The sequence below is a fragment of the Podarcis tiliguerta genome, assembly GCF_965153285.1.
Source record: "Podarcis tiliguerta genome assembly, chromosome: 8".
In the NCBI taxonomy this organism is placed as follows: Eukaryota; Metazoa; Chordata; class Lepidosauria; order Squamata; family Lacertidae; genus Podarcis; species Podarcis tiliguerta.
In genome coordinates, this window is record NC_139541.1 from 52,086,528 (window position 1) to 52,300,973 (window position 214,446).

General features: G+C 46.2%; 6 protein-coding genes and 1 long non-coding RNA gene across 18 annotated transcripts; 2 read left to right on the forward strand and 5 right to left on the reverse strand.

The window, feature by feature from the left end:
- The first annotated feature begins 11,542 nt into the window (after positions 1 to 11,542).
- Positions 11,543 to 20,700, forward strand: LOC310683218 (fibulin-7-like). 6 transcript variants are annotated; one of them, XM_083452943.1, is made up of 9 exons: positions 11,543 to 11,679; positions 13,444 to 13,585; positions 14,519 to 14,675; positions 16,050 to 16,220; positions 16,785 to 16,910; positions 17,142 to 17,264; positions 17,794 to 17,931; positions 18,069 to 18,207; positions 19,698 to 20,700. In XM_083452943.1, the coding sequence occupies exons 2-9, from the start codon at positions 13,520 to 13,522 to the stop codon at positions 20,056 to 20,058; spliced, it is 1,281 nt and encodes a 426-aa protein (XP_083309069.1). In that variant the 5' UTR covers positions 11,543 to 11,679; positions 13,444 to 13,519; the 3' UTR covers positions 20,059 to 20,700. The 6 variants fall into 6 exon arrangements, with proteins under 6 accessions (XP_083309069.1, XP_083309073.1, XP_083309071.1 ...); XM_083452947.1 differs by having other exon boundaries at positions 11,576 to 11,614; positions 13,449 to 13,585; XM_083452945.1 differs by having other exon boundaries at positions 11,579 to 11,701.
- Positions 20,701 to 22,098: 1,398 nt separating this feature from the next.
- PDPR (pyruvate dehydrogenase phosphatase regulatory subunit) lies at positions 22,099 to 45,633 on the reverse strand. 5 transcript variants are annotated; one of them, XM_083452856.1, is made up of 20 exons: positions 45,499 to 45,633; positions 44,959 to 45,158; positions 44,394 to 44,450; positions 43,100 to 43,381; positions 39,882 to 40,015; positions 39,612 to 39,693; positions 38,990 to 39,153; positions 36,748 to 36,869; positions 35,941 to 36,058; positions 34,903 to 35,052; positions 34,299 to 34,491; positions 33,488 to 33,612; positions 33,196 to 33,351; positions 32,968 to 33,101; positions 31,911 to 32,059; positions 30,813 to 30,925; positions 29,745 to 29,839; positions 27,317 to 27,406; positions 25,893 to 26,075; positions 22,099 to 25,498 (listed from the first exon to the last, which is right to left on the reverse strand). In XM_083452856.1, exons 4-20 carry the CDS (start codon positions 43,324 to 43,326, stop codon positions 25,094 to 25,096), a joined length of 2,640 nt encoding a protein of 879 aa, XP_083308982.1. In that variant the 5' UTR covers positions 43,327 to 43,381; positions 44,394 to 44,450; positions 44,959 to 45,158; positions 45,499 to 45,633; the 3' UTR covers positions 22,099 to 25,093. The 5 variants fall into 5 exon arrangements, with proteins under 5 accessions (XP_083308982.1, XP_083308983.1, XP_083308984.1 ...); XM_083452857.1 differs by having other exon boundaries at positions 43,100 to 43,387; XM_083452858.1 differs by having other exon boundaries at positions 34,303 to 34,491; positions 44,953 to 45,158.
- Positions 45,634 to 48,258: 2,625 nt separating this feature from the next.
- On the reverse strand, positions 48,259 to 108,779 carry GLG1 (golgi glycoprotein 1). The gene is made up of 26 exons (XM_083452836.1): positions 108,323 to 108,779; positions 87,322 to 87,354; positions 85,272 to 85,358; positions 82,557 to 82,772; positions 81,853 to 82,056; positions 81,126 to 81,197; positions 80,121 to 80,304; positions 75,823 to 76,037; positions 71,861 to 71,982; positions 71,359 to 71,460; positions 69,657 to 69,810; positions 67,898 to 68,035; positions 67,373 to 67,459; positions 66,652 to 66,714; positions 65,654 to 65,767; positions 65,101 to 65,189; positions 64,845 to 64,962; positions 63,592 to 63,684; positions 62,752 to 62,889; positions 61,549 to 61,672; positions 57,437 to 57,579; positions 56,140 to 56,241; positions 55,170 to 55,277; positions 54,532 to 54,652; positions 53,844 to 53,950; positions 48,259 to 52,498 (listed from the first exon to the last, which is right to left on the reverse strand). The coding sequence occupies exons 1-26, from the start codon at positions 108,719 to 108,721 to the stop codon at positions 52,331 to 52,333; spliced, it is 3,501 nt and encodes a 1,166-aa protein (XP_083308962.1). The 5' UTR covers positions 108,722 to 108,779; the 3' UTR covers positions 48,259 to 52,330.
- Positions 108,780 to 110,695: 1,916 nt separating this feature from the next.
- On the reverse strand, positions 110,696 to 124,835 carry RFWD3 (ring finger and WD repeat domain 3). Of its 2 annotated transcripts, none has more exons than XM_083452885.1 (12): positions 123,149 to 124,835; positions 120,689 to 120,897; positions 119,441 to 119,532; positions 117,972 to 118,175; positions 116,897 to 116,988; positions 116,297 to 116,411; positions 115,083 to 115,311; positions 114,787 to 114,937; positions 114,381 to 114,557; positions 113,391 to 113,605; positions 112,565 to 112,782; positions 110,696 to 111,949 (listed from the first exon to the last, which is right to left on the reverse strand). In XM_083452885.1, exons 1-12 carry the CDS (start codon positions 123,451 to 123,453, stop codon positions 111,806 to 111,808), a joined length of 2,151 nt encoding a protein of 716 aa, XP_083309011.1. In that variant the 5' UTR covers positions 123,454 to 124,835; the 3' UTR covers positions 110,696 to 111,805. The 2 variants fall into 2 exon arrangements, with proteins under 2 accessions (XP_083309011.1, XP_083309012.1); XM_083452886.1 differs by having other exon boundaries at positions 110,696 to 112,428; positions 112,493 to 112,782.
- A 121-nt stretch (positions 124,836 to 124,956) lies between these two features.
- On the reverse strand, positions 124,957 to 139,493 carry MLKL (mixed lineage kinase domain like pseudokinase). Its single transcript, XM_083452940.1, has 10 exons — positions 139,202 to 139,493; positions 135,978 to 136,442; positions 134,074 to 134,242; positions 133,825 to 133,922; positions 133,186 to 133,321; positions 132,940 to 133,024; positions 132,314 to 132,465; positions 129,321 to 129,370; positions 126,719 to 126,856; positions 124,957 to 125,803 (listed from the first exon to the last, which is right to left on the reverse strand). Exons 2-10 carry the CDS (start codon positions 136,438 to 136,440, stop codon positions 125,760 to 125,762), a joined length of 1,335 nt encoding a protein of 444 aa, XP_083309066.1. The 5' UTR covers positions 136,441 to 136,442; positions 139,202 to 139,493; the 3' UTR covers positions 124,957 to 125,759.
- A 5,428-nt stretch (positions 139,494 to 144,921) lies between these two features.
- FA2H (fatty acid 2-hydroxylase) lies at positions 144,922 to 209,088 on the reverse strand. 2 transcript variants are annotated; one of them, XR_014514318.1, is made up of 9 exons: positions 209,013 to 209,088; positions 206,321 to 207,025; positions 178,562 to 178,654; positions 158,068 to 158,210; positions 155,734 to 155,840; positions 153,566 to 153,738; positions 149,913 to 150,165; positions 145,864 to 148,969; positions 144,922 to 145,704 (listed from the first exon to the last, which is right to left on the reverse strand). XR_014514318.1 is itself a non-coding variant. In XM_083452955.1 (7 exons), the coding sequence occupies exons 1-7, from the start codon at positions 206,615 to 206,617 to the stop codon at positions 148,890 to 148,892; spliced, it is 1,146 nt and encodes a 381-aa protein (XP_083309081.1). In that variant the 5' UTR covers positions 206,618 to 206,952; the 3' UTR covers positions 144,922 to 148,889. The 2 variants fall into 2 exon arrangements, 1 of the variants encoding a protein (XP_083309081.1); XM_083452955.1 differs by lacking the exon at positions 209,013 to 209,088 and having other exon boundaries at positions 144,922 to 148,969; positions 206,321 to 206,952.
- Positions 184,967 to 193,583, forward strand: LOC310683268. The gene is made up of 3 exons (XR_014514342.1): positions 184,967 to 185,300; positions 191,283 to 191,377; positions 193,353 to 193,583. It is a non-coding gene; the product is annotated as an uncharacterized lncRNA (long non-coding RNA).
- Positions 209,089 to 214,446: the final 5,358 nt, after the last annotated feature.

Consider the following 214,446-nt stretch of genomic DNA (forward strand, 5'->3'; position numbering starts at 1 on the left):
TCATTATAAAAAGAAAAAAGAAGAATGAATAAAAACACCCCATTAATTAAAGGCTCCCACTGTGTGGGAAGAGGAACTGACAAAAAGGGGCAATTAAGAGAGGCTACTGAGGGAGAACATGGCAAGCTATTCATCCCCTGCAATCCTGTCATGCTCAACATGAAGCAATAAAAAAGCAGAGCTGCTTAAGGGGAAGCATTTAATTAATGTTGGCAAGGGGCCTTGTGTTCAACATCTTATGCCCCTTCTCAAATTTCTGTAGCTCTTCATATACTTTTCACATCTCTTCAATCTTGTCTGATACACCATGGATACACTGAATGTTGGGTTGGCCACAGTTTTCCTAGAATCTCAGACATAGACCTGGCCCAGGAACTAGCAGCAGCAGCAGAGAAAACATGTCCCCCTCTTTACTTTCAACTTTCTTGGGCACGTGAAACTAATTAGAATTATCTTGAATTTCTGCTTATCCCCCAAGAAAGAAGGGCATTTTAGCTGGCCAGACTTAATTCAAACCCATCAAACCTCCTTTGGGTTCTTGGGAGTGGTGGAAGGAGAAAGAATTTGCCCATGTGAAGACCACCTGCTGGAAACTCTTACTCATATGGTTCTTAAATGTAAACTATATGCTGATCTTTTTGAATTATGGTGCTGGAGGAGACTCTTGAGAGTCCCATGGACTGCAAGAAGATCAAACGCATCCATTCTTAAGGAACTCATCCCTGAGTGCTCACTGGAAGGACAGATCGTGAAGCTGAGGCTCCAATACTTTGGCCACCTCATGAGAAGACTCACTGGAAAAGACCCTGATGTTGGGAAAGATGGAGGGCACAAGGAGAAGGGGACGACAGAGGACGAGATGGTTGGACAGTGTTCTCAAAGCTACCAGCATGAGTTTGACCAAACTGTGGGAGGCAGTGGAAGACAGGAGTGCCTGGCATGCTCTGGTCCATGGGGTCATGAAGAGTCGGACATGACTGAACGACTAAACAACAACAACAACAACAACATATGCTGATCTCCGCCAGCAGTTTCTAGATCAACTCTGCATCCCTAAATAGAAACCAGAGTTGGAGGTCATACATTTTCTACTATTGGGGAATGATCAGGAGCTCACCAAGTTATTGCCTAAATATCTTCATTTGGTTTTTTGTCACAGAAACACATTGCAGACGTCTGATCTCCCTGGAGACCTAGAGTTGTAATGTTAGACTTTTTTGCCTGCTTTCATTTGACAAATGTTCTGTGACATTGGGGAGGTGGTAATTCTGTATTAATTTACTATGGATGTTTGCATGTGATGCCAATAAAAGGTTTGATGATGATGATGATGATGATAGACCTGGCCTGGCTCTCCATCCCATTTTCTTTTTTAAAAATTAGTAGCACCTCTTTTCTTAAATTATCTGCTTTGAGGTATTTATAATGGCAAAGTGTTTTAAGTGCTAGGGTTTCTGTTATGATTTAATCTTTGAACTGAGTATCTCTTCAAAGATTTAGCAAGATCTTAGATAGCCCTGAGAACTATTTCTGCTTTTGTGACTGCATGTTAAAAAAAAAAAAAATAGGGTCTTAAAGATCATATCTCTATAGCGCAGCTCTATGAGGGAAGCCAAATGTGTGGAATTGCTGACTGAGAAACTACCGAACATCTGCTAAACTTAAATGATCTTGTTCCTAATTCAGACATTTTAGACAAAAGAGCAAACTGAGCTCCACTTCCTGCTGTTTAATACACAATTGCTTTGAATTTTCCTCTTAAATTGAATTCCTCTTCTATAAAGTCTACCATATGGTGTGGGATTGATCAAAGGGCTTGGGTCCTTCCCGGTTCCTACTCTGCTACAGCTTAAAAGAAAATAAGCTTCCAGGTGAGAGGTCACTGACTTGATCCACTTCCCCCGCCCATCGGCCCTGGCCAGCAGGACCAGGTGGTGAAAGCAAACTTCTGGGATTTGTCCTTCAAGATTCTTGAGTGAATGCCTCACTGACTGAAGACAAATGTATACAGTTAGAAAGAATTAAGGATGTCAGAACCCCAGAACCCCTTTTAAATTTTATGAAGTGCTGTGCATGCTTGCAAAAGCAAAACATTTTGGATAGTCTGTCTGTCTGTCTGTCTGTCTGTCTGTCTATCATCTATCTATCTATCTATCATCATCTATCTATCTGATTTTATTGATTTACAAAAGAGCATGCATTATCTTTCTTCAAGTTGTAGGGTCTTTTTTTACTTTTAAAGTGAGACATTATTGTTGTATACAGAATAAGGTGATGTTCAGGCCACTAGAATCTGAGCAAGCATCTGAAACAACACCTAAAATAAAATGCTGAGGAGTCTCCAAACTGCAGCGTTAGAGTGCCATCTGCTGAACTAGCAGAGAATGGCGCTGGACTTCAGCATTAGACAGGCACTGCTCATGAACCTACCAGGATGCTCTCAGAATGGAAATGTAATGCTGACACACACACACCCCATCGCTAATAATAGGCAATAGTTCATCTCGCTTTCAGGCCGAGGGAGCTGGTGTTTGTCCACAGACAGCTTTCCAGGTTATGTGGCCAGCATGACTAAACCGCTTCTGGCGCAACGGAACACCGTGATGGAAACCAGAGCACACGAAAATGCTGTTTACCTTCCCACCACAGCAGTACCTATTTATCTACTTGCACTGGTGTGGTTTCGAACTGCTAGGTTGGCAGAAGCTGGAACAGAGCAACGGGAGCTCACCCCATCGAGCTGATTTGAACCATCGACCTTCTAATCAGCAGGCCCAAGAGACTCAGTGGTTTAGACACAGTGCCACCTGTGTCCCAGTGAGATGAGTGCCGCTCCCCATAGTCCAGGGGTCATTTATCTTTCACCTATAGGCAATAGAAAAAAAGAACAATATCCCCATCTCTCTCCCCACCCGCAACTGCAAGATGTCTATGGCAAAAGTGTCTCTCACCAAATGTAAACGAACTGTGAAAAAGACTATGAATTGAAAGTGGAAACAATAGATGTACCTTTCCCTGTTTATCTGTTTGCTTTGTAGCACACAAAAAAACCTTAATAAAAACTATTTTTTAAAGAATGGAGATAAGGATGGAGCAAGGTTGCTTTCTGCTCCTCCAGAGGGTAAGACCCAAAGCAATTGATTCAAATTACAAGAAAGGAGATCTCAACTAAACATTAGGAAGAACTTTCAACAGTGGGGCAGACTCTTGGGATGGGTGACCATCTGTCACGTATTCTTTACCTGTGATACCAGCATTGCAGGGAGTTGAACAAGATGGGCCTTTGGGGTCATCACTTCCAGCCTTACAATTCTATGATTCTGCGATTGGAGCCAGAAACTGTAGAACTGGGCAATGTAAACAGCTAATCAGAGGTTAGCAGCAGTTCCCAACCAGCCAGCCAACCTTCGAAAGGCCTCTGAATGCTGCTGAGACATCACTTCTCCTTCATAAGTTCCAGCCAGCCCCGCCCACTGGGACCTGTCCAGGGTCCTGACTGACTGTGCTTTGCTTGGCCTGCTGTGATCCCACATACAATCAATCTTGATTCTGCCCTATCAGGTATAACTCGGCTCTCACGGTATGACCCTGCTGCACATGCAGGCATACCAGCCAATTCATTTTGGCTCTGTGTTATGTGTCGATCTCCAAGGAAATAACAAAACAGTCACCATCTCTCTGGAAGTCACAGATGTGGAAGGGAAACTGGACCTTGGCTGGAACTTTCAGAGCAGGGTGGTTGTGGGGAGATTCACCAGCACCTTCATATGTCAAATGCTGAATTATCCAAGAAATAGATTCCTGCAAGGATCTGGACTGACTTTTTAACCTGCTCTCTAAAAAAGAATGAGATGCCTAGGTGGTCTCCGGGGGCAGGAAATTGCACAAGGAGAGTCCTGTCACCCAGAAGTTATCTTTTTCCTTCAGCTCCTTAGACTCTGGCATCCATGTCAGGGCCTTGGCTAATGGTTTCTAGGCGCTGGGGCAAGATCTCACAAGTCATCCTCTTAAATACCCTGGATCATGAATTCCCTTAGGTGAGCATCAGAGGGCACAGCAAGAGTCATCTGGTGAACTTGCAGCCCAGGAACAGAGTTGAGGTTCCAGAACTCAGTAGGCAAGTTCCAGAATTCCCTGGGATGCTTTTGAGAAGGTCCCTGAACTCCTGAGTCAACATTGCCCTCAAGGGAGACGCCACAGAACAGTCAGGTTCCCCAAAATCATTGAGCTCCGAGGGCCACTGAGACAGTGGCTGACTTCTGCATTCTGCTCTGCCATAGCCCACCTTGCACTTGGCAGGAGCACTCATCCTCCTTGGATTTTCCATGGAGAGAAGGGATTTCTGTGTTTCAGTACAAAAAGTCCAGGGATTGCATTCCGGCCTGGCTCTCCAGAGGCACAGCAGGGGGGCAATGCCCAGATTGGCCTGATTTCCATGGAGGCTGCAGAGGCCAGAGCAGGAGTAAGGCACTCCCTGTGAGAGATACTTCAGGGTGAAAGCAGATGTAAAATTCAGAGCAGGGCTGCTCATTCGGAAGCCCTGGATAAGTTTCTAATATTTAATGCTTCTGAACACTGGTATAATCCAGATTCACATCACTTCCAGACAACCCGTTTCTACAACGTTGCATCAAGCAACTGTTATCCCACATATTCCAGTGCATTTCCCCATCATTTTCCTTATCCCCCTCCCTCCAAAAAAAACTCTGTTTGTTTTTAGAAGTGGCCTTGTTGCCCAAGAGCGCCAAATCCACTTTAATTGCACAACTTGAGTTTTGCTTCTATGAGACTGTCACTAATTTGTGGGTGAGATTCAATCTGTTTTGACACACCCCAAATATCTCCGTCCTAAATCTTCTCCTTGCCTTGAACAAATCCTGCAGCGTAATGACTGCCCTTTTTCATAGAAATGATATTTACACTTGCTGGGAAGCTGAATACGAGAGCTGTGAAAAGGGCTCTGGATGCTTTAGCCTGTGAACAAACACTGACCTTACTGTATTGCGGACTCCCTTCAAAACGTTCGTTTATAGCATTCCCCCCCCCCAAGCTGCTGAAAATGTCTGTGCTGTGTCCCAGGATCTTGAAACTAGAATTTGGGTCATGCTTGCCTTGGAGAATGTAGGGCTTTGCTTTTACATAACCCTGCTGGAGGCTGAAACTCTGAAAACAAATACAGGATGAAGATAAATATTGCATTCTTCACTGTGGTCACAGCGGATTCCTCAACCTCAGCATGAACCTGGCTTCCCAACTTGCCTTGCACATGTACAGGCCAGCAAGCTCAATACTGGATCAAGAATCAGGGTGCCCCTTCTCCTATCCATTCAGGCTGATGGACTGATACGTTGTTTTTAATTGGCATATATACATGCACATACATTTATCCCTCTCCTTACCCTAGCTACACTTATTTTTTTAAACAGTTGCACAGCTACTCGGGGTTGTGAGAAAAGGGTATTGGTTGGTGATCCCACAGACTATAGTCAAAAAGGTGCTCATCTGCTGTGGCACAATGGGTCATTGGGTCTGGCTGTTAACCAGAAGGTTGGTGGTTCGAGCCCACCCAGGTAAGACTGTGGGCAAGATTCCTGCATTACAGGGGGGTGGACTGGATGACTCTTAGGGTCCCTTCCAACTTTACTGTTCTATCAATCAACCACAGCTGGCTCTGCCCCAGTATTCTGGAATCTTGCAGGCTCACATTTTTGCTTGTTTGAGGCTTTGTTCTTTCAGAATTTGCTCCAAAATGCTGAAATGTTCTAGAACGTGGAGGGGGGGAGTACTTTTAACCTGATTCCTTCACACTTACATGTCTTTAACCACAGCCTACTGCAGTTTTTTCTCCATTTCATTTACACAAAGAGGAAAAGAAATGGGCACTCTTAGCACAGAAAGAGAGATTTTTCTTAATGACATGAAGAGGCTCTTCTGTAAACGGACTGTTCGTGTTGCAAGTGAAGTCAAGGCACAAACCTCACCTCTGACTTGGAAGAAACATCAAGTGCAGATGCCTCTCCCATAGTGGTCATCCACAGCTGAAGCAAACTAGTAATGGGCAGGGATGGACTTGTGGATGCCCCACTGTCTGCCAGCAGAGGACTGTGAGGAAGCCAGAGTGGAAACAGTGTGACCACAGCCACTGCTTCGGATGTAATATGAACCCAATTTCTCTCTTTTTTTCCCACAGCAGACCCACGCCCTGTGCTGTGTAACACGCCAAAGTGTGCAGAAATTGGCACAAGGGAAGAATCAGGAGGACACCTGCAAGATCTGACCTCCAGATCAAACCCTGGTTCATAAAATTATGCATGGTGCAGGGTTTCTTTTCCCCATTGCAGCACTTGTCATGCTAAACGTCACGTTCAGCAAACCTTGGCATTATTCAGAAGAGCCAACATATCCATAGACCCAAAGTATGGGGCATCCCCCTCCAGCACATGGCCCAAGTGGAACTGGCATGTGAAGAGGTTTAAGCTCTCCGCCTTGCTTGAGGGGGCAAGGCTTGCTCAGTGCGGAAGCTCTGGACGTTTGTGTGTGATTTTGCAGAGCCACCCAAGTCCCCACTTTGGACATGGCAAAGGATGCGTCTCCCGAGAGTAATTTAGGCTGGATCATGACTATGCACAAAGAACCAGCTTTGTTTTCAATAACCATTGTGGTTCATTCCCTTCCATCTCCACAGATATTAATGGTACCTCAGGTTACAGACGCTTCAGGTTACAGACGCTTCACCTTACAGACTCCGCTAACCCAGAAATAGTACCTCGGGTTAAGAACTTTGCTTCAGGATGAGAACAGAAATCGTGCTCTGGCGGCGCGGCAGCAGCGGGAGGCCCCATTAGCTAAAGTGATACCTCAGGTTAAGAACAGATTCAGGTTAAGAACGGACCTCCAGTACTAATTAAGTTCTTAACCTGAGGTACCACTGTATATCTATTTATTTAACAAGGCTTACATACTGCTCGTTACCCCACAGGGATGCCCTCTTTCCCCCTATATTATGTAACCTTGCCTTGGAGGCCATGAGAGATAGATGGAATTCAAACTGGTAAACAAGGGATTACGCAGGCTCTGTCTGCATAGAATGCTCTGCTTGCTTGCTCTCTCCCCCAGAACGCCTGTACCTCATTTGATGGTGTTTGTTAAATGTTTCAGAAACCTCTCCATACTGGGAGTAGCAGTGGTGGAAATTAAGCCATCTCTACGGGTGCTTTTCCTCTGGTTCTTTCCCCTTTCAGCTGGTCCACTCACAGGAACTCCTCTTCCTTGAGATATTTGAAGATTAGTTCCCTTCAGAATGCGCCAAGAAGATTAAATTCCTTATTGCCTCAAACTGAGACAGGGCAAACGCAGAGACAGAATGCCACCCTCAAAATTGCATTCCATTAGAATGTTTTCCAGAAACTAAGATACTTTAGTTTGTGTGCATACATCAGTTTCTGAAAGACCTTTTGTGGTGGTTGTGAGTTAATCACAGACAATTTGTTTATATGCCTGGTTTTCCACATATACATTTCTGCTCAAAGCACTTCACGGAAAATACATTGTCTACAAGAACAGTTCATATAATCGTAATGATATCACTGCACATAAATTCTAACAATTAACAATTTCATAGAATCAAAGAATCGTAGGGTTGGAAGGGACCCAAGCAATGCAACGCAGGAATCACAACTAGAGAATCCTGGACAGATGGCAATCCAATTCTGCTTTAAAACCTCCAATGAAGGACAGTCCACCATCTTCCAAGGGAGTCCATTCCACTGTCCAATGGCTGCCACCCTCAGAAAGTTCATCCTAATGTTTAGTTGGAATCTCCTTTTGTGTAATTTGAATGCTTTCTTGTAATTTGTCCTCCCCTCTGGAGCAAGAGAAAACAAGCCTGCTCCATCTTCCATGTGACAGCTCTTTATATATTTGAAGGTGGGCTTACTCCGAGTATGACCAACACCAGATACAACTCTCTGAGTTTATCTGTATTATTGGTGCAAAACTTGTTTAGCACCCTGTTTTGTCTCCTCGGGTACTTTGCAAATTGGTATTTTGCAGTGATGGCGGGGAGCTGGGTTCTTCTTAGAGCCCCTACCAAATTCCAAATTGTGGGAATGTCTGGGTCAGGCCATGACAGCTGACCCAGAATAAACCTGGCATGACTTCCTCAGGGTCTTTCCCTCAGGAATCAAGGCACCAGTGTAGCTGGTTGCAGAGGGAGGACAATTCCTTCCACACCTGGGTCCATATCAATAGTTGGGTGGTGTGGTTTGGGCAGAGGGGTGTGTGTGTGTGTGTCCCAAAAAAGTGTGAAGACCAAACAGCAAATCCACATAGGACCTACAAGTACAGTGGTACCTCGGGTTAAGTACTTAATTCATTCCGGAGGTCTGTTCTTAACTTGAAACTGTTCTTAACCTGAAGCACCACTTTAGCCAATGGGGCCTCCCGCTGCCACCGCGCTGCCAGAGCACGATTTCTGTTCTCATCCTGAAGCAAAGTTATTAACCTGAAGCACTATTTGTGGGTTAGCAGAGTGTGTAACCTGAAGCGTCTGTAACCTGAAGCGTATGTAACCAGAGGTACCACCGTATATACTCCTAAACTTGTATCTTTGCAGAAATGGGCTGCCCCAACAGAACATCTGCTTCCCTGTCACACCCCTGAAGGCCCCCTGCCTCCCTGCTTTATGCACATTAATGCAGAGTCTCAGCAAACAATCCAACTGCACCCCACATTTATTGCGGTCCCCACCTTGGTTTTGCTGCATCTTGGGTTCTAAGCAAACCCATGCTGAGCTTGTCTGGGGCCCAAGGAAGGAGTCTTGTTCTTGGCATGACAGCGCAAGTCCAACAGGCCGCTGGTGCCCCCCCACCCCAGTAGTTTGGCCCTCTGGAGCCGGGGACAAGTGTACCCGGCTGTCCTCTGCTCTGCATGGGCCTGATTCTAGGTGTGTAAATGGCAGAGGAGAGAAACTCTCAAAGGATGCCATGCCCAAAAGGTATATTCTGACTTCCAGGATAGCTCAGCATTCTGGGACTAATTTTAGCAAGCTTATAATTTTGTTTTCTGTGCCTGGCGTTTTAAAGCACAATGCAGCCACTAGTAATTCGATTGCTAGGGTTCTCTTTGTTGTTTCGTTTGGTATTTGACATACTTGTGCAAAGTTTCTTTACCCGCCACTGACAGTGATAAAGCAATGGCTTGATTAGATGGGGCAATCTGATCACAGATCTTCTCCTCTTAGAGGCTGGGTTCTGCTCTTTCGGCATATAGACCTGCCTGTGTGCCCGCATGCATTTCTGGCAAAAGGAATAACCACCTCTCAAGCAGATATAGATCTTTCCTGCTGGTATTGGAAGCTCCCTACTTGCACTGCAGCCCCCTGTAATTTCCGAGTATATTTCTGGGAACTTGTTCCCGAGGACACAGTGCTGCTTTCTAGCTGTGGTTTCTCCCGACCCAGCCTGGCGGAAAGGGCGGGCAAAGAGGCTCCGCTTTCCTCGCACCAGCCTGCATTCCATGGGGCTCCTTTGCTTTTGCAGCTGGCTTGCTCCAGCCCCTACTGGCCCTTTCCTTGCTTTCCAGGATGTTCCACTGATTCGATCAGTTGCAAACCTGAGCCAAGCTGATCTTTTCTTTTTTGCTTCTCAGCCCATGCACCAAGGCTGCAAAGGTTCATTTAGAACTAAAAAACGTAGGAAAGCAGGTAGCAATTGTCTACAGGAATTGGCAGCTGTTCTCCAGGGTATCAGGGCCCTCTGCCAGTCCCAGCCCTACCTGGGGGTGCTGCTGGGGATCATTATTAATATATGTATCATAAGATGCAGCCAAGGGAACAAGGGAGCCTAGGTACGACTCTGTCCAGGTGTCTCTCTCAGCCCTGCATGAAGACACTGGGGATTGAATCTGGGACATTCTGCATGGCTTATCCCTTCAACAATCTTTTTTCTTCCTGCTCACCGCTGCAGCATATTTATCAAACTCCAACACATTCAAAGGCTTTCCTGCAAAGCCTGGTTGTCAGGAAGCCTTGGCTGTCTGCACTTCCCAGGGGAAGGTACATAAGCACAGGGGCTCCTTGAGGTTTCACTCTTGATCCCTGCCCAAAGCCCCAGCAGATCAAGAGCATCTGAGTTTGCTTCAAAACTGCCTCATGCACAGACTTTTCACCTAGTTGTCAGAGAGCCTTTATCAGCTGCAGTTCCTGGAGAAGCAGGAGAAACAGCCCTGCGTACCACTTTTTATTTCTACACAAGAGCCTCAACTTAGTTTCTGTGCCCAATTCAAAGTGCCATCTTTGCCATAAAAGCCTTATGAGGCTCAGGACCCCAGTGCCACCTCTCCCCACATGAACCAAACCAGGCCCTGTGTTCATCGTCTGAAGCCCTTCTCCAAAGGAGGTGTGGAGAGTGGCAGCACAAGACCAGGCCTTTTCAGTGGTGGCTCCCCATTTGTGGAATGCTGTTCTGGACTACCTGGCAGCAAGTCAGTATGCCAAGTCCCCAGTCCAGGGTCACTCCACATGTCCAAGGTCCAAAATTGAAGCACAGTCCTGCAGAGATCCTGCTGCATCCAAGCTGAGGTCCATTGACATGGGCAGTTAAGCAGACACATCCCCTCAGCTCTGCTGCCCTTTAATACTTTCCATGCTGATTGCAGCATCTGGGCTTGATGAGGCAGGTGATCCTCACCTGTCCTGCGCCTACTCCAGCTAAGGAATCACACACCTGCTTCCAGAGCTAGTAAGCCCCACCTGGCCCAGTGAGCAGGGCTGTGGGCCCTTGCCTGACTCAGCCTCCTGGAGTGTTCCCTACTCCTCAACGCCTGGTGTGTTCTTGGAGACAGGGGCCCCTCTGGCTCTGGGGTTGCTTCCTTCTGCTCTGGTTCCTATGCACTGACCCCCAGCCCCTCGTCGTCCTCTGTCACCCTGTGAGTACTTCCTACACCAACATCTCCTTCCCCATCCCCAGGATGCTCCGGTGTGTCCCAGTTCAGCGTGTTTTTACATGAGTAGAATGTGTGCTTTTATTTAAAATGTATCTCTGGCTTATTTGCGGGGCATAGGAATTCGTTCATTTTTATTTTATTTTTCAAAATATAGCCTGGCCCCCCACAAGGTCTGAGGGACAGTGGACAGGCCCCCCTGCTGAAAAAGTTTGCTGACCCCTGACCTAGACGCTCTGGGAGAGAAAGGAGTGAGGTCACCCACTCAATCCGCTTCCCATAGGTGCCAACACCCTGGGGCCCTGGGTGCCCGAGCACCCACAAAATTCCCCATGAATTTCGGTGCCAGGACCATGCACGCTGCATGGCACCCACGGCCCCGAGCACCCACAGTCGCGGGGCCAGGTTTGCACTCCTGCCGCTTTCTCCCGCCGTGGGGGAAGGGGAGGCGGCCGCGGGCATCTTCTGGGCACGCGGCTGACCCGCCCGGGCTCCCCTCGCCAGCCCTCTGCCGCCGCCGCCGCCCAATCCGGGCCGCGCGGGGCCTCCGGCGTGCCCGTTGAGCTGGTGCCAACGAGGCCAACCTCTCGCCCCGCCTCGGCCAGGGCGGGCAAGAGCGACCCGCTCCCAGTCTGCAAGGCGGCCGAGGGGCTTGCTCTCCTGCGCGCACCCGGTGAGGCTCCATCTGCTGCTGCTGCTGCTCCGACGGCCGCGCCTTCCAGGGAAGCCGCCTCGCAGGTCGGCGCAACTTTTCCTCGAGGTGCCTTTAGGGAGAGAGACGCGTGGGGAGGCAGGCTTGGAAGGGGAGGGGAGGGGGGTCTCGGTTCCTGGGGAGGGTCTGCCTGGTCCCACGCGCTACAAGCAAAGGCGGCAGCGGCCTCCCCGCCTCCCCCCGAAGCGGGCTGGCTCGGCTGTTGCTTTTCGCGGGCCTCCGGGAGCCCAGAGGGTCTGGCGAGGGGCGCGCGTCTGTGCCAGCAAAGCGGCTCGGCCTCCCTGAGGTGGGGGTGCGGAGAAGCGCCTTCTTCCCTGCCCTTCAGCTTGGAGAAAGGCTGGAGCGCAGTGGTGGGACATCTGCTTTGCACGCAGAACGTCCCGGGTCCAGAGGCATCGTCTCCAGGGGAAGGCTGGGGATACCGCTGCCGGTCAGTGTAGGCAATGCTGAGCTGCTAGGTGGACCAGTTGCCTCACTTGGTAGAAGGCATGGGCGTCCCGGATGCGCTTTGGGGTTAGGATTGTAGCCAAGGGGTGGAGCAGAAGGTCCCGGGTTCTATCCGTGGGCTGCGGCCGGTCAGTGTTGGCAATACTGAGTTAGGCGGACCGTTGGTGCAAAGCAGTTTCTTAGTGCCTAGCCAGGCTGTTGTGCATGTTGCAGGCTTGAAAAGAGATTCAGGAGTTATGCTGTCCCCTCAAGTAAGTCTGGAAACTGTAACCCTGAAGGGGTTAAATTGCAAGGATTCTAGCAGAGCACCTTCCCCAACCGGGTGCCCTCCAGAGGTGTCGGCTGACATGGTCCTATGTTGCTGGGGCTGAAGGGAGTTACAGTCTAAAACGTCTGCAGGGCATAAGGATGGCTAAGCCTGTAGTCAGAGCACCTTCTCACCATCCACTGCCTCGCGGTGCTGCTGGTGGGGCCGAGCCAATGGCTTTCCGCTCTAGGGTTGCTACTTTTAAGGATGTTTGATCTTCCTTGTTTCGTTTAAAGTGTTTTCTTACCCCTGTCTTCAGCGAGAGGGGGGACAAGAAAAGGGCTCCCAGCGCAGCTTATGTAAGATCAAGGCAAACCAAACAAAAGAGCCCCTGTCCTTCGGCTTACCGTCTCAGAGACACAAGAAACAAAATGGATTGGGGGGGGGGGGGGTCGGGGAGCAAACCAAAGCACCCATTCTTAAAGCTAGAGAATTCAGATAAGGACCAGCTGAGATGGGAACAGTTCAATCAGAAGAGGAGACAAAAGAGTTGGTCTCATGTCAGAGCCGATGGAGTGTCCTGCTTCCTGCCTCTCCCTCTGCTGAAGCCGGATGGAACAGCTCCTGCGGGGAGACAGATGAAGGAAAGAGCCAAGGGCATACACACCTTGCATTTTAAGCACCTTTGGCAGACTACAGTTCCCAGGTTTCTCCGGGGAAAGCCTTGTCTTTAAAATGTCTGTTGCCCTGCATCCCTTCTCTCCCTTGGCTTTCTTGCCTGATTGAATGACTGCTGTTGGTGATAGTTTTTAGATAGCAGCAGGTGACTGTGCTTTTTTCCTTTGCTAATTAAGGTACAGGAGCAGGCCAGGCTCTTAAATCCTGGTCAGTTGGCAATCTCCGTTTGCACTACTGCCAGAATGTCTTTGTGGAGCCGGGTGGCTCACAGTTTGGGAATAGGAATATTGAGGTTTGCGGTGCTCTGAGAATACCTCTCGCCTCCTTCCTTGGAAAGACACCTGGAAGGCCTGCCTTATGCGAGTGGAACACTAGCTGCCCTCTCACAGACTCCCCTTCCATCTTTTTGCTGACCAAGGATAGCTGAGGAAGCTTTGCAGAGAATCCACTGTCCTTTTCCTAACTGCTGAACCTGCTCCAACGCTGGAAAGAAGATGCTCCCCCAGATAATGGCTGTGGTGGCCTTGGGTATCCTACAGTTGCCTCATAGCAACTCCCAGGTAAGATAAATGATGCTGAATCCTGAACCTGGGAGGGCTGGTGGTGTGGAACCAGTAGGCAGCAGGGGATGGTGCCTGTAGGTTTGGGTGCAGAGCCCAGATGTGCTTGGTCCATAGGAGTGGACCCTGATAGACGAAAGAGTGGAGTTCAGAGCTAAAGCTCTTGTCAAGCCAAGCAACCACTTGTTGTTGTGATGACAAAATGGGAAAGAGAAGTATGTAGCCTACCTTAAGCTTCCTGGAGGAAAGGCGGGATATAAATGGGATGGATGGATGGATGAAATCCCTCCCTGATTCCCCAGCCTGGTGCCCACCAGATGTTTGGGGCTCTAATTCCCATCACCCCCAGCCAGCATGGCTAAAGGTTGTAAGCAGAACATTTTCTCACCACCCTCAACTTAGACAGGCTGGTGTATGAAACTTCGGCAATGGGCAGTGTGGGGACTTAGAACAGGAATGTCATAGAAGTGTTTTTCTGGGCCAGATTGCATGCCTTGGATGCAGAGGCCTGATCTTGCCTATAGTGTGCATTGTGGGCCTGGAGGCACCATCTAGACCTGTGGTGGCCAAAACTGACCCTCCAGCTGTTTTTGGACTACAACTCCCATCATCCCTAGCTAACAGGACCAATGGTCAGGGATGATGGGAATTGTAGTCCAAAAACAGCTGGAGGGGCAAGTTTGGCCACCACTGATCTAAACATTCTGTACTCACCTCCAAAAGGATATTGAGGAGGTGAAAAGGGTTCAGAAAAGGGCAGCCAAAATGAACAAGGGATGGAGCCTCTGCAGCGGTGGTGGGTGGGTGCTTGTGGGTATGCGTGCAGCATCAGTTACAATTTGCCACGAGCCTTTGTGGGTGATACCTGTAGGCTGTTCCTTCTACCTCCCTGCTAAAGCTGCTTTGTTCCTCCTCTCCCCCAACCCCCTGCAGGGCTGCCTAAGTGACCAGCAAGTTTCCAGCGCCATCCGGCAGATGCAGAAGCTGCTGTCTTCGCATGAGGCTGCCCAGCTGCAGAGCCTACGCAACTTCAAGAAGCAGCTGGCCGTTTTGCAAGGCAGTCTCCACCAGCAGGCAGCCAAGCACAATGGTAAAAGGAGAAGCAGAGACTGCAGAAGCAGAAAGGTGTCTGTGTGTGCACATGATGTGTGCAGGACACAGGGCAACCCTGAGGCTGTTTTGTTTTGTTTTTTAAATGTCTAGGAGATGGCTTTTTGCTGCATCCAATCAACTCTTTAAAAATGGGGACTGGAAAGGGGGAATTATTTCCAGTGGTAGCTCTACTCATAGTAGACCCATTGAATTTAATAGACCTGATTAACTTGGTTTCGTTAATTTCAGTGGGTGCGCTGTAAGTAGAATCAAGTTGATGCTTTGTTGTGTTTTTATGAATGAATTTTATTATTATGGTCACAGACCAGTTCCGGGTCACTTACAATATCTGGAAAATCATAAAACACAACAGGAATACATTGAATTGCAATTGGGTATAACAGAGACAATTCAGATATAGCAGCTGTTTTAAAAAAAGTATTTTTTATATGTTGTAAGCGGCCCAGAGTGGCTGGGGAAACCCAGCAGGATGGGCGGGATATAAATTTCAAAATTATGATTATTATTAAGTTGCATACAACTCAGGGTTTTTAAAAACTCATCTATTACTATTATTTTTATATTTATTTATATCCCATCCTGGACCAGACTGGGACTCAGCTTACACAAAGTAAAGCAACCCAGATAAAAAGCAAAAAGCTAAAAACATATAAAGATAATGTTGTAATGCTACACCCAGTGCTGATGCCAGACTATTTTGCACCCTGGGCAAAGCTAATTACTTGCACACAACACACACCCCCCACGCCATTTTCAGTTTTCAAAAACAGATGTCTTGTAGAAAAAAATGAAAAGCACAAAACTTAAAACTGCTGAATTTATTTTTAATTGAAAGAATAAGTAATGCAACAATCTTTGATTATCTTTTTCAAATACTAAAGTTGGAATTTATTGTGAATTGTGATGTTGTCTATTAAAAGTTTCAATTTCAGGCACATCAAAACCTCACTTTTCACTGTGTGTGTGACCTCCAGTCAACTGTGGTCTATTTCATATCTATATGAAAAACAATTCTAATGTATGACTTACTTCAGAAATGATAAAACTCTTCACAATGTAAAGTAAAAGCAAAATATTATCAGAATTGTATAAGATATAATAAAAACAGATCTGTATAAAACTGTGCCCCTCAGAAGTCAGTACTGAGCTCCTCTGAGGTCTGTGCCCTGGGCAGCTGCCTAGTTTGCCTCATGAGAGCCCCAGCCTTGGCTATAAGACTATTTCATTTAAGTGGCATTTTGCTACTTAATGTATACAAGAAAACAACAACCACAGGCTAGGATAGGAAAAGAGCCTGGGGAAAGGAGCTGTGAGGAGACTCACTCTCCCATCTTTTCTGATCCCCCAACAGAGAGCTGCACCCCCCTGCCAGCACCCTTGAACGGCCGGAGGCTGGGAAAGAGGACGTCCGTGGGTCACGAGGTACATTTTGTCTGTGATGCTGGTTTCCTCCTGGTGGGTGCTGAGACACGGGTGTGTCAGGAGAACCACAAGTGGAGCGGACAGCAGCCTGTCTGCAAAGGTGAGTGTGTCTGGCTGGTAGAAGGAATAGCTTGAGATTGCCGAGTATCATAAAAATGGGGAGGGGCCCCTCCTAACAGCCCCCACTCCTGCTGATCTCTGGCCAGTTTTCCCAACTGGGCCTGCAATTTTGTTGTAACCATAACATGGCTTCCCAAGTGAAGGAACCAACAAGGAATTGGTGTTTACATGGAAGGACTGTGAGCTCTGCTCCATTCTTGTACAGTGGTACCTCGGGTTACAGACGCTTCAGGTTACAGACTCCGCTAACCCAGAAATAGTACCTCAGGTTAAGAACTTTGCTTCAGGATGAGAACAGAAATCGTGTTCCAGCAGCGCGGCGGCAGCAGGAGGCCCCATTAGCTAAAGTGGTGCTTCAGGTTAAGAACAATTTCAGGTTAAGAATGGACCTCAGGAACGAATTAAGTACTTAACCCGAGGTACCACTGTACTGAAAACCAATTCTGATGAGCAGCATGGGCTCAGAGGTTCTCCATTTCCGCTCCGCTGGTCCAAAATGACGGCTGTTTGAGTGTAATTCAGTTTTCCCCTTCCCTCAACTCAGGCATCAATGAGTGTGCCAGCAACCCCTGTGCAAACGGCGGGACCTGCGTGGATGGCATCCACCGCTACAGCTGCTTGTGCCCCAGTGGTTGGTCAGGCAGCAACTGCCAAGCCCCACTGTACTCCTGTAAGTAGCAGGGGGCTGCGGTACGCCTGTCCTCATGGCGGAAAAGACCCTGGGGACTGGGAAAAGGAGAGGTGGGTGCCTGGAGATGTTTCCACATCGGCTTGGTTAGGCTGAGCACGTGGGGTTCATAAGAGGCCTGCACTGTGTGACTCGGCTGGGAGTCTCCGTCCCCTGCTCCTTTACTCTGTTGGGCATTGGTGCAAAGAACTGACGGCTTCCTCTCGACCACAGATTGGGCGACGCTCAGCAACTCATCCTTTAGCCGACAGCCTCGTTGCGCTGAAAATTACCTGGGCTCACGCCAGTGCAGTTGCGACCCTGGCTTCCAGATGCAGGCAGGAGGCCTCTGTCAAGGTAAGGGGGAAGCGGGCTTGGCAGGTCAACAGGGCTGGTGTCTCGTGCTTCCCAGAAACAGAGGGATTTCCTCCCCTTGCCATCTTCCCACACGCCAGCCAGGGATCTTCCGACTTTCTTACTTCAGGGAATCTTTTCTACATATATCTGTCCTGGGCTGAATGCCACATAGCACTGGGGACAAACCCACCTGTTGCCTGCATGCCTGGCTCCTTGTGGTCTTCCTGGAGACTATCCCAGGGAACATAGGAAGCCTTATACCAAGTCAGACCCTTGGTCCATCTAGCTCAGTGACCAGCCACTGCTCTCCAAGATTTCAAGCAAGGAGTCTGTCCCAACGCTGCCTGGAGACGCTGCTGGAAATTGAACCTGGGAAGGCAGATGCTCTGCCAGTGAGCTATAGGCTGGTCTAGATCAGGATCTAAATGGATCTCAATTTGAACTAGAGCATCCCTTCCCCAGCCTGATGCCCTCCAGATGTTTGCTGGGCTGGGTTGATGGGAACTGAAGCCCAAAGCTTCCCCTCCAGATATCGATGAGTGCAAGCTCTTCCAGACCAGCCGCCACACCCGCATCTGCCTCCACAAATGTGTGAACCTGCCCGGAGCCTATCGGTGCACTTGTCCCCATGGCTACCAGCTCCAAGGTGACATCAATTCATGCAACGGTGAGTGCCTTTGCGTGGGGTAGGGTGAGAGAGAATAATTGGGAGTCAGCCGGGAGAGGAACCGCCCTGAGCTGTGTGTTCTAGAAGGCTGAAGGAGGGCATGGCGTCAAACAAACTCTCCCTATTGTGTTTGCAAGATGTGGACGAGTGCGCAGAGAACCAGCACAACTGCAGCCAGGGACAGACCTGCATCAACGTCTTTGGGGGCTTCCGCTGTGTGTGGCCCGAATGCCCTAAGGCCCAACTCAATATCAGCTACGTCAAGACTTCAGCCATGTAAGTAGAGTTCACTCAGGATGGAAGCAGCAGCCTTTGCCAGCAACTGCTCCACTCCCTGTCTGCAGCGCTGGGCAGAAGCACCTCGTAGCCTCCCAGAGCCTTCACCCCAATGCCCCCTAGAGCTTCCCTTCACTCTTTTGCCCCTTGAGCACCAAGATGAGCCAGAACAGAGATGGTGGCCATCCCACTTTGCATGCCGTATGGATTGAGATGCTGTGGGAATTGGCTGACCAGAGACTGATTTGAGCTGATGTGAGTACATTGTTGTATCACACATAGTTAAACTGTGGAACTCACTCCCACAGGAGGCAGTGGTGGCCACCAACCTAGACATCTTTAAGAGAGGGTTAGACAAATTAATGGGGGATAAGGCTATCCACCAGGGTGGCTATAAAGCTTCTGAATACCAGTTGCTGGAAGCCCTGATGTGGGGTGGAGGAGCGTTTTTGTGCTGGGGCCCCTGTGGTTGGCCTCTGAGAGCAGGGGCCATTGGGCTGGTCCAGCAGCCTTGCCTTATGCTCTTATACAGTCTCCCAACAATCTCCCAATGCTTTCTTCCCTTCATTCTCTCTCTCTCTCCTGGCCAAACAAAAACCAAGAGTCTGGAATAGCTCAGTCGGCAAAGCATGAGACGCTTAATCACAGAGTCGTGGGGTTGAGCTCCATGTTGGTCAAAGGATTCTTGCATTGCCCAGGGTTGGACTAGATGACCCTCGTGGTCCCTTCCAACTCTATAGTTCTACGATTCTACAAGCCCCCGCATAGCATTGACCCTTATGGAGGAAGGAGGGATTTGCACTGGCACCGCTGGAAGTTCCCTCCTCCCCCGCAAGCCTCATTGCCACATTTGAAAGGCTGAGGAATATATTCCGGAGGCAGTGTAGCGGATGGGGGCTGGAGTCTAAAGACGCCCCCTCCTATTTTCTATTTACAGAACCACTTATTAAGCCAATCAGAGGCTCCACAAAGTCAGCAGGACTCACCTATTACCTTCTCACTGGGTGCAAGCACCCCAATTTGTTATTTAGACTGGCATCCATTAAAGTAGGATAGTAGAGTTGGGAGGTGCACCCAGTCCAACCCCCTGCAATGCAGGGATCACAGCTGAAGAATCCCTGACAGATGGCCATCCAACCTCTGCTTATAAACCTCCTATGAAGGAGAGTCTACCATTCCCCACAGTAGTCCATTACACTGTCAACAGCTCTTGCATCAAAGTTATTCCTAATGTTTGGTCCACTCATCCCAGTAGTGCAGTGGGTCAGGCCATGACTTTGCATGCAGAAGGTCCCAGGTTTAGTCCTCAGCATCTCCTGTAGTGGAGCAGGTCAGGATGGGCTGCCACCAGGCTCAGGACACAGTACCAGGCTAGATGAATCAAAGGTCCAGCTCTGTGCAATGAGGGAATGTTGGGGACCCCCTCCTTTGATGGGGCAAAATGTCTCCAACTGGCCCTGCCTGAGTGCCTCTTCTACGTCCTCTCCTAGGCAGTGCGAGCGCAGCCCTTGTCCCATGGAGAACAACGCCTGTCGGAGGGCAGCCAACTCCATCTCGTTCCATTACTTGCCTCTCCCGTCCAACCGCACTGTGCCCAGGGTCCTCTTCAAGATGTCCACCAGCCGCTTTGTGGGAGACAGCCTGCGCTTCAGCATCTTAGGGGGCAACAGCCAGGGGAAGCTGGTTGTGCAGCGCTTGGACCAGCACACAGGGGAGCTGGTGCTCACCCGGCCAGCTGTGGGGCCGACGACACTGGAGGTGGAGCTGGAGATGAGCGAGTTTGCCCGGAAGACCCTCCTGGGGAAACACATCTTCAAGATCACAGTCTTCGTTTCCCAGTACGAATTCTGAGCCCCATCCTCACCAGCCCCATAGAAGAGCATCAGCAGCTGTGGAGGATGCAAGTCTGGCCTCCTCCGAAATGCACTAGTCTGCTACAAAAGGGGCCAAAAAGCCACCCTGCTGGATGTATCCACCCCTCTGTGCCCCTTGGAGGAAGACTCCATGCTGGACTGATCCTGTCTCCCATCTCTGTCACTATATGGGCAGTGCCCCCATCTTGGGGGGACAGAGCAAGGAAGGCACAGCACAGTTCCCAGATACAGCTGGCAGAAGCTGGGCACCTGTGCTTGAAAGTGCAGCCCCATCTTTCAGTCCTGACTGGACAAAGGGATCAAACCCACCAATATTAACAGGGGTGCCCCGTGGCCGCAGCAAGAGCGCCTTCCCACCATTGCAGGAGCCGGTTACGGGAAAAATAGAGGGGGGTTCCTCCAGTTTTACCAAAAAGTCACAAAAGAGGCTCTGTCCCCAGAAATCAAAAGGCAAATAACCAAAGTCTGAAGAATGGCACCAGCACAGAAGCATCCTTTGCAATGCTAGGGGAGAACTGTAGGCAAGAGATGCCTGGACTCGAGAGACGGACCTGGGTGCTTTGCAAGATGTACCGGTAGTTCTTAGCCAGTGCCTTCCAGCATTACAAAGCATTTCTAGCTGTTTGCGGTTGTTTCTCTCTCTCTTTCTTACATGTTTTAAAGGACAAGTAAGTACAAGTCAGACTAAGCCCAGGAGCGTTGGGAGGTGGACAGTGACCAGGCAAAAACATTCAAGGAGGGTACTGAGGAGGGCCAATTGGAGGGGGGGGGTTTCCAAGGGACAGATAAAGAGGAATTGTCCCATGTTGGGAGTTACCTGTTGATGGAAGCTTTTGGAGGTTTTTGGTTTTACTAGTAAAAGTCACCTGGTTTTTAAGAAATCAGGTTGGAAATCTAAAAATTACACAAAAGCAAAGGTCAGCATTAAGCCCAGGACAGTTGGGGGGAAGGGACAGGATGCCTAGAGCCCCCGCCACCCAATTTCTAAGCAAAGACCTAATCCCACTCTTCTCCAGTCCAGTCCCTGTAGGGGAAATAGAGGTTCACAGAATGAGAGTATTACCTTTCTTAGATAACCATTAAATGGCCCACCAAGTGGCTTGCATTGTGCACTGCAGGTGTATTGGGACACCACTGCTTTATAAGGCACACCCAGTACCAACCCTCTGAAGTCTCCCTCTGCCCTCAACCACCCACCGCAAATGGCTGTGACCTGAAGATGTTCCATGAACAACTGCAATGCTTCCGAGTACCAGTTGCTGGAAACCACAGGAGGGGAGAGGGCTCTTGTGCTTGGATCCTGCTCGCAGCTTTCCCACAGGCATCTGGTTGGTCATTGTGAAAACAGGATGCTGGGCAAGATGGGCCACTGGCCTCATCCAGTAGGCTCTTCTTATGCTCTTGTTTTCAGTTACAAGCATCAAGATAGAGTTCCTTGAAGGAGCATCTACTGCTACCTTACACATCAGTTCTGGATGCCACACATGCAATCTGATTCATATGCAGGCAAAGCTGCTGTGAAGTGCAGATTCCTCGCGTGGTTTGGCAACCCCTTGCTACATCATGTGTGGCTGGAGCAAAAGTTAAAACAAAGGGTGGCCCATGTGAGGGTGTAAGGATGGGCACCAATTTTACTAAAGGGATATTAAGTCCCTCTGGGCTGAGGTCAAGAGGGACTGGCTTGCTAAAGGTCTGGTGAAGTTATAGCCCAGGCAAGAGTCAAAGTGGAGGCCCCCTAGACTCCACTTCTCATTGTCCCACACGCAGCTAGCCAGTAATCCCCAATAAAAGCTGCTGAACTGGTGTTGGGGGCATCAGAACAGCCTTCCCATCACTGGGGTTGATGGGGGCCATAGTCCAAAAAACCTGGAGGGTACTAGGTTGGGGTTGCTGCATTAGACAGGGCTCAGAAATCTCTCTCACACAGACAGCAAACTGAGAAAGGCTGGGGAGTTCAAGTTCAGAACTCAGCCTCCTGGATGGGCCTGGGGAACAAGTCACAGACTCTGCAGCAACAGTAGTTAAAACAACTCTTTATTGATATACAAACCAGGTAGCATTGAAAACCAAAGTGGGACAGGAAATATATCTGCAGAGATGCTGCATGATGAAGATGCAGGCTTCCCGGTTGGACAGGAAAGGAAGCTGCTCCCCTGCCTTTGTGCGCTTTCGACCAGGAGTCCTTGGGAACTTCCACTGGAAGAGGAGCAGGGCATCTCCCAACGTCCTGGTTTTCCAGTCCAGACAGATATACACTTTCTGCAGAGGTGCAGGCACAGCAACAGCAGTTGATGCCAGCAACACCCAGAGAGGGTCAGAAGGCTCCAGAGCATCCCAAGAATCCTGCCATGGTGGCCTGCTACAGCCAAGCAGCAGTTTTTGATACAGGACGGAGCTGAGGCATGACTCTGCTCCCTCCGTTAGGTAACATTCATGAGGCGTAAGGCACTCCAGAGTGAAGGGGAGGGTTCGCTCAGCCAGCTTCCAGATCTCCGGTGCCTGTTCCACAGAAGAGATGCTGGCAAGTGCTCTTAATTTAATAATGATGCTTAAAAAAACAAAAACCACCTCTGCTAGTTTTGGAGTTGATTCCATGAAGGAATGATCACAGAGGGCTGGCAATCAAGGTCAAAATGAACAAATGTGTTTAAAGTGCATCTGAGAATGAAAAGGGAGTGAGTATTGGAGGAGTGATTCTAGGAGCAGGGAGGGAGAAACCAGGAGTGAGTGAGAGAGACTGTTAGATAAGGAATCCCTCAAAACATTATTTTGGAAAAGGCAGAAGACCCAAACTCTGCAGGATTGTGTAGGCTGATCTGGGTAGGGCCTTGCACGTATCACAAGGATGGCCTTCATGCACAGGATCAAATGCTCAAGGACCTCTGCTCTGCCTTCCTGCCTTGCCTGCCTGCTATGAATTCCACCCGCAAAACTTTTGTCTTTGGTGCAAAGGTAGCTGGAGGTAAGGAGGCCCCAGTACCATTTACTTGCATCTGGCCAGAAATTTAACAACAAAACCAACCCTGCTGTTTACGAGAGTTGACAGTGAAGTGGGAGGGACTTTAAAACTTATGCATGTTTGGGAAACAGCGTGGGGAGGGGAGCCTTGAGAAGCTCCCAGAAGACAAAGTGGGGTGGTCATACACACAGCAAGTAGCAAGTCCTTTTAAGCCCGTCCATTTATGAAAAATAAATGGGAAGCAACACAATTAGAAGGGGGAGAGCAAAGGGACCATCTGGTCTTTGGTCCAGCCGGCTTCAGCTGCATCTCACACACTTCCTGGGGCAGATGCTGAGGAAGCCTCGCTATCTGTGCTGCTGTTTTGGGGGGTCCTGCCTGAGAGTCTTGGTAATACAGTCTCTCAGTCTCCTCTCCCAGCAGCTGAGGCCTGCTGTGGGAAATGTTCAGTTCTGCCTCTCCTTGTGTGAGGAGCCATTTCTGATGGGCCCAAGGCCTCAGCATCAGTGCTACAAGGAACTCTATTCAAGAGACATCTACACAGAAGACCTTATCTAGACTTTTTTTGCTGACTGGCAACCTTGGAGTATGGGAGCAGGGACCTCAGGCATTTGCCCTCGGAAAGGGCAGCAGCACTGAAAAACATTGCGTGGGTAATGGTCAGCAACATTATGATACGTCAAGCAACTCAGACAGGAGAGAAGAGTTGCCTGGCGTGTAGAAAAAAGGGAGGAAGGGAAAGACACAAAGCAGCCTCTGGGAGCCAGTCTAAAGGATTTTTCAAAGGGAACTGTGGCAGCATGAAATCCCACCGATCTGTATTGCTGGGAGAATTTGCAAGATCAGTTTCCTTTTTCTTGTTTGCAGTGACAGCTAATGGACTGCTGCAAGTGGGCAGAGGTCACACTCTTCGGCATGGCATGCCTGCCTTTCAGGGCATATTCCCCTGGCTTAAAGAAACCCCAGCCTCAAATCATTTCCATGACAGTGAGAAGGCTGAGGCTCTTCCCTCCACCCAACACAAACACTCCCTAAATCCTGAGATGGGACGGCCCTCCTTGTGAAAGATGGCATGCAAGATTCTGTTCTCAGCACCTGCAGAGGAGGCGAGTGCTGGGAATGAGGAGAGCCATTCTGGGGCCAAGCAAAGGTGACCAACCACTTACCCACAGGACTTGGATGGGGGGGGGGTGCCAACACAAAGCCAAGACACAACCCATGGCTCAGCCATTGTTAAGATGGTGCAGCTTACACCCACAGCCCTCAGCCCCAACCTCTAAGTAACTAGAGGCCTGTTGACTAAAGGCTGGTCAGCCCCTAAGTGGCACAGGTGAGGGTTTTGAACACCATATATTGCACAACCAACCAACCAATCCAAGACTGAACACAAAGAAGAACAAAGCAGAAGGGAAGGGGGATTCTGCAAACCCAGAAGCAAGCACCCTCAGCCACACAATCCATAGACACTGAGGAGTCCATTCCAGGGAGCTCCATTCCAGGGAAGCCAAATTTTCTGTAGGATGCTGACCCTGTGTGGTGCAGCTCACAGATTGCTCACACACACTCCTAATGTGGAGAAAAACTCGATGATACCTTACAGTGCCTGCTGGCCTCTCCGACAGGCAGCACAAGGAAGAAAACTACAAAGGACAAGGGCTGGCCACTGGGTGTTGGTGCACAGGTGCCTGATGGGCCCTGGGGTGATGTGGCACGTTGCAAGAGAGGAGAGATCCCAAAGGCCCGAGGCTGCTTCCAAGCGCAAGAGGTCCCACCAGGCCACAGCCAATGTTCTCAGGGCACAGGAGTCCTTGCTGATTGGACAAGCGGAGGCTGGAGCTCAGGACGCAACAGATCCCTTTTGGGGAGGAGCTCAGTGGCTTCAGCCAATGTTGGAAAACAACCGGGATGAGCAGAAAAGAAGAGATATGTATGGAAGGAGACGGAAGGAAAAGGGGGGGGAGTGTTATGATATACAAAATGTAACAGACCAGAGGGGCTATACAAAGTCCCAACGAGCAGCAGCGTTAAAAAGTCTGAAAGATGCAGCACTGAGTTATTTCCCCTGGAAGCCACTGAACTCCATTTCATCCTTGCGCCGGCGGGTCGTGAAGAGGGAGCTGAAGGGATAAAGCTTGGCCTTGGCCTGGAAGCGCTGCCCTGCGATATCAATCTCGTATTCGCCCTGGTTGACGAAGTCGGGTGTCACCGGCTGCTCCTCACCGGTCTCTGGGTCCAAGTTCAGGACGAAACCCAGGCAGACGTGCCGCTCCAGTGTGTAGCTATAGGCACTGCTGGTGGTCTTGCCTGCGTACTGGCCATTCCGGTAGATGGGCTCCCCCCACCAGGGCCACAGGTCCAAGTCTGTGTCGTGGTCTTCAAGGACAAACATGATGAAGCGCTTGTAGACCCCTTCCTGCTTCTGCTGCATCAGCGCCTCCCGCCCTATGAAGTCAGTGCCCTGCAGAAAGAGAATGGGGGGGGGGGGGAGCATCAGTCAGGGCTGGACAAAGGGGCAGCTCCTGCTTTATATTCTATGGGGAATTTATCTACAAGGGACCAAGGGATTCCTGCATTGCACGTGCTTGGATAGATGACCCTTGGGGTACCTTCCACATCCTACATTGCTGTTGCAGCTTAACAGAAGAGAAGCTGAAGCCCACAAATTAGTGACTTGCCCTGTGCCACCCAGGAAACTGATGGCTAGGATGGGGTTTGAATCCACTTCCCCCAGGCCCAAGGCAAACATGATGCCCACACTGCAGGGAGGTTGTGTTGCGCTCGTTTCAAGGCAGCCTGCCTTTTCTGTGCCACACACATACAGACACCCCCCACGGCCCAGCTCTCTTTCACACCTTCTCCAGTTTAACCCGGAACTCGCGCCCACATTCCAGCGGTGTGGTGAAAGCATCCAGATCTTGGCCCCAGAAGGCAAAGAACTTCTCGATGCGCAAGCTGCGGAGGGCGTAGTAGCCAGAATTCCGGATCCCGTACTTCTGCCCCACGCTCATCACCTCGTTGTACACGTGCAGAGCATACTGCAAGGGGAGGGTTTGGAAAAACAGTACAGAGGCATTTGAATACAACATTTGACATCTGCAACTCTAGAGAGTGAAAAATGGCAGCAGCCCTTGGACAGCTGCAGAAAGCTGCGGATGACAACGTCCCACCAACCAAGCCCAGCAAACAGCATTGAATAGCCTGGTTTGCACATAACGCTTGACCGTGGTTTATTAAACTATGGCTTATCAAACCATGGTTTGTTTGCTCATCCAAACTTTGCCCAGCAGCTTCAGCTTCCACATTTTGCTGTCACCAAACTACAAACTGAAGCTATGTTGCCTTACAAAAAGCGGCTTGTTGTAACTATGTCCTAGGAGAAAGAGATTGCTCAGCGCTCTAGGTCAGGCATAGGCAAACTCCGGCCCTCCAGATGTTTTGGAATTACAATTCCCATTATTCCTAGCAAACAAGACCAGTGGTCAGGGATGATGAGAATTGTAGTCTCAAAACATCTGGAGGGCCAGAGTTTGCCTACGCCTCCTCTAGGTAGTTGTTTAGTGTAAGAATCTGATTGCATTTTCCCTGTGGCCAATTCCAAAAGCTGCCTGTAGTGGCTTTTGCAGGCAGAATTTAATGCCAAGTTATGCCCCTTTTGGGGATTTTTTAAAAAGTGTTTATTCCTTACAAAATAAGTAGTAGCAATACCTCCCCCAACCTGGTGCCTTCCAGATGCTTTGATTTAGGACTTCCAGCAGACCCAGCCAGCTCACGGTTGCCTTGGTCTGATATTGCAAGTTCACAGATTATTAGCTACTCTCTGTTAATTTGTCTATCAATGGATAAAAACAACAATTTGACAAACTGAATGGAGCCTTTCTAATTAAGAGGAAGAGTACTTCTGACACTGTTTGATGCTGAAGGCAAACAACATGTGCTACCTATAAGCTGAGTATATTTAGGTAGCTTGGTTTAGATGGACCTTTTGCCTGTTCTAGCAAAGTGCAACTCATATGGGCCTATTTTGACTGGATTCTTTCCTGCTCACAATGTGGTCTGAAAGCGAGGAAAGTTAGGCCCCAACAGGTAGATCTCCTTTTTGAGACACACAGTAGGACAAACTGGTGAGCTTGAGAAGACAGCATGGACATTATTATCTTGTACTTCTAAGCCAAGTCTTTTACTCTGGATCTTTATATACCATCCCGTGGAAAAAGGGAGAAGAGGTTCTCCTCAGTCCTGCAAATCAAAGTTTTGAAGACAACAAAGCACCTCTCACCTCAATGGGGATGTAGAGCATGAATCCTGGTTCTCCGGTGTGCGTCATGCTCATGACACGGATACCGTTGGCGTAGCCCACACTCATCTCCTGTAGGAAACAGGAAGCAAAGGAAGAAAATGGAAGATGGCAAAAGCACATGGGCAACCCAGGGCAAGAAGAGAGGGAGCAGTCGTTCGCTCTCTAACCTGAGAGGAAGGAGACAATCAAGAAGCTTAAGCACCAGAGAAGCAAGCAGACATGATACGGTAGAATAAACATTATACAATCTTTTTTTTTTTTTTTTTTTAAACACTTCTGCAATGAGCACAAGCAGCTGGGAGCTTGCAAGAAAAGACTCCTCAAGCGCCTGGCTTCTGGTTCCTGGGTGTCTTTTATTTATTTATTTTGTTGCATTTATATCCCACCTTTTTCTGCAAGGAGCTGAAGGTAGCTTACATGGTTCTTGTCAGCCCCCCCCCCCCGTTTAATCATCACTGCCCACCATCAGATTGATCATTTGATGAGCAGAAAGGAGGTGATGACTGCCCCCTATAGCTGATTAGCATGGATCAGTCCAGGAGTGGGGGCTGTGTGTTTGCATGCAACCCCTCAAATGGCAAATGTGACCCTCATGCTAAAAAAAACGGTTAGCCACCCCTGCATTTGGAGATTCATTTTTGAGGGTGGGGTCCAGAGGTCAGGCCCATTTCCATGATAACATTCTCCATTCACAAGGATTGGACACAGGATTCTCTGTCTGGGGACAGAAGGTTCATGTATATGCTGGAGAGAGGAGAGGAATACTTTGGGGGGGGGAAGTTACACCGATAAAAAAAACTTGAAAAAATAAATTCCCAAGCTTTACATGCTGGACAGAACGACTCGGGGCATTCCAAACCACTCTCTGTTTTTGCAGTGTACAAAAGCGTCTCTTACAATTTGTTTGTGGGCAGCCAGTTTGTGATCACCAGGGTGTAATTAGGAGGATACAGCCTCACTGGCTCATTGACATTGAGAGCATCAGAGGTCCCACTGTAGGTTTTCCAACCAGCCTTACAGAATGAACATTCCTTCTGGTGCTGGAAGGAGGGTCGTGTTTTGAAGCATGAAACGAGCCACTGTAGCAAGTAAGACTGTTCATGTAGCACGGCGGATAAAAGAAAAGAGAGCTACATATCAGGGAAGGCCTAGTTTAAATCTCACCTTGGCTATAAAAACTGAGTTGGCCTTATGCCAGCTGCTCTCTCTCAGCCTCAACTGCCCTCTCCCTGCCTTACTTGCAATAATAAAGAGTTTCCTATAGGCCTGTTGTATTACCAAGAATGTAAAGCACTTTGAATGATGTAGGACAAAGGTAGCTAGGATGCCCTCCAGATGTTATTGCACCAGCACAGAGAAGAATTAAGGCACCCTTCATAAATGCATCCACCCCTGTCCTCAACCCGCAGATATTCTCTGAGCTGAGAACTGCTACAGAACAGGCAAGAAACACCCTGCAATGTAGTCATTGCTATATTCAGCAAGACGAAGACATGGCAGGACACTTTGCCTGGTAAACGCACAACCTGTACCCTGCAAATTGGCCAAAAATGGAACTCTGTATGAGCCCTGCCACAAAGGCATCAGTCTACAAAGTGTCCTATCTTTAAGGAGCCTTCTTCCAACTTTGAGTGAAGCCCTGCCCCCATGTTTGCACCACAGATTGTATGCTGAATTCAATGACATAGTCTCAGCTTGCACAAGGCACTGTCTAGAACTGCTTGGACTCACCACCACCCCACACAAACCAAGGGTATGCCCAGCAGCAATCTTATTATTGTATTTGAATGTTGTAACCCGACCTGGGACCTTAGGTAGAAGGGCAGGCAATGAACAACAACAACAAACTTGGCTACACATCACAAATCCATAAAAAGCTGGAAGAAAGCCAGGACAGTTTGAAAACCAGAGCATCACATAAAGCCACTTTGAGACACAACATTAACATGACCCCAGCCATTCTGCCTTATGCGTGGTCTTAGGTGACAAACCTGAGGGTAGAGGCATTCAGTGTGTGAATGATGCCCAGCAGCTAGAGTCATTGTTTGTTGTTGGCTTGTGAACCTTGGTTTGTTTTAACTACAACTTGGTATTAACATGCTAATCCAGCACCTTTCCTCTACTGTAGTTTGAATGGCCACTCTGACCCAAACTAACAAAGGCACAATGCAGGAGAAGTCTGAAAACAAACAAACCAAGGGTATGCCCAGCAGCAATCTTATTATTGTATTTTAACGTTGTAACCAACAAGCCATGGTTTTGTTGGATTGTGGGACAACTCCTGGCTAACTCATGTTAAACAAACCGCACCTTAGTACAGTGTGTGAACCAGGCCATTGTGTGAACCGGTTCCTTTGCATGAGGAGTAAGTAGATTTCTAAAACAAACTGAAAAACATGTGACATACCTTGCAAAAGAGGGATGGAAAGTGCTCTGGGGTCATTGGAGCATAGGACAGCTCTGACAGGACGTCCACAGCACGTGGGCCAATCAGATTCAATGCTAGGTAGAGAAAAGCACAAGGGTTTCTACCTAGGAGCAATCTACAGAATGAAAGGGAAGGTCCCACCCAAGTCAACTCCACCCCTCAGTTTTCCTTAGCACAGCTCAGGGCCATAATTGACAGAGGAGGCATATGGTTTGGAAATAACAGTAGGCATGAAATCAAATTCTGCTGCAGAAAGAAGAGCCCATCATCCAAGTCCAATGGTCAGGGATGATGGGAGCTGGGCTCCAACAACATCTGTGGATCCGAGGAACAAGCAAGGATTTACGTTTGGCTCATTTAAAGCAGGGAGGCTCATTAACACTAGCACTAAAGCACGCCCATCTGGTGACCACAAACCTAGCTTTGCTACCAGAGGAATTGCACGCTAATCTTGACATGGCACTGCAACTGAAGATGGAAACCCCATACCAAGTTCAACCACAGCCACCCTCCCCTCTCTTCAGGCACCCTTGCCATGACATAACTGTGGTGTGACCGGGCAGCCAATGATAGGAGAAACATGGGGCTGCCTTTTTTTGATGGTGGCATCATGCGAGAGCATAGTTCCACCCTGAGTAGTGAAAGCATCTGTAAAAGTAAATCATCTTCTAAGAGGTAAAGGATTCTAAGAGAAGATGTGAAATGGGAACCAGAATTTCAAAATGAACTTCGCATATAAGTCCAGGGAGCGTTTCCCACACTACATAGCACCAAGCTTGGATCTGTCACTGATCAGATGCCTATAGGGAGCCACAACCAAACCTGCATTGCCTGTGAGAATACCTGGATAATACATTTGCAAAAACCTATTTGCCACATTCATATTTTTACAGCAACTTTCCCCAACCGGCTGCCCTCCCTTTGTTTTGGATTGCAGCCAACATGGGGCTCCAGAGCAACTGAAAACACGACTTCTTGCTGAAGCAGCATCTGCAGCCACTCCAGCTGTGCCGGCACCTGCAGGCACAATATTCCCTCCTGCCTCACCTGTGTACTTCCAGGTTACGTCTTCCAAGAACAGGTTGCTGTCAACAGGCATGTGCTTCTTCAACCAGGACCAGCAATGGACTTGCTGGTCTGTGGGGGAAATCATGAAGAAGCTGGAATGCAAAGTACAATGGAGAAGGTTAAGCACAAGGCAGGAGCCAGGTAGTGGGGAGGTATCGTGGCCACATCCACAGAGGGCTTGAAGCAAAGCCTGTTGGGATTTGCGACTCTCCTGAGGTGGATAATCACTGAGTCCAGGCTCTCAGGTTCTTGCAATTGCATTCAACCTGGGAGGCGTTCCATCCTCCAACATGGCCCTGAAAGGTGCCCCTTGAAGCATACAAAGCTGTACCTGAGCTGCAGAGGCACTGGAGCACAAAGTATTCCCATAACTAATGTGAAACAACAATTCACATCCTATAACCCAAATGGTTTTCCTGCAACTTTGAGGGCCCTGTCTTGTACTCTCTTGGCGTGAAGAATGAGACCACCGGCCTCCCAGGCAGTGAAATTTGGCATCAGAAGCTTCCCTGAATGCAGGCCAAATATTTACCAAACTCAAAGGCAAGCCTGTAGCACTTTGCTCAATTCAGCCCTTCATTTGAGAAGAAAATTAAAGCCTAGAACCAAGTACACCACTCTGAGCTTCTTGAAGGTGGGATATAGAAACATTAAAAATAATAATCTGTGGAATATAGATTCTAGGGACGGGCAGCCTTTGGGCTTCCACCTGTTACTGGACTACAATTTCAATTATCCCTGACCAATGGCCAGGCTGGTTGGGGGCCAATGGGACTTCCACAAAAATAGATATTGCAAATAAACAAAGGCTGTAGGTGGTGAACGTAACACTTCAAGAAGGGGGGGAAAGCATATAAAGTAGCAATTTCTTGTGTCTGTCATGAAACTGATTCACTGTATATTCAGGACAGAATAAAGGAAGCCCTCCTTCACAAAACATAATGTATCCCCCCTCCAAATCAAATCTGGGAAGATCTGCTCTTCTTGTATCCTCTTCTTCGAGGCACAGCACTAACAGAGGTGAGTCTTCAAAGCAGAAGCAAGAGCAGGCAAAAGGATGAGTCCGAATAAGCTTACCTGCGCTTGTTTAGGCGGACGATGCTGCAGTCGTTCTCGTATCCTCCGTTGTGATTGAGCATCCCTGTGTGCACTATGTGCCCCACAGGCACATCCAGGTCATTGGAGAAGAGATACTGCAAGACGTCCAGGGCCTGATCCCCTGTGGACTGCAGCATGGGGAGGTGGGAAAGGAGAAAGAAATCAGAGGCAGCAGCAGAAGCAGGATTTGCCCATCCCTTTTTGAAACAGCTTTCAGCTCCTGACACAAGTAAGCCCGCATTCCTCAGTGTATGCATTTCTTACTTTATTTACCCTAAATTACACATTTTCTTAGCCACTTTGCTACTTTAGTTAATGCCTTGCCACAGAACTCACCTTCCTAAAAACACACAAAAAGGCAAGTTTCCAGGCCTTAATAGCTATGAACATTACACGGGCAACCCTTTGCTTGCTTACAGCCCGGGCCCTCTCCAAACTAAGGTGCATTTCTCTCCGTAAGATTCATTCCAGCTGCCTGGAGAGATACAGCTTGAATCATAAAGGCTTAGAAGCTCAGAAGACTTGAGGAAAAGCTCAGTGCCAAAGTTCACAAAATGTCCATCTTGCAAGTTTTGGCTGATACATGGAGGAAGACCTTTCTCCATGGCAGCACCCACCCTCTGGAATGGTCCTATCAGGGTGCCTCTCCAGTGCCTCTCCACAATACTTTTATTTATTCCCGTGAGCCTTTTAAGGCAGGGCTGGGTTAACTGTGGTCCTCCAGATGTGGCTGCACTCCAACTCCCATCTGCATTGCCAGTGGTCAGAAAGATGATGATGGGAGTTATAGGCCATAAATATCTGGAGGGCCACAGCTGCCCCATTCTTGCCTTAAAGGCTTTGGTCTGCCCAAGAGTGTTTAATTGCTGCTGCCATTTTCATCTGTATGGTTCAGCCAAAAGTCGCTTTTTATAAAATAACGACAGCTCTGTATCAACTGAACAAACTTAGAGGGTTTCTAGACACCCAAGCAAGCTACAGAAGCAGATGCCAGGCCCACAGTGCTGGTCCACATCTCTCTCACAACCACACTTACACTTATTTCAAACTTTGTGAACGAGGACATGTCAATGACGCAGACAGCCTCCTTGCAGCACTTGACCTCTGCCCCCACAATGTCAAACCAGTCTGGCTTGTAGAAGGTCTTGCTCTGATCCAGGGCCAGCAAGTCTGAAGATGAGGAAGCACAGGACTTGGGTCAAAACAACAAGATGCTGGCACCCCCGTGCTCCAAGTGCTGCGTACGGAAGGACAGCGCTCTCACCTTTCCCAGGCGGCACAAAGTACTTGGCCCTCTCAAAGCCGTGCTTCTCCATCCACCTGGCTCCTTGTGCGTCCAGACGGTCATAGAGGGGTGACGTGCGCAGCTGCCTGCCGGTCTGGAAATCCCAGCGGGGAACTTTCAGGTCATAAATCAGGGCTGGAGGGGCCACAGAATCACAGAATCAAAGCGCTGGAAGGGACACAAATCCATCACCTTCCTAGTCCAGAAAGAACACCCTACACAGCCCTGATTTAACGTGGGGTGCGAGCGAGTCCAGCCGCAGGCTACTTACGCATCACTTCCATGACGCGGTGGCGGAGGAAGGTGCGGCTGCTCTGCAGAGCCCCAAAGCGCTTCAGGTCCAGGGGCCACACGTTGTCAGAGGGGTAGCCGTTCACCATCCATTCAGCCATGTACCTGGCCAAGGAGGGAAACAAGCAGGCCCAGAAGGTTAAATAGTGCAGGAGAGCAGACAGTTAACAGACTGTGCTTGTGGCAGGGTGGTGGGGGGGCGGTAATTACACCCAGAGATAATACAGTAGGAGACAGAGCTACAGTGGGGACACATTATTGCCTGCAATCCCTCCTTGCTCAAGCGAGAGCAAAACATAAAATCCCTCTGCCCAAACCAGAAAGGTCACAGCAACTCTGGATGTCGCAAGGAACATCCATTAGCTCAAGGATTGGGAACCTCAAGCCTGGGAGCCAAATGCAGCCCTCAAAATCTCCCTATCTGGCCCCCAAGTCTCCTCCCCCACCATATCCCATTACCAGCTACAGCCCTTACTGCAGCTGCTTTGCACCTCCTTGAATCTTTTTGCCTGGTTTGAGATGTGCCCTTGAACTCTGATAATGCCTTGCAGTTGCCCAGATGGAGGACAGAGAGGGATGTGCCAGCATGTGCAGAAAGTAGCAGCAGACAAGGAGCAGTGAGCAGCCCCTTCTGCTAGAAACTGCAGGGCCCTGGCATAGCTTTGCCTTAGAGAAGCAGCACACAGACTTGAAATGCACCTACAGGAAGCTGGTGCATATAGAGTTCTACAAGCGGTGCTCTCATCCCTGGCCCTCTGCCTCTCCCATGCAGAGAGGGGTGAGCCACTTACTTGCCTGCTCCTCCACCAAAAGACGTGCCAGCCGAGTTCATCCCTGCCAGGACAAAGTAGCCCTGCACATTGGGCGACTCTCCCATGATGCACCGCATGTCTGGAGTGAAGGATTCTGGGCAATTGACCAGCTGCACGATCTCCAGAGCCTCCAGATCTGGCATCCTCCGCAGAAGGGCACTCAGAAGTGGCTCTACTCCCCAAGATGAGACAGAACAAACAATCACTATTTGGAGGGATGGGCAGCATACCCAAACCCTCATTGTCCCCACCCCATCACCATCAAGAAAGTTCCAAGTTTGCAAACACAGCAGCCCACAGATGTTGACTCTGTTGCTTGTAGCGCTTGTTGAGAGCCCAGAATAAAGCTTTTTGCTCACAGCACCAATCAACAATGTGCCCAGAGTGGGCCAGCCGAGGCAGGGAAAGGGAGGAGAACTTTATAAACTAACTGTAAAAGCAAAGAGGAAGTGCAGGTGTCACCCACCAAGCCAGGCACTCACTCACTTGCACAATGCTTTGCTCAAGCCAACATGTCTCATATTAGGAAAGGTGCATCTGGAGGACTTGGGAACAGCCCCCTTTCCTGGTTCACCCAACGTACCAAAGTGATCCCAGTCCTCTTGCAGGTTCTGTATCTCCAGCTGGTTCCGGCCCTCTGTGAAGATTGGCTTGGGGTTCTTCTCAAAGCCACCTGAAAGGATGCCCCCCTGCCAGCTGCGGATGTAGATCCTCCCATCAGGGTCCACAATAGCTATGGGGAGGGGGGGATGGCAGGAAGGGAAAGAAGTGATTGTTTGGATGCAGGCAGACAGCTCCCTGCAAGCTCAATCAGGGAAGAAGGCTAGAGCCTGCTTTGGGGAGACACAGTCGACCTTACACTGATTCTTGGGCTTTTACACATGTGACCAAAAGTCTTTCCCCTGGGTTAGCAGCTAGAGCAAGGCGCAGTCAAAACCAATGCTTTAGCTGAATGTGGCATCCCAACCAGCCATGAAAACTTCCTCCCCTTTCTTCTGTAGCTGCTGAGCTGTGTGCTATCCTCTGTTTACGATAGGGGTGGGGAACCTCAGGCCAAGGGCCCAAATAAAGCCTTCTAGCCCCCTGTATCTGGCCCTGGTGTGTCCTCCTCTCATGATGTTGCCTAGCTAGAATGCACCCTTTAACTGCCACGGCACCTCTGACTTGGCTGGATGGTGTTTGCCTGACCACGCCCACTCTTGCCACACCCACCACTCTGTATGCAGCTCCCGGAAGGTTGCCCAGAAGGAAAGTGGCTCTCAGGCCAAAAACGTTCCCCACCCGATTTACAAAAACTGCTTAAGAGCCACTGGGCAAGCAAAGGCAGCCCCGCATGCCACAGCTGCCCAGAGAGGACTACAAAGCACAACTTTTGTACCCAGTGCCTCCTTGTTCATTTCCTTCCCAATTCCTTAAAAGCAGCCATGGGTCTTCCTGACCCAATACAGCCCACTGGCTGGCTGACGTGGGCTCTCTTCTGTCTCAGCCAAAGGCCTTTCCCAGACCACCACCACCACCCATCCTGCGTCCAGAATTTGGGCACTGCAACTGAGCAATGGCCCTGAGTGCCTGCATGGAAGGCAAAGGGATCCATGAGAAGGTGCAGAGGGAGGGTCCTTACTTGGCGTGCTGCTCTCCAGCGGCGTCTTCAAGGGCCGGGTCAGGAGGTAGAAGTGCTCGCAAGCGTGCAGAGGGATGCTGACCGGTTCCTCGTTGGAAAGGCCCAGCTCGTAAGCCCACTGAAACCAAGGCAGGGAAGTTAGCGCTCAAGCGGAAGGCAGAATGCACCACCATGTAGCTTAATGGGATCACATGCCAGGTAACGCTGCAGGGAAGGGGATAGGGAAGCGAGACAGAAAAGGTGCCGGATGAGATGGGGCAAGGAGATCCTGTGCAAACATCTGGAGGGCACCCGCTTGGCAAAGGCTGGCACTAGTGCCTTATAGCTCCTTGCCCTTCTCTACAACTAGAGGCAAAATAAATTATTCACCATTAACTAAACTAGCTGATTCTGCAGCTCACAATTCCAATGGTAAGCACTGACTAAATATAGCCCAGACTAAAATACCCAACTTGGGAGTGCAGGATCCTTCCCTCCCACCAATCCCACAGCCATGCAGTCAGCATAGGAAGCCAGGTTTGCCCTGACTCAGTTCACACTAGACATGTGGTGCAGCATGGAAGGAAACGCCCGACAATAACCATTTTCTAGTTTGAACACAAAGCCCTGTAAGCCCGAGGGTGTATGTATGCCAGCACAAAAGGCTTGCCTTTTTGAGAGAACACCTTTTTGCTAATTTGGAAAGAATTCCCCAGGACCTCTTGAAAAAGAAGCATCAGGAGAAATCTGAGTTCATTCACAGGAGTTGCTGAGTCAATGCACACACATGCCGACAACAGCAGCCACACAAAACAATTGGCACCTGACCTGCCCAGCACAGTTAACAAAATACTGGCACTTGATCATCCCTCTGTCAGTCTCCACTCCAGCCACACAACCCTTTTGGCACAAGACGTGGATAACACTCGTCCGCTCATGGATCTGGGCACCTGGGTGGAGAAAGCAGAAAAGGGAGCCAGAAATTAGAATCGTAGAACTGTAGAGTTGGAAGAGACTTAAAGGGTCATCCAGTTCAACCCCTGTAGTGGAATCGCTACAGGAAGCACAAATCAAGAGTCTCAATTAGATCAGCATGCTCACAGATGAGCTGAGAAATTAAGCAGCAGACTGCTGTACCCCAGAAGCAATCAGCGTAACATAGACTGCACTAAAGCAGGGGGTGGGCAGAAGGCAGAGCAGGGTGCCAACACTGGACCACTGGTCAATTTCTGGGAGGATTCTTGTAAAGAACACTGGATTTGGTTGATGTTGCTCTGACTCAAAAAAAGCCAACTTCACATGTCCTTAGAGGAGGGTTGTTGTTTTTTAACTTGACCCTAGCTCAAGCACTTGCTTTGTTTGCACATTCAATCTCTTGCATGTTCAAAAGGATCCCAGTTGGCTGGGGAGCTGCTATAGGTCAGAGCAGACATGGGACAGGCAACCTGATGCAATGCAGAGGTGCTAGGAGTACATGGCAGCATGGCCAACTACTTCAAGGGGAAGGCCAAGGGAAGTTTCTGGCCTTTTGGACTTGTGGTTTAAAGAACTGGGAGATGGGGGTTGCTAGGTACTAACCAGCAACTTTGGGGGAACTTTTGGATGTGAAATTATTGGTTATTTTTACTTGACCTACTGGTGAGATTTATGTTCACTTAAATATTGAAATATGTTAAATGAACTGGTAATTGATGGGCGGGTTGTGCTACATTTATAGTGGTAATATGCTTTTTATAAGGTATCATTATTGTACTACTGTACTTAGATTTTTTTTTTTAATGTGAACCACAAGCATTTGTGGAAAATGCACTGTATAAATTGTAGTCCAACACTTTAAGATGGCACAAGGTTGTGCCTTCCTATGGCGAGAAATGATCCTATGCGGCACAGAGCAATGGCCCAAACTGACATAAGGCAGCTTCGTGGGTATGTTCCAAGGTTAACAGAGAGTGGGTTAATCATGCCTCCACTGTGGAAGAGCTCCGAAGGATACAACTTTGCTTTGCACATTTAACATGTTCCAGTGGACCATGAGGATTCTAGCGGGATGGAAGAGTAGCCCATGCAAGAGCATTCACACAAGCTGAAAGTAAGTGTGGCACAGTGGGTGGGAAAGAGGACTCTGCCACACTCTCGCTGTGTGGCTAGTGGCAAGTCACTCTTTCTTGCAAACAGTTCCTATGTGTTTAAACAGTAGCCCTGTTGAATTCAGTGAGACTTGCATACCAGGCAAGGGTTGTGTAGGATGGCAGCCGTAAAGCTGAAATACGTGCTACAAAGAGCAGAGTGATACGACCCAAAGGAGCAGTCCCATGTTGAGCTCTCCACTCGGCCTCTGCACTGTGTAGCTCAACTTGAGCTGATGTCGTTATGAATGCCCGTTTTCCAGGAACACAAGAAGCTGCCTTATACCAAGTCAGCACTTTGGTAAACCTAGCAGCTCATTCTTGTTTACACTGGCAGGCAGCGGCTTTCTAGGATTTCCCAGTCCTCCTGAAAATGTCAGGGATTCAACCTCGGAGCTTCTGCATGCAAAAGATGGGCTCTGCTTCTGAACTTCAGCCCCTCCTCTTGAGATGTGAGAGGGAGGACCTTGATGTGAAGCTGTCAGTTTCTGCAGCAGCCTGAGTTCTGAGTTACATGTAGTTCAGCCCTCAGTCTCAGTTCTCCCTTCAGAAAAATGGGAGCAGAGACCTACTTCGCACAGCACTTTCCCCCAAACCTGCTGCCCTCCAGTGGTTTTGGACTACAACTCATATCCGCTATAGCCAGCATGGCTGTGCTCCAAAACACGTGAGGAGCACCAGGTCGGGAAAGGCTTCCATACAGGATGCCTGCAAGGGAATACACACTAAAGTACCAGTCACCAACCAATTGCCCTCCAGATATTTTGGACTACAACTCCCATCAGCTGTAGTCCAAAATATCTGGAGTTGGGGAAGGCTGCACTAAAGGCTGTAATCTACTTTGCAAATTAGAAATGCAAGCAGCAGACAAATCAGCAATGTCTCTCCCAATGAGGTTCGCACTCAAGTGGTATTGCCGACAAAAAGACATGGCCGGGCCGTACCATTCAAAGAGGCAGCGCTGGCCAAGGCGAGGCTCACATCAGCTGATGAAACGACAGCATCCTCTGGGAGGTACATGGCCCCCACCAAGTCGTGGATGTTGAGAAGCGGGTGGAGCTGCGTCACTCTCTTGGGCGGGATGAGCTCACATGGGATCCCCATGACCCTGTTGGAGAACACACACAGCAAAGGCCAGTCGCTGCTATTTATATTTATTGAATTTACATCCTACTCTTCCTCCCGCAAGGAGCCCAGGGTGGCAAGGAAAGCAAATATTTTAAAGACAATTACCATTAGAAACACTGAAAATCAGTTACAGTTAAAAAAAACATTGTAAAAGCAGTTCAAAACATTCCTCCATTCAATGATTTGAGGTGCCTGAACAGTGTTTCTTCAGCCACCAGAGGCCTTGGGAAACAGGAATGTTTTCAAATTCCTCCTTAAAGTTAATAATGACAGAGGAGGAGCACCTTTGCTAGGGAAGGCATTCCACAACTGGGGAACCACCACTGAAAAGGCCCTGTCACACAGACCAGCACCAACCGGCCAGGCCCTGATTATAAGTTATTCCAGAAAGGCTGGCCCATGCATGGTGCTCCTCCTCATTGTTGCTCTTACACTTACTTGAGCCGTGAGGCTATGCGCTTCAGGGAGATCAGCCGGTCTTGCGTCTGAGCTAGGGAGATAGAGCCAGTCCTCACGTAACCTGGAACAAGTACAGGCACCCTCTGTCAGGGTACAGGAAAGCCCCAGAAAGGGTTCATTTCAGGTGGGTGCAAATGGTGGCTAATATCTGCAACCCTTCTGGAGAATGACAGGATGGTGAATTGCTGAGTGTTTGACTCCCCCATCCCCTGCTCAGCCACAAAGCTCAGTGAAGTGACCCCTCCTTACCCGTTTTTACCCCAGTCTCTTGCTCGAGTTGCTGATACAGCTTGTTGGAGTAGTCAGCCATCTTCAGCTCGATGGACAGGTGCCGCGCTGTGCTTACGATGCCCGCGCAAAATCTCGTGGAACCAGCAGCTAGCCTGAAAGAGGGAAACACAGGAGGGTCTGTGGGGACTCTGGAAGCTTGTTTGGCCCAAGAGGAGAGGTCATGAGTCAGGGGCAGAGGGCTCCCTAAGAAAGTATGGAGCTGCCATACCCAGAGTCAGGCCAATTGGCCCACCAGCTAAGTGTGGTTGGCACTCCAGGTTTCCAGATGGAGCTTTTCCCAACCCTACCTGGAGACTGAACTTAGGACATTTAGATGCAAATGACCCAGGGAGTCATTTCCTATGGAATCAGGCAGGGAAGGCTTTCCACCAGTTAAAGAGTGGGGCCTTTTGCACCTTATACAATTGCCTGTACTTCCTAAGACTCTGCCAGAAGGCAGTTTCTTGAGCCGACAGTCAGGAAACTTGTAGCACTTAGTGGGGATTATGGGCAGCATCCTGGAGAAAGGAAAAATATTTCCCCCCAGGAGACCTCCCCACATTGCCACCAGCAAGTGTTACAAAGGTGGCATGGCTTGTATACTGGGATCACAGACCACCAAAGCCAGTAGAAGCTACTTCCTGTCTGGAAACAAATAGATTACATAACCATACCAGCGACTGTGAGCCTGATATTTCTACTCCTCTTCTTTTTGGGGACCTGGACTGGATGAAATCACTGCCAGGGCTAGAAGAAAGGCAACTGAAAGGCTCTGTTTCTTTGGGCTGGTTTCTATTGGAAAACCTGTCACAATTATTCACTTTTAGGAAGGCACTAAGCTTTACAAGCTCTGCATTTGGATGGATCCTCAAGCCCCATCCTCTTTATTTAGTTATTATTTCTACATCCCACCCTTCCTCCCAAAGGAGCCCAGTGTGGCAAATACATGAATGATAAAACAATACAATACAATTAAAAAAATGTATGTAAAACATTTAAAAAACAATTAGAAGTATCAAAAAGCAATCACATACTCTCACAGCACACAGTTTCAAGATTGCCAGGAACACCTCATCTTTACTTAGATGGTCAGTCATAAAGCAGGAGCTTCTTTTTAAATTCCATATCAAGTTCTAAGTTTGTATGAAGTGAAATAAAGTGGCATTAAGTAGATCCCAATCTCCTTTTCCTTGCTTTCCTCCATGCTCTTCCCAGCACCCAACAAAATAAAAAAGCGCTCCTCTGAAGAAGTGAGGCACAGTCAGCAAATGTGTGTTGGTTTTACAAAAGATGGAGTTTGTGAAACCCAACTTGGGTGCTGAGCACGCAAAGCCCAAGTGTGCCACTAAGACACGGCAGGGGATATTTTTAGCTGTGTGTTGACAAGAGGCACGCTTTGCCTTCCATTCCAGATTTCACAAGGAGAGCCCAAGTGCAAGGAGACAATTTCTGCCACCAGAGCCAAAGGAAGGGCAAACATTTGCCCTTGCACACCGCTGACAGGGCAATGCCAGCACACAGGGTCAGGACAGCATTCCTTGGCAAAGGAAACGTAAAGGAACCGGCTGGTTTCTGGCAGGGCTTCTTTGAGTCTTAAAGACTAACTCAGACAACATACACAATGCTGTCCTCTAATGCCAAACCAGCATCTAATGCTACTGAGGATACTTTAAAGACATGGGACATTCATAGAAGAAAGGGTTATTGAAGGCTACTAGTCATGATGGCTATGCTCTGCCTCTATGGTCGGGGACTGTAATGCTCCTGAATACCAGTTGCTGGAAACCACCGGAGAGGAGAGTACTGTTATGCTCCAGCCCTGCTTGCAGGCATCTCACTGGCATCTGGATCGCCACTGTGAAAACAGGATGCTGGACTAGATGGGTCATTGGCCTGATCCAGCAGGCTCTTTTTATGTTCTTGTGACAAGCATTTCATTCCAATCACCCTTGCGTACTCTGTTGTCACACAAGTGAGATCACACCAATGTACTAAAAGTTAAGTAATCTGGAATAACAACCATGCCAGGAATCCATACACCAAATCAACAGAGATCAGAGCTTCAAAGGCAATCTTAAGTATGCACTGAAATAATGGGGGGAATTCACTCCTTTAGAACATTTTTACTACCCTGATTACAAGTGTAAGAAGACAGAGCTTAATAACCATGAGTCTACACCCTATGATTTTAATAAGCATGCAGAAATTCTACAGAAACTTTGATTCTGTGCTGGTAGCAATGAAGCCTGTTATACCAGTATTAGCAGGTGCAATTGTATTTAATTGTATAAGCATCCCAACTGCTCAGGAACAAAACCCCCAGACTGTCAGCATTCCTGTAGCCTCCCCCCCCCCCCATGATCCCAACAAATGGGTAGGTTTATGTGAGAACTGGTGCTGTCTCAGGTACACAGGTCCCAAGCCATGACAGGCTTTTAAAGAAGGCACCAAGCCACCAGCTGAAAACATTCCCAACTTTTGGTCCCAATTAATAGCCCAGCAGCTGTATTTTCAACCAGCCAGACAGTCTTTAAAGATACCCCCATTGCAGGGAGAAGCACAAGTAAAGGAAACGAAACAAGGTATGAGATGTTGAGTCAAACAGAAGCAAGGAAAACAGAAAAGGTAGGTTTTAACTCTCCAGATGTTGCTGGGACTGCAGCTCCCAGAACCCTAACTATTGGCCATGCTTCCTAGGACTGATGCAAGTTGGAGTCCTACAACAACTGGAGGAACACAAATTCCTCATCCCCATGAAAGACAGAGACAAAGCAACTTGAAATGAATTCCAAAGATAAGATGCTGCATAAGAAAGCTATCAGATGTAGGGAAGATATTACTGAACAAGGACCGCTGCCTGTGGAAAACAAGAATATCAGAGAAGGGTTCTAGCTGAGTCTAGTCATCTCCCCACCATGTTGGGTTTCTACATGCAAGGGGAGGTTCTGTTCCTGTTTTGTTTTTTAAGTGAGGAGAACATCTGAATATTGGTCCTAACCTGAAGCAGTACAGTTCCAGAAAATACAAATGCCTTTTCGAAAGATGTAGATAAATTCTCAGCTTGAATCTTACAGTTAGCTAACAGGTGTGTGGACACTTTACCTTTGCTACAAGACCTTCCCATTTCCACCACACAGCATTACTTGCTGCATCAAACACCTATTTTCTTTTGCAAAGGGGAAAAAAAAACTATTTACCTGCCCTGCTCCAGTAAGACGATGTCCTTCCACCCGAGTTTGGAGAGGTGATATGCCACTGATGTGCCCATGATTCCACCCCCACAGATAACCACCTCTGCATGTGATGGCAGAGGGGTCAGGTGAGGTTCTGCTCCAGTTGTGCTACTGTGCCGGGAGCTGGTCATGCTTCTCCATCCTGGGCTAGCTCTTTGCCACCGGACATCAGACAAGAGCCGGAGGAACATCTTGATGAGGGTCCTTTAGCCCTTTCCGAGCCCCACAGATAAATCCCAAGAGTTGCTATTTCTGGAAAACATAACATTATTATGCAAAATCAATCTGCAAAACTGTATCAGGGCTTAAAACAACATCAGCCAGCATCACAATCTCCTTGACTTATACAGAGGTAACTGACATGGAGCAAAAGTTCCCCCAGCCAGGTTCTGTAGACCCAGACAGACAATAGCCACCCATAGCCTTAGGCAGAGGTGATTTCAGGTCCTGCTGCAAAAGATGATCATTGCAAAGGACACACTGTCACAAACTGAACATCTCTGAAAAATATGTGAGAGAAAGCCAACGATGCATGGATTTTTTATTTTATTTTGCGTAACAACACTTGCAGAATTATAGCAATTCCCTAATTAATTAATTAATTAATTAAGAACCGGCAGGAAGTCCAACTCTGTTCAAATGCTGAATTGCTTGACATAAAATACTGAATTTGTATTTAGCATCAACAGAGTGCAAACAAAAGGTCTTTTTTTGGCTGGGTGGGGAACTGTGTTGCCATGGTCCATTAATCAAATTGGTTACAGCATATACAGAACAAATGCTTTTTAATACTGAACATACCGAACCACTGTTACCTAGTACTTGAATAGTAGAGCATAACAAGGAAATGATAAAAAATAAAATTATGTTTTTAAATTTTACATTCTTGCTTTTGTTCAGTTAAAACTTAAGCAGGCTATCGGGAAATCATACACTGAGATTTGAAAGGCAAAAATGCTGTTTTAAAAAAGGCAACAGGGAAGAACTAGTTACAGAAAAGCTGTATCTGCCATAGTCAAGAACACAAAGACAGGAGACTGCAGCCCGTTAAAATGCAGCCCCACAATCAACATCTAGAAAACTCAGTACTATCTCTCTTCACCCAACCTTTTCTGCCCCACGTGAGATATTATACACTTCACATACCACACCTAAGGCACAGGCAAAGGAGAACCATTGTGCTCCGACACAATTTCATGTCAAGTTATGCCACTGAGAAAAGAATATTCCAGGGCTTGGGTGAAATAAATAAACATACCCCACTTTTCAGCACTGATACGACCACATCTGGAGAATGAAGCAGATTGCTGACGACCTGGAAAAGATACAGAGCAACCAGAAATAATAAAAGACTATCAGCAAGCTAGAACATTGTGGAGGGGCATGGAACAAAAATGTTCAAAGCCCTATGAAGAAGGCTGCAAGAGTTGTGTATTTTTTTAGCACCGAGACTACTAAGGGGCAATATGACAGCAATCTTCAAATGTCTGAACAGCTGCTACAGAGGTGAAGGAGCAAATTTATTCTGATTTGTTCTAGAGGGAAAGATTTGACTCACAAGTTCAAATTGCAAGAATGGCAATTTCACCTAAACATGAGGAAGAATTTCCTGGCTGTACAAGCTGTCCAACAATGGAACAGATTGTCTCGGAAAGTGGTGGCCGTTTTCACGAGAGATTTTTTAACAGAGGCTGGATGGCCACCAAACAGGGAAGCTGAAATAACAGGTTCCCTGCAACAGCAGGAGTTTGGATCCTTCCATCTCCAGGATTCTTTAACTAGAGGGCAAACGCTCCAGGCCAGCTATTGACACATACACTCACGTTCCACCTTTCCTCAAAAGAGCCCAAGGCGGCAATGTGTGGCTCTCCTCCTCTTTTGTCCTCACAACAAACCCTGCGAGGTAGGTGAGGCTGGGAGTTTGTGAGTGCTCCAAGGTCACCCAGGGAGCTTCGTGGCAGGAGAGATTCGGACCAGGGTCTTCTTCATCAGTCTCAGTCCAACACTCCTCACCCTGAAGTATCTAACAATCAAAACAACAACAACTTAACATCCGAAGAGGAATTGATCAGTCATTCAAGAACTCCAGAGTTATGCCCAGCAACAACCACCTTGCAAGGTAGGCCTAGATTTGTGTGGGTGGGAAGAGGGCAAGACTGCTCTGCCCCAGCAGCAAAGGGCACACCTGCCTCAACCCACCAGCCCACCCTGGAGCCACATTTGCATGCAACGGCCCCGCCTCCACAGCCTTCGTTTGCATGCGCCTGCCCCGCCCACGCAGGGCTTATTTGCATGCCCCGCCCAACATGGCTCAGGGGAAAGGGAGGCAGGCAAGGCCTGGGTCGACTCAAGGGCCGCCTCACCTACGCCGGCTTCCCCTCCGGAGCGCGACCTTCTCCCTTCCCTTCCTTGATTTCCCGCCTGCGCTTTACGGCCGAACCGCGCGACAGCAGCGCACCCGGTGCCGTACATCAGCCGCGCGCGGCCAATCAGAATCGGGGGGTGGGGTTACGGAGTCCGCGCAAGCGCACTCCGCTATCTTTGCGTGCTAGTCCGAGACAGAGAGGCGGAGATGGGAAAGAGAGGCTTCTGCGACGCGCAGGCGCAGTGTGCAGTTTCTCGGCTGTGGCAGCGTCAGTGCTGCTCCGCTTATCCTGGACGCAGTTTTTTGGATAGTGGGAGTTTTGTGCGCGCTGCTCGCCAAGGACCTGCCAGTGCTACGGGAGGCGCATATTCTCGAGGCTGCTACCCACTACTTTATTAAAAATAATACTTTGCTTTAAATTTGCATTAATTTTTGCATACTTGCAAATGCACAAAAAAAAAAGTTAAAAACGTTTTGGGAAGCAACGAGGGACCGATCGAGTCGCTGTTGTTGGCGGGATCGTTCGTAAGGCTTCTGCCGGAGTGGTGGAACCGTTGCGCATGGTGAACCCCGCTGACCTATGAAGCTGCTCCGTGGTGGGTCTCTCACCCCAACCTACCTCGCAGGGTTGTTACGGAGAAGAAAACGGGGAGGAGTGCCTGCACCGTGCGCCCTAGCAACTTGCAGGAAAGGAAATATGTTAATGTAATAAATGAACGAAAGCTCGACTTCGGTTGTCACTGACTGTTCACATTTTTTTAAAAAAGTAAGTAATGTGATTGTTCTCCGCTGTAATGTTGCTATCCGTTTTTGTAAACTCGTAGGCTCCAAAAATGGCGTAAAGTTGCGGGCAATCTGTAAAGCACAGCAGGGTCGCCATCCTCAGCTGGATAAGAGGCTCCTGGTTCCTCCAGAGCGGAGAAAGTGCCCCCTCCCTCGCCCCTAAAGTTGCCTGCATCTTGGGACAGTGTTCAGATGAAATGTTGGGGGGTGGCGAACAAAGGAGACTCCAGTCTATTGTGAGCTGAAGCAAGCTCCTACTGCTGGGACAAAGAAGCATGCAATGGTTGACCACTGCTCCATCCCCATTTAAAATGCATCCATCTGTATGCCGTTGTATCTTTTTAGATGAAACACACAGGGTCCTTAGGTGCAAGACCAAGAGCTCAGCAGTTTTCATATGAAGAAAGTTGAAGATTAATTTTTAGTAGTGCACTAGGTTAAAAACCACAACCAAAAAGCTAAATTGGGTAGCTTTGCATGATTAAGTTGGAGGGAATGTATTCTCATAAAGCCCCAAATTCACATAGAACAATATCCTCTTCCTCCAGTTTAGGAACTCACCATTGAACAGCTAAGCTCTACATTCTCCCAATTGCACAAAAAACAAAGGTTGGCCCAGAAGAAAAATACCACATCTTCTCCATCCTGGGCTAGCTCTTTGCCACAGACAGGCATACCAGTTTTGAAGCGCTCTGCTTTTATTGGGTTACCACTGTTCCAGTGTCCCCTCCCATTCCCCAACACTTGAGCCTACTGTTGATGCAGATCCAATCCAAATACCTCTTCCCCTCATCGTGTAATATTTCAAAAAGCCAAGTATGCCTACCCCACACTGCATCAGTGAGACACAGTGGCTCGTGGCATTACTCTTAGAGAAACCATCACTTTGGGCAACAGGGAATTCCCATCTGGGTCAGGGATAGTTCATGAAAACTGACATAAGGCAGACCAAGAAGTGTGGTGGCTGACAGGCATCATGAAATTTGCTCCAAAGCAAGATTTGTTTGCACCTACAGGAGTGGGGAACCTTTTTCAGCCTGAACTACGCTCTCTTCTGGGCAACCTTTTGAGGGCCACATGTCAGTGGTGGGTAGGACCAGATCCCCACCCTGGGTCAGCCACTATATCCCAGTCTCACCTACCTCATATAGTTATTATGAAGATAAAATAGGGGAAGGAGCAACCATGTCTGCTGCCCTGAGCTCCTTGGTGGAAAGGGAGGCTAAAAATGCAAGATGGTAAATGTAGTTTAAATGTGACACCCAGAACTGAAACAGTACTCCAGATGTGGCTTGACCAGCAATCAGAGCAGAACTTTTACTCCCCATATTGTGGACACCATGCTTGTGTTAAGCTGAAGATTGTGTTTGCTTATATATCAGCAAAAATGCACTGTAGGTCCATGTTTAGCTTGTGATTGACTAAGAAACCTAAATTCTCACATGCCCAACTGCCAAGCTAGGTCCCCACCCCGACCTAAATCTGGCTCTTTTTTGGTACCTAAATGCAGGATTTGATGTTTATCTCAGTTGAATCTCAGTTGTTTGTAGCCTAGTGTTCCAGCCTCTCAAGATCATTTTGAATTTTGATTCTATCTTTTAAAGTGAGAGCTATAATTAGTCTCAGTCTCATGCCATCTGCAAATCTTGATAAACACCCCCTGAACCAAAGTAATTTATAAAGGTGTTTAACAGCCCAGGAACACAGCCCTGACAATTGAGACCTCTTTCTTGGTAGACAGAGCCATCAACGAACACCCGTTGGATATGGTCGCTCAACCAGCTGTGGATCCATTCAACAACAATTATAATCCAGCCCACATTTTACCATCTTGTCACCAAAGGTACCACATGAGTTTTTGTCAAAAGTTTTTCTGGATTAAAAAGAAAAGGAGATACAGTTTGTCTGGCACGACTTGGGGAGGAAGATTCCCTTTTTATTCACAGTTGATGGAGACACAAGGAAAACAAGTAAAAACCTGCAGACTCTTTTTTATTAAATTCTCCCATTTCATCTGTACAGAAAAAAATGCACATTATGTTCAGAATCTCCGTTAACAATTCAAAATTACACAGCATGAACATGTAAAAAGAAAGAACAGCCAAGATTTTGTACATAGAAAGGAAAAACAATTTACAAAAAAAAAACACCTTTGTTAATGTTACATTTTTTAAAAGGACTAAGGGTCAGCCAACATTAGCTGTATCATCTACCAATTTACTGTCTCTCCAAAGGGCTGGTTTTGCAAGCTGCAGGAGGGGCACTGAATACGAACCCTTTTATGCCACCCTGAGTTGTTCTGTGCACCTGCATTTTGCTTCTCTCAAACACAAAACACGCCTATTCTTCAATCAAACACCACCTATATTGAGTTCCAAAGCATACCTGAAGGGAAATTGCAGCCTGCCTCTGATGCATTTCCAAGAACCTTGAGATAAGTCATTTAATTCTCTTTGCACCAGCTAGGGAGCCTCTGGATGGAGGAGTCTGCAAGTGTCGGATGGAGAAGCAGTGCACCTGATGTTCAGAATCTACACGGAAATGGAACCAATTATCATGCTGGTCACAGCTGTCCAGAAGGACTAGCAATATGATAACAGGTTTCAGCACAAGCCGGGGGCCAGGACAGTGCTTGTACCATATGCTGGATGGCACCACTTCCTAAAGACAGTTCCCTCCACCCAGCACTCTTCCAGTTTGTTAGTATTAATGCTCTGGATGCACCTGTAGTGTGTATGTAGGAAGAGCGTAACTTATCAATCCAGTTGTACAAACTATGAAGCGGAAAAGGATGTGTGATCCTTCAGTTTTCCAATTCAACAAGTTCCTTAGCTTACTTTGGGACAAGAGAACACCCTAGGCTACATCTAAGAGCCACCACTAAAAGCCTAGAAATCCCTGCTCCTTAAGCTCCACCAGGGCTTTTCTGTAGGAACTCTAATCCATAGAGCAGTGCCCAACCTGCGTACTTCCATCTCCAATGCATCAAAACAGGGGACCTTCCTTGAGATGAGAGCCAAGCGAGCAGCATCAGCACAGCTTTAGATGAGACACAAAGAAGGAGAAGCAGCAGCACAGGGTCCAGAAGCTGGAGGAGCTCGTGTTACAAGACAGTCGAGGCCACAGTGGTGAAGACAGCAAGTACTACAAGTTCAAACAGGGAACCTTATAGGGAAGAAGCAGAAAAAACAAGCTCCCAATTCCTAAGTACTTTTCCAACATTCAAACTGCAGCACAGCCCCTTCCATCTTCTTCCTCAAGCAGTTGCACGTATTCTGAGGAGGAAGTGGCAAGCACAACACTTGCAATACAATGCCACTTTAGATGAAGGATCAGTTTTGTAAACAGTCGTCCCTCAAATAAGCCGTAAAGCAGGAATACTTAGCTGTCAGACTGAAACTGGCAGGGTCTGAGGAGACTGCATGGAGGTTTAGGTGATGCTGAGACAGACCTGCAGTGCTTGGAACTCAAGAGACTGCTGCCGTCTCTTTTTAAAACAATGGTTCACTCAAGGTCACTGAGAGAATGGAGTGACTGGCTGGCTAATGGCTTCGGCAGTCTGTCTCTTCCCAGGCAACTAGTCCCCTTACGTGCATCTCGCACAAGCTCCTCCTCTTCGGTAGCATCACTATATGCCTGCAAAAACCACTGCTGTTGATTATGGGAATTTACTCAGGAGAGCATTTTTCTTTCATTAACCAATGGGGCACTCACACTAGGATCGAGGGAAGGCATTGTAGTTGGCTGAAGGGAAGCAATGTAAGAATAATACGTTGTGCATCTTATTTGAATGCATGTGCTAGCCAGGATGGTGGGGGCATCCTCTCCTTTCACAGCATTTGCTGCAGGGTCACCATATGCAAGTACCAGTTTCTTCCCAACGTTGTGTAGGATTCGGAAGATGATATGACCAAGGTTATTCCTTGCCTCCTACAGTATGAATGGCAGCTCTAAGCACCCTGCAATTAATCTGCTGGCTGCCTCTCTTGCAAGTGACTTGAGTTGCCCTGGGAGCATCCTCCACCACTGCCACCCCATTTCAGAGTCAAGGTGGATTCCTTAGGATAAAGAAGTCTATGCCTTGCCTCAGAGTTAAAACACAGAATAACACAATACTGAAGGGCATCCAGGTGTGGGTGAAAGGGAGGGGGGAGGGAATAGAGGCTTTGGAATGCACTGAGCACGCACTAGTTGGGGAACTATGGCACACACCCCTTTCCAATGTCAACATTCATAGATTCAGTAATATCAGAAGCAGGGGAAGGAAATCCAATCTAGTGGCCACAGTCCAAAAAAACCCTTCAGTACACACAGGCTCGCCCACTGATTTCTGATTTCCCTAATCATCTCTCCTTAATTTTGGAGGCCTGAAACAGTCAGTGGGCCTCAGGGGTGGGGTGGGGTGAGATTCTTGCACAAGCTTTTCCAGTTTGCCATCCTCAGGAATACAAAGCCACACTCTGAACGACTTGCTTTCCAGTGGGATGAAAAATAAAGGTTTCCTAAAGCTAAAAACTTTTGTGCCTTTTACCAACACTTCAAGAGCAGCAGAAAATATTCACAGTAGTGGTATGGCTGAGTGTCCACATCATCATTTAGATCAGCTGGTCCCATTGCCAAAAGCCCCTCGCTTTTGTGACGTTAATGCAGAACGCTGAGAATTTGACATCTGACTGAGCAGTTGCAGCAAAGCAGGAAAAGGGGCAGGGAGGGGAAGAAGATGTTGCACTCAAGCCTTGTGTCGGGCAGACTCATGATTTAGCCCTCTAAAGCATACAGGCAACCATGTCTAACAGGCTGATAGATATCCTACTATACACAAGGAGCCTGCACATGCGTATTTCCTCTTCGAGTTCCTCCCTGTGCTTTCCAATCAACAGACAAGGAGCACACTCCTGCTCATTGCAAACAGGTACTGTGGTACTGTTACTAAAAGCATCACTTCAGCAAAGATACCTCTCCCATCCAATTCTCAGAAAGCTATCCCCCTCCCCTCCCCCGTCCTTGCTTAGTGTAGGGAGCCCTGCCAGCTTCCCTACTTCCCAAATGGCTGATGATCTCTTTAGATGGATTCTTGACAGCAAGAAAAGTCTTACACCCTCCCTGACAGTTCAGGGAAGAAACTTCAGTAACTTGTAAATAAGAACCCTATGGATCCAACCCCTTTGAGGAGGACCTAAATCCTCGTTTTCTTCCAAAACCACCGCCTTACTACCCAAGACCACAGCTCCACCGTAGCTTGTCCAAAGGCTTCCCTTGAGATACAGTATGGTTTTGCAGGGGGTGCCTGTAAGACCACTGAAGTTTCTTTAATCTGGTCAATATTTTATTAACCCCAAAGATTGGAGTGGGGGTGGAGAAGTATGGAAGGCATTGCCTTTTGGCAAAAACGGAGGAACAAGCCACAAAAAGAAAAAAAGAAGTACAACAGAATACAGTAACAAAAGCACAAAAACAGTACAGATGACGACGGGCCTCTGGAGGCAACTCTTGCTGACTGATTATGTGCTGGAGATGCTTGTTCCAGGGTGAGCCAGATGTCCAAAGCAAGGCCAGCTGTGAATGGTGGGTGATGTCCTTTCCCCTCGGTCCTCCTGCCTATGCCAAGGAGCACAAACACTTCCACACCAAGACCTACTGTCCAACACTATGTCTGGAACAGATCTTTAAAAATTTGCTTTAAAAACCTCTTGAGCTGCAGGTTGTCAGTCTGTCTGGGGAGTGAAGGCAGTTCCGACAGTATGAGAAAGAGAGAAAGAGAAAGAGAAAAAACTTGTCTACAGGCAGGCAAACAACAGTCGCTAACGACAGGGTAACGAAGCTGCTGGCTGGACCGCCAAGGCTGCACGTGCCAACTCGTTCCGAGGGTGGAGAAGCCATGGACGAGATGGGACACTCAGCTGGCACGGGCTGCTGTTCTAATCTGTTTGTACTCTCCGGAGAGGTGGGAGGGGAGACTATACAGAGGAGGGCTGTACAAACTGGGCAACGGGCAGGCAGGCAGGCCTTCTTTCCTTCCTTCTTCCCTTTGACTACCAAGGCAGGCTCTACCTGTCCTTCAGCTCTCGTGTCACTCGCTTCGTGATACGCCCACACATCAGGCCAATCAGGAACAGGATGCAGATGCCCACACTGATCACTGAGAGGATGTAGTTCTTGGATGGAGAGGTCATCACTTGCATGGCAAGATCAGAAAATCCTTCCGCTGGTGCAACCTGGCAGGCAAGGAGGAAGAAGAGTCAGGTCCCAAACCAATCGTAACAGATGTCTACAATGTACAGATGAAATTTAGGGGTCAGTGCTTCAAACAAATCTTCTCTAAAACCACCCAATTTGTTACAACCCTGTATAGACCAGAATAGGGTTGCAGGACCATAAACTGGGCTAGGCTGTTTGTCGATGTTATGCTGGTGTTCTGCCAGCTCCTTCTCTCATAGGTGCTTACCTGAACCTTCTTTTCTTCTTCACAGGCTTAGGAAATTTAAAATATATATTAAACAGCTTGTAAATTCTTTCAAATCAAAATAAATGAACAAAGTAGGGCAGGGAGACGGCATTTTCAGTAGTGGCACCTGGGTGAAGAAACACACCTCCTAAAGAAAATCACCTGGCACCAGCTTTGTGATCTTTTCAGAGCCAGGTGAAGACCTTTCTATTCACTTAGGGGCCTTTGAAATAACTTGTTTTATGGACTAGGCTGTAAAAACCGTGTTTTGTGTTTTTAGTTTAAGTTTTAGTTTATCACTTTATATTGTACTTTAATTGTGCTCGTTTTGGGCATCAATCAAAGATTTTGTGTAATGGGTTAGCTTTATAAATTCCATTAATAAATGATTTTTTAAAGTATCTGATCCTATCCCTCCCTCACATGGTATGGAACACAGAATGATCAACAGCTGTGAAGTAGCAAGAGGAGTCCTACGCTCCTTATATCCTTTCAACTGCAAGCTTTTCCCTTGAGATTCAGGATGTTCTTTCTGTAACCAATCTCTCCTCAGCAGAGTGTGCAAACACAAGCCAGGGTATGTGCAGCAAGGTGTCTGGAGAGGAGGAGTGGGGATTCCCCACTAGGGTGCTACATGCTTGTCCAACAGCAGGGTGGTATTGCCCTCCCACAGCTGCCCTGTGCTGGGCCTTCCAAATTTCTCTCTCTCTCTCCTCCCCCCCCCCCATTTCAGGGGCCAGGAGCTCAGATATCAAGAGATGGGGCCCTGCTCTGTAACAGCAACTGTTACATTTTGTGCTGCGCTTGCCCTGGCAAGGATAGCTTTCTACAGATGGAATTTAGAATTGCACAGAAGTGGTGAGGAGCCATGCTCGACATGGATATTAAGGCTCTCCATGCCGGTAACTCAGACTCGCTTCCAAGGCCAATCTAGCATATTGTGTCAAGGATTGTCATTACGGTAGCAGCATTCCATCATGTGTTCACGGCCTTCCGCACCAACACATGCATCGTGCTGGAACCTTCCATCTGTTCCAATTCCCTCATATCCCCAACAATCCCCAGGCACCCAGAAGAGGTCTTCCTGGAGAAATAAAGTGAGCAGCTTTGCTCACCTTGGCAGCGTAGCTCCACATTTCAATCCGGTCATTAAGGCGCTTCTTACACTCAGGCTGCAACCTCACACGCTTGTCCTCCAGGGCCTCCATCAGACAAGACATCTCTGCAGAACAGAGGAAGGAGTGTTACAAATGACTGAAGGCACAGTTTTTCTCAGATCATCATGATCTTGATCTTCCCACCCTCTTGCTATTCTGCGTTTCTCAAGGTGACAAAACAGGTTATGACCATCACACCACTTCATTGGGAGGGGGTGGGAAAGCACTGGGGGGTTCAGAGATTTCATGGGCACCAGGCAAAATCATCAGGGGTGGATGCGGGCACTACATTGGTGACCCCAGTGTTTAACATATTTTAAATATATTTTTAGAAAATACATATTGCTTAGAAAGGATTTTACTCATTAATCTAAACAATGATGATGAAAGTTGTATGAAAGTTCCTCTGTTTTCCCCCAAGTATATTGATTTTTACCACTGGTGGGGGGATTCTATCCACTAGTCCTTCACACCTCTAGGAAGTGTACAAATCTATCCTAAGCAAAGTTGTTCAGAGTGCAATTGTGCCTAGACTTGTTCAATACCAAGAGCAGGAACAGAAGACTAAAAACGATTGACTCTGTGGAAGTAGCACCACTGGTGGCAGAGATGCTTCCTGGGCTTCTTAGCAAGCTGTAAGACTTACGTCGCCCTCTTCCTGGTGGGATGGCAGCACAGTGGTGCTTGATGTCAAGGGCACAGGCCGTATGAAGGACGGGGTCCACAAAGATATCAGCTTTACTCTCCTTCAACATGTTGAGCACCTCCTAGAAGGGCAGAAAATTGCAATGCACCCTCAATATAATGATTTGCATATTTTATCTTAACTTGCTCATCCTCCTGCTGCTTCATTATACTTAGAATACTTAAACCCTGCTTTATAGCCCTGAGCAGTTCTCAAATAAAGTAAGATTTTTTTTTTCAGTGTGGAAGACTCCAGTTGCTTTCAAATGGAGCACATTTATAGTAGTCTTACTCAAAGTCATGAAGGCATTTATGACTGTTGCCGGGTCGGAATTTGAAAGGGATGTGCTGAAGTGTGAAAAAATGCAAAGGGGAAGGAATGGATGCCTTCCTTTGGCTGACTGAAGTAGACTGAGGAGCAGTGACAGAGGGGAAAGCAAATCACAACCAGCCCTAGGAATCCTTGGAACATCCAAGCTAGAGAACAAAGCTGTAGTGCCGAAGAAGTTCCGAAGTGAGGAGAATACCAACAGATTGAGCTGTACACAATCTAGCATTCTCCCCCTTGCCATTAGCACAGAAGCACCCCTAGTTCTTTACCTTCTTGCACATGTCTGCTTTGATCTTTAGCAGATTCACTTTCAGGCATTCTTCCACTTGTCCTGTCTGCTCCTGGGCTGCTGCTTCCTCAGCGCACAAGCTTGAAATCTTTAAAAACATAAAATACATTAGGTTATAGTACCACAGGCCAACAAATTAGCCTCCTTTTGGAGGGAGATAGAACAAATTTATGTGACAAAAAGGTCCAAAACATGGAATCTAGCAAGGGAAACAAATGCAACCTTACTTTCCGGTTCAGTATATGTTGGCCCTTTATTACTGAGGAAAGGCTTATAGTGTAACATAGCCCAAAGGATTAGCAACATTATCCAGAGGTCCTCTACTGTGGATGTTGCCTAAGGCCAAGACTGGAAGCTATTCCCTGACTTAAGCTAAATTCCAGCTGGCAGAGCCTGGAACAATTTCTGGAAATGAGCAGAGGTGACAAGCAGCACCTACTCTCCAACCTGCAAGAGCAGGATTCTATGCTTCTATTATAATAGTCTTTGCTCAGCAAGGCAATACTATTAGGGGCCATCTACTCCTGCTTTTAAGCTACCTGTTCCTTTCCAAATTCATGGGAGGCTTGTTCTCAAAGAGGTCCTTAAATATCAGTTACGATGAAACAAGGAGTCTCCCACACACTATTCCACATAGCATGAAAAGGACCAAGGGGAGGAACTTTACATATCAACTTAACTCTGGACAGGATGATTCCATATGATATACGAACGATTTTTGTGTAAGATGCTAAGCTGGATGCCCATAATGCTTTGCTCTATAAGCTGCTCTTGGAGCAAATCTATTCTCTGCAAATTGCAAATGCCACAAAAGGTGACAACCACAAGGTGATTTTAAACTACTGGGGGATTCAATCAAGATCGCCATAGTTCAAACTGTATTACCAGGAGCTCATGAGAACTTGCCAACATATATAGTGTGAAGGAGGACTGAATTTGAAAGCTCCTACCTCTTCTGAGCAGTGCATCTGCAACTGAGGATCTAACCGATAATCAAGAGCGGATTCCTCGATAATCACTCGAATCTGATCTTCACAGTCAGGAGAGAGACGCTGTTTAAGGGTGAGAACAAGAACAGTCATGCCACAGAATCATTAATGCACATTCAGCACAAATCTTAACTACTAACCATTAACCACTAATCTTAACTAACTTGAGCAATCATGTATTTTTGGTGCACTTTTTAGCACTAAAAATCTCTTAAAGTCAATCTTTGACAGCAAAAGGCAGCTTTGTATATGGCTTTTTTCTATAGGGAGAATTCTTCATATGGGAAAACATCAGATGAGGCAGCACTTAGACAAAACCTGCAATTCAGTTCAAGATGCAAGAATACAGCAAGCCAAAGCAATCTGATCAAAGAGGGTAATTATGTGTTACATTCACCACACCAGAAGCAGCTCCATGCAAGTGAGCCTCTGACAGCTGGGAATTCTGAATGCTTCCAGGGAGATAAGGCAGAGATAAGTCCTCCTTCATTGTTTACCTATGCTCATATTCTGTCTCCTAATATCCCTCAATATATTCATGAGGGGAAAGAGCAGGGCCATTTAGCTGCTAAAGAGATAAGATAAGCAGAGGAAGGCTACCAGCAGCTCAATGATCACCTCTACTTTCTGTCTGCAGGTCCAAGAAGAAGCCTTCTCAACTCTCAGTGGCTGCTTTACACATCACTCCTTTTAACATAATGATTGCACCACTTAGGCTGATCAGTGACACCAGATGGATTACCAAAAATTCACTGTTCCAAAAAAATAAGCTAATAACATAATGAATTGTGCGATTTCAATATAGTTACAACTTTTTCCAAATATAAGTGGTTAATTTTTAGGACTTGATAAAATTAATGTTAAACACTCTATTATTTACAAACATTAACCGTGTATGGAACTGCGTGTTTTCAATTGTCCCATCTTAAAATGTCTTATTAAGTGGGTTTTATTGATTTTTCTCTCATAATCAACATTCATTTCAAATGCTTGGTTGCTGGAAAAATTTAGTTATTCAGCATGTAAAATTTACACAGCACACATTTGAAGTTAAATAAACGTAACTTTTAAGTTTAGGTTGACTAAATCAGATCACTGTTACAAATTCCCAGAGAACCTGTATAACTGAGCCTAAGCGTCTGAGACCTGCCTGTATTTTAAACATGCTTGTTGACTGGCACACGCCACATAGCAGAACAAGTCACTTTGGGGGCCTTCTGGCGCTAGGTCCTTGTGAAACACATGCCCCATAAGTCACCTGGTCTGCGTATTTCAGCTTCAAGCAGGATATGACCTGCCCTTCAAGCTCGGAATCATCCTTGGCCTTGGTCAGAATGCTCTGGCAGAACTTGGGGATGTCAGCTTTGCAGGCCTTCCTGAGCACTGGATTCAGGCGGTAATCTACGAAGGAAGAAAGGAGCAAAATTAGTGATGAAGACCGGCTGCTGGAATGAGGCGCCAGCTGCAGAACTGAGCCACTTTTACTAAGCAGCCTAGCACTGGAGTTCTTTCTGTCTGAGTTGCCCGTAATGTAGCCAAATTGCAAGGCCTTGGCTCTCAGGAAACCAGCTACATACACACAAGGCTCGACAGATGCCCACAATCCTGTGGGAGCATAGAAAAAAGGAACAAGCTGTGGAATTCAGCTTACCCAGTTCCCAGCTCTCATGGTCATGGTTGACCATTAATATGGAGATTGCTCCTGCTTCTCTCTTCCCCTAGTGCAAGCAACAAACCCTGGCTTAGCATCATATCCACATCAGCAATGTTGTTTGTTCTGCTCAAAGGATGCAGAAGTACAAGGAAGCCAAGAACAAGCTTTAGCTTTACAATGTGGTTTGTTAGGGTCACAACAAACTACTATATCTGATTCATACGTAACATTTAGGTATGGATTGTGGTTTGTAGGTCCTGCTTGTGATAGGGAGGGCATGCCAATGCTAAATCATTGCCAAGTGTCATGGATGAGGTGATATGAAAGTCTTCTGTGGTGGCTATCAACTGATGATGCACACAGGGTTAGGGATATCAAAATTTAAAAACAATTATCCAAACCACACTGCTTTCCAACTTTGTTATGTTCTGCCCAGTACTGCATATAAATAGAGCTGAATGGTGAAGGCATGGGGTTGTGCAAGGAGAGGACAAATTATTTTAACACTCAAGAAAAGTTTGCCTTGGAGGGGACCAGAATAGATAAAACATTTATGCCACACAAACAAAGCAAACAAGACAGTCTAGTCTAGGAAGGCTGAACTTGGGACGCTGCCAGAGCCCTCCCACAGCCTTCCCAAAGCAGAATAAGCATGTGATCACAGCTATGCACACATGTGGGGAGGAAATAAATAAATGGAGAGTGGGTTTCCTTGGCTCTCCATTTATTTATTTACCAGCCACCCACAAAGCTACAATCGTGTAAGTAAAATAAGCATAAGATGTGAGTTACCTGTATAAATACTATAAAATATCCTAGCACCAGCCCTTTCCTTAAAAAAGGTCAGTTCCTAAAAGCCTGTTGAAATACAAAAGTATTCACCTGCCAGCAGAAGGGCAACCAGGAAGGAGCCAGTCTAACGACTCTAGGAAGAGAGTTCCAATGTCTGGGAGCAGTTACCAAGAAGGTCCTATCTTGTGTGCCCAGCAAACATGCCGTGAGGGTGGTGTGACTGAGTGAAGGGCCTCCCCCAAAGATCTCAAACAGGTTTCCTTCCCGGAAGACAGATGAAAGATAACATAAGGAATGTAATTAATGTAATAGAATATCTGTCAAGCGGGAAGGACAAACAAGCAATGTTAATATTTGTGGATGCAGAGAAGGCCTTTGATAATATTTCTTGGGAATTTATGCTAAAGAATTTAGAATATATGGATACAGGTCAAGCTTTTCTGAATGGTATAAAGGCAATATATTCAGATCAAAGAGCGAAGCTGATTGTGAATAATGTTATCACTGAAAATATTGCCATAACTAAAGGTACAAGACAAGGGTGTCCTTTGTCTCCGTTATTGTTCATCTCGGTCCTGGAAGTGTTTTTGAGATCAATAAGAGACAATGGAAATGTAAAAGGTGTAACAATAGGATGTAATGAATACAAGGTAAAAGCCTTTGCTGATGATTTGGTTTTAACTATTGAGGATCCTGAGCAAAGTATAAAAGAGGTGTTGGAAGAGATAGAACAGTTTGGTAAGGTGTCTGGTTTCAAATTAAATAGGAAAAAGACCAAAATAATGGCTAAAAACATCGACCAAGAAATAACTGAAAGAATACAGCAACAAACTGAGATGAATGTGGTTAAAAAAGTAAAATATCTAGGGATCATGTTAACACCCAGGAATATTGACCTGTATCAGAATAATTACGTACCAGAATGGAATAAAATCAAAAGGGACCTGGAGGTGTGGGGAAGAATGAAATTATCATTCTGGGGAAGAATTGCAACGATAAAGATGAGCGTGCTACCGAAACTGTTGTTTTTGTTTCAGACAATTCCAATAATCAGGGGTGTGACAATATTTAAGGAATGGCAAAGAACAATATCAAGATATATATGGCAGGGCAAGCGGCCAAGAATAAAATTTAAGATACTGACAGATGTGAAAGAAAGAGGAGGCTTTGCCCTGCCAGACTTAAAGCTGTACTATGAAGCTTCGTGTCTTTGCTGGATAAAGGAATGGATAAAATTAGAAAACACACAATTGTTGGATCTAGAAGGGTATGACAATAGATTCGGGTGGCACGCATATTTATGGTGTGAAAAGAATAGAGTGCATAGAGGTTTTGAAAACCACATCTTTAGAGGACCGCTGATTGAGGTTTGGAATAGGTATAAAAACCTTTTAGAATTCAAAACACCATACTGGTTATCACCATTGGAAATTATGAGTGTAAGAAAGGTCAATATGTCAGGGAATTGGATTACATATGAGAATTTGATGGTGAAAGAAGGTAATAAATGGAAACTAAAACCATATGAAGAAGTTAAGGAAAATGTATATGATTGGCTGCATTACCACCAGATAAATGCGATGTTTAAAAAGACAGTGTGGGAAAGAGGTTTCCAAGAAAAGCAATCGAGGTTTCAGCAGGAAATTTTGAATACTGATGTTAAAGTTCTGTCAAAAATGTATAAATTATTGCTTGAGTGGCATACGAAAGATGAGGAAGTGAAATCGGTTATGATCCAGTGGGCCAAAGATTTCGGATATAATATTCAGTTTGATCAATGGAAAAAATTGTGGGAGGAGGGAATGAAATTCACTGCATGTACTACAATAAAAGAAAACGTAATGAAAATGATGTATAGATGGTACGTAACACCAGTGAAACTTGGTAAGATGTATAAAATCTGTAACAAATGTTGGAAATGCAAAGAAAAAGAGGGAACATTTTACCACATGTGGTGGGAATGTAAAAAAGTGAAATGCTTTTGGGAAATGATTTATAATGAGATGAAGAAAATGTTGAAATATACATTTATCAAGAAACCAGAAGCATTTCTACTTGGGATAGTAGGGAATGAAATTAGTAAGAAAGATGTGAAACTGTTTAGATACGCAGTGACAGCAGCAAGAATTTTGATGGCCCAGAAATGGAAGCAGGAAGAAATGCCGACCAAGGAAGAATGGAGAATGAAATTGATGGAGTATGCAGAGATGGACAAATTGACTGGAAAAATAAGGAACCAACGTGATCAGAGATTTTCCGAGGACTGGAGTAAATTTACAGAATATATCAAAACTGAATGTGAGGAGCAACTAACGCTTGTTGGCTTTCAGGAGGCTTTGTGAAAAAGACTGATAGAAATATTGTTTAAAAAGAAAGGTTAAGATTAAGAGATATAATGTGCAATATAAATGTAAGAAATGTGAGACGTAGTGAGAGTATGGAGAATTCTCAGATAGGCTGATGGAAGTCAAAAAAGATGTTTATGTCAAAACAAATGTTAAATCTGGAAAAAATGTTTATTGGAAAGTGAATAAAAATTATTTACTAAAAAAAAAAAAAAACCAAGATCTCAGGGCCCAGGTAGGTTCGTATGAAGGAATATGGTCTTTCAGATAGCCAGGATCTAAGCTGTATAGGGCTTTCTAAGGTCATAACCAGAACTTTGAATTGTTCCTGGAAACAGACCAGTAGCCATTGGAAATGCTTTAAAAAGGAAATCATTTGCTCCCTATATCTAACCCTGGCCAACAGTCTGGCTGCAGCTCTTTGGGCTAGCTGAAATTTCTGAGCACATTTTAAAGGCAGCTCCATGTAGAGCACATTACAGTAGTCCAGATGGGATATATCAGACATTTCAGGTAATAAAGATTACAGCCCTTAAGTGCAGACCCCAGGCCCAATTCCAAGAAAAGCCCCACCATTACCTGTGTTCTGTGTAATCTGGCGCTTGGTAATCATTTGCTTGCATTTGGGATCCATCATTTCACTGTTCTTGTTCTGTTTCAAACACTGCAGCATGTTCTTTGCATCTGCTTCTGGACAGAATCTCTGACAGAGGGAGAGAAAGCATCAACGAGTCAGCAAAGTGGAGAGCAACAGCACTTCCCATCTTAAGCCAGGACTCTTGTTGCCTGAATGCAAAGTGCTGAAGAGGCACAAGTCAGACATCACTGCACTTCCAGTCTAACCCAGAAGTTGCTTGGCATGGAATGAATTCTTAAAAGGTGTTGTGTTAATACCCATGCCCATTAATGTCAGGAGAGGTGGTGGGAATGGCACTTCTGAATCAATGTACTTTTGCAGAGAAAGTTTAGAAACACATTGAACCAAGAACAGGACAGGAAGATGGGAAAAGGGGGGCTTCGCTCAGCTATAATTCCACATGATCCTCTTGCTGGTCTGAGTAGTTTGAAGAGAAATCAAAGAGCCGCTGCACTTCCAAGAGCTTTTTTGCTGTATCCCCCTTAGTATCAGGCCTTTAGGGCATGTACCTGCCTAAAGTTCTGAGAAAGCCTGAAGTTCTACAGAAGTTACAGCAGAGGAGAAAAAAAAAAGCTTGCCCCTCAACCAGGGTTTGACACTTTGCCATTTCAGTTTTACTTCTCTGATCTTTCACCAGATATGCTTGAATATCTGGTAGAAGATTAGAATATGGTTGAATATCAACTGCATATTCACAGCTAGATATTTAAAAATATATACTTGAGGGCAGGAGATGTTTTAAGATTAGAACCGTTTGAATCTTTCCAGAATGAAGAGTCAAGCTTGTACACTAAAAATGGTCAGATTTGGTTTGCACCATAGAATATTGTGAATATTGACAAATCATCCCATGCTATGCAGAAATGGCCTCTGGGTGTGTGTACAAGATGGGCCAATTCCCAATGCAAGATTTTGCCGTTGCAGACAAATAAATATGGAAATCTACAAAACTGAGAAGTCTTCATGAGCAGCAGCAGGCAGAAACCCAGTTTAAACGTCCAAAAATCTTCCTACAAAAATCCATGTGGATTCCTATTTCAAGGCAATGCCAGCTACATGTACTCTTGCATGGAGAGAAAATGTTACTGAAAGCAACATGATGTGGCCTGATTCTAAGCCTCCCCTCATCAACCAGCCATCCTTACCTTGATCATTTGCTTGCAAACACGCATGAGAGTATAATCCAGTTCTGGATCCATCATCTCCGTCTCCTGAAGTTTGAAGACTTTCTGATGGCAGCGAGTGCTGAGTTGCTTCTTGTTTTCCTTAAGACACTCAATAATCTGCAGTTAAATAAATAGAACATCTCAAGGGTAACTGGACACTAGATGGCAGCATTGCTAATCTGGGAGTAAGTAAATGACTCAATGGCTTTAAAATAACAAAGCAAAGGCTATGGAACAAAATAGCCAAACCCCTGCATTATTTTAAGCAGCACCTCATCTAAAACAGGAGCAATAGTGGCACTGAGGAGGTCTCGCCCACAGCACATTTTGGGTGAAGTATTCTAAGGAGGATGCTAAATTGAGGAGGGTTTAGAAGTACCAAAAGAAATTATATTAAAAGCCAACTCATAAGATGGAAGTCACTGTGTTCACTTAGCCTAGGGGGGGGGGGGGAAGGTTTAGTGGCTGAAAGTTCAACTCAGCGAGTAAAAGCTCTTTCTTCAACAGTCAACCTGGTAGTTTCAATGTAAACCAGGCTCCTTTGGAAGGGTGGGATATTTTGTAGCCACTGACTAAGGAAGAGCTAGAGGAAAATTGAGCCCATGGAGAAGTGCTCTGTCGTGCTGGAGAAACACTTGCCAGTGGTGCTTAGGAAGTTGATCAGCCCATCCTGTGGACTTGGCTGTGAGTCAGAGTACAAGCAAAAGGTCTGTAAATCAAAGCAGACTGAAATGGGCTTTGATGCAGAATGTACTCCAGTCAAAGCCTCTCTGGCTAGGCAGAAACATCGAGAGAGCGCACACTGAAAAGGCGGATCACCTGAGCATTGCCATAGGGGACGTTCTGGCAGTAGTCCCTAATGTCCGATTTGCAGGCCTCATGAAGGTCTGGTTCCAGGCGGATATCCTCAGTCTGCAAGATGAATCACATTGAAAAAGGATTCAGACTCAAAGGGGAGGTGGAAAGCTTGAACATCCAAAGCAAACAAATCCAATTAAAAAAAGTAAAAAGCCCATGAGAGAACCAAGTGTTTATCTTCTAACTAGGAAGCTTTCTGCAGGCAACCATCAGCACTCTTGAGGTTATATATTTATTTAATAGGATCTCTTTACTCATTCTTCTTCACCCTCATGCTGCACAGTGGATTACAACAATAACATAAATTTATAAAGCTGTTATAATTATAAAGCAAGCAAAACCTTTCCAAGTTGAACAGAATGCTTTAAATTCAGCAAAAGAGACCCCACGAAACAAATACTTTAACGGTCAAAAACCAGGATGAAAGAGATGTGTCTACAGCTATGCGATGAAGATGCTAGAGATACTTCTGTAGGGAGGGACTTCTGCAATGTAGAGGCTGTCACAGAGAAAACCCTCTCCCAGGCTGCCATTCCTTCAACTTCTGAGGGTGGCAGAACTACCCTCTACTGGTCTTAACACCCCTGAACAGCTTTTCTCAACCTTGGGTCCCTAGATTTTGTTGGACTACAACTCCCACCACTCCTAGCCAGCATGACCAGTGGTCAGGGATGATGAGAATTGTAGTTCAAGAACAACTGAAGATCCAGGGTTGAGAAAGCTGCCCTAGAAGGTCGATTGGGAAGAGGCAGTCTTTCAGCTATTTGAGGCCAAAGCTATGAATCAAAATATAACACACTTGTGCAATGCAGTCTTCAGTTTGGCTGCCCAGGAGAGCTCTGGAAAAAATCCCTTAAAACACACACACACACAGAGAGAGAGAGAGAGAGAGAGAGAGAGAGAGAGAGAGAGAGAGAGAAGGTGCTTGCAGTTCTATTGGTCCAAGGGAGCTGGTTGAACAAGACTCTTAAACCCCAACAGCTGGGGCTGGCTTTGGCTCAGCAAAAACTGCCTTCTTGTGGCAAGGTGCCAGGAAAAGCCAACGTTTGCAAAGAAGCCTGCTATAAGCCCGATTTAGAATATAAGAAATGGTAATTAGAGAGAAGGAAACTAGCACTGAGGGGCAGCCAAATATTTTCAGGGTAGCGCAAGCTGATGCAACCCTCCACAGAAGGCTTTGCAAAGCCTCAGAGTAACAAGAGGGCAACTTTTACCATTTCCAGCTCCTCAACACGTAGCTGCTTGCGGCACTTCATGGAGACCTGGTGCTCCTTTGCATCTCTCAGCGTGTCGTTGCGTACAATGGTGCTCAGGCAGATCACCACATCCACCCTGAAGAGGACAGAAGTGTTAGAACACCAGGCTATCTTGGTGTAAAACTCTTGGGTATCACCCACTTTCTGATTAAGAGACAAATGTTTCTCTAGCATTCAAAAGCCATGAGGCCAAATTTCTGACACACACACATACTTTTTCTTGATGTTGGGGCACAGCTTCAGGACATCCTCTTTGCAGGCCATTTTAAATTTGTAGGAGAATCTGAAATCTTTCATCTGAACCTAAAGAAAGAAAAGCAAACAGGCTCCTCTCAAGGTCAGGCACAGGAAGTCTTTCAAAGAATATCTGCTACTGCAGCCCCAGTCAATGGCATCTCTCTGCCCTGCTTCTTGCCTTGCCACCTTTGAGCTTCAGTTCAAGTTATCCCTTCTAGTGAGGCTAAGGTTGAATGCAATGCCCATCCAAATCACTATGGGTTCAACCACATGCACTGCCTGCCTCCAACTGCAGAAGGAGAATGGCAGATTTGGAAGTAACGTGGTTAAAGGCACAAAGTAGTGAACATCCAGAAGCTTATTTGTGGCAAATAAGCCAAGGCAGCACTGAAAAGGGGACTATGCCATAACAGTTCAAATTCCAGCAGACAGGAAAATGCCTTTGGCCTTCCTGTGCGAAAAGGGATAATGGTTCGCAGGTTCCCAGACTCAGTCAAACTAGGGGATGCTGGAGAAACAGCCACACTCACCAGCTGGAAGTGTGTGACTCCAATTGCACACTTTTCATTCATCTCCTTCTGGTGTTTGTTCTGAATGAGGCACTCCATGAGGTCTCCTGAGTCAATCTGGTTGTCTGCCACTTCCTGAATGGGATATGGGGGGGGGGGGGATGGGACAGACAGACAGACTAATGACAACCTGTCAGGAACTAACTCCCTTCCTGGAAGTCTCTGTACCTCAGTTGAGGAAGCAACGGGACCCATGATTTAAAGCTGGAGAAGGTAATTGCACCTCTCTGGCTTACATTTGAAACATGATTGTTAAAATGACTTGTCAGGGCTGGTTAGCCCCAGAGCTCTCAAGTTGCTTTGCAGCTGCACATGCCCCCACTGGACCCAAAAATGCAACACAATCTATTAAATGCCATAAACACATTTTGCAATTTAACTAGGGCTGGTATGCCAGAGATATACAAAGACTATGCAACAATAGCTGAATTCTACATACTCGCTCCTACTCTGTATAATTTATTCTCGTTTTGTCCACGATGAGCATCAATAAACTAACAATGAAAAGTCCTGCACATGACTACTGGAAATTGTTTCAGCCACCCTTTATATTCAGATATTTCAGCAGGCACCAGCTAAAGAGTTTCAAGCGAAACCAGATATTTGCTTTTAGAAAATGGAAGAAGAAAAAGGCCAGAAAACTGAATTACCACTGTCCCATTCTGTGCACCCATGGAATCACAGCACACATGCAGTCTTGCACCTGCTTGCTATGACTTTTGGGTATCCAAACTAGCACTGTAATTAAGGCTAAGTTCTGAGCAGGAAACTGGGGATGCAAGAAGGCTGGTTGTGCCCTTGAGAATTATGGACATTCCAGCAAGGTATGCTTAACATGAAGGGGAAACTACAAGGCATGCACATGGCTATGGTCTTCCTCCCCTCAAATGATACTAATGGAGGAACTCTACACTCAATCCTTATCCAAATTAGAACAAGTATGAGTAAGAGTTACTTACATGGCAGAAGGTCTGGATAATTGGCTCACATGCTCGCATCATCAAGGCTTCTATCTGAATATCCTACAAGAGGGAGAGAGTAAGCAGTAAGTCCACCCAAGGCCACACCCAGTTTTTCTGACAGTTCACACTGTTGCTCATGTTATGTTTCTACATCAGAGTGGGAAAGTCTCCTGGGATGTGAGCATCCCTAGAGACAAGCTAGGAAGACTTCTGTTGACAAGAACAGCTACTGTAAGAAGTCATTGGGAGCAGGAACAGGTTGAAAAAAATATCGCTTAAAGCAGCTTTTCCAGCTGTGCTGGCTGAGGGTGATGAGAGGTGAAGCCCAAAGCATCTGGAGGGGGCCAGGGTGGGGAAGGCTGCCTTAAAGTTTGCTGCCCCAAATAAAAGCTAACTAGAGTTGACCAAAACACAGTCATTTTAAGGAAATGATACCTGCCATAGAAAGGCACAACTTTTACATATACAGCCAAAAGAAAGAAAGACTCATTTACATGAATACTCCTTCTTTCTAATGATATCAGGCTTGAGTTACTTTATCTGGACAACCAATTAAGATCTGATACTTTACCTTCTTTCTTAGATGACTCAAATACATGAAAATGGCACCCTTTTGAAGATACTTGGGAGGGCAACCCACAAATCAGCAAGCCATTCACATGGTGCAAGTCTAACAACTAAATACTGGAGCTTTCCCTTCCAGACAAAGCTTACTTACTTCTGACTCCAGCTCTGTAAGGTTTCCAACAATGTCTCTGCATTCAGCCGCCAAGTCATCCAGATGGTCCTGGAGACATTCAAGTTCCTAAAGGGGACACAAAGAATCTTAACACAGAACAAATGGGTTCATCTCATTAATGCCTTGAAAGCCACCCAAATGCACCTTGCTATGTCTCTGGGACATCTTTCGTTTCACCCCAACCAGCACCACACTTCTGCAATGCAACATAACCCCTGGGATGAGCAAGTCACCACTCCAGGTTGCTCTAGGTTGGATAAATTGGGACAAACAATGCCTTGCTTTCTCATGATGCACACATGGGTTTAGTGCCTTCCCTTCACTAATTAAGCTCAATCGAAGCACAAAACGCAATACAGAAACTTTTGAACATTAAAATTTAGTAAAATTCAGAAATGTTTATGAAGAAATAGCAGAACCAGGGCATTTAAAGTGAATGTGTTTTGCTTTCTAACTTATACAACAATTTCAACATGAGATTATTGGTTTAAATTTTTGAGATACCTGTCCAGTCTCTGTTTTCTCACTGCACCACTTCCCCAGATCTATCATGCACTTGTCCTGGAGAGCTGGATCCAGTTTTACATCCAAGGCACGCTGGTGTAGAATTCGTTGTACTTCTGCCCTGCATTCCCGGGATAGCTGCCAAGAACAAGTGTACAAATTTGTTCCAGATGAACAACCCCAACTCCTCAGATCTGGGAAGGAAGGTGCTCTTTCCAGCATTAGTAAAAGTAAAGTTCTCTTTATGCTATGCTTGGTCACCTCCCACACAGGCCCAGAGCAGGCCTCCCATGCAGGCCCCTCCCCTCATTTTTTTAACCTTCCCTGCAGCTTAGATGGACAAGTCCCCACATCCAGACAGAAGATGTTTAATTGAAGGACAAGTCTAAACAAGTTGTCAAAAAGTGAACGAGATACCGTGGCATCACGTGTGTGGAGGGGCTGGCTTGCTGTTTAAGAGAAGAAGCCAATAAAATACAGACAAACAAACCTAGTGCTAGATTGGTAGGGATAACCTCAAATCTCCAGGCTAGCAGAAGTCAGAAGGATCTGCTAGAGCATGGCAAGGACTCTTTGGGGATTTAAAATTCTTGGTAGTCTGAAAACGGTGCCAGGGACAGGCAGCTGTGCATGGCATCCTGCACAGATTTTACAACTGAAACCTAAAACCTAATTAGACATAGCAAGTGGAGACCCACCACAATTCATGTTGGCAGAAAAAGAAGGCAGAAAAAAGGAGCAAGGCACTATTCCATTGTTCTCCCCCACAGGGAGAATGATTTGCGAAGCAACTGAGCAGCAGCCAAGTCTGTTCAACAGTTCTTTCCTGAGCAGGCACATAGCAGCAACCAGCCACCTTCTTCCTTCAGAAGGTGGGAAGGGGAAAAGGTATGTGGGTATCACTTAGGCTGTAGAAGAAGAGGCAGCAGGCTGTCCTTTCCTCCCCAGCTTAAGTTTATAAACTGGAATACAAGGCCAGGAAGTCATCCAGTGCACCTTTTGCAAGGCTTCACTATTTCAGGCTGTGGGTGGGAGATGATGTTTGAGAACTCCCCACTTCTCCCCAACATGCTAGTTCTGCCTGTGGAGAAAGTTTACATGCGGGAAGCATTCACACATGGATTCCCTTTTTCTTCCCACAGCCCCCGAGTCTGAAATGACTCAACCCAGCAAAAACTGCACTCACATGAATTCCTGATTATGCAACTCAGCTCATCACCAACCACATTCTAATTACCACCTACAGGATACTGATTATCTGTCTGGTGGTCACAACTTCACCAGCCATTCATGCAACAAGCCACCTATTTTGTTTCTCCACCCTTCATATGAAGAGATTTCCCACTATATTCAGCACTGACCTCAGCTACAAAAAGCAGAGGCAAGACCACATACCTTAGCTACAAAAGTGTTTCCTGAGGCTTCTTCCTAAAGGGTTTTAGGGGAATTCCTGCACGCCTGTTTGAGTCTCCAGAGGCTCAAACATTAAACCCCAATCTCATAGGGTTAAAACAGATGCACAGGGGGTCTCCATTTGTTATACCTACTTAGTTGTCGCAAAGCATCCAGGTGACCTGTAGAGTGGACTATAGTTGGCTTGCCTCCATGCTTTTCCCCAGTATCACCTGCTCAGTTTCTCTGCTGCCTTAAGAGATATTCAAAGCTTACATTTGAAGCCACAGATAAACTAGCACATGCCCCCAAATCACATTCATTTTCCAATAAAGGAGGACTGCTAAAGCAACTGACTGGTGCCTACCCTCCTCCCCTGTTCCTCTGTACGATAGGCATGTCTGTACAGGCAGGAGAAGATGGCCCCAGGAGGAATCATCTCACTCGTCTCATTCCAGCCGCGTGTATGGCAAAGTCGGGATGCATCTCCCTGGCACTTGCGGTAGAGCACAAGATCCAGTCTGTCAAAGTAGAAGAATCAGTGAAGCCACCATGAGGTTCTAAAATGCCCTTTCTTCACACATTAGGAGATTAACAGCATTTCACTTCAACACAACATTTCACCTCTAGAATGTAGCAAATCAGAAATGAAAACCTTAATAGGTGCAATTTCCATTTAGCCATACAGGTCACTCACAACTTACACAGGGGTTATGTTCCAGGGACAGTGCATATACTCAAAAAGACGTATAGTCAAATCTCTCTCACATGACTATCCTTACCTTCTGGAGCTGTTGTGCTGAATGGGTCTTATAACACCCCCGCCCCCAGGCAAAGCAAAGAGTTTTCCACAAGATCTCATGGGACTGTCTGAGATCATTCATGATCCTCCCAGAGCCCAGTAAGCAAGTCTGAGAGCTTAAAAGCTCTTTTTGTGCTGGGAAAACAATGTGCAAAAAGAGTGTTTAAGTTCTCAGACGTCCATGCATTTAATTTGTGCAATTTCAACTGGTCAGCCATCAACTGCACAAGTTAAATGAACACAAGTTGCGAGTCACCCGAGTAATAAAACTGAGACATATTTAAAGTCTCGCCAATAAAATATCTGTGCTTTTTTACTGCAACCAATTCCAACTGTGTAACAGTTTTGCAATCTGAGATTTTAAGATGATTATGAAGATTTTCTGTAAGCCACTTGGGGCTATAAAATTTGATGCAAATGTTAAAGTGCATTGGTACACATAAGAATGTGAACATACATAAGAATTTTGCTCTTAAGGAGCAAAAACAATTTAAACCCTACACTAGAAAGAAATGTGTCCTCATGAGAAACAGGCCCTATGCTCTTATACCAGCCAGCTAACTGTGATCAGCTGGAGAAGCCCTCCTAACTATCCAACAGTTATCATACTTTCATTTGGTTTCTATGCAAACTAAAGTTTTAAAAAAGCATGGTGGCACTAGTACTTTAGGACGCTGTTCCTACTGTAATCAGAAAGGCCTTAAGTGTGTTTAGAGAATGCCAGTTAGCATTAAGCCATTTGTTCTGTATTTCATGTTTTTATAATCGTATGATGTTTAAACATAATTATAACTTGATGGTGTTGTACATCACCACAATTTTTTCTTAATGAACTGACAGTTCATAAAACACTATTAATAATATATAAGTACAGGAAACTTTACTTTTGACACATGCTTACACTGAGACACCCTCCATAGTTAGGCGGAGGCTGAAATTTGGGGTGAGAGGGCATTATCCTGTGGTGCACTTTCATTATGAGGCAGCTCTTGAAGGTAATGCCCAGGCTAGAACCTCTACTTTAATTTGCCCCCCCCCCTCCTGTAGCAGACATTGACAGAAATTGGGGGAATAACGGTTGTGTATAAACATCAAGTTCTCCAAGTTGTGAATGAAAAGAACTCTTTCTGAACCTCTAGCTCGTGACTAGAGAATTAAAGCCACCCATGACCCCACAGTACAAGACCTTTTTGACCCAACTGCCGCTGCTAGAAAGTCCTGCAACAGAACTGCAGGGCCCCTGAGGGTCCCCATGCCCAGCACTCACTTCCAGTCCCGTGAGATGAAGTACTGGAGCTCCAGGAGCCTGTGCTCACAATCTTCCACCATCTTCTCTGTATACAAATGCTCCATAAGGCAAGAGAGAATCCTATGGAAAGAAAGTCATGTTATATTGATATATGCAATCTTCAGGAGCCTTCATACCAGACATTGCAACAAGGAGCATCTCACTGGTGGGAGGGGAAGGAGGCATTTGTAGAAAGGGGGAGCGGAGTAACTGCATGCTTTAAAGCACACGTGCTTCTCCATAGTGGTCTACCTTTGGCCTGTACTTTCCCACAGCTTGCATTTGTAAGGGTGATGAGAAGCTGTTGCATAATAAAGTCTGCCTGTATGCCCACAAGAAACCCTTTCACCCCAAGTCAACATCTCTTTTTATGTAAGAGACAATCTGAGTCCATCTCTTCCCCCAGGTTTAACAGGCTTCTTTCAGCCCAAGCTAAAGCAGCAGTAAACTGTAGCAAAAGCAGGGGATCTCCATCACTTACATGGGGTCTCCAGCACGGATGTGCTTGCAGGCTGTTTGTATCACTGATTCGCAGGCTTCGTTCAATGCTCTGTCAATGCGGTAATCAGCACCAGGGTCTGCCTCCTGGATTAGAGTTTGAAGCTGGAGGAGGAAAGAGAAGAGGGGGGAAGAGTTTAACAACAATGGCAGAGTAGTTCAGGAAGTTGGTTTCCTGGCTTCTGTTGCTGGCAGAACTGCAAAGCTAACCTCAAGGGATTCTGCCCCCTTCCCATCTCATTTCAGTACCAGCTCCTGAAGTGGAGAACATCTTTCAAACATTCCCATGGATGTGAAGTGCTCCCTCCCACACAAAAAGGGCTAACCGTTTGCCAAGGAAAAGCAGCCTTTGAACAAATGATTTATCTTCCAAGACCAAGACCAGTTAATGGCAAACAGCTAAGATGTGCCAAATGGAAGAGCATTCTCCCTTGTGTATGACTCAGCCAGAACCAGAGTTTTTATGTTGCTGTCACCTCATCTGCATCCAGAAACTGCAGGCATGACTGAGAAAGCCAAGGTGTCAGGTCATCCCTGCAGCATGGGGCAATCCAGACATTTTGTAACTCTGGGGACTTCCCTGTTCTATTTTCAGTATCCAAACGACAGTACACAGAGCTGAATTGCGCAGCCAGCCACATCACCAGGCCTTCTTGCCACTGAAACTGAAGGGGAGGAGAGACAAGAGAGCAGCAGGAGCAGGAGAATCTAATCTCCCAAACCCAGAGCCTCTGTCATGTACATGAGCAACAGGGGCCTTCCTGAGAAAATGGCACAGGGGCCTGATGTAACAAAAGACAGCCTGGGGCTAGGAACATGTGCCTAGTGCTTTTATTTGTGGTGGGTGGGCGGTGAAGAGGCAACTGTTGAGACTGAGTTGAGCAGCATGCTCATAAAGGTATACTAGCAGAGAAGTGGTCTTTCAAGGATTCAGACTCCACTGAAGCATGACTTGAGCAGCGCAGGTAGACTTATGCAACACAGGTTGTTTTGTTTTTTTGCTAAAGCAGCAGCAGCAGCATAAAGCAGCAGAACTAAATGGCATCTCACCACAAAGGCCTGAGAAAAAGCCAATGGAACTTAAGAATTCCTTCAACATGTAACACTCACTCTTGGAAATGAAGCTCTACAAAGTTGGAGGAGCAGAGAATGGGCAGATTTCTGCACTGATTGTTTCCTAGTGGAGCCCGTAGCCTGGGAATTAAGCCAATTTCAAATTTAGGAATCCGTTTACATCACAGATCTTAACCTCAACTGAGATGAATCTAGTGAAATGCTGGGGGTGGGGGGCATGGGGCAAAGCCATTTATTCATGTGGCCATGGAGCCATCACAGACCACAGAGCCTTTTTGCTTCTTTTTGCTCTCCTTGACAGAACCACAGGGCAGCATTTGCAAATATCGGGGCACTTCCCATTTCTTTGCAAGCAAAGCTCTTTCCAAGAAGCCAAACTGCCAGGTTGCATCACACAACAGTACAACCGTACTTTAGCTTTTCCCCACCAGCACGTGTTGCAATGCCCCCCTCAAAGCCTATCAAGTAAAGTGGTGTCAAGTCTAGAGGAGTGTTTAGTAGCATCAAAGCCCCAACTTCACCGTGTAAGTATACACATCAAAGCAGTCATAATGCTGAATTGAGGCTAAGCTGCCTGGGGGAAATAGCCATGTTCTAACAATCTGTTCCTGCCTGGGAAACAATTATCCTGCTCTCATTGTTTGAGGTGGAAGATCCCTGGAATCTAGCCTGACAATCACACCAAGCCATCTCCAATATAAAAGAACAAGCAAGCACATGGCCTGATGGGCTTTCTGATTTTGTCTCAGGCAATCATCAGTGAGCTATGTTGGGATCAGCATTGAGAAAAAGGGAAGGGTTTTTTTGGGGGGGTGAGAGTGTCAATGTCATTAATCATGTGCTTGGGCGCCCCCAACCTTCAAACTATAAGGCTGTCAAGCATTTGCTATTGGCAGCAGTCAAGATTAGCACACCTATTACATAAAAACAAGGATGTGGTAGGAGGGTGAACATAGCTCCTGCACAATACTACTCCAAAAATGCTACCCAACAGTGAAACCTGAATAAATCATTCAGAGGAAGAATGGGATTTTGAGGAGAAAGATCAGCAGCATTGGCAAGTAAGGCATAGGGTGGATTATCAGGAGCCATGAAGTGAAGCAGAGAACAGGGCCAAGTAAAAAAGTCCTATGTCTATACAAAGGTCCCAATGTTTATGGGCACAGAGGAACCTTTTAAAGTATTGTCATAGGCAACAAAAGTACCCATTCCATCAAAGAAAAGCTAGCAATACTCAGAAACATCCCCACCCAAAAAACCCAACAAGCAAATCACCTATACCCCACCGAATAAGACAAAAAGTAGGCCCCCTACACACACCAGCCAGAAACATGATTAAAAAAACTAAAAGTTGGTGTCCACAGGTGCTGCATTGGGGAGCCCAGGCTAAACTAGTGGAATCGGCCACTTTGTCCCAATCTCCTTCTGGTTTCTTAGTTTTAAGTATACACTGACTCTGCATCTTCAGTTTTTCATCTACAACAATAAGGGCTAGAATCTTACTATTCAACACACAAGTTTTGCCTCTATGCAGTGACAGGTGCCCGTGGAAGGGAAGGAGTGAATCTGTTTTTATGGGATAGGGACTGAGCAGCCACCGTACATTCTTGTCTGCCTCAGCAGTATATTTTCAGAAGAATGCAAATATGTTCTGACCATCACATGTTACAAGATAAAGGCTTTTCTTTTTTTACGCTTAGATTTGTTTTAGGGAAAGTAATTAATATGAAGCTACTCCAAATTCCTCCCAAATGCATACAACACTTCCAATGCATGCAAACTGAATTGTGCATATATTATGAGAAGCCTAAGAGCTGGAGAGAAATAGTCACTGGTCTCCTAGTTCAATCCAATTTTCTTCTATCACCATGCGTATCCAACTCCTTACACTAAGTTGTTCCAGTTCACGTTTCCCCCTGAAGAACTTAAGAAGTCACATGGGATTAGGTCAAAAGCTTTGCTTGAATTAATATGTTATGCCCATTACATTCCTCTTGGCTACTTTACAAAGAAGGTGGGTTAGCCTGGAATAACATAACAGCTTCTGAGTTTAATAGCCTGAAGCTACCCGAAAAGCCTTTTTACAAGTAGTTGATAGAGCTTTTTAATCAGCTCTAGCCAACTGTTTCATTGGGATTCCCCTAAATGGATGTTGGAGCGTTGAGGGCAAAGCCTCCCTGCAGCTCCCACCTGCATCCCAACTCAGGTCTTACTTCAGCATCAGCCCACAAAAGCTAAAATAGTGGGCAGGACACACAAGCAAATTCTTCTGCTCCCAGTAACGTAGAGTCCATTGCCACACATTCTGTTCTCCCAGGGAAATGATTCAGGTATTCAAAACAGAAGTATTACTTTGCTGGGTCAGACCAAGGACCATCTATAAGAGACCTCTCCAACCTGGGGCATTCTAGATATTTTGGACTACAGGTGCCATCTACATGGCCATAATGGCTGAGGCTGGTGTGAATTTTAGCCCAGAACACCCAGAAGCCACAAGGTTGAAGACTGCTGATGTAGTCATGCACTCTTGTTTCCAACAGTCACAACCCATAGGCTTCTGAAAGCTGTTGACTGTGGCCTGCACATGTTTATTCCTAGCATCTGGTACTCAAGAGGTGGGGCTACTTTTAACACCAAAGTTCCCTGTGGCTGTTATGACCACTGGCCACTGAAAGACTCCTCCATGAAACCTTGAGAAGCATTTATTTAGGCGGCCCAAGCTGAAACTTTGGATTCTCAGAGTGATGCCTGAGATTCTTCCTTTGGCTCAAGGCGCCAATAAGTCAGCCTCTGGTTCAAAACATTAAAACCAGCTGGGCAAAAATGTGGAGGTTGAGACTGTCATGAAAAGGCTCCCCATGACAACCTTACCGACTGCTGGCAGCTGACTCCCAAGTTCCCCTTCTCTCCTCGCACAACTTTCATCAGGCAATGCAGGGTGCGGCCTTTCCGATGCAGTCCTGAGCAGTGGTGCTCAATCTCACTGCGGCAACCGAGGATGATCTCTGGGCTCAGTGAAAAATCTTCCATCAACATGCGCCGGTAGTCCAACATTTCTCCCTGGCATTCACTGCTCACTTGCCGACCTAAGGCACACCGTAGCAGATACAGGTTATAAGACATCAGCCCAAGGGACACTGAACATAGCCAAGGTACATGCCACATGTGCAATGCAGCCCCATCAGTGTGACCAGTGCCATTCTGCTTTTAAAGATTACATCCAATGACACACCAAGAAAACAAATTCTATGCAGAAATCCAGAGCTAACTGGGAAGGAAGATAGTGCCAGGCAGCTGGAATCCCTAAAGAGCCACAAGCACTACTGCCATTAGCTCTACCATTTCAGAGCTATTTTGCAGCCTCTCCTTATCACAAGGTTGCATTCTATTTCTTCACAGGCAATCAGAGAAAACACCAGGTTGCACTGGAGTGTGCATTGCAATCAGGACTGTGCCTCCTCTGTGCACATGTGCACAATATCCTTTACAAGAACACCAGTTTTAATCTATTGGATACACTGTGCTTGAAGCATGTGAGCAGCAATGGAATAAATTGCCAAAGCAGTGAAGGGGAAGGCCAGGGAGAGAAAAGGAGCTGAACAAGGCTTCCAGGGATCAATGATAGGTCTTCAGTGATGTGTGCAGCTTGTCATCCTTCCTTTAGTCAGTAGCAAAAGATACAAAGAGAAAATATTCTCATTTCTGAGTACCGTAACTTGATTATATTGATTTTGACTTCCTTCAGCAGAGGAGTCAGAAAAAATTGATACTCAACACAAATATTTTCTATCTCAGGACTAGCAGGGTGCTGGTGGTGGCACCCACTACCTTTTAAGCCTGCCCTGCGTATATAAAAGAATGCTGCCTCACATTTCTAGACTACTTCATAAAGGGATAATAACTGTTCTGATTCAGAGAAAGATGCCTTAGCAATAGGTTTAACAAACCACAGCGGGTAGAAAAAACAGGTCCTTCTGGACCACTAGTTGCCTATCCATCTATTCATTGGTGAGCAACCATCTGTCTGAGGGCCATTTTATGCAGCCCCCAATGTCTCCTGAAGCTGTCCTACCCTTTCATTTTATTGTTGTTGCCTTCCTTCTGGTTCATTTCCTCCTTCCCTTCCCTGGCTCTTAAAAAGGTGTTTCCTTTTCTTTTTATATAGTTTCAATACAAATGAAAGGTGCAGGATTCTATTTGATAAACTGATAGTCTGTGTGTGTGTGTGTGTGTGTGTGTGCGCGCGCGCACACACACACACACACACACACACACACACACTGCTTTTTTCCTGGTTGCATGGTTTAAGGGGGAAAGATGTACAAATGAGTATCTCCACCAAACTTAGTGGGGTTTATTTCTGAAAAGACCTGATTAGGATTCTAATCTGCAGTAGCTATGATAAAATTGAAGCAAGGGCAGTCTTTACTCTGGATTAGCAGTCCAGAACATGTTGTCTTTGCTTCTGCTGATCATCAACTCCACCAACCACCTGCATGCTGCTTCCAACGTATTATTTATGAGGAAATGCAGGACTTGATGATTTTTTTAAAAAAGGTTGCCTACCCCTGTGTTTAATAATGCTTTTAGAGCTCTGCAGGTGGGGGGAAAGAACCTGAAAACAGAGACTATCAAGATCACACACTGCCAAATGCAACATGCTGAGTTTGCAGAAAGTGAACCACAGCTAGAGAAAAACACCCAGCTTTACTGGATATTCCCTCAAGGCCAGCTAGAGAAAAACACCCAGCTTTACTGGATATTCCCCCAAGGCCACCTGACCGGTTTGAATGGAATCTCAATGCCAAACCATCAAGCCAGGAGAGAACTCAAGGGGAGTCCAACTTCTCCTCAGCTATGTCAAGCAGAAAGATACTAACATTTACTTTTCCTTGGAAAGAATAAAGACTACAAACATTAACTTTAACATCTTTAGTGAATTGCTCAAAAGCTCCCTGGTGTAAAGACTTGAGTGTGGTCTGTCACAGCAGAGAAGTAACTAAGCAAATAGGTTGTCCACAATATTACCCATTCAGAGAATTCCCAAAGGCATGAGATGGCTTCTCCCTTGGCTAAGGGCTATTCAGCGCAGAACAGCTTGCAGACATGGCCTTGTGCTTTGGAAAAGAAGCCTAGTCTGCCATTCTCACAGTCAGATCTGCCTGACCTTCTAGAGGACAACGGTGGAATGCACTAAGCTACACTTGACACTACAGACAGAAACAGTCTTCAAAGCACGTCAGCAAACCCAGAGCCCTCAGAGTTTTCCATACAGCCACATTCCATTTCACTCCCTTCCTCAAACTGCTGCCTCCCCAAATTCATGCTCCCACAAGCCCATACAATGTCTTCTCCGTGTAAATCACATTCCCTCTGCCCCTTATTAGCAACACAATTGCTTGGCAAGCTGGGAAGAGCATGGATGTGATGAAGATGATGGCACATGGAAGGAGGGTAAACTCTCCCTGTGTTTGTCTTTCCCATGGAGTGTGTCTATGTTTGTGTGAATGGGTCCAACCATCATTGGCTCCAGCCACACCTACTGGAATGGAGCACCTGCCACTACACTTGAACCTGAACAATAAAAAAGATATCCACCTCTGCACCAAAGGGAGTCAGTCTGTTACAGCCTAAATAATGTATATGTTGGCTCAGGTGTAAATCAATTAGATTCAAATGTAACTTTGAAAATATGAAGTTGGTGTTATATAATAGCTATAGCTTTTATAGTTTAGAGGTCTGTCCTTCTGCAAATACTAACAAGTTACATTTAATAGACTGATGTCACTAAGAACCCTGGGGAGCCAGCTGTTGTGCAGATAATAGTGAACTAGCTGGATCAATGGTCTGGTATTATGGACACGTGTTTTATTATCAGTGAATTCTGAAGCATGTTCTTGGCACCATAAAGATGCTTTAGTGGTAGATTTATTCTGCTTTATCAGTTGTTCTGCAATGCCACATTATTGCTGTCTGGAGGAGCTATAGCACAACAAACCCAGTACAAAAACAAACCCCACCAACAACATTTTTGGTATGAAAAGTTATGGGATTCAGCAGAAGTTCCAGGACATGCACTGACTGGAAAGTAAGCATTTGAATACCCCAAACTTTTGCAGGTGCCAAAAGTATTGAAGCGGAATCATTTAAGACTGGCCTGATAGTGTAAGCACAAATCATCATGAATTAGCAATAAAAAGGATACCTGGAGGGACCCTGTAAGGTAAATGCTTAACAACTGACTCCCAATACTCCTCTAAGTGAACCAATACATCCCCCACTAGGCTGCATGAAAAGGGCTAAACATGCCCTCAGTGGCTACTGTTGTTTTCTTCTAACCCAGAAGAAATGCATGCTAGGAACACGTCAAAGAAAGCTGACTTGCTCTGTTGCTCTCCGGAGAGATGGGATTAATCATGCAAGTGTGGCATTCTGATTAGAATCTGGGTAAGGCCTAGTAGTTCTGATGGCTGTGGTAAATCTGTGCTTGGGCTGTACCACTTCAGACTGCAGATGGGGCTCACATGATGAATGATCCTCCATATGAAACGTTCTCTGCAGAAAGGAAAACTGACACTTCTGAAAGAAGAATTCTAACCATGGCATGCTCATTTTCTAGGTATGGGAATTTATTTCCACAGGGGAGCATGCCATCAAGTGAGCCCCCACTTACAACAGCAGTCACAGCTGTCATCGCTCTCCATGAGAACTAAGCCCATGTTGTATTATGGAATGGCAAGATAGAGAATACAACAGAACAGCTAGAACTTCTTTCTCCTGGGCAACTGTGAATGGTCTGCTGACAAGACAGGCTAGCCCCTTAACATGCTTCACTTAACTGTCTGACCTAGAACCAGCCTCATGCAAAGAAGCAAAGGTAGCAAGCTGAAACATCAAGTGTCAAGGCTAAGGGGGAGGAGGGTTGCAGTATGGAGAGGAAGCAAGGACAGACAGAGAAGGTGTTGCACAAGGGAGACAGGGATGCAGAACTATGGAGTAATGGATAACTAGCAGAATCCTAATGCCCAAAGACATTCTCCAAAAACATTCTTTTGCCATGTCCATTTTCTTTCAATAAAGCCCTGAAAATCTCACATTACACAACTTTTCATTTCACAAATTATTTATCAGATATAAGCAATTGGAGGAAAACGAAAAATATATCTTACCTCTATGCACAGCAGATTCTAAACACATTAGCAGGTAGGATAGTCGGGCCTCTCGGGAACGAGGAAGGTTCTCTACATTACAGTGGTACTTCTTTAAATCACTTTTGCAGGACTTTGCCAATGAGTAACTGACTTTGTAATCTTGTGCAATCAGCTTTTGCCTGGTTGTCAATGCATCACGACACTGAGGAAAACAATCAGATATCTTGTGCTACTGATCAAGGGAACATCAAGGCAGCATTCTTTTGTCAACCAGAGATAATTTGGCTCACACTGGACAAAAGGAGTAGAACAGAAAATCCGCTGGCCTTGAATTTTCAGAACAAGCCACCGCTAGAAATAGAATACATTGCTGCTAGTTTCAAATGCATCACTATTTCTAGAAAATCCAAGGCAACCTACAGCAGGAGGAAGGGAAATAATCGTGGGGAGCAAAAGTGCAGAGTTCTTAAAGCATTTCAACCACAAGCATAGCTTGTCATTTCAATTTGCTATTTATTGCTCGTACACTGCTTAAAGCGTTGAGGAAGCAATGGGGCATTACACCTGGAATAATGATCAATAAAATGCTTTGTCTGCACTTTACTCAAAACGCTGTCTCTCAGGAATGTAACAACATATCTCAAAGAAAAACATGCATGCCTTTAGAGAAGGTAACAAAGCAGCTCTCCCTCCTCAGAGATGTTAATTCTTATTGATGCAATTTAACTGCTACCACACAAGGCAACTCTGTAACTGAGAGATGGGAAGCTCATCAACAGGTCACAGACAGAGTTACGGCTGCCTTTAAAAACACAGCTCTGAGCCCATACACAGGATTCCATGAGCTCTTCCACCCACCACACCCTAATGGGGCAGGAGCAGACCAACCCTCAGATAACACACCATATTGTATATTAATTTGTTTCTTATCCATTGCATGCTGAAAATAAATGAGGCGACCAAGAAGCAGGAGCTTTGGGGTCAAGAAAGATAGTGGAATGGCCAGGTGAAAGAGGCACATACCTTTTCACTCATAGAGTCTTCAAACTTGTGGTTAAAGAGACACTTGTACACCCTGCCTTCCCCAGCCTGAGTCTGTGAAACAGAGCAACAATATTGGTCATGAATGTCATATGGAAACGTATTAGGAGTATCCTGGTATCCATAATTAAAAAAAATAATAATAACACATTCATAGCCTCCTTTTTCTTCAAGGACCTCAAAGCAAAGGTACATGCAATTATCCCCATGTTACCCTAACAAAACCATGAAATAGGTTAGGCAAAATTATTTGTTTAAGGCTACTCAATGAGAGTGATAGCTAAGTGGCTATTAAAACCCAGGTTTTGTATCCCACCAAGTTTTATTCAGAACAGACCAGTTGAAAGTAATGGACCCATTAATTCCCATGGGTCTTCTCCACATATGCACGTCTCTTGAGCCCAATTTCAGCATTCCATTCTCTACATCACACTGGCTACATTTTATCATAGGCCAACATTTTGTGATTTGCAAGTCCTCTGTCATTTATCTATGTTGTGCATGCTCATGACTAACACTTCCATGTATATTTCTGAAATGAGTTCAATATATTGCCTGTATTATCTGTAGTGCACCTTTGAGAGATCTGTTCTTGTATTCTTTAATTTGTTACATGTAGGAGCATTTACTGAATGACAAGGCGAGAGGGGAAAGGGTGGGGAGATGGATGCTAGTCCAACGGGAAGGACGATGTCAAGCAACAACTTACGTTCTCACAGAAGCGTTCCCGGTCATCCCGGCAGGCAAAATATAAGTGCCGATCCAAGTGGAAATCATCAGAGGAGAGCTCAGCTACACGGAGAATAGCCTTTTTGCACAAGTCTGAGACCTTTATTCTTGGCTCAATCTCTTCTGCCTCCTTTACCAGTCCTTTCTCCAGGCAGGCCACCACCTCTCCTTGAGAATGGACATCCTGAAAGAAGAGAAAGAAGCTAAGCAGCAGCAAGACACACTTCCATCTAGCTCTTCTGCAGCCTACAGAAGCATGTTGTACATTGAAAGAACATGGTTCAGTTCAGTACACCTGTGGTCCTGAATCTCTGTCCTCCACCCGCCCCAAAAAAGTCTGCAGCTGAAAACACCACTGTATCTCAAGGAAATACCTGAGCCTGAAAGAGCATGCAGTTGACCTGAATTTGAAGGCACCCTCAATCTACCAAAGGCTAAAAGCACTTTCCCAGGGTGTGCCCCTTCCAGAGGACAGCCCAGTTTCACTCACACAAGAAACATTCCTTCTGCCTAGCACTGGTATAAAATCACAGGGAGATAGGATAGTAATTTAAAATGCTGACCATAGAACGTGGTCACACTTCAACCGGCTTCTTCGGAGTAACATTGATTCTAATGAGACAATATCCTCTTCCCTCCCACCTCCAGTTTAATGGACATGGAATCACTTTGTAACAGAATTACCTTTTCTCCAAGACGAATGCTGCCACACTTCAGGATGTTAATATCACTTCTGCAGTCATCCATGAAGCCACAGATCAGGCGGTAATCACTGAAAATTATGGCTGTCATTTTGGTGATGTACTGGTGACACTGGTATTCAGTGATGTTTCCTCTGTGATCTACCAAGCAGGACACCAAGTAACCTTTCCCAACAGGCTCATCAGCACACTCTTTGATCTGTCCAGAAAGACCCATGATAAAAAGAAGCCTGTATTTTATCTGGCATTTGCAGATCATTTTATTTACTGCCTACTCAGGATGTTTCTCAATATAGAGAGATTATATAAAAACAATGACACCAATTTTCAGGAAAGGGGATGGAAAAGGAGAACCAACTGTTTATTCCCTAAAGGTTCCAGGAGAAGGGAAAATGTGGGGTGTCAGCCCTCACACCTCACCCTAAAAGCAAAAATGAACATAAATTTTGCAAGCTCCACACTAAAAAGACCATGAAAGCAAGCTGTAATCACTCAATAACTTAAGATGTCATTGTTAGACTCTACATAAAAAATATGGTGCTCAAGGGCAGTCAGGAGTCAGTCTCAAATGTAGCCAGGGCCTGTATCATTCAGTTACTTGAAAGCTGTTTTGAATTTAATCTTCTGGTAGCCACTGTAACCACATGGCTGTAGTAGCTTAATCCAATAATAAAAGTCGATCTTCCACATTCAGAAATAGCTGCAAGTGACATAGCAGCATTCCTGCAATCTCACATGTATGAGGGGTAATTATGCATGGCTTTTTAAATCAGAGAATGAAGTGCAGTCTGCAGTTTTCTCCTATGAAATATCAGCATGATAAAGACAACTAGATATGAAATGGAGAAAAGCTGCTCAGGGCTGGTATTGGAAACCAATATTCTGAGCATGGTCTTAAATAGAGCAGGGACTAAGGTACTGTGTGCTTTTTCAGAGGATCAACCTTTAAGTCAAGTTTACACAATCCATCAAATTTATTACATTTATGTCCTTTCTTTCCTCCAGGAAGCTTAAGACAGTTCTCTCTTTTGATCTTCACAGCAACTTTATGAGGTAGCTCAGAACTAGACCATGTGACTGGCCAAAGTAATTCAGTAAGCTTCTGGCTGAATGACAATCTGGGTTGGGATTTCCCCATCCTACTGTGACAATCTACCGACAGTTCCCACCCATCCCAAAATTTTGGAGAAAATCCTTAAAAGCACTGAGTTCCTTTCATTGCACATGTGAGTAGAAAAAGCCACACACGACAAGAAGAACTTTGGGTAATATTCATTTGTTGCTGGCTCAGCTCAATGTTACTCTTATGCTGCTGGAACTAGTTAAACAGGTTGAATATTGTTAACATTAATTTGAGCGGATGAGATTATGTTTGAGTTTCTTTGGAGAAATAGGCAACATAGGATTTTTTTAAAAAAGCAAATAAATTTCAAGACCATCCCCACTGGTCACCTGTTTACAGAATGCAACTAGGTCTGAAAAAAGCTAGGTCACTATGCTTGGAATCTGAGCACTGAGACACTGCTCCCTCTCTCTCTCTTTCTCTTTTTAAAAATACTTTATGTACACTTATGCATCATACAAATAAACAATAAATAAAATGAACATGTAATACAAAACCAGAAACATACAAAGCAAAAAAACCCACATACCGTATTTTTCGCCCCATAGGGCGCACCGGCCCATAAGGTGCACCTAGTTTTTTGGGGGGGAAATAAATGAAAAAAAATTTCCCCCCCCCCCCCAAGGCGCGAGGCTGAGGCGGGGGAAGCCCGAGCTTCCCCTGACCCCAGCCCCCAGAATAGGCTGCTCTCCGCAAGCCGTGGGAGCCCTCCCGTGGCTTGCGCAGAGCTACCTGAAGCCCCAGCGCGACTGCTGAGCACGCCGGGGCTTCGGGATAAGAGGCAGCGCTGCGCAAGCCGGGGGAGCCCTCCCGCGGCTTGTGCAGAGCTACCCGAAGCAATATCCCTCCAGATTTATTTTTTCCTTTAAATGAAGATTTCCAAGTCTTGCCATCACTACCTTGAATCAGGAGAGAAGGAAAGCTATGAAAGAAAAATAGTGCTCGGAAAACTGCCTCAATGGAGCAATATTCAGAAAAGTGTTTTACTGGAAAATGCATCAGTGCACTAATGACCTGAAGGCAAACACTTCCAGCAATTATACAAACAATTATGAAACTGTGAATGACTGAAGCTCTTCAAGTAAACATAGTATTACTTTTTTTAACTTTAGAATTTATGAGCACAGTAACAGTGTACAACGCCACCTTAGAGACTACATTTTATAGAGCTTTCAGAGGATGAATGAACAATTCTAGACATTTTCCTGAATCCTGAAACTCCCAGGAGAAGATGCAGTTGGCATACCAGTTGGTACTTTGATCCACAGACATCACCTGTTACTCTTCCAGAATATATTTCTCTAGTGTACCTTTCTTGCTAGCAAGTACAGGATGGTCTAGATCTACAGTAAAAGTTGGTGGTCCACCCATTCCATCAATTAAAATAGCCTTAGAAAAGTACAGAACGAAAGATCTTACGGCTTGCTGCTGTTCTGTTATGCGCTATTTAAAACATATTAATAATTCTCTATTAAAAACCCTTTTGATATATTCATTTCAACAAGACTTCAATTCTTTCTTATTTAGAAATAAAATTAAGATTACTGCCCACCACCTAATCTTCCTCAGCCTTACCTCTGATATGGTAGACTTGCAAACCTCTCTAGCCACTGATTCAAATTTTGGATCTGTAGTCAGGTTCAACTTGTAGTTCCACAACAGCTGGGAGGGAAGAAACACAATACTGTTATTTTTCAACTGCAGGAATCTTTCATGAGCCAGACGTAAAACAAACTAATGATATCTTTATTGTGGTTTTGAGGCTGCTTTGTGCAGGTTAAAATTTAAATCTATGTGAACACAAGCCAACCAACTCATTTCCTGCACAGCAGTTTTCATGTGATTTTCAGAAACACATTAATATACTGATGCTCTGACATATAGAGAATACAGAATTTAGGGGAGCATGTGGTGTGTAAATCTCATTTTTTTTAAAAATCAAACGAGAGCTTACTTCTATGGCTCATAATCATGAAGAATCTCAAAACAAACAGAGCCATAATTAGTGGAGCTTGGGCTTCTGTGCTTATGACAGCACCCATGGCCAATCAGTCTTCTCCATGCCATGCCATGAGAGCATTCCACTGCAGAGAAAGTTTAATAACCCATCTGTACCCCTCAGTTTGTGTGTGTGTGCGTATTTTGATTGTTATAGGCTAGAATGTTAGAATTCAACCAATATTTGAAGAATTAACAGAAGGTGCCTGACACTGAATTTAGCAGTGTAAAAATACATGCTAAACTTGAATTTATCCTGATCAAGGAATCATCTTTAAGAAACAAAGACAGTCGTGACCCATCAAGATTGGCAAAGCAAAAGCTGTGCCAGCCACAAACAGGAGGGGATCATTAGCAAGAAAAAAGACCAATAGTTTTGGTTTAGGATTACAGTTTGCCTGTTAGAAGTGAACAGGAAAAGGGTGTCTGTTTTACAAGCTTGGGGGAGGGGGAGCACACACACACACACAAAATGGATGACAGTCTCTTTTATGATGCAGAAAGGGTCAGACACAATGTTTGGGAGCTCTTTGAATTCAAGGCTGCAGTAATGGAAGGAACAGGACTGTCTTGGGATGTGAATGCTCTGACCTCCCTCCATCTAGGCTAAGATTGTATATATGTGTAAATAAACCATGTATCATAAAGCTGCCACCATCTCTGATGTGCCTCATTGTCCAAAACGAAAAACAGACCCTGGTAAGCATGCCTAGTACCCCAGGAATATAGATATAGGTAGAGATATGTGTCGGTGAATAGCTGTTTCAGGTAGATGAGTGGAACAGGAAGGAAGAGACTTAAAATGCCCTGTCTACCCAATTCATTGAAAGAGTCTTCCTATTAACACAATGTCCTCCAGTCCACTTTTTACTTTACTTTATTTATTTTTTAAGTTAACCATCCTTCATCTAAAGGGTGATGTATAACAATATTAAAATATAACAACAGGGAAATATAATCCACTCTAAAGTAAAAACTAAAAGGGCAGCAGCTAAAATGCAAAAATGAGACCTAAGACAGATGAAGTCACTTTAAAATGACTGGGCAAAAAAGGAAATCTTAACTTTGCACCAAAAAGATTGTAATATCAGCACCAGATTAACAAGATGGGGTGCCACTGAATAGTATCATTTTAATTAAGGAATTCTTCTGTGCATACATAAGCCCAAACATCATACTATCCTACTTGACTGGATTTAGTACTTATGTTCCTATCAAGATGGTCACACAAAAATCTAAATTGTCTATATAGAGCACAGAGAAATAAACAAGCAGGAGCCTTTACTACTTAAAAGGAGTTGGCCTAGGATCCCTGAAAGAAGCCAATTTGCCAGAAGCAAATATTGCAAAGTAATAATAAATGCCACTTACAGCTCCCTCCCTGTTTTCTTTAAAAGGGCTTTAAATATCTGGTTTTATTAGGATTTTAAACTGTATTTTCTCTTTGGCATATGGCTTTCTACTGGTCTAATTATAAGTTGTGAGGTGCTGCTCTTTTAAGGTTGTTTTTTAAGATATTGGTTTTAAATGTTATATTTATTCTAAGCCACCTTGAAAAAGTCAGAATATAAATCACTGAATCAATAAAGAAGCAAGTGCCAGCCCTACAGAAAAAAAGCACACTTACGTGGTTGCAGTCTGATGAGATTTCATTGTCCGGCTGGAAAAAGAAAGAAAGGGACATTAATTCTGAGCAGGTCATGTTGCACTGTATTCCTTCCACACGAACAGGCACAAACTATTGTTTCAGAATAATGTGCATTATTAAATAAATGATGAAATCAGACCACAAGAGATTGTCAACTCACAGATTAAAGGCAAATTTATCTAATCTAATCAATCTCTGCTGCCCAGGGAAATGGCCTCGACTGAAAGGCAGCAGTCATGGGATGTTTTGCTTTTTTGGAACAGTGGTCTTGTATTGCTTTTGCAATAGTGTTATTTCATAAAGCAATGAAGTGTAGACAAGCCAGAGATTTATAAGGCACACTAGAGGTTCCATCAAACTAAAGCAAGTAGAATTTAATTCATGAAATATTTCTCATGACCTCTTCAGATCATAGGCCATCCAGAATTTTTTTATCCTGTCCATGGGTCACAGTTCACAATTAGGAATTACAATTTTGAAGAAAAGTGCTAACAAAACCCTCATGAATTTTATTTTGCTCCCTTTGGAGCAAAAGTCCATAAGTTATCAAGTCTCCGCCCAGACAGAGTGGAACGGAATAAAAAGAGGCTGTATTAATTGCCCTCCACAACAGGCCTGCCTGAAAACTACCACTCACAGCCATGAAAGTCTCTGCTCAACCAGAACTTCCATCAGAACTCCTCTGGCTGCTACTTTTCCACTTAATGCCCTGCTTGCACATCACAAAGTGCCATATTTACACCATTACCCCTTCAAATCCTTCTGCAAAACCAATCTTTTTTGTACAGTGATACCTCTTGTGACATTTGCTTCATGATATGTTTTTTCAGGTTGCATCCCGCGGCAACCCGGAAGTACCGGAAAAGGATTACTTCCGGGTTTCACCACTCGTACATGCACAGACGCACAAAATGACGTCACGCGTATGCACAGAAGCTGTGAATCGCGACCCGCGCATACGCAGATGCACAGACGTGGGTTGCGTTCCTTTCAGGTTGCGAACGGGGCTCCGGAACGGATCCCATTCACAACCAGAGGTACCACTGTAATGTGTTTAGATTTAACTATGCTCAAGTACATGTAAGCTCATCTGCTCACATTCACTAGCTTTTGGTGGATAGGGACTTCTTTTGTTTATAACACTATGAAGCATCATGTGCACAAATGACTCCATATATTTATGAAATACTGATAGTTGTACCCATCCCTAATCAAAAGGCCAGAAAAACCACTCAGTCCCTCCAGCCTCATAGCTCCCCGTGCCCCAAGCCACCTTGCTGCTAGCTCCAGTGGAACTCATTCTGGCTCCTAGTCGGAAAGCTGACTATTACTCCACAACAGCCTTGATTCTCCAAAACTGTAGATGCACAGGCGTCAGCTTCACAATGGGAGCAGCACAGGCTTCAGTGAGCCTCTCTCTGCATTTCCCCTCAACCTGAACTGGGTTGCTTGTTCTCTGAGCTTCCTTGGCAAAGGTCCTTCACGTTGAGTTCAACCACTGTGCCTTCACAACTGCTTGTTACTTCTTGCAAAGCAGCCATGTGATATCAGTATTTGCCTCAGTGGGCGAGACCCAGCAGCAATATTTTGGAACACCCTGACCCTTGTGTAATTTTCAGCAAGAGACTCAGGTCATATCCTGCATTGTAAGAATTCTTATGTAGCCCTCCAGGATATTTATGCACTGTGGCTGCAGAGGTGAATGGAAGCACACTCATGCCTCTGCTACCAGCCAGAGGACCAAGGGCCACTCAGAGGCTGTACCCCCAGTTCCCAGAAAGGATCTTGACAAGGGGAAGAGGAACCTGGCCCTAGATGTCAGCCAGAGAAAGAGCAGCTTCAACAGCTTCTTGCCCTGGGACTGGAGAAGTTAGCAAAGGCAAAGGACACTCTCATGGCCCCATCCACCAGCCAAAGGGTCAGGAGCCACCGGCTGCTTTCAAGCCAGGGAAGACCTGCCCCACACAAGCTGGATAAAAGTGCCTGCTTTGTTATTAATTTGATCTCCTTTCTCTACCTTTTCTCTCCACTACCTTCACTGTGTGTCTTTTGTCTTTTTAGTTTCTAAGCCAGATGGCAAGGCCTGATTTTTTTTAAAAAAAATGTCTTCTTTGGCCGACAGTAATTGTGGGTCTGAAAAGTGAGACCAAAATACAGTAATAACATGATTTTTAAATAAAGTAAGCAAACAATCACACAAGTAGAGTGATGTTTTATGTTTGGTGCCTCAATGCACAATATTTTTGTCTCATTGCTTATCCTCCCAGTACCCTCACCAGGAAACACGCTCCAATCCCTTTCTGCATCAACAAAAAACAAATGAAGATATATATGACACATTTTCAGGCAGAGGTCATCCATAACAACTTACAAACAGTAAAAGCTTAAGTATAAATATCAGTATCACTCAGTATCACTATTGAGCAATATCACTATAGCTAAAAGCAATACACTATTTTATTACACTGACTAAGGCTCTGGGGGGGAAGAAAAAAGGAGAAGACCATTTCATTTTCTACAGTCTACACAGTGGGTGGAAAGAGACAAGCTTTATATAGCCTTTCAATGAGATCCATATCCCAGCAAACAGGATGTGGTATTTTTAAACGACAAGGGAGTCCACTTCTCTGAAAACAGTTTTCCATAAGCCTATTTAGCACAGAGAGTGTACAAAAAGAGTGCTGCTCTGTTCCACAGTGGTCCTACTGAATTGTTTTTTGCTTCTTCCAAGCAAGGCAACAACAAAGCATTTTAACCATGTGGCTTTTTATCTACTAGCAGTGTTCGAAATTAGCCGGCCTTTTGCAACTGAATGAAGATGTCCAGGAGCCACCCTTGGTGCCTAACATCTCCACCTGCCTGGCTGCAGTCATCTGGTCTGCTGGGCACAGAGGCTGGTCTGCTAGGCACATCGGCAGCAAAAGATGCACGTCTTTTTCTGCACAGCGCTACCCCCCCCAAAACACCAGATTTGCCCAGCAGTGCAACAGAAAAGTGTCTTTGCTGTGTCTTTATTTTGCTGTCGCGCAGCCAGGTGAATCAGGTGTTTGGTGGGGTAGAGCGGTAGCAAAAAATGCATCTTTTGCTGCCATGCTACCCTGCAACCCCGATTCTCCCTGCAGTTTTTTTTTTGTTGTTGTTTTTTGCAGGGTGCCTGGTTTGGTAAGAGGGCAACAACAACAAAAAATGGCACCGAGACATTTTGTTTTGGCACCCACAACCTAGTCTCAGTAGCCACATGACTCCTAACATTCCTATCTCAGTATCTAACACGGTCTACTAGGATACACGGCCAAGCTAAGCTTTTTCTTTTTTAAAATATCAGCATAATTTTGTTCATACATCTTGACTGGCCATATACCCCAAACCGGCAATAAATTTTAACAATGGAACAGATACCTATATATAGCCCTAAGATCTTGTTCAGTGGTCTAGGTGCATATTTAAAATTTATAGTCATCCGCATCAGCAATGGAAGGGCATGAGCAACCAAGCACCCAGAATGTTTCTAGCCCTGCCAAGGTAAGGTGAGTTAGTCTAAACACCAGCTCATGTTTTCTTCACAAGGGACATGTAAATGGAGTTGCTAAAATGCCTGCTTAATTTCTGTTTCTGATTGAACATGACAATTAAGCTGGCAAACATTTCTGGCATTGAAATTTGGATTGCGTTGAAGACAATATCATTTTCTCTTTTTTTTCTTTTTTTAAAATAATTTTTATTGAATGATTCCATGCCACAAAAAACAATACAACCACACTACCACCAAATACAATCAAGATATAAAAACCACATACATCAATATTTAGTTTGTTATTTGTTATTTACCGTCTTATTTCCTCTCAAACATTCCATACAAAAACACACATATGTGCAGACACCCACACACCCACACCCACAATGATAATAATGAAAGTAAATATTTTTTCCCCTTTTATCTTTCAGTATCTTTTCTTCAACTTTGACTTCCTGTAACAATATCATTTTCTTGGTCAAATAAAAACTTCTTCTGGCAAAGCATTAAACATTAGCATACTTTAAGATTATGAACTGCCTTTATTCTAACTGATTTAGTCAGTTCTTATACTTTTTGGGAATGTAAATGTGCTTCCAGTTTTAATTCTAATAAAAGATTTATGCTTCAGGTATGCAAAGCTTGAGCAATGCTGATCTAGTGAATGGGACCTGCTCCTGTAGCCTTGAACTGCAATAAAGATTGCCCTATATTCATAATGAGAGCAAGCCACAATGGATTTTTCCTGGATCCCAATAAAAGATGCCGTCAAATTTGCTTCCTAAAATGTCCATCACCATCATGGTATGCACAGCTGGGGATTTAGGTTATTTGAACTGTAACACTCAAGGAAAAGGGGGACAAGACGACAAAGCAGAGAGGCCATAAACAAATTTTAGTGCCTCCTCCCCAATTTTGTTTAAAAATGGTGGGATTTCCCTCAAGAAAAACAAGGGCAAGGAAGAATGAAGCCAAATGTCCACTACTGATTTTACATTAACTGAGATGCAACTTGGATGACTCTTCAAGCAATGCATGCTTACTGATCCTAGTAGCTTTACTGAAGTCACATAGCAATGGTCTCAAGAAGGAATCATGAACTCACATTGTTCCTCTAAAGGAGGGGTGGCCAAGTCCCCAGAATCTACGATCTACTCACAAAATTAAAAACTGGCAGTGATCAAACCCCTTTTTGGGAGGTTCAGGTCAAAGTTGAGCTTTTTTTAGGGAGGACGTCTTCCGTTCTGCAGATTGTGCAACAATGGAGGGCAGGGCGAGGGGCCGGGGCCGGATTCACGATTGACCAAAACCTCCCGGGGATCTACAAGTAGACCGTGATAGACCTGTTGGGACATCCCTGTTCTAAAGCATTATGGCTCACCAATGAGTTTTGCAGAGAAATGCGAGAGTGGGTGGCTTTTGTGCTGTTCCCTATGATACAAAAACCCACTGATATGCCCACTTTTGCCTCTAATTCTACCCACCACTGGCATAGGGAATGTGTCTCTCTGGATGAAAAAGGTTCCTCACCCCTGAACTGAAGCTTCAGTCTTCCTAACATTCCTCCACGGAATTTTTTTTTCTAGCACCAGACCTTTTAGACTGTAAATGTGAAGCCAGGGGGTGTTTTTTTTACAGATCTATAAGCACCTCTAGAAACCATTTTGGGTGAAGAGCAGGATAAAAATGTTTCACATAACCCAGGATAGCTCAGTTGGTAGAGCATGGATATCTCAGGATAATGGGTTCAAGCTCCACATTGGGCAAAAGATTCCTACATTGCAGGTGGTTGGATTAGAAAACCCTTGTGGTCCCTTCCAACCCTATGATTCTATGACCTACACATTCAAAATTAGAAACTGTCTTCTTTCCTTCTGATAAATAAAAATAAGAGAAGTTGGCAGCGTTCAACTGGCTTGCTTGCTTGCTACTAAGTTCTCCACAGCGGAAGTCTGTGGTCCGCTTCCTTCAAGATCACCCAAAAGAGGCAGTCATTGAGCTGTTGCAGTTCATTAAGCCTACGTTAAATTAATCATAGTGACAAATTATCAAAAGGCAGATGTGTTCGTCTACTGTAGTCTATTGGCACTGCAAAGACCAACAGAATCTACGTGGCAGAAGCTTTTGCAGGCCATGGCCCACTCCAGCAGATGTGTGAAATGTTATCCTCAGTTGGTAGATTGTTCATGAAAGCTTTTATTATTCCATTAGCCTTTAAGATGCCACCAGACTTTATTTTTTAAATTAATTAGTTTAAAAGCCAGCCTAAATCAAATATTTTAAAAAGGAAAGTTTAATTAGAAAAGAGACTTTGACGCAAGCTACCCACGTCCAAGTGACTGACAAGGCACTTCCAACAAAAAGTCATTGTCCAAATTGCCCAAAAAAATTCAGCCAAGGCCACAAAGGAAACAGAGCACAAGGTAATGCAATAAAAGCTTGGCAACCTTCTGGTGGAAGTCCCAGAGGGACCCTTAGCTGAGACTTCATGTGGCCAGAAGCCACAGGATTCTAGAAAATCTCACACTGATGAATCTCTCAACAAAGGCAACACTTGCCTTGCCTATGTCTAAAAGGGTTCAAATTTCATTTAAGTGCCAAGAAAAACCAAGAACATTTGTTTGTGAGCACCTTACACTACTGGAACACTAATGAAGTAGTGGGTAAAGGCATGGTAGTCCCTTAGATGGCACAACAATAATCATCCCTTGTAAAAGCAGATGGTGGGAGTAGATTGCCCATACTTTTAAAACTTTGACGCTTACTCTCATCTCAGTACCTTCTCAACACCCATTAACTACTGTTAAGGCCGATTTCAGACTTGAATGGGCTATTCAAAAAAATAACTAGAATTTGGTTTTTAAACCTTACAAAATAATATTCAAGGTAAACACACTGAAATTAATGGACCGTTGTATTGGTGGTCTGCATGCAAAGAAAATGCATTGTATGTGGGACTGCTTTTGAAAGTGTCCAGCAGCTGCAGCTTGTTCAAAACGTGGCAGCCAGGTAGCTGATTAACCTCACTGTTGAAACTGCTGCACCAGCTCTCTTATTTGTTTCCAGGCTAACTGAAAAGACTGGTTATGTGTGACCTTTTAAGTCCTCTGATTTATGAGCAAGATATCTGAAGGACCTCCTTCTCTCCATATGTGAGCCTGCCTGGCTCATTAAGATCATCGACAGAGGGACCCTCTTGTCTGCTCCAAGTCCACATTTCTTTGTTGTTGTGCCTAGACTCAGAACTCCCTGCCTAGGGAGCTCTCATCAGCCTTCCACTGCTGCGTCAATACCCTTTTCCAAGGATGGGTTGTACAGCTCAGCCTTATTATACTCATACAAATCTATTCCATTGTTACTGCTGCCATTTTTTGGAATCATAGAGTTGGAGGGGACCCTGAAAATCATCTAGTCCAACCCCCTGCAATGCAGGAATATGCAGCTGCCCTTTCAGGGATCAAACCTGCAACCACAGCATTATTAGCGCCACACTCCCAATTGAGCTATTCTAAGTGGTTCATTGTTAATGCTGCTTTTTGTTTGTGGCATTTTATTACTGTGTTAACTGAATAAGACTGCACAGGGAAAGACAGAATATAATATATACTTATATCCCACTGATTGCTCCCTACCACCTATTTACAGCAATAACTACTGTTTTAGAGACCTTAGAACTAGCTACTCTTCAAATATCGGCAAATACTGGAAATTCCAACTGAAGTTCCTGTTCACCTTTTACTGGTCTCAAAGCCCTACCAGATCATTTCATTTAAGCATAGACCGGTCTTTGCCTGCTTGGTACCCTCAGATGTTTGGACTACAACTTCCATCAGCCCCAGCATTAGCACTGACACTCCTTAAGTAGGAGGAACAGAGTAGGCTCATGCAAGCAAGAAGACTGAAGTTGAAAAGTGTCCCCAGCACAGTTTTCACGGCTGTTACACTGAGCATAACTAATTATGCTTTTGCTTTTAGTAATGTCTTGCTCTGGCTTTCCTTTGCAAAGTCTCGCTATGAAACGAGATTTTTCATACATTTGAGCTAGAGGGAGGAATTTTTTTCCTCGGTCAGCATTTTCATTGTACAAGTCCACCTGGATTGGCTCCCTCCTACTAAGAACTGCAACATCTGTAACTGCTTTGAGATAAGCCATTTGCTTCATTTTTTAAAAAGTGAACAGAACTTTTAAAAAGAGCTCAGTTAGCAGGAATCCCAAAGGACTATGCTATGATAGTTCAGTTGGTAGAGCATGAGACAGGGTTAAAGCACCATGTTGGGCAAAAGATTCCTGCATTGCAAGCAGTTGAATTACATGAGCCCCATGAGCCCTTCCAAATCTACAATTCTATATTCTATTCTGGTTAGAATATCAGGAGATACAACAACATGGATGCCAAGCAGCTCCCTCCCTCCTGCCCCCTAATACTACCCCCTCACCAGTAAGATATACTTCTTGGCTTGACATTAGTTACATACATTTACTCTTACTGTGGTTTAAATATGAACCCCATGGGTTCAGCACACAGCAGTTGTCTGTCAGTGGAACTGAAAGCATGCAAGTATACTATCTGGACTCCTTCCTGAGTCTTTGGCCAATGAGCAGCAGTCCCAGAGTCTTTGGCCAATGAGCAGCAGTCCTGATCAACATCATAGTGCAGATCCAAGACAACCCCAGCACGCTGAACTACAAAGAATAATCATGCAGGAACCAACAGGCAGCTGAAGTCTATTAAACTCTATTGGCAACCCACAGCATAATTGGAGAGCATGAATTGTGCAGAAAGAGACATACAAAGCAAACTACTCTAGATGGCCCATCAAGCTAAACCAGTCACAGTGTTATGGGGAGAGAGAGAAAACCCAAAGCCATTAGCATCTACCGTAATTCTGCTAAAAAGATAGAAGAGCTGGCCAGTACCAGAGCTGCTTTTTCAAAATGATTTAGAAACATTAGCTAGTGGCAGCCTGCATGTTAGCAGGTATAGACAGATATTCACATGTAGATCCAGGTGCACATATATAACCTGTTTTGAAATATTAGCACTAGCTGTCAATTGGATTTAATCTGATTTTGTCAGAGAACATCTTCTCCCATACAAATCCTCCAGTACATAAGATATTCTAATGAATTCCACTGCACGAGGCTAACATCCACTAGAAGTAGGACCTCCCCTGTTGCAGACCCAATTTTGTGGATCCTCTGCCAAGAAAACACCACACAATATCTTCCCTGCTAACTAACTAACACTTTAGCTTCTACTGGCCTTTGATCATTATATGACTTTGCTCCTGTGCTGCCTTCAACTTGCTCATAGATCGCATTTTATGAGTTTCACTGTTATCCTAGTTTGTGAACTGCTTTTCAAAATACAAATATTATTTAACTGTGTATAAATGTTTAAGAAATTTAAGCCAACACAAGGGGGAAGCCTCTTGCTGAGTTCTGCTGAGCACAGTAACCACAAATTAGTCAAGTAAGTAGCAGCTATGTCTTAACAAGTGCTTGCATATCATGCCTGTCAGCTGCCATCTTACTGGAGAAACTGTCAATATATCTAACTAACTCAGAAATGACCGGTCTTGTCCTGTTCAACACCTCTGCACAGCACACTTTGTACAGTAGTCAGTGGATCCATCAATCACTGAATAGTGCCCAAATAGTCATGACAACCTGCACCACACACTCAACAAAAGGTCCATGAAACTGAATCCTTCAGCAAACAAGGAGAGACATTAGTAGTCAATACTTTCACTTTGGAAGATACTTGGATTCTCAACTCATTCATTAGCTGGAATTGTGAGGAGACATGATCATATCACTATATTCCTCAAACAAAAGCTCTCAAATCCAAACAACCACATGTATCATTAAGATTTGGTGTGAGTTATAAAATCCCTGTGCATAGACCAACTCAGTATTGCACTGTTCTGCCTGTTCAACCTTTGCAGGTTTCCTAAGTGACTGCATTTTGCATTCTTTCTTCAAGAGCATGTGAAATTATTGTGGTCAGAATATCAATGTCATTAGTAAGCCAAAGGCAATGGTAACATTTACATTTGACAGGTTGGTTGTTCTGACCACAATGGCAGTAATGTTGAAAGTTATGGCAGTAATGTTGAAAGCATCTATGCACTTGTTCAGTTTGCAACATGTATTACTTTTGCATCAGTTTGTAGTAATCCATGATGCACTCCCACCCGCCCCCATTGTCATTTATATAATCAAAGTTTGAGGATCATCTTGCATACCTCACATCTAAGCCATCAAGCAACTGTGCTCTCCTCCTTACTGTTGGTGGCTGCATGTTTATGCATGAGAGCAATCTGTCTACAGTCAAGTATGCTCTCCACTGTGCATCAAAGGTGAAAACATTTCCCCCCGATTATTATATGGTAGGTCTGGGAAAACTCCTGGTCTGAAATATTGCTGCTGCCAGCCAGTATGGACAAGACTGAGATCAAGGAGCTTCCTATGTGACTTAACCTGCACATTTCCCAAAGGTAGTCTCATTTGGAAACTTACTTAGATGGACACCAAAGTGCTTCTACAAATACAATGCAGATGCTGGCATTTAATTTATTCTCATTTGCCTTTTTTTAAAAAAAGATGTCTTTTGAAAGTCTTTAAGAGCACAATAATAGTGAAAAGGCCACAATGTCCATTTTGCATCTGGAGGCAAAAGCACAACACACGACAGCATATTGGGTTAGACATATTAATAGATCAAAGAGTTCAAGAATTGCAAGCCAACACTCAAAAGCTTTTGACTGTGCACTGGCACACAAGGAATCGCCAAAAAAAGCCCACCTAGTTTGTACCCGTTTTCCAGGTCCTGCATTCCACACCCTAATTCTAGCTGCCTTTTGCACCTACACTTTGAATTCGTTCTTTATGTATATGCGCAAACAGCATTATTCCACACATCATCATACTAGGGTCTATCCAAAGTCACAATGGGGCTTTGACAGGATTTTCTTACTGCGCCAGCTGCAGGAAAAATGCTGAAAATAGAGATGCCCTTGTATATAGTCTTCATAGACCTGACACAGGTCTTTGACCTCGTCAGCCAAAAAGGACTCTTCACACTGCTCAACAAGATAGGATGCCCACCTAAGCTTCAGAAGAAGATTGTGTCCTTCCACAAGAACATGAGCAGCACCATCCAATATGACTGCTCACTCTCAGACGCCTTCCCTATAATAAGGCCTATATTTTGATATTTTTCTTCCAACCAATGTTTGCAGCAGATGAGCCCCCAAAACACACATTTGTCTGTAAATGCATGGGCTTATACCTGTACTATTAGAAATCTGTCATTTGACTGAGCATCACAGTATGGTTCAGATCATGGGTTTGGTTACACAGCTGCTAAACAGGGCCAGTGCAGGCTTACAGATATGGAGATAATCCAAACTAGCCCAGTAGTTGCCACATTCAAGCTTCTCAGTGAATATTCATTCCTTAATGGAAGGTTCAGCTGTGTCAATATTGGTTAATTGAAGACACAGATCAGTGAACAATAAATTATAGCTCTGATGATGAGAAGCTAATGCAAAAGGGTAGAACAGTTTACAGCCTGGTTCCATTTATTCTCCCTAAGGCGTAAGGGCGCCAGGATGCAATGCCACCCTGCAGAGTCACACACATACCCAAATAAATGTATTATGTCTCTTAACTTTATGAGAGAATCTCTCTTACTCTCTTTGGTGGAACTAAAGCTTAACACACATACAGTACACAAATGCAACATTCCATGCCATCTTTAAGCTGGACTCCTTGCTCCCCTCATCCTACCTTCCAGAAATAGAACAAAAGCAGCAGGACCTTTGCTCTCACACATATGAGGATTTCTCCACAAAGGACATTAACACAGCACAGGGCAGAATCAGAATACCCAGCAGTTATCCTACATGTAAATTAGGTGAGAATCTCCTCCCCATTCATCTCAGATAGCCTTTTCCTCCCTCTTTACATAATCACTACAAAATGAGTTATTTCCATATCATCTGGGCACTTTTCAGCATTGCTTGTTTCCATTAAAATGTTTTCTATAAAACAGTATGTATTTAATTCTGAAAAGATCAGAAACTTTGGGTTTCACAAAAGTTGACCCATAGACTTTAGGGACATCAAATAGCAGGGAGATTTTTCTTTAAACTAAAATGGAAACTTGCAAAGTATGCTCAACACCAGATCTGAAATAGGAGATATATATTTACTTGACACAAGACAGGCTAAGCATCTGCCAGCAAAAGCCTACGCACTTAAGATCACCATGTGCCCAAAATTGCTTGCTTCTTTGTTCTGGTTCAAATACAGTGGCACCTTGGGTTACAGATACTTCAGGTTAGAGAACCCAGAAATAGCACCTCAGGTTAAGAACTTTGCTTCAGGATAAGAACAGAAATCATGCGGCGGCGTAGCGGCAGCAGGAGGCCCCATTAGCTAAAGTGGTGCTTCAGGTTAAGAACAGTTTCAGGTTAAGAACGGGCCTCCAGAACAAATTAAGTTCTTAACCCGAGGTACCACTGTAAATGTTTTCGTACCAGATCTAACCTAAGAAAGAGAATAAAGCATTGGGTCAAAGAGAAAACAGAGATCTACAAGAAATCCCTCAAGGAAGGTCTAGGCCTCTGCTCCACCTGCAATGTCACAAAACAGAACTAATAGGCAAAACTAACAATTTGAAACTAAGGTCCCGTCCCCCCCAGCCTTAACTCTGCAACTGCTAGAGTAGAAGAGTACAGAAGGCAATGGTGAGAAAGGGAGGAAGGAAGAATAGGGGGACGAGAAGGAAGCAGCAGAGAGGGTCACAGGGTTGAGTAGAGTCATGGGGCACCATGGAGGACATTAACTCCAATGTGAACCCAATGCCCAAGTGCAGGAGGTGGAGAAGCAGCTGGAGAAGCAGAACAAGCAGCTCCACATCCACAGTGCCAGTGGAGCTCCACGCGGCAGCCCTAAAAGTTTTCTTGGCTGACTTTGCTGCCATTCCCTGCCACCACCAGGAGCAACTGTCTGCTGCAGGGCTTGCCCAAACAAGGCCAGGCCCGAGCAGCCTCTGTTGAGCGAAAACAGCACAACAGGAAGCAGCCTAGTGCCTGCAGACAATTCAGCAGTAGAGGGAGTCAAGGAGAATACAAGCCTCCTGGATGAAGTGGAGCCACTGGAGGCTGAGGAGCTGGAGCAGCTGGCCAGATGAGGAGATTCACCTGGCTCACAGTACCAAAAGGTATGCCTCTTTTGTGCTGTGTAAGCCAGGTGATCTATGGGACACTGCTACCCCACAGATCAGCTGATTTGTGCAGCAAGCTTGCTGCTCTGCAGACCAACTGATTGCTCATGCCAGCCAGCCAGATGGAGATGTTAGGCACCAAACCTGGCACCCGGACATCTTCATTGCCTCGCAAAAGGCCAGCAGCCTGTCTTAAAACGCAACTAGCACCTAGCTAATTTTGAACGCTGCTTATACCTTCAACCTTCTCATTCTAGTTCTCTTGTGCTGTTGCTAAAACCGCAAATATCCTACTCACCAACTCCAAGCCACAATGTTAGGCAGGTGACACCTACCATTTTTTAAACAGATACCCCGTAGCATTTGCACATACAAAAATAGTGGCAATGTTGGCAGCTTAAGAGTTTTCTTCTTAAGCCATGTAAATTCTTCTAAGGAAATCTATAAAAATTTCTAAAGAAATTAATAAAGACACTCTGGGGACCCCTGTCATGACAAATCCCACTTTGCCAGAGTTACGATTGGGAAGAACATAGAGATCACTTCCAACCACAACCACCTATCCCAAGAAAGTGAATCAGCTTCACCACCAGCACACTGAAGGCCATGAAGACCAAGGACACAGAATGTTGAGAAACAACCTTTCTTATCCCACTTGTTCTCAGCCTGCATATGAATAATTTCTAGCAGGCACAACTGTTCTAAGAAATCATGTGCACCTAGTAAAAGTTTGGTTAAGGAAGAACACTATTTCTCTGTACAATTCCTGTACAAAGGTGGAATCCAAATCCGTTACTTTTACTGCATTTCCCTGAAGTATCTGTTCAGCTCAGATTCCGTGGAACTTGCAACATACTGAGGGGGAAAACAAGTACAATGAGTTTTCTAGAAGATTCGTTCAGAGCATGAAAGCAAACACAGTTTTAACACAGTTCAAACTAGATAAGTGAAATGGAATAGAACTGCCAGAGCATTCAAGTAACAGCAGTGAAAACACAAGCATGACTCATCACCACAGCAATCTATTACCCTGTGGTTAGAGAGATGCAAGGGTGGGGATTATCTACCTTAACTAATCAAACTGCAGTGCAGGGGCCTAGGGAAGAAGACCACTCTAATCAGCTTCCCTTCCTCCAAAAGCTTAAGACACATCCTCAAGAGTACATCAATCCCTATTTGCTTCAGTTCATGCTTCTTACTCAAGCTATACAAGTGTGAACATGAGAATCTTGTCCAGACTCTGCTGGAAATAGGTAAACTACCTGCTTACTACATTTTTATTGGCAACTACCCATTAATGAGCCTTAACTAATGAGTTAAACAGCTATACTAACTGCTTAATGACTGAAACTCTTCTAGTGACACTGCTGAAAATCTCCAGGCACCATCTGCTCACTAAAATTTTCATACTGAGAGGAAGTTATCATGCCTGTCTTATTGCAAAAGGCACAGGCAAAAGAATATAGGCATTCAAAACATTTTACAATGACACAACAGTTAAACACGATATCAATTCAAGAACACCAGGCACACGTGCAAACACTTGCTGGAATCCCCTATTAAACATATACATACATAAAGTTTTCCATGTAGCTTTTTTTAGACATACCATCTTGGCACAACAGCCAGGCTGGGATCAGCAGCCATTTGCCTCTATCTCCCACACCCCTGAACTGTCTCCTACATACCACCTCTCTGCATGAAACTTCATTATGTACCTTTATGAAAGCTCTGGTGCTTGAATTTGCTTATTTTCTTCTTTCTTCCTCATTGTTTTTCTTTTTGTATCATATTGGATCATAAGCCATTTTTTAAAACTGTCAACTATTTTGAGTGGTTGGTTTAGCCATCCAACCCCAAACACTCACCAAGCTACAAAAGCAACAGTGGCAGGAAAATAAACCAAGCTCTGGAAAAGCAAGTCATGACTTGTTTGCTCATCTATGAGACAACTCTTAAACAAACTGTAGCTTAGTGTTATGTAGGAAGGCAGTAACAACAGTCTTTGTTTTTTGTAATTAGCATAAGTATCCAACTCATTGATGACTTTCTTTGTTATTCTTACAATGTTAATGCTTTAAAAGTCTTGATCAGCACTTAATTGGTTAGTTCACTAAAGCAGTCACATTCCAATTTGTAATAACAACATATGTAGGTTTACTTTTAAACCCAGAAAAGTTATTGCAATATGCAAGAGGCATAATAGCACATTTTAGCACAGAGAAGAGTTGCAGGGGACAGAAGACAAAACTCTGCTAATTTATCATTAATGCAATGCTCCGCTCCTAATCTACCCAAGGACAGCAATCCTGTTGAGCACTGATGTTTTGTTACTCCATCCCCTTCTGGGATAAAGGTGGTATTTACAAGTCATCCAATCTACCCATAACTTCATGGACACAAATGAAGTCAAGGGTTTCAGGCTCAGCAGGTTCATTAAACTAAGATCAAATAGTGACCTACAAACTGTTGTCATCAACAACTTTGTTACTGCAAATTACTTTAAGCTAAACTAACTGAGAATCACTGCAAAATATTCACCTTTTTTCTTGAAGTTACGTGACACTTGCAAATTTTACTAACGTTCTATTTTCACATTCACCTTTCATCAGTTCATTGTCCATCTGGTAACAAGACTTACACATATATAATATGTCTATTCAGAAGTAAGTCTCATTGAGGATTTACTCTGAGGCAGCAGTCCTCACACTTACCTGAATGCAGTGGGACCTAAAAGAAGGGCCTCCCACTATGACGTGGGAGACCAGAATTCAAATCGCTACTCGGCCATGAATTTCATTGGGTGACCTTGGGCCAGTCACTGTATCTCACTGTATCTCAGTCTAACCTACCTCACAAATTTATTGTGTGGATGAGTTGGGGAGGGAAAACTATGTGCACCACGAACTTACTGGAGGGAAAGGTGGGTTATAAAGTGTAATCAATAAAAAATAAAAAAATGATTTGAGCTTGTTTTATCTTTCTCTTTGGACAATTGTTTCTCAGTATAAATAAATATGTACAACTCCTTTAAGACAAAACATATCAGACTCACTGTTCAAGGTGCTTTGCAGTCCAGAGGTACATGCCAATAGCATGGGTAATGTTTCTAATGGACTAATAAATTTTCTGGGCACCTTTCTGAAAGGTTCTGTTACTTATTGGCAGAAGTGGGCAAAAAAAGCACTCTGTTCCACAAGAAGGTACAAGACAGCATCCAAGCAAAAGGCACACTGACCCAGCTCACACTTAACACTTTTTGGTCCATGTTCTTGGAACAAGCAATGAGCAAGAGCATTCCTTCCCCCATATCCTCCTCTCTCATTCCCAGCTGCAAAACAGAGTTTTTCTGGTTTCTTAAAACCAGTCTTCCTGTTGCAATGTAATGGAGAAACTGTGATTTAACAAAACAGTCTCCACTGGAGGTTGTGATAAGGAAGCACTTATTTAAGTTTGTTGCTCTTTTCCACTCCAGCAAGCTATACTTTGTTGGACCAGGAACATTACACCCAAACCCAGAGAACACTCTTTGATTAAGTGGCTTATCCATTTTCTAAATAAACTAGGTCAGTATGTGACAAATACTTCAAATTCCAGACAAAGCAGGATCCTGCACACCACAGAATGGCGGCGGCTCTATGAAGATAACAGATGTTGTCAAAAACAGTCTACACCCATCACAAATATTACACATATTAGGTTATCTACTGAATTTAAAGCAACTTGACAGCTCTTAACACACACAAATCTGATAGCAGCACAAGAAACACTTAGGCTAAAAAACTGAACCCTCTGGGTGACATTCCAATTCAACAGAATTTGATGATGTGAACAGCGTTCGAACCTCCCATTGTTCTAGGCATGTTTTGCAAAATGGAATTTCATTAGCATGAGCAGTTTTTGTGCTCTGGGTGCAGTACTGCTCCTAAAATTTCAGATTAAAACTGCAGAGTGGAAGGAAAGGAGGACCTTTTTTCTGCCTCCCCACTTCCAGCCACTCTCTAAAGACTGGAGAAGAGACCCTCTTAAGAATATTAGGGGGGCAGGCAGGGGAAGCATGGCTTTGTTTTTTGCAGTCTTCAAATGAGGACGAGACCATGTGAAAAATGAATATAAGATTTTAGCTGCAGTTCATTCATTTTCAGCTTTGTACTGTTATTAAAAAAGTATGCCTAGACATTCCATTCTGCCATACCACTACATTGCCAACTCAAGTTTGCTTACATTAATTTCTCACTGCTACACTACCTATTGGATTTTTAATTGATGATACAAGACAAGAAAGTGAGAAAGGAATGTAACATTTTAAATGTTTTTATGCCATAGAAAAAGGGTTCCTAGTTCCCACCCCTTAAATTAAGGGTATGAAATTAAAATGATTACAGCACAACCCAGTTGGAAGTCCCAGTTAGTTCAATGGGCCTTAGACATGGTCATGTGTATACAGTATAGGATTGCTGTACAAATGATAAAACAAATTTGTACAATGTAGCACAGAGTGGGAACAATATAAATTGCAAAAATATGTTACTGAATTGAAGCTACAATGTTTTACAAACTATGCACACCCATCTGGAGTAAGCATTACTGAATTCAGTAGAATATACAGGTAAATCAGAAAATTGTAAATTTAAAAGGAAGGCAATTACTCAGATGTAGGAATCTGAAATCCCCAGTGTGATCATGTGGATGTAGTAACTCCATGTGTCTAACAAAACTTTTCAAGTATATTTTAGTAACCCATGCAACCATTCTTTAAGGAAGGTGAGTATATCTCTATATTGCAGGTGGCTGCTGGTGAGTGTGTAGACATCCCTATAATATAATCAACAAATCACAGTATTAATTTAGCAACAAAATTGTCTGTTTAGCTAAATTATGTACCCATTATCAGTACATAACATATTGTGACAAACACGAGCAAGCACTTTGACTCTGCACACCCCTCCAATGAAGGCTGCAGCACCCTCTAGGAGTTTTGACTGTGGAGAACTAGTGTTATGTCTGTGGCTTACAAAACTTTACTTCTCTGATACTGCTACATCTTAATGCACATTCATACAGAGAACTAAAGGGCACACCTGTATAATAAATACTTGACAAGTGTCAGCTACAATTAGTTAGGCATAATGACTAAGAGACTGAGCTATCAGTAATCAAATATCCCTAGTTCAATTCTCTCCTCTGGAATAACCTCACTAGGTGGCCTTAAACAAGCCAGTCTCTCAGCCTTAGTCACCTACTTCACCCCCACCACCACACTCTATCTGCTTTAAAGAGGATAATAATACTGTAATATTACAAGGTTGTTGTAAGGATTACAAGTTAATAAATGTGAAGTGCTTTAAATACCTGAAAGCTCTACAAACATTGTAAGAAACAGGCCACAATCCAGAGAGGCATACACACCACATTCTGCATTATGCTTGTTCATGCTGAAGATATATTGACAATGAATGTCAACTCACAAAGTTCAGTTTCTGAACTGCACTCCAAGCAATGACACCAAGAGATAGGAAACCATCCAGACATAATTCATACTTGTTCAGGCACAGCACCTGCACACAGAGGCACGTATAAGGGACCCTGTTTCCACTCCTCAGCATCAAAACAGTATGCTGGGCCATTAGATCAGTGGTTGTGCATGCTTCCTGTGTCTCAATCCAACCCTGCAATGCAGTCTAATTGCTTAAGTTCAAGCTAGGAACGATGTTGGAGGGATACACAAATGTGACACAGAACTCCTGACCCCTGCAATACTGCATATCACAAACCAAGCAAAGAGGGAATGAGTGGAAATGGTGATTTGTTCACATGGCCTTCACTTAGTTTGGCTCAGCCAGAAAGTGAAACACTTTCTGAATCCAGGAACTTACCCATCTATAAATGCAATACTAAACAATGAATTCAAAAATTCAAATCCAATGTTAATGTCACAGCATCAGATGACTGTTAGGGCTCTTTATCTTTTAATTTAAATAAGTAAACAATCTCACTTTAAAGAACAAACTATGTTTCAGTCATTTATTTAGAAAAGTTTATAAACAGTTTAATCACAAAATAAGTGTTTTACATACTTTCATTAAAATATTGGTGGAGGGTTCACTTTTAAAATATATCCCCCCAAAGTCTCACAATCAGCAACCTTTTCTGCTTGCAGCAAATTTCTATGCACATTTTCTCACCAGGGTTGGAAGGTTCAACTGATACGCTCTTTCTTGGACTTCTCCCAGAATCAGTTGCATTGCCAGAAGTGTCCAATGTAGCTCTAATGTGCTGGGACAGTGTATCTGAGTCCAGTGGTACCTCTGGTTAAGAACTTAATTCGTTCTGGAGGTCCGTTCTTAACCTGAGGTACCACTTATCTAATGGGGCCTCTCGCTGTTGCTGCGCCGCCATCACGTGATTTCTGTTCTCATCCTGAGGTAATGTTCTTAACCAGAGGTACTACTTCCAGGTTAGCGGAGTCTGTAACCCGAAGTGTTTGTAACCTGAGGTACCACTGTACAGTCTTTACAAGATTGTGGGAAACACTCCTGTACTGACTTAGGTTGCACTGGGATCTAGGGTTCTCAGGATGTCCTAAAAATTTCCCCACTTCTTATGAAAACACACAGAAATAGCCAGACAGAGACCTAAAATAAACTTGGTTAATTTCTATTCAGAGAAGGTATCTCAAAGAACGACAATGAGCAGTTGTTAAGTCATTTCTGAGACTTGTACATCCTATATTGAACCATAGAAACACAGATAAGAATTTCAAGTTGAACAGCCTACAGGACAGGCCATAAGGCAATGGTAAAGCATCTGTTTTGTGTGCTACAGTTTGCAAGGTCAGTCCTCAGCAACTCCAGGTAGGTCTGGAAATGTCCTCTATATGAAAACCTGCAAGACCCCACTGCCAGTCAATGTAGACACTACTGAGCTAGACAGAGCAATGATGTGACTCAGTATAAGGCAGCTTCCTCAGTTCCAATTTTTCTGTTTACAAGCAATAACTTGTGTAACAATCTAGTAACTCCAGCTAAACTTACAACAATTTCTATCAGCAGTAACTCTGAATTCATCCATTCCTGCCAAGCTAGCTAGTCTGAAGCTGGAAACAGATTGTCAACCTAAGGTTGCTTCAAGAATAGGCATATTACATGTTGATATTGAAAACAGACCCACAAATGACCCAACACAAAATGCCATACTCACTATGGCAAGAGATCAATTACTTTTCCCATACGCGTCTCAAATTGCAAACTATTATTTGCTCTACAGCTGCTAAAGTGAACCTGTAGTTGACTTATGATTAAAAGCCACAAGTGTTACTAGCCTGACCGCACACACACACCTACCTATATTAGTCATTTGTGGCACAGTGCATGAAAGAAAAAGAAAGCTCTTGTATTTACAAAAGCCTCCCTCCATGGACAAACAGAGGAGATTCTTGTCACAAGCAGCCAGGTAAGGAGTTTTGCCAATCCTGAATTATAGGATCAAGCTGTCTACCTCTGTTGGAATAGAAATAGCAGGATTGATTCAGTTTAACACAACTCAACCAGCCAGGAGGGTGTGACCGAAAGACAATCCCTACTCAAAAAGTACCCAGCATAAGCTTTATCTTCAAGAACATCACAATGGTGGGGGGGGGGGGACTATCATGTTAAGTATATTCACCTGGGCCAATTCCCTGAAACAGCAACGTTTTCTCTCTGCCCCTTTCCCGTTTTCTTTTAAACTATGAATGCCAGGAATGGGCAACACCGCTGTCGGCAGGCCTGCCTGAGCCAGAAAACGGGTTCTGCCCACAGAAGTGTCCTCGCTTTCCCGTGCAGCCCTTCGGCCTTTTCCCTTGAAAACAAGGATTTGCTCCTGCGCCAGAAGGGAAAGGGAGCTACTGGGCTACTGGCGAAGGGGCTGCACTTGCTCCCTAACTCTTGGCAACCGGGGCCAGGAGGAGCTATGCATGCGCGCATGGTCCTGGCCGCAGACCTCCATCCTGGACGCCACTTCTTGGTTACACCGGAGAGTGACGGAGGACAGAGGTAAACCTGGGTCAGAGGCAGGTTTCCTAAAATTGCCAGGAGAGGCTATGTGCATTGCTCCGCACCTGGGCTGGCCTCTCCCTGCAGCCGCCCGCCGCAAAAAAGTTGCTCCATGGGGGTCCACTGCCCCGAAGCCCTCCCCCCTCCCCCGACCTCAGTTTCCCCACCAGCTAGGAGGGGCTCCCCGCCCCGCTCACCTCCCGCACGTCCTGCAGGCACTCGAGGACGGCCAGGTTGTTGGCCCAGCTGTGCTTGGGGCAGACGCGGGTCACGTCTTCGCGGCACACCGACTCGTCCGCCAGCTTCCAGCCGCCTCCCGCCGAGGAGCCTCCGCGAGGCAGACGGCCACCCCCAGCTCCGCCTCCGCCGCCTCCCGGGAGTGCTCCCAGCCCCAACTGAGGCAGCGGCTGGCCCCCCAATCCCGCTACGGCCGCCGGCTGCTGCCCCGGGAACCCCTGGGCGGCCCCGACCGCCGCTGCCCCGCCTTGCTGCTGTGCCCGGGCTGACCCGAGAGCCACGAGCAGCCAGAGGAAAGGGGCGGCGAGGAGAGGGCCCGGCCCGCGTCTCCGGGCCGGGACACGTCCGCACGGCGCCATCTTGGATGCGACTCCTCTCCTCAGCTCCGCTCGGCCCGGCCCGGCCTCGCTGCCTTAGGCCCCGCCCGCCGCAGCCTGCGCGCGCAACGCCAACGGCACTGGCAGTCACGCCCACCGCCTCTCGGAGTGCGTAAGGACGGCGGCGACGTCGCCGCGGCGAGCAGAGCAAGGCAGGTGACGTCACCACCTAGCCAGAGGAAAGGGTTGTTTGTCGGAGAGCTGTGCGACACCTACTGGCAGGTCTTTCAGGGAAAAGAACCGGAATGGCGCTTTCTTCTGTCGCCTCTCTCTCGTCATACACCCCGACCCTCTAACTTTCCTCTAAAGTTATTCTAATTTTTAGGAAATTCTTTCTTGCCCATAACAGCAAGGCCACTTATTTTTATCAAGTTAAGATTACTGTATATACTGTGTGTGTGTGTGTGTGTGTGTGTGTGTAATCTTATTTTCTGTGCAAGCAGAACTGTGTGCCCAGCAAATATCATTGCCTAAGGCTCAATGAAACTTCCTTCTTATCTGTTCTTTAAGTGCAGTGGGAGTAGTTTTTGCACACATTCTTTGCTCACAAGTCATGCAAATGCCATAACCTGTGGCAAATTCAGCAAACACCTTCCCAGCCAGGATGAATATGATTCTGCAAAGGTTGGCCATTCTGTACCGTTTATAAAAATTCATATTCTATTAGTTTTTGTTGGTTTTAACAGCTTTTAGTTGTTTTTACTCTATTTTGTATGCTGCCTTGCTATATAGAGCTAGTGTATTTAGTCTCAGAGACCAGGGTTGAAATCCCCAGTCACCAAGGAAGCTCAGATGGCAATCTTGGACACTCACTCTCAGCCTAACCTACTTCAGGATAAAATGTGAGGATAAAATGTAGAGGGGAAGAACTATGTAGACCACCATGAGCTTGTAGAAAATTGTGGGATATAAACACACATAATAATAATAATAAATAACAGGAACACAATAGTAGTCATAGTAATAATAAATGTTATCCCGTCTACCTGACTTCTCTACATAGGTAAAGATACTGAAGCCACCCACACGTTACAGAGAAAGGAAAGAACATGGTGTTACTGCAGGTCCTACCCTTGTTGTTGGTAAATTATATTATTAGAGATTAAACTATCTTTATTTGTAAGTAAGCCTCTTTGAGGCTTAGGCCAGCAGTTATGCTTTAGAAACTCAGCAACACAAAAACTGAGCTGAATTCCTGTATCAACACTTTAATGGTCAAGAGTATGACTACTACATAGTACAGTGGTACCTTGGGTTACGAACTTAATTCGTTCCAGAGGTCCATTCTTAACCCAAAACCATTCTTAACCTGAGGCGCGCTTTCGCTAATGGGGCCTCCCGCTGCTACCGCACGATTTCCGTTCTCATCCTGGGGCAAAGTTCTCAACCTGAGGTACTACTTCCGGGTTAGCGGAGTTTGTAACCCAAATTACCCCGAGGTAATTAAAATATATGTTCAGTGTACCTCAAATTCCAAATGACAAGTGGTTTCAGACACTCAATTGGCTTTACCATTGCGCCAGCACAGTTCCAACTTCGCTGCTGCCCTTCCCCACCCAGATATACAAGAACAGCACTGTTGGGAGGGAGACCCTGAAACACCACCATGCCTGCCTTTCACCCAAGATAAACATTGAATTCACTCTATTTAGAGTGGAGACCATGCAGTCACCTTTCAGCAAACTAGGTACAGTTGTTCCAAACTCTGGTAGATTAGCTTGCTACATGATTAGCTTGCTACATGGAAATATCCCAATCATATATCATAATTAGCACAAGATATTGGATCCACTAACCCAAACTTCAGGACTTATTTGGCATTTAGAGGATCCTATATTTATATCTTAAACATTGCAGCTTGCTTGTCAGGCAGTGCAAGCAGCAATTTAGCATTGCAATGGAGGGTTTTGCCATTTGGAGAAAGCCAGAGATATTAAACATTCTATATTCTTCCTCTTGTATATATTAAACATTCTTTATTCTTCCTGTTGCATATAAAAGTAGTATCTCTCACACACAAAGCACAGTTCAATGGAAACATGTACATTTTTAGACAGATGGGTCATACAGTTAAACTTTAGAAATGTTGTTCTGTAATTCTGTATAGTAACCCATCAGTTCAGGCAGCACACAATGGTGTGATTTCTACTGGCTTCAGGTAAAGTAAAAAAACAAAAAAACAAACCCTAATATTGGTCTTGCAATTTGCATCACTCTCTTGATTGCTAGCCTTGGGCAAGAACACATACATGAAATATTTGATCCTATTTTAATTTATAGCAGAAGATGAATCACCAACAGTCCCAGCAAATGGGTTTTTTCTGCCAATAGATTTGGTAGAGTTCTAAAATTGCTTCATGTTTCAACTCCCAGTGATCTGTCAGGCACAGCACTCTGCCCAGTTCTCAATGGAGGTCTATAGGAAGTCTTACAGGAACATATTTATACCTGAAGTTGCCCATTCTTCATCAGGCCACAATTATATTTTCTTATTCACAATGTCTTTTAGCAGCCAATTCCCACCAGGCTTCACCACCACCTTTTACCAAGCCCAGTCATGGTCCAGAGATATAACTTGAACAGCTCACTTCAGACAAGGTCCCATCTTCTTTATGAGATGGGCTGAAACAGAAATTTAAGCAGTCTTCTGCCAAAGGAGTATTGTCCATGCCACAAGCCTCCAAAATCACAAGAGGAGCAGAGATCATGATCTTCATCCAAGGTCAATGGTAAATTTCCAGGAAATATAAACTGGCAGCCAAATTTTTTCTCAGAAGGGCCCCATAATCTACCTAGGCAGTAAAGCTAGAAAAGCACAGGGTCCACAATAAGGTAAAAGTGGTTTCGTTTAAGATGAGGTGGAAACAAAAATCCTTAAATTTAAAAAGGAACAAATGTGTGGGCTGGGCATGGGAGAGAGCTGCTCTAAGGAGCAAGATTTTGCTTGTGCAGCAATGTTGGCAGAGTGCACTCAAGGCAGCTAGAATCCAGTTAGCAGCAGAGCTGGCTTGTGGGAAATTGGCTCAGTTCAGAGAGTAGCTCATTGGGGCAGCATGCAGCAGACAGTCATTGCCACTTGTAGATCTTCACCATCTTTTCTGTCAAGGTAGCCAAGAAGCTGTTGCGGTTCACCTCATAAGGGCAGACATCTAACACAGGAAGGTCAGCAGGGAGTTTCTGCAGCAGGGAGCCACTCCCTGCATCCCAGAGCTGCGGGATAAACAAATAGAGTCACAGCTTATCAGGAATCCTGTTGCATAAAAATACAGCTCTAGCTGTTACTAGTTGGGATATAGCAAGGAGACCAGTTACAAAAGTATTAAACTGTTACTTTCCCGTACATTGGCAAGCAGCCAAACATCACCACACATTTTGGGTGGATTCAGGGTGAGCAAGTGATTAGTGGTGTAATGCTAAGGACATCTCTCTTTGGCTCTCCCTGTGTACAAGGAGGAGTGGTTGCAGCCCTGGCACAGAAAACATGCATGTCCATACCCAGAGTCAAGCCTCAAGGAAAGTGAGAAAAGGGAGGACAAGAGAGCCCCATGTCCATATAATGGAAATGGCACTGTGATTGCCGTGAGGAAATGCTCCAAAGAGGCAGATACAGGCTATACCAGTGTCTCAAAACAGAATTTTCACTAAAACAAGGGCTCAAGTCTTTTCTCAATGACCAACCCGGCATTAAGCTCTTTGGAGCTGCATAGCCTTAAAAACATAGGAAAACAATTACTCAAGTACCCTAACCACCACCTAAGCTTCCAGCATTTTAGACTATTAACACAGAGCCGGACACAACATCCTACAAAGAACAAAAAATGGTACCATGGCAGAGTTTGATGCTTCATCTCCAGCGCACACAAGAATACTGCCATCATCTTCAGGACTCTGGAAGATGGCATTTTTGGTCAGGAGTTTGCACGATGGACCCGCAGTAAGAGTTTGAACTGGACGACATGAACAGATCACATCCTCAGTCCCATCAGTCAGCTGAGTAGAGGTCAGCTCCATCACCACACACCGTAAACAGTTGTTGTTTCTATCTGTGGGATGAAAGTGAAGAGCTTTCCAGGGGACAGGTAGGTATCAAGGTATCATAGGAAGATATCAAGACAAACACTGTACTCTGGTTTAAGTGCAGCCCAGAGGCCATTGCCTGACCGCTTCACTCACTGCACATGGCAACTACCCCATTTCCTTAGGATACTACTCCTTCGCAATCCCTTCCTTGCATGTCATCCTACGTAAGCAGGGGTGCTCATATTGCACATCAGGTCCCTCTTGGGAGCTGCAAAGTTCTAAGGAGGGATAGACTCCTGAAGTAGTTGGCACTTACCCTTCACCGGGGTGGAAATAATGCCCCCAGTAAAAGTTCCATATTGTATTTGGGGATGGGAGACTGCACCCTCTATGCCCCATCATCTTGAAAAGATTTGGGAAGACTGGGGCACAGAATAACTGGTGCAGCATTTTAGATGCAGGCCAGAGGTATCCTCTTCTCTTTTAATGTGTGTGCAAGAGAGACGCCAACAACAAACATGGTAAGTGGTTTCTGTCCACACAGTTGTAACTGTGTCCACATTTAGGGTGAAAGGAATCCCAACACTGCATAAAAATAGCCCTGCCCTGATGTCTACACATCACAACTTACTGGGTCTGAATGTTGCAAGGCAGTGCCGTGTGCTGGCCTCTGTCTGAAGGTCAATGCAACCTCCAGGCTCCAGGAGGAGGTGGTGAGGCCGGTAAGAGCCACTGGCCTTCTGTTCCCAAAAGCAGGCTCCCTCCAGTGTCCCAGATACCAGTCCACCATAGGGCAGTGAGGCAGAGGCCATTCGGGGAAGATACGATAAGGACACCACAGGGCACCTGTGCGGGACAGAGGAAAGAGCAATAACCAACAATGTCAAACCATTCCACTTTCCCGACTCATTTGCTGTTGTGAGTCTGAATGAGCATGAGTAAGAAAGGATTTCAAAGAGAACTGGAGAATCACTCTCACTTCTACATACCATTGGCCAAAAGAACTGGTGCTATGACTGAAATTCTATTAATATTTACCTCTGAGTAAGCACCACTGAACACTGCACAATTGACTTCTGAGTAAGAAACAAACTGAGCTCCATATCACCATGACTGTTCACAACCCCAGAAAAGAACAAGGTAGAAGTCAATCACTGCAGGCAACATTGCAAGTATGACAATCTCTCCAGGGCTTACCTAGAATCATAGAGTTGGAAAAGACCACAATGGCCATCGAGTCCAACCCCCTGCCAATGTTCATTCCTATTCCTCATCCACAGAACTGACTGAAAAATACACATTCTGAGAAGTCTTAGTGCAATGCATTAAGGACTGGAAATTGGTCCCAGACAAGTTTTATCAGGCTAAACCTCTGCCATTAGGCCACTCTCCCAAGCTCAAAGGTCTTCGTTCTGGGTTACAGTGGGGAGGTAATCAGCAACCAGAGTAAAAGTTAGTGTTCTGCAAATTCTGTGCCAGAAAAGATATACCAATAACACATGGCGTGCAAATTTTAAAGTTCTACAGGCGCTGATCATCCTTCATCTGCTTCAAAGTCCTCTACAGTCTTAATTCATATGCTCAAAGGACAACCTAACTGTATAAAGCAGGAAAGTGATACCTGGACTTCTGTGGAGCAAGCTCCTGGACATGAGAGCTTGTGTCCCGCAGGTCATACACCAAGACAGAGCCGTTGACCAAGCCAGCATAGACATAGTTGGTGTCATCCAGGCACCAGCTGCAGCTCCAGACAGGTCGACCAGTATTGTATGTCTGCACAACGGTGTTTGTAGTCAAGCTGAGGGAAAGTTAGCGGAGCTTTACATATCAAAGTAGTCTCCCATTGAGGACCTTAGCACTTCTGCACATGGCCCACGCTATCCAGCAGATACCCAGTTGTGGGCAGAACAGCACAGTTCAGACAAAGCTGCTCTGCAGGAGCCAGGCAATACTTCCAGAATAAGATCTTTACACAATCTCCTGGACCACAGAGAAAGGAAGCAGGCATCATAACCATCACTACTCACCTGGTAAGCTTGAGGGTATGGTCTAAAGCAGCAGATAAGAGCAAGCCATCTGCACGGTTGCTGAAAGCCAAGCCCCGGATCTGCTTGCTGTGGATGGGGACATATTGGCTGCTCTTTGAGTTGACAGCACTCATCATCTTAATTCCACAGCCTGAGACACAAAGCAAACTGATCAGCAGAAAGCCCACCCTACTAGAGTCCAAATGCTGCAATGTCTGTCCTCTTGATTGACCAAGGCAGTGAAAAAAACCATTTCCATCATAAAACGTAGGGACTTGCTTCAGCAGGCAACTCACCAGGAATGAGGGTGCTTTGTGGAGATGGCTGTGACACTACAAGGCAGCTCAGTGGGTCGCAGTATGCCATAACCCGGCAGTTGCCCACCTGAGACACTAGGGTGGCCCTCTCAAAGTGGTACTTGTGCTGGCCCTGGCTGGAGGAGAGGCAGCCTGGAAAGCATGAGCGAGAGTTGCTGGGCTGCTGAGAGGAAAGGGTGTTGTGGCGAGCCATCAGGGCCTTTAATTCCTGTAGAATGGAAAGCAGGAAAATGAGGCAAAGAAAGCATGTGCAGAGCTGAGAGCACTGGATGTTTCCACAGGCAGAACAGTAGTAAAAGTCAGGAGCAACTTGTTCTGGGTTGTTGTTTCTTTACTGCTTTCGTATACAACTTGGCTATTTTTTGCTTGTAGAGCCCTTCTAATGCCCAACCATCTCATCCCCCAGCTAAAATATAGCTGGGATATCCTACCCTTCAACTTGTCACTTTTCATTCTGCAAGGTGGTTCCTTAGCTGAGCTTGCCTTAGTTTTTTCACTATTTCCTGCAAGATCCAATTTCTATTCCTTCCTGTGTCTGTTTCCTCTCCATGTATTGATGTGATGAGTGTCTGGAGGATGCAGGCTGGGACAAAGAAGAACGCTGTCTCAGAACAGTTCTGAGAGGTTTTCTCTGGGGGTATGTCAGGGGATGTCTTGTGTGGGTCCCCATTCAGATTTTTTTGTGCTCTGGAATAATGCTCTGGAAGTTTTCTGAGTTATACAAATTCACTGAGGGTATATAAAATTTACCCGATTAGAGTTTTGATTTGGAATGTTTTTGTGACTTCTTTCCCCAAATCACAAGCTTTGACATACAAACTCAAATCAAGAAATGAAACTGGGCCAGGGTGACGACCTGGGCCCCAGATTTTGGGTGCCCAATGGCACCCACGACGTAACGTTACACCATGATGTCACGTTACAGCAGCGGAACGTTTCTACCAGAAATCACGTTTGGAAGCCTGGCAGGGTCTCAGAGGTCGCCTCAGAGGTTGCATTGGAGCCCCACAGTGTGGGTGCCATGCCACCCAGGGCCCCCTAGAGTTGGCGTCAGTGAACTGGGGTGTCCTATTATCCTGTCCATCATTAGCAGAGAGTGAGAGAAAAGGCCATGAAGATAGCGCATTTCATTTTCTTGTACATGGGAAGGGGATTTAGAAGGTTCTGCATGAACAGGATACAGCTAAACCTACCTGAACTTGCTGCCGAAGTTTACTGCATTCATCTGTCAAGACCTGCAGCTGGAGGCGGCTCTGTGCGGATTCCAGCTCTGCCTTCCTTCGTAGCATTTGCTCCTTCTCTAAAGAGCTGCAGGAGAAAATTACAACAAATGCAATTAAGAAAGCTCAGGAGCCAACCCATCTCTCTCCCACTGATGAGTAGAATTAGTTTTCTACTCTATTTTCCTGCCTGCCCAAAAACTTTTAGAGACATAATAACAGTCTCTTGAATTTAGACAGAGACATTTAAACAGTAATATTTTAATTTCAGAATAACCATGAGAGATTCAATAGAAATTGCATCTCATTTTATCTTAAATATATATACTAGTTTTAAAAAAAAAAGTTACAGAAGCAGGCATATATCTTCACAGGGACACCCAAATGCTGTACCTATCATACCTACCTAACAAAGCAAGCCCTTGAACTAAAGCCTGGTGTTAGGACACAAGTATCTTCTCACACAGATGCTCATCTGACTCAGCTGAGGCATAGTGATAGTTTGCCAAGACAGGTCTTTATGCCAGGTACTGCTACCCTCAAACTTATAGGAGGAAAGTTGTGAGTATATACCTTTTCATGTGTTCCTGTTCACTGGTGTCCAGCGCTTTCAGGGTACGAGCATAAAGGACTACTATATCCGAGCGCTTGGCTTTCTTATTACACTAAAAAATGAAAAAATGTGAACATAAGCCAATTTATTGGTTACAAAGGACATCTACTGTGCTGCTATTAATTTCTCATGACTGCTACACAAACCAAGTGGTGATACTGCTTTTCAAATAGATCTCTTTGCAAAAGCATGGGTGAATGTATACAGGGTTGGCTTGCTGAGAGACTTGCCTTATCTCAAGTAGCTCTCCAGAACAATCAGTGGGACTCCCCCAAACATGCAAAAGTGACCTGCTCAACATCATGCCCAAGCATCTCCCCTCAAAGTTTCCTTGTGCCGACAGGTAGTCTTGCTGACCTGACTGATCCCAGGCAAAATCCCTGAACTTAGCCAACAAAGCAAAGACAACAACTGAAAAAGGTAAACAGCACCTTACTACCACCCGTCAAAAATCCCATTGTCTCAGGTGGAAGTTCTACCACTGCTCTGTCACCAAATATGATGCACAGCAGCTGCTGCCAACTTGGTGTTCTCCAGAAGTTTTGGATTACATAACTTCATTCAGACTTAACCAGCACATCCGTGCTAGCTGGCACTGATAGGGGATTTGTAGTCCAAAACATATGGAGGGCACCAAGTTGGCAAATGCTGATAAAAATACTCTCCTCACAGGAAGAGTTTGACCAAAGGGAAGGACAACTTGCTGCAACTCTGGCTAAAGTGCTGTTTGAAGTCCTGCAATCAGTTTGAGTGCCAAAACAAGGAAGAGGGCATCCAAAAATGGAACACAGCTCAGGGAAGTGCAAAGAAAAACACAAGAAGGTCTACAGAAGACAAGCCAAAAGAGGAAGAGCTTACAGGAAGATGGCATGGAAAGTAATGCAGAAAGGGAGAATTGAAAAAAGGAAAATAATGTGGAGAGAACTGTTGCCCACAAATTTTACCAAAGACAGGAAAAGAATAAATGGGTTTCAGAGAGGAAGATTTAGGTTATGCATCAGAGAGGAGAAACAAAATACCCTTCCAAGCTTTTACCTGTGGGCATTTGCCCACTTGTCCCTTCAGCCATCTCTCAATGCAGCTATAGCCAAAGAGATGCCCACACCGCAGTGCAGAAAGACGGTGCTCCCCAGCATTTGTCCACTCTTCAAAGCAGATGGCACAGGTATCTCCACTCTCCTCTTCCTCACCCAGAGGAGCCAGAGGAGCAGCTAGGTGAGTTCTCTTTAATGGAGTTGTCTGAAACAAGAGAACATGGAAAAGGTCAAGCAAATGCAATCTTGGTTTGTCTTTTTTTCCCCCCAATTATTTTTATTAAGTTTCCATTTGCCAAATTAAACATATCATACCAATTAGTCCAAATTATATCAATACACATCATAAAGTCCAAATGTTTTCCAAATTAAATTTTTTTTTTGTGGGGGGGGGGTACCCATGCTCCTCGATCGTCAGGAATCCAAAGATCCAAATTCGTGCTGCTTTGCTTACTGCAATGATGCTTCCAGTCCCATCTTCTCATATTTGTCATTTATTCATTTTCCTTTTCTGTCACCTCCGAGTTTTCTCCACAAGTGGATTAAAAGGAACAGTCTTATTTTGTCTGTGTGGGTTTTATAATGCTCTCTCATATGTCCACAAATCCAACCATCATGTTTTCGAGCAGACACTCCGTCCTGTCGTTCCGGTGAAATACAGTCTAAATGTCCACTCGTTTACTTTCCAGACCCACTGCCTCATAATTAGTCTTCCAGGAGGATAACAGCCCTTTCTGATTTACGATTCCAGCCTGATATCCAAACGGCTCTTCCTCCCTAGACCATCCATCTTGCCGCCGAGATCTGCCTACGCATCGAAGCATTTCTTACTGCGTCACTGAGAGAGACTCACTTGTTTCCAAATCTTTCACAGACATATAATTTTTTCCACACAGTTCATTTTCACTCCCACTTGTAAATTAGTCGTCGAGACGGTTTTTTGAGGGGGAGGGTTATCAGGTACTCACATAAAAATAAAATAAAAAAGTCTTTCCCCCCCCCCTCTCGTACCGTCCACATACCAAAATGTCAGCAGTTCTCTGGTGTTATCTCTGTTCCTTTCGTCCTTCGGTCTCGATCTTCTTCACTCAGTGGTAAATTTATTAGCAGATAAAAGCATTCCTGATTTCTCTTGAAGCATGTGTGTTTATTCGTCCAATTCTTTTCTTCTTTTTAAACATCGCAGCCAGGCTCGCTCCTGAAAGAAGCTGGCAGGGAGCTCCAAGCTTGCCTGAGGGCTTTCCACCTAGTGCCTCTCACCCCCTCCTTCATCCGAACTTGGGGGTGATTTATGGCAACAGCCAAGGGAGGCTGATGTACTCCCCATATCAGCCTCTAATTACCTCTTGCAAGCTGGACAAGATGTTATTAGCAGCCATCTTTCAAGGCGCCCCTAGTGGCCCCCGGTGCAATCTTGGTTTATCTTAATTGGCTGCACACCCTCCACAGCACACACCCAATCATTCGTACCTTCTTCTGGAGGGTAGTGGCACCTCTAGCATCAGGATGCTCTGGCCCAACAGAATCCCCTCCAGGAGGCTCCATTTGGGTTGCATCAGAAACTGCAGGGGAGAAACAAAGGAATAATTAATATAGGAAGAGATGGGGACAGGTTGTATTTAGTGCCACATAAACAAAAACTCTGTAACAAATTGTTAGCATTTAGAAGGGAAGTTCAAAGTGACTGAACACAAAGCCACTGCTGTCTAAGAAATAAAGAGAAAAGAGAGCAGCTTTTTCACCAACATAATCCTTCAAACTATGTTAACAGGAGGCAATTTAAAAAAAATAACTTGGCAGAAAATAGTAAAATAACTCAGCCAGCAAAACACCCTCTGCAAATTCCAATGGTGGCTTCCCAGCACAAACCCCTTCCACCTATGTTCACAACTGGCTTGTTCCAACCTTCCTTTCTTCCCTCATTTCCCAAGATGCCCCACCTTTGTTCCTGCAATTTTACTATCCTCATCTGCTCTTTTTACAAAACTTCCAACCTTCTCTTGCTGTTCAGAAAAGGGAGTAACATGCACAAATAAAATGTATATGGTACCTGAATTTCCCCTATAAACCCCTTCTCAAAATTCCTCTGTGAAACCCTTTTTGTGTATGTGTGAAATAAATTAAATAATAAGCATGCCTATTTGCATAACAGAACCTCAGTTTGACATTTAACAAGGTTTGTACAAAGATTAGAAAACAGCTTTCAATTATTCAAAGACAGCAGGATACACTGGCAAAGTCTGGCCTTGGTTCAAGTCTCTGCAGTCATGAAATAAACGGTATGGTCAGGCCCAAGTCATCCTCTCCCAACCTAGCCTACCTCTCAGAGTTGTTATGAAAATACAAATGTCATAGACTCTGAAGTAAGCTGCCCTTAGCAGAAGGTAATGAATACAGTCATACCTCGGGTTGCAAACGTGATCCGTGCGGGAGGCACATTCGCAACCCGCAGCACCGCGTCTGCACACGCACATGACGTGATTCGGCGCTTCTGCACATGACGTCATTTTATGCTGTGCATGCACGAGTGCCAAAACCCGGAAGTGACCCGTTCTGGTACTTCCGGGTTCGGTGCAGTCCGCAACCCAAAAACGTACAACCCGCAGCGTTCACAATCTGAGGTATGACTGTAAACAAATAGATGGTTGTGGTCAAATTAGGCAATGCATCATGAGCCATTTCTGAAGTTTTAGGCCCCTTTAAAGAACCAATACAAACCTCCCAAGTTGGCTGGCCCAGGTACCTCTTCAAGGGCACCCACTGTCTCCTCTTCCTCTTCAGTGGAGCTGCTGCTGCTGTTACTCTCAGAATCACTTAGAACTACAGTTTCATCTGAGCTGTTCCCACTGTGACCTGCTAGGATGTGTGATGCTGCTGTCGCTTGTGTCCTGTTGATCTGGAAATAACTGTCTAATGGTGCTGTGGACCTGAACATCCAAAGCATAAATTTTCATTAGAAAATGTAAGATGGAAAGAAGAACATGACCCATCCATTTCCAAGCCACAAACTTCAATAATTTACACATCTGTCTCTCCCCCTCCGCCTCAGAAGCCACAACTTTTCATTAGATTCTAAATCAACTTTTCATAATGTGCTACCTTCCATCAACATGAACATTGCTCTGTAAGTTGAGCTAGCAACTCTGTAGCCAAGTGTAGCTCAACAAATTCCTAAACACTGCTCATCCTTCCACCCAATTCTGTGAAGTGCATCTTCTCTCCCTCAACTATCTCCCATCCCAGCAGGTCCTTGTACAAAATGGGTATTTGGGTTTGCTTCCTCATCCCTTTCTTTTTGGTGCTAAGTCTTTAGATGGTAAATTCTGAGGGCAGGGGCTGGAGTTTTGGTTTTTTAACTGAAAGCTACTCTGAGAGCTGGGTAGAGAACACATGAAACAAGCAAACTACTCTGCATGCAAAGCACAAGCTCCACCACCAAGCTAAGGCCCCACGTGAGTTTATCTAGAAGCCAGCTTACAAATATCAGCTGCCTCCAGGATCTGCTTCCCACATGATCCCCCCCAACAGGAACCTCCTTGGAAGATCAACCCTCCCACTGACAGATGCTCACCTCACACACACCCAAGATCCACCCCTCACATACACTTTGTCAGGGACCAACTTTGCAGGATCTGACCCCCACTCCAACAGGCCCCCATCTGCAGTATCCATTCCTCACAGACAGCAGCTTCCCTTCACAAACACTCGATATCCCCTTCTCTGGGTCTGAGAAGCCCCCTTCCCCCACTGTAACAGTGACCCCAACAGGAGCCAACAATGCGTACCAAGGATTCAGCCCCACCTGGTACCTCCTTTCTAAACCTTTCAGAAGTCTACTTATTTTAAATAGCTGCCCCATAGCAGGAGGACTCAAGGAAGCCAGTGTGGTTAGTTAAGAGTGTTGGACTAAGACCTGGGAGATCAAGATTCCAATCCCCACTCAGTCATGAAGCTCACTGGGTGACCTTGGGTCAGTCACAGCATCTTAACCTACCAGGGTCACTGTAGGAGAGGGGTGAACCATGTACTCCTTGGAGAAAAGGATGGGATATAAATGCAAGCTCTTCTACTGACCTACTACTTAAGAAAGCTGTTGAAGCCAGCCAGATGAAGATATTAGTTACCAACCTGGCATCCACGTGGTTGCAATTGGACCCATGCCAGTAGGAAAATGCACCTGGCTATCACAATTTCTATCACAACAAAGCACATGCTCTACCATGGGCATAGCCAGGGGGGGTGCAGGGGGCAGCTGTCCCCCACTACATCAAGTAAATAAATAAAAATACTTAACTGACCATTTGCATTGCAGATAACTCCGTTCTGCCCCCCCCCAACAAAAAGACATCCCCCCTCAAAAAAATCCTGCCTATGCCTATGTGCTCTGCCACTACACTATGACAGTGGTGTAGCCCATTCCCCTTCAGGAACACAGAGAGAAAAATGTGAGGGGCCTCTTGTTTACAAATACCAGCTGCCTTCAGCATGTGCTCCAACAGACACCACCTTCACATATCCTCCCAGAACCCATCTGCTGCTCCAATAACCAACCCTGCAAGCTCCACGCCGCCACCCCCATCCTGACATGTGTTCCCCCAGGATCTCTCCTCCCCAACCGTGACAGATACTCCTTCACGCACCCACCTATTATCCATCCCCTGGCTCTGAGAAGCTCCTTATATGACCATCACACACTCATACACTTTTGACAGGTGACTTCCCTCGCTTAGCAACCCTCCTTGCTCTGACAGGTACCCCCTCCACTCACTCACATACCCACACCCATGACCCACAGGTACCTCCACCACCCCACCCCGCAAGATTCACAAAATCCACAACCCCTGCGAAAGGCCCCCATTCCCTTCACCCACCCCAGAATCCACTCCGTGGCTCCCGAGGACCCGCCTCCTCCTCCTCCGTTCTGACAGCCACCTGCGCCCGAGAAGCCTAACAGCCTTCCTTCCCCAGGGTAGGGAACGCGAAAGGCCTCTTGTTTACAAACCGCAGCTGCCTCCAGCACTTTCCCTCGCTGCCTCGCTCCGACCTCCGCGGGGCCCACCACGCCCAGCCCCGTTTCCGAGGGGCTCCCCTCCCCCAGCCTTTCGTTCTCTCTCAGGCCCCACGGTCACTCTGAGAAGCTCCCCACAGGATCCGAGCCCTTCCCCAGCCCTTCCTCACCTGGCTCGGGAGGCCCGTTGGGAGGAGGAGGAGGAGGCGGCGGCGGCTGAGGCGGCGCGCGGTCCCTGCTGCTGCTGCCGAGGCGGGTTCCTCCTGGCTCGAGGCGGCGGCGGCCTCCGCGACTCGCGCTCCCCAACGAAGGCGCCCCATGATGAGCGAGAAGCCGCCGGCCGAGGCGCCCCGGACGTCGAGGCGTCCCCGTCTGCCGCGGCCGGTTCCTGGAGGCGGCTGGCGGCGGCGGCTGGCGACTCGGGCTCCTCGGCCGCCGGCGCGAAGTCCACGTCCATCGCTTCCTGGTGGGACATGTCCTCCCCTCAGAGGGGAGGGAAGGGACCCAAGCGTCCGGGCCTGACTCTCCCTCAACTGCAGTCGCTCGAGCGCCCCGCCGCTGCTGCTGCTCCGCCTCCAGCTCCCGCGGCCCCTATTGGTCGTTCGTTCAGCCGCGAAAGGCCGAGCGCGAAAGCAGGCTTCGGCTCCTATTGGGACAGAGCAGAGCGTACGTCGCATTTCCATTGGGCTACACGTCTGTCAATTTTGGAGAGGGAGGGAAACGCTTCTGAAGGGCCCCGCCCCCTGCGAGCGGAAGGGAAAAGTTGAGGTCGTAATTGGCAAGGCGCATGCGCCGAAAGGGTTCAAAGACTTTACAACTGCAACAGCCATAGGCGGGGCGGGACTTCCGGTTTTTGACCCGAAGCGTCAAGTGACAGCTCTTCACAGCATACAATGGGGAAAATGCACAATTTTACCATAGTTCACCGCAGTGCATTGTACTGTACAAGCAAAGATAAATGTCGGCCCTTCTTCTGGCTCAGATCTTAATGCCACAAACCCACACTAGAAGTAATATGAGAAAAGGGAGCGGAAGGGTATTATCTGTTCAGAACCAAGCTGAACCTGTCACGTTCCCGATCAATTATAGCCTGTACCAGCAAGGCTAAGGTCTCTCCCCCCCCCCCCCCAATTTACTTGGTCCATGGTCCAGCGACACATGAAACCGGCCCTTGAGATTTTAAAGCAAAAACGGGGTCCAGCTGAAGCATGTGAGCAACCCAACAATTGAAAACCTGCAAAATATTGGGTCAATATTACCATATGGAGAAGGGAGGGGTCTTCCCAGATGAGCGTGTGCTATAACATCTTTATTCCATTTTGTACCTTTGTTTATTTCTGTTTGCTATTCTGTTTACCTTGCTAAGTTTGAAGCTGACAGGGCATGACTTTAGTGATAAATAGCTAACCAATTATCTTGCATGCTTCTTGAATCATGACTTTCCCTCTGGAAGAAGATTCCAATGTCTGCAGAACTCCATTTTTTCCTACAGAAGATGATAAACTTTGCTGGTAGCATAGATTAGTGTGCTGATCTTTAGATTAAGTGTTAAGATTTCAGGGTACTTACTCATACATTCCAGGACATGTTTAAGGTAAGGAATATTAACAGAATCACTACAATTCATAATGGGGGGTTTTATATCAAGTTATGCCCACTGCACTGATGCCATAAATAAACCAAAGAAAAAGTTCAGATTGGTACCCATCATTGCAGCATCTCCATCAGAGCACTGGGCTCTATCCACTCCAGTGCTACTGCATCTATTTTATTTTTATTGTTGTCGCTGATGCCAAAAATAAGTTGGGTGGGGGGAGTGGCAGAAAAAATTGCACGGGAGGCCAGCTCAAGGTCAACCGCCCCCAACTTATTTTAGTCTTTTCTCATAGGACAGTATTTTGATTGCCCTCTTACATGCTTTTTCTGGCTCCATATCATCCTTTAAATTGTGGTCAGAAGAACACACAATAATTCCTACTATGGGTTCAGTATAATTTTATTGAATTACAGAACACCTCACAATACTCCTAGTTAAGTTTGAAGAATGAAGCATTGGGTCTGGAATTCTTATTGTGCTAATTAATAGATCTAAAAACATGCATTGATTTCCACTGGGGTGGGGCAACCATTTCCGCCAGAAGAAATATTTGAGCTGGCTTGTAAGAAGCAACAGTGCATTGAAGCTTACTAAGGCTATGCTTACATATAACACTAAGCCACAATTTGTATAATGTGCAAATAGTATAATGCAAAGTCATATACACAAGAAGCCCTGAGTGAACCACCAACTGTCCTTTTCCCATAGTTTGTTTTGTTTCCCAGCAGCTCTTGTCTCATGCCTTTGTAAGGATTAATTTTCCAGGTCTGTGACCATATAATAAAACTTACTGCTGCTGAATCTGATGAGCATCTGGGATAGAGTGGTTAAAAAAATCATGGCTAAGGAAGGATTCTGGGTTCACCTGTAACACTAAGCCATAGTGAGGACAAACCAAGGTTTATAAGATAATAGCAGACCATGGATCGAGACTGTAGTTTGCTAGCAGTAAACAAACCACAGTTAAACAGCATTGCTTGTGAACCAGGCCCAAGTTAACAAGTTATGACAGTGCGCCAATTAGACCAAGGGCTGTAGGCACATGCCCATTGGCCATGTGCACAGGCACTCCAGGTTGAAAAACAAAATGTGCTTGGCTTTGTGCTGATGCTCAGGGTGGCCCTGCAAGATTGTGCTGAGAACAAGTTCTTGTATTCCAGGTCCCGCTTCATGTGGTCAGGCTCTCACTCCTTCAAAAGGTCAGGAACAATGAGTTGGTTCACAATCTCTGCAAAAACAAAGGCAAGCTGGTTTTCAGAAAGGAGTTAATAAAAGTGTAATATTTTAATCGTTAATACTTCGCCTTTGGGTGGCTGTTCAAATGGAGATTGCATTTTTGTGAATGAGTTACTTATCAATTACTTTTGCAGAACTGCAAGTTAAAGCAACACTGTAAAGTCGTAAGGGGTGAAACTTGGTAAGAGACAAAATCCATGAGGGTTGGTTACCCTTTCATTTCCTTTATTAATTCTTACCCAGAGGAACACTACCACCACCATTGTTGCTTATTGTTGTGTTGTTTTGGAGGGGCCTGGTGTCTTAATTCTAGGTGTATTGCCTCTAGTATTTTTTTGTTAACACAGTTAGTTTTCAGATGTATACTGCATTTGTCTTAGACCATTGCAAGGCACACAGGTAGGTCCTGTTGTTTTGCCTGCTTGCTTGCTTTTTTACTGTGTGGGGACATGTTGCTTGCTTTTTGTTTCCCTTTTCTGTATGCTATTGTTGTCTGGTACTTGTTTGATAGTATAGACAACTCTCATCTTTCATGGGGGTTACATTTCGGGGATAGCACATAAAGCAAAAATTGTGTATAGTCAAAACACACTGCATTCAATGGCAAGTGGGATAGCCAAAGTTTTTTCCTGAACTTTCCCCCCCTGTTTGTTTGTTTGTTTGCCATGTGCTTAAAGCTGAATACGGGCAAGTTAAATGTGCATAGGTTGCGAGTTAACTTTTTTTAAAAGAAAAGAAAAGAATGGAACATTCCAAATAGTGCGGCCAAGCAAGGGGAGGGCAGGGAGAGGCTACCTATGCCAGTTTTGCTTGTGGAGGAAGGATAGGGTATGATGATTTGGATCCCTTTAGCCACCATGCCCACAGCTCTGGTCCCCAAAGCCTGCTACAGCCCAGTTACTGGTACCTTCAGCAGTTGGCCGCTGGGAAGGGTCGAAATCCCGGCATTTGTTGATGACATCCCGCAGACGTCGGGGGCAGTCGACTCCCAGAGGTTCTTGCTCCCGATTGCAAACCTTATCACGGATCTCCTTTGCAGTGCAACCTGAGTTAATAATCACAGGAGACTCAGCTACACAGCTACAATTATAATGTTATAAGTGCGCTATAAAATTGTGACACCAGATGGGGCTGTAGAGCTGCAATCCAAAGTCAATGGCAAATTGCATTGGGAGCTCTCTCTATATAGAGAGAGTGCGTTTTCCCTCCATAGCATTTTTTATATCTGTGTAGATCCAGCCAGGGATAGGAATCTGGGCCTGGGTGGCTCCATGTGGACACACAGAGATATATACAACCCTACTCCTTGCTCTTAGGCCCCAATGAACGCTGATTGCAAAGGCAGGGACCAAAACTGTTAAGAAAAGCTGCTGCAGGAGGGCATTCAAGTTTCAAAGGAGAAGTGACGGGGTAAGTACATAAGCAGTTCCCTGCCAGCCCCCTTTCTGCTCCAATCCTTTCCACACACCCGCTGGGATCTAGACAGAGATCTGTGCTCTAGTGGTGACTCTTGGAATGCGTGGCTAGAAGCAGTGGTGTCCTTCCAGCAGCAACAAAACTGTGTTAATCTGGATGAGGATGGGGCAAAGCAAGGCGACTCCAGGTTAGCGCCAGTGGCTTCCCAGCTCTCTTAGTGCCATGTCGTCCCACCCATCCCAGCAAGCACAGTGCCACCGCCTGCCGCCTGCTTCCTCTACCAACATAAAAGGGGCATTCTGACTATGTACATGCAAAGGTTTGGAGTCCTACTTCCTCAAGATAGTAGCAGGATGGACACATGGCTCACTTAGGGATGTGGGAGAAATTCAGTTTGCTTAGGATTTTAGGGCTGGAGCCAACTGAGTTCTACTCAAAGTAGACTTATTGACATTAATAAACCTGTTAGTCACGTCCATTAATCTCAAAGAGTCTACGCAGACTAAAACTGACATAACCATCCTTTGAAATTAACACCTCTCTGAATTTTTTGATGTAGTTCTACAACCATATAATGCGTACCAAAAAAAATGTACTCTACGGAATTGTAGAGTTGGAAGGTACCTCAAGGGTCATCTAGTCCAAGCCCGAGCAAAGCAGGAATCTCAGCTAAAGCATCCATGATAAATGACCATCTAACCTCTGCTTTAAAACCTCCAAGGAAGGAGAGGAAAGTGGAGGAAATGTGTGAGGAAAGTGTATAAAATTCATTTATTAGTGAAAATGTATTGGGGGAGGGGAAATTCTTGCAAAAATATGTATACTGGGCAAAAATGCATACAAAATATGTATATTGTGAACTGAAATGCTGATGGATTTTCATGAGAACTTTTAAAAGAAAGAAAAAAGCACAGTGAAGCAGAAATGTGAACTGAACTTTGGGGGGGGGGTGGAAATAGATAGTGAGAGAAGCAGGAAATGACATATTCATCTATCCCTAGGCTCGGCTCACCACAGAGGGTTTTACTGAATTTGGATCACAAAAGTTCCTTTGGAACCAAGTCCAAAGCTTACTTAAAATCAATAGAAGTAAGAGAAAAACCTACTGCCAGGAAATGAGGTATGTATCTCTCTCTGCAATGTGGGCTAATACACTGCAACAAATAATACACTGACCTGCTCTGAGATGAATCTGTTTCTCCCCTGGGAGATGGTTGTCTTCAACCCAAGTCAGAAGTTTGGATTAAAAACCTAGCACATTACTTCTCTATGACTGAAAGGAGACTGCTAAAATTAATCCTGCTAAGTCTATCTACTTTTTCTTTGAGATTTTTTAAACAGGGATTAGGTAAAGGTAAAGGTACCCCTGGCCGTACGGGCCAGTCTTGACAGACTCTAGGGTTGTGCGCTCATCTCACTCTATAGGCCGGGAGCCAGCGCTGTCCGCAGACACTTCCGGGTCATGTGGCCAGCGTGACAAGCTGCATCTGGCAAGCCAGCGCAACACACGGAAACACTGTTTACCTTCCCGCTGGTAAGCGGTCCCTATTTATCTACTTGCACCCGGGGGTGCTTTCGAACTGCTAGGTGGGCAGGCACTGGGACCGAACGACGGGAGCGCACCCCGCCGCGGGGATTCGAACCGCCGACCATGCAATCGGCAAGTCCTAGGTGCTGAGGTTTTACCCACAGCGCCACCCGCGTCCCAGGGATTATTATGGCTTTAATCCATATATAAGGGATTATTATGGCTTTAATCCATATATAATCCAAGAACTGAAAGTACGGTAATAGGTGCTCAGCACTTTAGGATAGATTTTAACTGACCAGGTAGGATAGAGGAGGAGCCTGGGGCTTTTCCGGATTGAAGCTGAGCAGTTACATCAATTTCACCAGGAATTACACTTTGCCAGTCTGTAATGTTTGCATGTAAAGGGAAGTGCAAGGAATCTTGGACGGCTTCTGAAAAACAGCCCCCCTCCCCTAGCAGCAGCGGATTGTAGTCTCAGTTGCGCTCCTAAATCTGCAGAGCCTGCCTGCTGATCCATTTCCCGAAAGAACCGAGCCCAACCCTGCCCCCATCCATGCCTCACCTTCAAATGGGATCTTGCAGGTTGCGATCTCCCACAGGACAATCCCAAAGCTGAAATGAAGCAAACACACCTGTGGTGTGAGTGGAATGATATGCTTGACCTGTACCCCCAAGGCTATGGCCGGCAGATGGCAGCTGGGCTCTCTGCCTGCTTTCAGCCATGCCTAGGGACTGCGATGTCACAGAACCTCCACAGCTAGAAGGTAGCAAAGTTCACCAGGTCAGCCGCTCTTCATGGAGGCAGGGCTGGCCCAGGACGCTTTGCTGCGAAAGGGAAAACAGAAAATGCCACATGCACCACGCCACCTGCTCCTCCTCCAATGCACACCCAGCATTGCTCACACCTATGGGTGGGCGGTGGAGAAGATTCTGCAGCCCCTCCCAGCTGTCCGGAGCCGGCTGCCCTGAGGCCACTGCCTCACCTCGCCTCCTGAGCAGGCCAGTCCTGCATGGAGGCCTATCCATTTCCAGGTGGACAGGAAGATCCTTCCACCTGCCTTGCCTGGCCCTCTGGCCCTAGGAGTCCTCATAAGGGAGCCGGTCCTGGAGGAAGAACTGTGAGGGGAGAGACTTCGTCAGGCAAGGCCTCCTTCCACCTGCCTTGCTCCACCCTCTAGTCTCTGCTTCTCTATTTGTATTGTATTATTTTATGTACTGTGACTTGCCATTGTTTTACTGATTATAGTTTAGAAATTATTTATTGTAACTGTTGAGTGGATTTCTGTTTAACTTTTATATGTTTGTATTATTATTTTATACTATTCTAATGATTGTTGAGTACAGTCATACCTCGAGTTGAATGTGCTTCGGGTTGAGCGCATTCGAGTTGCGCTCCACAGCAACCCTGAAGTAACGGAGCGTGTTACTTCCGGGTTTCACCGCTTGCGCATGCGCAGACGCTCAAAATGACATCACGCGCATGCGCAGAAGCAGTGAAACATGACCCGCGCACGCGCAGATGCGCCGTCGCATCTTGCGTTCCATTCGGGATGCGAACAGGGCTCCGGAACAGATCCCGTTCGCATCCCGAGGTACCACTGTATTACTTTTGTGATGAAGGTTGCTTATTTTAAAGTTTTGTTTTATTATCACATTTTTGTACTGCATTAGATTAGGCTTCCTCAACCTCAGCCCTCCAGATGTTTTGAGACTACAATTCCCAGCATCCATGACCACTGGTCCTGCTAGCTAGGGATCATGGGAGTGAAGGGGTACAGTTAGGGTTACCCCAGAAAGCCCTAAAAATTGTTTGTGAATTCCCCCCCCCCCCCCCAGCCAGGCCTCGGCGTACGCATTTTAAAAACTGCATTTTCCTCTAAGACAAAAAGCATGAGCTAAGTAATCCTCTCTGTAACAAAAACGCTGTAACAAACCCAGAGCTGAGAACAGTAAAGCTTTTTGCTTCCCAGATCCAAGATAACCTTGTCCTGGTACATTGATTTGCAACATACTTCCAGGAACAGAGCCAGGGAGTGAAAAGCAACATTCTATGCAAGAATCTGTGAAGGGGGAGAGGAAAAAAGGGGTTTGAAAAAAGGATAAAACCTGCTTGTAAAAATGTTTTCGGTGCGGCCTGTCTTTTGTGAACTGAATCACACAGGTGCCTCTGCCCCCCCCCCCCCGATGGCAGAATAAAACGCTCTTTCTCTGGATTAACCCCCTGGTGTCGTTTGGCTCCTTTTGTCTCTGCTTGGGTGCAACAATTATTCCTACCCGTGGATTAAAAAGGCTACAGGAGTTGTAGGCCAAAAACATCAGGAGGGCCGAGGTTAAGGAAGCCTGCATTAGATTGTTATAAGATGTACATTTTTTGTTTCTTCAGCTTGTAAACGGCCTTGAGTATTGTAAAATAGAAAGACGATATACAAATTAAAAATGATGATGATGATAGGCACAACCAAGGACATGGTGAAGGCCTTTTAGAGGAAATAGTGGACAAAATGTCAACCCTGCTGGCTGTTCTGGAATTTGGTAGAAAGCAGCATCTGCCAGACTGGTTGGTAGCTCCCCAGCTTGACTTTCCCATCTCTCCAGTGATGGTTCTGAGGCATCGTTGTGCCCGGCACGTCCCCTCCCCTCCGCAAGAGGCACACAGCAAATAAGAGTAGGAGGCAGGCCAGCTGCATGGTGGTGGTTGCTGTTTTGCTGGGGGCGGAGAGCAGGCAAGAAGCCATTAGAGGTAGCCCCGCTTCCAGTGCTGGATTACCCAACAGGCAAACTCAGCACATGCTTAGGGTGTGCCAAAAATATGAGTTGGGGTTTTTAAAAGGAATTTCACATTTGAGAAGAAGCATCATAGGAAAAATCAGAACTTTGATATACTTCCTTACACTCCACTCCATACACTTCCCCCATTCTTCTTCCCTCTTTTAATGTCCCCACCTAAATGAAATAATATTTTGGGCTCTCTAGGATTCTGTCCCACCTCCACCCTCTTTCCAGCTGCTCAGAGAGGGCAGGTGAACTGGCAGCGACAGCAAGGGGAAGAGAAGCAGGACCAGGAGGTGGCAGTGGTGCCCCTGCAGGAACTCAGACCTTGGCAGGTGCCCAACAACACCAGCCCTTGATGCCAGCCCTGTGCAGAAGTAATTAGAAACTTTATGATGCCATGACATGCATCTCATTTAATTAACACATGCAGGAGACATGGGCTGGTTCTTCCCACCCAGCCCACGAGTTGTCCATAAGTTGTGGTCCTCTGAGGATGCTAAGTACCTCCACAGACTGGCCAGCTGCCTTTGACCTTCCCTCACTTAGCAGCAGTCAGTCCATCCTTCAAACTGTTTCCACCCCAACAGGTGCCTGAGCTTGCTTTCTTTCCTCATCCCACCCCATCCCTTTTTCCTTTTGTGTCATGTATTTTAGAGTATAAGCCTGCAGGCAGGGGTTGCCTTACCATGGGATTTTGTAAAGCAGCTTCTTTGGCTAAAGAATGGAATGAAGATGCCCCTGATAAATAAAAACGGGGTGTGGCAGCATTTTGCGATAAAATACCTGTATATTTCGCTGGCCAGGTTGTATTGATGCTCCACTGACCGCAGGCCCTCGGGGCAGATGTAGGCTGAAGCACTGACCTCTTTTTTGGGTTTCTCCTTGGGCTTCCGTCTGATGGAAGAGACCGTCTGACTCAGTTCAAACCCAGAGAGCTGAGAAGAGCAGAGCAGAATGTTGTGTAATCAAGAAAATGGGGTTAAGGCTAAATGTTGAAGAGAGCATCCTGACAGGACGAGCTGTTTTGTGGGTGGAAGAGTGTGCCTCAGAAGGGGGTGGCTGGATAGCTGCTTACCAGGGAGGCTGGTACCCACAGAAGTAGTGGGTTGGAATAGATGACCTTTGGGGGACCCTCCAAATTCTATGACTCTAGCTCTGTAGCCAAGGGAATGCAACACACACACACACACACACACACACACACACACACACCTAGAGATACAGACATTTGAAGGTGGGTATGGAATATATTGGGCAGACCTGTCCAATAATCAGCCCCTCCCTGCAGGTCTCCAGTTTCCAGACTTCCTTAGAGGGTGAAAATGATCCTTAAGCCACTGAAAGTGTGCAAGGCAGATATGCCTTTCTAAGCCTTCTTTGAAGCCACGACACCTTTACACAGCTCTCACCTTTACACAGTAGCTTCTGTCAACCAGGAACCTGGTGCTGTTGATGCAGTAATGCACCTGAGGCTTGTCCCCCGTCTGATGCAACCTGCAGTCAAAAAGAGCCAAGAAGGGGAGGAGAAAGCCAACACTCTGTGTACCTGACCTCCAGGCAGCAGAGTCACTGCCACTTATTGGAGGGAGAGTGGGAGGGTGCTGTGCAAACACAACGGCAGAGCCCTTTCCCCCTTCTAGCCAGGCTCAGTGTACCTGTACAGGCCGATGGCAGCATCCTTTGCCATTTCCAAGCGGATATCCCAGGATAACTCAGGCTCCTTTTTCAGCACTTGCCTCAGGGTACCCTTTTCACAATATTCCGTGATGATGGAGTATTCAGGAGGGAAGCCTATGGCAAAGAAGACAACTGATGAATTGCTGCTCCATTTCAGTCGGTGGCTGTCCTTGTCTTTTGTGCTCTGCTACCAAACAGTTTTCAGCTCCTTGACGCATTCATGAAAACAGAGTGGAGAGCACATATTCCTGGTCAGGAGAGGCTAAGTGGAAGACCTGGTGCTATTTGAAATAAAACTTCGCTCCTGTGAAGTTGAGGGCGAGGCACAGCACTGCACCAAAAGCATGTATGAATACAATGGACAGAACTATAATGTTTCTTGGTTCAATATCTGGCTGTGTATTCTTTCTTCTGTTTCATTTATTTACAAAATATATTTTAGAAACTGATATTTCATGAAAAATATCAAAGCAGTTTACAACAACAAAAATACGTAAAACCATACAGTAAAAACTACATAAAGAAAGTTAAATACAGGCATGCATTAACTACTGTGGAAGGATGAATTCTTACCCCCCCCCCAACACACATATACACACAAAGAGCAAAGGTCTTACCACTCTCATCTATGCACATCCCATAGAGACGGACAATGTGGGGAGACTCAAACTTCTTCATAGTCTTGATTTCGGTCCAAAAGATGCTCCTCACATCCCTGGAGGAAACAACAGAAAGATCAGTCTCTGTGATGGAGCCGAAAGTCTCTCCATCAGTTCCCTCTGTGAGGGTGGTTAGGTTAGCTTTGCAATATAGAGGTGGCCACTTGTACCCATCACTCAAGAAGAGGACCAAAGAGAGGAACTCACTGTGGTTTGTTCTCATTCAAAGGGTTCTTGAAGACTTTGATGGCCACAGAGCAATAATTGTACTGTCCACTGCACAGGGTGTAGCTCTCACACTCTGCCAGGGTGGTCACATTGGTGATCTGGCTTTTGGGTATTTCAGTGATTTCCATGGAAGCAGCAGCATCTTGGCCTGGGGAGAAAGGAAGGGGGTTAGAAAGAAGCCCATGGAAACAAATCAGAATCGGGAGGGAGGCCCGCAGTCACTTGGAGATGCCCACATGGTGAGCTGGCAATATTCAAGTTTCAGTACAGTATTTCAGAAGAAAAGAAACTGCACCGACAGCTGGTACTTCCAGGAGGGCTGGGGAGGAAAGACTTGCCGTCACTGTTTTCCCCAACATTCGCCTTTTGCTGCTGTCAGCCTCCTCTGGAGGAGAGATGTTTGAGCCAGCTGTGTGTCACCTACCCCTCCCCTTTGAACTTTATTTAAGCCAGGCTCCTTGGAGTGCAGCAAGACCAGTACCAGAACCTTCATTGTGTACCTCCACCCCCATCGTTCAACCCGGACACTGAGATCCAGTTCTGAGGGGCCTTCTGGTGGTTCCCTCATTGCAAGAAGTGAGGGCACAGGGAAACAGGCAGAGGGCCTTCTCAGCAGTCGCACCCACCCTGTGGAATGCCCTCCCATCTATAAAGGATCATGCGGTGGGCCTTCGAATGCTTGGTCATTTCTAATGTTGGTTAACAAGTCAGAATAATAAGCTTTTGAAGCTGAAGTGGTGTAGCAATAAAGGACAGTTGTGGCTTTGAGAGGCTTGCCTGATCTGGTTGCACGCTTTGCTCTGAAATTGGCTCAGACATGTGTCTGGGCCTCCTGCTCTCTAATTAAGGCAAGTACATTAGGGCCCCATAACTGAGAGATTAGCCTGGGAATGATTTTAAGACACTCACTTCAAAAGCTGCTTCTTGGGAGCTTGGAAGGTGTCGGGGAAAACAAGGTATGTGAGTTATCTCTATATCTTGCCAGGTACTTCTGGGTCCAAAAGGTTTCAATGGAAAAGCTCAGAAACAGCAGCACTAGAAGGGGCTCAAACCCAGAATCTTTTGCAGTGAGCCTTAGATCTTCTGCTACTTTCCGGCCTTTTTAATCATTAAAAAAAACCAACGGTTACAAGGTGGCTGAGTGTTAACAAGGTCCAGTGTTGGTGAGAATCCAGCTACCTGCCATCTTAATTTGTGCTCTGAGTCTTTTGAGTTCCTAGCAAGGCCCCAACAAGGCAACACTCCTTCAGAGCACATAAATGAAATGATAATGAGCCAAATGTATTTCCTTGTTCTTGGGATACAGGGTGGCCACAGAGCACAGCGTAAGGTTGTGGTTATCCCAAGGGGGGGGGGGGAGCTACTGTATACACTGAAACACCCAGAAGCCAGTGGGGCACCTGAATTTTGATGCCTGAATTAGTCCACATTAACACCATGCATTTTAGTTGCAGCTTCCCCCAAAGAATCCCAGGAGCTGTGGTTTGTTAAGGGTGCTAAGAGATGTTAGGAGGCCTTTGTTCCCCTCACAAAACTACAAACTACAATTTCCCAAGTTCAGTGGGAAGAAGGAATGATTGTTAAACCACTCTGAACTATAGCTCTGTGAGGGAATTGGGGGGAGGGGGCTCCCAAGAACTCTCTGCATCTTTAACAAACAACACTTCCCATAATTCTTAGGGGAGAAGCAGGTCCTGAGTCTGAAAAGGTAGAAGACTAGTGACTTAAATCAGGCCACCACTCAAATGGCCTTAACTAAGGACAAGCTCCTGAGCTTGTGGCTGCCACCATTGCTGCCCCCCCCCCCCCATGCTGGCCTGCTTGTCCCCTTCTCCACTCCACTGTTCTCAAAGGCAGAGGATCTGCATGAAACTCAGGAGCACCTTTGTTCATCTCCTTCAAAGATACACAGTCCTCCACAAGATCCTGTTCGCCTTCCTGGGTCACAAGAGGCTTCTCAAATTTCAAGAGGTCTTGACGGTCATCTAATAGCTTCTCGATCTCTAGTTGCCTCATTAGGTTTTGACCGGCATCGCTGATGTCCATGTTCATTATTTTAAGGACCTTCAGCATTTTGTTAGCATTCATGAACTGCTTCAACTGGGGCATGTCACTGTACTTGCAAAGCTTTGTCTGGGCCTTTTCCAGGGTGTCCAGTGTCTCTTTCAGCATCAATACCAGGTCATCGGAGAAGCTGGTGCAGACCTGTTGCAAGCGCTCGACCTGCCGCCTGAGGGTCTTAATGCGCCCAACAAGGCGCTCTCGGTGCTTATTGCACTCCGTCATTCTCTCACATTGGTTAAAGATGGTGACCGAAACTCTCAGAATGGCCTGGATGGTATCCATAACTGCGGGAAAGGAAGGACACGGTGAGCAAAACAGAACACAGGTGGAAAATGTCGTGCATGCTTCCTGGGCAACACAAGGCAGCTTGTGATCACCACCGTCCAGTGGAGACTTGCCTCTTGAAAGTGTCTGCATTATATAAAGTGCAATGATACAACTTTAAACAGACTTGGCTTCCCCCAAAGAATTCTGGGTACTGTAATTTGTTAAGGGGGCTCCTGAGAATTGTTAAAGGTAAAGGTAAAGGTACCCCTGCCCGCATGGGCCAGTCTTGCCAGACTCTAGGGTTGTGCGCTCATCTCACTCTATAGGCCGGGAGCCAGCGCTGTCCGCAGACACTTCCGGGTCACGTGGCCAGCGTGACAAGCTGCATCTGGCGAGCCAGCGCAGCACACGGAACGCCGTTTACCTTCCTGCTGGTAAGCGGTCCCTATTTATCTACTTGCACCTGGAGGTGCTTTCGAACTGCTAGGTTGGCAGGCGCTGGGACCAAACGACGGGAGCGCACCCCGCCGCGGGGATTCGAACCGCCGACCATGCGATTGGCAAGTCCTAGGCACTGAGGTTTTACCCACAGCACCACCCGTGTCCCTTAGAGAATTGTTAGGAGGCCTCTATTCCCTGCCCCAGAGCTACAGTTCCCAGAGGGATTGACTGTTCAATCAATCATGTAGTTCCCAGATTAGTTTAAGTGTAAACCCTACACAAATTCGGAGTGGAGTGCCTAAGACAGTTGGATGTTGCCTTGTACACCTCCTTCTGGCAATTCCTGTAGCCAAGCAGGTGCCAGATGCGTTGTTTTCCTTTCCTTTAGACCTCGTTAGTCTTGTTGTCTGGGCAGCCCAGGACCCCCATACACACTGCCCAGGCTTGAACACCGAGGAGGTCACTTCAGAGCTGCTAACACAGTGGTTTGACTTCACTCCCAGAAGTGAACTCCATTGTCTCTTGAGATAGATGGATGCCAAGAATATAGCACTTTAAATGCACAGAGTGAATGTGGCCTTAAACCAGCTTGAGACCTGGGGCCAGCCCAGGGTATTTTGCTGGCTGAAGTGGCATCCACACCTCTCTCTTTTCCTGGACCTAAAAGTACATCCGTGATAAATTAAATTACATGGCTCAACAACTTGCTGCCCATTCATGACACCCAAGTTCTGCTGCCAAAAGCAGGCATCTTACCCCACCTGATGGTAGGGCCAGCCACATGATGGATTCCAAACAGCAAACTGTGAAAACGGTTGCTGTCCAAGCCTTGTCAGAAAATCCCTTGCATCTTCACAAAACAGCAAGTTACCAGAATTCTTTAGCGTTAAACGTAAGCTTGGTGCCAAGGCCTCGTTTGCTAAATCTTTCAGGAAAAGTGGCACAGAGCTGCACTGAGCATCGCCATTGTATGGATGCTACAACGTGTCTGTTATCGGAGCAGGTCAATCGAATAGCCATTACCCTCCTAAATTGGCCCTCACATGCCTCAAAACTCACAACAGACTACAGTGGTACCTCGGGTTACATATGCTTCAGGTTACAGACGCTTCAGGTTACAGTTTACGCTAACCCAGAAATAGTACCTCGGGTTAAGAACTTTGCTTCAGGATGAGAACAGAAATTGCGTCACCATGGCAGCGGGAGGCCCCATTAGCTAAAGTGGTACCTCAGGTTAAGAACAGTTTTAGGTTAAGAACGGAGCTCCAGAACGAATTAAGTTCTTAACCCGAGGTACCACTGTATCCCTCTTTGATTTCCACCTGATGGAATCTTATGGGGATTAACTGCAGTCCCCAACATGTGCCCCTGCATTTGTACAAAGAAGATCCAGCATGCCCAGAGGGAATGGGGAGGCCTCTACCCCACAGCTGTTAGGTGGCCCATCCCCTTTCACCACCTGACGTAAAATGGAAATGTGTCACCCCCTGCCCATCCCCATTTATACCACAAGCTGGAACATGCCCTCCCTCTCTTGCCAAACTCAGTGAGAGAGAGAAGCGAGTTCCGCAAGGGGGCTGAAGCAATGTGGTGGGCAGGACGCTGCCTCTTACGAGGCAGATGCTTCCGTAACCCTCATCCGTGGACTGGCTTTACTTTAAATGCCCTTTTGCAGCCCGAGGCCAGATGCCATCCATGGTCAGAGTGAAATTCAGCTGCGGCCAGAGCATCCAGGAGAAGCGAAAAGCAGAAAGCAGTTAAAGATTTGCACACACTCAGCTGTTCTCCGCTTTAATTGCACACAGACACACACTCAGCCATGAAGCTCCCTAGTTGACTTTGGGCCTATCACTGCCTCCCAGCCTAAGCTACCTCGCAGGGTTGTTGTAAGGATAAAATGGGGAGGAAGTGAACCGTGTGCAGAGAAAAAGGTGGTATATAAATGCAAGGAACAAATAAAATAAATGCACTTCGTATGAATTCAGAAAGACCAGCACCTGGTCCACTAATCTCTCCTTCCCATCCCTTATTTTATTTTATGTAATTTTTATTAAAGATTTGCTTGGCTTACAAAGGTACATGCATTGTCTCTATTTTCAGTTCGCTGAGTCTTTTCTGCTGATCAGTTACATACAGTGTGAGACATTCATGTTATATACAGCATAAGGTTGGGGAAGAGGAGGGGCGGGGGAGAAGGCTGGTGGTAAAACTTTCTTTCTTTTACTTGGTGTATTGTGTGAGGTCTCCCAATCCTCTAAATATAGCCCCGAGTGCCCATTTCAGCCCTTGCAGGGGAGCAGGATTCCTTGCCCTCCTCCGCCCAGCTCCTGCTTACCTGTTTATCGGTGGTCTCCGGATCCCCCCTTTCTTCTTGCCGTGCGATCAAGAGTTTGCTCCAACTGCTGAACTCTGAGCTTCCCTTTCCCCAGAAGTTGGCCTCACTTCCTGTCGAAGGAAGATCGAGCACTTTAGGGAGGCGGGTGGGACACCTTCCCGTTGGTTGAGCTGCTGTTTTACTTTCAGTTCTCAAAAGGGGAAGGCCACGTGCCTTGGACACAGAAATTCAACTGACTTTATTTTATTGGAGAGAGGTGTATACAGTGGTACCTCGGGTTAAGTACTTAATTTATTTTGGAGGTCTGTTCTTAACCTGAAACTGTTCTTAACCTGAAGCACCACTTTAGCTAATGGGGTCTCCCGCTGCTGCCGTGCTGCCGGAGCACGATTTCTGTTCTCATCCTGAAGCAAAGTGCTTAACCTGAAGCACTATTTCTGGGTTAGCGGAGTTTGTAACCTGAAGTGTATGTAACCTGAAGTGTACGTAACCATCACAAAGTGGCTACAATGTTTTCAAATGCAAATTTGTTTCCTAAAATCTTTCGAAGCAAAAATGTGTCCTTTCCAGACAGCTTGTTTATTAAGCTTCTGCCCTGGTGTGATATTCAGGTGTGATATTTGCCGAAGGTGGTTTGTTATGCAAGAGCTCCAAAGCAACTTTAATTGTGCAACCGGGATTTTCCAGGCTGTGGTTAATGCCCACCTAAAAATAGCAAAAGCCTGGAAGTGCCTGTAGCTAGCACTACAAGTAGAAACAATAACCTTAAAACTACTAGCAGAAAGCGATACTGCCTTAGCCATACATCATCATTATCATTATTACGATTGACGTGTTACTAGGCTTCTAAACCATCTCAAGGTGATTTACACACAGGGTGATAAAAAGCACTTAAAAACAACAACTAATACATTTAAAACAAGACTAAAACTCTGACAAACAGACACTCGTGGTAAAGATCCATCTATCAAGCTGGGAGGGGACGCGGGTGGCGCTGTGGGTAAAACCTCAGTGCCTAGGACTTGCTGATCGTATGGTCGGCGGTTCGAATCCCCACGGCGGGGTGAGCTACTGTCTTTCGGTCCCAGCTCCTGCCCACCTAGCAGTTCGAAAGCGCCCGTAAGTGCAAGTAGATAAATAGGTACCGCTTTATAGCGGCGTTTCCGTGTGCTGCGCTGGTGCTGGCTCGCCAGAGCAGCTTCGTCACGCTGGCCACGTGACCCGGAAGTGACTTTGGACAGCGCTGGCTCCCAGCCTCTTAAGTGAGATGAGCGCACAACCCTAGAGTTGGACACGACTGGCCCTTATGGGCAGGGGTACCTTTACCTTTATCAAGCTGGGAACGCCTGTCAGAACAAAAATGCCTTCAGCCATTTCCAGAAAGTGCAGAGAGTGAGCTCTTGTCATAACTGGGCAGAAATGCTCTTGCACTGAATGGGAGCAGCCACACTGAGAGCCTTGCTCTGAGTTACTGCAGAGGGGGCTTCTGAGATGTTTGGAACTTGCTGGAGAAACTCCCCCACAGACCACAGGCATCTACTGGGTGTACAAGGGAAAAGGCCATCTCTCAATACCCCCATACCCTGCTCATCAAAAGTTTTTGAGAAAAGGTGGGTTTTTACAGCCTTCTTTTAAAATGTGAGAAATGGGCAGTGGAGGCTGGTCCTCAGGCTTTCCTCAGTTAACCCATACCTGCCTCCCTACCTCCTTAAAATCAGTCCAGGGGATTTCAAGCCTTGGTTTTCAGCTTCCCCCTTCTCATCATTCTCAGTGTTCTCCTTCTAAAATTCACCAGGGAAAAGAAAGAATTAGTTGGCTCTGCCTGTCATTGGTTTCCCTGCCTTCTGCCCTACCCAACAGCCATTAACTACCATGGGAAATGAGGCCTGTCCAATGCCCACAAGAACGGCATGGCATACTACTGGAGCCACCAGAGAGAAGGCCCCATTATGCCTTCTCACCAGTCTATTCACCTTTACCTGCAGGCTCTGAAGCAGGCAACCCCTCTGAGCTACATCTTATGGAAACCCACAAGACTATATATGGGCACAGGAGGGCCTTTAAGTCGGAGATGCTCAGAATTCCAACATTTTATGTACACTTTACCTCAGGAGGTGCGCTTCCGTACGCCTTACTCAGTGGAACAGCTGCATTGCAAAATTCAGAGATGTGTGAATTTTGAAGGATGGCTCTGTGTTTCATGGGGGTGCCTGTCCCCATGGTGTGGGGACCTGTCAGATGCTACAATCCACCAACAGTAGTTGTAATCTTAATAGGGGGTGTGACACTTCATATAGGGTTAGCTGTCTGTGCTCCTAACAGTCCTTTGTCAAACTCTCTCAATTTGACAAATGTTATTAGGGAAGCTGCCTTTGGCCTCAGTGTTTTAGCAGGAGCCCCCCATGGAATGGTTTCAGTTCTTGATTCTGTAGTCAGAGTGTTGTACTGTAATTTCAACCCCCTTTGCCACAACCAATTGACCTAATAACAGTACTTACAATGAGTCACCACAAGATGGTGGTGGTATTCTATGTACATGGCTTTACAACACAACCTAGACACCTAGAGATACCATCACATTCTAACCTCTCCTAGCTGGTGAAACACATTTGCAGACACCACTAAAAACGCAGGTATAAATAAAGTTCACTCAACAGGAGTCAGTGGAAAGGCAGAAAACAAAGGTTTACACTACTCCCCAAACAAATGCCTTGTCCAGAATCAGTTAGGGTGAACTTTGACACAGGGGAATTCACTTTGGAGTATCTGCCCCTAGTGCAGCTGCCTGCTTAGGATTGGTTTGTCCTTCCCCAGCACTCCTCCTTGTGTGAGAGGTGGGTGGCTGGGCAAATTGCATCCTCCAAATGACAGGCTTTGGACATGCGTCGGGGACACACACAGGTTGGGTCACCCCAGGCTTAATTTGAGGGGGAGCTCAGCCCTAGATCCCATGTAGAGTCCCAGGGTCAAAGGTGAAGTTGTGCAAAAGAAATAGAAGAGAGTATTTCAGAGCTACTGATTAGGCACGGCCTTGAGACGAAAAACTCCCTTCTTGCCATGTGACACATCCAGGAAGCACTGACGCCTGCTCTACACAAACACTTGAAAACACTAAATCAGCAACCTGTTTTCCTGTGGATCCTTCGCTCTACAGTTCCCATCGGTCCCAGGCATCCCAGCAGAAGGGTATCAGGTTGGCATAGAAAGCACTAAATCTTTCTACGCATGCCCTCTATTTCCTCTTCTCTTTCCTCTGTATTTCCTCCATTCTCTTGGGGCAAGCCGATTTATCAGGAATCATATCCTGCATGCCAGCCACGGACAGTACCAAAGACCAAAGTGCTCTGGATTCATGGACCTGGAATAAAGCCCATCCCGCTTCAATTTTCACCATGGCTTTTTTCACCACAGATTAGAATTCCCAGTCCTATGCAACTCCACTGTGTCAGATGGTATTACTCTCAAGGTTTTTAAACTAGCTACCATTGTAGAAAGCAAGTGGAGTTTTTGTGTGTGTGCTGTTTCTTTATAGATACGATTTCTATCCCACCTTCTTTCCTCCAAGGAACTCGAGGAGGCAGCACCCATTGGTTTTCCTCTCCCCCTTTGAATCCTCCAAACAACCCTGTGAGGTAGGCTAGGCAAAGAGACAGTGACTGTCCCAGTGAGCTGAGGAGGGATTTGAAGCCTGATCTTGCAGGTCCTAGTCCCTCACTCTGCACCAACATGGCAAAAGCTTACCAATTTGTTCTCCGGTTGCTTGGGAGTCGGGGGGAAAGGACTCCTCTCCCCTCAGATCATACAACTAGGTGCTTTTAAAAAGAAAGAAAGAAAAGAAACTGTTTTTTTTGTCTGAAGAAACTTCTTCCACTACGTCCAAAGTGGAAGGGGGAGGGGCTGGGTTAAATGAGGAAACATACAGAAACTCTGATGGGATGGGAAACTGAGCAGGGGAGCCACTTCTCAAACAGCAGCTGATGCTTTGCCTCAGGGGTGGCAGACTCAGGGGTAAAGACTCAGGGGTGTGGAAGTTGGGTCTTTCTGTCACGACTAAAGCAAACTTGTTCTACAGGTAATACAGATGTTTGGCCCATTTCAGCTGGGAAGGGTGTGTGGAGTGCTTGGAGGCACCTGAGGTTCTATCCAGAGCAAGCAAAGAGGTGGGCTGCCTCTGAGGACAGGGAAATCCCAGGACGCAATTTTCTTGATGCTTTAACCCAGCAGTTCTCAACCTGTGGGTCCCCAGATGTTGTTGGACTACAACTCCCATCATCCCTGAGCTCTGGCCTTGCTAGCTAGGGGTGAGGGGAGTTGTAGTTCAACAACATCTGGGGACCCACAGGTTGAGAAAGGCTGCTTTAACCCAAGCTTTGTCAACCTAGGGTCCTCCAAACATTTTGGGCTACAAAATAGAAGTGTAGGCTGTGGCTGATGGCAGCTGCTACCCAAAACATCTGGAGGGCACCAGGTTGCGAAGGCTGCTTCAGTCATGTAGTGGGTTGGACCGGATGACCCCTTGGCTGTCTTCCAACACTACAGTTCTAGGATTGTATCACTGGCCTACCTGTTATTAAAAGCGCATTTTGCTTCCTAGAACCAACTGCCACTTGTTGGCGGGAGGGGGGTGCATTTGTCTCTGCACGCCTGGCACCACTTGTGTACTCCACTTGTTGGAGCAAAAGGCCTCTAAGTGATGCACACTCAATTAGGAACATAGGAAGCTGCCCTATAGAACGGCTAGTTCAGTATCGTCTGAACTTGGAGTCAGAAACATTCTTGAGCCTGAAGGCAGCATTCACTCTTGGCCATCATTCTAGGGGCCACAGGCAAGATGGGCAAAGCAATGGATGCAACTCTTACCTTTGTTCAGGTGATTACATTCCAGGCGTCCAGGAACAAGAGGTTTACACACACTCTCTCTCTCCTTCTAGGCAAGCAAGAGGCATTTCAGGATGGAGAGAGAAAAGCCAAACATGCTTCTGGCAGCAGGTTGCCCAGTGACAGGCCAATGCCAGAGGGAGGCAACTTGAGAATGTATGAAAAGGGTTTCAGGCCAGGGACGTTCATGGAAGAGGTGTTGGGGGTTGAACCTGGGATCTTCTGCATGCAGAGCAGGTGTCCTACCGTGGGCCATGGCATGGGTAGGCAAACTAAGGCCCCGGGGCCGGATCTGGCCCAATCATCTTCTAAATCCAGCCCGCGGACAGTCTGGGAATAAGCATGTTTTTACATGAGTAGAATGTGTCTTTTTATTTAAAATGCATCTCTGGGTTATTTGTGGGGCATAGGAATTTATTCATCCCCCCCCCAAAAAAAATATATAGTCCAACCCCCCACAAGGTCTGAGGGACAGTGGACCGGCCCCCTGCTGAAAAAGTTTGCTGACCTCTGGGCTATGGCCTGCCCGTAACCACCTGAACCCAGCCTGCAACCCTGAGCAGAGGTGCAATGTCAGAAGTCACAGCTACCACCTCTGCACTGGGGTCTCTGAGAAAAGGGAGATGAGAGGTGGCCAACAATCCCCCTCCTACCCTCTTTGCTTGGGGCGACTGCAGCAGCTGGCCACTGCGACAGCCTCATGGCAAGCTGCTGCAAGGCTCTCTTCTAGGTGATTCTGCTTCCAAAAGCTACAACAGACCCACAACACGGCAGCCACAATTGCTCTGCTGCGCCTTCCCCCACCTCCCCTCTTCCAGAAGCATGTTGCCGCCACACACATCAACACTTCAAATGGTTTTATTTTTTCAACATATACATCATATCTATGTACAATTATCTTAACGTCTACAATTTTATATAACTTCATCCTTATTTATTTATTTTTTAAAAAACAAATCCTGCGGCAAACATGGAGGGAGGGCAAAGAGAAATCAGAAGGTTGGGTATAACCAAAAACAGTGACAAAATCCACAACCCAGTGGGCATCTCTTTGCAATTGCCTTTACTGGAAGGCCAAAACTCCAGGTTAGTCGAGGTTTGCATAAATTCTTTCAGGCAAAAGGGCAGGGTAGCATAGAAAAGCTGACACACCGTTAAAATTGACCTGACCAAACACAGGTTTGGGAATGGAGAGATGAAACAGTGGTGGAGAAGCTCACTTGTATTTGTGATTGTGAGGTGGAGTGGGGAAGTAGATGGTGGTCCCAGAACCTGAAGTCTTCCACAATCTAATTACTCAAGACTGGGACCCAGTAAGAGAGAGAGAGAGAGAGAAAGAGAGAGAGAGATCACCACAGACCCAGGGTGTGTTCATATTACCGGCTTGTAATGTAGGGAGGTTCTTTCCCACATTCCCAGTGCATTAAGCAGCTTTCCCACCCTCCAGATGTTCACATCACCACAGCTTTGATTTCTCTGATGTCTTTACCCTATGCAAAAGTGTTTGCACCATGGCTAGAGACAAATTAACTACCGTTTGTGGACTCCAACTGGTATGAAGCTGGTTTGACAAACAACTCATTGAACAGAAGTATCTTATACCCCAGTAATGAATGTGTAATGTGCTTTGGATAATGCAGGGCAAACACAGATTAAGAACACCTCGCCCTTGAAACCCAACAAGTGCACAGTAAGCACTTGGAATGTGAACATTTCCTGGAAGGAGGAAGGGGTGTAATCTGCAGAGGCCTTGTAAGGACAGCTGCGCGTTGCCTTGGAAAAACCATCATGGCCTAACAGATGCTGCTGGGTTTGGAGTTCGCCCTCTTATGGGGATGGTGGAATCTCACCGGAGAGTTGGGGATCTAGAGGCCTAATATGGCTCAGGATACCTAAAGGATCACCTTCCCCCATATGAACTTGTCCAGAACCTGACATTGTAAGTCTAAAGTCCTTCTCTGTGTCCTCCTTTCCAAGGACACTCCGGACAGTGGCAGTCAGGGAGAGAGCAAAACTTTGTCCTATCTGTGCAATGTTCTCCCTCTGATTATAGCCCCATAATCTTCCCAGTGGAACAAGGGGAAGGAGCCTCTCCTGCCTCGTGTTGTGTGTAGACACTACAGAATCTCACAAGGCCATTGAACACATGAAAGCAGCACCAGAGGTAAAAAGAGGAAGAGAAGAAGGGACCACAATTTGGCACATCATCTAGCAAGTGGCTGCCATCGCCCTCCCTCTTTATCAGCACGAAGGACCACATTTGACACAATTTTGTTGTGCTCTGGCAGGGAAGAGAGGGAGAGCAAAACGATGACTCAAGGTTCATCCATGCTTACCTTTTGCACTGCACACAGAGCCATAAAGTGCAGACTATGCCTGGAAAGCATGCAGGAACTGTAAGTGTGGATAAGCCCTCAAAGACCAAAGGGGGAGAGACCAGCAGACATTGCCTCTTCCAGAGGAGCCAGAAGATACCAACAGTGACCTCCCTGAACTACTGTGCAGTTAGACTATTTGTAGAGGGACAGCACTCTGCCCACTCACCTTCCAGCAGAAGAAGGGTCTTGGAATCAGGTGCAGGAGAGCATCCTAGTCCTGGAGGGTGTCTCCCAGAAGAACCCTGCCAACTCTGCTCTCTTGACATAACCATCCCACCCCAATCCTGTGACTGGAGGTCACCACCTTCTGGCTCCTGGAGTCACTGGCAAAAACGACAAGGGAACAGGAGGCCACAACACCAAAGCATAGTCCAAGATGCTTACAGCAGCTTCCCCTTGCATAGAAAAACATAACGAGCAGGATTAGACCAGGGCTAGCCTGCTGCTTGGCAATTTGGACCTTCGAGGAACACTCCTGGAGGTCATCACATCTTAGGCCACCTTCCAGACCACCTGCTTACTATGCATTCATCCTGATTTGTTTGCAGGGAGGTTGTACAACTTTTCATCAAGGAATGTTTATTGACATTCAGTGTTGTATTCTGTTAATTTCCTTATTGCAAAAAATCCCCACAAAAAAATCACCCATTTTTGGGGAGGTTTGTTGTACAAAATTTGGAGGTTTGTTGTGCAAAAGTGCGAAATCCACTTCAATTGTGGTTCGATCCCAACCACAAACCAGCATCTTCCTAAAGTGCCCTTACAGGTCTGAGAAGGTGGGATGAGAATGCTGCTGGCAAGGACAAGTGGATCTGGGAATGCAAATTGTGTGCCTGATGCGGAGAGAGTCCAACTACGGTAAGTCTTCTTCCCAAAGGGTGGCCAATGAACAAAGGATGAACAAATGCTTCATCACTGCCTCTGGGAAAAACCACCTCCCCTTTTACAATAAACAGCAGGCCAGTTAATGTTGCAAATATGACATACTGTAGAGTTATACAAAAAACAATATTGTTCTTCGTTTCTGTAATTATTGCCTGCAATTATCCCTACACTGGACTAAGTATTTTATTGCACTTCGTGTATAACAGTTATGGATCACTGACAGTGTCTCAAATGTCACGGTTAAGGTACATGGCACATCGAGTGAAAGGCTGCCATCCCATCAAAGGAGGAGAAGTAAGGCACATCAGTGGGTTCAGAATACAGCTCATTGACAGCCCAATGTGGTTTTGCAGATTTTGCAGATTAATCAGATTGTGAATACTGCAGTGTATACAAAGCAAAGCTGAAGTCAGTTGACCCAGTATGATTTTCCGAGGATTCCTAGGCAGCGTCTTTTTGGACAGATGTTGGCTTTTTGCATTTGACTCAAGCAGGACTGTTTTTTGCATAAATGATTTTTTGCAATATGCAATTTGTGGCAATTTATCTGTCATTTTTCTGAAAGGGGCTCGCCCTTCTTTCTGTTTTCTTGCTTGCCTGGTTTTGCTTTAAAATCCCACCTCTGCCTACCAACTTCAGTCTGCAACCAAGTCTCCAAACTCAAGCAGTTCCAAATCAGGCTATGTACTACAATCTCACTTCACCCCCAAATTCTGGGTTGAGAAGTTGCATTAGTAATGGAATAGGGACCAGTCAAGGACTCTTTGGTGCCAGATCCTCCGTCTTTAGACAGGGAGATACACTTGATGACCTCTTAAATAACTTCTAGCTCCGGTGGCTTGTATCCAGCCACTTGCATAGCAAATCCAGAACCCACAGGGCTCTGCTCTAAAGAGATCAGAATCACACTGAGCGTAAAAAGGGTGGCCATTCCGCACACCTGGTGCCAGCTTGTGGGAAATCAGCAGTCTTTTCCCCTAGTGATTCCCCTGGAGAGGTCAGCCAAGTAGATGGCATGCAACAAGCTGGACTTAGACCACTGCCCATTGTCTACACAGAAAGGATGCCAACAGGGTTGCACCATTATGCAATCCTGCACCCACCACCCAACACCATGCTAGATATCAGGAATACTAAGAGCCAGAGCAGTTTGCCTACCGCTCAACACATCACAGGATACCAGTCCTCCAAGTCAGCTGTGGCATGTGCTCAACAATGAAATTCTTACACGTGTCTAAAACCAGAGTTCTACTTTGATCTCAAGGTGCTGAGCTGGGCAGAGTTTGCCCCTTGCCATTGCATCCTGCCTAAGACACTCAGCAACACCACCTTGGTTTTCCCTCTCCATTAGTCTTTGCAGGGCTCCTCCCAGAAGGTCACCTGCACAGCAGAACCATGTTACAAAGAAGCAGCACAGCAGAAGGACAGTCCCCTCTCTCCTCAGGTCCCAGGCTTCCAAGCTCTGCAGAGTCCCAGGGGGCGGCATCCAAGGCTTGCAAGAGGAAAGCAAAACAGGAGCCAAAGACCATGCAGGAGAGTAACGGGTGCTAGTCTTCCTTCTCAGGGGTTTCCTCTGGGATCAGCGTCTGAAACGGAAGGTCCCAGAATTTGCTGGTGATGCCAAAGCCTGAAACAGGGAAGACAGAGAGGTGTAGAGTTAAGTCAAAGCATTGGAGGCTTCCGTCAGGGCTCTTCCAGTTTCCAGTTGCCCTGTTTATGCAGCAGTCTTCCTGATTTGCTTGCACAAAGCTTATGCAGTGGTTAGACTAATGCTGGTCTTTATTAACCATTCATTCAGGTTTCATTGTAGGGAAGTTAGACAAAACGAGCATTTGTCCAGATTTAATTTTGTGGTGCTTATAAGCCTTCCTGTCGATCATCTGTGCATCCTAGATTTTTTCAATGTTGACCCCAACACATTCCAAACCACACCATGTCTGCTTCTTTTCTAAAGTGGATTTGTTGTGCTCAGGTGACAGAGCACTTTAATTGTGGAAACCTAAAGTTCCAGAATGCACTTGAATCCTTCCCACAAAATAGTGGCCACCTGGAGGCTCCATCAGCTAGTTTTGGCATTTAGCAACCCTGAGAGATCAGCAGGAAGGGAGCAAAAGTCCCCTCCATTTTGTTTTTATTTTATGGATTCATTTTTTAAAAAACAGTACCTGCTTTTTCTTAACACTACCCCAAAACTATTCAGACCAGGATGGGGAACTTGTGGCCCCCCAGATATTGTTGGATTCACAAGAAGTGATCTGCCAGATCAGGCCAGTGCCCCATCTAGTCCACCATCTTGTTTTCACAGTGGCCAACCAGATTCCCTAAAGGGAAACCAGCAAGTGGTACCTGAGCCCAAGAGCCCTCTCCCCTCTTGCAGTTTCCAGCAGCTGGTATTCAGAAGTATTTACTGTCTCCAACAGTGGAGGTAGAACTATTGTGGCTAGTAGCAGGCAAGGCCAGTGGTTAGGGATAATGGGAGCTGTAGTCCAACAACACTGGGGGAGAGGGCATAGGCTCCTATTCCTGTGGTAGCAGCTGTTCAGGAGGCAAAATCCCCCCCCCCCCATTACCTGCGTTCTGGTGTTCAAAATGGTGCTTCACATGGTACGCTTTCATCTCATACAAGTAGCTGCCTTTCTTTGGTGACCCATAATGCAAGTAATAGTGCATCATGTCATAGACAACGTAGCCAAAGAGCCCCCCGACGAAGAGGGAGGTCCCAAATGCTTCAGGAAATACAACTCTGGCAAGAACGTAGAAAAAGGCAATGACCAGGGATGATGGTGCAGGTGGAAAGACCAGGCGAGATCCATCAAATGGAGACTGAAAGAGAATCGCAAGGAGCAGAATTAGTTACTAGTAGTTAAACTGACACCGTTGATGCTGAGGGACATCCCATGGTTTGGAGTCAAAATACTCATGATGCAGAAGAGCAGAAATGAGTTCCAATGGCTGGACTTGGCTGACACTGTAAACCGCAGTTTATCACAACCACTGGCCATGTCAGTTTGCGGCTGACGGGAGCTGCAGTCCAGCAACATCTGGAGGGCCTCATGTCCCTCATTCCTAGGTTTAATGGAAACAAGCCACACCTTCTGAAGCTTTTGCTTATGTCTTTGATTACCTGAAGTTTATGTCAGAAGCTGGAGTCAGGAGTAGGTCAGCAATAAAAGACACCAGTGTCCATGAAATTTACTCTTTATTCAAACAACCCAAAACAGTGCAGGCCTAGCATTCACAGAAAGTCTTCCCAGTAGGACTTGCCCCAGTGAAGAAGTTACGAGGACTGAAGGTCCCTGCCTTCCCACCGCTCTCTAAGGCTTCTCCCCTGATTCCTTCCCCAGCAGCCTAAGGCTCTGTTGTCTTGCTTCTCCTTGCTCTGTCCTCTGCATTTTTCTGTCTGCTCAGGGGGAGGAGAGATGGTCTCAATAGGATGGGAGACTCTCTGGATTCTTCAGCAGCGTGCCTCATCTCTATCTGCTGGCCCCCCTCCTCTCCTGCCTTGGATTCTGGACTGCTTTCTACCCCAGCCTCATCCTGCTCACAAAACCCTGTTGCCTCTTCAGCTTCCGACACCTGCTCTTCTCAGTCTGCTTCCTCTTCTCCCTCTGACCACTCATTGTCATCCCACCACCAGTCCCCTGGCTCTGAACCTTCTTCCCTTGGGAGTTCCTTTGGGGATTCCCCCGCTGGTGCCTCCCAGCAGTCCTCTGCATCCAGCCAGTCCATGGCAGTTTAGCATTACACCTGAACCCTAAACTGTGGTGAATCCTAACTATGGTTTGTTCAAAGAAGCCAGCTTCATAGCTAATGTGTTGGAGTTAGCTTGTTTCAAACGAACAACAGTTTCAGACAAACCTTAAGTTTGTCGGGTTCAGGCAAAATGGCAAGTGGTGCTTAATCAGAACAGAAGCTTCTGGACACCTCTGCACAGGTACGCCAGTCAAGAAGAGAACAGGGGCTGCAGATGGTTCCCATGATAAACTAAAGTTTATCATGACATCCAAATGCAGCCACTCTGGGTATTTGTGGGTGGAAGGGGGGAGGTGTTACTGAAAACACTCCCTGCTTTAACGCAGGAAAACATACTTATTTCCTGGGGGCTTAAAGTGCACCAACCCACACGATGCATGCTCAAGTGCTAGCCTGTGCGCATTCCTCGAATGCTGCTCCCACCATTTTTCTTCTGCTGCCTCCCAGAGAGAAACATAAGAAAGCTGCCTTATGCAGAGTCAGGCTGTTGGCCCCAAAAGCCCAGTATTTTCTATACAGGCTGGGAGCGGCTCCCCAAGGTTTCAAATGGGAATCATTCTGGCTTGGGCCCAGGCCACCTGTAATATCGTATCTGCTGCTATGATCCTGCCTGGGTGCTAAGATCCCCATGTGAGCCCCTTCTCTCAGTCCCATCCACACTGGAGGCACAATTGGTGGTGTAAAGAGGGAGAGAGAGACTTTTCTGTTGCTGCTCCCCTGTTACAGAATTCCCTTCCAAGAGAAGTTGGAGCAGCTCCCTCTTTGTTACCCTCCCAGCAGGCAACCTTCCTGTTCAGACACACCTTTGGAAACTAAAGTGCAGGTGATGTAGTTGTCAGTGCAAACTGGATTTTAACTGTTTGTTCTAAATGTACTTCAATTGTTCTTTTTTGCTTAAGTTTGTTTTCATCGCTTTTTATTTTATAACCTTGTTTATAAATGTTGTAAGCCTCCTGGAATCCCAGCTGGGGAGGAACGGGCGACATAAATACATTAAAAAGGATCACAGGACCACAGAATCGTAGCGTTGGAAGGGACACCAAGGGCCATCTAGTCCAACCCCCTGCAATGCAGGAATCCTGTCCACAGCCATCCCGGGGTGGGCTGAAATCACCAACCTTCTGTACAGTGGTAATCTTTCTTTGCCTGACCTGAAGATCCCAAGAATTGAACCTGGGAGCTTTTGCACACACCACTCAGTTCTACCTTAACCTCAACTAAGAAACTTCCTTATACAGAGTTGGACCATTGGTTTTGTCTCTACACTGACTGGCAGAAGCTCTCCAGGGGTTCAGACAGAGCTTTCCCCCCAGCCCTACCTGGTGATGCTGAGGATTGAGGATGGGACCTTTTGCATGTAAAGCACATCCTCTGCCACTAAGCTATGGCCCGCTTAGGAACTGCATCTGGCCAGCGGGCCAGTTCTAGAAGTGGATTGACTTCAAAAGAAGGACCAGGAGTGTGCTCCTGATTTCTTCTTTGCAGCCATGGCTTTAATTTAAGCCAGGGTCGCAACAGAAGATTCTTGCCCAAAGCGGATCTTGCATTTGGCTCTGCATCTGATGCAGAAGGTTAGCCCCGCTTCCGTTGGGGATCTGCTCCACCTGTTGGAAGTTCCCAATTGGCACCAGGGCACCAGAGGCAAGTTCTGCTCTAATAGTTCCTTTACAGACACAAGAGTTACCTGCCCCCACATGCGATGTCACTTCAGGTGGACATGCCAGCGGGAGCAGAGAAACCCCTTTGTGTGCCAAATTTCTTTCTTTTTTTTAAAAAAACGAATTATTATTTTAAAGTCTTCATTAAACATTTCACAAATTTATACATTAGTGTACTATATTACAATTTATACCCCATCCCATACAAAAGAAAAGTAAAAATACAAGAAAATTAAAACAAAAAGAGACCTAAAATAGACTTCTGATTGTTCTCAAAAAAAGCTAAATCTCTTGTGTGCCAAATTCACAATGCTAGCAGGCCTCCTGCAGCCCTTGGCCCAGAGGTTTCCCCACGCATACCGTGTTCCTAAGCGGGCCATAGCTTAGTGGCAGAGGATGTGCTTTACATGCAAAAGGCTCGCCTTGTGAAATAGACCACATCCATTCGCATGGGGTAGCTGAATTCAGTCTGGAGTTCCTTCCCACACAAGGTAGTTTCAGTGCTCAGGAAGGCTGTTGCTCCGAGTGACAGCCTTCTTTTTTTCCAGCTGCTGCCTCATGGCATTTGCATTCCAAAAATATGACCTTGTAAAGGGACCCTCATCCATCTAGGGTAGCTTTCACCCAACCTGGTGCCCTCTGGCTGTTTCAGACTACAGCTCCCATCAGCCCCTGTCAGAAAGGCTCCACAATGGTCATGCTGGCCAAGGGAACACGGTTATCCTGGCCAAGGCTGATGGGAGTTGCAGTCCAAATCAGTTTTGGGAAAGTTCTCCCCAAGAGGCTACTAGATCGTGTGGTGGCCCATTTACCTTATGATGCTGACCATGGAGCAGGAAATGCAGTGTGATCAGGTAGTAGTTGTTGGCCGGCGGACTCATGTGGAAGATGAAGCGATGGATGACATATTCGACTAAGGACCATATGCACATCCCCACAATGAAGAGCAACGGGAACCAGGTCTTCTGAACACGGATGGAATATGCTACACAGCAGGAAGACGAGAGGTCAGCAAGCCCTACAGTCTGGACCTCCTCTTTCCTTGAGGAGGACTTGCTCTAAGGACATCAACACAGCACCCAACACAGCCCCATTCAGCCCAGCAGCTAGTTTCCAACACTGGCCAGCCCAGGGGTTGTCATTTTGATTTTTCTGTGTGCTGGGGCTGCCAACCTCTCTAGTGGGTGCACTGTTCCCCCTACCCATCCACAGTTGCTAGAGTGAAGATAGAGAGCAGCCCCTCATTCTGAGCTGGCTTCGAAGGTCATCAGGTAGCTGAATCTCATTGGCCACATTGCATGGTGATCCAAGTCAAATCAGAAAGAGGGCAAAGATCCCCCCCCAAAAAAAGAAACCCAGTTATACAAATTGGTAACATCCTCAGCATGTTCCAAGAGCTTTGGGAGATACAGACCTCATCCTTTCACCCAACCTTTCCCTCTGAGAAAAATCTGAGGGTGGGAACACCCCACTCACCAGACCACAGAGGATCCAGGTGGGAATAAGAATGTAAGAATTTAAGAAGAGCCTGCTGGATCAGACCAATGGCCCATCTAGTCCAGCATCCTGTTCTCCCAGGGGCTAAGCAGATGCCCCAGTGGGAAACCAGCAAGCAGGATTCAAGCACAAGAGCCCTCTCCCTTCCTGTGATTGGTATTCAGAAGAATCACTGCCTCCGACCGTGGGGGCAGAGCAGAGTCATCATGACTAGTAGCCATTGACAGCCCTCTCCTCCCTTGTGAATTTGTCTAGTCTTCTTTTGTGGCCACCACTGTCCTCATGTGGGAGCGAGTTCCATAATTTACCTATGCGCCGCGTGGAGAGGTACTTTCTTTTATCTGTCCCGAATGTTGTTTTAACACTGTGCCAGCCTGCTGGCATTATTATTGGCTGGGTGTGATAGGAGCAGAAAACAGAAAGCTCCCCCGCTCCCCAAGGAGTAGCCTAGGCTGGCACAGAATGGCACCCCTGAGGGAAAAAGACAGCCAGCCAGTGGAGAACAAGGGGGCAGGCCATGCGCCTCAGACTGCAGGTGCCGCAAGCCGGAGTCTGACTGAGTGAGATTCAGGCTTCTGGCTCAGCACAAGCCCTTCTCTGTGCAGGGCCCACTGTGGGTGGCGTGGAGGCGGAGGGAGCTACTCGGGACAATAGCTGCTTTCTCCATTCCTGACTCCTGATTATTGTTGCTGAAACCTGCCTGGAGGCTGCACTCCTTAAACCGCCGATATTTTGAGGTGGTGGCATGAGGTACGGCTTCTAATACAATCACTGTACAGTGGTACCTCGGGTTACAGAATGTAGTCAAAGTTGCCTCCTTGGAGCAAAGCCTGAGTACACTTTAACTAGCTCAGCCTGTGCAGCCTGTGCTATTGGTACGGCAATAAACTTTCAGGACGTGTGTGCTGGGAGCACTGAAAGGGGAAAGTGTTGGATCAATACTGGATTGATCCAACAGAAAGAAACTAATGTGCACCAGTCACAGAGGGCACCCCCTCCATGCGTACATATGGCAAAGATTTAGCAGCTGCTCATGGTGCCTGCACTGAGTGCAAATATGGGCCCCTGCAGTGATCCCTACAAAAGGGCTTTCAAAAAACCCCAAAACACAGTGCTTCAAAGGCTGAAGCATGTGTGCAGCTCATGAAAGGGGTATATGCTTATCTTCTCTCCATTCCCAACGACCAGAAGGCCTTTCCTCCATTTTCCCCCATTACACAATTGCCCAGATGCACTTCCTTGCTGGCCCACCAAGAATTAAGGCTTCATCCTGCCTTTTCTCTCCATGGGAAACAGAGGGGTTGGGCTCAGGGCACAGGGCTCCCAGTCAGGATTGCTCCTCAGCTGACACAGATGCAAACTGGCCCCACCAGCTGAAAGATGCCCGTTTTCCTAATGCCCCATTGCCCAGGTGCAGACCTGCCTCTCCCCACTCAGAGCTTTGTAGTGTCCTGAGAAGCTTGTTTGGATTGAGCATAGGCACCTGTTGTGAAGGTAGAAAACAGCCAGGTTTCTCCCTTCGCAAGCGACGTGTAGCTATGCCAGCTGAGATAAAGCACCAGTGGAATCCAGACGGCACAGACTATGTACCTGGAAGGAAGAGGGGGAAAACTGGTTTAGGTTCATAACATCAGCTGTCTCCTGGCAGGCGAAGAAGAGCCTTTGGGAAGCCCTGCAAATTCTGGGAAAATCTAAGCTGGTGAGAGGGAGGAGGCAGGTGTTTCTCTCCCAGCTGCAGGCCCCACAACCAATTGTCCCCCCCAAAGAGAAAGAGAGAGAGAGAGAGAGAGAGAGAGAGAGAGAGAGAGAGAGCAGTAGCCATCAGTGGGTAATAATAATAATAATAATAATAATAATAAATTATTTATTTATACATACATACATACATACATACATACCGCGCCCATCTGGCTGAGTTTCCCCAGCCACTCTGGGCGGCTTCCAATTGAGTGTTAAAAGCAATACAACATTAAATATTAAAAACTGTCCTAAACAGGGCTGCCTTCAGATGTCTTTTAAAGATAAGATAGCTGCTTATTTCCTTCACATCTGAAGGGAGGGTGTCCACAGGGCAGGCGCCACTACCGAGAAGACCTTCTGTCTGGTTCCCTGTAACTTCACTTCTCGCAATGAGGGAACCGCCAGAAGGCCCTCGGCGCTGGATCTCAGTGTCCGGGTGGAACGATGGGGGTGGAGACGCTCCTTCAGGTATACTGGGCCGAGGCCATTTAGGGCTTTAAAGGTCAGCAGCAACACTTTGAATTGTGCTCAGAAACGTACTGGGAGCCAATGCAGATCTCTCAGGACTGGTGTTATGTGGTCCCGGCGGCCACCCCCAGTCACCAGTCTAGCTGCCACATTCTGGATTAATTGCAGTTTCCGGGTCACCTTCAAAGGTAGCCCCACGTAGAGTGCATTGCAGTAGTCCAAGCGGGAGATAACTAGAGCATGCACCACTCTGGCAAGACAGTCTGCAGGCGGGTAGGGTCTCAGCCTGTGTACCAGGTGGAGCTGGTAGACAGCCGCCCTGGACACAGAATTAACCTGCGCCTCCATGGACAGCTGTGACTCCAAAATGATTACCAGGCTGTGCACCTGGTCCTTCAGGGGCACAGTTACCCAATTCAGGACCAGGGAGTCCCCCACACCCGCCCGCCCCCTGTTATTGGGTTTTTGTTCTGTTTTATTCAGGTTTTAATGTATGCATTATTTATTTATTGTAAGTTGCTTTGAGTTGCTTTTGTAAACAAACAAAAAAAGCAAGTAATAAGTCAGGGGTCAGCAAACTTTTTCAGCAGGGGGCCAGTCCACTGTCCCTCAGACCTTGTGGGGGGCCAGACTATATTTTTTTCAGGGAGGATGAATGAATTCCTATGCCCCACAAATAACCCAGAGATGCATTTTAAATAAAAGGACGCATTCTACTCATGTAAAAACATGCTGATTCCTGGACCGTCCGTGGGCCGGATTTAGAAGGCGATTGGGCCAGATCCAGCCCCCAGGCCTTAGTTTGCCTACCCATGGTTTAAATGATGATGATGCCCTCCTGATCCATATCAAGACTATGGTGAGGGCAAAGGACTAAATCTTCTCCATAACATGGTCTCAATCCAGATCACTTACTCACCCACAAATGGCTGCAGTCCCCCTCCCACCCGGCGAAAACTCTGCACACCATTTCTAGTTGGATGAATAATGTCTTCTCTAGTACCACTCCTAATTCCATATAACCAATTGTAGTGATGAATGAATGGTGCTTCCTTAGCTGGGGTGGATTATTTAGGTTGGATTAGAGCAGAGGGAAGCCAATGTGGTCCCCTAAACATAGAATCATAGAATCATAGAGTTGGAAGAGACCACAAGGGACATCGAGTCCAACCCCCTGCCAAGCAGGAAATACCATCAGAGCACTCCTGACATATGGTTGTCAAGCCTCTGCTTAAAGACCTCCAAAGAAGGAGACTCCACCACACTCCTTGGCAGCAAATTCCACTGTCGAACAGCTCTTACTGTCAGGAAGTTCTTCCTAATGTTTAGGTGGAATCTTCTTTCTTGTAGTTTGGATCCATTGCTCCCATGTTACTGGGGACCCAGCCAGTGTGGCGAACAGCCAAGTATGATGGGTGTCATCATCCAGCAATGTTTGGAGGGCACCATTTTGGCTAATTCTTGACTGGTAGCAGTTCTGCCCCCTTCCAAACCAGTGAATTTGGCACCCCACCTATTGAGGATTGTCCAGCGACAGCCAAAACGCAACATGACCCACACAACTTCACCCAATATTCTCCCAGCTGTCTGATGCACCCCAGAGCCTCACCATGCTGTTTTGGAGAGAGATTCAATGAAATCCGAGTGGAATAAGCGGATGGGACGATCCACTGGTTGATGCACCCATTCATCGTACTTCTCCCCCAAGTGGCCCACTTGCCACAGCAAAGGTTTACGCCAGTCCACGAGCTCCTAGAGAACAGAAAGAGTGCAAAGAGTCAGAGCTTTCAGCAAGATCAAGCAGCCTTTGCACCTCAGAGCCATGGGATTTCTCATGAAGCACTCTCAGGTTTTAGCCATTTCTGGAGATTAAGCAACAGTCAGGGCTGTGGACACATTCTGTAATTCCAGAATGAATTAAGCAGAATAAGCAAAATCAGAAAAGGGCACGAAAGAGACAATAGAACAATGGAAATATTGGGATTATAGGAAGTGCTTGTCTCAAAGCCAATCTCCCTTGTCCATTAGAATGCATTGGCTAAATTAGTACAACACGTCCCCCCCCCAAAAAAAAATAATAATTCAGTGGTTAATTTGCTCTCCAAGCTGCAACAAGGAACATCTCCATCCCATTAGTTCATAGTTAATGATCCTAAATCAACACTCTCATGGAATCAACACATGCATTGCTTTAAGGGCAGCTACCCCCTTCCCCCTCCATTTATTAACTTGCTATTGGTGTGGGTTCTATGGCAAAATGGTCACACTCACTTTCTGTAGGCTACTGGTGAATGGTTAGGAATCCTTTCACTCTTTAGATCAAGGTGTGTAGGTGTTGCAGAATTTGCTGCATGCTTAAATTTTAATTCAGCTCCAGGGTATGCACATATTCATAACTCTGGCGAAACCTCTTGATAGCATGTGTATAAATACACATGAGTGGTGGATACACACGTGGGTTCAGACGCATACCTTGCAACAACTGCAACCCTGCATTGTCAATGGTTGGGTTACTAGATGATCCTTGGGATCTCTTCCAATTCTACAATTCAATGAGTCTATGAAATGACTCAGAAGAACCAGCTAATATCTGGCTCTTCCTTGGGGGGTCGTGGTCATAATATTATCATTATTAGAGATAGAGAAAACATTCAATTCAGTACACATTCAAAAGAAAATCTGTAAAATTCGCACTTTCTAGAACAATATGCAAATCATAACACAGCTATTCCTTGAAATTCACGCTTATCCAAATTTTTTCCAATCAATGTTTTTTAAAGAGGCACATATCAGTGGGGGGTACTCATAAACATGCACATATTACTGAAAAGAGTTTAGCAAAATGTATTATATTTGGGGAAATCGCTTGCAAAAATGTGTACTGTGCATCGAAAATGCATCGAAAAAGTGTTTATTGGGAGAAATTCAGACTGAAATGCCAGGGAATTTTCATGAGGTCTTAAACAAAAAAACCCCAACAAATTGCTGCAAAATGTAATGAACAAAATTTAAGTTAAGAAAAAAGAAAATGAAAGAACCAATATTAAATACGTCCACCCTTAAGGATTATTTGTTCATCACTTTTTACAAAACCTCTTAAAGCACCTTACAAAATCTTAAGATGCAAAAGTATCAAACTTTTAAAAAAATCAATAAAACATAATACTAATAATGGTATTGCATAATGGCATTGCATACTCTCACACTGGCAATGTGCTATAAGAAATTATGATCCCAGTCACAAATGAATCTGTTGCTTGATAAGTTCTAACTAACGTCGCAGCTGCAGGATCTCAGGCTCAAAATGCAGGGCATGATGTGTTCCTGCAAGAATCAGTCATACCTTGCACCTGCCTGTCATAAGCTCATTGTGAAACTGATTTCAGCGACATAACCTCTTAATTTTAAAAAATTAATTCCATTCTTTAAACACAAGTAACAAGGTGAGTCGGGTTTAATTAAGGCAGAAAATTTCACTACATGAGCATCTGGAAAGCACAACCGGCCTCAGTTGCAGAGTATGCTGTATTTATGTAAAAGGAAATAAGCTGATTTGAGAGAATTCAATACCCTTTTTTGTCCTTTTAGTCTATGACAGGGCTGAGCTACCTTCAGCCTTGGAGCCAATCTTGGCTCATGAGGCCATTTTTCAAACCATTCAATAACCTACTGATGTTGTAAGTTTCATCAACTGAGCGCCAAGAGGGTGGGGCTCTGTTCTGCATTGGCTGCTAACACCTGTCACCAGGAGGGCCAGGGGCTTGCAATCAGTGCAGCAGGATTTAATTCTCACTCATTTCTTCATTTTGCTGAGGCATGCACAGAGTTCTGGGGCGGGTGCAGATGGGAAGGTGTCCCAGATCACAGGGATACCTCTGATGAGAAAGAGGCTTGGGACTTAACCCTGTGGGAATGTCTGGGCAGGAGTTTTCGATGGGGAGGAGGACTGGTGGAAAGAGAGGCATCTGGCCCAGGGAAGGGCCTATGGGATCGGGAGGCAGGACAAAGCACCTGTGGGGGGCCTCTGACCTGGGGGAAGGGCTGAGTGGGGGAAGGGTTGTCAGAGGGACAGCCCAACTCAGTGTCATCTGATACCCCAGGCACAACATCCCAAGCAGGTCAAGGCTGCTCCAGAGCCAACCTCTGCCAGCATGGGGGCCAACCCCTCAGGAGGTGCAATGGGTTGCGTATTTGGCTGTTAACCAGAAGGTTGGTGGTTCAAGCCCACCCAGGGACAGCTGTGGGCAGGATTTCTGCATTGAGGCGGATTTGGGCTAGATGACCTTGGGGTCCCTTCCAACTTACACTTCTGGGATTCTGTGAGTGGAACGGAAGGAGAAACCTGACAATGATCCTGCCTCATGGCCTCCACCTCTGTCAGCAAGGCCTGGAGGGACTGTGCCAGTACTTGGCACAGCATTTGCTCTGACCCTCAGGACTTTGACCACACCTTTGACGAAGGTGACTGTCCTGCTCTTCAAATGAGGAGCCTGGTATGTGTGTGTGTGTGTGTGAGAGAGAGAGAGAGAGAGAGAGAGTGGGAGAGAGAACGTACTTGGGTCTTTGCTTCTGTCCAGCCAAGTCCTCTCAAGTTCTGCCGTGCTTTCTGACTTTGTGAGCTGTAACCCTACTTATATTTGGGAGCTGTAGTGAATTTTGGAATACAGATTATTATCACAACAGCTGAGCCATGAGTCTGAATACCAAGCCAGGACAGAACATGAGCTCCATATCAGGTGAAAAATTCCTGAATTGCAGGCCGTTGGACTAGATGACCCTCATAGTCCCTTCCAACTCTACAATTCTGTGGGGAGAACCTCAATACAGCTGAGGACCAGCAGAAACGCACTGCAGTCCCAAGGCAGCCTGACAGGCACCAAGTCCATGGATGTCTCCCTCTCCCTCCCCGTAACCAGAGAGCCAGTGGTGGTATACAGGTTAAGAGTGTCGGACTAGGATCTGGGAGACCAGGGTTCAAATCGCTGCTTGACCATGAAGCTCACTGGGTGACCTTGGGCCAGTCACTCCCCCTCTCAGCCTGACCTACTTCACAGGGTAGTTGTGGGGTTAAAATGGGGAAAGGGAGAACCATGTTTGCCACCTTGAGCTCCTTGAAGGAAAGGTGAGATATAAATGTATTAAATGAATAGATAATCCCCTCCTAGCACATCCTCAGCCCTGCCTTGATCCACCAATGATTCCCCTTTGGACCTTGGATCTGAAGAGCAAAGGCGACAGCAGAGCAGGTGGAGCATCATCCTCATCTCTCAGTCTAGACTTGCTATTTGGGGCAAGGGATTTTCCTTCCTCAGGCTTCCCACAGTGGGGTCCCATTCAGCTGCACTCTCCGCACCCAGCAGGTTTGTTTTCCACAGCTGTAAAGTGGCACGATACTGCTGTAAATTTATTGTGTAGATGGGGCCTTCCGTCCTGAGTGGATTGCTTCCACACAGCACAAACACAACCCCATTCTTCAGCTGCTCTATTGCACCAACTAAGCAGATCACAGGCCTATTCTGTACATTGTAGAGGATCAACTTTCTACCAGGCTGGCAGGAGCGGGGTGGAGAACCACCGACAGAACCTCTGCATATAGGGTTGCCACCTTTGGTCGGGCAAAATACAGGACAGGCTGGGAGGGGCTTGGTGGGCTAAAAATTAATTTATCTGGTTCAGAAATTACTTCACAGCAATCCATTACAATGGCACACATGGTTGGAAGTGCCTTGTTCAATAAAGGAAATAACAAAATCACTACGATTGATAAGTTTAAGGAAAATACTGGATATCATGTGTACAGCTGGGCTTAATAATGCTAATTGGTTTGACCCCTGTCTGCCACCAGCCCTGCAGGAGCCACCTTGTCTGCCTTGATGGCAAAGGCCAGTGTTTGCTTCCAGGCCAATTCATTACCACTTTAATGGAGTAATGTGTATTTAAGCAAATGAATTAATCAAACTTAATCAAACATCAAAGTGCAATCAACATAATTAGTGCATTTAATAACATTGCCACATAAGCAGTGGCGTTGCGTGGGTTGTCAGCACCCGGGGCAAGGCAAGTAATTTGCACCCCCCGCTGCACTGTCCCTCCCCCAGATACTCCCTCGCTCTCTCTCCACACCACACCACATGCCTGGCACACACCCCCCTCCACAGTGGGCGGCGACCTGGCGGCTCGGATCGGATTTGCACAGCCAGCACTGGAGTGAGTGAGCCAGGTAGGGACAGAGAGCTGCGAGTGCGAGCGCGCCCCCCCCCCCCAGATGTTGTGCCCGGTGCGGCCGGCCCCCCCTGCACCCCCCACGCTACGCCACTGCACATAAGAAACTATTACCCTTATATAACTCATTTTTATAAGTACAAATCGATTAATCCTGCACATAAAAAGAGAAGTGCAGGATTCCTTCTAATGCGCTCCTTCCTGTAATGCAAGCTTCTCCCTGCTCATTTCCAAGCCAATCCCCCTTGCTTCAACTCATAGGTGCCGGCTCACTGGGGCCCTGGGTGCCTGAGCACCCACAAAATTCCCCATGAAGGGGCTGGGCACTGTCATGGGGCCAAGCTGGCCCTCATGTTTCAACTCCAGCTGCCCTGCATCTGGCTTACCATCTCCCAATCCTTTAGTTCTCTTTGCCAATCTCTGTACTAGAGGCTTGAGAACAGAAATATTTGAAACCCAGCAATGCTTCTCTTGTATTTTCAAACTCTCCTTTCAATGCACAGAGATTGCCCCCTCACCACCTCAACCCCACTAATGCCCACTTACCACACTCCATAAGTTGCTCTGACACCCTCCTTGCCATACCAAACCTTCCAAGACAGCTGACAACTGAGTTACATACAGTGGTACCGCAGGATGCAAACGGGATCTGTTCCAGAGTCCCGTTCACATCCCGAACGGAACGTAAGATGCAACAGCGCATCTGCGAATGTCGAGGGTCGCGTTTCGCTGCTTCCGCGCATGCGAGTGACGTCATTTTGACCACCTGTGCATGCGCGAGCGGCGGAACCCGGAAGTAACGTGCTCCATTACTTCTGGGTCGCTGCGGAGGGCAACCCGAAAGTGCTCAACCCAAAGCGTATTTATACTGAGGTGTGACTGTATTTCAAAAAACACAACAAGAAATTTCAATGTACTAAGATCACCCAGTGCGGGGCGGGGGGGGGAGAGAAAGGCCACCTAGAGCCCCACACCTACCCTCCAGTATCCTTCCCAGACACCAAAGCCCCCTTCCCCACCACTTTAACCTACTGCCCCTTCTTTGGGGGAACTTTCCATCCCCTCTCGCTCAACTCCCACTTAGTCCCTAGTTGTTCCCTCACCGCCTACTTTTAGCTCCCCCACAACTAGCGTCCCCCAACTACGTTTCACACTCCTCCCCCCCAACTCTCCGTATTGCCCTGACCAACCTCAACCTACCAGCTGTCTCTGCTGTAGCAGCACAGACTGGACTGCAGGCATTGCCTACACCAGTGGTGGCCAAACTCTGTCCTCCAGCTCTTTTTGGACTCCCATCATCCCTAGCTAACAGGACCAGTGGCCAGGGATGATGGGAATTGTAGTCCCAGAACAGCTGGAGGACCACGTTTGGCCACCACTGGCCTACACATTTTCAGGCCAGTCATTGAGTACTAGGCACTCGATGCGGTTTAAAGAAAAAGCAAGAAGCAAAGCCAGGACTATGAACTTGCACACCCAAAATGCCCAATGCTATGCTACCCATGATGCAATGACAGAACAAGAGTTTTGAGTGCTATCCTATTGATATTAGGGTGTCCAATGTTTAGTCAGCAGGAACTTCCCAAGAAGAATGAACAATTCCCGAAATCTCACATGGAAATCTAGCAAGGATTAGCACGCTTCATTTGGTTGATAAAGAGGGCATAAGGTGCCTGAGGTGAGGTGGAGACTTCCATGCCAAGCAGCATGACCTAAAACAAGACCTACTGAGAAATGTTCTTGTAGTCCTGCAATAATGCTCTTGCAGCAGGGACCAAGCCATGCCTCAGGCCTTGGAGAGATGCTGCAGATGTGTAACCATGGGTGTAGCCAGGACGCAGAACCTCAATTAGTTTTTAATTGATTTTTAATTGATCTGCCGCATAATCTTCCTTTTTTTTTAATAAATTTTTTATTAGATATTTTATAATTATAAAAAGAAAAACAATGAAGAAAAACAATACATGAGTTCCACAAACAATACGTCAACAATAAAAAAGAGAAAAAAACATTACAACAATACAACATAAAAAAACAAAAGCAAAAACACACACCCAAATTTTATATCTAAATCTTTCATTAGCTTATTTCCTCGACTTCCTCGCACCTCCCTTTTTTGTATTCTAGTTCAAATTATCTGGTTCAACAAATCCTTTCCCTCCTCTTCAATTTTTATTCTATAATTTATCCTAACTTTAAATTTAACTTTAAATTTTCCACTTCAACACATTAACAGTTAATATTCATATAATTCTTAATAACCCTTCTGCTAAAACCATATATCTTCATTCCAATATACTTCTAACATTCATTAATTTTGCAATATTTCTGTAAATATACTTTGAATTTTTTTCCAATCTTCTTCCATCGAATCTGCCGCATAATCGAGGGGCAACTGCCCCCCCTAACCCCGCCCATACGTGCAACACAACCAGATACACAGCTCAAAGTGGTGTACATGGTTCCCCCATCCTCATTTAATTTAATTCCCTCTCATTTAATAACGTGAGGTACGTTAGGCTGAGTGAGTGATTGGCCCAAGGTCACTCAGTGTCATGGAATGACTGAATGCTGAGAAGTGGTGGGAGGCACCAGCCAGGGACACGCCCCTAGGGAAGCCCCAGGGGAAGAAGGCTCTGAGTGAGGGGATTGGTGGTGGGACAATGATGAGTGGCCAGGGGGAGAAGGCTGGGGAAGGAGGTGTTAGAAGCTGGAGGGGCAACAGGGTTCTGTGAGCAGAAAGGGTCTGTGGCAGAGTGCAGTTCAGACTCTGAGGCTGGAACAGAGGCTGGAGAGGAGAGCGGCCAAGAGGTTGCTGAAGAATCCAGGGGTCTCCCCCTCCTGTTGCAACCAGCTCCCCTTCCCCCTCTTATCCAGGAACACAGAGAGAAATGAAAGAGCGGAACAGAGATTAGCTGGGTGCAGTTTGAGCCTGCATGGGGAAAACCTGGGAAAAGAGGAGACTTAGAGAGGGATTGGAAAGCAGGGACCTTCAGTCCTCACAACTGCTTCATTGGGGCAACACCTCCTAGGAAGAGTTGCCGAGACCACTAGGCCTGAACTGTGGTTTGTTTCCTTGAATAAAGATTTATCTTCACCGGCCTTAGGTGATTTGTTGTTTTTTCTTGCTGCCCTACCTACGCCTGACTCAAGCCTTGACACCCAGTGAGCTTTGTTGCTGTGTTGGTATCTCAACACACCAACTACTGCACCACCCTGGAATAAGTCATTTTAAACGTAGGTGTCATTCTAGTTTGTAGAATGCTGCCTTCTGAAGCTGCAATGGAATTTGGGGTGGTAACATTTCTGCCTAGAAAGCAGCCACATCACCTAACACTGAGCTTGCTAACACCCCCTCCACCTGCTTCATAACAGTGTTTCCCTCAAAGTGCCTTTCAGAATCTGGGGAGATAAGGATCAGTTTCAGCCAGGTTCCACCCAGGCTGCAGGGACAGATACTATGACAACTGGTGCAGACAAGAATCAAGCAGAAAACCTGTACATTTTTAAAAGGGAGGAGAATAGTGCTATGAACCTGGGTTGGTTATCTTGACAGTCACATCTTGAGAAGTCTGGCATTTTGGAGGAAGAACTAGATGCTTACAAAAGCTGAGAGGTTGCTACAAAAAGCATCACCCCGTCTTGCTAATTATCCACCTCCTCCTGGGACTCAGATAAGTCACGACATTTCAAAGCCACATTCACCCCATGCACTTAAAAGCATTATGGTGCTACTTGAAACAGTCACGCCTTCCCCCAAAGAATTCTGGGAGCTGTAGTTTGTTAAGGGTCCTGATAGCTGTTAGGTGGCAACTGGTATCAGGATCAGCAGGAGGCTGACAAAGATCCCCAGGAGGAAAGGGCAGAGGAAGAATTGGTCTACCTATTGATTATTATTATTGTTATTGTTGTTGTTGTTGTTGTTGTTAACATTTGCATAATACACTTTATTCACAGATCTCAGGATGGTTCACAACATAAAATTACAATATAAAATACATAAAATACATAATAAAAATATGAACAAAATCAACACAATAATCCCCTTTCCCACAACACATTTAAAAGGGCATCAGATGTCAATCAGCCAAAGGAACATTTTCGCCTGGTGCCTAAAGGTGTATAATGAAGGCATCCCTTAAAGGATATGATGAATGAGATTTTAAAAACAGGGAAATTACCAGAAACATGGAAAGAGGTGTTTATAACATTAATTCTAAAACAAGATTCAGATATAACTGTAGTTAAAAATTATAGGCCCATTTCATTACTAAATAATGATTACAAACTGCTTGCATATATCTTAGCCAATAGAATAAAAATAGTTTTGGAAGAATATATACATCAAGATCAAGCAGGATTTCTTCCAGGTAGACAAATGAAAGATAATATTAGGAATGTTTTAAATATAATTGAATACCTGGAAGTCCAAAATGAAAAGCAAGTGGCATTGGTGTTTATAGATGCAGAAAAAGCATTTGATTATGTTTCTTGGGACTTTATGAAAAGAGTTCTTGAAGAAATGGAATTTGGAGAAAATTTCAATAAGGGAATCCAAGCTATATACTCAGAACAGAATGCAAAATTAATCATTCATCAGGTGATAACAAACCAATGTAAAATACAAAAAGGAACTAGACAAGGATGTCCGTTATCACCACTTTTGTTCATTCTGGTCCTGGAGGTATTAGCAAGAAACATTAGATTTGACAAAGAGGTGGCAGGAATAAGAATAAAGAAAAACGAGCATAAATTGAAAGCTTTCGCTGATGACTTGGTTATTAGAGTAGAAGACCCAAAGAACTCTCTCCCTAGAGTACTAGAAAAAATTCAAAAGTTTGGACAGGTGGCAGGATTCAAACAACAAAAGCAAAACTAAACTGTTAGTTAAAAACCTTAAAGAAAGAGAAAAGGAGTTATCAGAATCTATAGACACAGAAACCCACAAAAAGGTAAAATATTTAGCAATATGGTTGACGTCAAAGAACATTAATATTTACAAAGATAATTATGAAAAAAATTGGAATGAAATAAAAAGGAATCTAGACATATGGAACACGATGAATCTTTCCCTTTTAGGAAGAATTGCAGCAATCAAAATGCATGTATTACCAAAAATGTTGTCCCTATTTCAGACAATACCGATAATAAGTAATCATGCCTGTTTCAAAAAATGGCAAAGAGATATCTCAAAATTTATCTGGAGTGGGAAAAGCCCAAGGATAAAGCATAAAATACTTACAGACTTAAAAGAAAGAGGAGACTTTTCCCTTCCAGATTTTAAAATTTACTATGAAGCAGCATGCCTTATTTGAATTTGGGATTGGATAAAATTGGGGCGGGGGGGAGAGGCAATAGAGTTGGAAGGACATGATAACAGATTTGGCTGGCATGCATATCTGTGGTATGGAAAAGCTAAAGTACACAAAGGATTCCATAATCATATAAGAAAATCTTTAATAAAGGTATGGGAAAAAGTATAAAGAATTACTGGAACCCAAAACTCCGTGGTGGATATCACCTATTGAAGCATTAGCAGTTAAAACATCAACAATGAAAGAAACATGGCTAACTAACAGAGACTTACTAACAGAACAAGGAAAGTTAAAATTGAAAGGCTATGATGAGATAAAGGGGATGCGGGTGGCGCTGTGGGTAAAACCTCAGTGCCTAGGACTTGCTGATTGTATGGTCGGCGGTTTGAATCCCCGCGGCGGGGTGACCTCCCGTCGTTCGGTCCCAGCTCCTGCCCACCTAGCAGTTCGAAAGCACCCCTAAGTGCAAGTAGATAAATAGGTACCGCTTTATAGCGGGAAGGTAAACGGCGTTTCTGTGTGCGGCACTGGTGCTGGCTCACCAGTGCAGCTTTGTCACGCTGGCCACGTGACCCGGAAGTGTCTTCGGACGGCGCCGGTTCCCGGCCTCTTGAGTGACATGAGCGCACAACCCTAGAGTCGGTCACGACTGGCCCGTACGGGCAGGGGTACCTTTACCTTTACCTTTTATGATGAGATAAAGGAAAATCTCCAGAGTTGGTTGCAACATAGACAACTAAATGAAATTTTCAAAGAAGATAATAAGAAAGGATTTACTTACATGGTTTCAAAATTCCAAAAGGATATTATAGACAATAATTCAAAACTATTAAGAAAAGGTGTATAATATACTGTTGGAATGGGAAACCAAAGATGAGGAAGTCAGACCAGTAATGATTAAGTGGGCACAGGTGTTAGGGGACATTCGGCACAGAAACATGTGTGTATACCTTTAAGAAGTTTCTGGGATTAATTGGCTGGCCATGGCTATAAGGGGGAAAAGCTGAGTTTTGTAGCCCGCCTGCAGGAATAACACCCACCAGAGTTTGTTTATTGTTTTGTAATAAAGTCTTCGTTTTAGTTTGGGTTTTTACACCTATGTCTCCTGGAGTCACTCTGTCCTCTGCCACCAGCTGGAAATCCCCCTCCAACAGGTTATGGGCCCAGCCCCCAGTCCTCAGTGGGCAGAGACAGAGTGTGAAAAGAACCTAGAGACTGGAAGCAACTCAGCGTTTCTCAAGCAGCTGGCTGTGTGAAGGCATCGGCAGGGAGAGTCTGTTTGAGACCAGGAGCCGAACATTTCTTCAAGCCACGTGTGAGTAAGGACTGAGTGGAAAGCTGAAAGCTGGGTGGAGCCCTGGCTGGACTTGGAGCTGGAGCTCAAGGGGGAGCTTCATATTTTCCAGTAGAGAAACTGGGAGAGTCCAATTATATGTCATGGAGTTTACAGATGCAGGCGTTTTTAAAGAAAGAACAATGTTGGACTGTTATTGTTAACCCTCCTGTAAAAGAGGAGGATGAAGAAGTAGATGAAGCAGACCAAAGGCTGGAGGACAAAGCCTATGCCATTTTAATTTTGAGTTTAGAGAAGTCTCAGTTATCTCATGTGCGAGACCTTGAAACAGCAAGTGAGATTTGGCAAGCACTGAGAGCGATACACATTAGAGACACTGCTGGCAGCAAAATTACTCTAATGAGAGCTCTGTACCGAGCCAGACTAAGTGAGGGTGAATGTGTTTCAACACACCTTGCATGATGAGTGCCAGCATCTGTGGCATCGTCGTTTGGGGCATGCCAATGGACTGCAAGAAGATCAAATGCATCCATTCTTAAGGAAATCAGCCCTGAGTGCTCACTGGAAGGACAGATCATGAAGCTGAGGCTCCAATACTTTGGCCACCTCATGAGAAGAGAAGACTCACTGGAAAAGACCCTGATGTTGGGAAAGATGGAGGGCACAAGGAGAAGGGGACGACAGAGGACGAGATGGTTAGATAGTGTCTTCGAAGCTACAAACATGAATCTGACCAAACTGCGGGTGGCAGTGGAAGACAGGAGTGCCTGGCGTGCTCTGGTCCATGGGGTCACGAAGAGTCGGACACGACTGAACGACTAAACAACAACAATTTCCGCAGTATTACAAAAATGCCAGAATTAAGTAAGGGAATTAAAATGAAAAAATGCTCAGTTTTTCTAGACTGCAATACCTGCAAGGAGTCTAAAAGTAAGTGAGGGTCTTATCCTGAAAGTACTAGAATTAGCAAGAGGCCATTTGCTTTAGTACACTCAGACCTTTGTGGGCCATTTGCAGATTCTGAAGGAGGAGCAAAGTTTTTTTTGGTTCTTGTGGATGATTATAGCCGGTATACTTGGGTATACTTGTTAAAACACAAAAGTGAAACTGGTCAACTGATTAAGAATTGGGTCAACTATATAGAAAGGCAGTTTCCCTACAAAGTTACCCAGTTGCAGAGTGACCGTGGAGGCGAGTTCATGTCTGAAGCCCTCCAGGTCTGGTTGAAAAAGCGTGGTATTAGTCACCGTAAATCGTGTCCGTTTTCGCCTGAAGAAAATTCAGTTGCAGAAAGCAAGATAAGGTCTTTGCAAACAATGCTAGATTCTATGCTATGTGATTCTGGCTTATCCAAGAAGTTTTGGGGGGAAGGAATTCTGTGTGCTAACTACATACAGAACTGATTGTTTCATTCTACCATAAACAATACCCCTCATTTTTTGCTTTATGGAAAAAAACCCTTTTTGGACCATGTTAAAACTTTTGGTTGCTGGGCTTGGGTTCACATTCCAAAAGGACAGAGGAGGAAAGGAGAACCCAAGGCAAAGAGACTTAGCTTTGTTGGCTATCAAAGTTGGTCAAAGGGGTATCGTTTTGCACTAGGGTGTGGCAGAGTTGTCATATCAAGACATGCAGAGTTTTGTGACCAAGATGGTTGGGTTCGTTTACATGGAAATTCAGAAGTTGTTTTATCTTCTGATGATACAGATAAATTTGTGAAATCTGAGGAAGAAAAGCCACAAATTAAAGAGAGTTCTGAAAGTGATAGTGGTGAGGGTCCCAGTACACAATCTCCTAAAGCTGAACCAATTTCTCCTGAGCAAGATGAATCAGAAGGGGAAGATAGTTCAGAGGGGGAGAGTGTTCAAGTTAGAAGATCACAAAGAAGCAATAAGGGGGTACCTCCAGAAAGGTTTACTATACAAGAAGTTAAAACTGTTGCTGTGAAGAAAGAACCTTGTGATTATGAAGAAGTTTTAAAGTTACCACACCAGGAAATAGTAAGGTGGGAAAATGCAACAATGGTAAGAAAAATTGATGAACTACTCAGAGTTAGCAAAGTTAACGGACAAACTGCGAGGAAAGGACAACAGGGACTTTGAAAAAGAATGGGAACCTTTTACAATATATTTGAAGAAACACCAAAAAAAAATGGACTCGTTGGCAGGATTTAAATAAACATTTACAATTTTACTTACATAAACAAGGAATAATAACACTGTGATAACATAGTATTGTATATAAACAGCAGAACGTATCATTTGATGTAATAAACCAGAAATGGAAGCTGAGGGAAGTCAAGGGGGGGGATGAAAAACTAATGTTTAGTATTGATATTGGATATTTGTTTTGAAAATGGAAAATCAATAAAATCTTTAACAACAACAACAACAAAATGAAGGCACTAGCCAAACCTCCCTGGTGACAGCCATCCACAAATGAAGAGCCACTGCAGAAAAATCCCATTCTTGTGTTGCCACCCTCTGGACCTGTCATGGAGGAGACACATGAAGAAGGGCCTCAAAGAATAATCTCATGGTCTGGGTAGGTTCATATGGAGAGAGGCAGTCCTTGAGGTATTAAGATCCTGTCCTGAGGCACTTTATAGGTCAAAAACAGCTAGACCAGGATTTTCTGTAATATGTTCAAACCATCCTGCCCTAGTGAGCAGCCTGCCACCAAATTCTGCACTAGCTGAAGTTTCAGAACCATCTTCAGAGGCAGCCCTACATATAACACATTGCACTAATCTAACCTAGAGGTTACCAGAGCATAGACAACGTAAGTTAGGCCATCCCTGTTCAGATAGGGGTGCAGCTGGGCCACCAGCTGAAGCTGGTGGAAGACACTCCATGCCACCAAGGCCACCTGAGCCTCAAGCAACAACAAAGGACCCAGGAGTTTCCCCAAGCTATGTATCTGCTCCTTCAGAGGAAGTGTAGCCCCATCAAAAGCAGGGAACTACTCAGCCATTCCATCTAGGGAACCACCCACTAACAGTGTCTCGGTCTTGTCTGATATGAGATTAAGTTTGTTGGCTCTTATCCAATCCATTATCAAGACAAGACAATCCAGTCCATTACCAATGTCAAGACAAACACATCCACTGCCCCACCTGCAGATGCAGAGGCGAAGCAGAGTTGTGTGTCATCAGCATGTTGCTGACAACGTACTCCAAAACTGTGGATAACTCCAGTCAGCAGTTTCATGTAGATGCTAAACAGCATAGGGGATTAAATTGAAGCCCATTAGAGAAGGCTCCACAGGGCTGAAGAACACTCCCCAAGCAGGAGTTTCCAGGAACTCTTTCCAGGAACAAGCCCACACTTAAAAGGTCCATGTCAAGCATTGTTTTCCTTTGCCCTGAGCCAAACGCCAGTTTGAGTTTTCTTCAAATTGTGCTCTGATTGAGCTTTAAAGAGCAGCTTTTCATGGTGGAAGCTCCAGAGCAAAAACAAAACGGGGGGGGGGGGGCACTCAGTCACGGAGCTTTAATGTACAGACCTCGCCTGGGAAAAGCAGAGGAAAAATCATTGTGGCTATGCTTATGCTAAATGGGTGAAACCTCAAAGGCATCAAAAAGGCTGGAACCTCCTTCAAGAGGGGTGGGGGGCATAGTTAAGAGATGCAAAGGCACACACCACCAAACTGCAGGACATCAAGACCACATCCACACCATACATTTAAAGCACCATGATACCACTGTGACTGTTTAAAGTGGGTCTGTATCAAATTTTGTTCTGGCCATGGAAGCAAGTGAGGCTGGCTCTTTCAACTGTGGCTGCTGCTTATTACGGGGTGTCCTCCTTCACAGGGATTACCTGGAGCTAGTCTTCATTTCTGCTAGGAGTTGGGCAAAGCCTTTTAATATGCTCAGATTTGGAAAGCTGTGTTCAGTGCACACTTGAATTTACTGATCTCTTATCTATTCCTAGAGTTCCCTGTGAAGAGGAATTGGGTGTGATTTCGCACACAGCCCCCCCCCCTCCCTTCACTGTCCTCTTCCCCATGGGTGTTGTGGTTGTTTTTCATGTTGCAAGCTTGCGGGCAGGGACGGTCTTCTTTGAAGTGACTGTATGTAACTCACTCTGGGAGACTTTTTGGCTGGCCCAAAATGTTCTAAAGAAATAAATATTTCTCCAATTAACACCCGAGAAGAGGGCCGGATTTAGGTTTGATGAGGCCCTAAGCTACCCAAGGTGATGGGGCCCTTTATATGTCTGTCCAGCTGTCCTTTGTCAACAACAAATTGTCGCTGTTTTTTTGTGTTGAATATATGCTATATAGTAATTTATGGACCTAATAGGTATCTAAAGCTATTTGCACTTTGCCATACAACCAGTCCATGCAGAATGTAGGCACCCTATATATAGAAATGAGCAAACCAGTGATATTTTAGGGAGCAGGTTAGCAGGTGAGGCCCATTACTTACATCATAGGAGCCTACACAACACAAAACACTGTTGCTGTATATAGGTTTTATTTTACTTGTTATATTTTGGAAATGTAGATCCAGGTTTTTTCCTTTAATTTTTTTGGGGGGCCCCAAGAGAGTGGAGCCCTAAGCTATAGCTTGTTTAGCTTATATGTAAATCCGGCACTGCCCGAGAATATTGTACAGAACCACATCACAGCCTTGCAAAAGGCAAGTTGTGTTCAAAGGATTCCCTCTCACTTGTCAGCAATGGTAGGGTTGCCAGATCTTGAAGAGCAAAAAAGAGGACAGCCTGAGCCCCCCCCCCCCCCCAAAAAAAACCCTGGACATTTCCTTTAAAATGTAATAATATGCCCAGATGGGCAGATTGGCCCTCAAAAGAGGACATGTCTGGGTTTTCCCCGGACATAAGGCAACCCTAAAATGGTTACGTAATCTAAAGAAGATGATAGGTTGGTTTGATATGTGTTAAACAAATTCAAGTTAGAGGTACTAATAAGCACCTCAGTGTCTTCTGGATGGTTGCCAAATAAGTGACAATTTAATCTAATGTCACCCGGGGGAATAGAAAAGCAAGCAGGCCCATTATATTCTAGGTCTGCTGAGTCCGATGGTTTTCTCCCACGGTGATTATGGACTGGATTTATGTCACTCACCTGAGTTGCTTTCACAGGGAGACAGTCTTCCCAGGCCTTATACCACCCACTCACTGGCTTATTCTCACAAATCCAGATGCTGTCAAATCATCACATTCCCCTTTTCTCCCTCTTCCCAAGTTAGGATGGTGAAAGAGGACACAGGTTTGCATAAAATGGGTATACACATAGATGAACATTTAGGAATAAGGTCTGTAATAGCCACTGAAATAGAGCAAATGCCACCATAGTGAGGAGGACTGTGACCAGGTGACAAATGTCTGTGTCTATTCAATATACCTGGTGTCCAGGTACTCCCAGTTGATGGACAACTCCATGACCCCTTCAGATCTCTCTTATTAGGGTTCCTCATCTTTAAACTGTATTTAGGAAGCTGCCTACATACATAAAGTCTCACCATTGGTCCATCTAGCTCAATAAATAAATAAATCTCTGCTTCCTTTCTCCATGCCATGCATGATTTTATAAACTTCTATCATGTCACCTCTTACCTTTTCTCTAAAACTAAAAAGTCCCAAATGTTGTATGCTTTCCTTATAGGGGAATTGCTCATTTTGCTTTCCCTTTTTCCAATTCCTCTTTTGATACCCGAGATGTTGTATTTATTTATGAGGAGTCATAGCTATATATCTTTCTGGAGCCACCTTGTTTCTGTGTTTGAAAGTTGTTTTGAATTGCTTGACACCTGAAAACAAGCCCTGGGTTGTTTCCAGGGATCCTCCGCAGCAGCCACTGGAAGTCTTGCTTGGAGTTGCTACTCGAAATCTATCAGGTGGGTTTTTCTGGTTTTCATTTTATGGAACTGGCTGGATTTCAAGACAGACACTGGGGGAAAGTAATCTAACCTCTGGGTTGGCACTGCCTTGACTTTGCAGAAGTAGCAAAACGCTGACAGCCATGCCCCCAAACCCCCAAAGTGCCTCTTTATACTCTGCAATATCCTCTTTGAAGTGAGGCAACCAAAACTGTACACCGTATTCCAAATTAAGTTCACCGTACATTTGTAAAGCGGCGTGAATTAGAATGTCAGACTAGGCCTTGGGAGACGCAGGTTCAAATCCCTAGTCAGCCATGAAGCTCTCGGGCCAGTCGTTGCGTCTTGGCCTAAGCTACCTCACAAGGTGGTTGTGAAGATAAAATGGAGGAGGAGGAAAACTGTGCACACCATTTTGAGATCCTTGAAGGAAGGGGAAGATACAAATGCAATAGTGGCTCTCTGGGGTTTCAGGCAGAGAGGGAGATGTCGTCGAGGACTGAATGTGGGACCTTCTGCATGCAAGGGAGGTGCTCTGTCACAAAACCATGAAAGGGACTTGGAGTGCAGAAGAACATTAGCAAGGGAGGAAGAAAGTAAGCAATGGATTGAGGAGTATTTCACACAATAATGAATGTAAAACAAAACAACAAAAAACCCAACAGCCTAGAATTTATTAAATCCTACTCTTGCCTGTTTAAAGCTTCTTCTTTTTCAAAGAAAACAAAACAAAACAACGCACTGCATTATAGTACTGATCTCAGCCCACAAAAACAACTGCAATTCGGCGGCAGCATTCACAACGCCTGCCCTCTTACCCTCTCCCCAACTTTTAAAAAGAGTGGGTGCTTGGCAGTAGAACAAAACTCCATCCAGTAGGGAAGTAAGATCTTAGCATTGCAAGGGGCTTCCAACTCTAAAATTATATAATGCTTTGTTGCTCTGCCACATGTCCACTAGAGAGAGAGAGAGAGAGAGAGAGAGAGAGAGAGAGAGAGAGAGAGAGAAGGCATTCTGGAGATTGCCACTGCTGCTGCCATCACCTCATAAGGATTAAGAACAGTTTCAGGTTAAGAACGGACCTCTGGAACGAATTAAGTACTTAACCGGAGGTACCACCGTATTTCCATTTCTCTGTTTATCATTTTCTCCATAAAAATGGAAATAGGCATCTTCTTCCTTATGAGGTGAAAATGATAAACAGAGAAATGGAAAAACTGTTCTTAACCTGAAGCACCACTTTAGCTAATGGGGCCTCCTGCTGCCGCCGTAGCATGATTTCTGTTCTCCTCCTGAAGCAAAGTTCTTAACCTGGAGTACTATTTCTGGGTTAGCGGAGTCTGTAACCTGAAGCATATGTAACCCGAGGTACCAGTGTAGGCATCTTCTTCCTTATGAGGTGATGGCAGCAGCAGTAGTCTCCACAATCCCCCCCCCCCTCTCTCCATAGTGGGCATGTGGCAAGTTAAGTTCTTGACTTTTCCACATTGCTGAGAGAGAGAGAGAGAGAGAGAGAGAGAGAGAGAAAGCGTGTCCTTATGAACTTCAGTGTTTTAATGTGAATTTCTCCTAATATACACCTTTTGTGTGGAATTTCCCCTAATGAAATGCATTTTTGTATCTTATCTCGTACGCATTTGATGAGCATTTTACCCTAATCAAAGAATCATAGAATGTATGGATATTTGTACAGGTAACACACAACTTACATGCATTTAAATTGTGCATATTTGGCTTTAAGCATTTGGGGGGAGAGAATAAGGAAAAACATTAAAGGGAATGTAAAAGGGGCGGGGTTGCAGGGAAAATGACTTTGGGAATCCCACCCACCACTGAAGACAATTTGCTTTGACTAATACACAAATCTGACTTTGAACACGATCCCCAGAACATAACTCTTGAGTCAGTTGAGAGTTGCCTGTACACGTTATTTGGCTCAAGGACTGCATTGCAAAATTATGGGGAAGTGCAAATATCAATGGATGCCTGTGTTTCAGTTCAAACTTGTTTCAGCAAGTGTGAATTAAATAGATTCATTTTTACATGCAAATTGAATTGGATTTTTCCTCATCCCTGGAATACAAGCAGGATGGGAAAAGAGTGTCCCTTCTCCCCTGTCCTTCAAAACATTTTACATGAGGGATTGTCAACGTTTTTTGACGCAGTGACACATTTTGATTTTTGAGAGAGTGCCAGTCAGAAAATGGCTGCAATGGGGAACATGGCATAACACAAAATTAGCATACATCCATAATGAAACTTTTCTCATAATGGAGAAAAGGCTTAACTTGTGGAATTTCTGCCTAGAAAATAAGACAGGAACAGGAAAAGTGAATTAAAGGGCAGGGGAAAACAGCAGCTCTTTCAGACACTGTGGGTTCTTATTACATGGTGTCCAAAAAAACTTACTCATTAATCACAGCTCTGACTTCACTCATTGGCAAAAAAACCCCCCACACATGCGGAAGCAACTAGGCTGATCCTTTCACATAAATTGTTTAGATGGGTACCTGCACATTTTGATTCCTAACTTTCTTTCTAGGAGGGATAGAGACTAACTCTGTTTTTAAATGGAAGCCTCTTGCCTGGGAGTTTCAAGAAAGGTTTATACAGGCCCCATGGCACTTGTGGGTGCCAGGTTGACAACACCTCTTTCTCCTCCTAAATTACAGTGTGTGGGGTGGAATCGTGACTGTGATTCCAGTGAGGATGGATGGGAATATTTAACCCTTTCCTCACCCACATAATCACTGCCCCCCTCCAACATGTGCAGACTGCCCCCTCTGCCACAGGGTGATGTATGTCTGAGTGCAGAGTTGCTCTTCTGCTTCTAGGTTCAGAACAGAACAGCAACCATCGGGTTAAACGGTCCACATTTGGAAGCCATCTTGAAGCAGCTCACCACAAAAGGCAAAAATGTCCAAGTCATAATTAAATGTGTGGAAGACAAGAGAAAAGCATTGTGGTTTTGACTCATGGGAAAAGACTGTGCCTCCAGGCAGGCCTTCTGCACACTCTGCCCAGAGTGTCTCTATGCAATAAGTGTCTCTATGCAGCTGATACCAGGCTGATGCCTGCAAGCTGCATGTACAGTCTTCTTAATATATTTTTAAATATTTTTAATTGTTTATTAAAGGCACCCTAGCCCCCCTGGAGATTCAAGCCCCGTACCTGCCACTTCACCTTTACTTCAGGTCAAGCCTGGAGGTCTGCTAACCCTACGCTGGAATGCCTAAGACACCACAGATAGCGTGAAGAGCACAAATCATCCTGAAAAGGAAGTCTGAGCAGCTACCACCGACTCCTGTGACCTGCGACTAATTGAACATGCCCTTCTTGAGATGCTTTTTGGGGTGTCTCCAAATCCTTCTGCAATTGGCTCTTCACCCCCAACCACTTGAAGCACACCTTCTGCTCTGCCTCTTACCTGGTCTTCATCTACTGCTTTACACCTCGGGTCCATCTTGCTGTCCTTCGTTACTGCTGGAAAACTGGAGGACTTCTGTTCCTTGGAGTGGTCCTAGGAGATCAAAAGAAGCAGAGACGTTTGAATGCAAATGTGCAACTGCCCAAGGCCAAACTCCTTCACTTTAGTTGCCGGTTTCCACCCTGGCTGGCTAGCAGAAGGACCCCGTTTAATCCCGGCAACAGTCCTGTGAGATAGATTAGACTGGGAAGCAGTGACTGGCTTCTAAGGTCACCCAGTAAGAGCCATGGCCCAGTGGGTATTTTGATCCTGGTTTCTCAGTTCCTAGTCTGACACGCTTAACCACAACACCACATAACAGACTGAGTTGTCCTCAAGAAACCTGACTATGAAACAGTGCAAAAAACTCAATAGGTTTTAATTAACCCTTCATCTTTGCTATAGTCGATAATGCCTGCCAATTTCTTGTTAAATCTGACATAATCCCTTAAGGTGGTCATTTAGGCAAACTACCACATTTTCACTCTGCCCAGTCACTAGCAGTCGGTATCACTGCTGATCTTTTTAACACATTTTACACAGCGAACCGGAAGTGGCCAAAAAGGGGGGCACAGCAAGAAGGAGCAGGCTTATGTGCGCTCTGCTGTTGCATTTTTGAATGCTATTTAGTTTATATATATTTTTCTTACAATTTTCCCTTTAATATGCACATTTTTCTACACATTACTCAAAGAGCTGAATTGCAAATTTCAGAGGTGTGTGAACTTGGGAGGAGAGCACAGTTTGGGTTCATGTACTGTTTTGAAAATGAAAAACCAGATAGATGAAGATAACGATTAAATTCCCTACCCTAATTAAAAGCAGTTAAGACAAATTACAGTTCTAGGAATTGGGCAGGTCCCAAAAACACAGTTAAATTGTGGAACTGGATCCACAGGAGGCAGTGATGGCCATCAACTTGGATGACTTTAAAAAAGAATTAGATAATTAATGGAGGAGAAGGCTATCAATGGCTACCAGCTGCAATGGCTCTGCTCTGCTTCATGGTTGGAGGCTGTATGCTTCTGAATGCCAGCTGCTGGAAACCACAAGGGCAGAGGAGACTGTTCTTGCACTCAGGATCTGGCTGGCCACTGTGAGAACAGGATGCTGGACTAGATGGGCCACTGGACCAAGTCCAGCAGGGCTCTTCTTGTGTTCTTATGTCAAAGAAGTGTGTCTTCGGCAATTGCAAAGTGCTATACAGTGAAACTGCCAGACACACCTCTTTGGGGAGGGAATTCCATAACCTAGGGGCTGCCACCAAAAAGGCCCTCTCCTGGGCCACCCCCTCAAACTTCTGGTGGCAATCAAGAGGACCCCCTTTGTCAGTCTTAACACAAGAGAGTTTGTAGGGAATGAGGCGCTCTCTCCAGTATTTGGGGCATGCAGATATTAAAATGTGAAGCCAGCTGGATTCCTCTTCCATCCCTCATTGTGATGCTGTTGTGCATAAGGCCCATGCAGCTGGAGTCTGCACCAACAGGAGCCTCTTCCCCAGGCCTTGGAGAGTGAGCATGCTCAACCCATGCCACTGAGACATCATCTGGACCCCAGGCAAAGTCCAAGGAAGCTACTGCCAAAAGTTCTCGTGGAGGGCAGCAATCTATGCAGAAGCTCTGTCTGCAACTACCGCATACCAAAGTCATGGAATCAAAGAATTGTGGAGCTGGAAGAGACCCCAAGGGTCATCTTGTCCAACTCTCTTGTAATGCAGGAATCCTGCCCACAGCCATCCCTGGGTGGGCTCAAACCACCAACCTTTTGGTCAACAGCCAAGTGCACTGACCCATTGAGAGTCACCTGTTAACCAACCACCTCAATAGCTTCGTCAAGTGGGCTTTGCTTCATTAACTTGACAGCAGGGTGAGCCTCAGGGAGCAGGGAGCTGATACAAATTGCCGGGGTGTGGTGGTCTGAAAGGGGGCTCGGCTACCTTGCATAATTTTAATGTAATTCTTAAACAATATATGTATTTCCTGTTCAACGCCACACAATTCTGAACAAAGACTTGCAAAGTTCTGCCGTTAACCAAGCATCTCCAACTCTCTATGAACATTCGCTCGTGCACTTTGACGGTACGGCAGCGCAGCCTCACCATATTATGTGCAGTGTGTTTGTATGGTTTTCGTATGCGAACATCGTGTGACTGCAACACTGTGGCTGGGCGATACACGTTGTGTTTTGCTACGCACACAAGTTTAACATTTGAATTATACAGCTAGTTCAGCAACAGCCGTGCAGGCGATTATACTATTGAAATTAGTCATAAGGATATGAGTAGTCTCAATAAAAATTATCATATTTATTACTAATAAAAACGAGAGCATGCATTTATTTTATATCCTGTGTAATGATTTGGAACTGCTCCACCCTTTGTTTTGTTCAGTGGCGTTGCGTGGGTTGTCAGCACCCGGGGCAAGGCAAGTAATTTGCGCCCCCCGCTGCACTGTACCTTCCCCAGATAGTCCCTCGCTCTCTCTCCGCACCGCACCACATGCCTGGCACCCCCTCCACAGTGGGCGGCGACCCGGCGGCTCGGATCGGATTTGCACAGCCAGCACTGCAGTGAGAGAGAGTGAGTGAGCCAGGTAGGGGCAGAGAGCTGCGAGTGCGAGCGCGCCCCCCCCAGATGTTGCGCCCGGTGCGGCCGGCCCCCCCTGCACCCCCCACGCTGCGCCACTGGTTTTGTTTTCACCGTGGCCTGAACTCCCTCTTGGTGATCCAGGTGACCACTGGGACTGGAGAAGATAAGGGGAGTGGATGAGCCTGATTAATATAACATAATAATATAATATAATAATATAATATAATAATATAATATTATAATACAGTGGTACCTCAGGTTATATACGCTTCAGGTTACAGACTCCGCTAACCCAGAAATAGTGCTTCAGGTTAAGAACTTTGCTTTAGGATGAGAACAGAAATTGTGCTCCGGCGGCACGGCAGCAGCAGGAGGCCCCATTAGCTAAAGTGGTGCTTCAGGTTAAGAACAGTTTCAGGTTAAAGACGGACCTCTGGAACGAATTAAGTACTTAACCTGAGGTACCACTGTATAATATAAAATAAAAGCAATTTATTATTTATACCCTGCCCATCTGGCTGGGTTTCCACAGCCACTCTGGGCGGCTCCCAACAGAATATTAAAAACACGATAAAACATCAAACATTAAAAACTTCCCTAAACAGGGCTGCCTTCAGATGTCTTCTTAAAGTCAGATAGTTATTTATTTCCTTGACATCTGATGGGAGGGCATTCCACAGGGAGGGTGCCAGTACTGAGAAGGCCCTCTCTCTGATGGCACACTGAGGTCCTCCACCAGAGACCTTGCATCATGCTCCGTGTTCAGAGACTATTATCAGAAGCTGATCACCAGAAGCAGGGCCTTTCAGATGCTGGGTATGGAATACCCTCCCTGCTAGGGAGGCTCACTCAGTTGCTTCACATATAGGCAAAGCTTGCTCCTTTTTGGAAAGCTTTTTGGGGAGGATGGGAGCTCCAGATGTATTCACACATCTTTGCAGATGGTAAAGACAGCCCTGTCCTTCAACGTTCCCTGGGATATACACAAACAGAAATGAATTGGACACTAATTAAGCTGTGCTGATGTGAACAGCTAGGGTGGCGGGAGGCTATGAAACGCACGGGATGGAGGGGGGGGGGCAACTGCACTGCATTTTAAGGCAGCAATGTGAACACACACCCGAGGAAGGTTTGCATCGTCTTTAATTGATTTGATTGCTTTGGCTATGTATCTTTATGATGCTATGAGCCGCTTTGAGCAGCTTCTGGGTTCAAAACAGCAAGGAATAAAAGAGGGAAATGTCTGCAACTGAAGGTGATTGGGGGGGAATAAAGGCACTAATAGCAGGAAGATATCAGAATATGTAACATTTGGGGGGCATATTAGAAAGGGAAGGCACCCACATCTGCTCACCTACAGGAACAAATGGTAAATGTTACTCCAATAGGTCTCTGCGTGACCACCCGAAGCTGGCTGGGGCCGCTGGGGAGGGGGTTGGGGTCCAACACATCTGGGGGGGGCTGCCTGGTATCCACTCTTATAGTATAGCAAGGGGACAGGGTCTAGCAGACAGGGTTATATTATTTGTTTTATTTGTTTTATTTATTTAATAAAATACCTACATCGCTTGGCTGCAAAACCTCAAAGCTGTTTACAAAGAGAATGAAACGACAAAATTATCAGTGAAAACCAAGAAAACAACTATTTAAAACATTCAAAAGATAAAATCAGCAATCAACTAAAATCAGATTTTAAAAATACATCCACATTCTACACGCCTAGGTAGGCTTGTCTAAACAAAAATGTTTTAAGCAAGTGCCGGAAATGCATTATAGATGCATTCCCATTCCCTGACGACGAGTTACCTGTAGGATCTACTCTGTTGTACCTCCATCTGCCAGCACAACACAACTTCTCTTACTTTCCCTCCCCCCACTTCACATCTCCACCTTATTTCCCATTAGTTCCTTCCTTCCTAATTATAACCTACATATTAAAACAAAGTTTTAGAAACAGAATTACTGGAACGGAAATGCCCCCAGAGCCTGTCGTATTCATGCTATCTGTTTGCTATTTATCTGCAGATTTTAAAACCACTTCAAAGACCTAAGCTACCCTAAGCACTATACAATTAGATAAGAATAAAGATAAAATATAAAAGGTTACCAGCTCACTAAACTAAAGGTAATACCGTGAAACGATTCATATAGTTTATATTCCATAAAATGACTGGGTCACACTTCTGGGGGAAGCCTTCTTAGAAAATAATGTCTTCATTAGCTATCTAAATGCCACGATGCTTGCCTAATTTCAGTTGGCAATTTATCCCAGATGGATGAAGTTGCAATACTAAAAGCCCATTTTCAAAGCACAAATGAAGCACACCTCTGGGACATACAGTACTCTCAACCAGTGTTCAAAATTAGCCAGATGCCAGGCACATTTTGCTACTCGTATGGGTCCAACTGAAACTATAGGGTGATTTCTGGGCGCCAGGCTGGCAACCACAGTTTAAAAACCTCTGTGCCTTACTCCATAGTTAATTTGTTGTTTAGTCATGTCCGACTCTTCATGACTCTTCATGACCCCATGGACCAGAGCACGCCAGGCACTCCTGTCTTCCACTGCCTCCCGCAGTTTGGTCAAACTCATGTTGGTAGCTTCGAGAACACTGTCTAACCATCTTGTCCTCTGTCGTGCCCTTGTGCATTTACCTTCTCCCGCCACAGTGGTACCTATTTATCTACTTGCACTGGTGTGCTTTCGAACTGCTAGGTTGGCAGGAACTGGGACAGAGCAATGGGAGCTCACCCCATTCTGGGGATTCAAACCACTGACCAAGTGGCTCAGTGGACTACCCGCCCCCTTGTAACAATACATAAAACATAGAGAAAGAAACACTCTGTCCATACTCAGAGCCATTCCCTGCCCACATTACTGGCTCCTGTTTGCAAAGGGGGCTGAGATGCCTCACATTTCCAAGCCAGACTTTGGTGTTTGGTCCTTCTTGGCGGGCGGGGGGAGAGCGAACAAAGCTTTTCATCCCCCTTAAGGAGGGTGGAGCACATATGATTCTATACTCAGCATGAACTCACCTTAAGGTGCCAGAGTTGTTGTCTTAAAAATTAAAAATATTGGGATGCAAATTGTAAATGTCCCAGCCCTTTGTCTCATGGACTGGTTGGTTCAGAGGAGTTGGTGGGAGACACCAGACAGGGAACCCCCAGGGAAACAAGGCTCAGAACTAGGCCTCCTAAAGAGAGTTTCTGGCTCTGGTTTGTTTCCTTGAATAAAGAATTAACTTCACTGCCCTCAGATTATTTGCTGTTTTGTCGGTGACCTACGCCTCACTCCAACCCTGACAATAAGCCTCAGGGTGCAGCTAGCAATACCCAGAGGGACAGGATATGAAGGAGCACTGTGGGTGTGGATGTCTATCATGAAAGATTGTGGACGTGAGCTGTAGCCACAGCTGCTGATATGATATGGGGACAGAACCAGGAAGAATACCAGGCAGTCGGGTCCAGCTGGTAGCAGCAAATGAAATTCTCTTCTGCGCCTTGGTCTTCCTGCATTACTCAGATTCTTCACCTACGCAACTCTAGATCAAACTAGCATGCCTTTTATTAGGGCTTACTTGCAGGCAGACACACATACACCCTCGGTCCATAAGAGCACAAAGCCAGTCCCAGTTTTAACTTGGCCAAGGCTAATTATCTTGCTTTTGCAGAAACCCACGCCTTTGCTGGGCAGGAGTGATAAAAATGGAGGTTGTGGCAGCAGCTTTCAAGCGGACTTTTGTTCAGGAGTTGGAAGGCCTTGCCTGCCAGGCCAGAAATCCCATTTAATGCCCCTCAGTGGCATCCTCCAGGGCAACGAAGAAGCCACAAGAGGACAGAACAGATTCCTCTTTCAGACTTGCCCATGGGAATGGAAACCAGCAGTGTTTGATCTCTTCCAGCTACTAACAAAAGGCAGAGCAAGGCAAGAGCTGGCCTTGCTCCCTTCTGCATTGCCTCGCAAGTCCCAGGAAAGGCAAAGCTGGCAAAATACATGGCTAGGCTGTCCTGATGAGACTACCACAGCTGAGGGTTTGGGTGGTGATTTCTGTTCTATTCTAGAGAAACTAATGAAGCTGCACCACTAGGGAGAATGCTGAGGAACATCTGCATGTGAGTGCTTTTCTTCCGTTTTTCACGTATAACAACATGTCATTGCGGTACACAGAAGTCATATTTGGTATGGTTTGTCTAGTGCACAATAGTTCCTTTGGTGTCATGACCCTTATTTTCACAATGCCATCAGGAGAAAGTGAAGAGCAAAGAATTGGTCCACTTCAAGTCTCTCCAGGAGAGAAGGTTTTTAAGCAGAGGTTGGGTGGCCATCTGTCATGGACGCTTTAGCTGAGATTCCTGCATTTCAGGGGGTTGGACTAGATGACCCTTGGGGTCCCTTTCAACTCTACCATTATATGTTTCTACGTTTCTATGAACTAGACTAGAAAGAGAGCCCAAGAGTAGCCCTGAACAGCACTGACCAGTTGCATCCAGTATTCCAGCCACATTCCTTCTCAGAAAAGGATGCACTTTCAGAAACCACCCGTCACAACCTGCTCTTCTAATGCGCTCTTTATGGGACTGCCCTTGAAGATATTGTTTCATGTTTGTATTCAGGAGTCGCGGGCAGGCGGTGCACTGAATGTCACCCCCCCCATGACACCCGAGGTAGTCTGCACCCACCGCACCCCCCTTCCTATGCCTCTGCTGCAGCTTGCCTCATCCCTGACCATTGACCATGCTGGCTGGTGTTGATGGGAATTGGTTCTCCAAACACCTGGAGAGCAGAAGGTTGGGGGAGTGTTCCTCAGACCTGTTGGACTACAGCTCTCATCATCTCTGCCCATTGGCTAAGCTGGCTGGGAATGGTGAGTTGTAGTGCTACAACAGCTGGGGAGCCAATATTAGGGTTGCCATATGTCTGGGAAATCCTGGACATGTCCTCTTTTGGGGGGCCTACATGCCATCCGGGGGGATTTTTACAATTTTAAGCAAATACCCAGGTATGTAGGGGTTTTTTAAAAGTGTGTGTGTGCATAGGCTTGTGGTTAGGTGACCTGGGTTCTGTCTCTGTCTTGGGCTCTGTTTTGGGTTTGGCAGCAGTGGACAGCCAGGGGCCGAGCAGGGTGATCACCCAAAAAAAGATCAAGAACATTTTTTGTCTAGATTTTTACCTCTGGAAATATTGAAACCCTAGCCAACACTGAATAAATTAAATGAAGCTAGTAATTAATTGAGCTTCCTGTAAACCTCTAAGGAAAGCACACGGGTGGTTCCTTTAGGAAAACTCATAAAAATTAATTGCACCTCTCATCTGTGTGTTGAATATATGCAATCACCGAAGTTATTAGGGATTATTGGTTTCCCTGGTATAGCGTGTTCTCCAATAAAAGTGAGCACGTGTTGCGGTGTGGGCCACCGGGCCACGCCTCTTGTTGCCAGGCAGGTTAATAGTTATTGCCTGGCATTGTGATTGGAAAACCGGGTTGCTGGGGCAAATTGTATGTTGCAAATTGGGTGGGTGGGACCATAGTCTTTAAATATTGGTGCACTCTGGTTTCTCTTTCTCTTTGCAGAGTGCATCGGATCACCCGCCCGCCCGCCCTCTTTTCCAGTTGACCTTGCTTTGCCTGTCATGGGGTCGTCTGCCTTGGCGCAGGGGCCTAGTAGGAATTTTGCCATTTGGTGATTGGCTGTGCCAGTTGGTTTTTGCCTACTACTCAGCAATTTGTCACAACTTGTAATGTTGCGGTTAGGCATTGGTTATAATATGCTAGTGGTGGAGGGGTCAGGATAGGCTGTGCCTGCCCCTCCTATTGCGCTGAAGGGAATTCCGTTAAAGGAATCCTGGGGCTTGCCACGATTTCGTCCAATCCCTGTCATGGGACCAGGGACGCCCAATCCCTGTCATGGGAATCCTTGTCATAGGACCAGGGCCGGCAAGCTTTCGGGGAGCTGCTGGGGTGAGCGGCGTGGGTCCGACGCTTAGCTCAAATGACCCCCAAGTTTGACTTTCCCTTCTACTGGCTACCGATCGGACCTTGGGATGTCAGTTCTGTCCCAGGCGGGGGGACAGATAGTCATAACCAATGTCTAAACAACCACTCACTGATTTTGTATTTTAATAAAGTTGTGGCCAAAATAGTGCCCAAAAAACCAAAACTAAATTACGTGTTATGTGTGAAGTTATTTGAGGGGTGGCCTGGGGACCTACACACGCAACATTTGTTCTCACACTTGAATCTTTTAAAGTACATCCATCGCTGCCTTCATCCACTTCAAACATACGGTCTTCAAACAAAAACACCTTGAAGGTCCCAGGCCACAGAGAGATTAGGCTGGCCTCAACCAGAGCCAGGGCTTTTTCAGCTGTAGCTCCGATCTAGTGGAACGCTCTGTCACAAGAGACTAGGGCCCTACGGGACTTGACATCTTTCCGCAGGGCCTGCAAGACAGAGCTGTTCCAACAGGCCTTTGGCCAGGGCACAGCCTGACTCCCTCCTTTGGCAATCCTCACAGAACTTCTAGCCCAATGGTTGCCATTAATTTGATTGGAATTAATTTTATAATGAAATGATTTTAGAATGTTTTATCGTTTTACTGTTGTTAGCCACTCTGAGCCCGGCTTCGGCTGGGGAGGGCGGGATATAAATTAATTTTTATTTATTATTATTATTATTATTATTATTATTATTATTATTATTATTATATAAAACTGCTCTTGCCTGGGCAAGTTCCTATGTACTTTCCAGACATTCTTGGACTCTCAAAACACTTCTCTCTGAACTGGAATTACAACAGCCCTGCAGAAACAATCTGCAATGGTTCCAGTAGCTCAGGGATAGCCAACATACTGTCAAGATGTTGAGACTACAACTCCCATTATCTCTGACTCTTTGATCATGCTGGCTAGCTACTGCAGATGTTGAGAGTTGTAGTCCAGTAACATCTGGAGAGCACCCCTGCAGTAGCCATTTAGTCACCTGTATGCCTAGAGGAGGGAGGCAACATCGTTGCCCTAATGCAGAGAGGTTATCTGCACAAATTGGATTGATCATCATTTACTTTCTTGCTAGGAAGCTCTAGAAGCAGAAGTTGTGAAATGGAACTGTAAGGGAAATCCACAACAGTGCACCTGTTCCAAAACTGGTAGATAGTATTGTTGCCACCCCAATCTCTGAGTGGTACCAGATGCCAGGAGCTCCTGGAACTTACCCAGGGTTCATGCTTCCTTTTGGAAATGAGGCACAGTGGCAACTGTGGTGTCTTTATAATATATGGTTTATTTACACATATATACAGGGCTTTTTTAGCTGGAACTCAGCTCTAGCACCTCTCCAGTGGGCGCCATTGCCATTCTAAGAGAACGAGGGAGGCATTCATGGTGAGCTCTGATACCTCTTTTTCTGGGGGGGGGGGGGTCAGTGCATATATACAGCCTGAGCCTACAATGCAGCGGCTCATAGAATCAACACCCCCAAGGGGTCTTGTTTCTCCCATAGCCGCAGCGTCAGATTCAAACATTGTTCTGTCTCCGTTTTCTCCCAGCTTGATGCTTTACACCTAGCTCACCTCACTGCCCTCTCCCAACTCTCACCTTTGTCTTTTTCTAACTGCTAGCCAGTTGATGGGGAGAGCACCCATTTGCCATCTCACACAGAGCCTCTTTCCTTTGTTTCCCTTAATGGCCCATCACCCAAGCGATCACCTCAACAGAGGAAGCAAGCCTGGATTATATTTTAACACTTTCTGGATCCAGGGGTTAGGAGGAGCTCTCATACAGCTTACTCCCCCCACCAAAAAAAAACCCTAACTCATAACACTCTGTTTGTAGTGTGGATGTGTCCAGTGAGTCACTAGAGCCAGAATGGGGACACTATGGCCCTCCAGATGTTGTGGAACTATACCCCACCCCATAACTGGTCATGCTGGCTGTGGAGGATCATAGCTGGAGTTCAAATCATCCATGGGGCACTTCCAGGGTTCCTCCAGACAGCCTGCTTATTGAGCATTCGCCCTGATTCACTTGCGCAAAGCTTAGGTGGAGGCAAGACAATGTCTGGTCTTTAGTGAGCATTTGTTCCAGCTGGTTTGTGGGTAGGAGTTTTCCTCCTGATTTTCACACAGGTGATTTTCACACTTGTCTTCCCATTCATAAGTTATTTATTATCCCTGACACTTTCCTAAGTGGGAAAAGTCCATTTTTTTAAAAAGAAAAAGAAAATTGGATTTGCTGCACCAGGCTACTTTAATTGCACAAATGTAAATTTCTGGTATGTGGCTGAATCTCTCCCGCAAAATACCGGCAATCAGGAGGTGATACAGGTTGGAGGACGCAACATCTGCAAGGAAGTCATGTGCTTTTACCCTAGCTCTTAACCCATCCCTATTCTGAGAGCGCAGCATTTCAAGACACAGGATTTGGCTCATCATTTGCATTGCACAAGCGAGCTCAAACTACTGGCACAAGAACTTTTCCTATCCCAACAGGCAAAGATTTCAAAATGGAAACCAGAGAAATTTATTCCGTGACACCTTTCTGACTTCTGGGGTGGTACCAACATGACTCATAGAAAAGCAGTTCCACAATTGCCTTCATAAGAGTCACAGCATCATTTCCAAGAGACCATAGAATTAGGCAACTCATCCCCTTGAAGTTGTAGGACAGGCAGAGAAGGGGTGTGGATTGGAACAGCATTCCTTTCATTAGCAGCAAAGCCCAGTTCTCCAAAAGGAAGCAGGGAGGGAAAGCCCTCAGGCCCATTAGCCATAAAGGTGCAGCTTCCCTTTCACACCCCAGCAGAGATGGCAAAACCTGACAATTTCAGTTTCTGTCCGTTTCTCATTCCCTCCATCTTAAGTCCAGTTCTTCACATTTCCACATCGGTTTGCGATCACATTGTTTAAAAAAAAACCCCAAGAAAGTTGTTGGGAAAATTGACACATTTTGTGTACATACTTTTGCCTGGTATACACATTTCTGCAAAGCAATTTTCCATAATATAATCTATTCTTGTATGATGTTCACTGATCTCTGCATGCCTTGCCCTAGTATATACACTCGCTTCTTGGCAGGAAATTCCGCATTGCAAATTTTGGGAAAGGGCAAATTTAAAAGGATGGCTGTGTTTCGATTCACTCATTGTTCCGAAAAGTGCGAATTAAGTGGGTTTGCTTCTAAATGCCAACTGAATAGAATTCCCCCCACGCCTCTCATCCCAAGGGATGTTTCTCTCTCATACTTTCATGGTACTGAACAATAAAATAATTCAAAAAACAGCTCCCATCCTGACCCTTCACATCTTTTTGGAAAAAAATGAGTCCCTTCCTTCATGTACCAAATCACCTGCTCAGAAATCTTGACTCAGCAACTCTTTCAGAACGTTTTGGGTGTTTTTTTTTCTTTTGCAACTGCCTACACATGGAGCAATCCTCGTTCTCTTTCTAGATCCCTGCCCCATATTTCAGCAGCATGAAAAATGTGCTAATGTGTACAGAAGTGGCACAACTGAAGACAACAGCAGAAACCTCCAAAGCTGACCAAACAACACTTACAAGAGCCAGTGTGGAGTGGTGGCTAGAATTCTTGACTAGGAGCTGAGAGACCAGGGCTCCATTCCACACTCAGCCATGAAGCCCACTGTGCGATTTTGGGCCAGTCTCTGCCTTTCAGTTTAACCTACTGTTGCTGCGAGTTGCTGTGAGGATAAAATGTGCAGAGAGGGAGAAGTGTGTCTGCCACCTTGAGTTCCCTCAGAGAAAAAGTGGAAAAGAAATTATTATTATTATTATTATTATTATTAATAATAATAATAATAATTACACCAGTGTGGTGTACTGGTTAAGAGCGGTAGTCACGTAATCTGGGTAACCGGGTTCGCGTCTCCGCTCCTCCACATGCAGCTGCTGGGTGTCCCTGGGCCAGTCACAGTCTCTCAGCCCCACTCACCTCACAGAGTGTTTGTTGTGGGAGAGGAAGGGAAAGGACAATGTTAGCCGCTTTGAGACTCCTTAAAGGGAGTGAAAGGCGGGATATCAAATCCAAACTCTTCTTCTTATTATTATTATTATTATTATCCTATACTTTGCTTCTCGCAGGGAGGGAGCCGCCAGAAAGCCCTCGGAGTTGGACCTCAGTGTTCAGGCTGAATTATGGGAGTGGAGATGGGCCGAAGCCGTTTAGGGCTTTAAAGGTCAGCACCAACACTTTGAATTGTGCTCAGAAACATACTGGGAGCCAATGTAGGTCTTTCAGTTATATGGTCCCAGTGGCCACTCCCAGTCACCAGTCTAGCTGCCACATTCCGGATTAACTGAGTTTCCGGGTCACCTTCTAAGGTAGCCTCACATAGAGCGCATTGCAGTAGTCCAAGCAATTAAAATTACTGTATGTACATGTTCCAACTGTTACAACATTTGTCCTGCCCCTTAGGGCTGAAGTTGGCCAATGCTGGGCAGCCAAGGAAGAAGCAGGGTTTCTCATACCCTTAGCCAGCAGGTGCCTCATCCAACAAGCAGCGTTTCCCAAGCCTTAAAGCTTTGCAAACTCGGTTTAGCTAATCACCAGGAACAGCCAAATAGAGTTTATTTTGGCCATAGGCACCTCCCTTTTCTCTGAGGTTTCTAATAATCCAGCCTGTTTTGGACTTGGCTGTTGAAAATAACAGCACTTGAAAATAAAACTGCCAATATTATAACACTGTTAGATAAACCTACATGATGTGACCGGACTTAGAACACTTTATACAGTCCTGTTCTGTTCTCAAAAGGTTTACGTCAGAATTGGAAAAGGAAACAAAAAAATGATGAAGGTGATGGAGCAACCCCTGTGTGAGGAATGGTTGCCATATCTATAACTTTTTAGTTTAGAGAAAAGGTGAGTAAAAAGTAACATGATAGAAGTTTATAAAGTTAAGCATTGCATGGATAAAATGGATAGAGAATGCTTTTTCTACCTGCCTCATAGCACTAGAACTCACGGACCTCCAGTGGAGGGAGAACATAGGCATCATGGCTGGTAGCCATGAATTTGTCTAATCCTCTTTTAAAGCCATCTAGGTTTGTGACCATCACTGCCTCCTGTGGGAGGGAGTGCCATAGTTTAACTACCGTATTTTTCGCTCTATAAGACGCACCAGACCACAAGACGCACCTAGTTTTTGGAGGAGGAAAACAAGAAAAAAATATATTCTGAATCTCAGAAGCCAGAACAGCAAGAGGGATCGCTGTGCAGTGAAAGCAGCAATCCCTATTGCTGTTCTGACTTCTGGGATAGCTGCGCAGCCTGCATTCGCTCCATAACACATTTCCCCTTACTTTTTAAGAGGGAAAAAGTGAGTCTTATAGAGCAAAAAATACGGTATGCACTGCATGAAGAAGTCCCTCCTATTTATCGGTCCTGAATCATCCAGAATTCAATGGATGCCCACAACTTCTAGTGTTCGGAGAAAGGGAGAAAACCTTTTCTGTATATATTCTCCAACAGTAATCTAATTAGTACTGAATTTTAACTCCCAATGAGAAGCACTCGTGAGATTCTCACAGAGCTTTGGGAACGCTGCACCTTACCTTGGGGGGAACGGGAGCCATTTGCTAAATTGTATCAGGCCACAAAATGACTCAGGCTGCACTTCTTCTGCTTCCTTGTCCTCCCATTCAAAGCTCTCCCCAGCCATGTGCCCAACCCTCTCCCCTCTGCCCAGATTCTGCTCCTTCAAAAAAGAGGTTTGCATATCTTATCTAAGGGTCACACCAGCTGGGACAATCAGCAGCCACACCTATTGGTTCACACTGATCTGCCCTATTCACATATAAGGGAAGAGTGGGGAATCTAACGTATACCTCAGGGTGGGAAACTCATGACCCCTGCAGTGTTGTTGGACTACAACTCTCATCATCCCTCCCAACTCCCATCATTGGCTGCTGAGAATTGTGAGGCCAGTAAGATCTGAAGGGTGACAAGTTGCCCTGTCTTGGTCAAGAGATGCAGGAGGTTGAAGAGAGATTTCAAGATTATCCTAGGCAAAACATGCTGTTTTCTATACCGTAAACCCAGGCAGATGTGCTGGTCCATGGGGTGGGTGGGAGCATCACAACACTTACTGCGCTATAGTGATTTTGAAAATTATGTTCTAATGAATAAACATAGCATCTTCCCTATTTTTACAGCTTATGAAATTGCTGAGTTCAGCTGGCTACAGATGGGATTGTAACGCTGACAGAATATGCCTTCTACCACTTGAACACAGAACTTTACTTTGTGGGGGTGGGAGTTACAAGGTCCCAAGCAACAGGCCGTGCTACCCACATCAGCTTTCATTGCCCTTTTACCTGGTGCTCTACCTAAAACCTCAAACTTTGCAAATATATACAAAAACTACCACGTTTCCCTTGGGTGTTGCTCTCTGCCTCACAAAGGAGTCAGTTTTCCCATTTGAGCAAGGGACAATTTTATATCCTCAAAATATGCGGGGGGGGGGGGCAGTTTTGTTCTTTCTCTACCTCAGCTACACAAATAACTCCACCACCACCATGGACACAAGTGTCCCCGAGACTCTGGAGAGGACCAGTCGGTGACCAGTTGGTTGTCCTGTATTTCTCCTTTTACTGTGTGCATAATATCTTTATCAACCCCTTCTGATCAAATCTGCCAGGATGATCAGGTGCATTTTATAACCTCCTAATCTATGCCTTTTGGCTCAGGATGCATCTGTCATGTTCAGTGTGGCCAAGGACTGGGCTCTTCAGTGAGCAAAACCCACCAGAACTGATTGCAGATTTTCTGCAGCTTCCCTGCTTGGAGTTGGCAACAGGATTTCATCTCAACTGTCTGTAAGGGCTCAAAAGAGTGGGTGGCGGAGGCCGGGGACCAGGGGAGTGACCCAGGAGAGGGGACTAGTGATGTAGGGGGTGTGGCACAAAGCAGAAGTGAGGGCAGGGGGGAAGAGGAAGAGTCAGCGCAGTCCGAGGAAGAGGAAGATGAGCCAGATATGGCTCAAGAAGATGCTGTTCTGGCAACAGGCAAGTCAGTAGACGCCTCAACTTCCCCCACCCCACTGTCTCCTAGAACCAGGAGGGGCTTGAAGTGGGAAGAGCAGTGGAGACTTCTGTGCAGGAGAAGTCTCAGGTTACAGGTGCGTAATCTTTCGGGGAGGGTATATAAGCCAGAAGAGGGGAACGGTCTAAGGCACAGCTGCCTAGTGACTAGAAGTATGTGCGCGTGCACATGTGCAGCCAGAGTAATGTGGAAGCTGATGAAAGTGCTTCTTTTGTCAATAAAGACTTAACTATCAGACAGGTGTCTTCCTTAGCTGGGGTGAGCCAAGACATCAATGTCCATTTTATTTTCCTTGGTGTTATTATTTTTTAATCTAACTCATTTTAATTGATTCTCCTTTATGCTATTGGACACATTAGGATAGCACTTTTAATGTGCTTCTCATTTTGTTTTCTCCGTGTTGGCCATTGTAACAATAAAGGTTTGTTTCACTTTACCGCAGCAACTTTCAGGGGATTCTGAAATCGTTGTGCACCTACCAGAGACTAATCCAATTAAGTTGGTCAAACTGCTCCTGCATTTCATCATCATATTGATGCATCTGCCAACTTTTGGACTCCAGCATAATTTCTCACCCACTCCTTGGTTTTGCTTAACATCCTAAAGAGCATCCTGAGAACATCCTGAGAACTCAAAAGGTGGTATGTTGTTCTGTGCCATTTTCATTTGTCCTTTTGTTTATGTATTGCTTATTATGTTCGTAACTTTTATTTTCTCAATTTCGTAACTTTCATAGCTACCACTTAAAACCATCAGGTAACATCGACGGAGTGGACACTTGCTACTCAATTTAGGGTGATTCCTGACCAGCCCTATTTAGTGGGTGGGATTCAATTGCGCACCAGAGCAAATTCAGGTGGTGCCATTGGAGTGGATTTTGTGCTCCCTGTGCAGCAAACCCACTTCCCCAAGAACCGGGACATTTTTGCTTAATGCTGCCTCATCTAACCCCTCCCAAAAACAAATCATGATGAGTACTCAATGAACTGGTCATCTAGAGGTGACCTAGAAAAGAGCTAAGTCAGCCACAGGGGGGAAACAAGCAAGTGTGGGGGGTGGGGCAGCCAGGTACACGTGCCCTGGGCCACGGAGCGTAAGCTGGCGGAGGGAGGGGGCACCAGGGATTGGCTGCTTTCTGTTTGAGTTTATAACTTTATTCTAACAAGAATCCCACCGCAGGTCTCAGACACAGCTCAAAAATATTATAAAATTATGTATAGCATATGTAAAGTGGCTACAAAAATACCCCCCATAATACTAGTAGTGGAACGTTAGAAGATTCAGGAAAGACAGCACAGCACAGACAAACACAGCACAGAGTTAAGATATGAAACTCCCTCCCACAGGAGGCAGTGATGGCCGCCATCTTGGATGGGTTTTTAAAAAGGCATGGGAAAATTCATGGGGGAGGAGGCTACCAATGGCTACCAGCTAGTGCCAGCAGCCACCAGCAAGCAGCAGGAGGGGCAAGCACATTAGGGAAGGACATGGCCTGATGGCAAGGCTGGGCAGTGAGGGCAGGTTAGCTGCTTGATGTTCCCTCACCCACCTACCTACTTGGGGTGCTGCCACCCAGGTGAGGAGGCCTCCCCCGCCCAGTTCTGGGAAGGAGGCAGCAGGGTCCAAGATCCTGTCAAAGCATCACGCCTCCTTCCCTAAGGTGGTCAAAAGGTGGCAGTACTGCATAATGTTGCATGCTGCCAGAAAAAAAGCACTGGTATTAGCCATGATGGCTGTGCTCTACCTCCACGCTTGGAGGCTGCAATGCTTCTGAATAGCACTTTCTGGAAACCACAGGAGGAATGAGTCCTCTTGTGCTGAGATCCTGGTTTCCCAGAGGGATCTGGCTGGCCACTGTGAGAACAGGAGGCTGGACTAGATGGTCTATTAGCCTGATCCAACAGGCTCTTCATTCATTCATTCATTCATTCATTCATTCATTCTCTCTTTCTTTGTTTCATACCTTTCACCCAGACTGGGACTCAAGCTGGTTTACAAAAAGAATACAAATCACAAGCAAAAGGGGGGGGGGAGGAAATACCATCATTAAAAAGTAATTGAGCACTAATAAAACTAAAGCAATATAAAAAGCAATATAAGGGACCCCTACAGACACACGTACACTTCTCTTTTCAAGGAAGAGAACCAGGCACCGTTCACATGCTTGCTACTGAAAACTATCCAGAATGACGAAACGCGACCAAGGAGTGGAGTCAAACACCGTAAATATTGATCCTGGGTCCTGTCGAGTTGACTGAGAGGGTGTGAGGTACAACCTCAGCCCACACTAACACACAAATCTGTGAGTGTTTGAGCTGAAAGAGCAGGTTGCAAGCATGACCAACAATTCATCAACCCTGCTGCAAAAGTGGATTATTCAGCAGTGCTTACTTCTCTCAAAAGGTGTGAGAGGGTGTGTGGCTGCTGCCTCTTTACTGCACGGTTTATTGTATCAAAATTAAATGCATGGTCAGAATGCAGCCAAGCAAATCTAGCTAGGGTTGACAAAGTCCCACAATGGGCAACCGGATGAGCCAGCCAGTGATGGAGAACTTAGGAGGCTGTGGGTTGCAAAACCCCTGCTCTATGTTCCCAGGAAGTACTGTAACTAACCTGGAGTTAGGTGAGGTTGCAGATGTCGTCTAGAAAGGCCTGGGCTAGGAGGTGCCAACTGGCATCTCGCAAGCTGACTATGGAAGATGGAAGGGAGCTGTTTCCAAAGGAAGGAGAGGCTCAGTGCTGGCGTTTTTTCACCTGCTTTACCCAACCTTCCAGCTGCTTAAGGGATTCTTTGACGTGTCCTTTTCGTAAACTGCACACTTACTTAAATGTTAATATAAATCGAATGAGCTGTTGTTGATAATTAACTTTTCAGTGTTACGATGCAAGGATATTATGTGTCCTGTTATGTATTGTTATTGTATTTAGGTTTAGGTGTTTTGTGTGAAGGATTGACTGGGAGAACCAGGGCCAGATTTAGGTTTGATGGGGCCCTAAGCTACTGAAGGCAATGGGGCCCTTTATATGTCCAGCTGTCCTTTGTCAACAACAAATTGTCGCTGTTTTTTGTGTTGGATATATGCTGTATGGTAATTTATGGACCGGACGCGGGTGGCGCTGTGGGTTAAAGCCTCAGTGCCTAGGGCTTGCCGATTGAAAGGTCGGCGGTTCGAATCCCCGCGGCGGGGTGCGCTCCCGCTGTTCGGTCCCAGCGCCTGCCAACCTAGCAGTTCGAAAGCACCCCTGGGTGCAAGTAGATAAATAGGGACCGCTTACTAGCGGGAAGGTAAACGGCGTTTCCGTGTGCGGCTCTGGCTCGCCAGAGCAGCGATGTCACGCTGGCCACGTGACCCGGAAGTGTCTTCGGACAGCGCTGGCCCTCGGCCTCTTTGAGTGAGATGGGCGCACAACCCTAGAGTCTGTCAAGACCGGCCCGTACGGGCAGGGGTACCTTTACCTTTACCTTTAATTTATGGACCTAATAGGCATCTAAAGCCATTTGCACATAACATAATATGTATTTTATCAAAGTAATTGTTGAACTGAAATACAAGTAAGAAGTATATTAATAGTGAAATAATTATGAAGCTCTACCTGTATGTAAGCTTTATTTGTTTTTTATCTTATATTTTGGAAATGTACATCCAGGGGTTTTTTTCCTTTAAATTTTTTGGGGGCCCCAAGAGACTGGGGCCCTAAGCTATAGTTTATACATAAATCCGGCACTGGGGAGACCTGCAAATGATTTGCAGTTGATCAGCAGGGATCCTCCTTTGCCAACACCACCTCTCTCTCTCTCTCCAGACACATTATTCGGGTGAAAGGCTGCATCATATCAAATGGACAGGAAGCTTTTGTGTATAGGCACCTGACTCACATAGAGACCGCTACCTGCATAAGCTCCCCTACCTCAAACATCCAGGCTATTGCATCAAGGACAGCAATGGGACCGCCACAACCCCTTCACACCTGAATTGCCCCTTAATGCGAACAATGTGGGGGTCAATTCATTTAGCCAACAATGTGAGTTTTCTGGAAATGTTGCAGTAAGCAATCCCTCCAGAGGTTCTTTTTATCGTGCATTCGTGATTACTGGTATTTCTGACGGTATTCAAGGTGGTTAGACACAATTCCCCTTTCAATACTCTTTGCACCTGTTTCTGGGCACAAATACAGCTTCACTCCCAGTCACTGCAATATCCCACAATTTTATGCAGAAATCCTGTCACTTTTCATATTATAGGCTTTTTCGAGGGGAAGGGGTATATTCTGCAGTGTGTCACTGATGCAATTATAGTACATCAATGGTGGAATTATACTGGACCATCCACACATCATTGTGCTTTATTAGTTGCTCTGCAATGCTTCCCTAACCTTAGCACATTATTGCCATCTTGCACTGTAGCACAAAGAACGTGCGGCAAAAAGACCTCAAAACATTTGTGGTATGAAAAGTGACAGAATTACAAAAAAAACCCAAAAAACCCCCACCATAAATCAGTTTGTGATTTAAAAAGGAAAAAAGCCAATTCATCAACATTTTTTGTGCTAACTTCTCTTTATATACACATTTTTGCAAGGCTGACATCCCTAATATAATACAATACGTTTTAACCTTATTTAATCATCGGGGCACTCTTTGTGGATTGCTCTCCCCGGAAGGCTTGCCTGGTGTCTTCATTACATATATTTAGACATTAGACAATAACATTCCTCTTCTCCCAGGCCTTTGGCTAATTAAACAATCTATGGCCTTTTAAACTGTGGGGGTATGGTTTTGCTTGTTATTATGGTATATATTTTTGTGGTTTTTGTATTGTAAACCACCTTGTAGTCTTCAAGGGAAGTGTGGTATAGAAATTTAATTAATTGACTGACTGGTTGATTTCACTAATATTGTTGTGGGTTGTGGTTTTTTAAAATGCACACTTGTTTTCCTAGATATGCATCTTTCTGCATTGCAAGTACAAATTTCAAAGGACGCCTGTGTCGTTTCGGAAAGAGCAGCTTGGCTTGGCTCAAATGCAATCCAAACCACCCCTCCCCTCGCCTGTCAGCACACCTGCTTCCTTCCGCACCTGACTTCTGATGTGTATTTTAAAAATGTGTCTTTGTTTCATTCAGTCGTTTTTCACTGAAAGCGCCCCCTGTGCCGACAGCAGCATGAGAGCACGCACTCGCAGGCACATGCAAGCATCCTAATTTCTGATTCGTTTTGGCTCTTTCCCCAGAGAATAACCGAGAAGCTCCATTGCAAGGCACCGCCTGAGGCTAGCTGTGCAGCAGCAGGAGGTCCCTGTTTGCTTTCTCTCCTCCCATGTCACCGCGGAGTGTTTCTCTTGGGTCGGGCTCTGACAAGGGCAAGATAAGGCGATTGTCACCGAGGCCAGTGGCCCCCAGCGCCGCTGGCGAGCCGCTCCCTTGGTGCCAGGCTGTGCTCGGTCTGCCTCCGTGGCTGCTTCCCCATATCGCCTGCCTTTACACATCATCAATGGCATTTCAAAGGGGAGAGAATAAGAACTCGTTTGTCTGGCTTGGCGCATTCCCGAAACCTCGCTGGACTCGTTCTGCCTGTGGAGGGACAAGGAGAGCCTCGGGGCACGGAAGGAGATGGCGAAGAGAGAGGCGCAGAAGACACGAGCAGGCAGCCAGGAGGAAGGGGATCGGAGCCCAGCACCTGCACACTCCCCGGGAGGTGGCTGAGACCTTGGAGGAGGATGCTTGGGCAACACCTCTAGGAAATTAAAAGATGCTGGGCTCTTTATTTGCCCTACAAGCAAAGAAATGTGTGGGTGTGTTTAAAAGTGGGGGGAGGCTTTATATGGCTGCACTGAACCTCATAAAATGAAGCAAGCTTTGCTTCTACAAACATTGAGAAAGATTGCATTTTGTCCATCATTAGTCAAGAGGCTAATTTATGGGTCCTATTGTTAATCATTTCCTCCTGCCTCTTTTATAATAATTCAAATCTTTTACATCTCCATTATATCCAAAATTCAGCAGTAAACTAAGTGCTATTCCAATCCTAATAACAATTTTAATCAGAATCAGAAAATGGTACTGGCCCAAGTCTTGCTGCCATCCTTCCACTTCTGGATTAAATCCCTCGGTTTTCCCAATGGCTGACATCAGCTAGATTTGCTCCCTCTCTGCTGCTAAGTTTCTTATTTAATCTGTATGGCAGAGTTACACACTTTGCAGGCTCAGAACAAGAGGCAGCCATCAGCAGCCCCTCTCCTCCAGGAAATTGCCTGACCCTCTTTGAAAGCCATCCAAGTTGGTGGCCCTCACTGCATCCTGTGAGAGCGAGTTCCATAGTTTAACTACGTGCTTGCATGAAGGAGGGCTTCCTTTTCACTGTCTCGCAGAAGCATGGTTGCCTCGTCATCCTTGTGCCTCGGGCCCCACTGCACTGAGCGCTGGTGCGCTGAGACAAGCAGGGAGCTAATTCTGTCCCAGAGGAGGGAGTGACTGGCTGAGGCTCCCAAAAGGCCCTGGAGGGGAACAAAGGCCCTGTATTACCACACATAGATTTTAGAGAAAGGTGCTTTGCCATGTGCTCTTGCCTCACTGAGTACAAGCCGTCATAAAGAATTTGGCCATAGGTCAAGTTGCTGCTGAAACTTGCTCCTAAACACCTGCCTCAGATGGTGAGATGCCATGGGGCAGTGTCCCTATAAGCGCTCCATCACCACCACCACCACCACCAGCAGCAGCAGCAGCAGCAGCAGCAACTGGTAAGCAAGGCCTCAGATGGCGAAACAGGAAAGGCCACACCTGTATGATAGATAAATCATTACACAGGAGGAATAAAGCACCTATTCTGTCCACACACAAACAGTTCAGAAGACTCAAACACACAATTCTCCCAGAATTGGGCATCAACTACTGCTACTGTCCCCACATTATATTGGCATGCTTCTTGAGCTTGAGTCAAATCAAGGATGTATATGCCCAAGTCTCCTAGAAGGAACACAGGAAGTCTTCTTTGAGCATCAGCCATAACAACATCAGAAGAGCTTTCTGGATCAGCCCCAAGCAATCTGTTCTCACAGTGGCCAAGCAGATACCTGCGGGGAATTAGCAAGCAGGGCCCAAGCACAAGGGCAGCGCTCTGCCTTCCTGTGGTTTCCAGCAACTGGTGTACTCTAGCCACTCAAGGATTCAGAGCAGGGGAAGAGGAGCCTGAGGTGACCTCCTAATTTCCAGCATGACCCCAAGCCCCAGAGCAGCCAGCAGCTCTTCCTGGCATGGCTGCAAGTACTTCCAGGTCAGGCTTGGAGTTTTGCCCAACCAGAACTTTGCTTTGTCTGGAGCGAAAGTCCCGTCCCAGCTGTACTCCTTGCTCCTTGGGACAGACCACTTAGCTCCTCTTCTTAGCTACCCTTGACCTCAACTCCTGTCCTCTCTGGAACTTTCAGGGCTGGACTTTAGAGGTGGAGATCAAGGGCACCGCTCAGCAGAATGAGCAGGAGGGCCCCCAATGCAGCAGGCCTGGCTTGGGCATTTTGAGAAAGCAAACGAAGACACACGACAATCTAAAGACCACTGTCCCCCCGCAAAAAAGTCTATTAAGTCCAGAGTTTCAACCACAACCCCTGGTCCCCCAGTTCAGAAAGGACCCCCAGTTCCATGATCTGGCTCACCACCACCTCAGCTTTAGCCCACCTGTGGATCTGGCACGCCATGCCATCAGGCATGCCAGTCCCTCCCTGGCTGCTTTTCTTCCAGTCACACAAGCCAAGGTAAGCATTCCTACACCAGCAAAGGACTGACCCCAAACCCAGGGGCTTCTTGGTGGTGGCACCCACCCTGTGGAATGCCCTCCCATCAGATGTCAAGGAGATAAGTAACTATACAACCTTTAGAAGACATCTGAAGGCAGCCCTGTATGGGGACAGTTTTAATGTTTAATGTTTTATTCTGTTTTTATATATGCTGGAAGCCGCCCAGAGTGGCTGGGGCAACCCAGTCAGATGAGCGGGGTACAATTGTTGTTGTTATCATTATCATTATTATTTTTATTTGTAGCTGAGCTTTCCAAACTGCAAGGCCCCTTGGTGCTCGGCCACAGGTCTTTCCAGAGGTCAGGTCTTCACACCAAGGCCCCAAATGCAGCATTATCCATTCAATGCAAGGGCATCTTAACGAACCTTGAAAATTCCCTGCAGGAGGAACACAACACTTCTGCTGCCTTTTCCTAAACCTCAACATTTTGTCAAGAGTGGGAGAGAGGACATAATACCCACCGATGGGCAAGCCCTTAAAAGACTGGTCATACGGGAGGAGCAGACTCAAAGAAACTGCCCTCCAAGCCTCACCCACCCACTTGGCATGGACCACTTGGCCATATTGTCTTGGGTGGGGGACGACACCAACAAGGTTGTCCCATGCCTTGCCCTTTCAGGCTCATTTCTTTTCATTTTCTAGGAACAACAGGGGTAGGGAGGGAGAGCCCTCTTATGCTCAGGTGAGGCTTGCAGGTTTTAGGGTTGTCATATTTCAAAAAGTGAAAATCTGGACACAAAGGTTGTTGAGTTTTATACCTATTTTTTAGGGAAATATGGGTTCAATATGGACTGCCATGTGCCTGGGTTTTCCTGGACATTTCAGCCGCTTTTTGAAAATTCCATCCAGACACCGTTTTTGATGGACAGATCCCAGCTACGTCTGGGAAATTCCAGACACATGGTGATCCTAGCAGATTTCCTCTAATGGGCATCTGAGGAACAGGGTGCAGGACTCAGTAGGCCAGAGTTCTGATCCAACAGGGCTTTTACGATGTTTTAATCAAAGTTTTTCAAAGGCTCACGCCTTCTGCTGATGAATTAACATTAATTCAGTAACACTCAAGAACATGCTGCTGCAAGATTGCAATCAATGTTCCTTCGTCATGCATTTTAATGTTGCAATGTCCTGGGAAGCTGAACAAATGCATTTAAAACAAAATCACCTAAGATTCCCAATAGTTGGTTTTGCATCTGTGCGTACCTGTCGTTTCAAGTCAGCAAGCTCAGTTTTTATATCGCCAGGCTGGGTCTTCCACAGACAGCCCCACCATGCTGTCCTTTCTCAGAAACCTGATTAAGTCGGGGGGGGGAGCAGGTGGAGGGGAGTGTGTAGCTTTGCAGGGGAGCTCAGCCCAAGCATGGGAGGCAAAATATCCCAGATAATCATTAGCAGCCCAGGCCTGGCCATGCTGGCTCATACAAAGGTGCTTCCTATTTGCTCTGGCATCCAGTTTGCAGGTGGATCCCTCCACTGAGCCCCACCTTTCACCTGTGCCCTAAAGGCAACCAACACTAAATTAACCAAGAGGACGAGCTGCATAGCAGCAGGTTACTCTGTATACATTTGTGAAAAAATGGGGACAAAGATAAATTTGCCCCAGAAGGCTGCAGACTCAAGTAGAAAAATAAGTGGGTGGGTGGAGAAAGAGCCATTTTCTCAGATCAAAATCGCACACCAAAATGATCCTCTCCTTCGTTTTGCTGCTTTTGTGTAAAATAAAAACTTGCGGTGGTATGTTTTCTTTGTGTGGATGTTTTCATGCACCCTCCCAAAGGCGCTTTTATCGTGGCAAGGGGATTGAGCAAAGCAGTCTAGGGAGGGTGATCTTCAGCAGGAAAATGACAAGAGCGGAAAGCACCAAGCAGAAGAATGCTGGTCTTCTACTCAAAAGGGCAGCCTTGCTGGGGAGCTACCTCTCTTTACTGTGAAACACATACACTGTGGCAAAGTTTATCTCATCATTTCAATCATGGCCCTAAGAGGCTGAATACTTACTAAGGGACTAGGGGCATGATCTGCAATAGCGAGGAGAGACAAGGAGATAAGCAGCATCATGCATTACATGTTGTTTCATAAGCACCACTCCTTCATGACAGCAGACAGTCATTGTCTTCAAAAGTGCCTTCCTTGCACACACCCCATAAGGTAAAGGTAAAGGTACCCCTGCCCGTACAGGCCAGTCATGTCCGACTCTAGGGTTGTGCGCCCATCTCGCTTAAGAGGCCGGGGGCCAGCGCTGTCTGGAGACACTTCCGGGTCACGTGGCCAGTGTGATGAAGCTGCTCTGGCAAGCCAGCACCAGTGCAGCACACGGAAACGCCGTTTACCTTCCCGCTATAAAGCGGTACCTATTTATCTACTTGCACTTAGGGGTGCTTTCGAACTGCTAGGTGGGCAGGAGCTGGGACCGAAAGACGGGAGCTCACCCCGCCGCGGGGATTCGAACCGCCGACCATGCGATCGGCAAGTCCTAGGAGCTGACGTTTAACCCACAGCGCCACCCGCGTCCCTGCACACACCCCATAAACGTTGGCAAATCAGAGGTTCAGAACGGGGGGTGGGGAACCTCACTCGCTGTGCAAGCGTAAGCACGTGCCCCAACAGAATCAGACAAAAAGTCTCTCTGGTGCATAGGGGGAGGACCTCTGAATATTGCTTGACCACTATCCCAAACAATAGCCATGCTGAGGGATCTGGGGTGGGGTGGGTGACAGCAGCGGGAGCAGGGAAGGCCTTTTGAGTTTCCTAACCCTTCGGCGCATTACAAGCTGCCCAGGTGAGTTCCACAAGTTAGTTAAGCACCAACCATAAAGTTTCCCAAGGGCACAGGAGGTGCCCTCCGTCCACCCTTGCTGATGGCATCACAATTTCAGCACTTGCCAACGCCTTTCCTGATCAAGGAATGCCCTGCTTAGAGCTACTGTCACCAGAGCAGTGTGCTATCGAGGCACAGCCAAGCCCAGCTGGGTTTTCAAGCCCCAACTGGAGCTCTGCATTCTGGAGGGAGGGTTGGGCAGGATGACCCCTGGGATCCCTTTCCAACTCTACAATTCATGTAGCAGTTTGGGGGTTTTCCACGGCACCTCACCTCACACAACACACACCTGTGTTACATTATATCCGAGCTTTCATATGACACAAAAGCCACTTCTGGAACTGCAACATAGTGCAAGTTTGGTATTCCGTGTCATTTGCTTCCAGAAACAACCCATTTGCAAGCAATATGGAAATGAGCACTAAACTTGCACTACGCTCCACTATAGTTCCCGAAGAGGCACATGAGAAAGCTCAAATAAAATGTGGAAATAAACCGTTAGGGGAATGTTTCAAAAATGGAATGAACAGCCTTGTAAAAGCACATTCCTGCTCCTCACCTGCAGCATTGCTCAACCAACACACACAAACACCCCCCATTGGGGAAGGGGGCAAGACAGCCCCAGCACAGGCACTGCCCATTGCCAGTAAACCTGCCTGCTTCAACACAGGGCTCTTCCAGGGTTGTGAAAGATGCACATCCAGCCACACTCAAATTACAGGAAGGCCAGAGGGGGGTCAGGCCAGGCCAGACCAGACCAGCCCCCAGTTGCCTTTTGGGATATCCGCCCCCTTAGCTCTTGCTTCTAGGAGTGGGGGACCACAATTTGGCTGAACTGGAGGGATAATAATGGCTAGATTGGAGGGAAAATATCAAAGGGTTCATTCTGCCCCCTCAGCCCCCTCGTAAGAAGATTTTGAGAGATTTTTCTGAACACTTGGGGTCAAAAGAATGTAACAACTGTTGTTGAGACATTTCATTTCGAATCTGCTAGTAGACAGAGCCGGATAGAGGATGATGAGGGATGATGCCCTCCCCCTACAACTCCTGGCTACAGCTAAGAGCAAAACTGCCCCCCCTGAACTGCTCATATTCCCTCAGCTGATGGTTCCACCTGGGTGTACCTGGGGCAGCAGGTGCTGCTACACACACACCCCACTGCAGTGGTGGTGGGTATGATAATGATGCCCCCAGCTCGCTGAACACCTGTGGACGTCCCTGGCAGCCACAACTTGGCTTTCCAGGCTACCCAGAGATAGACACACACACACCCTTGTTTTTCTTCAGGCACTCCGCCACTCAACATCCACAAAGAAAGAGTATATTTACTGGGGTTTGTAATTCGCGCGCCCGTCCCCGCCCCACTGATTAACTCCTCCGAAAGAACTAGCTGCCCGGCATGGGCGGCTTTCCCGGTTGGATTCCTGCCTGCCCCAAGAATGGAGAAAGCTTTCGAGGAGGCGCCCGCGTTACCTCTTGCTGCTGCTGCTGCTGCTGCGGGTCGTTGTCGTCAAGGTCGCCCACGTAATACTGCTCGAGCCAGCGGCGCGCGTTCTCCGAGTGCCGGTGCGGCGGCCCGTCCAGCTGGGTGCTCACGTCGGTGCCGGCCCGCTGGAGGAGCAGCTCGGGTCCGCCCGGGTGGAGCCGCACGAAGGCTGACAGGTCGTAGACGCGGCGGGGCCCCACCAGCACCAGGCACTCGCCCGCCGCGCAGCGCTGCTGGATCTCGGCGCGTGTGTGCCCGCGGAGCTGCTGCGGGGAAGGAGCCATGGCTGGGCAGCGAAATCCTCGAGGGCAGCGGCGGCGCAGCAGTTCTGCCGACGGCTTCCACAGCACTGAGCCAGGCACCTGCTGCTGCTGCTGCTGCTGCCCAGGCTTCCCAAAGAGTACTTAAGCCAGAGGCGCGGACACGCCCCGTCCCGTTGGTCTCCGGGCGCCACGCAGCGCCCTGCTTGCCGCCTTTTCCCTCCCCACGCCCATCCACCTTCCCACTAACCGAGGATGGCGACCAAAAGCCACACGGTTACAACATTGGGGACCTTTTCGTTTCGGGGCGAGGTGGAGCACCCATGATGGGCAGCGGGGCGGGCGGCGGAACTTGGCGACGTTCTAAAAGAAGTTGAAACAATTTGTGCGGGGAGCGGAGAAGTTTTTCTCCCCCACAACCAGCCAGCGAAGCTGGTTCCACCAGCCAACGAAGCTGGGGGAAGTTGGGGGGTGGGGAGAAAAGGTTTTTTTCGGAACATAAACTATGGCACTCGCTCCTGCGGGAGGCGGTGAGAGACACCAAGCTGGAGGGCTTTAAAGGAGGAGGAGACAAATTCCTGGAGGCGAGGACTCCCAGTGGCTACTAACCAAGATGATTGTGCTCTTCCTACATGGTTGGAGGCAGAGAAGCTTCTGAGTGCCAGTTGCTGGAACCATCGGTGGGGAAAGTGCTCTTGGGTCCTATTTGGGCTTTTCCCAAAAGCATCTGGTTGCGGCCCCGCCCCCGCCCCAGCGCAGGTGGAAAAATGCCTGCAGGTCTTCCAGGACTCACAGCCAAAATCATGATGATGATGATGATATATTATTTGTACCCCGCACATCTGGCTGGGTTTCCCCAGCCACTCTGGGCAGCTTTCAACAAAGATTAAAAATACATTAAAATGTCACACATTAAAAACTTCCCTGAACAGGACTGCCTTCAGATGTCTTCTGAATGTCAGGTAGTTGTGTATCTCTTTGACATCTGATGGGAGGGCATTTCACAGGGTGGGCGCCACTACTGAGAAGGTCCTCTGCCTGTATCTTTGCTTCCCTGTAGCTTTGCTTGCCAGAGTGGGAGAACCGCCAGAAGGCCCTCGGTGCTGGACCTCAGTGTCCGGGTAGAGCGATGGGGGTGGAGACGCTCCTTCAGGTATACTGGGCCGAGGCTGTTTAGGGCTTTAAAGGTCAACACCAACACTTTGAAATGTGCTCAGAAACATACTGGGAGCCAGTGTAGGTCTTGGTGGCCGCCCCCAGTGAACAATCTAGCTGCCGCATTCTGGATTAGTTGTAGTTTCCGGGTCACCTTCAACGGTAGCCCCAAGTAGAGCGCATTGTAGTAGTCCAAGCAAGAGATAACTAGAGCATGCACTACTCTGGCAAGACAGTCTGCAGGCACCAGATGGAGCTGGTAGACAGTTGCCCTGGATACAGAATTGACCTGCGCCTCCATGGACGTCTGTGAGTCCAAAATAACTCCCTGGCTGCGCACCTGTTCCTTCAGGGGCACAGTTACTCCATTCAGGACCAGGGAGTCCTCCACACCAGCCCACCCCCTGTCCCCCAAAAACAGTACTTCTGTCTTGTCAGGATTCAACCTCAATCCATTAGCCACCATCCATCCTCCAACCGCCTCCAGGCACTCGCACAGGACCTTCACCGCATTCACTGGTTCCAATTTGAAAGAGAGGTAGAGCTGGGTATCATCTGCATGTTGATGGACACCCAACCCCCCTGATGATCTCTCCCAGCGGCTCCATGTAGATGTTAAAAAGCATGGGGGAGAGGACGGAACCCTAAGGCACCCCACAAGTGAGGGCCCAGGAGTCTGAACACTCATCCCCCACCACCACTTTCTGGACAGGGCCCAGGAGGAAGGAGCGGAACCACTGTATGACAGTGCCCCCAGCTCCCAGCTCCTCTAGATGGTCCAGAAGAATGTTATGGTCGATTGTATCAAAGGCCGCTGAGAGATCCAGCAGAACTAGGAAATTGCTCTCACCTTTGTCCCTAGCCCGCCAGAGATCATCAACCAGAATGACCAAGGCAATTTCAGTCCCATGATGAGGCCTGAATCCTGATTGGAAGGGATTCAAATGGTCTGCATCCTCCAGGCGTGTTTGGAGCTGTTCAGCAACCACTCACTCAATCACCTTGCCAAAGAATGGGAGGTTTGAGACTGGGCGATAGTTGGCCATACTGGCCGGGTCTAAAAATGACGTTGAGCTCTAACCCGTGTCCGGTCAGATTCAGAATGAGTTTTCTGCCACTGACGCTCTAGCTGTCTCAGTGATTGTTTCCTTGCCCTCAGCTCCGAAGAAAACCACAGGGCTGTCCTGGCTCTATGCAATCAGAGAGGGTGCTTTGGAGCCAGACAGTTGATAGCCCTGGTTAACTTCGCATTCCAGCGGGCCACCAGGGAATAAGCTGAAAGGCCATCAACATGGGATAAAGCATCCCCTACCACTCTCTGGAAACCATTTGGATCCATTAAGTGGTGGGGGCGGACCATCTGAATTGGTCCCGCCTCCCTGCAGAGGGAAAGGGTCATGGAAAAGTCCAGTTGCACCAGGAAGTGATCTGACCATGGCACTTCTTTTGTTTCACTTTTACTTAGTGTCAGATCACTCATGTCACTAGAGGTGAACATCAGGTCTAAGGCATGTCCGTAACTATGAGTTGGGCAAAACTTATTCAGGGACAGCCCCATGGAGGCCATGCTTTCCACGAAGTCCCGAGCAGCCCCTTGTAAGGTCGTGTCGGCATGGATGTTAAAATCCCCTAGGACAACCAAACTAGGTGTCTCCAGGAGAACATCCGCCACGACCTGAAGCAGCTCGGGCAGGGAATCCTTGGTGCAGAAGGGAGGTCGGTACACCAAAAGGAATCCTGTACTGCCCCTATTGCCCAACTTCCAGAACGTGCAGTCAGAGAACTGGGTCTTCCCAGTAGGACGCCTGATGCAAGCTAGTGTTTCCTAAAATCACTGCAACCCTCCCTCCCCACCCACATGACCTGGATTGCTGTGTGTAAGAGAAACCTGGTGGACAAGCAGCAGCTAAGACAGGCCCATCTGCTTCATAATAATAATAATAAATTTTATTTATATCCCGCCCTCCCAGGCCGAAGCCGGGCTCAGGGCGGCTAACAACAATAAAACAGTACAAAAGTACAGCACAAACAACACTCTAAAATCATTCATTATGAAATTAATTAATTCAAGCCACTGGCAACCATTGGGCCAGAGCTCCGCGAAGATTGCCGAGGGAGGGAGTCAGGCTGTGCCCTGGCCAAAGGCCTGGTGGAACAGCTCTGTCTTGCAGGCCCTGCGGAAAGATGTAAAGTCCCACAGGGCCCTGGTCTCTTGTGACAGAGTGTTCCACCAGATCGGAGCCACGGCCAAAAAAGCTCTGGCTCTAGTTAAGGCCAGCCTAACTTCTCTGTGGCCTGGGACCTTCAAGATGTTTTTATTTGAAGACCGTAAGTTTCTCTGTGGGGCATACCAGGAGAGGCGGTCCCGTAGGTACGAGGGTCCTAGGCCGTATAGGGCTTTAAAGGTTAAAACCAGCACCTTAAACCTGATCCTGTACTCCACCGGGAGCCAGTGCAACTGGTATAGCACCGGGTGAATGTGATCTCGCAGCAAAGACCCCGTAAGGAGTCTCGCTGCAGCATTCTGCACCCGCTGGAGTTTCTGGGTCAGTCTCAAGGGCAGCCCCACGTAGAGCGAGTTACAATAATCCAGTCTGGAGGTGACCGTCGCGCGGATCACAGTGGCTAGGTCAGGGCAAGAGAGGTAAGGAGCCTGGCGGAGATGGAAAAATGCCGCCTTTGTTATAGCTGAAATCTGCGCCTCCATGGAAAGGGAGGTGTCGAAGATTACACCCAAACTCTTAACGGACAGTGCTGGCACTAATTGCGCCCCCGCAAGAGATGGGAGTTGCCCCCCCAATCCCATATCGTCCCGTCCCAGCCACAGGACCTCTGTCTTCGAAGGATTTAGCTTCAACCGGCTCCCACATAACCATCCAGCCACAGCTTCCAAACATCTGGTCAGTGTGTCTGGGGCCGAGTCAGGATGGCCATCCATCAACAGATAGAGTTGGGTGTCATCGGCATACTGATGGCAACCCAGCCCAAAACTCCGGACAAGCTGGGCGAGGGGGCGCATAAAGATGTTGAAAAGCATCGGGGAGAGTATCGCACCCTGAGGTACTCCACAAACCAAGGAGTGGCTAAGTCTCTGTTACACATGCCAGGTCAAGTCCTCCATCCACAATCAAGCTCGCAGATTCCTTTCATCCCTCCATTCAGCCAAAGATCAGCAAATATACTTCCAATTAAATTAAATTCCAAGTCCTTTCAGCATTATTCAGTTCAGTCCGTAGATAATAGAGGATGGGGAAGAATCAACTCTAAGTTTCCTTTGTAAACCTTTTGCAAAATAGAGCTTCCCTCTCTTTTTCCTTTTTTTTTTTTTTTACACACACAGAGTTCCATTTAACATTATATTCCATAACTGCAATCCAGTTACATCTCTCTTAACCTGTACATACATAACTTGAACTAGCATTTCAAGGGAGAGTTGCTGAATCATAAATGTAGAGAAGAAAACTTTATATAAAGAAGCCGTAGGTTCCCCTCCCCCAACACACCGTCTTTTACACCGAATGGAGTCTTCTTTCTTTTTTCTTTACTTTTAAAAATTATTTATTTATTTATTTATTATTAATGCACAATGGGAAAAATCATACATTAAAACTAAACAAAAAAAAAACAAGTAGAAATAATAATAAGTGAAGTAAAAAACAACAACAACAAACACAAAGCATTATAACAAAAAGAAAAGAGGTATTTTGACTACAGACCTGACCTCCCATCTACTCCTTAATTCAATTACATATAACTTATTGCCGGTAAAAACTATCATCATATAATTTGAACTAAGATTCAGAGGAGGGTTGCCAAATAATAAATGAAGAGAAGAAAACTGAAATATACTCAGAGTCGCAAAGTGGTTTCATGCTCTTTATTCAGCTCATAGTGGAGAGGAGGAATGAATGAAAGTCCCCTCACAGTATCTGCCTTATATACATTATTTACACAATGGGCTGCACATGATTGGCTAATTCCGGAATTCTACTGTAAGCCAATCAGGTTGTGGATTCACTTCTATCTGGAGCATGATTGGGTGGTTCCTGCCAACCAATCATACTGCTGCATTGTTCTAGGACCAATCAGACTGCTGCATTCTGAATCCTACTGTTCTAGGACCAATCAGACTGCTGCCTTTTGGATCCTATTGTTCTAGGACCAATCAGACTGCTGCAGTTTGGATCCTATTCAACTCAGTACATAACACCCCTCCCCTCTAAGTTCCAGTCCTGCCCGGGATGTCGCATTCATAGTCCTCAAGGTACGCCGGCGGCCTACGTGTGCGTTGCGGCCTGGGGTGTTCCCTGGTCCGGGGTTCCGGTTCTGGCTCGTGTTCCAAGGATGCTGGCTGTGATGGGGCTGTTTGGTCTGGCGCCACCGGCTCGCTCAGTCGTGGTTCTGGTTCTGGTGTCCTTTCGGCCTCACTGGTCCTCTCTGTATTTACTGATTCTGCTTCTCCTGCTGGCCCCTGCTGCTGTATGGGCCTCACTGCCGCTCTGTTCCCTTGGGACTCCTCTGACCTGTCCGCCGCCTCCTGGTTTTCTCCCGGGAATCGTCGCCGTATCTGGTCGCAGTGGCGGCGCCAGCATTGCCCCCCATCTGTTAGCACCTCGTACGACATGGGGCCAGTGACCCTGGTGACTGTGGCAGGTACCCATGCAGGGCCTGCCCCAAAATTCTTTGCGTACACTGGGTCCTGGGCCTCGAAGGTCCGGGGGTTCTGGCCTTCCCCCACCACTACCTCATCCTGAGCTCTATCGGGGTGAAGGCGGTCCAATCTGATTGCAAGGCGCCGACCCATTAGTAGTTCAGCGGGGCTCCGGCCAGTCGTTGAGCTGGGGGTGCTGTGCTGTGCTAGAAGGAATGTGGCAAGGCGGTACTCCCAATCCCCTTGCGTCATGCGGCGAAGGGTGTCCTTGGTGGTCCGCACCATGCGTTCTGCTTGGCCATTGGTGGCAGGGTGGAATGGCGCCGAACGGATGTGGCGGATGGCGTTCTGCGCTGTGAAGGTTTGGAATTCTCCTGACGTAAATGCAGTCCCGTTGTCTGAGACAAGAGTGTCAGGAAGCCCGTGGGTTGCAAACAGCCTGCGTAGTACCCGGATGGCTGCGGATGTAGAAGTGGACGGTACCAGTGCGACTTCCAGCCATTTGGTATAGGAGTCCACCACTATGAAGAATGTTCTCCCCTGAAAGGGGCCAGCGAAGTCCACATGCAGGCGTGACCATGGTGCTCGGGCGGACTCCCAGGACTGGACTGGGGCCCTTGGGGGATCTGGGCGGGATTCTTGGCAGGCCTGGCAGTGTTTGACCCAGACCTCTATCTCTCCGTCGATCCCCGGCCACCACACATAACTCCTGGCAAGGGCCTTCATTCTTACTACCCCTGGGTGTGTCTCATGTAGGGCTGTGAGGACCCTTTTGCGGAGGGGCTGGGGAACCACGACCCTGCTTCCCCATAACAGGCACCCCTTGTGGGCTGACAGTTCATGTTTGCGGGTTGTGTAGACGGCGAATTCTGGCCCGGGGCTGCTGCTGGGCCATCCCCTCCACACCCAGTCCAGGACCCGGGAGATGACCCTATCTTTCTTGGAATGGTGTGCAACTTCTTGTGCCTGAATGGGGCGGTCGGGAAGCAACTCCAGGCTCATAACCTCTTGTGCAGGTGCTGGGTCGGGGCCTGTTTCCGGTAGTGGTAGCCTGCTGAGGGCGTCCGCATGGCCCATCACCTTCCCAGGGCGGTGAATCAGTGCATACTGGTAGCTGGCAAGGAAAATTGACCACCTGAGGATGCGAGGAGACAGCACTTGGGGGGTCTGCTTTTCGGGGGCAAATAAGCCAAGCAACGGCTTGTGGTCAGTCACCACGGTGAAGGGCCGCCCGTACAAGAAATCATGGAATTTTTTTACTCCCTTCACGATTGCCAGACCCTCCTTGTCGATTTGTGAGTAGTTCCGCTCAGTTGCGTTGAGTGTCTGGGAAAAGTATGCTACCGGTACCTCTCTTCCATCCGGGAGTTGGTGTCCCAGGACAGCGCCAATGCCATAGGGCGAGGCGTCGCATGCTAGCACCACCGGCAGCCTCTCGTCGAAGTGTGCCAAGACCGAGTTTGAGACAAGCAAGTCCTTGACTGCCTGGAATGCGGCCTCCTGGCGCTGGCCCCACACCCAAGGGGCCCGCTTGTCCAGGAGTCTGTGTAGGGGCTCTGCTACCGCTGCCTTGTGGGGAAGGAAGGAATGGTAAAAGTTCAATAGTCCCAAGAAGGCCTGAAGTTCAGTCTTGTTCTTGGGCGCTGGGGCATCACAAATGGCCCGTACCTTGTCCCCAGTTGGGTGGACCCCTTCTGCGTCCACCATAAATCCCAGAAAGTCCACCTGAGGCACTCCTAGTAGACATTTTTCCCGCTTCACCTTGAGACCCGCCGTCTGGAAACGGTGCAGAACGGTGCGGAGGCGGTCCTCAAACTCCTCTGGTGTGGGCCCGGCAATCAACACATCATCGAAGAAGGGGGTGACGCCAGGAATTCCTTTAAGGAGAGTGTCCATTAGGTTCTGGAATATGCCTGGTGCCACACTGACGCCGAATTGCAGCCGCTTTACCCTGAACGCTCCTCTGTGCGTCACAATCGTCTGTGCCTCTGCTGTGGCCTCATCTACTGGTAGCTGTTGATATGCTTGGGCCAAGTCCAGCTTGCCA

Coding starts and splice junctions, on each gene's coding strand:
- LOC310683218 (XM_083452943.1), top strand. CDS start 13,520: ATGCTCCCCCAGATAATGGCTGTGGTGGCCTTGGGTATCCTACAGTTG. Junction 16,911..17,141: donor CCAAGCCCCACTGTACTCCT/GTAAGTAGCAGG, acceptor TCTCGACCACAG/ATTGGGCGACGCTCAGCAAC. Junction 18,208..19,697: donor TACGTCAAGACTTCAGCCAT/GTAAGTAGAGTT, acceptor GTCCTCTCCTAG/GCAGTGCGAGCGCAGCCCTT.
- PDPR (XM_083452856.1), bottom strand. CDS start 43,326: ATGTTCCTCCGGCTCTTGTCTGATGTCCGGTGGCAAAGAGCTAGCCCA. Junction 39,694..39,881: donor AGAGACTGGGGTAAAAACGG/GTAAGGAGGGGT, acceptor TACTTGTTCCAG/GTTACGTGAGGACTGGCTCT. Junction 29,840..30,812: donor CGTAACCTGGAAGTACACAG/GTGAGGCAGGAG, acceptor TTCTCTACCTAG/CATTGAATCTGATTGGCCCA.
- GLG1 (XM_083452836.1), bottom strand. CDS start 108,721: ATGGCGCCGTGCGGACGTGTCCCGGCCCGGAGACGCGGGCCGGGCCCT. Junction 81,198..81,852: donor GGGAACGCTTCTGTGAGAAC/GTAAGTTGTTGC, acceptor TCTGTTTCACAG/ACTCAGGCTGGGGAAGGCAG. Junction 63,685..64,844: donor GTGTTGAGGAGCTGGAAATG/GTAAAAGTTGCC, acceptor TTCATCTTGCAG/ACTGAGGATATCCGCCTGGA.
- RFWD3 (XM_083452885.1), bottom strand. CDS start 123,453: ATGTCCCACCAGGAAGCGATGGACGTGGACTTCGCGCCGGCGGCCGAG. Junction 116,412..116,896: donor GAACAGGAACACATGAAAAG/GTATATACTCAC, acceptor TTTCTCCTGCAG/CTCTTTAGAGAAGGAGCAAA. Junction 114,938..115,082: donor ACAAAGCACCCTCATTCCTG/GTGAGTTGCCTG, acceptor TTTGTGTCTCAG/GCTGTGGAATTAAGATGATG.
- MLKL (XM_083452940.1), bottom strand. CDS start 136,440: ATGGATACCATCCAGGCCATTCTGAGAGTTTCGGTCACCATCTTTAAC. Junction 133,322..133,824: donor GATGTGCATAGATGAGAGTG/GTAAGACCTTTG, acceptor TCTTTGCCATAG/GCTTCCCTCCTGAATACTCC. Junction 132,466..132,939: donor ACAGAAGCTACTGTGTAAAG/GTGAGAGCTGTG, acceptor TGCTCTTCTCAG/CTCTCTGGGTTTGAACTGAG.
- FA2H (XM_083452955.1), bottom strand. CDS start 206,617: ATGGCTCCTTCCCCGCAGCAGCTCCGCGGGCACACACGCGCCGAGATC. Junction 150,166..153,565: donor TCCATGGTCAGCATCATAAG/GTAAATGGGCCA, acceptor ATTCTCTTTCAG/TCTCCATTTGATGGATCTCG. Junction 148,970..149,912: donor TTTTGAACACCAGAACGCAG/GTAATGGGGGGG, acceptor TCCCTGTTTCAG/GCTTTGGCATCACCAGCAAA.